At 35.7% G+C, this 280,281-nt stretch overlaps 33 protein-coding genes and 1 non-coding gene across 53 annotated transcripts; 20 read left to right on the forward strand and 14 right to left on the reverse strand.

Annotated features, from left to right (window-relative positions):
- The first annotated feature begins 5,834 nt into the window (after positions 1-5,834).
- Positions 5,835-7,646, forward strand: LOC100247862 (GATA transcription factor 18). The gene is made up of 2 exons (XM_010650837.3): positions 5,835-6,912; positions 7,016-7,646. Exons 1-2 carry the CDS (start codon positions 6,466-6,468, stop codon positions 7,316-7,318), a joined length of 750 nt encoding a protein of 249 aa, XP_010649139.1. The 5' UTR covers positions 5,835-6,465; the 3' UTR covers positions 7,319-7,646.
- A 5,422-nt stretch (positions 7,647-13,068) lies between these two features.
- On the forward strand, positions 13,069-15,545 carry LOC100258123 (uncharacterized). Its single transcript, XM_002266795.4, has 4 exons — positions 13,069-14,063; positions 14,886-14,975; positions 15,070-15,137; positions 15,274-15,545. The coding sequence occupies exons 1-4, from the start codon at positions 13,413-13,415 to the stop codon at positions 15,407-15,409; spliced, it is 945 nt and encodes a 314-aa protein (XP_002266831.1). The 5' UTR covers positions 13,069-13,412; the 3' UTR covers positions 15,410-15,545.
- LOC100263259 (sugar transporter ERD6-like 6) lies at positions 15,533-22,665 on the reverse strand. 2 transcript variants are annotated; one of them, XM_002266668.4, is made up of 18 exons: positions 22,269-22,663; positions 22,113-22,175; positions 21,933-22,022; positions 21,515-21,574; positions 21,357-21,422; positions 21,207-21,272; positions 21,027-21,102; positions 19,963-20,027; positions 19,783-19,875; positions 19,590-19,670; positions 19,382-19,466; positions 17,431-17,477; positions 17,259-17,321; positions 17,097-17,156; positions 16,863-16,928; positions 16,708-16,767; positions 15,989-16,103; positions 15,533-15,908 (listed from the first exon to the last, which is right to left on the reverse strand). In XM_002266668.4, the coding sequence occupies exons 1-18, from the start codon at positions 22,458-22,460 to the stop codon at positions 15,796-15,798; spliced, it is 1,461 nt and encodes a 486-aa protein (XP_002266704.1). In that variant the 5' UTR covers positions 22,461-22,663; the 3' UTR covers positions 15,533-15,795. The 2 variants fall into 2 exon arrangements, with proteins under 2 accessions (XP_002266704.1, XP_059592401.1); XM_059736418.1 differs by lacking the exon at positions 16,708-16,767 and having other exon boundaries at positions 22,269-22,665.
- A 1,880-nt stretch (positions 22,666-24,545) lies between these two features.
- Positions 24,546-29,363, forward strand: LOC100252980 (DNA-3-methyladenine glycosylase 1). Its single transcript, XM_010650836.3, has 2 exons — positions 24,546-25,772; positions 28,989-29,363. Exons 1-2 carry the CDS (start codon positions 24,640-24,642, stop codon positions 29,008-29,010), a joined length of 1,155 nt encoding a protein of 384 aa, XP_010649138.1. The 5' UTR covers positions 24,546-24,639; the 3' UTR covers positions 29,011-29,363.
- A 6,727-nt stretch (positions 29,364-36,090) lies between these two features.
- On the forward strand, positions 36,091-40,430 carry LOC100258112 (zinc-finger homeodomain protein 6). 2 transcript variants are annotated; one of them, XM_019219482.2, is made up of 2 exons: positions 36,091-38,448; positions 38,680-40,430. In XM_019219482.2, the coding sequence occupies exons 1-2, from the start codon at positions 37,415-37,417 to the stop codon at positions 39,059-39,061; spliced, it is 1,416 nt and encodes a 471-aa protein (XP_019075027.1). In that variant the 5' UTR covers positions 36,091-37,414; the 3' UTR covers positions 39,062-40,430. The 2 variants fall into 2 exon arrangements, with proteins under 2 accessions (XP_019075027.1, XP_019075028.1); XM_019219483.2 differs by having other exon boundaries at positions 36,094-38,448; positions 38,764-40,426.
- A 1,336-nt stretch (positions 40,431-41,766) lies between these two features.
- Positions 41,767-44,172, reverse strand: LOC100241000 (late embryogenesis abundant protein D-29). The gene is made up of 3 exons (XM_002266465.5): positions 43,611-44,172; positions 42,830-42,939; positions 41,767-42,737 (listed from the first exon to the last, which is right to left on the reverse strand). The coding sequence occupies exons 1-3, from the start codon at positions 43,826-43,828 to the stop codon at positions 41,938-41,940; spliced, it is 1,128 nt and encodes a 375-aa protein (XP_002266501.1). The 5' UTR covers positions 43,829-44,172; the 3' UTR covers positions 41,767-41,937.
- Positions 44,173-44,269: 97 nt separating this feature from the next.
- LOC100263248 (uncharacterized) lies at positions 44,270-69,586 on the reverse strand. The gene is made up of 8 exons (XM_002266498.4): positions 69,159-69,586; positions 68,733-68,828; positions 60,695-60,805; positions 59,090-59,399; positions 46,454-46,544; positions 45,675-46,017; positions 45,287-45,435; positions 44,270-45,037 (listed from the first exon to the last, which is right to left on the reverse strand). The coding sequence occupies exons 1-8, from the start codon at positions 69,429-69,431 to the stop codon at positions 44,527-44,529; spliced, it is 1,884 nt and encodes a 627-aa protein (XP_002266534.1). The 5' UTR covers positions 69,432-69,586; the 3' UTR covers positions 44,270-44,526.
- Positions 69,587-70,994: 1,408 nt separating this feature from the next.
- LOC100246097 (uncharacterized) lies at positions 70,995-72,539 on the reverse strand. Its single transcript, XR_009465550.1, has 2 exons — positions 71,953-72,539; positions 70,995-71,139 (listed from the first exon to the last, which is right to left on the reverse strand). It is a non-coding gene; the product is annotated as an uncharacterized LOC100246097 (transcript).
- A 7,186-nt stretch (positions 72,540-79,725) lies between these two features.
- On the forward strand, positions 79,726-88,597 carry LOC100251240 (U-box domain-containing protein 5). 2 transcript variants are annotated; one of them, XM_010650834.3, is made up of 6 exons: positions 79,726-81,128; positions 82,618-82,696; positions 83,303-83,485; positions 84,467-84,574; positions 85,755-86,923; positions 87,482-88,597. In XM_010650834.3, the coding sequence occupies exons 2-6, from the start codon at positions 82,640-82,642 to the stop codon at positions 88,248-88,250; spliced, it is 2,286 nt and encodes a 761-aa protein (XP_010649136.1). In that variant the 5' UTR covers positions 79,726-81,128; positions 82,618-82,639; the 3' UTR covers positions 88,251-88,597. The 2 variants fall into 2 exon arrangements, with proteins under 2 accessions (XP_010649136.1, XP_019075072.1); XM_019219527.2 differs by having other exon boundaries at positions 79,945-81,128; positions 82,600-82,696.
- A 4,908-nt stretch (positions 88,598-93,505) lies between these two features.
- On the forward strand, positions 93,506-96,079 carry LOC100240994 (transcription factor HBI1). Its single transcript, XM_002266466.4, has 6 exons — positions 93,506-94,361; positions 94,497-94,688; positions 94,785-94,919; positions 95,028-95,099; positions 95,209-95,418; positions 95,527-96,079. Exons 1-6 carry the CDS (start codon positions 93,936-93,938, stop codon positions 95,590-95,592), a joined length of 1,101 nt encoding a protein of 366 aa, XP_002266502.2. The 5' UTR covers positions 93,506-93,935; the 3' UTR covers positions 95,593-96,079.
- Positions 96,080-97,291: 1,212 nt separating this feature from the next.
- Positions 97,292-99,418, forward strand: LOC100256398 (anaphase-promoting complex subunit 10). 2 transcript variants are annotated; one of them, XM_002266036.5, is made up of 6 exons: positions 97,292-97,605; positions 97,683-97,743; positions 97,834-97,926; positions 98,190-98,260; positions 98,883-98,987; positions 99,072-99,418. In XM_002266036.5, exons 1-6 carry the CDS (start codon positions 97,427-97,429, stop codon positions 99,139-99,141), a joined length of 579 nt encoding a protein of 192 aa, XP_002266072.1. In that variant the 5' UTR covers positions 97,292-97,426; the 3' UTR covers positions 99,142-99,418. The 2 variants fall into 2 exon arrangements, with proteins under 2 accessions (XP_002266072.1, XP_010649135.1); XM_010650833.3 differs by having other exon boundaries at positions 97,861-97,926.
- Positions 99,419-99,937: 519 nt separating this feature from the next.
- LOC100261485 (tubby-like F-box protein 5) lies at positions 99,938-103,435 on the reverse strand. Its single transcript, XM_002265768.5, has 5 exons — positions 102,943-103,435; positions 101,747-102,143; positions 101,542-101,629; positions 100,965-101,094; positions 99,938-100,882 (listed from the first exon to the last, which is right to left on the reverse strand). The coding sequence occupies exons 2-5, from the start codon at positions 102,095-102,097 to the stop codon at positions 100,210-100,212; spliced, it is 1,242 nt and encodes a 413-aa protein (XP_002265804.1). The 5' UTR covers positions 102,098-102,143; positions 102,943-103,435; the 3' UTR covers positions 99,938-100,209.
- A 4,639-nt stretch (positions 103,436-108,074) lies between these two features.
- LOC100246084 (laccase-11) lies at positions 108,075-110,530 on the forward strand. The gene is made up of 6 exons (XM_002266428.5): positions 108,075-108,251; positions 108,333-108,484; positions 108,576-108,820; positions 108,910-109,038; positions 109,123-110,046; positions 110,134-110,530. Exons 1-6 carry the CDS (start codon positions 108,141-108,143, stop codon positions 110,262-110,264), a joined length of 1,692 nt encoding a protein of 563 aa, XP_002266464.1. The 5' UTR covers positions 108,075-108,140; the 3' UTR covers positions 110,265-110,530.
- A 1,781-nt stretch (positions 110,531-112,311) lies between these two features.
- LOC100266694 (putative glucose-6-phosphate 1-epimerase) lies at positions 112,312-116,133 on the forward strand. Its single transcript, XM_002265558.4, has 10 exons — positions 112,312-112,431; positions 112,513-112,602; positions 113,036-113,149; positions 113,456-113,507; positions 114,040-114,177; positions 114,393-114,491; positions 114,885-114,982; positions 115,250-115,357; positions 115,455-115,536; positions 115,847-116,133. Exons 1-10 carry the CDS (start codon positions 112,364-112,366, stop codon positions 115,910-115,912), a joined length of 915 nt encoding a protein of 304 aa, XP_002265594.1. The 5' UTR covers positions 112,312-112,363; the 3' UTR covers positions 115,913-116,133.
- A 198-nt stretch (positions 116,134-116,331) lies between these two features.
- On the reverse strand, positions 116,332-118,449 carry LOC132252520 (uncharacterized LOC116803646). 3 transcript variants are annotated; one of them, XM_059736421.1, is made up of 3 exons: positions 118,372-118,449; positions 117,521-117,597; positions 116,332-117,414 (listed from the first exon to the last, which is right to left on the reverse strand). In XM_059736421.1, exon 3 carries the CDS (start codon positions 117,388-117,390, stop codon positions 116,491-116,493), a length of 900 nt encoding a protein of 299 aa, XP_059592404.1. In that variant the 5' UTR covers positions 117,391-117,414; positions 117,521-117,597; positions 118,372-118,449; the 3' UTR covers positions 116,332-116,490. The 3 variants fall into 3 exon arrangements, with proteins under 3 accessions (XP_059592404.1, XP_059592402.1, XP_059592403.1); XM_059736419.1 differs by having other exon boundaries at positions 118,000-118,449; XM_059736420.1 differs by having other exon boundaries at positions 117,521-118,443.
- Positions 118,450-118,568: 119 nt separating this feature from the next.
- Positions 118,569-124,528, reverse strand: LOC100244526 (phosphopantetheine adenylyltransferase). Of its 5 annotated transcripts, XM_059736423.1 has the most exons (9): positions 123,968-124,494; positions 122,029-122,323; positions 121,488-121,533; positions 121,224-121,378; positions 120,997-121,068; positions 120,060-120,119; positions 119,426-119,520; positions 118,955-119,024; positions 118,569-118,816 (listed from the first exon to the last, which is right to left on the reverse strand). In XM_059736423.1, the coding sequence occupies exons 4-9, from the start codon at positions 121,347-121,349 to the stop codon at positions 118,715-118,717; spliced, it is 525 nt and encodes a 174-aa protein (XP_059592406.1). In that variant the 5' UTR covers positions 121,350-121,378; positions 121,488-121,533; positions 122,029-122,323; positions 123,968-124,494; the 3' UTR covers positions 118,569-118,714. The 5 variants fall into 5 exon arrangements, with proteins under 5 accessions (XP_059592406.1, XP_010649133.1, XP_019075024.1 ...); XM_010650831.3 differs by lacking the exon at positions 122,029-122,323 and having other exon boundaries at positions 124,013-124,528; XM_019219479.2 differs by lacking the exon at positions 122,029-122,323 and having other exon boundaries at positions 123,968-124,517.
- A 988-nt stretch (positions 124,529-125,516) lies between these two features.
- On the reverse strand, positions 125,517-128,353 carry LOC100256387 (uncharacterized). The gene is made up of 4 exons (XM_010650824.3): positions 127,407-128,353; positions 127,168-127,270; positions 126,103-126,311; positions 125,517-125,956 (listed from the first exon to the last, which is right to left on the reverse strand). Exons 1-4 carry the CDS (start codon positions 128,066-128,068, stop codon positions 125,692-125,694), a joined length of 1,239 nt encoding a protein of 412 aa, XP_010649126.1. The 5' UTR covers positions 128,069-128,353; the 3' UTR covers positions 125,517-125,691.
- Positions 128,354-128,546: 193 nt separating this feature from the next.
- LOC100261647 (pheophytinase, chloroplastic) lies at positions 128,547-132,015 on the forward strand. Its single transcript, XM_002266319.5, has 7 exons — positions 128,547-128,870; positions 128,971-129,078; positions 129,206-129,344; positions 129,663-129,833; positions 130,594-130,834; positions 131,386-131,477; positions 131,664-132,015. The coding sequence occupies exons 1-7, from the start codon at positions 128,777-128,779 to the stop codon at positions 131,920-131,922; spliced, it is 1,104 nt and encodes a 367-aa protein (XP_002266355.2). The 5' UTR covers positions 128,547-128,776; the 3' UTR covers positions 131,923-132,015.
- Positions 132,016-132,267: 252 nt separating this feature from the next.
- Positions 132,268-138,829, forward strand: LOC100852980 (uncharacterized). 5 transcript variants are annotated; one of them, XR_785677.3, is made up of 12 exons: positions 132,268-133,773; positions 133,935-134,045; positions 134,149-134,181; positions 135,377-135,554; positions 135,644-135,825; positions 136,381-136,517; positions 136,601-136,696; positions 137,345-137,414; positions 137,503-137,577; positions 137,653-137,698; positions 138,151-138,255; positions 138,423-138,829. XR_785677.3 is itself a non-coding variant. In XM_010650823.3 (12 exons), the coding sequence occupies exons 1-11, from the start codon at positions 132,430-132,432 to the stop codon at positions 138,482-138,484; spliced, it is 2,334 nt and encodes a 777-aa protein (XP_010649125.1). In that variant the 5' UTR covers positions 132,268-132,429; the 3' UTR covers positions 138,485-138,501; positions 138,606-138,829. The 5 variants fall into 5 exon arrangements, 3 of the variants coding, with proteins under 3 accessions (XP_010649125.1, XP_010649124.1, XP_059592407.1); XM_010650823.3 differs by lacking the exon at positions 138,151-138,255 and having other exon boundaries at positions 138,423-138,501; positions 138,606-138,829; XM_010650822.3 differs by lacking the exon at positions 138,151-138,255.
- A 1,212-nt stretch (positions 138,830-140,041) lies between these two features.
- Positions 140,042-142,568, reverse strand: LOC100249677 (protein RER1B). 2 transcript variants are annotated; one of them, XM_002265173.4, is made up of 4 exons: positions 142,205-142,568; positions 141,394-141,769; positions 140,560-140,740; positions 140,042-140,386 (listed from the first exon to the last, which is right to left on the reverse strand). In XM_002265173.4, the coding sequence occupies exons 2-4, from the start codon at positions 141,741-141,743 to the stop codon at positions 140,333-140,335; spliced, it is 585 nt and encodes a 194-aa protein (XP_002265209.1). In that variant the 5' UTR covers positions 141,744-141,769; positions 142,205-142,568; the 3' UTR covers positions 140,042-140,332. The 2 variants fall into 2 exon arrangements, with proteins under 2 accessions (XP_002265209.1, XP_059592408.1); XM_059736425.1 differs by having other exon boundaries at positions 141,394-142,064; positions 142,205-142,433.
- A 2,335-nt stretch (positions 142,569-144,903) lies between these two features.
- On the forward strand, positions 144,904-149,597 carry LOC100254798 (soluble inorganic pyrophosphatase 1). Its single transcript, XM_002264659.5, has 9 exons — positions 144,904-145,120; positions 146,053-146,202; positions 146,536-146,564; positions 146,832-146,897; positions 148,045-148,152; positions 148,259-148,324; positions 148,937-149,057; positions 149,233-149,314; positions 149,388-149,597. Exons 2-9 carry the CDS (start codon positions 146,070-146,072, stop codon positions 149,428-149,430), a joined length of 648 nt encoding a protein of 215 aa, XP_002264695.2. The 5' UTR covers positions 144,904-145,120; positions 146,053-146,069; the 3' UTR covers positions 149,431-149,597.
- Positions 149,598-151,605: 2,008 nt separating this feature from the next.
- Positions 151,606-155,968, forward strand: LOC100266838 (gamma carbonic anhydrase 2, mitochondrial). Its single transcript, XM_059736426.1, has 3 exons — positions 151,606-154,746; positions 154,847-154,998; positions 155,372-155,968. Exons 2-3 carry the CDS (start codon positions 154,900-154,902, stop codon positions 155,648-155,650), a joined length of 378 nt encoding a protein of 125 aa, XP_059592409.1. The 5' UTR covers positions 151,606-154,746; positions 154,847-154,899; the 3' UTR covers positions 155,651-155,968.
- Positions 155,969-160,106: 4,138 nt separating this feature from the next.
- On the forward strand, positions 160,107-173,456 carry LOC100244517 (auxilin-like protein 1). Of its 3 annotated transcripts, XM_019219494.2 has the most exons (9): positions 160,107-161,149; positions 166,657-166,754; positions 167,232-170,119; positions 170,198-170,273; positions 170,413-170,510; positions 170,606-170,671; positions 170,781-170,870; positions 171,840-172,016; positions 173,233-173,456. In XM_019219494.2, the coding sequence occupies exons 1-9, from the start codon at positions 160,779-160,781 to the stop codon at positions 173,266-173,268; spliced, it is 3,900 nt and encodes a 1,299-aa protein (XP_019075039.1). In that variant the 5' UTR covers positions 160,107-160,778; the 3' UTR covers positions 173,269-173,456. The 3 variants fall into 3 exon arrangements, with proteins under 3 accessions (XP_019075039.1, XP_002266275.1, XP_010649121.1); XM_002266239.5 differs by having other exon boundaries at positions 160,488-161,149; positions 166,657-170,119; XM_010650819.3 differs by having other exon boundaries at positions 160,488-161,149; positions 166,657-170,119; positions 170,207-170,273.
- Positions 173,457-174,375: 919 nt separating this feature from the next.
- Positions 174,376-175,114, reverse strand: LOC100249667 (dihydroflavonol 4-reductase). The gene is made up of 4 exons (XM_019219312.1): positions 175,046-175,114; positions 174,780-174,974; positions 174,546-174,705; positions 174,376-174,437 (listed from the first exon to the last, which is right to left on the reverse strand). Exons 1-4 carry the CDS (start codon positions 175,112-175,114, stop codon positions 174,376-174,378), a joined length of 486 nt encoding a protein of 161 aa, XP_019074857.1.
- Positions 175,115-179,727: 4,613 nt separating this feature from the next.
- On the forward strand, positions 179,728-185,795 carry LOC100259904 (uncharacterized). Its single transcript, XM_002264268.5, has 4 exons — positions 179,728-180,066; positions 180,967-181,688; positions 182,175-182,609; positions 185,138-185,795. Exons 2-4 carry the CDS (start codon positions 180,971-180,973, stop codon positions 185,314-185,316), a joined length of 1,332 nt encoding a protein of 443 aa, XP_002264304.1. The 5' UTR covers positions 179,728-180,066; positions 180,967-180,970; the 3' UTR covers positions 185,317-185,795.
- Positions 185,796-188,224: 2,429 nt separating this feature from the next.
- Positions 188,225-197,686, forward strand: LOC100265087 (GTPase ERA-like, chloroplastic). 3 transcript variants are annotated; one of them, XM_002264223.4, is made up of 9 exons: positions 188,225-188,671; positions 188,976-189,121; positions 192,787-192,927; positions 192,999-193,112; positions 194,650-194,775; positions 195,404-195,502; positions 195,666-195,767; positions 196,878-196,958; positions 197,162-197,686. In XM_002264223.4, the coding sequence occupies exons 1-9, from the start codon at positions 188,260-188,262 to the stop codon at positions 197,246-197,248; spliced, it is 1,308 nt and encodes a 435-aa protein (XP_002264259.1). In that variant the 5' UTR covers positions 188,225-188,259; the 3' UTR covers positions 197,249-197,686. The 3 variants fall into 3 exon arrangements, with proteins under 3 accessions (XP_002264259.1, XP_019075068.1, XP_010649120.1); XM_019219523.2 differs by lacking the exon at positions 192,999-193,112 and having other exon boundaries at positions 188,245-188,671; XM_010650818.3 differs by lacking the exons at positions 196,878-196,958; positions 197,162-197,686 and adding an exon at positions 195,840-196,282 and having other exon boundaries at positions 188,245-188,671.
- A 685-nt stretch (positions 197,687-198,371) lies between these two features.
- LOC100259912 (mannan endo-1,4-beta-mannosidase 7) lies at positions 198,372-201,604 on the forward strand. Its single transcript, XM_002264079.5, has 5 exons — positions 198,372-199,137; positions 199,237-199,431; positions 199,737-199,859; positions 200,332-200,534; positions 200,815-201,604. The coding sequence occupies exons 1-5, from the start codon at positions 198,814-198,816 to the stop codon at positions 201,269-201,271; spliced, it is 1,302 nt and encodes a 433-aa protein (XP_002264115.1). The 5' UTR covers positions 198,372-198,813; the 3' UTR covers positions 201,272-201,604.
- Positions 201,605-203,045: 1,441 nt separating this feature from the next.
- On the forward strand, positions 203,046-206,187 carry LOC100247943 (putative pentatricopeptide repeat-containing protein At3g47840). Its single transcript, XM_002265990.4, has one exon. It carries the CDS (start codon positions 203,099-203,101, stop codon positions 205,238-205,240), a length of 2,142 nt encoding a protein of 713 aa, XP_002266026.1. The 5' UTR covers positions 203,046-203,098; the 3' UTR covers positions 205,241-206,187.
- Positions 206,188-206,489: 302 nt separating this feature from the next.
- On the reverse strand, positions 206,490-210,597 carry LOC100265095 (dolichyldiphosphatase 1-like). Its single transcript, XM_002263866.4, has 4 exons — positions 210,129-210,597; positions 208,995-209,220; positions 207,922-207,995; positions 206,490-206,859 (listed from the first exon to the last, which is right to left on the reverse strand). Exons 1-4 carry the CDS (start codon positions 210,453-210,455, stop codon positions 206,635-206,637), a joined length of 852 nt encoding a protein of 283 aa, XP_002263902.1. The 5' UTR covers positions 210,456-210,597; the 3' UTR covers positions 206,490-206,634.
- A 4,383-nt stretch (positions 210,598-214,980) lies between these two features.
- LOC100263337 (uncharacterized) lies at positions 214,981-216,312 on the forward strand. The gene has a single exon (XM_002265888.4). The coding sequence runs from the start codon at positions 215,324-215,326 to the stop codon at positions 216,080-216,082; it is 759 nt and encodes a 252-aa protein (XP_002265924.1). The 5' UTR covers positions 214,981-215,323; the 3' UTR covers positions 216,083-216,312.
- Positions 216,313-227,795: 11,483 nt separating this feature from the next.
- Positions 227,796-230,466, reverse strand: LOC100241069 (probable methyltransferase TCM_000336). The gene is made up of 4 exons (XM_002265853.4): positions 230,259-230,466; positions 229,763-230,164; positions 228,365-228,637; positions 227,796-228,277 (listed from the first exon to the last, which is right to left on the reverse strand). Exons 1-4 carry the CDS (start codon positions 230,352-230,354, stop codon positions 227,939-227,941), a joined length of 1,110 nt encoding a protein of 369 aa, XP_002265889.2. The 5' UTR covers positions 230,355-230,466; the 3' UTR covers positions 227,796-227,938.
- Positions 230,467-236,013: 5,547 nt separating this feature from the next.
- LOC132253680 (benzoate carboxyl methyltransferase-like) lies at positions 236,014-239,970 on the reverse strand. The gene is made up of 3 exons (XM_059736592.1): positions 239,786-239,970; positions 236,341-236,422; positions 236,014-236,250 (listed from the first exon to the last, which is right to left on the reverse strand). Exons 1-3 carry the CDS (start codon positions 239,968-239,970, stop codon positions 236,014-236,016), a joined length of 504 nt encoding a protein of 167 aa, XP_059592575.1.
- A 19,762-nt stretch (positions 239,971-259,732) lies between these two features.
- Positions 259,733-261,623, reverse strand: LOC100266757 (S-adenosyl-L-methionine:benzoic acid/salicylic acid carboxyl methyltransferase 3). Its single transcript, XM_002265664.5, has 4 exons — positions 261,519-261,623; positions 261,022-261,426; positions 260,309-260,563; positions 259,733-260,223 (listed from the first exon to the last, which is right to left on the reverse strand). Exons 1-4 carry the CDS (start codon positions 261,615-261,617, stop codon positions 259,882-259,884), a joined length of 1,101 nt encoding a protein of 366 aa, XP_002265700.4. The 5' UTR covers positions 261,618-261,623; the 3' UTR covers positions 259,733-259,881.
- Positions 261,624-275,457: 13,834 nt separating this feature from the next.
- LOC100249594 (benzoate carboxyl methyltransferase) lies at positions 275,458-277,085 on the forward strand. Its single transcript, XM_002265601.5, has 4 exons — positions 275,458-275,567; positions 275,689-276,096; positions 276,243-276,497; positions 276,578-277,085. The coding sequence occupies exons 1-4, from the start codon at positions 275,493-275,495 to the stop codon at positions 276,917-276,919; spliced, it is 1,080 nt and encodes a 359-aa protein (XP_002265637.1). The 5' UTR covers positions 275,458-275,492; the 3' UTR covers positions 276,920-277,085.
- Positions 277,086-280,281: the final 3,196 nt, after the last annotated feature.

Consider the following 280,281-nt stretch of genomic DNA (forward strand, 5'->3'; position numbering starts at 1 on the left):
CCAAATCCATTCACACCCAACAATCTCTCACACAAACTTAAAATTATTCAAATGCTTAAATTGGCTTTGTTCTTCATAAATTGAATGAAAAATATTTAAGAATGAAGGCTACCTTTGTTTTTTGTTTATTGTTTCATAGTTAAACAAGTTTTTAAAATGAAAAGGAGTTTATCAAATCAGATTTCCTCATAATTTTTTTTTTTCTAGAGAAAAAAAAAACTATGGAGCTCATTTGTGTGTTTTTTTTTTTTTAAGATTTTCATAAAAGACAATATTAATTAATTCAAAAATAAAACTAATGTTTTGACATACGGTTTCATCATTAATAGAAGTTTTTCAATCTTTTTTTCATATTCAAATAATATAAATTGAAAAAAAGTTATTTATACATCAATTTTCATATTATTTGTATATTTTGACTAGGTATTGAACAAAGTGGTTGATCAATTGATCTAAATATTTGATTAGTTGATGATAATTTTTTTAAATGATTGACAGAAAATATCAATTAAGCATACAACTGAACAACTCGATCGACACCTAAATTAGTCAAGGTTTTTTGTATTCAACTATTATGTACTTTGTGACTTTTTAATGGCTAGTAATCCCTTCAACCCAAAGTATGCATAATGACTTATTTGAATTTTCATATTTTATTTAAATACTTCATTTTTCATGGATGTTAGGTGAAATAGTTCCAAATTTTTATTCAAAATTATTTGAGCCTTACAAAATAGTTTTTTTAGTGCTCTTTACTCCTAAACTTACATTCCCTTCATAAAACAACTTTCAATTCTTTTGGTTTTTTTTCTTTTTAGTCTTTTGGGCGAATTTATAACCTAAATTTTGATTTCTATTATTTGTATTATTGTGAAAAAAAAAATAATCTAAATGTAAAAGGATCACTTAGGGACTTAAGTGAAAGGCATCACTGGAGACATTTTTTAAAAGTAAAGTATATCTTCAATGCAACTATAAAAGTTTATTGATAAAGAATTTGAAGGTTTTGTCTTAAAAAGCTTTGGAATAATGAAACAATCATTTTGATTGGAGCTGGAGGATAATGAAAGTAGGTATAATTGTGTCATACATTATAAAAATCTTGGATTTGCAATTTATTTATACTTTCCATCTTTATTTCTTTGTTCATGTTATTTAAATTGTTTGTTACTTCATCAAAGTTCATATTTATAAAAATTTGTAAAAAAAGACCAACATTCAATTTATCCTCCTCTTAAGTATTTACTTAAGTTGAATTAGTATAAACCTAGCCGTTACTATTATTTTTTATTTTATAGAGCCATACACAATAGTTATTAAGTGTATGTTTCGAAATACTTTCTAATTTTTGTTTTTAAAAAATAAATTTTTTTATATAAAATATAAAAATTCATATATAAAAACCAACTATATTTGAAAACATTTTCAAAAATTAAAACTTTCACTTAAACTTTTGGAAAGAGTTTTAAGAATACAAAATAATTTTTAAAATTTTATATATATATATATTATTATATTAAAATTTTTATTTTTAAAAGTGAAAAATAGAAAGTGCATCTCAAATGATTTAGATAGACCTTAACATGCTACTTTGACGGCACTATTTGCAAAGTTATAATTTTGTTTTGAGGATGCATACCCATCCCATGTGCCCCATGTGCATCTAATCATAAAGCATACATGTGCCAACGTACGCCATGGAATTAGTTCGAAGATAGTAATCACGATAAGACCAGACTGCATGCGACTACGTTTTTGAGTACTATATTACTACTATTGACGGGGCAAAAAGGAGAAGGGAAATTCAAAATAGAAAATTTGCTTCCATTCATGACACGTGATTTCTCCGAAAATGGGGTCATAGTAAGTTTGAAAGTCGTAAAGGAACTTGGGATTATGGCTAGAGGACCACATGCTTGCACATCATGAACCTCAATTAAACATATCGGATGCCTGCTTGCTACAGCCCAAGGGACAACGGTCCAAAAATTCAGTAAACTTTGTCAAATTACTGGCTTTACTTCAAAATTACCAAAAATGTACGTGGCTACATGTGGTTTCCTAATTACAAAAATTATGATCATGGATTATCAATCGATTATGTGATACACTGGCGGAGTTAAGTACCCCTAAAAAACTAAATTTTCACAAAATTAAAGGAATATACGACGACATTAGCGAAAATTAATCCATTAATGCATATTATAAAAATTAGAAATTATGATGCTTTATTTCGGGTTTTTATAAAGCGTCATTATTTAATTTAGAATTGAGTATACGACGACACTCATTAGAAATATCATTATTTAGTATGTTTTTCTTATTTCTATGGTGCCTTAATTGAAACGTCATTGTTAGATGTAACTTATTTAATAGTTGAATATATATGGATGTCTATTAGAAAAATGTTATTGTTATATGATATTTAGTAATGGAAAGTGATACATAATATCATTCTTTTTATTTAATTTTCTGACGAGTGTATGCTTCAATTACAAATTGCAAGTTTAATTTAAGAAAAGAAAAATAGAAAACTAAACAATGAAGGCTAGCAGTAGAATTTTGGTTAAAAATAATATTTTTAATCAAGTAAATATGGCTTAATTTGACATTTTTTTTTAAACTTTCGCTCAAATAGTCTCTTTCTCTCTCATATTTTTTCTTTTAATTTTTTCCTAAAATTTTTTAGTAATACAAATTTAAAAATCACATTTTCAAAATGCTAATTCATACTAATTTAGAGAGAGAGAGAGAGAGAGAGAGAGAGAGAGAGAGAGAGAGAGAGAGAGAGAGATGAGTTCATTTTTGATCCAAAATGCATCTATGGGACATATCATGGAGACGTTGCACTGGAAAATTAAAAAATGAAAAAAAATGTTTTCATACATTCATATAAAAATAATAACAAAATAAAATTCCGTAAAAGACTATGATCAAAGATAATATATTCAATAAAAAAACATATAAAATATTAATTATTTTAAATGATTGTTTGAAATTTATATTTTATAAGCTTGAATTTTTATTTTATGATTTTTTGAAATAGGAGTAAAAAAAAAAAACACTTTTCCCTGACAAAAGAAGCAGTCATTAATGGTTATAAGTGCTTCGATCAGAAGCTGCCACAACAATAACCCGCTCCTACACAAATGTAAATCAAGTCTGAGCTTTATGACTTACGAAATAAAGGTGAAAGGACTTGGAAGATACAAGTACCAAGTATTTATAGACGGGGCAGTAATAAGGTAAGAAGTAATTAATTAAACAAAACCCAGTAACGTAATCTTTAATTTGTGTATTATATATAGGTGACAATTCGGGCGGGGGACTAAAACATTCAGATGGGATGCCAGATTAAAAGTGATAAGCAAAAGACGTCAAACCATGAACAAAAAGGGAAAGGTGGAGGAGTGTAATTCCTTTGGGCTTTGGACTTTGGACTTAGACCTACAGTCTTTAGACCTCCTCAGAGGAGACAATTAGAGGTTACAGTGTTCCGAAGAAGTGATGATATCTACAGGAGACTCAACTTCCATAGGACGGCTCATTAGGGTCACTGACCCTTTTATAAATGCTGGTCCATTGCCTGCTTTTTCTTTTCTTCCATTAGACTAAAATAGTATTACTTTAGCCATTACCTGCCAACAACAAGATCACCAGACCAATCCCAAACCCTCTCGCCTCAGAGAAGGGGGAAAAAAGAAAGGGAAAGAAAGAGAGAGGGCAGATTCATTCCAGTTGTCTCTTGTTGCTTTTGAGGAATGATTTCTTATTTCCAGGGTTATAATTATTAATACACCGATTCCTGTACTCAACACATTTGCATGCATGCATGCAACTTAATCCACACACGAGCTCCACCTGGCACTTGGATTAGTGGTGGTGATTATTTATTTTCGTCGGCTAGGGCAGATTTTGCAATCTGCTACCTTGGAAAAGTGGAAAACCAAGCGGGCCCCACCAAATCCAACGAGCCACATAACATCATGATTAAGGAGAGCATGTATTGTTGTGGAGACTGGAGAATTATGATTAAGCAAATCCCAGAGTTTCATTAAAAAGAGTATAAACCGATATCCCCATTAATTGCTTGGATTTTACGGCACTAGAGCAGGGGAAAACCCAAGCCACACCCCCGCCTCGGAGCGTGAGACCCACAGCAAGCAAACAAAGGCGGGGGATATGGGACACGTGGGGATCACGTGCGGAGGGTGCAACACCCCGCATCAGGGCCACAACTATTCTCATCGTGTCTTTGTGTCTTGGGCTAATCGCTGTTTGTTTGTAGTATTACAAAGCGAATAGAGAGCATCTTTTGGAAAGGGTGGTCGACCCATTTGTCGAACCCATGGACATCAATCTCTAGACGATCTGATTCTCTCTCTCACTGTATAGATGTTTGAATCTTTTGATCGAATCGATCGATATTCCAGAGGAGGGTTTTGTTGGGGCTTTGGCCATGATGAATGTGGGGTCACTTTTCACTGTTTTCTTTTTTAAGCTTCTATCTTTGACTCGAGATCTCTCAATAAACCCAGAAGAACATATGTTGCTTTGATGATTGCAGAGTATCCAACATCTGGATACCTTTATCTCTTTATCTTTCTTTTTTTTTTTTTTTTCTCCCCACATCCTCTACCTCACTCATCAAGCTCTCCGGCCCTTCTCCTACTTGACCGCCCCTTTCAAAGCTTGTGAATTGCGCTGCGTTTTTTAATTTTTTAAATATATATATATTTGTGGATTCAGAACTTTGGGTGTGATTATTATTAACTATCATGACCGGATGACCAAGCGGAACATAACATATTGGCTTTGTTTGGTTCACGTGATTCCAGGGTACGGGTACTGATTGTGGTAAGCTGAAACTGGTTGTTGTGAGATGTGGACGGATGGATGGATGGATTGGACCCCCTATAACAACCAACGGAGTGGTAGAAGAGTGAGGAGTGGTCATTGTTGGGTTGAATTAAAATCATGAGCATCCACTTCAACATTCTCTCCCACGCGCATTTACACTGCATTCACACTATGACTTGCCTCACTTCCCAATTGAGCCCCCCTTTCATTAGTCATCGCTTACTACAATTCTCAAAAGCATCTTAATAATAAATTGGCATTGATCAGGTGTACAGTGTATCAAAATTTAAATTTAAGATAGAAATGACACTTGATAATTTTCAAATAATAATGTATTGCCCCATTTTGAATATAAAAGTTTGATGTGTCTCAACAAATTCAAATAGAATGGCTTGATATGCATGGGAATGCGGCACTGTACATGTCAAATATAATAAAGGGAATTAAAATGATAATTAAATGAAGGGTACTTGAGATTACTGTTTCTTTATAGTATGGATGAAGAGGAGGAATGGAGAAGGGCAAGAGAGTGGGTGGGACGCGCAAGAGGGGAGCGGGGGTGGGGGGGTGAGAGGGCGAGGAGAAATGTATTCCATTTTCCTTGGGAGGGTGGCAGTGACAGAGCAGAGGGAGGGGGAAGGGGGGCAGAGATACGGATACGGACAGAGGTTTGATGTATTAGTTTGAGACTATTGCCTCGTGATCGGAGAAGGCAGATCCATGGAAGACTGTTCCCGCTAGTCACGTGGGTTCTTTTGACTACCCCAATGCCACCCCATTTGCCTCTCTGACCACCACCCTCGCCACTCTCACATTGTTAGGAGCGCCCCTCTTTCTCTATCTGATTCTGCTATCTCTCTCCTCTCTCTCTCTCTCTCTCTCTCTCTCTCTACCACTAGGGGAGTATAAATTGAAGGGCAAGAAACCATAATACTACTACAAGTTACAGCAGTGGTACAGTTAGATGATACGCACATACACTTAGCCTCCATCAACACCGAGAAGACCACACCATCACACACCTCTTAGTCTCATACCCTACCGGGACAGTGACTGACTCACTGACTTTGCTGAGCTTTCTCTCTCTCCCCCTCTCTCTCTCTAACATGCAATCCTGGGTCCCTCTTTCTGTCTCTGTCTTTATATCGATCACTCTCTTCCTATATACGTATGTACACTTCTCTAATTGCAGTTGACGACAACGTGGACTGCAAGTGCTGACTGGTATTTCGCCATTTTATTAGCTTATAAAGCTAACAGACAACACCCCTTCTCATCCCTCTCGTACATTCACCCTCTCTCTTCTATCTTTCTATTCAAACATTTTATTATTACATTGCTCCCCCAGTTTACTATTTGATCGTACCCTCCTGCTACCAGCCTTTAACTATAAACTCACCATCTCTATACTTTTCCATCATTGCCTTACCTCATTTCTCTCTGTCTCTCTCGCGCTCTCTCTCCCTCGATCTTCTTCCTTCTTCCTCTCTTGATTTTCTTAACTTCATCCACGGCTGCCCATTTGATCTTTTGTTGCCTTGTTTTGAATTTGAGGCAACGGGAGACAACCCATTAGCGCAAGTACGAATTTCGAAGAAAGAAGAGATGCATCGTTGCAGTAGCTCACAAGGGAACATGGCGGGTCCATGTACATGTGGGCTGTTCCACAATCAGAGCAATTCTTTCTCTATGCTCTTCTCCATGCCCAATCACAAGCCTTTCGATGAAACAGACATGTATCCGTTCACGTCCTCCTCTTCTTCTTCCGTGGATTGCACTCTTTCTCTCGGAACTCCATCCACTCGTTTAACGGACAATGATGAAAAGCGAATGCACCACGATCGACGGGCTGGTTCTTGTGTGTCTAACTTTTGCTGGGACATATTACAGTCCAAACACACGCCATCTGCACCAACTCATAAGCCCAGCCGCGGAGGAAGCAGCGGCAGCAGCAGCAACAACTCCGCCGGCGATCCCCTCCTCGCTCGCCGTTGTGCTAACTGCGACACCACTTCTACCCCACTTTGGAGGAACGGTCCAAGAGGCCCAAAGGTGATTTCTCGATGCAACCAATGTCTTTCTTTTTGTTTGCTTTGCCTTTTTATACTTTGAATTGAAAATTTAAAAAATAATAAATAATACTTGTGAATTGCAGTCGCTGTGCAATGCCTGTGGAATTCGATTCAAGAAAGAAGAGAGGAGAGCCACAGCCGCCGCCGCCACCACTGGTGCAACTGCAGGAGTAATGGAACCGCAACACATAATGATAAGCCATCACAACAATTCATGGGTTCACCACTCTCAGACCCAGAAAATGCCCTGCCTCTCTCCGGCCATGGGCAACGAATTCAGGTTCATCGAGGACGACGATCGAGATTCCGATACAGGCATTCCGTTCCTCTCTTGGCGTCTGAATGTCACAGACAGGCCCAGCCTCGTCCACGACTTCACAAGATGAAAATAACGGTCGACTATCAAGATCATGCAGCACTGATAATGCATCACGACGACGACGACGACGATGGTGATGGCGATGGCGACGGTTATGGTCTTCAAATTCTTTTTCTTTTTTGTTGTTTTCTTTTCTCCATCTTAGATGGATGGAGTGAAAACGTGATAATTCTCTGTCCTAAATTAGTTGCTTTTCTTTTCCTCCCCTTCTTTTAACTTTTCTCGTCCAGTCCATCTAACCTTTTCGTTAGTTCACTTCCCAGTTCTCATACTGAATGAGTCGGTAATGATGATGATGATGAATCAATGATGATGAAAAGTTCACCGTTTGATGAGTTTGCTTGTTATATAATAACGCTGAGGTGTTTGCACACGATTATCTTAGCTTTTGAACTGGAGTTTACCTTACCTGGTCTGAAGCTATTGGCCCTCTTTATTTTCCTGAATTACATAACTGAACAAAGGTCCCAGCACATTTCATTCTGGTGAGACACCTGACTCTCCAATTGCATTTTCTCTGCACTGCGCCCTGTGGTCCAGAGCTAACATGGGATGGTGTTGTCCGATTCACTCACATATCTGACCATCCAATGGGGATGCTGCAGAGGTTCTACACTAATCAAAGCCTCCCTTCAAAGCCTGATTAATTAAAACCATATAAGATAATATAATTCTACTTAACTATTCCTTTTCATTTGAGTTTTCAACTCAAGATGACTCCCATATTTTATTTCTGGAACTCAAATTAACATGATGCCAACAAGAAATTTTGTCCTGTCTTTGACCTATTCTATAACCATGATATATGTGGTTGTCTCTATGTATTTTGTGTATGAAATATTAAAATTAAAGGACGGTCTAATTTTTCAAGCTTTTTGTGCATTTGGTGTAGTTAATTTTGGGTCAAACTAATATGTATACAAATAATTACAGACAGTCCTTTCCCTTTTTCTTTTCCTTTGTCAATGTTAAATTCGGATGGCTCCTTTTCAGAGAGAAGGATGGGGCCATTTTAATCCGTATGGGAAAGGGATAGCTTGTAGAGAGTGGTGGATTGAGACACACGACTACATAAAAGATGGTCCATCTCAAACCTAACTGATACACTTGGGTGGGCAAAAAACTTTCCAGTCAATTATTCTTCCTGATGGAACAAGTCATATATGCGGACGACTCATTACACAACAAAACAATCTGTTTCTACTTGAATTTCCTTCTCTGAAAGGATGCATCGAAAGATATGTTGATTATCTCGATATGTAGTTTTCAATTTGTACCCTTTATGTTGATGACTTGCTAATGCATGGAAGCTAAGTAAGGTGGTGAATGATGGAATGAAATGTGGACGGAGGACACGAATTCGTCTAGGACAAAAGAGACTGGCTATAGCAGCCTTGGCAGGGCTTGACAGGTGGGGGCACAGAGGGCAAGATTGTAATGAAGAGGAGTATCGAGGTTGATGTTTCAAGGACACATAATGGCATTTTCACTAAACTAAAAGGGCATGCATTTATAGGGCTATAGGAGTATGGTTCTTGGTAATGCTATGAAAATAAAAGAATCATCCATAATCTGATTAAGGAATATTGGATTTTTTTTTCTTTTTTTACCATTTACATGGGGATAGCAAGCCCAGTTGTACTGATGGCCGCAGACTGACATTCATCATAGCAGAATGAACATTTTTGCTATAATATCCGTATTGGCCGGTTGCCCTAAAATCATTGGAAAATGGAAATATATGAATAGCTAGCAAGTCTCTGATGGCTAAAGACACTGCAAGCTGAGTAGTATTTATGTGATTCTTCTGCAATCCCATCTACCTTAGACCTCAACAATCCAATACAAAACCGCCCGCCTACCTGCCTTAGACCTGAGTCCAGTATTCAGGAGTGGTTTTATCCTGGTTTGTCTGCTTTCGGGTTTAATTTCAATAACTAATCCTCCTCTGCAGTTCTGCCAAAAACAAAGAAGTGGAGTTTTTACCATGGTGTGGTCATATGCAGAAGTAGAATGATTAGGGAACTGCAAAGTCACGTGTCTAAGTCCATGTGATGCAATTGATGGGATGGTCAAGGAATATCTTATAGTGGTTAATGAATTTGGACTGGTTACAAAGCCTCAACCATCTTCGATCCGTCCCAGTACAGCACTTTGAGCCAGAATAGGCCGGTTTGAACCTTGAGGCTCTATCGATCATTAATGATACAAAGCCATGCTTCTGTGGTTCTAGCTTACTGGGATAAAGTGTATCATTCCCCAAGTATCAGAATATGCATGATTTTCCACCGTTAGTGGCACACTTTTATCAGGGCCAGCCGGCCAGGTAACTCGTCAACTAAAAGTGGTCCAGCCGCCCATCATTCGATTTGGGCTTAATCCATGTGAGCAGAACCAAGGCCCCTTAGTTGCCTCCAAGTTCCAACAGTATGGAGGATTTTGTTCTTATTATTCTATTCTAATTTTTTCCTCAAGCCTCCTCCCAGACCGCTGGGCCGGAACTGGTGTATGAGGTATTATCCTCTTCTGAAGTTCTGGTAGAAGTCCTCTTAATAAGGAGGTTGAAAATCTCTTCCTGAGCCATACCAATTACCCCTTAATTATTGGCTGATCCCAAGAAATGCTAACGCAGGTTTCTAAAATTAAGAAGGAGAAAATTTGCTGGTTGCAATCTGACTTGGCTGATCCCAAATCAAATAAAAGCTCAAGACAATTTGAAACCAAGACTCAAATCAAGATTCAAGAATTCATTGTTATTAACTTTTTATATTAGTAACAAACTTACATATATTTAAATTATTTATTTTTTATATAAAAAATTATAATAAAATAATATATAAAAATAATTTATTAACTTTAAATTCATTTTTACCTTTTTTATTTTATATTTTTCCTCAAAATTTTCAAACCAAGCCTAATCTTACTTAATTTCCTTTTTGTCTTCTTCACCAAGGTGAGGCTTTTGATGGAAGTAATTTGGGGTGTAAGTAAAACCAAAAAAAGTGATAAAACCCATCCAAACCAACCAAAATAAATCATATTGGTTTGGTTTTAAAAAATAATTGGTTCGGTTTTCAAAAATAAAAAAGGTCGGTTTGGTTTGAAAATTTTGAAAATCGATCTTATCAGTTCCGATTTTCTTGTCTCATAACCAATAAAATTTGAATCAAACCGATATTCTAAAACTTATATATAATTGTTTGATATTTGATAATTTTTTTTATATTAGATTCTATTAAAGTAATTCATTATTTTTATATTATGGTTAAATTAATTCTAAATGCATTTAATATATTTTTAACATCAAATCCAAGTTGGTTTCGATTTATTTTAAAAACAAATCAAACTTGGGACCTTATGTAAACTCAAAGTAATAGGATTTGAGTTTAAAATAAATACAAATCTACAACTAGGTTTAAGATTAAAAAAGTTATTAAGTTGGGTCAAAATCAATTCACGAAAATTAAACCAAATTGACTTCAAAAGGCTTAGTTTGATTCAATTTTTATCGCATATAAACTGATTATATTGGTTCAATTCATTTTTTATTCAAAAACCGACTGAATCAACCTTATTTATACCCCTGAAAGTAATGAAAAATTGTGGATACAACAAGAGATTTGATCCGACCAACTTTTATGCTAATTATTTTGGACATGTAATCTTGCTTTGGATCGTGATATGTATACTCAAGGCCTTATATATGGCCGTTTTGGGGATTAAATGTTGAATTTGGTCTTGCTATATTTCTTCTTACCACATAAGATAATAATCTTTGAATTAGTCGCTTCCATTGTTCTCTACTATTATTTGTATCTTTGGATTTGGTTGGGTGATGACTAGTCTAGTTCAAATCATGGTTTCATAGTGAGGTGAGCTTGGCGTCTGTGACCTCTTGTGTGAACCCTTTGCAGTTTAGGTAGTTGAACTACAAATTCAAGATGTGGCAAATAACTTATAAGAAAATTCTCAAGTTCTAATAGGAGGTCTAAATAAAAGTTTGATTAAAAAAAAAAAAAAGCAAATCTTAAAAAATAAAAAAGAAGTCTCTTAAGGACAAAAATTTTAAACTAGAGAGATAAATTGTTTACACTAATAAAATAATTTATTTATTTTTTAAATTAAGATAACCAATATCTTAAATTGGGAATTTAAATTCGAACATGAGATTTTGTAGGATCAAGAAGTTACTCAAAATTCTACTAAGAGAAAACTCAAAAATTAAGGAAAAATTTTCAGATATTCTTTGACATGTAGGTATTAAACACGATACAAAAATATCTTTTATGCACTTTCAATATTAAAAATAATTAAAAATATATATATTTCTTTTTTTAAAATGCAAAGTGAAACCTTCATAAGTTCACTCAAGAACAAATCATTTTCTATTTTTGATTAAACTCATTTCCTAGAATACTAATCGTGATCCTCTGTTGTACCAAAATAGTGCTATAGCCTAGTTAAGTGGTGATTTTGGTTAAAAAATAAAAAAATAAAAACTATAAAAAGAGTTATTATGGTTATTATAATATTTTAGGTATTGTCTTTAGGAGTTGACCAAAGAAATTAAATTGTCAAACTTGCTTAACTCCTAAAATAAAAACAATGTAAGAATTGATTTTATGAATTAGAATTATATAACTTAATTAAGAAGACTAATTTAATAACTAAATAAATATTTATTTTTACGTAATCAACTTAAGTATGAGATTTACACAGTCCGACTTCAAGAATAAAAGTTGAAGCTAACAAAGGTTTCTCACCTCTGATGATCTTAAGGTTTTTAAGGTCTTTAATCAATCAAGATCAACTTGAGTCATAAATTTCACAATTGCATCTGAAACATAATTTTTCATCATTTCATTAACTTTGATTTATATTCTACGCTTACTTATGTATAATATCTAGTCGAATAATTATCATCAAATAAATGAAATTTAACTTAAATTCAAGTCTTGACTTTTTAATCATTTCTATTTCTTATACTTTCATCTCAGAATAGATAATGATAAGAATAATCGGGATAACTAATAGGGGCCGGTGCTAAGAATCATTAATATTCAATATAGTATTATTATATCATATTCTAATCCAAATTAATAAGAAGAGTATTGTAATATCATAATTAATGCCTTAAACCATTCAATAATTTCATTGTTATGCTTTTTTTTTTGTGCATTATTCCTCCATATTTTTAATTTAGGTTTTCACACTTCATACCCCAGTTCATGATACTATATATACCATGACGCATTCTAGAAATATTAACATCTCCTACATAATAAAACGATAGGTTATAAAATAACACTTCATGAAAGTATCGTCTTATGTTTTTTCTTAATGTCTTTTAGAGGTAAGTTTAAGATTTCAACCTATGAAAGTTTAATGATTTAACCTATCAGTTATGAAGAGATTCAATTTATTGAAAGTGGTTTCACCTGCCATACCATAATTCTCATTAATTAAATTCCCATTATTTGGTGCATTGTCAGAACAAAACCACATAACAAGTACATTAAGAAGAATAAAACAAAGTTAAAGGCAGAGTGGGAAGGAGTAGGTAGAAGTTGACCAAGTCAAGGCCCTAATTGGACACGCAATATTAATCTTGATTTCTTAAGTATACATAGGACAAGCCGCACACCCTTGACTCCATTCCCAAGTATGTACATGTTCTCCGCCACCACAACTTCAAAAGATGAAGCCAAGAGTAGGCAGTGCAGTTGATCAAAATCAAACCACCTTCTGTATTGTGAGGATATGGATTAAAAAAAAATCTGAAGGCGAACTCCTAAGCTAACAACTGTTGACATACACAAGCAAATATGAGATTTCGTGCAAGTAAACATGGACTTTCAGGTCATGGTCATATTGATGGGGCCATCAACCGGCATTTAAGAAATATAGGAGTGCAGTTGGGTTTAATGCGTTCAGCCAATAATAAAGCTGTATTCTGAATTGCCTCCATTCAATTGGAATCGGATAACTGCCCGGCACCAAACATGTCTCTCCTTCCTCATTTAAAAGCTATCTTGGTTCATTGCTAGTCATAGACTCATAGTACAGGGGGAGAGCCAGGCTGAGAGATATAGAGCGGAGAGATGGTGAACCTGGTAGCAGCGCAGAAGCCATTGCTGCATGGGCTGATGAAGATGGCGGGGGTGAGGCCCCACATGGTGGAGATCGAGCCAGGCACGGTCATGAACTTCTGGGTTCCGTGCGAGACTGTTGAGAAGCCCAAAAAGAAGGGAGACATCAGCAGCTTGAGAAAACCAACCAAACCCGTTGTGGTCCTGGTGCACGGCTTCGCTGCTGAGGGTATTGTCACATGGCAATTCCAGGTGGGTGCTTTAACTAAAAAGTACTCGGTCTACGTCCCGGATCTTCTATTCTTCGGTGATTCTACCACGGACAAGTCCGACCGGTCGCCGACTTTTCAGGCGGAATGTTTGGAGAAGGGGCTGAGAAAGCTTGGAGTGGAGAAGTGTACAATCGTGGGGTTCAGCTATGGTGGGATGGTGGCGTTCAAGATGGCGGAGTTGCACCAGGACTTGGTTCAGGCGGTGGTGGTGTCGGGTTCCATCTTGGCCATGACTGACTCGATCAGTGAAGCCACTCTTCAGAGGCTTGGGTTCGCTTCTTCTTCGGAGCTGTTGCTGCCCACCTCCGTCAAGGGCCTTAAAGCCCTTCTCTCTGTTGCAGCTCACAAGAAGCTTTGGTTCCCGGATCGCCTTCACAAGGACTACCTTGAGGTTTGTACTGCTACTACTACCACTCTTATGCTGTTACTGTTTCCATTTCGATTGAAGCTTCTGCAGTTGGTTTTCTTTCTCTGGTCAATTTAATTATTCCACGAAAAAGGAAAAAAAACAAAGGGTTTCCATAAATTCTTACATGAAAGCTACATGTGCAACAAATTCACCCTTGTTCCTGCCCAAACTACACCCAACCTCTTCAGTCTTCACCTTGTGTTCAAGTTTGGTAAATTCTATTTGGATCTCCTTGGTAAATGAAGAATGTTTGCTTTTTTAATGATTTATGGGTACATAATTAGATATATGAACTCGGTCAGGTTTCACACTCTTTTGCTTTCCTTGGGAAAATAAGGCAGGTTCCACGTTTCTTTTTTATACTTTTCCACCCAACAAGTTACTACAAATTATTAATCCAAGTATTAGAGCTACTAATTTTGATGAAACAATAAAGGAAGGGTCCAAATCGCTGTCACTTTCAAAGAAGAATTACTGAAATGGTAGGTGCCACACCCACACCCATGCCATGACACCGCTGGTCTTGGTTGAACCAACTATTCCTAGTCTGTGTTCCAACAGCGACAACGAGGCACGAGTCTGCCCACATCAGCATGTTTTTAGATTACAGCCTGGATACTCATTTATTCGAGCCTCATCTAATTCATATCATCATTTCTTACAACAACCAAAGCGGCCGCCACAATCAAGTATTTACACATCTGGTTGAACATATATTCGAATAAGTACATCCATAAACATCACCCTTTTATGTGGTCTTCCAAGGATAGTTTTGGTGGTTGATACTGACTGATGTCCCAACAGGTGATGTTCACAAACAGGCAGGAAAGGGGTGATCTCCTAGAGGCTTTGGTGGTCAGCACCAAGGATACCAACGTACCCAATTTCCCACAGGTAATATGGACTCTGCCCTAAATGCAACCATTTCATTTATCATTCCCTCTTTGGCCTTCCCGGAGAGTGACACTTGTTCCCTTTCTTCACTCAGAAAATACATCTCTTATGGGGGGAGAACGATCAGATTTTCAAGCAGGAGCTTGCCCATAACATGAAAGAGTATGTGTATTAGATTCAACTGCCAGCATAAATTAAGTTGATTTGAATCTCACAATATCACTAATTACACACGCCAACAACAAATGGGTTATATTAATTTTAAGCACTACTCATGGATCTATTTATATGATCACAGGCAGCTAGGAGACAAGGCCACATTTCAAGGTATAAAGAAAGCCGGTCACCTGGTTCACCTGGAGAGACCCTGTGTCTATAATAGGCATCTCAAGCTGTTCCTTGCTTCCCTGAACACAGATGGAGCCCCAAAATGATGAAATCTACTGCATTTCTGCTACCTAAAGCACTGCTCAGCGCCAATGAGGAATGAGGAGTGTTCATTGCGTTCTATTCAAATAAAACTGTATCGTGCCTTTGCTAAAGGAAAGAGTATTTAATGAGTTTGGGCAATTCTTTTTTATTTATTTATTTATTTGTTTCCTTGATAAAAAATTAACCAACACAACTGTTATGGCAGAGAGCCTAAAAAATACACAAGGTTTCATGCAACAACACTAAATGCAAACTGAACCTATACATGGTGACGGAGGCATGTATGATACGGAAGACGTATACATGCTTGAGAAAACAAATTCATCTGAAGGGTGTTGTGTTTCTTCCAGATTTCTCCTTTGGTTTCAGGAACACAGAGCAAGCAAATTCATCTGAAGGACCGCTGAATTTCTTCCAGGGTTCTTCCTTTGGTTTCAGGGACCCAAAGTGTCACAAACACTATGGTAAAAGCAGTCATTAATGTGTAAATAGCGAAGGTCCCTGTTGACATTAAAGATGCTGCATTAGTTACAATAATACATTCACATGTCAGCAGAGAGAGAGAGAGGGGAGAAAAATACCTCCTTTGCTCCAACTCAGGAGTAGGTTTGCAGTCATTGTAACTGCCCATGATGTTAGCCAATTTGCCAATGTTGCGATGCTGCCTGCAAGTCCTTTAATACTCACTGGAAGTATCTGAATCCAATTCAGAACATAAGAGAGCTCATAAGATAGTTGTTCCTACCAATATAATTTCATTAAAATTGGCACTTCATTCTTTGGAAGGTTCAAGTTCCATGCAAAACCATTTCAAATGTGTACATAAATGATCAATCATTGTGAGAATATCCAAAATCTATAATTTTGAATTTTGTGACAAAGAGATTCCAAAACATGAGTTAAAATTCAAATACATGAGTTGAAACTCCGAGTCCTAGCTCAGAATCAATCAGACAGCAGAAATATCTAATACTGCCAGATGTCCTTATAAGATTAGCGGTACTTTTCAAGTTCATGATTTCTATACCTTTGAAAGAAATCACTCACCAAATGTATTTAACACTGAGCTATGTGTTGAGCAGGTGGTGTATCTATGCAAACATAAAAATTACTTCAAAACCAGCTTCAACTGGTTGATGCTTTAGCTACCAAAACTCAGTTGATGACTAGTAAAGTCACTGCTAGAAGTGACTCTCTACCAATTGAATTCCTCATCAGATAGTTTATAGCATCGAAGACCTTTTGTGCCAAATTTGGGAAAAGCTTTTCTGTCCTTTATATAAAGTCTAGTATTTCATACCTCGGACATTATAACCCAAGGAATGGCTCCAACTCCTAGAGAGAAGGTAATTACCAAAGCCTGGAAAGAGATGGCAGGACATAACAGAATTGAGAAACATCATTAAAAACACAGTTAAGAAAACACTAAAGGCCAAGCTACATAAGAAGTCATACCACAAGCCCAACAAGTGAAAGGATTCCCAATATGCTATAAAATCGAGAGTCTTCTGAAATGACATCCTGGTAACATTGAAGAAGAAGAAGAAGTCCAACCATCATAAAACAGACCAAACATGAAAAAATAAAAATAAAAAATCCCTTCATGCATGATGCATGAACCCTTCACACTGACATTCAGCAGTTTCACGTGCCTACATAAAATGCAGAACCAAGATGGACATTACTGACCTTCAGGTAAAATGCAACTGAGACAAGGAGGAGGCTAAGAGTCATTCCAGAGGAGGATACCTGTGCCAAATGGTTGCAGATTTCAAATTTTGTTTACTTTCTGTTTTTCTTCCAGTTAATGTACATAAACAAACTCTAAATAAAGAAAGAACTCAGACGCACTATGAGAAGAAGCCTGCGCCCAGCTTTGTCCACCAACCAAGTAGTGACCCCAGTGGCAATGACCTACATATATGACAGGCTCTTATGAACTAACTCTAATAAATATTCTTTTGGAATATTAAAATATCTGGGTAAAAATGCACAGCATTAGATGTAGCAATTTATATATTACCTGAATAACCCCAAGTCCAACTGTTGCAATATCACTCGATGAAATCCCTGTCCAAATTTAAGGCAACTAAATAAGGCGTCAAATTCAGTGTTGGAAGGCAAGGCACTTTCTATATTATTGCCAACACAGCATAGGCAACTCCAGATGACTATATAGATCAACCAAGATTTCATACATGAACAAAAAGGTAAAACAAAACTGATCTAACTCTCAAGTAGACGTACACAGTGCAATATATTATCAGAGTAGAACAGATTTCTATATACTATCAGAGCAGATGCCCCTTCTCAATTTCATGGTTACAACAGTGGCAAGGGGTTGGGTTAAGGATGTGGGAGGTTCCAGTTTCAAACCCCAGCAGGAAAAGAAGAATACGGAAAAAAAAAAAACTATTAAACAAAAAGTTCATTACAGTGTCAAGGACCAAATTTGTTATGTTCTGCAGTGCAATGAGAGTCAGGGGAAAAAACAAGAAATACAAAGAATACACTAGCAATGTCTACGTGTCAAAAAGAGAGAAAAGCAAGCAAGAGAATAAAGCATTGTTACTGTCTAGAACGCTGGATTTGTAGCTGACTTAAGTTAACTAAACTTCACCCTTGCAGCCTGAAGTGGCTGCATGCAAACACAAGCCCACCTTTGCATGCTTGATTGCCAGTTTTTATCACTACATTATTCTGTTTTCTACTGAAATGACAAAGGTGACATCACTGCAGGTGATGTGGCACCAACCTCATGCGATATGATTAGACTATGACACATGTCAATCTTAAAACCTTACCTGAAAGGAGGTTCAAAAAATTAAAAAACACCATCTACCATGTACTTGGAACATGTGTCACACAGAGGCACCAATGCACATCAAGATTGAACAATTGAGACCTCGAGGTGAGGCACAGATCTCACTCTCAAAGACACTGTTAAGGTATTAAGCGATTGTAAGGCACACTTCAACATTCTTGAGGATCATACACCTGAAAAATACACCTTGAACAATTGCCACAAACTAGAGGCTTCTCATCACAACTTTGAAAGCTAAAATTTTCTTTCAAAATTTTTATTTTTTTCAGATCAAACACTTTATTTTATATATATATATATATATAATGTTGCGAATTGGTTACTTGTCTTCTCACAGAGGTTAATTTTCACATCAAACTGGATTCAGTATAAATGGAAAAGGAACATGCATTGGCATGCCTCATGTCAATTATGGAAGATGATTGCTATAAGGACCTCAAGTGTAAATTTCTGTAATACTTAAAGGCAACCAGGTGACTCTTCCTTACATTTATCTGCTTACAATAGCTTTGTTTGTAAATTTAACTGATATCCCAAATCATCATATTTCACAAAAATCTAATTTTAGACAATGATGAACAGTATAATTTCATGCAGCCATATCTGGAACAGAACTAGCAAGAACAGATTTAAATTAATGTCATAGATCTAGAGAGAATTAAGTAAAAAATAAGCATTTGCAACCATACCATTAGTGCGCGCATTTTCATAGTTCCTGATCAGCAACAAGAATTATCAAAACAATGCTCTGTTATATGGACTACAACACAAATTGTAGGGTGCATGTGTTTCTCTAACTTCATGTCAGTCTGAACCCCAATGTTTAGGATGCAGGGGCATACATGAACTGTTTAAGTTTTCAATTGTCCTTCCATGCATTGGGGTAACTATGTGATATAGAAAGTCTAATCAATATGTGAATTTCACACATTAAAAATATCCATATAACTGAATTCTAGTTTCTAGGACATGCTTAACAGGTGTCAGTTCAAGCACATTTGCATATAACACATCTCATACCATATCAATGTTGTACCATATCCATCATGAGTAATTCACACATTTTGATTGTTTATGAATATAGAAACTAAGGCAAACCCCACTCTCTATGGTTCTACTCAGTTCAAAGTCAAGGTGATGTTGATCTAACCAGCAGCTTCAAAGATATTACTGGAATAGAATAGAACACCATTGATACCACTGAGTTGCTGGAGCATGAGTAATCCAATCCCTACCTGCAGCACATGAGATCTCCAGTTAAAATAAAAGGAAATAGGTTCCTAGGCCTGCACAACTCCAAAGATTCAGAGAACAATATGATAAAACCGAAACCAGAATTTCAAGACAAACCATTCTACCATCAAAGGAAACCAATATCTTTTCCGTTTGAGATCTGAAAACTGGATGGTAGTTCTCTTGCCTGTTGATGCCACAGATCTCTGCAGAGTATAAATTCATAAAAAAAAATTATGGAAACTTTAAAGAAAGTGTTAAAAGATAAATATGAAGCAGATCCTTTATATTCTTCTAATCTGGGGTTCACGTATTTACCTTGATTTCAGTCACCTCAACAGAAATGTCGGTATCAAATCCCCGTAGAACTTGCAAAGATGCTTCAAAATCTTCTGTCATTCCCATTTTGGCCTAAATATAAAATGCAGATGAAAGAGACAACTCAACTTGAGTAATACACCAAACCCAATTAATATGACATCAAATCATGACTCTTACCAGCCAACGAGGAGATTCTGGTATGAAAAATAGACCAGGTATCAATATTGTGCATGGCAAAATTCCTGCAAATAGAGTGTAAAAGTCCAGATCATTCAAGAATTCATTAACTAATTTAACAGGTTTATTTTCAATTAAATTAAAGCTAAACGGACGAAAGGGAACTTTTACAAGAGTAAACTTAGTGGTTGTGAGGCAGAGTTAGGTACAAGAGAGCTAAGCAGTGAACAAGAAAAATTGGGATGCAGCAATGCAGGGGGTCAGGGAAATGACCAAAGAAGCACAAGTTCTGTTCTAGAAAATGGATAATATAGTATCAAAATAATCGAGGAAGATGAAAAAGACATAAGCTAGGAAGAAAAAGAACATATGAGGAGGGAGAATTTTCTGAGAAAAACATCTAATGTTTCCAAAATGAGATAGGAGATGTTTACTTAGGGACACTAATACCAACATCCAAATCTATCCTTAATCTGGATCTCTTCAAGATATATAAGATGGAGAGTGAATCATTTGTAGATGCTAAGCACAACTAACCTATGGTTCTTACAGTTCTCCTGAATCCCTCTAAGGAAATTAGGCAGATCTTCAGAAATTATGTCATGGGATGACTGACACTATACTCCATGACTGTCCTTTTTAGTACTTCGACCTCAGGAAAAACAAAAAAAACATCTTCCGCACAACATGCATGTTACGTTATTACCAAATTTCATGGCCATATATAAGCTTATTAAGCATTTATCACTACTAAACATAGCAAACAATCCAGATCCAGTTTTCATCTTTCATTAGGGCTGGAGGAGCCTATGGGCATTGGGAGGGCAAAAACCTTTAACAACTCCCCCTTCCCTGGTTGTGTAACCACTAGCCATACTAACTTACCTTCCATAAGGACTAAACCATCGAAATATTTGCTTGAATTAAAAAAATAAAAATAAAAATCAAATCATATAATTGCACATTCAATAGAAAATTTAGGAAAATTTTCCTTGTCCTGATGACCTAAAGGATTCTCTTTCCACAGTCCAATAGACCAAGAAAATGTGATTTTCAGGGCTTACCTAAAACTGCAAGTACCCTCCAATTAACAAAAAGTCCCAACACATATGCCAATAGTATTCCAAGAGTAACTGAGAGCTACACAAGGAAAAGTAAGTTTTTAGTGTATTCATTCAATAAATTTGGACTAGTAACACTAAAAACATAGAGGCTAAACTTAACTAGGTATTAAGAAAACAAACCTGGTTAACAGATCCTAAGCCTCCCCTCATATTTTGAGGCGATATCTCAGCTATATATACAGGCACCTAAAATATAGGCATTAACGCTATTGAGATTTTCATCACAATTACAAGGAAAACAAACAAGGAAACCACAAGGATGAAAATTACTGTGTAAGAGATTACACCAACGCCAAACCCTTCCAACAATCTTCCCATATAAAGAAATGATGAATCCTTCACAAAGGCCACAAACCGATAATCAGACAATGAAAGAAGCTTGTGAACCATATAGTAGCGTAAATATCAAAATAGAAATGATCACTCACTTGGGCAAATGATATTGCAAGCCATCCTATTATATTAGGAATCGAAGCAATCATTAGTGACTGCAAGTCAACAGAAAGAACCAACATTCAGAAATTCATTTTTATGGCACCTGCAATCAGAAAATGCAAATGCAAATGCGCAATCACAATACTAAAGCACCCAAACTATAAGGATAAAATGCAGAGAAAAGAAGACTCAGGAAACAAAAATCATCGCTCTCCACCAAGCCTAGCACAATCATTTGGCGTTTATTAAGTAAAGGTTTCATTCTTAGAAAACAAAAACAACAGAGAAGAACATGATGGTACAAAATTTTCTTTTCTTTTCTTTCCTTTATTTATTTTCCTCAGATTCTCAGGAACAAACGGGTAAAAGAAAAACCAACGTAATCCGTACTGATAAAATGATCGATCATACCCCTTTCCTGCCGATGTATTCCGCAATCTGACCACTGGCTATTGCCCCAACCATGGCCCCCACATTTGACAACGAACCAAAAATAGAGAACTGTACCCATGACAATGAGCTATGAATAAAAACGTAACCAAAACCAACACAATTTGGGGGGAAAGAAGAAGGCTGAAATAGAACCCACACCTCTGAAAGGGAAAGTCCAAGATCACTGATGATCTCAGATTGCGTAGGAGAAGAATACCCACACTGTCAACAACGATTACAAACTCAGTCAATGTATTCAAAAACTCATGAGAATCGAAATCAACATCACAGAGGTGGAAAAAACGGTGCAATTACGGTGAAGCCGAACTGAATGGGACCCAGAGCAACGATGAGGACGCATAGGAGGACGGAGACGGAGTTGTCGCGGATGATCTGCGCGGAGGATCCCATAATGCTGGATTGCCGGGAGCCCATCCGGTACCAGCTTCCGGTGTGGAGAAAGGGCTTGCGAAGATCTCGCCCATCCTCTTCTTCCCTGAAACTCATGGCAGCGTTGGTATCAGCCCTCAGATTTGATCAATGATCACCCCTTGAAGCAATCCAGACGTAGGTGGAATTGGTGATTCGCGGTGGAGAGGACGAGCCTCCGAATTATCGTCCCAAAAAGGAAAAATAGAGGAGGGAATGCGTCGAGGTAGCGCGTGGGGAAATAAGCGAAAGGTGGTTGGTTGTTCGAATGCTTATCCACGTGAGGAAACTTTCAATGCTGTGTCAGCACTTAAATTATAATTCTTGGAAGCATATTCATATCTTTATTTGGAAGTACTCTATTTCCTTTTCCAAATGCCTCATCTTCTTTTCCCTTTTTTTCCTTCTTCTCCTTCATAATAATTAACGTTAATCACCTTATAATCACGTATTATGCACCGTTCTATTAAAAATTACCATTAATATTCATTATTAATTTGTAAATGAATTTCCATTGTATAAAATATTTGAAGTATTAGTAGATATTCCATTAATAATAAGGTATAAATTCTTCTTATTTTAAATTTTTTTTTTCATCCTTTAGGGCGAGGATGAGATTTTTCCATGTTTGTACACCCATTTTTAAATTTTAATTTTAACTTTTAAATAAATAAATATTATAATTTTTTATATATTTTTTTTTCCAAAGGTAAAATGTTTTATTTTATATATGTTAAAAGAGATCAAATAAAAAAAATTAAATCAATTTTTATTTAATTATATACAATTGAGGATGACACAAAACTACTAGGACAATAAATTATTATTGATTGTGGCAAGTTTATTTTATTTTGTTCGACTAAGGTTGTTGATTGTCTAATCAAAAAATTGCATGTACATCTATTAAGATTCACCTTATGATAAGTTAGGCTTCTAACAAGTACAAGAAAGATTTATATATTTTTTTGGAATTAAAAAGCATTTTCTTTAATATTTAAAAACTATAAGACCACTTAAGCAAGGAACAACACTCAAGCACTGGTATTGTTCAAGCGCTTAAGTAGTGCTTGAGTGGTGGTTAAGTGTACTTGTCAAAATATGACAAAATATTTTTGAGATATTTACGTCAATCGAGTTTAAAAACTTTGAAATATTATTTCTCTATTGCTTCTATGCCTATATGTACCTTATTATAACACTTCTAAGGTTAATGATTTGAGAGGAATTTTATCGAATAATAAGCCTAACAAGCCACATCATTTGAATATTGGGTGTTTAAAGATCTACATCTCTTGCATCCCTTTCCTTTTGCGAGATAAAAACATATTCACTAGAGCAAATGAAGATTTGCATCCCTTCCCTTCAATGAGGTTGAAGCATATTCAATAGAGCAATTGAAGATTATTGCGTTGTAGACTAAGACTATGAACAAGTTATAGGTTTTGGAAATAAGTTTAGAGGGTAAAACAAACACGTAAAATTCGTGTAACTTTTTATTTTCATGTAATGGATTTTACATTAAATGTCTTCGACCCATAATTGTTTCAGAGATAGTATAAGGTTTTTGACATAAAAATTTATACACTATGTCTTATTGCTTTGCATGTTTGATTGGATTTAAAAACTCATCTCCCTCTGTTTGAGAGATGTACGTTTTTCAAAAACAAAATGATACCCAAATTTATTTTAAAACCCCAAAAAATATATATTAAATTGTTTTTATTTAATTACATATAATTGATAATGAGGTGGAACAAAACAATACCCACAAAATAATACCCGCCTCTAAATCCAACCCGATTTTAAAAATAAAATTTCAAACCCATGTCTAAGCATATTTATCCTTATTTCAAATTGACAAAAAAAATCTCATCTTATTATCATCCTTATTTATTAATTTTCACCTTCTATCTCAAACATAGAAATTAAAATGTTGATGGCCTTTTGTTAATTAATATAAATAAAAGGTTAATGTATGGATGAAGAGACATTTTAAAAACATCGAAGAATTAATTTAAAAGCGAGATAGATACTAGAATTGTTAGAAACTATGAGAATCATGTTGAAAGGTAATTAAGTGGATATTTTAAAATTTTATTTGTTTAAATAATTAATAAAAAAAAATATATTTTTATTAATATAAAGTCATAACTTTTGAAATTTTGGGATGCTAAGTGCTATCTGGCGTAGGAGGCAGCCAATCTCCTCGTAGGAATGTAAACAAACAGTGGAGAGGAAAATGGTCAAAATGTAATTCATGCATGATAACATCATTGTCTTTCCCAAGCGAAACCCCCAATTCATTCTTCCACAAAACCCTAACAATCAACAGATGGGTGAGCAATTCCACTCAGAGTCCCATGAACCCTTCACTACTCTATTACAACCCACCTCTACTACGGAAGCCGAATCCACCATCACCACCGTCACCGCCGATGATATTTCCCTACAAGCCTCATCTTCTTCCAAACTTCCGTTCCGATCCCGGAAGATCAGAAAGATTTCTTCCGCCGCCACGCCCAGCGGCTCTGACGGAAAATCTGAGCCAGTCTCTGAGGATGATTTGTTAAAAGGCGGCAATAGAGCCTGGAAGAGAAACGCAGCACAGTCAACTGCGGCTTTACCCACAATTGTGAAGCCATTGTCGTGTGAAGGCGAACTCGATGTGGCGCTTCGGCATCTGACCAAGTCCGATCCACTTCTCGCTGCCTTGATCAACACTCACCAGCCGCCGACTTTCGATTCTTGTCACCCTCCATTTCTTGCCCTGGCCAAAAGCATTTTATACCAACAACTGGCCTACAAGGCCGCGACCTCAATCTACACTCGCTTCGTCGCGCTTTGTGGTGGCGAGGCCGGTGTTGTTCCCGACGCCGTGCTAGCCCTCTCGCCGTCGCAGCTCCGGCAAATTGGAGTCTCTGGTCGAAAAGCTGGTTATCTTCACGACCTCGCTAGCAAGTACAAGACTGGAATTCTGTCTGACTCATCAATTATGGGAATGGATGATAAGTCACTCTTCACAATGCTCACCATGGTTAAGGGAATTGGATCTTGGTCCGTACACATGTTCATGATTTTCTCGCTCCATAGACCAGACGTTCTTCCAGTAGGAGATGTTGGTGTACGTAAGGGCGTGCAATTTTTATATGGATTGGAAGAATTGCCACGGCCATCGCAGATGGAGCAGCTATGTGAGAAGTGGAAACCTTATCGGTCTGTTGGGTCATGGTACATGTGGAGGTTTGTTGAGGCAAAAGGTGCCCCACCGGCCAGGGCGGCTGTCGCATTGGTCGATGGTGCTACCTCGGAGCAGCAACAGCAACAGGAGCAACAACAGCAGCCACAACAGCTTCAGCTTGTGGATCCCATCAACGGCATTGTGAACCTCGGGTAGTTGTCCTTGCGCTTCAAAATTTCAAATTACTACTTATTTATGTTATTTATAAATTGTTGTTTGGCATCTGGATGCTTATAGAATTGCATTACTTTGTTGTGATGTGTTGTGTTATGCAATCCTGTGTATTTACATAAACTTGTCTTTTCTCCACTGTGGATTGTGCGTTCTGCCACTCATTGTCACGTTTCTGAATTGGGCATAATGAACAGGGATCTGTTTTCTGGAATTATGTATTGAGGATAATTTCATACTTAAAAATGTGATTGAATCCACTACTTTGAAGGTCTGCCAATGCAAGATACATATCGTACCCTTGATTTTAAATTACAAACCAAAAAACTTCCGAACTATCAAATGGTTATTTTCATGGTTCTGCCATCCCCTGCATTTTTTGTTGTTCGAACTCAATGGTTGAATTGTTGAACCGGAGAAACCACTTATCTGTTCTGATAGCAGGCCAGTTGCATGTCTCTCCTGATAGGCACATAAAGGAGACTCTGATTTCTCATTTTGGTTTTCTAGGCCCCAATTTTTTTTCCCATTGGGGTTTCAAAAAATGGTCTATTCTATTTCGGTGCTCTATGTGAATCAATCTAGATGCAGCTTTCTTTTGCCATTAACCAAGATTTCCATTATGTCTCACTGCTTGCTGGTTGTAATATATAAGTCTGAATGGAAAGGTAGAGGCTATGAGTGAGAAGTGAAGACGTTTTATTATCCTATTCTTCATCTTCCTCTTTCTATGGAATTTTTCACAAATGGTATACCTTTATCGACATTTCATTCTACAACTTTTTTATCTTGTATTTAAGTTATTTGTGCCATAGTGGAATGTACATAGTTCTATGCGCCAATTGTTTTTTTGTTTTTCCCACCATAGAATCGTGCTGTTCCCTGGCAGTTTTACATATTCTGTTACAGCACAGTTTGTTCCCCAGTGGTTTTACATCTTCTGTTACAGCACAGTTCCTTCCTTTTGGCTTTTGTCTGTGAATCATTGTATAAAGTGGAGATGGGGAAAGAATTGCAGTGTCAATAGTGAAAGTGGCAATTTTTTTATCATGGATAACTATCCTCTATCTCTTGATTCATAAATGATTTCATGGACAAAAGAAACACTTTCTTATATGAGGACACAACATTAGCTCCAGTTTTGTGAGTAAACCTGCAACTTGGCCTCCTATATGTACTTGAAAAGGCTGGGGTGGGGGGGAGGTGAAGTTTAGACTTTTTTGTCCCATGCATGACTTCAACTCTATTGTTCTTGGGTTGACTTTATGGAAAAACAGCATGCGTCAAATTCAGGGTGGCAGGAAATGGGAAAACCAGAACCTGAACCACATCACTAATTGGTAGCCCTTCTTGAATGTGACCTGGGTTAAAAAACGCCTACCTGGACTTGTCTCTTTACCTGTTTTATTTATTTCAAGAACATTCCAATGTGGGCAAGACAGGGTAGTTCACTGTATTAACCTGATCAAACCTTTTTATTGAAGTAAATTATGCATGTTTATCTGTGTGTATGAATATACCTTAAAAAAAAAATGCTTATTCCAAAATATTCTTGCATCATGCCACTGCTAAATCCACTAACAAAAAACCGATAGCCCTACTACATCGTGCCACTGCCTTGCCCACCTATATATAATGATCATGATCGCCACCCACCGCTGTCATTGCTGCAGCTTGGCACTATTATTGGAGCCCTGCCACCCTATATGAGAACTACTGTCATTTGTGCCACCCACCTTCCATATTGCACCACCGTTATCCTACCACCTCTATTACTTCTATTGTGCTCCAACCTGCCAATGGTGCCACCTACCACTCACATTCTTCCACAACTCTTACTCTATTGTTCAGATTTTGACTACTAACATGCCATTATCACTCCATTTTAAGGAGTTCAAAGTATTTTCATGCCTGAACAACTGAATTTGTAACATCAACCTCCACTGTCTTTAGGATGCTGATTTTAGATGTAAAGATTTCTAGTGCGACCTTAATTTCCTTTTAATCTATGTGTTTGGATATTATTGATCAGGGCACAGACCTTTTGAATTTTGTAGACTTTATCCTTTGTAAAGTCACTTTATTTCTTAATATCATATATGAAAAAGGGTTCTTCTGAAATTGTATGTGTTGAAAAATAAGCTTCTTTTATGAATTAAACAAACAATGATTTGATAATCAGAATTAGGACGGTCAATAGTTTGTGGTTTAGCTAGACCTGGTAGCCTGGAAAAACTTGGGGAATGCCTAGGTAATAACTGCTGAGCTCCCGAGGTGGTGCCTCACCTCTTTCAAAGTCTCACTGTAATCTTGGAAACAGGAGTTTTTCGTGTAAAAAGAAGTTGTGCTCTTCTTCCCTTAAGTTTTTTTGTATCTCTCAGGCCTTTGACTGGTTAAGATCCAGGTGGTTTAAGCTTTGAGCCATCTTTCATGATTGAGATAAGCATGAGACAGGGTATGATTATGGCTGTTTGTGGTAGAGCTTTAATCCTGTGTAGAAGTCAAGAGAGGCTTTATTTGTTCACTTTTTCTGGTCCTTTGTTGTGGAGTCCTTAGGTTGATCTACAACATGTGAAACATGATTGTTTTCAATTGTCTTGTTTTCAACCAGCCACATATTCTGGAAGGATATGCATTATATTTTCACATCCAATGAGAACATGTATCCTCCAAGTAAATGCTAAAAGAGTGCATGCAAACATCCTCCAATGAAATGTCATATGGGGGTTTCTCAGAAAAATGGTTATATTTTTTTGTCCACCATATAGTGAAGACACACAGGGTGAACTTTACTGGTAAATATATCTGCTGGTATCTTTGTGGATGATGTATGGAAGGAGACTTGTACTGTTTGAATATTAATTTTTTGCTCAGAATTGTACAGTGGCAGCCTTAGATATTCGGATAATATAGATTTTAACCCACATTGTGCTCAACTTTACAACAATTTTAGTCTGTTTGAGACTCAATTATTCATCTCAAGTTGGTACATTCATCCATGGTGTTTATTCAATATATTTTCATATTCACTGTGCCATTAACAAATGCATACAGGTAATTTTGAGAAAAGAGAAGCACATACATGCATGTGTGCACATACAAACTCACAAAACTGATGGAAGGCCAATTGAAGTTATGTTTCCTGCTGTTTAACTGTTTTACCAGAAATACTAATAGATCAATGCTATTTGTTTTAGGGCCTGCATTTGGGGACAATGAGCTGGAGTGAAAGATGTTTTTTTAATATTTTCATCAATATTACTGGCATGCTTTAATGTGAAGAGACAGATTGTGCTTGCAATTTGAGAAACCGGGAAGGAAATTCGTGAAGGTGCAGTACGCTTCAAAATCGAAATGCAACTATTTGGGTTTTTATTTTTATTTTTTAATGTAATATAATCCATATTTGTGAAATTTTTAGAAGCTAGAATCTATGCATAAATTATCCAGGTTGTCTGTAGAGCCACATAAAGCAGACAACTCCATTCTTGTTGAGTTGGGTTTTTACCCCAATAGTTATTACAGCTGCACCTCTAATAAAATCAGATGGTACACTGCGTTAATTATTCAAATTGAAAATTATTATGATGTATATCTTCTAATCTGTTGTTGAGCCTTCTGTGACAGAGGAACACTCTTTATTTTTCTCGGAGTTTCCGTCTTATGATGGGTTCAAATGGCCTGAAATTTCTTTCATATGGAAGGAAATTTGATGTGGGTGGATGGTGTGTATACCAACAGCATTGGAGGCCTCCTAAAGGGAGGACGAAGCCCAAGAAAGTAGGAAGCAGTGCGGTGCCTTCAGCCTTGTGGCCCGGACATCAGTTTATTGAACTAGTTGGAGACCACTCTGATACAATCATTGAAGCGACCAAAACCCAATAGTTGGGTTTGAAGATTCGAAATCTGGAGCAGCTTTAACCGAGCATTAAATTATGTGAAAAGGGAAGGAAGTGTTTTGACATATTGTTAAAGGTAGGTGACACTGACAACTAGCTGTTCAACCACGAGCTGCATAATTTCATTTTGTCAGAGCAGAAATGGAAAGAAGCCTGGAGGTTTAGTACCTGAAACAAGTTGAAGTGATAGCGATGGAAGGTGGTAATGTGGTAATGCCTACAGTTTGGCAGATTTTGTCATGTACCGGTAACCGGCCCATATGGAGTTGTCGGAGCAGGCCATGCGGCAATTGGGCCTTAATGATAAGACTCCCCCTCTTCCCCCACTGTTGAGTTTGGTGCATGACACATCAAGAGAACACTCGAATACATTCATTTTCAGAGATGGGGGCCACTGGCCAATCCACTTCTTCTTCTTCGACCTCATACACCCTGCATATTATTAATCTGGCCTCTCCCTAAAATATAGGATATGCCGACACATCTCCGAATTCTACGTTCGTGATTTGTACGCTCCATTGACTCTACTTTTATCTTATTTTAATTTTTAAAAATCCCATATGAAAAATCATTCTCCTGTTACGCAGACAAAATTAATTACGCTGAACAACTGGGTGAGATTAAGAAATTGTAGTCAGTATCCATCAAACTCTATCACAAAGGAATATGTTCTATTCCTTTCCTTTCGGTGCTCCAAGTCTGCCTCTTACTTCCCTTTCTTCGTCGACCCACACCCTGTCCTCGGGACCACCATCTCTACTAATGTTTTACGCTTATCTCTTACATTTCTACGCAGCTCCAACTTCCGAAGCTCGTTTATATCCAGCTTCACGACACGTGGTTGGGATAAAAAGTTTCCAATAATAACCTGACAAGGACTTTTTTTTTTTCTGTCTTTCTGAATTTCTAGTAGATAATATAAAATATACGTAGTATGGCAATGGGTCATGTGGGAGGCTTAGGGATCTCTCTGTGTAGGCTTCTAGGCTTATGTATTGTTAACGTACGAAGATAAATACCAATTTATAACAGCTTAATGGCTTAAGAGACCCACAAATGAGATAGTAATGGAGAAATTACTTACTAGAGATGTAAATGTGTTGTCCTTTAATTCGTCACATTTTCCTTCGTAGCCTTTTCGGTATTCATTACATCTTCTTTTAAATAATGAATAAGGTTGACTTTAAGCATCGATTTGACCCCAAAAAAGACAAGGTGTCATGCTAGTTTCAAGAGTGAAGAGGTTTAATCAAGTGAATCCTTGAGCCCATGAATATCAGCTCTATTAATTGATCCGTATTTAGGCTTAAAATCCTTGTGGGGTTTAATTCTTTAACTATTTGATCGGTAATTAATTAATGTTGTAATAATTCTTTAACTAATTGATCCCTTAAAATTAGTATTTCACATAATCATTGTCAATAAATGCACTAGAAAGGGTATTACATATCTTAAAGGCACAATAAATTATGAGATTCACTACTTAGGGTTCTTTATAATTGTAGAAGGATTTAGTACTGCTAATCGGATCTTATAGGCTAAGAATCAACTAAACAAACGATTATATCTTGATTTACTATGAAATCAAAATTTGTAGCCTTTAATTTGACTTGTATGGAAGATGAATGACTTCAAAATCTTTTAATAGAGATGCCTTTTATTGGATAAACCAATTCTCATAGTGGATAGACAAGCTAGTATAATCGAGATTAAAATTACAAATATGAATGAGAAAAAGAGACGTATAAGACTTAAATATAATTTTATTAAATAAATATTTTTTGAGTGAGTGAAATATGCAGATCTTTTAACCTATTAAAATTAGCTTATAAAATAATAACATAATCATTGAGAGAAGTATGACTGATTGAAGCATTTAAGTTCGTTATCATTGCTGATATCAAAATTTTATGATTGAAGATCCCTAAAAGAAAGTTCAAAGGGTAATAATGAAGCTATAAAATGATTGTGTGAATGCTAATTGTGAGGGATATTCCCTAGTCTCATGGTCTCATCCTATGGTGATAGTGTTTATTATTATGATGATATTTAAGAAGAATTTAGTGTTGAATGAATAAAGATGTTGATCACAAATGATTCTTAAAGGACTCATCTATACTAGTGTAGTAGTGGGGTTACTATCATGGAAAATTGGGCCAGTTCCTAAAAGCACTTAGGAAACCAGAGAAAATTCAGTTAACCATTCTTATGTGCATGGTAAAAGGAATTCTTAGATTTCGATTTAGTTTAACATTTTTTTTTTCAAAAAGAAAGTTACTCATAAGTGTGCATGAAGTCAAGAAGATATCTACACCTATTGCATGATAATTTTACTCATTTTTATTGTCTTAAAATTTTAATAAAATAATTTTATTATTTTTAATATATATTTTTTTGGGGAACATTGTGAGTGAGTTATGGAATCAAATGGTCCCAAATCCATTAAATTGATCATCTATTATATTTAAAAAATATATATATAGTGTAGACATAAGAAATTTAGTAAATTAAATTACGTCTAAAAAAATAAATTATAATTTCATGGTTGAACAAAATTTGGGTTAAATATTCTTTTTATGAATAGGTTTGCTAAAAAGACTAATCTTCGACTCAAAAAGCATAATAATATAATAATATTTATTATTATTATTTTATTGGTAAAATGTGGAAAAAGAAAAATTGTTAAAATAAAAGAATTAAATCCCTTAAAATAAGCACCTAAATATTGGAATTCAAAATTTAGTTTTTTGTCTTTACTCATAAATAGAGGTGATTTTCTTCGAGAAAAAAAAAAGAGATTAAAAAATTAAATTTTAAATAAGAAAATCTGGATAAAAAAGTTTAGATTAAGAAAACGTAATGACCTCACATAAAACAAAAGAAGAAGATTAAGAAAAAATATTAAGAAAGATTAAGAAAAAATTTCTATTTTAAAATCTTCCATGCAAGTTTGATAAATGACACAAGTGTTACATACTCATTCAACAAGTTTATTTAAATGTTGTTTGAATTGTGATCAAAATGAAAAAATTAAAAGAAAAATATTCTTTTTTAAAGAATATCACATGTGAGATTATACTCCGCAATTTGAAACGAATTTAGTTTTTTGTCTTTACTCATAAATAGAGGTGATTTTCTTTGAGAAAAAAAGGGAGATCAAAAAATTAAATTTTAGATCAGAAGATCCAGATAAAAAAAGTTTAGATTAAGAAAATGAAATAACTTCACAAAAAAAAAAAAAGATTAAAAAAATTAAGAAAAAGCTTCTATAATAAAATATTCAAGTTTGATAAATGACAGAAGTGTTATATATACTCATTCAACAACTTTATTTAATAAAAAATGCCTTTTATTGATCTTTAAATTTAAGAAAACACTTTCATCATTTCGAATGATGTTGTTTGAATTACAATCAAAATGAAAATATAAAAAAAAAAATATTCTTTTTACAGAATATCACATGTAAGATTATACCCCACAATTTTAATCGAAGTTTGTGCGGACATTGGGATCACGCACCATTTGGATCCTAATATCAGACCAAAGATATGATATTAGTTTTGGGTGGGAGCAACAATAAAAAAACCCAAGGAAATAGAGAGGAAGGCCCTGCTCCTAAATCCTAATGCAGAAGAAAGGTATTCCCACTATTAAAAGTGTCCCTAATGACCAAGAAAATTCTCCCATTAACAGTCTGCTTTAAGCAAAATAGGATCATTTCCTATGGCCTCGTACAATCCCAATAGTGCTCCCCCTTCTTTTCAAATTGAGTGGGGAGTTGACTGCCTCACGCCCGTCTTATTCTCAGTGCCAACCCATGTCTAATGGGCTCTTTGCAACAGCAGTGCCTTTTTATTTTTAATTTTTAACATCATATCATAAAAAATAATTCTAAAATAACTATGGTTTTACATTTGAAGTAAAATTCATGTTTGGAAAGATAAGTTCAGATTATTCAATTTAAATTTCTCTTTTTAAAAAAAAAATGATTTTAATACAAAAAAAATTGAATTAATTTTTTGAAAACATGAATTCAATATTTTTATGCACTGATTTGTTGTGTTATAAGAAGTTTTAATGCAGTTATGAAAAATTTATAGATGAAAGAGAATTTTTCTACTATATTATATAAAATATTATAAAGGATATAATCAAATATAACTATTGATTCAGAACCATGAGCCTCTCATCCTTGTGTGCCCACCCTCACCACCAAGTGTCTCTTATTCTTTCTCTCACATCTCTATCAATTTGTATAATTTTTATAAGTCTATCTTTATCTATCTTATGATTTTTTTTTTTACTTATTTAGAATATTTATGAAAATATTTTCAACAATTTTTTTTTGCTAAAAAGGAAACAATTAAATAATTAGGTTTTAATATATATATATTTTTAAAAAGTTCCCATGTAACCCAAGACAAAAGGGCCCCACCACCAGAAATGGTACAAGTGTCAATATTCCCTATTTAATTTTCAAAAAACCACACCCCCAGGTGAATTAAAGGAGGACAAAAAAAAAAAAGAAAAAAAAAGTGGAAATTCGAGTATTTTCATGAGGCAGCAGTAAAGTTAGAAAGATGTGGGGTATTGAATATGTTGAAATAGAAGCATAGGTGAATGGCAGATAGGGACATTAGGGTGAGGGTTTTCCTTTGTTTTGGTTATAGGCTTTCAGATAAATAATGGAGAATCCACCCATCCATCCAACGTACCCGCGCGTGCAGGTGTGGATGTGACCAGCTGGTCGTAATCCGAATTAGATTTCGCTGTCTTGATTCTTCTGCTTAATCCGTATGCCACCCATGATTTGCAGATCTCCAGATCCAGCGTGATTAAAACGTGGATATTTCAATTATTTTTCCATACCCATTTCCTCATTAATAATCATAATATAAATGTTTAAAATAAATAATCGTATGCCAAAATCAAAATCAATTTACGTACAACTTACGTTAATATTAATATCTGTATGTATCCAATAAAAAACATTAGTCCCTAAAATTTGGCTTTGGGTGAAAGTGAAACTAACCTAAAAGGTAAAAGAAGGTGATGCAATGGTACGGTTAGTCCCGCACCCGCCGGGCTCGCATAAGGAAGACGAAGACGTGGACCCATAAACGCATGGTTGGGCAGTTGCCACGTTTCTGGAATCCCAAGAAATTACTTACATGCATTAATTGAAAGATTTCATGTGTGATTAGTTTAATCATTGGTCTCTTGTTCCATTAATTGCTCGGAACTTGTAGCAAAGGGCACGGAAAGCGGTGACTGCAAGCTGCATGCATGATTCGGCATGAACTTAAACAAAAGAAAGACACCATTAAAATAACCTAATCTTTAATTATTCGATTAGAATACATGATTAAATGCATGGTACCCACATTTGAAAACGTTTTGTTTCCTAAATTGTCAAACACGGAAAGCCTGGCGTCAGGAGAGAGAGGCAGAAAGGTACATGCAGACGAAGCTGGGTTATATTATATGGGACCTTAAGGATGCTGCGGTGATAGTCTTGGGCCACACATGTGGTCATCCCTATTATTATTAGGGCACCTTCTCTGAGTCAAGAGGCACCATGAAGACAAATTTGCCCTCTCTGGACTTTTGGGGCACTTGATCAGGCCTCCATTGGGACTCCACTTTCGTTGTTTGGCTATCTTTGGAGCTTCAACCTTAGCCTTTAATCTTGCTCCTTAAGAACAAACCTCAAATTTGGACCCCTCTTAACAACAATAATAATAAACAAACAAAACTTCAAATTATTTGCATTATTGAAACCTTTAATTAGATTTAGAGAATGTTATAATCAATGAGAATATGCGCCTGGCTCAATGATTAAGTTTTAAGTACTTCAAGTGTTATTAACAAGTAACCCTCATCAATCATCATACCGTGAATACCAACTTTTTTTTCTTCATCATAATTAATACAATCTTATAAAAATCTAACCACCCCAGAGGCCATGGGATTAAAGCTAAACTCAAGACTAATTAATTCATCTTATCAAAGACTATGAACAAAACTACTTACAAAGCAGGACTCAGACCATAAAACTGAGGATGTCATGGCTGAGCAGCAAGCAGCAGAGATCAGAGGGCGTAAAATAATGAGGGATATCCAAGGAGTCTGTAAGAGATACAAGTATGATTTCGTAACTTGGATGAGAAGGAAATGGGGGATGGCCTAAAGGAGAAAGAGAAAAGGGAAATGGCCTAAGTGGAGTACTGTTCCTGTGGAGAATCACTGCTCTCCCTTTATTTTTATTATTATTATTATTTTTATTTTGACTCTTTTATAAATGGGCTAACGTAACAGTGTACCAGAAAAGGGGGCACGTAACAGAGCACAAAAACGATGGGCGTGAAAGGGATGCCCAACAATGGTAGAAAACAGCATCAATTACAATGCGAAAGATGGGTGAGGGAGAGTCATTGGTTATAGAAATTAAAAGAGTGGAGTTGCAGGAATTGCAGCAGGCGCACAACAAGAGGCTCGAGTAGAGAGAGAGAGGGGGAGGGAGGCAGGGAGAGAAGTCCTAGAGAGAGAATCTGACACACACTAACAGGACAAGTGCTGTGCTGTGGACCATCATTCTCACTTTAATTCCCCACAAACACACAAAAGAGTCGCACTCTCGTTTCTCTTTCTCACTGAATTATCTTTTATCGCCTTAAGCCTTCGTTTGAGACCACCCCCTCTCCCCTCTAATTGCCATTTTACGTCTCATTCTGAGATTACAACTAGGATTTATCCATGATTACAAGATTGCAGGAAGATTCCAGGCAACCAAAGTAACGTCATGTCACCTCTCTCTCTCTCTCTCTCTAGCTGCCTTTGGGTTTTTGGATTTGGGGGTGTTTTAAGGGTTGGAGAGTGTGCTCACAGAAGATAACAAACGCAAGAGGGAAGCAATAATTAGGAACTGGACCAGTGTGCAGGCCGTGGGAGAGGACGAACATGACCTTGTCGGTTGGTTTAGCAGAGGGTACTCTGAGTGTCATCAGTCTAGCTCTAGCAGTCATCACTCATTTTGAGTACAAACCAACCCACCTGTTGCTTTGATGGATGGATTTTATGGGGTTGGATGGGTGGTAGGAAACACACCCCACCTCTTTCTCACTTCCTAAACCTCATTTTTCCTAACTCAAAACCTTGTCTTCCTTAATCCATGCTACAACCAGTTATTTATTTCCTTTCAGCTCTATCATTCTAGGATGCTAATGCTGGTGCAACTCCCTCTTTCAGCTCTTCCATCTACAAATTACACTTTCAATATCCCAAGGTAAGTCTTGGTCAGCTTTAAAAGGGGCCCATTCCATCTCCTGTTCCACTTCTTTTTATTTTTTTAAGCCTTCTCAGATTAATCTGCTGTCCTAAGTTATCTAATACACATTTCGCCATCCACTGCTCAAACACTTGCCCATTTCTGGGGTGTAGGGTTGAAAATTCGAGAAATGGGTTGGTGGGTTTAGCACCCACAACGTCCATATCACAACAAAAAGGAGGGAGAATTTTTGGGTTAGCTCCTTGATTATTTCTTTGATTAATTTTTGCTCATTGCTTAGTTAGATGGGATGAATTAGGGTTGAGAGAGTTACAAGAAGGGTGTATATATACGGCTTGAGAGGGATGATGAAGAAGATGATGATGGTTTAAGAAGAGAGATTAATAAAGATAGGTGGTGAAACCAAAGGTTTTATCTTTAGAACTTGGGGGGTTTAATGGAACTGAGAGGCCAAGATAAGGAGATAGGGATGCCAAGCTCTTTGGGTTACAGCCCACCCAACAGGGAATCGCCATCCAAGGTATCTCCTGCATCCATAGTTTTACCTGTGGGAGACAGAAGAAGAGATGGAGCTGCCAGTGGTACTACAGTTTTGAGTCCATCACAAACCCTAGATCACCGTCACCTTCATCATCACCAATTCAATCTACAACAACAAACACAACACGGGGAAGTAGGGGATCCAGACCCAGATCCAGATCCTGTTTCAGCTACAATTGCAGTCTCCGGTGCAACCGCCACACCGATTACCGGTGGATCAAATCCAAAAGTAGCAGCAGCGCCGCCACATCCACCTCCTCAATCAGCAGCCTCAATTCGATATAGAGAATGCCTCAAGAATCATGCGGCGAGCATGGGCGGGCACGTCTTCGATGGATGCGGAGAATTCATGCCAAGCGGAGAGGAAGGGACTCTAGAAGCCTTGAAATGTGCAGCTTGCGATTGCCACCGCAATTTTCATCGCAAAGAGATCGATGGAGAGTCGCAGCCCACCGCCAATTGTTACTATACTTGTAACCCCAACACTAACAGTAGCAGAAGAAATACAATAGCTCCTCAGCTCCCTCCATCGCATGCTCCACTGCCCCATCTTCATCAGCACCATAAATACTCCCATGGTCTATCGGGCAGTCCATTAATGAGCCCAATTCCACCAATGATGATGGCATTTGGTGGCGGCGGAGGAGCTCCCGCAGAGTCATCCAGCGAAGATCTAAACATGTTTCAGTCCAATGTTGGAATGCACCTGCAGCCGCAGCCAGCGTTTGCGCTCTCAAAGAAGAGGTTTCGAACAAAATTCTCACAAGAACAAAAAGATAAGATGCAGGAGTTTGCGGAGAAGTTGGGATGGAAGATTCAGAAGCAAGAAGAACAGGAAGTCCAGCAGTTTTGTTCAGATGTGGGTGTAAAGAGACAGGTTTTCAAGGTCTGGATGCACAACAACAAACAAGCCATGAAGAAGAAGCAACTGTAAGACAAAATGCTAGCCTTTCAGATTATTACTATTACTTTGAGAGAAAAAGAGAGAGAGTGAGAGAGAAAGAGAGAGACTCAGTGAATAATTAGATTAGATGTGCATAATAAGATAGAGAGGAGGAGATAGATTAGAGGACTCACTACTTCTGATTTTTCCCAATTTCTCCGTAATGTTGTTAACATCAACGTGTAATCCTTTTCTTTCACTTTTGTGAAATCCTCCAGAAAAACATTGGCAACATCAACCTGTATTATTTTTCTACTCGAAACATATTGGGATCTTACCCTTTCTTCCTTCCATATTACTAGCTCAAAAAGCTCCTCCCCAGAAAGAGAAAGGGAAAGAAAAGAAGAAACTAACGACAAAAATTGCACGTATTTTCCTCTTTGCTTGGTGGTCATGGACTCATGGGAGGTAAGTCTCACGTACGAGTCTCTTTTTACTAATCTACTTTACTACTACTGTACTATCATCTCTTGCATTAATCCCATCTGTCCATTTAATCGCCAATTCTTTGGTTCCTTAAAACCCTACCACATTCTTCTATCTTTCTCCACAGTCGAAGTGAAACAACTGGACTGCTCCTGTCAGCACACTGGCATATGAGCAGACCCACATTTTCAAATTTCAATCCTCCTGCAAGTTCCTCTTTTAAGTTCTGAGTTTCTGTATTCACTTACACTTTAGATTTTCATAGTATCTTATGGTTTTAATTAGATTTAGAAACCTGGTTGTTGCACATGGAGAATAAGGGAAGGTCATAATCATTTTTCGGCAATGGGCAGTTGCTCATACCTGTGGCACACCATTGTGGTAAGAATGTGTTCAAATGTGAGGCTATACTTAATCCTGATGACCGAGCAAGAAGTATAGATTGAAGTAGACATTCGTAGCCGTCAAAAGATGTAAAATTAGAAATTAGCACAATAAAGTGACCAAGCAGAAAAGAGAGGAGACTTATACTCCTCCAATATGTGGACTTCATGAGTCTAGAGCTTGGAAGGGACAACTCTCTCCCAAAAAAGAAGCGGAAATCCCTTGTGAACTGGTCAAGGCATATATTTAGCAATGTAATTTATCAGCCCTCAACAAAATTCAGAGTTAGTAAACTGGATAAGAAAAGATGAAGAGTGTATCATCTGTGCAAAGAACAATATTAGTCATATACAGCTAGGGCCTTGGCTAGAAGGACAATTGGGTAACAAATGGTATAAAGATTGCTAAGAAAAAGACTGTAAAACTAGTTTAACACTGGGGGAAGTTCAAGGAAGATGGAAGGGTCCCTTAATAAAGAAAGCAGCAAGGATCTCAACATGAATAAATGTATGTGTGTGTGTATATATGTCTGGATGTTGGCTCGGCTTTAGTTGTGAGAAAAAACAAGAGACCGGATTACAATTGAGCAAATATGAATCTTATGGTAGTCTGACAGTTACACATTTCTCTAGTTATAGGTTATCACCCTTGGATCGAGAGGCTTTTTGATACATGCTCCCCTTAGCAGTTACCTGAACATTGGTCACTGGCTGATGGACAAGGCAGGATGTCCAATTCTTCAGCCCATTCTGCATTTTGATACGGAGGAAATAGTAGCTCAGGCTGGTGAGAATTCATCAAAACTGCTTCCAAGAGCAGAAGTAAACTGAACACCAGTCAGCTAATGCATGAAAAATTAAAGATGGACAGAAATAGTAGACCCACAGTCGATCCGAAGGCACGTTTACTAAGTATTAAAAGTGGTAAGAGAATCTGAAAAGGATGGTCTGACAGAATTTGGACGACAGAAAGGACTTGGGAAAGACAGTATCCTTATTACAATTCCGGAACGTGAAATGGAGAAACCCCTGGAAGATTACATTTCGTTTTGCAAGGAACAAATAAGAGATTCAAAGTTGTCACAGAAACTAAATTTTAAGACCGTATATAGAAAGTTCAGCTACTTAATGGGGATAAAAAAAAATACCTAATGATCTTCAATATTGATTAAGAGAGGCATATTGGATAAGGCAATAGCCTGGGTTAACTATCCTCCAGATCCTTGTGTCTTAAAATTAGTCAATACCTTTAGGCAAGGAAATTGCCCCTTTGTCTACCTCCAGTACCTGGGTGGTTTGAATGTGCAGCATCCCACCACTGAAATAATATGGTAACTAGAAACAAGCGACCATGCACTCAACGACACCATTCAATTCCTATGTATCTGATAATTGAACCTAATCTCCTTTCCCTTTACTGATATGAACACTATAGCCCTAGCTCGTATGATCGCATTCCTGGTTGCAAATATACATACCTCCTCATTATGTTTAACAGATCCATAGAAATAAGATGAATTTCACCTCACTAGCCCCGCTCTTGTTCTATAGTCATTTATATAGAGGAATAACTAGACTAGAGTTTGAAAATAATAAGCAATATATTCACATTTCTTGAATCCAATTGTAGACTAAAGACGGAATTTTTTAAGTAAAAACTCTCTACAAGATTTAGACCTACATGGATTTAAGTGAGTATTTGCGTGATTACAAACCAATATGTTGTATAGAATGGTGACTAGACCTACGAGTAGCCCTAGTTATAACAAGAGTAGCGGTAACGGTTCCAACCCATGGGCTTGAAAACCAGCTACGAGGATTAAAACAGAAAGTAGACGGCGTGAATGAAATAAGTGATATAATATATATATTCTCTATAATTCTGAGCAATGACAATAACCAAGTACCATACCTTGGTGTGAGCACCTGGACGGGGACATTCAGACTAGAGAAATCCTGCTAAAGATCAGAGAGATCATATCTTCTGATTTCTGACACAAACCACTGCCGGGTATGTAGTATATATATATATAAATGTGGCTAATCATACTAAAAATCATGTTGGGCGGCTTAGAATGGAGAAGATCTGAAATCGGTGGCCATTCGCTCGTTGGCAAAAGCGCACCAGAAGTGGGGTAGTAAAGCTATGATTAGGAAAGTCGGTATTGTGGCCCATTAGGTTTTTTCTGCAGAGTTTGGGCGAAGACTGTTCCCAAATGGGCTGCATATCAAGTGAGAAGCCACCTTGATGTATGCAGCCCAGCAGCCCCGCACGCCTCACAGCCCCACACGCCTCCTTCCCTATATACATGTCACAAAATTTGAGAAAAAAATTGGTACTTTTGCAATTGAACCTTCTTATTTTTTGAGAGGCACTGTACCATGTCTTTTACGTTTTTGCCAAATGGAAGGCATTTATTATTATTATCTTAGAAAAAATAAATAAATTGGAGAATAGAAGTAGCACTGGAAATATAGGAGGAAGACATAAAGAAGTTGCTGAAATAGGGTTCCAATTCCTGTGAAAATTTTCAAAGAGAACACAAATATATTAAGAAAAACATAAGGGGGAACATGCTAATTATATATATAACAGCGACTCACAGATGGCTTTATGAAGCTAAGCATGGAAGGTGGTGGTGAATCTGGTCAAGCCTCATTAGTTGCTCATAGCTCTGCACGTTCAGTTTTGATCTTAGCTCCAAGATCACCCGCAGCTTGGGAAGCCTTCTCCTTGGCAGCTTCATAGTTGGATTTGGCCTGCTCGGTCACGGTTTCCTTGGCCGAGGTGTATGTGTCGCTCACCTTCTGTTTAGCTTGGTCATAAGCATCGGCCACTTTATCTTTTCCATGCCCCATTGCTCCTTCCACTGTCTCTTTGACATCACTAGCCTTATCTGAAACTGCATCTGCAGCCGTGTTCATCTTCTCTTTGGCTCCATCATAGACATTTGCCGCTCCATCTTTTCCATGTTCCACTGCTCCTCCCATTTTTCCTTTGGCTCCATCGTAGATATTTCCTGCTCCATCTTTCCCATACTGCATTGCTCCTGCCACTTTCTCTTTGGCTCCATCGTAGATATTTCCTGCTCCATCTTTCCCATATTCCATTGCTCCTGCCACTTTCTCTTTGGCTCCATCATACATATTTTCTGCTCCCTTTTTTCCATACTCCATTGCTCCGGCCGTCTTTTCTTTGGCTCCATCATAGATATTTGCTGCTCCATCTTTTCCATACTCCATTGCTCCTGCTACTGTTTCTTTGGCTCCATCATAGACATTAGCTGCTCCATCTTTTCCATGTGACATTGCTCCAGCCATTGCACCCTTGGCATCAGCAGCCTTGTCTGAAGTCATTCTTATTACTTGCTCCGCCTTCTCGGAAGCAAAGTTCTTGGCATCGCCTGCTTTTTCAGAAGCTAAGTTGGCAGCCTCCCCAGCCTTCTCAGTAGCATACCGTGATGCTTCTGGAGGAGATGTCGATATGTAGGAAAAAAAGTGCAATTGTGTTACAAGAAGAGTCGACATTAATTACAAGATGAGAAAGTAAAAGAAGTACCAGATGCAGCAGAATTCATAGTTTCTGTGGCCTTTGAAGCAGCATCCCCAGCTTTATCCACCATATTCTGAGCCCCTTCTTTTACGTTCTCCTGTTTAGCTCCAAATCCCCTGAAACCACCGCCGTCAAAAGGTCTTCGTCATCCATTTAGAAATAACTAGAATCAAGCATGCACAGACTTGTACGTTTTCGAATGATGTTCTCAACCATCAAGATCCACAAAGGATGGCTTTAATTCATCATCTATCACATCTCTTGTCGTTTAATTGGCAAATAATTTTTCTTTTTCCTTTTTTTTTTTCAAGCAAACCCTTTCAATTGTGGCTCTCCACCAAGGGAAAGATAACACAACATTAAAGGGATTGTGGGTTCTCCAGGTCCACTTTTTTTTTTTTTTGGTGTATTCCATTGTCTGCTTTCTACAAATGGGCCTATAGGTAACGCGGGGCAATAGGATGGCATGGCACACTCCCTTTGCCTTTGTGTATTACGGCCTTTATTATTTTCCCTTATTTTTTCCTACCTAGATCACATCAATATTTCATTCATCCTCAAACATATGTACAACAAATCCTATCATTTGATTTTTAAATGCAAATGCTGTTTGAAGGAAAATATCTTCAAATTTGTTGAAAGAGAGAGATGACTATTCACCCTATTTCACTGTCACGAAAGTAAAAAACGACCTGAAGAAAAGTATGCCAACATTTTTTCATAATGTCTGTGGGTTCTGACTCTATCCTGAGATGAAGAAAGATTGAGGGGAAATGAAGATGATTACTCGGTGAACTTTTCGTAAGCCCAATCCGCCCAGGAGCCCCCCTTGTCCTTGGCATCTTGCACGGCTTCTTCTGCAGTTTGTTTGGCCTCCTCCACCTTCAACTTCACCTTCCCTGCCGCCAAGTCCGCTTTCTCCTTCACATTTTCCAAACACCAACGCACCTCCACCGACACCGCAAGCCATAACACCACCATCAGCAGCGCTCTTCTCTCATCCATGTCTCTCTCTTTCTATTTTCTTCTTACCATAGGAAGGAAACTAATCTTAAACGCGAGACTGATGAAACTGGAAAAAGAAGAATAATGGAGAGATGGGGCAGAGAGCGGTTGGTATTGTAGAGTCATGGAGACGTGGCGGTTTATGAGAGATGTTGCCTGAAGGCTGGCCACGTGTTTGTCGGTAAGACTACGTGTGGCCGCATCTTGTGCATGATTTCGGGGAAGGCCTTTCGCTCCCATCAACTGAATAAAATCCAGTCTTCTGTATCGCATCTCTCCGGGTCAGCAGCAAGATCCAAAGAATGGGTTTGGCTTTTCTCAAAATGGGAAACGACCCATGATAATCGAGCGCAGCCGGAATTATTGGGTTTGTCTCTTGCAAATTGCCTATCTTTTCATTTAATCACAAGCATCACAGTAGAATGATGGAGAATAAAGAGATGAAGAAAGGGCGACACAGAGACTTGTGTTTGTCACATTATTGTATAATTTCGAAGTTGGAACCAATCTAATCAACTCCAGGGCCGCTGGGCCACACCCCAAGAAATTCACAATCACCTCATTGTAATGGTAATACAAGTAACAATTACAAACAACAATCTGATCAAGAATTGAAATAATAGAATGACATTAGACAAAATTTCCATCTCTTTGAAAGGTTTCTGAGAAAAGCCCTACTTCACAGGCGGATTCCCCTGTTAAGCTGGGTGACCACCTTCTGCTACCAGTTTAAGTCGCTGGTGATGCTCTGCAACCTTGTAATCTACTATCTCCATGAACAGCTGGGAATCCAATACACAGTCTGGCCGACCGTACACAGCTGCTTGGATACCAGCCATGAGTTTTGCTATCTCACGGCCAGAGAAGCCTTCTGTCTTCCTGGCTGCCTCTCGGATCACATCTTCAGACACATCTTTTATGGTTACCTTCTGTGGCTTACTCTTTGATAGAGGGTTCCACTTAGATGTGCTTTGGCCTTCATCAGAGAGATACTTGTCCAAATAGAGCTTCAGCAGTTTGAAACGCTCCTCCTCCCCTGGAAGCGGGAACTCGATCACTTCATCAATGCGGTCAGTCACAGCACTATCAAGATCGCCTGGTCTGTTTGTGGCAAGGACAAGAACGATTTCTCTTGACTGGTCTCCCGTCCGAAAAAGCAATGCATTTAGAGCACTTCGTTGAGCTTCACTCATGCGTGTGCTGTTCCGCCTGTGAATACAGTCAAGGGTGTATCTGTCAACCTGGAAAAACTTAAAACCTGCTAGCTCTACTAAATTTAAGATCTAAATTCTAAGCTATTTGAGCAAATTGCCTGGGAATAAAGATTGAAGCAGAAACGGTTGCAATGTGTGTTTCCCCTCAAGAGAGACGGATCACTGTAAGAAAATCTCATCCTGGGGGGTAGAGTGGAAATTTACCAATAATCTTGTACAAAATTCAGGATGGTGATTAACTTACTCGCATAGAAAAGCATCAGCCTCATCAATGAAAAGCAGTAAACCTTTGTTTGATTTTTTTGCCCAATCAAATATTTGATGGATCTTGGTGACAGCCTGTGCGCCAAGAGGTGCAACATCCCCTCCAGTCATCATGGCATAATCCAAACCCTGCACAATAGTTCTCAGAAGGTCAGAGCTAGTCAGAAGATAGTAAAATAATCCTTACCAATATTCAGTAATATTCCTCATTCAAAGCATTTTCCAGCAAATAATTCTCCAAACAAAAAATGGTAAAACTTGTGTTTTGTCTAGCAAACTTAGTACACGAGGGGACTGCCGGTGACTTAATATTAGACCAAATAACGCATAAGAGAGAAGCAAAATACAGTTATGAGTCAAAATTATACCGATTTTCGAGCTATCTCCCTTGCGACCATAGTTTTACCCGTGCCAGGAGGCCCATAAAACAGCATGTTTCGAAAGGGTGCCTGGTGAGACTTAGTATTTGATGTAGCTCGAGCAAGATGCTCTATTCTCCTCTGCAATGAAGGGTGGAGAATAATATTTCCAAAACTGGTCTTATTTTCCCCAGGCCTTGCTCCCCCAGCTGCTGTACTGTAATTCAACACCTTATTCGTTCCTCGAGAAACCATCCCTGACCATGGAAATTTAGCTATGGATGACTCCCGAATTAGTGATGGCTGCCCCAGTATCCGGTTGATATAACCCCAAGTAACCCTAGCACCCTCTCTGTAAACATATGAAGGAATAAAGTAGGCACATTAGCTGGTGTGTTCCATTAGCAGAACACTCAATTGTCATAATGAAGCCATATTCCCATATCTAGCCTAAATAAACTTTTGTTCCTCTACCTATTAACTCCCAAGCATGAACTAGGAGAGAATCAGTAATAACTACGGTCTGCCCACTGAGTGCACACACCTTTAGCCAGGCTTGGGATAAGCAATCTAAGAGCTTAATACTCATGCAATGATACCATAAACAGGATAACACATTTGGGATAGGGCATGGAAAGGCCTTGACAAAAACTGAAATTAATGATCTACACTACTGTTACCCTCATTTTGTATCAAACTAGTGGATGTGGTAACAGAACTACTATCAGAAATTAATTGTTTGTTCAAGCAATAGAAATAAAATGCAATGAGAAAAATAGAATAAGGACCTTGTTGTATAAACACCAGCGGCCACTGCAGTGGCTCCTCCTATAGCCATAAGCAACTTATTCCTATCGGTCAATAGAACTCTGAAACCCCCTGCATCGTATAGTTCAAAAACAATGAGAACAGAAAGATGGCCAAACGACAAAGATGATATTAATCACAATTTACATCCAAACAATAGTGTCACATCCAGGAAGATATGCATATAATTGAAAATTTATGCAAAATTATCTAATAATAACATAAAGATACTGTACTAGATAAACTAATATCTTGTATAAGAGTAGTATAACACAATGGCACAGAGGATATCTCAGATGATATGAATATGCATATACAACCCCTTGACATGTGAAGTTAACAAAGTCTAACTTCCAATCCAACAATAAAGATCAAGTCTGCATGAACTCACTACAATATAGATAAAGACTAAACTGGGTCTATCACTTGTTTCTTTATTTCAGAACTCCTATTATTTTTTTGATAAGTAAGAGTATTGAAATAATATATATATATATATATATATATATATATATATATATATATATATATATATATTTATTTCAAAACTGCTTACTATAATAGAAACAAAACCAAAGCCAAATGTCTATTACTCGTACATCCATATCCCGATAAAATCCAGTTTTATATAAATACGAGGGACCAAGGTATGGTGCATAACTGTAATACCATCTTCTCCACAAATTTAACTCCTCATCAACTAATTAGGCATCATACTGTGCACACCTAGGTCATGTCTTGTCTTTCTTTTTTGTAGGTCACAAGGAAGTGTAGTGCCTTCAAGCACTTAGGTTTCAGGTTCCAACAACTGATCCATCCATGGGAATGATTCAAAAAGCTACCCATCAGATAAAGAGCCATTGGGCTTGTTTATTGCAAAGATAAATTTTATTGCAAAACTCTCCCATGAGAACTATGGGCTTGTTTGACTAAAACAAGTTGGTTTTTAGAACAAATTTGAAATGTTTTTAAGTGCTTTTTGTAAAGTATTCTGAGAACCAATTAAAAATATGAAGAATACTTTGAAACTTTTTGCATTGTACATAAGTACACAGAACCTTCACGGTAAATAAGCCAAGACAACTGATTTTGATATTTGAATTCTCAATCAGAATTTTGTTCCCGATGGAGACCTATTTTTAAGAACTGTTCTCAAAAACTGTTTTTAAAGAAGTTGCCAAACAAGCCTGGTAACTAATTATACCAAAACTTCCATGTAAAAATGTGGTAAATGACTCAAACTTTTATCTATGATCAGAAGATTTTATGCTACTTCCTGAAGACTTTATTTATCCTACTATGTTACCATTTAAAAGTAGCTCCTGCTACTCAGCCTAGAGCCTTGAGTATTGTGCCTATGATCAAGAAAATGTCAGTTGAAGATGAACCCAAAGAAGTGTGTGTTTGGTGTTTTGTCGGGGAAGTGACTTGGCCATTAGAAAATAAATACAATAGGATTGATTAAAAAAATTAATACAATAAAGTTCTATAACATATAACATTGTTTAAATAGTTAGAAGCATACGAAGAAATAAAAACCATGTTATTTCATACAAAATTTAATTAATTAAAATTGTTAAAATCAATTATAATTTTGATTAAATGAAGATATAGGTAATTAATTTCCTAATATTAGTTTATGCTAAAACACCAAATTAAATTTATAGAAGTCATATAAATGTCTTCAAATAAATTAATTATAATTTTATGTTAAATATAATCAAATTAAAATCTTACATAATTTTAACTTCATATAGCCAGTCAATTTCCTTTGTATTAATCATGATCCAATTAACCATTACCTAGCCCATGACCCCAATACTAATGCATATACCCATTTTCTATTTAAATATTACCATACCTACTTTTATATCAATACCAATTTTTAATAATTGGTACAATACATGTTTACGAAACAAAAATTATTATTTATTTTTTAAAACAATTACTTATTATATATTATATCACTATATCCGTGAAATTAAGGCCATGTTTGATAACTATTTTCATAACTAGTTTTCCGTTCTTCAAAAAGAAAAAAAAAACAAAAAAAACACATTGATAATTAGAAAACAAAAAACATGGAACTTTTAGAGAACATCTTTTAGTTATTTTTACTTTTTTTTTTATGATTGTTTTAAAAAATAATTATACAAATATGGAGAATGATTAAAAATAAAGAACTACATATAAAAGTTATTTTTTAAACATATTTAAAAGCATAGAAAATAGGTTAAAAACATGTTAGGTTCCTAAACAGGGCCTAATATGTTCCTTTTTGAGAATAAATGCTTATTGAAATATGAGTAATGATGAAAATTGACAATTTTATAGGCCAGGTAATAATACACTTTTCTTTTAATATCCTTTTCATAATATGAATTACCTTTTTTTTGCAAAGGGCAAACACTAAGGTGTCAACTACATCATTGTCCTCCAAAATTTTCATAGTTGTAATATTTCCCATATAGTTCTTTGGTCAGAGACTAAGAGGTTTATAAATGATGGTTCTATGACTCTAGTTAGTTTCTTTGATTGGTTGGGCTCTTGTTGAGGGAGGTGTTGTTGCCTTTTCTATTTTGTAGATCCTTCTCTTGTTTAAGCCTTTTGACAATGGCTATATATGTCCTATACTCCTTGGATATATATATATATATATATATATATATATATATATATATATATATGTATGCATGTATGCATATATGGATGTATACACTTCTATATCTAAAAAAAAAAAATTATAGGTCACCTTTCAACATGATTATAGATAGCTTTTCATAGTTGTAACCAATTTGACATGAAGAGTTACTTTTTTTTTGACAGGCAAATAAGAGTGTGCATATATATAGAAAAAATGTGCCAAACTAATCCTTTTTCTTATTCATTTTACCTCATATATATTGTAGGTCGCTACACCAAAACTCAATAAATAATTTTTTTTTTTAAATATTCAACTAAAATACTAATCATGATTAATAATCAGTATGTAACCATGGTTACTTTATTTGAATGCAAATAATCCAATGCTTGGGTTAAAGACTTTATCCTCTCTTCTTTCCTTCTCTCTCTAGATTTCACAGTAACAAATTTCTCCAAAAGACCTTATAGATGCCAACCTTATTTCAAAGATTGACGTCTATGTCATTATGTCCATCAACAAAAACTAGACATGCTTCCAATTTTCTCCATTTTCATAGATTATTCTCTCTTTGATGTAGGACAACCCTAGGATGGTTGTCTACACTCAAGGGTAGGTGGGCTAGGGTTTTATTTTTAGGGTGTAAGGAGAGGAAAAAGGAATAAACTTTATGGTAGAGAAAATTATAAGATAAGAAATAGAGAGAAAGAAGAAACAATGAAGAAAAGATGAAAAACCTTAGAGTCTCACTAAGGCCTTCTAGGAGTCTCACCTAGAAGAAAATCAATGGAGTCTCACCATTGAGGGTTGCAACCTTGCAATGAAAGAAAGTATAATATTATTCATCAAAAAATTCATTCCTTTGATTTACATTGATTAGCCTATTTATAGGCTTCTCTAAGAAATCCAAAGTCTACTAGGACTCTAATAACCTATTCTACTAGGACTCTAATAACCTAGTCTACTAGGACTCTAATAACCTATTCTACTAGGACTTTAATAACCTATCATGACTCAATTCTAATTATATTAATCCTACTTAAAGTTTACTTAGGTCTTTCCTTTCTTCCTTGAATAAACTTTAAAAGGCTTTTCCCCATCAATTCTCCCCGGCTTGAAAGAACTCGGCTCCGACGAGTTAGATGCTTGATACAATTCATAGAGATCGGGGTTAATCTTCTGAAAATCCGTTGTCGTAATCCATGTATTCTCGGAATGTGGTTTGCCTCGCCATTTCACCAAAAATTTTTGGTATCCACCTTGTCGAGTAGACACAAGTTGATCATCAAGAACATACTCGATCTCAGGACGTGGGCTAAGAGTAGGTGGTAATTGAAGATCCAACTCTTCACTTACATCGTTGTGATGGCCATGGTAGATATGTAAATCTTCCACATTAAATATTGGACTAAAATGCAAGTTTGAAGGGAGCTCTAACAAATAAGCATTCTCACCCAACCGCTTTAGTACCCGAAATGGACCCGCTTTCTTAGCTTGAAGCTTTTGATATGTGCTCGGATGAAATCTTTCTGGTCGTAAACGAACCATCACTAGATCACCTTCTTGAAACTGAATATATCTTCGATGTGCATCTGCTGCCTCTTTATAGTTCTCATTGCTGATTTTGATTTTTTCTCGTACCTTTTCATGTATATCTCGTATATGACGTGCAAATGCATCACCATCTTGGCTGGTGCGGACAGAAGTAGGTAATGGTATAAGATCAACAGGTTGCTTAGGTTTTAGCCCATATGCCACTTCAAAAGGTGAGTACCCAGTAGTACGATTAGTGGAGCTATTGAAAGCAAATTCGGCTTGTGGTAAGATATTATCCCACTTTCTCAACTGATCTCTCACAATGCATCTCAAAAGATTACCAAGACTGCGATTGACAACTTCTGTTTGTCTATCAGTTTGAGGATGAAAAGAACTTGAAAATTTTAATTGAGTACCTAGCTTGGCCCACAAGGTTTTCCAAAAATAGCTCATAAACTTGACATCGCGATCAGAAACAATGGATTGTGGTAATCCATGCAATCGAACTACTTCTTTAAAGAATAAGGCAGCAACATAAGAAGCATCCGAAGCCTTCTTACATGGGATAAAATGTGCCATTTTGGAAAATCTATCAACCACAACAAATATAGAATCAAAGCCCCGTTGTGTCCTTGGTAATCCAAGTACAAAATCCATGCTCAAGTCTTCCCAAGGTTTGGAAGGAACTGGTAATGGCGTATATAACCCCGTATTTTGCTTTGAACCTTTTCCTACTTGACATGCTCGACATTGTTTGATAACCTTCCAAACATCCTTCTTTAAACTAGGCCAAAAGAAGCGATCTTCCACCAAAGCAATGGTCTTATCTGGTCCAAAATGTCCGCCCATTCCGCCTCCATGAAGTTCCCATATGACATGATCACGTAGAGAAGTCCTTGGTAAGCATAAACGATTTTTATAAAACAAGTACCCTTCTAAAATCTGGAAATCAATACATGTTACTTTTGAACCACTCAAAAGAGAGGAATAAACATCTCCAAAATCAGCATCATTGTCATAGCAATGCTTTAATTCTTCAAATCCAATTGTAGTGGTTGACATGTTTACTAAGAGAAGGGTCTTCCTGCTAAGGGCATCAGCTACTTTATTTTCAATCCCTGCACAATGCCTTAAATTAAAGGTAAACAGTTGAAGAAAACTACTCCATTTTGCATGTCGAGAGTTAAGCTTCTTTTGAGAATTAAGATATTGCAAGGCTTCATGATCTGAATACAAAACAAATTCCTTGTAACTGAGATAATGTTGCCAATGCCTAATTGCTTGCACCACTGCATAGAATTCAAGATCATATGTGGAGTATTTTTTCTTTGCCCCATTGAGCTTCTCACTAAAGAAAGCCACAGGATGTCCCTCTTGGCTAAGGACTGCTCCAATTCCCACATGGGAAGCATCACAGGCCACCTCAAATACTTTCTCAAAGTCTGGTAGGCGTAGGATAGGAGGGTTCACCATCTTGGATTTGATTTCTTCAAATGCCTTGTTGGCCGCCTTGGTCCAAATAAATAAATCAGGTTTCATGCATTCAGTAATTGGGGCCATAATAGAGCTGAAATTTCGAATAAATCGTCGATAGAATGTAGCCATTCCATGGAAGCTTCGCACCTCATGGATATTTGTTGGTACTGGCCAATCAACAATAGCTTTGACCTTCTCCGGATCTGTTTCAACACCCTTAGAAGACACAACAAAGCCAAGAAATACAACACTAGGGCTCATGAAAGTACATTTTTTCAAATTAATGTAAAACTTTTCAGCCCTAAGAGTGCGCATTACTTGCTTCAAGTGTTCCTCATGATCTTCACAAGATTGACTATAGATAAGAATATCATCAAAATAGACAACAACAAACCGTCCAATAAAAGGTTTTAATACCTGCGTCATAATCCGCATGAAGGTACTTGGAGCATTGGTTAATCCAAACGGCATGACTAACCACTCATACAATCCATCCTTAGTTTTGAAAGATGTCTTCCATTCATCCCCTGGTCTAATACGTATTTGATGATATCCACTTCTTAGATCAATCTTTGAGAAGATTACTGATCCAACCATCATATCTAGCATGTCATCAAGTCTTGGAATTGGAAATCGATACTTGATTGTGATTTTGTTGATTGCACGACTATCCACACACATCCGCCATGATCCATCCTTCTTTGGTGTTAGTAGGGCAGGAACTCCACAAGGACTTAGGCTTTCACGAATAAAGCCTTTAGTAAGTAATTCATCAACTTGCCTTTTCAATTCAGCATGCTCTGTTGGATTCATTCTGTAGGCTGGTAAATTTGGTAATGATGCACCGGGAATCAAATCAATGGCATGTTGTATGTCACGCATAGGAGGGAGTTCATTAGGTAACTCTGCAGGCCATAAGTCAGAAAAGTCATCAAGGATTTTACGTGCGTTTGCTGGATATTCCTTATCTTGTTCTTTAAATTCTTCCACTTTCCGAGCCATTAAAGCAAAAATAACTTTAGTTTCCTTGCTCTCATTTTCAAATTGACACATAGTAAGTACCTTTTTTGGTTGTGCATTCTCATCCGACTTCTTAATTGGAGGGACTTCTTTCATTGGACGAAGGATCTTCTTACGTCCGTTGTGTATGAGAGCATATGTATTTTCATAGCCGTCATGTTGAACTTTTCTATCAAAGAGCCAAGGTCTTCCGAGTAAAATATGACTTACTTTAATGGGTAAGACCTCACACCATACAAACTCTTCAAAGTCCTTACCAAAAAGGAATGTTACTAAACAACGAAAACTTATCGGGATAGAGGTGTCATTAACCCATGCTACTCGGAATGGATTTGGATGTCTCTCTGTTTTAAGGTTTAGCTTCTCAACAAGTTCTTGTGAAGCTATGTTCAAACTGCTACCTCCATCAATGATCATGGTGCATAATCTCCCTTGGCAAGAAATACGTGTTTGGAAAATGCTAGTACGTCGCCAATCTTCTTCTCCTTTTACTTTTGGAACGGTTAATAAAGGTCGTACTACAAGACTATGTCCTTCCGTCATACCATCATAGTAGTCACATTCTTCACTAACTTCATCTTCATTGTAGGTCTCTTCTTCCTTTGGGTAACTTTCCAATTCAGATTCTGGTTCTTCAACACAAAAGTGTAAACTTTTGGTTGGGCATACAACAGCATAATGACCATGCCCACCACACTTAAAGCATAAAGGAGTCACGTCTACTTTTCTATCTCCATTACTCATTGAATTTTTACCCTTATTACCATTCTTATAAGCCACATTCGAAGTTTGTTGAGTGTTGCCCCCACCATTCACATGATTAGGAGTTCTGAAGTTTGACGTGCTTAAAGGTTTGCTTGCTGTCCTGTTGGAGAAAGTGCTCCCAATTTGTGAACTTGGACGCCTGGAAACCCGGAATTTGAGGCCTTCTTCTATTTTGAGGGCTAGTTGATAAACGTCATCTACGGTATAAGTGTGTGCAGCTATCATCTCAAGTTGAATCTCCATTCGAAGTCCAGCTTTGTAGCGGGCTGCAAGTTGAGCATCACTTTCCCGCACTTGATTTCGAATGCTCAATTCATGGAATTCTTCTGTATATTCTTCAACGGACTTGGTACCTTGTTTAAGGGAAAACAATTTTGTATACATAAGTTGTTCATAATCAGTTGGGAGAAAGTGCTCCTTCATCTTCAACTTCATCTCGTCCCATGTGTCAATAGGCGGTTGGCCAGTTCTATGAGCTTAATTCTCGATATTATGCCACCATAGACGTGCTGCTCCTTTCAACTTTGCCTTCACAAAACGAACTTTTCTATTTTCGGGCATTGCATACCAATCAAAGTAATCTTCCACTGACATAATCCAATCAAGAAAAGTTGTTGGATTTAGTTTTCCATAAAATTCAGCAACTTCAAGACGTACCTTTTTTGTCACATCATCATCTAGCTCAAAAAGTTTGGCCCTTCTTTGATTCCCCGTCATAAAATTGTCTTGTTCTTCGCGTGATCGATTTGGCGATTGTCTAAATTGATGACTTGCAATCTCCTCTTCAATTGGTCGTTTTTCTTGGCTCTTTTCTAATAACTTCATGATCTCATCAAGTTTGCTATTTAGTTGTATTATAGCATCTTGATGGGATTGTTGTGTGGCTGAAATTTCCTCCAAGCGTATTGTATCGACATCTTGATTGCTAGAAGTTTTTTTGGAACTCATGCTTGCATAAGTTGCTCCGCTCCTTAATTGCATATGCCTTCAAGCCAAGAATTTTGGCTCTAATACCAAAATTGATGTAGGACAACCCTAGGATGGTTGCCTACACTCAAGGGTAGGTGGGCTAGGGTTTTATTTTTAGGGTGTAAGGAGAGGAAAAAGGAATAAACTTTATGGTAGAGAAAATTATAAGATAAGAAATAGAGAGAAAGAAGAAACAATGAAGAAAAGATGAAAAACCTTAGAGTCTCACTAAGGCCTTCTAGGAGTCTCACCTAGAAGAAAATCAATGGAGTCTTACCATTGAGGGTTGCAACCTTGCAATGAAAGAAAGTATAATATTATTCATCAAAAAATTCATTCCTTTGATTTACATTGATTAGCCTATTTATAGGCTTCTCTAAGAAATCCAAAGTCTACTAGGACTCTAATAACCTATTCTACTAGGACTCTAATAACCTAGTCTACTAGGACTCTAATAACCTATTCTACTAGGACTTTAATAACCTATCATGACTCAATTCTAATTATATTAATCCTACTTAAAGTTTACTTAGGTCTTCCCTTTCTTCCTTGAATAAACTTTAAAAGGCTTTTCCCCATCACTCTTCATCTCCATTGTCAATTTCGTTGACATCACCACCTTCTTCATCACTTCGATTGTTAGCCTCAGCATCATTTCCATTTCATCTTGGATTTGTCACATGAATCATTCCAAGATTACCTATACACTTCCAAGTTGGCCAAGTTATTTCGCAGTTCAGAAAAATACTGAACTGGGGCATCAGTATCGTAATAGGCATGACTGAAGCAAATACAACTCATACATCTAGGCCGAGATTTTGAACCTTGTTTGATGTAGGACAACCCTAGGATGGTTGCCTACACTCAAGGATAGGTGGACTAGGGTTTTATTTTTAAGGTGTAAGGAGAGGAACAAGGAATAAATTTTATGGTAGAGAAAATTATAAGATAAGAAATAGAGAGAAAGAAGAAATAATGAAGAAAAGATGGAAAACCTTAGAGTCTCACTAAGACCTTCTCGGAGTCTCACTTAGAAAAAAATCAATGGAATCTCACCGTTGAGGGTTGCAACCTTACAATGAAAGAAAATATAATATTATTAATATTAATTCATCCCTTTAATTTACATTTATTAGCATATTTATAGGCTTCTCTAAGAAATCTAAAGTCTACTAGGACTCTAATAACATATTATGACTCCAATTCTAATTATAACATCCAAAATCTATTAGGACTCTATTAATTTATCATAACTCAAATTCTAATTATATTATAACTTAACTAGCTAATTCTAATTAGACTCCAACAAATATTAATCTTAATTTAATTCCAAGTAATATTAATCCCACTTTAATTGCAACTAATACTAATTCCCTTTCTTGATATATATCTTTGAGATTCATCCTCATCAATTCCCCCCAACTTGAAAAAAAACTTGGCCTTGAGTTTTAGTGATTTTCCACGATCAATTGAAATTCCGAGCAATGCCTTCCACCTTTTCTTTCTTCGTCATCTCTTTACCGTGCTAAGACTAAACTTGTTCAATCTCATGTAAGACAAATACTAGACTTCGAAAAACTTTTTGATGTTGTAAAACAAGTTGATAATTCTCGAAATAATTATGTGTCTTCAACAAGCTTGTGGAGAGTTGCTTTCCATACTCTTCTTGTAAACTGTCTTGTAGAAGAACAAGATTCTTGAATTCCCTATGTTCAAAATAAATTTCAATAGATTCTTCATGTTTGCCACCACTCATGATAATGCTTGGCCTTGGGAAGTCAAGCATTGATTCTTTTGAAGCTTCTACAACTTCTTTGAGCTCTTCAATTGGTTGATCTAGGATTAGTTCCATCACCTCTCGCTTTCTAGATTCATCATTGATGATTTCTTCCTCCTTTCTAGTAACTTCGACTTGCTTTTTAGTAACTGTATTTGATGGCTCTTCTAGTTTCAAGGGTGCTAATTTTTCCTCTGGTTGCTTATGTGGTGGAATTTCCTTCATTGGACATGCCCATTGCGCACAAGTGTGTAAGTGTTCTCGTATCCATCATGTTGGACTCTTTCATCAAAAAGCCATGGTTTTCCAAGCATAATATGGGCAACTTTTATCGGAAAAACATCACACCATGCTGATAACTCAAAATTATTACTGAAATTAAACGTCACTAGACAACGAGAACTCACCAAAATAGATGTGTCATTTACCCATACTATTTGATAGGGATTTGGATGATCTTCTGTCTTTAGATTAAGCTTCTCAACAAACTCCTTTGAAGCTAGATTGGAATAACTACCTCCATCAATAATCAAAGTACATAGTCTCCCTTGGTAAGCAACACGAGTTCGGAAGATGCTAGTACATCACCAATCGTCCTCTTCATTTAGCCTTGGTATGTTCACTAAAGGCTGCGTAAAAATGTTTTAGCCTTCAACCATGTTCGCATATGTTGCTCCACTCCTCAATTACATAGGCCTTCAAGCCAAGAACTTTTGCTTTGATACCAAAATTGATGCAGGACAACCCTAGGATGGTTGCCTACACTCGAAGGTAGGTGGGCTAGGGTTTTATTTTTAGGGTGTAAGGAGAGGAACAATGAATAAATTTTATGGTAGAGAAAATTATAAGATAAGAAATAGAGAGAAAGAAGAAACAATGAAGAAAAGATGGAAAACCTTAGAGTCTCACTAAGACTTTCTCGGAGTCTCACCTAGAAGAAAATCAATGGAATCTAATAACCTATCATAACTCAAATTCTAATTATATTATAACTTAACTAGCTAATCCAAATTAGACTCCAACAAATATTAATATAAATTTAATTCCAAGTAATACTAATCCTACTTTAATTGCAACTAATACTATTTCCATTTCTTGATATATATCTTGGAGATTCATCTTCATCATTATTATTCATTTTTGCAAGGACTCTAATCAAGGCTCTACCCATTTGGGTAGAAAATGCAAGGACTCTGTTCTAGACCACTCATCTAAGTAACCTATTAAAAAAAATTACTCATCTAGGTAAAATTTCCTCTCATTTCCTATATATATATATATACTCATCTAGGTAAAATTTCCTCTCATTTTCTATATATATATATATATGAAAAGAAAAAAGAAAAACAAGCTTCACCAACACAACCTGTAGTAGACATAGTCCGAGTGTGCACCACCTCTAATCAGCACAACCCCATTAGGCAAGCTTTAATGGCACATAGCCCTCCAATGCAAGCCTTAATTACACAAAGCCTAAAAAAGTCTTGAGTAAACGCCATGTGTCCTTGTAAAAATTTCTTGTTTCTATAGTTTGAGCACTCAAAAAGCAAGGAAAAGTGAGGCAATGAGGCAATGAAGCAATGATGGGAGGTTTCCACACATTATCCCAATCAATGAAGCCTAACTTCTTCTCCAACAATAAAGATAACACGAAGCCTAGCTAAACTTCATAAAGCAATAGAGATAACTTGTACATCTATATTCTGATAAAATCTAGCATGGTTAAACTCCCCATCAAAATAGGGATAAAACCAAAGCAAAGGTCTACTAATAAAATCTGGCTTTCTATAGTATAGGGAAACCTAGACAGCAAGATGTTGTAACTCTAATACAATCTTCAACATAAGTTTTACCCCTCAATCTAGCTTAGTATAAATATGGGGAAACCTTGACTGCAAGGTATGGGTTTGTAACTCTAATACAATCTTCTTTGTAAATCTTAGGATAAGAGGTATAGTCTTCTCTTTTTACATATCTCAAGGGCATCCTGCTCAGATTGGAGATCCATTACCCAATTTGGAGCTCCAAGCACTTAAATTTCTGGTTCCAACATAGAGGAAGTAAGAAACACTAATGCAAGCAAGCCAAAAACAAACTGATCCAAAGGTTGAAATTTTCAATATTACAAGTCAATATGACTGAGCCAAAACCCAGTCATCTTTATACCATGACAAAGCTGAGTTACTAAAGTTAGCCGTCATTACAATCATCCAAAGAGACACCACCATTTGTTCTCAAGACTCAGGCATTACACACATAATCTGAGTAAGGGGCAACAGAGATGCAGCCAAATTATACTGTACAGGAAAATGTATGATGCAGAACAGTGCTAAATATTCAACAGCGGTTTTTATATTTTATAATATTGGCAACCTAGTTTACTGTGAAACTGAGCCGACATGAAAATTAAGTACCAGGTTATCAGTTGCATACCTTCAATATGACTAAACATTGTATTAATCGCAGCAAGCCACTTCTCTCTTTCACCATTCATCCGCTCTATAAGCATTCTCCTGTTATGGTCTTCTGTTAATTTTGCTTCATGGGCCCGGCCTTCAGCCTCAGCCATGGCCTTTACTCGTATGGTTTCCCGCTCTATCTCAGCTCTCTCTTTCTCAGTCTGGCGTTGTTGAGCTTGGATCTGCTCCTCAGTCGCCCGTCTTGCTTGTTCTTTTCGTATGGAGGATTCCTCTTGCATTTTAACCAATTCAACATTATGTCGCCTCTGAGCTTCATGATCTGTCTGCAAACAAGGATAAAACAATGGAATTAACCTTTTAATAATGAATATTTTGGCTACTTTGTATTTTTGCATGAGTCCATTGTAATGGGGAAAAAGAGAAAGAAATGTTCTAACCTCAGAGTTAATAGTAAAATCTAGTCAACCTGCTTTTGTCCACAATCATTTTCAATAAATGGGATGCTGCATGTCAATATGGTGAAGTGAATCACTGACTGGATTCCTCAACAAAATAGGTAGAAGCCAAAGCAGTCAATGATCAATTCAGAACATTAACAAAAGATATTTTTAGTGAAATTAGGTTTTCAAATTTTCTGAGACCTTCCTTCTTGATTTTGCAATCACACTGCACTTCCTTCTGCTTTTATTGTTGGTAACAGAGCCCCTACTCTGTTAACAGTGACAGCCAAGAGCCACTGCCTATCCTCTTCTTCAATGAGAAAATAATATCATTTCTTGCTTAGTTGCTTCAGAGGAGGGTGTGTGATTCGTGGAGAGAGAATGAGAAGTAAAAGTTTGATCAATATTCTAGGAATTTTGATTATAGCTCAAATTATTATGGCTTCAAATTTGAGGCCACCAAGAGTTCCATGATAGAAAGTGAATGAGTGGAAGGATGAGAAAAGATAAAAGGAGAGAGGAATTGGTAGGATGGCTGGGCTGTTGATCATGGTAATCCAATGGTGGCAAATGCCAGTGACTTGTTTGGTCAGAAATGCGAGGGCGATGGAGGAAATTGCATGAAAAGTAAGGGCAATAGTTAAATCTACAACCCTGACAAACGATAGTAATGCTAATTCAGAATCATGAGGGAAGGATCCAACGGTTTTGACAGACCTTAAAAAAAGCTAAATGTACTTACTCTGAGGCTTTGTTTGGATCATAGAAAGTTTGAAAGAAAGGATGAAGAAAAAATATTAGAAGACATAGAAGGAAAAAAAAGTGAAAGAAATACAAGGAATGAGTCTAGGTTCAATAAATTTTTTCTCCTATCTTTCTCCAAATCTTATTCCTCCTTTATATAGCATATGAAAATTTTGAAGAACATAATTTTTTTTATTTTTATAATTTTCATTATGCCATGTTTTTCCTTATGTTTTCTATGGCAAACCAAACAAGTGAATTGGGATTCCTATTTTTTCCTTTTCCCTACAACTTTTCTAGGCTCAAACCAAGCATAAACTTTCTACTATAGTCACAAAAACAGTGTGAACAGAAATTTTGATTATCAGTCCCTACTTTTTTAAAACAAAAACACAGAAAAAAAAAAAAAAAAAAAAAGAGTTCATTCCTGGCACCTGCATTCTTTTCCTAGCCAACTCATCTTCATATCGTAGCATTTGTGCCTTTGCCTGTGCTTGTTGCTGTACTAGATTCATTTGTTCTTCAGCCATTTTCCGCTGCTTATCCTGCCAATGACAAGAGTAATGGTAAGAAATATACATATGACTAAGAAACTGCAACAGTTCATAACAAGATTGATCACATGTTCTAGTTTATGCATGGAAACTGAGCATTTGCTACACATGAAAAGTCTAATACTAATAGAGTACAAGTCCAGTGATGCTCACCACCACAACTCAATTGATTCTATATAACTTATCACATGAAAATAGAAACTTCTTTGCTGCTCATGGATTTAGCCAAAAATTAATTCATTTATGGAGATTTTGCAGAAATTATGGATTGGGTTCACTTGCCCAATGTAAAAAATATTTATTTATAATCTCATATATGTGATATGTCATGTAAAACATTATAGAACCACTCAAATTCCATGGAAACCCAGAATGCATAATCAAAACTGTCCATTCATGATAGTTATAAAAAAAAACAATTAGCAAATGGATCCCCTTGCTTCTTTATTTAAATATGGTAAAAGGGGAAGCCTCTGAGTAACTGAAATAGACAGAAATTTGTTTTGCTGCTTGAGGAAGAGGCACATTCGCACATGTTAGTTAAAACAATAATCTTGGCAAATTTCCAGTACATCATCTTCAGTACCCAATTCTTTTTAAAGTAAAATGAGGAAAATCCCACAAAGAAACAAGAGCAGCTATAATATTCAGGACAATGTTTAGACCTGTTAATTTTCTGAACTAACTTTGTTGTCAAATTTGTTTGATAAACAGTTCAATTGATGTTTGGGTTCAATAAGGGGAGAGAGGGCATTGGAACCCTTGTTTTTCTCGTCCTTTGAATGATTGGGAGGTGGATGAAGTTGTGGATTTATTTCTATGGTGTCAATGAATATGGTTTTGAATAAGTTCACTGTTAAGCAATTTTATTTTATTTTTGATAGGAAACCACGCATGAATATATTGATAGAAAAAAATAGTACATAAGGAGAATGAGAAATCCTCCCGCCAAAAGTAAAACTAAACAACACTAAAAAATAACATGACACTACACCGTCCCATTGGAACTACACATTGCTAGCCAATCTAGTTGTAAAACGTTAAGGGGAATGCCCTTAAAACCCGCTGAGCAAAAAGCCCAAAATGAAGCGAGGAAATGAATGGAGTCCCAAAGATTCTCTGAATTCCTAGCTTTGTCCTCAAATATCCTAGCATTTCTTTCCCGCCACACAACCCAAATTAAATCTATGCACGCGTTTTGCCACAAAACCAACCCTCTCTTGGACTTGCCAAAATCTTTATAATTGATGAACATCATGTCTGAAATGCTTTTCGGAGGGACCCAATCCATCTTGGCTAGCTGAAATAGTCTGTGCCACAACCCCAACGTCATAGAACAATGAAAGAAGAGATGATCTGCTGATTCTCCTTGCTCCATACACAACTTACAAATGTCAGGGCTAAGAGCTTTGTGGGGTCTTCTCAATTGTAGCAAGTCATTGGTATTTACCTTCTTGTGTGCCACAAGCCCGACAAAGGCCTTAACTTTGAAGGGGACTTGAGATTTCCATACAAACTTAGTGGGGAAAAAAGGAGATGAATCAAGCATTTGGGACAAGACTGTAAAGAAAGACTTGACTGTAAACAGTCCTGAAGACAATAAGGACCAAAATCTCGCATCTGAAGCGGAGGTGGATAAAATCATACAATCAAGAGAGCACATGAGGCGTTCTAGATCTTCTATCTCATAATCGGTTAGATTACGACGGAAATTAAAGTTCCATGAGAAAGGGCGAGCCGAACCGAGAATTGAAGATATAGGAATATTTTTATCTGTTACTACTCTAAATAGTCTTGGATATTGGTCTTTGAAGCTTTGCTCCCCCCACCACAAATCTTCCCAAAAGCGAATTCTTTCCCCATCTCCTACAACAAACCGAGTATACTTGGAAAAATCCTCAAAGACTTGTGCAATGGCCTTCCAAGGACAACGATGTGACCACCTAACTAAAGTGTTGGCATCCCAACCATTTGAGTGTGTCTCGTAGATGCTAAGAATGACCTGATGCCACAGAGCTGTACTCTCCCTAAGATACCTCCACAACCATTTCCCTAAAAGAGCGCGATTCCTTAAAGGAATCTTCCCAATCCCCAAACCCCCTTTTACCCTCAGCTTACACACTGCATCTCAACTAATAAGATGGTCTCTTTTACCTTCCCCAACCCCTGACCAAAGAAAGTCCCTTTGCATCCTCTCAACTTTTGCAGCCACTGAAGCAGGAATCTTAAACAAAGAAAGAAAGTAGCTAGGGATATGGGATAGGCATGAGTGTAGGAGAGTTATCCTACCGCCGAAAGATAAGTAAGCCTTTTGTCACCCGTCTAATCTCCTAGAGATTTTCTCAATCACTGGATCCCAGAATCCACAAGCAGTTGGATTCCCTCTCAAAGGAAGGCCCAGATAAAGTATATGCCAATCTGAAGCCTTGCAGTCAAGCAACAAGGCTAACCTAAAGAGATGATTCTGATCAAGGTTGATGCCAAAAAGATTACTCTTGTCAAGATTGACCTTAAGCCCAGAAACTTGACCTAACACTAACAATAAACTTTTAAGAGTTTGCAATTCTTCCTCACTAGAGCTAGCAAAGAGGATGGTATCGTCTGCAAATTGCAGATGGGACACCCTACACTTATTTCTACCTACCTGAAGCCCTTCAACAAACTTCTTTCCTCAGCTTTCAACAACATTCTACTCAACACATTTGCAACAATAGTGAACAGGAAAGGGGATAAAGGGTCACCTTGCCTTAAACCTCTAGATGCCTTGACCCACCCTTTAGCATTACCATTCACTAGAATAACATAAAAGACCGACGACAGACAACCTCTCATCCATTTCCTCCATTTAGAACTAAATCCCTTCTTCTCCAACACATGATCCAAAAAATCCCATTTAACATGGTCATAAGCCTTTTCAAAGTCTATCTTAAATACAACTCCTTCCTCCCCTGATCGCCTTTTCTCGTCCACAATCTCATTGGCTATGAGAACTGCATCCAAAATTTGTCTCCCTTTAACAAAAGCACCTTGAGTGGAGTGGATGGTCTCCTGTAGTACTCCTCTTAGTCGCCCTGACAAGACTTTTGCTATTACCTTATAGAGACAAGTGATCAGGCTGATAGGTCTAAAATCCGAAATCTTCTTTGACTAACTCTTTTTGGGTAAAAGAACTATGAAGGAGGCATTGGTGTTTTGATTAATAATCCCGCTATTGTGAAACTCTGCAAACACCCTCACTAAGTCATCCTTGATCACATCCCAACAATCCTGAAACATTGCTATGGTGAAACCATCAGGCCCCGACGCCTTATCCCTATCTAACTGAAAGATGGCATTATAGATCTCTACTTCGGAGAAAGGAGAATCCAGCCTAGAAGCACTCTCTTCTGATATAGGGGACCAATCAATACCTTCTACTCTCCAAGACTCACCTGGAGGACTCGAGTATAGTTTTTTGAAATAAAGTAATATTTCCTCTGTGATGCTCTCGGAATTGTCCAACACCAAACCACTTTCATTCTCCAAGAATTTGATGAAATTCCTGTTTCGTCTCCCGTTAGCCACTTTGTGAAACAGCTTTGAGTTGCAATCCCCGTCTTTAACCCATTTTACCTTAGCTTTTTGTCTCCAATGAATTTCTTCCCTCATAATTATCTCCTCTAGCTCCCATTTTCTTACAGCTCTTTGAACAACGAGATCAAAAGAGAGAGCCCCTTCTTGTTCATTGGCATCAATGTTAGCTATTTCATCCAAGATGGTTTTTTTCCTTTCCTTAAGCATTCCAAAAGTATTCTTATTCCAATCTTTCAATTTTGCCTTAACAAATTGTAACTTCCTCATGAACTTGTGACCTTCCCAACCATTTCCTTCAAATTCTCTCCACCAACTGCTAAAGCACTCTTTGAAATTATGATGTTGCAACCACATATTCTCAAACCTAAAAGGTATTGGACCCCACTTGAAAGGATTGGTATCCAATACAATTGGTCAATGATCTGATGTCTATCTAGGAAGAACTTCTTGAAGGCTTTGAGGGAATGAAAGCTCCCACTTATTTGAATAGAGAAACCGATCCAATCTCTTACACACCGGTGACTCTTGCATATTTGACCAAGTAAAAGAGGCATTTCGTAATGGGGGATCATGTAATTCACATTCTCTTATAAAGCCATCAAAATCCCTCATGCTAGAAGTGAATCTAGAGCCATCTAGTTTTTTTGATCTTCTTCTTATAACATTGAAGTCACCTCCCACACACCATGAAGGAAAAGTAAGGCCAAAAAGGTCTAATAGCTCCACCCAAAAATCCTTCCTAGTTAAGGAACTGTTTGGACCATAAACTACGGACAACCACAAAGGTCCACATCCATCCAACAAGAACTTGACTGAGACAGAAAAAGATCCAAATGCCACGTCCTCACTGCTCATTTTCTTTAAGTCCCAAATGATTAAAATCCCTCCTGAAGCCCCGCACGCCGGGAGAGCAGCTCGCTTCTTATTCCTAACCGACCAGACACTTCCTACAAACCTTCTGCCGCACACCTCTCTTTTTGTTTTCTGAAACATCACTACATCCGGATTCTGAAGGCGTAAAAAATCCTTAACCACCCTTCTCTTTTTCTTAGATCCCAACCCCTTGATATTCCAACTTATGATCTTCATAAAAACACCTCACTGACCCTATACCTCCTAACCAACGCCAACATAACTCAAATGTCTGTGGCAATTCTGTTCTTTCGCCTTGAATACACCTTAATATCCAAGGAGCTTAAGACCTCACAAACTTTAGCCATTTTGCTAGGGGAAAGACCTTCAATTTGGAACCCACCCATCTGGGAGAACTCAGTGTCTCCCTGGCTAACTGTACCTAGAATAAGGGCCCCATGAGGCGAGCTGGGTTTGGTCTTATCATAATTAAAGCTTTCAGACAAAAGATTCAATCTAGCTAGCTGGGGCACCGCATCATCACGGTTAGGAATGCCAACAAACCCAAGACTATAAGTCCCAACGTCATCTTTTTTTGAAAAGATTTCAGATAACACTCGATTTTTCGTAGGAGATTGGGATTGAAAGGCTGGAATGAAGAGATCGATAGCAGAAGAACTCGGGTCTGGAGCCACGCCAGAGAAAGGAGAATGAAAAGGCAGAGAAGGCTAAGAAAAATGATGAGAAGATACCTCGAAAATTTCCACTTCCGTCATTCCACAGTACCCCTCAAAGTTGAGTCCTTTTTCTCTGGTTGCCGGATAAGAAAGATGATCCGTGAATGAAAATCCACTATGAGAACAACCCACAAAACCCTTAAAACCTACTCCGTCTCCTCCTTTAGCAGTATTGCGCATTTTCTCCTTCCCTTTTGACTGAAAAGGAGCCCTAAGAAGATTCCTTTGCTCCGTGTTTTCCTTCGTCGGCGTCGTTCCTTCCTCGGAACACCCTTGAACCAATTGTGTTCTCGCTTCGGAGACGTCTTCCAATGGAAGAGTATCACTGACTGGCGTCCATCTCTTAGTTGTGAGTGGCTCGCTTCGGCTTCATTCCCCTTGTCGGCATATAGAGCTTGATGGAAACAGAGCATTCCACAGCTTCCTTGAACCGCACTTCATCGCGGAGCCCCTCTGTTGATTTTCAGGATCCTCGTGGCCTGTCTTCGCCTTCCCCTTTGTAGAGAGAAAAGCTCTGTGTAAAGGGCCCTTCGAATATCTGTCTTGATTGTCTCCCATCTCTTGGCCCAACAACTGAATCGGGCCTTTCCCATGGACTTCCCTCTTCCAACCCATGTCAATTTCAGACCGTGGGCTGGGCTTACTAAAATGTGTCATATATTTAGAGGCCCGAAACCCATCCTAGAGGGTTGATTGGGCTTTGCCCCAACAGATCCAGCTCTCTACCTTTTTAAATTCGAATGCAGTGGAGGTTGGGACCAGCTGTTTCCCACTGACATCTTGTTCTTTCCACGTGTCCTCCCAAGAGCGTTCTCAGCCTTTTGAGCACCTCTCCACTCCATTGTTCTGCCAAACTGCCCCAACCGAGGACCCCTTTCCAACCGTTGATCTACCTTCCTCTTCCCTCTTTCTGCCAACTGTCCCCGTGTGAGCCTCTGCCAATTGCCGAGTTAACTCACCCATCTCTCTAACCTGCCTACCGTCTTCCTTCCCGGCTACTGCGACTGAAACTGTGAAGTCCCAACCCCCATCTAACACCTCAATCAAAGCCGGGAGAACCGATCGTTCTTTCATTACCACTTTCACCCTCGCTTTGCTTAGATAAAAAAGTTTCAATGTTCGCCAATCAATCTTTGTCACCGTCCCCCATTGCTCCATAATTTTCTTCAAGTGAACCTCAGACCATAAATGAAATGGTAAACCCCTTAAATCTATCCAACCTTCCTTGAATTTCCCCTCTACTTCTGAATTTTCCTTTGGCGACCATCTTCTCAACACGACTATAATTCCGCCCTTAATCCTGATGAACCTTGAATCGTGTAGTGATAAAGCTTTCTCTAAGGTTTCTACAAAAAACCATCCTTTTCCTTCGGCGAATGGGACGATTGTCACCACGCCTTTGTGCCCTAGCCTTCTCACCATGGCCCGGCCAACCTCAGCCCAGTTAACAGCACCATCTTGACATTCGCACACCACAACCCTCGCCCATCTCCCAACTAGAACAAGGCCGCCTTTCCTCGGACCTTCGTCTCTGACTACATTCGCAAAGGACCGTTGCAAGGGATCCGCATTTTTGTTCAAAATCCTTCCTTCCCTGCTCTGCCTTCCCTTTTCATCAAAACTCGAGGAGGGGACCACGAACATTGAATACGACGCAGACTTTAAAAGTTCCCATCTCCTGCCATTATCTCCCTCAGGTATTACCAGAAAGGTTGACTTCCTGTTGGATCTCTGATAATCTTATAAACCTGCCATGAACATTGAAGCAAACCTCCAGTAGATGTACTTTGGTCTTTCCTCTAAATTTTCTGTTGAAACCCATAAAAATCTTCATCTCAATGGCCTTTGTCAACTGTTCTATCAACCAACTAACCTCCTCCTTCTCAAAGCCTAAGACGAAAACAGAGCTTTTACTGTGCTCTGTTATCGAACACCATTTTCCTCCGACCTCACCCTCTAACCTGACCCAGAAGGTCTTCCTCTCCACAGAGACCTTCAAGGTCCTTACCATTCTCTTTTATGCTGTCTTGGAACCAAGGGTTGTTGTTTCTTTTCCAAATTGGGTAGTTTGCAATCCTTGGGTCCATTTAAAGTTAATTTTTTTGGTTGGGAGGCTTCATGGGGCAAAGTTTTGACTTTGGATCAGCTTCAGAAACTTGGGTGATCTTTGGTCAAAGGTGTTTTCTTTGCAAAGAAGAGGAAGAATCTATAGATCACATTCTCCTCAATTGTGCATTGGTTAGGATTCTCTGGAAATTGTTTGATCTTTTTGGTATTCAATGGGTGCATTCTGCTATAGTTAAGGAGGCTTTGTTAGGGTGGAATGGTTCGTTTGTGGTAATGTATTTTTTGGATGATCTGGAAGGAAAGAAACTCAGGGCATTTGATGATAAGGAGTGTTCTGCTCTTTCTATAAAGATTCTTTCTTAGGAATTTGTTATTTTGGGTGAAGCGGTATTTAGAGATAAATTCTTTGTCTTTCTTTGATTTATTGAGTGGTTGGGTTCTGGTTAAGGGAGGGAGTTCGTTGCAGGCACTCTTTTCTAAATTCTGTGTTTTTAGGTGCTTTTTATATACTTTTTGTGTACTTTGGGGTGTCTTGGGCAGGTTTTTTTAAAAAAAAAAATTATGAATTTGGTTTTTATTTATTTAGAAAAAAATGACAACGGAGCAAAATCCCAAACAAACAAACAAAAAAAAAATGAATAATCAGAATATGTCCTTTAAGCACATGAATTGAAGAAAAAACCACTGACGATATCAGCTTGAGCTTGAATTGCTTCTTGATGAGCCTTCTCAGCTGCCAACTCGGCCAGTCGAGTTTGTTCTTGCTTTCTCATAATTTCAAAAACCTGACGACAAAAATTGGCATAAAGCTGTATAAAAATTTGATCCTCTATGAATTACTCAATTTTAAAGAAACAAAGCCTCTAACCTCAGTTGGCTTGCTTAGAAAACAGAGGAATATAAACCAAAAAAAAAAAATAGTAATAAAATAGAATTGTCAATCTTGGTTTCCAGAAATAAATGATTGCATTGAGCCCAGTTCAGGGGATGTTTCTGTTCTCCTGGGTGCCCCCACAACAATCAAATATCTATGATTGAATGGTTTTAATTTCTTTCCTTTTATCCAACGTTTCTAGCAACCAATCAGAACTTTTTTTTTTCTTTTTTGCGCAAACCTGTTTAGCGTTGGGAGAGCTGTTGATTTCGCGAAGAGCTTTGGCGCCTCTTTCCAGGGATTCGGGGTCGAACCCCGAGGAACTGACTCTCGGCTCATCGGCCTCCGACTTGTCCTCCGATTTTTCAACAGAGGATTGAGAGGTCTGGGGAGGTGATGAAGAGAAAGGCGAGAATCGAAACGGACCGTCTGCGTACGCGCCGCTGGAGGCCTTGGAAAAGAAAGCGACGGCTGCCGCCATAGCTACACACGAGGACAGCCTCGAAGCCGCCATTGCCGATCTCTGAGTTTTTGCTAGCCGGAAAAGAGCTTGTGCTAAAGGTCATATGGAGATTGAAATGGAGGAGGGCTTTACGAACGGAGAAGAAGGGAGGGTTTAGGGTTTAAACGGAACAACTGAATTGGGCCTCACGTGGCATGATGGGCTTCCACCCAATAACAAAATGAGCCCCACCGGTGGGTCTAGTACTTCACCTTTTGTTTTAGGGCCGCAAGGCTTTGTTTGGCTGCCTAGGCCCATGATGGTATTAACTGCAGTGCTCATAATTTTATAATACAAAATTATATTTTAAATTTTTTTATTTAAAATTAATATAATTTTAATATTTTTTTAAATTTTAAATAAAGAAAAAAAATCCACTTCTTGCATCATGTTTGAGAAAAAAAGGAACAGAAGCATTCAAAAAGCTCTTTCAGTCGGAGCTTTCATTTTTTGAGAATAATAAAAAGATGTTTTTATTGTTTTTTTACTGTTCAAATAATAGATTGTTTTTCGTGTTTTATTCTTTATTCTTTTTGTGTTTTCTTAGTTGTTTTTCGTGTTTCCACAAAGGTGAGCTTCATCTAACCACATCCCCACCCATAAACTTTTTCTTCTTTTTTAAATTATTGAAATTAATATACTTACACATGGTGTGACAAAGTCATCATTTTTTAAGAAAATTATAATTGGTATAAAAAATTTAATGGAAGAAAACACTTTATTAATTAAAAAAAATAACTTTCATGTTTTTTGTTTTACTTATTCTAAAAAGTTTTTTTATTAACTTAATCAAACATGTTTTTTTTTTTTTTGAGAACAAAAAAAGTTTTCCAAAATTCAATTCTCAAACACAATTTTTTTTTTTTTTTTTTTTTTTTCTGAAAACACAAAAATCTATTCTTAAAAACTGTTCTAAAAAATTGTTTTCCTTAAAACCAAACAAGCCCTGACTGCTTCTTTTCTTTTCTTTTTCTTATTCTTCCTTAAAACCAGATTTTTTTTTTGTTTTTTCACTATGTTCTCCTCCTGCTTCCATGCATTTTTTTCATCTGCTCTCATCATAAGAAACCAGATTCCACCACCCCCACAAACAAAAGAAAAATTGTTGATGCTCTATTTCCTGTTTCACTTGTCAACCTTATAATTTAATTGCTGACTATGTCTATGAATCAGAAATGAGAATTTGATGTTGGGATTGAGCCATATGGGCTCAATATGGTTGGCGCTTAGCACATCTGAAGGGAAGGCCAGAGGCTTAGAGCCGTGACCCCTCAATCCACCAATTGTTTATTTGTCCCTTTATAAAGGGGGCGTCCCCAGGAGAATTTGATACTAAGACTAAACCTTATGTCCAACCAACTCCTGGTACTATCTGAGTCAGTAACTTAGATGACACCAGGAGTTGGTGGATTGAGGGGCTACGGCTTTGGGCCTCTAACCTCCCCTTCGGATATGCTAAGCACCAACCATGTTGGGCCCATATGACTCAATCCCAACATTTGATGCTTTCTATGATTCGAATTTTCCGGTTATTTTCATTATTTCAAACTGCAGATTTACTTGAACAGATGGTGCTTCATATGATAATACTTCATTCATATATAGAACCATTACATTAATTTAGCAGCACAATGGAAGACAAAACAAGAAAAGACATGGACACAATATTTTTCAGTAATTCTGCTTCTGCTTCTGTGTCTTGGATAGATACCTCAGAGGGCTGATAAAGAGAAAGAAATGTAAGACATTAGAAAAATTGTAAGCTAAAATAGTAGTGCAAGCAAAATGTATTCTGATATGTAGGTTGGAAAAGCAATGGAAATAACTTGTGTATGTAATGAAGGCATAGGAAAATAAGTAGGGTGATGGGCAGAATCCTGAATGAAATCAGAAAAGAGAGGGCAGATTTTCTTGAAGTAGAAAAGTAGAGAGCATAGGACCATTGATATGCTATCCATAAAAAAGAGTAGAATTAGATCTCATGTGGGCTTTCCTTTGGGTTAGGGACAGGATAAGAAGTTGAATGGGGGTGTGGTCAGTAAGGCATTTCCCCTTTTAGGTTTAAATAATTGATAAATGATGAGAAGTAGTTAGGTGAAGGGGACGTTGGCCTAATGATCGGCAGCTCTCCATGGACCACACAGAATTAGATTTTTCATGTCCTCAAATTCTACTTTCCTGACCTCACGACATATTATTTTTGTACGGAAGGATGCTATGATGATCTGCTATCTAGCTAAGAGTGTCGATCACTTTATAGCTTGGACGTCGCTTTTCCTTTTCAAAAGAAAATGACTGTCATTCTGTCATTACATTTAGAAGTGAAGTTACTAGATGAGTCAAAATCCGGGATTCGGAAGCGATATGCTTCATCCATCCTTTTTTTTTTTTCTTTCTCTCTGATAAACCTTGAGCCATATTTTTGAATACTGGCGCATGAAAATAACTCTAACGCTTGTGGATAATGCATGCAAGGTGAAGAGAAGAGTAGAGACATGAGGGAAGTGGATGGTAGAAACCTCTAGTACATTACCTCTGTTCATCATTTCATGGCCATGCCCACTTCACCTGTAATTGGGAAATGGAACTTTGCCGGACTCGATGTGCTTGACATCCTCTATGAGGATTTCATAGTGCCTTTTCACTTCCTCCGCAGATTTCCCACCCACGGCCTTGGCAATATTCTGCCAGCGGTCAGGGGTGTCCTTGTCATACTTTGCCAGTGCCTTTTCAAATAGTTTGTTTTGCTTGGGCGTCCAAGAGGAGCCAGAGGTACGTGAAGAAGTCATAGAGTTGGATGCCATTAGTTGATTTTTGAAGTATGGGCTTTTGGATTTGCAGAAGGAAAGGAAAAAAAAAAAACTCAGGGAATGCAGTTGGAAACCAAAGTGAAAATGCAGGAGTGGCTGGTATGAATCCTACGAAATGGAAAAGAAGGAAAAAAAACAGCTCAGTTGCTTCAGTCAAGGAAGAGGAGTTGGAAGTCAAGGAATGGTATGGGAAAGAGATTACCAAGGGAGCTCCTTATAAGCAGGAAGAAAAGTGTGGTGGGGTTGAGGCTAGTTGGGCGAATATATCTTGCAAAGGCTAGAATAGGGAGTGACCTGGCTCCTTAGTAACCACAAGATGGAGAAGGACAAGGAAGAACCAGTGCATGAAGAGAATCAGTATCAAAGGACAGGCACTTTATGATTATTATCATCATTTACTAATCCTCCTTTCTTTATTATATCACCGGCAAGTTGAATTTCTTCGCTAAGTTATTTTGCTAGTGGAATCAAGAACTTAGCATAGTAATTATTCTGATTATCTCATTCACCCATTAACAAGAATTGATTACTCCTTTTCTTTTTTCTTTTAATAATTTTTCCTTTTGTTTTGAATCCAAACCTCTCAATCTGTCATGTTAGTGCAATGTGAATTGCTTATGCATTTTGTAGTGAATCTGTGAAGATCTCACATGTCTAAGCATGCTGGAATAGACAAGCCGATGTTTGGGCTAGATGCTGAATAATAATCATGACAACGATGATAATAATTAATCAGCAGCCCCTACAGACAAGGGGCGAGCAGTACCACATTCTTATCAATGTTTTAATCTGTAGTTAGCTATCACTTCTGTCCTTAGTTGAAGTGTTATACTGTAAATTTTCTTTTCATCATTATCAAAAGATATGCAAGAGGAGGTCAAAAATCTGTACATTTTGGAAAAACCAGAATTATGAACTGGCTTGATTGGAAAGAATGTCAATATTCTAAGTTTTTTCATGAATATGTTAAACTTTGTTTTTATATGTCTTGGGTTTTAACCCATGAAGGGCAGCAACTGTTCAGATGGATAGGGGAGTTATGATTCTTCCCCTCCCTGTTTGTTAATTGTTCATCTTTATCTATTTACTTTTCTCCTTGCCCAAGAGCATCTCAACTAATTTAGTTATTTGTTGGTCTGTCTGAAACTTTTCATCCTTAATATTCAGTGGCAATTTGTTTAATTGTTTTCTGAGGGAGACTTGTTTTTATTCTTGATCTTGCATGTTGTCCTTCTTAATGGGAGCTTATGTCACACCTTGGACTTCCCAGATTCACATGTCCTGTACTAAAGTTTTAGGTCCAAGAACAATTCATGATTATCCCTCAGCTTTTCCTATTTAATTTTCATCGAGCCAATTATTTTAGCAATTGGCATCATATGGGTTACCTTTTCTTGATGCTCTGCTTAATATTAAAACTTTGCCAGCATAGCAGAGAGTTCCCTTAATAACTGTGGCCGGTCTATGTTCCGGTAATTGATAAATTTTGAGAAACAAAATAGCAAGGGCTAGTCTGTTAGTTTATTTACTTGAAGAGTCATTAAGAATTTGTTTTTGAGAAACTTGCTATATTTTCTATATATTATTTTTAGTGGTTTCAGAATAGAATTTGAATCCTAGGACAGTTCTGTAATGGTGACGAAGAGATTTTATACACTGCTAATTTCTTTTGAGAAATTTCATTCTCCTTCCATGGTATGTTCTTGGCTCACTGATTTGATTTGCTTTGAGCACCAAATCTCAATTATGTAGGGAAGTTCTTTTTCTCTTAGATTTTATGCTTTGAGCACAAATGAAAACAATTCCTTGTTCATTCGTTTATAATTTTTAAAGAATCGTCTGTCAAATCATGCAGCATGAAACAAAGTATCAATGATTCATACCTTTTTATCTTTCTCGACACAGAGTACTCTGGAATGGAGAGTTGCAAAAAGGTTAATAAATGAGTACAAAAGAAAATTTCTTTCCTCATGCCTTGCATGGCAAGAGGGGGGCAGGGGACACTTCAATTCCACAAGCCAATAATTACTGCCACCATCCGATGTTATTATGTTCCCTCTAAGACTAAGACTACGATATTGATGCAGTGAATCTGAAATTTACCCTCCTGCTATTTGACATGGTGACGTACTTGGAGTAGTTATGTGTTATGATCACCTTGTGGTGGGTCGTTGAATGATTGACACTTATGCAATCAGGAGGGTACCTGGGTACCAGCCCATGTGTTATATCGGGTGCCTTTTGAACTTTCAGGAAAATACTAGTAAAAGTTGTGTATCTGTGGCCCGTGTGCAATTCTTCTAAATCTTAAGAGCAAGATTTCAGTGCTGATGTTTCCTATTGCATTGCGTGTGTTGATTCCTCCACTTGCTTTTATTCCAACCAAGATATGGACTTTCTTTCAAAAAGTGAATTGCTGCTTGGAATTTGAGGTATTTCTGACTTTGAATTAAATATCATGCCAAATTCCCAGAATCTCAATTTGTAATCAGGCAAGTTGGAGGGTGCAAGCACCGACCCATGGCAAGTGGAACCACCCGGGTCTTGACTATTCTTCCATCAGTAGAGTCCAGAAACAGCGTTATGAATCAAGTGATAAAGCTGGTATGGGAAGAAAATTAAATGCTGTCTTGGCTTTAGAATCTCCATATATCCATTGATGCTTTGTATTTGATTTGAAATCGTTTAACACAAGCTACTGAAATCACATGAAGTGCATAATAATAAGACTTAGGACTTTGTTATCATAGTATGCCAACCGGACACCAGGGGTGGTAATTTAGTATCTTCATCATTATTAAACTGTTTTTTCAACATTTAATTCATTCGTCCCTGTCCTGCTGATGCTCGAGTTGTCTAGTCTGTTGTCTTGAGCCAGGGAAAGGGTGGGGATGGTGAAGTTTAATCATTGGATGAGAGAAACTCAGATGAAGCATGAAGGAATCTGCAGTACTCTGGTGGTCCTTAAAAATGAACCCTCTTGCTGATATTTCAAATTGCTCTCATCTCACACCCACCTCCGAAAAAGAAATGCCGCACCCCTTTTCTTATCCTCTACTCCGTTTTATTTGGCGGTGTACCAACAGGGTCTTGTTGTAGATCCTTTTACAAAACAAAAGTGAGCCATAAAAAAAAAAAAAAAAAACACCCAAGTATCCTTTTATATCAACTCCATGACAGCAACCAGAAAACTATTACTTTTCAGGAGTTAACCAAGTCCACTATTTGTGCCTGGTCCCAATAGCTGTCAGCATGAGCATGAGATCAAACTTTTGAGGGAATCTTTGAAAAGGAGAACAAGTAGCCAAAAAATCTTATGACTCAGGTCTGCTGGTGTGGAGTGGGAGTAATCTATCCATGATTTGGTTCCTGAGGATAAGCAATACTGGAATGAAGTTCATGTACCAACAGAAAGGTTCGTGAGGTGTGCATTTACAGAATGAATGTGTAACATTCCATTTCTAATTGTGTAGATATTGTCAGAGCTCAAACAATGATAATGACTTTAAATTGCATCCATATTATTAACAATAGTTGATGCATATATAACATTTTAAACTTTTTCTCGAGGTGGGATATTGATGCATGATTGAGCAAAATCTCGATGAACTTGGTGTTGCGTTAGGTGACATGGTAGGAACCATGAAAGGGCAGTCTGAGGTGAGAACAGGTTTGTGGTTTGAGTCAGTTGGACAAGATGTGATGCAATTATTGTGAAGACAAGAAGAGACATAACCGGGATTTGTTGTGGAGTAAGACCAAGATTTTAAACAGTGGAATAGCTCGATATTTCGCATCATTCCACCTTGGATTTGCATGGATTGTTCAGGCTTTTATCGAACATCTGAACTGTTATCATTATAATATGTTTATCGTCCATGTGCCATGCATCCAAGAACAGGAAACTCTTCTGGGTACAGGTTTCTGAGAAACGAACAGACACGAAAATCCAATCAAATCAATTTCAATCACTTAATATGCCGAGACTCCATGGGTTATGGGTAAGGAAGGTGCCTGAGAAAGAGTGAAGGAAAAAGGGGGAGGAGGGAGGATCAGACAACCTAAAAAACGACGTCGTTTAGCAGCAAGAAGCCTTAAGAAAAAGGGAAACAAAAGGTAGTTGTGAAACCTTATGCGGGCGGACATGGTTTTGATGGAAGAACGGATGATTTAAAATGGCGGCGTTTTAATGAGAAGGGGAAGACAGCTTTGTACCTAAAACGACGCCATTTTAATCATACGAGGCAACATAGAACAAAACAGCGAAACAAACACACCCTCGTCTCGGGTGGTAAGGAAGAGACAGCCGAAAACCGGGGAAGAAAGAGGGGACAGTGACTTTATTTTGCCCCCAAAACGACTTCGTTTAAACAAACGGAGAAATAAGAAGTAACACCGTCTTAACTGGGATGGAACGGCAGAAATGTTGGAAGCCAGAACGCCATGTTCCCAATCCTAGAGTAAAATCGCTTCGTCCGCATCATCAGCTCCATGAAAGCTTTGTCGTTCCGAGCAGCTGAAAATGCAGGCAGTTGAAGGAGAGAGGGATCAGGTGCTCTCTGAAAATTCCAAAGAGACGAAAAGGTTCGATTGGGAGGAGAAACGTGAGAATGGTGAGTTGGGACTGAGAAGAAATTGAGACTGGAATCTCATCTCAACCCAATTTGATGGTGGCGCCTGTTGGTTTCAATTGGAATGATTGATTCCCAATTTTATTCTCAAGTAATTCTGAAAACTCCCGGGTTGGTGTGATTAACTTGCTGGTCAATCCATGAAATTATTCGTAAGGTGCAGGGAGTAGTGTTCATTTTTTGGCATGTTTCCATCATGCGGCCCAATCAGAATGGCTGTGTGTAAATAAAATAACCTTGAAAATTACTTGTTCCTTTCCATTCCCGCTCTGCGTTTTGTTATAATTAAAGTTCACTGTTTGTCTGTTAGTTTGTTTGACACTAAGTATACACCAAGGCAAAAATCGGAGAATCCGAGGAGACGCACAAATCAGAGGAATAGTAGAATTGAGGTTGATGGAGGGATGCCCGAGTTCTTCTTCTACCGCATGGCAGAAAAGACGAGAATGAGAATAAATGGAGAAAGTGGTAAAAGGGAAGTTGGAGATGTGTGTGTCTCATCGAGTCATCATGGCAGAGAGGAAGATATGGCGAAATGATGAAATATGCCCCCATTTACCTCCGTAGGTGGTGAGTACATGGAGAAATCTATGCAAATCTTTTGACTTCCAATGGAGAAAAGAGTTCAGTCAACTGCCTCGGTAGCATATGGTGTTTTGGTGAATGGTGAGTAAGAAATCATTGAATTGTGTTTTCCGTATAGATGGGGGGACAGTGGCCCAGCAATTTGGCCTGCCCAATTTGACCCAATTCCAACCCAACCCAAATTTATGAATGAATTTGTGACTGTTTGGACCACAGAAAGTGAGCTAGGAAAAGCAGTGGCCTTTTGAAGTTGAAAGGAAGTAGTGACGGCCAATGGGGTTTGAATGGAGTCAGGGAAACAGCGTGAAAAGGAAACATGTAAATATTCAGGTGATGAAGTCGGAGAAAGTGAACGTCATCATTGCTCGAACCATGTTTGACCTTGATTGGAGGCATTGAGTTGTGGTCCACACCATATTCAATGCAAGGCCCAGGAAACAGGCAAATTTAATACCACACCATTTTTGCTTTCCATGTGAATTGTGAGTCGTGACTGCCAATTATGAGAAGAGGCAAACCCAAATGAAGTTCCCTGGTTTTGAAGAGTGAACGTGAATTGTGAAACTTGGTTATCTTTACAGACGAAGAGGAAACCAGTGAATTTATGCCGGCACCATTTTCTCTCTAAAATGATGAAACTCAGAGCCGTCTGGAAAAGAAAACACACTCTTCTCTCCAGATCCGTCCAGGGTTTTTGATATTTCTAAAATAATTTCAACATTAGCTCCAATTAGAATACTTAGGAATTGAAATCTTAGAAGCAATGTCCAGGTTCAGATGTTAGCTGAATTCTCACATTAGAGCTTGAATACCCATAGCCCCAGCACAACTACTCTGTCATAAATGTGTTTCCCTGAAGTCTGAACCCACAACTTATTTTTTGATGGATAAGTTTCAGCAATTAAAGAAAGCGTCTTCAGGACAGTGTCATGTGGTTGACAAAGTACCATACATTGTCAAAAGTTTTTCTCAATTCAAATTTAAAATGACAACATTCATTTTGCGTATTAGTTAACATGTTAAGAAAACTCTTCACATTGGGCATGGGACTTGATCAACCTTTGAAACTTTCGCTCCCATGTCTATATCAAACCGCTTGGGTCATCCTTTGAAACCAACCTCATTTTGATCACCTTTCACATCACGAATCCTACCAATTACCTAATCTCGTAAGTTTGGTGGTTGACTCTTGATGATCTAGGATTCCCACTTCTAAGAGGCTTCCTAAGTGGCGAATAGTCTAAATGGAAAATCTAGTGGTAAACGCTTGCGTTTCAAAATTTTGACGCTTATGTCTGGTTCGCACTTACCAAAACTTTAAGGTCTCTTTGTAAATAAGATTAAAGGAGAGTTCCAGTTCCATCTAGAGATTATTGAGGTCCCCACTTGTCCCAATCTTCAACTTGCCCGGATTTTGATGTATACTAGTATGGTAGTCATAAGCTCAATCGTATTTTCTTGCTGCAAGTATCTGAACTGAACTTTATAAGGTCGGTTTAGTCTGGTGGCACAAAAGGAATGACAAGTGGGGGGGGGGTTTAGGCTGACCCTTCGTTGCAAGAAGTGAATGCATCAACCGTTTGCTGGCATCAGGCCCACCCATCAAGCTTTTTTCTTCAACTTTTTGCGGCCATGGCAACCGACGAGCCTTTGACAATGGTGGGCATGGTGCAGTTTGCTAGTTGCTGTGGCCCACTGATACTGACTGGCTGTAGTAAAGAGATCATGGGTCTGTTTAATTGAGTTTAGGTGCATTAACTTATTTGTTCCTAGACATCAAATCATCCACAGCATTCCCATGTTTTTCACATGTTCCCATGATCGCTAATGAAGATTTTCGCTTGGTATTCAAACGAAAATAAAGAGAGATGAATTACTGTGGACCTCGCACTTTCTTGTGATGGTTAGTGGTTACATCATAAATGCCCTACGCCTACCGTAACGCATCCATGTGTTCATGGGGGCGTCAATGGATATTGTTGGTCCGAGTCTCAGCCTTTTCCTGTGCCTAGTCCTCAGACGTACCACCCCACAAATCACATCACACTTCCCTTTTTTTTTCTATTCACCAATTACTTTAGTGAGTGAGAAAAGTGGAGCAGAAAAATGATAAAAGAAAGAAAATTAGAAAATGAAAATGGAAAGCGACCTAAAGCAAGTAAATGGCCCCAAGCATCAGACGTTGATCCAAATAATTGTTACTTCCACTAACATCTTTCTCCTTCCACCACTCAACAAAGTTTTGTCCCTCTGCATGATTAAAAAAGTTATTGCCAGCCTGGGACTGAGGGCAAAGCAGGTCGAGCTTGGTGCAAACAAAGATATCATAACTCAACTTGCTTTGGGATCAGCTAAAATTCCAGATCCTGTAGACCTGAACATCAGGTCAGGCTCTGGACAGCCCGAATAAAACAATCTAGCAAAAATATCATGAAACAAGTCGCTATGTCCGTGGCCTCCCCACCATAAAGCAAGATTCTTATTATCTCTTATGTGAAAGATTATTCTTGCAAATTGGTGGGGTGAGTATAAAAAAAAATGAACAACCTTAATTTAATTCGAGTTTAATTTTGAAATATTTTTATAGTGTTTCGAGAATCAAGGCTTATTATAAAATTATTTATGACATTGAAATTGTTCATGTTAATATATCTGATGTTGAAATGTAATTGTGAAAGTACAAGGAAGGAGAGGGGGAAGCTAAATGAGAAAGAAAAACATGAGTGGGGTTGTTTTCTTGTTGACTCACGACGATGGCTTTTACCTTTTTTTAAAGTTTTTTTTTTAAGATGAAGGTGGGGACATGTTCTGATTCATAGAGTTCAAGGGAGGCTGCTGGGTGATGCTCTTGGTGGCGCACTTTAACTCTACTGCCTGCATAATTGCCTCCGTGTTTGCGCGGAAGCTCAAAGTGAGCCCTCATCGTGTTTCTCCTTTACTGTTTCCTTTTCACTCGGCTTCGACGACCAAGAGATTTCTTACAACTGCAGTTAAACTAGTTGGTTTCTTTCTTCCTCGTGTTGGCCAAAGGTCTTTGGGAATCCACTATTTTCCTCCTTTATATATAGCCTTTTATTTTGAATTATTTGTTCTCTCCTGTCTAGGTTGTGGGGTTTCTTCTACTCTTTAAAGAGTTCTGCAAGCTGAACCCAGTACAATTGGTTCTTGTGATATTTTTTTCATTTCTGGGTTTCTCTTGCTTTTTTTTGGGTTGGTTTTCCCTTAGTGTAATCCATGAAGAAACGGTGTTGAGGTTTGAGAATTCTCACCAGTTGTGAGGAACTAGAGGTCTTTCAAGCAAAAAGATTATGTTCTTGGATTTCTACTTTTCTTTCGCAGAAGATCTCGTGAACATTTGTTTGCAACTCTTCTCCGAGTTTTTGTACGGAAGGGCTGTCAGAAAAGTGCCATGACGACTTGAAATCTGTTGGGGAATTTGATAAATTTGAGGGAATTCTTGTGTTCGAGAATTGGGTTTTCTTCATCTGTGCCCAATTTCTCAAAATTAGATTCTCTGGTGGTTGAAGTTCTAGTTTTCTCACTTGCAAAGTAAGGGGGAGGTGGGATTGTGCTTACTTACTTCTCAACAGGCTTGTGTTTACTCGCTTCTCAACAGGCTTGTGTTTACTCGCTTCTCAACAGGCAGAGGAGTAGCTTTCCTGTTCGGTTTATCACGTCACTGGGTAAGGGTTTTCAGTTTCTGTTCGGATTATGTTTTAGTACTGACTAATTTGTTGTGTGCGCTTTCTGCATCCTGCTTTTTGGGTTTATTGAAAACGGTATTCTTTCATGCATTGGAGCCAAGATTTTGAATTGAATTTGCTTGTAATCCATGATATGAAATTGAAATAATTCATTTGAGTTTATTTTAATTCAGGGTGAATAACATGTCCATTTCCTTTTTTTATTTTTTATTTTTATGTCTTTTTCTTTTGATAGGCAATATGCCATCTCCAGTGGGCATTTGATCGTCCCAAAATTGTGTCCGTATATTATCTTTTGACTTTACACTTTAAAATACAAGTTGGTAGTATAAATATAAACACCACTGGAGTTACAGACTAAACATGTTCAAGTGCATTCACTGGGATCCTATAATAGCTTAGACTGTTTTTGGCTGTGTAGAAATGCGGTCTTGAAACTGGATCAGAAAGGCCCCGCAAATCCACAATGATATATATATATATATATATATATATATATATATACTGATGGATTTGGAATCAGTTTCAACTCCTGCAGATATCAAATCTGCAAAAATTAAAAAGCAATCTTTTAAATTCCTCTAAGTTGCCTGAGTTTAAGTTCAAATTTATGCAACCAAATGCACCCTTCTTATAACAAGTGCTAAAACAAGCTATTGAACTCATTCAAATGCTCAAACACAGTTGTTTAAATTCTGTGTAAAGCCTATGGACATTTTAAATTCCTGTGGGAAGGCCATGCTGCTAGAGCATGGAAAAACTTTCACCTTTTTATTAGCCATAATCTAATTGATAATTGGCTGAAAACTATTGCTCCTTGAGTATATAATTGGCTAACTTTGGAATGTGAAGCATTGGCATGGAATGAAAATTTGGGAACCCGGTGATCCCACATGTTGAAGATGGAAGATTTCTGAATATATTTTCCTACTTAATCTGTTGTGATGATTGTATGGAACAACTCCTGGGTTTAATTCTATTTGATAAACAAAATACTGTTGCATCATTTCTACTATCATCTCCAAAATCTTTCTGCCACGTGGTTTTATTCTCTCTTTCTTAACGTATTCAATTCACATCTGTTTGGTTGCAAAAGAGTAATACAGATATACACATATCTGGTAAACTGCATGTATGGTTTAAGGTTTCGCACTAGTAGTTCTGTTTTATATGGAAATGCAGGTGCTTTTATTGTGTAGTGTCATCTGTATGAATTCTGTTGGTTATTTGATAAATGTAAGTTGCCACTAACAAAACCAATGCTGTTATATTTCTTGAATCTACTTTGTATTTTGCAATTTGTGTTTTGACTGATTATTGATTCCTTGATTTTCATCATTTAGCATATGGAGGTTTACATTTGAGATTCTTAGTTTGCACACGATGACAAAATTGTAATTTTATAATTATGATGTATTTTATACAAGAATGACAAATTTAATTTTCTCAGTTGTTACTCAATGTGCAGATCCAGTATAACTGCCTTTTAGATGGGGACTGATGCTACAGAAGTAGTGCCAACACTGCCTCGTCCTAATGCTGTAAAGGTATAGATGTGTCCAATTAGTTCCATTTTTTCTGTTCCAGTTTGCATGTTTAAATTTGAATATTGACTTTTATGGTTGCCCTTCAGGCCTACTTCAAGTGGCACATGGTGGTGTGGGGATGTGGGAGGTTTAAGGTTCAATTCCCAGTAGGAAAAAGGAAAAGAGAGAGAGAGAGAGAGAGAGAGAGAGAGAGAGAGAATGTTGGCCATAAGAAAAATTAAAAACTAAAAATTTAAAAAAATCCAGAGGGAGAAGAGTTATCATGTTTCCAGTTAACGCATCAAGAAATAAATAGCAAAAGGATAGGAGCTATTGCATTTTCCACTATGGAAAATGTATTAGAAGAATTCTGATCAAAAAAAAAAAAAAAATGTCTTAGAAGAAAGAGATCTGTATCTATTTTATCCCTTAGGAGAATGACATATGGCTATAGTTTTCTTATGAAAGTTTAACTGGTTATTTCTCTAAGGAATGTGAACATGAACTTCCGTATATCTTTGCATGTTTGTAATGCTTTCTACTCCTTTATATATTATATTATTATTTATTTCAGTTGTTCTATTTATTGAATCAGAATATCTTGGTAACGTTAGCCCATGATTGCAGGTGCATCAGTTAATGTGCACAGACCTAATGAATTTGGTTGATCGAGTCTTAAAGATATTACCAGAGATAGAAGCAGCTCGACCATGCAAAGCAGGAAGGGATGCATTGTGCTCAATAAACCTAGCAATTGAGAAAGCCAAGTCAGTCCTGCTGGACTGCAGCGAGTCTAGTAAGCTCTATTTGGTATGTTCTCTACAATCTTCTAACAGAAAGAAAGTAAACAATATCAAGTACATTTTCTCCTGAATATTTTTTTCATGTGAAAGCATCGTTACTATGGTTAAGTACCTTCGCTTTTCAAACAGTTTTAAAAAAGAAACAATACAATAAAGAAATCAACTGATGTACTATGCTGTTAGCCTCAAGAAGGGGAAGGAAAACTTACAATTGTAGATGTTTTATCAAAGCTTTGGCAAGGTAATATAGTGTCATTGCAGGATTATGATTGTCATCTTGTACCTATTACTTGACCCTCTAATTTGATTCTAGCCTTGCATATGATATCCTACATCTGATAAGGGAAAAAGTTCCTGACATTACATATCTATGGGCTCCTCTTAACCAAGTAGATGTGTTTTAAACTTGTGAGGACCTATTAGACCGAAAGTAGACAATATTTACACGATTGGGAGTAGGTTCTTACAAATGGTATGAAAGTTGATCCCTAACATGGGTATGAGAATTTGTTTGGTCTTGCAAGAGATGTTTGTCGATTTAGCTTTACAATTTTGTGGGATATAATGAGGATGTTGTGTCTGTATGGGGAATGTTATGATATCCCACATCAAATATGATAAAAAGTTATTGATATTATATATGTATGAACTCCTCTTAAACATGTACACATCTTTTTAAAGTTGTGAGAGCCTACTGGGCCTAAAGTAAACAATATCTATATGGTTGGGAGTGGGTCATTACACTGCAAGTAGTTGTTTGAAGTGAATTTCATCCCGCATTACTTGATTTATATTCTTCTAGATGGAACTTCATGCAATACATGTTCTGGGGAATCTTGTAATTGCTGCTGCACCCTTATATAGATCTTACTCTTGAGTGGAACATTTAATTGTTGTCTAGAAACTATGCGATTAATATATTTTTTCATTTTTTAAAGAATGCTTAGCTGTCAGTTGATGTTGATAGTTGTTTCTGTAATATGTTCAGGCAATATCAGGCACTGTAATAGTGTTGAAATGTGAAAGAATAAGGAGCTTACTGGAGAAAAATTTAAGCCAAATTCAGACTATGGTTCCGTGTATGTTGAATGCACAGGTTTGTATGCACTCTATTTTGAGTTTTTTTATTCTCTTTTACTTTTATGCCTTTTTTCTTTTTGAGTGATGGTGGGAGGATGCTGGAAATAAATTGATAAAAGAAGTACTATTTGCAACTATTGAATTCCAATTAGATGCAAATTCTCAGCTGTATTTTGTTTCACGATATGAATATATCTTTATTCCTCACCTACAGGGCATTCTCACTTAGAATGGCTTGTGTTCTTTATATTATTCCTATGAACCCCTTCTTTGTATTTCTTTGGCATTAAAACTCTTGTTTGCGGCTCAGTGTGTATATACATATGCACTCAGATGTGTATATACTGTCTCCTTTCTACGTCACACCTTGTTCTGTTCAATTTTTTTTTTTCCCATAAAACCATCTCCTTTCTACTTCATACCTTGTTCTGTTCAATTATTATTATTTTTTTCCTTAAACCTTTGTTAAATTATGGATTCTAAGTGTGTTAGTTGAGGTGGCGATCCCCTACATATCATTGTAACCAAAATTTATTATGACAATCAATGTGAGTATAATTTTGGAGAATAAGATCAGCCAATAGGGATGAGAATATGCAAATACTTCAATTGGGTTTTCTAAAAGACTCAATTTTCCCAGGGGTACCTACAGCTAGTGTGCCCGTTAGCCATCTGTGTTAAAGATCTAATGAACAGAAACCTTGTGCATTGCTTTTCTTAATACAGACATGCATGATATCTTCTGTTTGTGGTTTGAAATCCTTCACAATGTTTTATTATTTTTATCCATGTCAGTTATTACTTTAGCTGGCTCTCTCACTGTGTTCTTAGACTGTTAGTAATCCCCCTAATACAGGTTTAATCTGATCTGAATACATTGAAGTGTCCTGTTGGATTAGTACTGCCTGCAAAAGAAAATGAAAGTACTGAAAGAGCAATTAGACCCTCTTTCACTACTTTCCTACTTTCAGATTTACTTGTTATGTGCATGCATAATTTAAACCTCTAAAGAAAAGAGAAACTGCTTGTTCCTCATATTGCAGCTTTTTTTTCCTTAATAGTGATACTTATGGCACAAGGGCATTCAGTCTTTTTAATCTCATATTTGGACTTTTGGACTCTTTTCCCCCCTTTTCTGTCCTTTTTTTTCCTATGCCAAATATCTGGTACAGTTGATGATGAAGTATCATTTGCAGATTTCTCGAATAGTAGAGGATCTTAGGGCAGTAACGTTTTCCTTGGATTCATCTGAAGAAGAGGCTGGGAAGGTCATGCAAACATTGATGCGCCAGGAATCAGCTCAATCTGATTTGATAGAGAATTCAAAGATTGAGGCTCTTCAAATTGCAGCTTCAAGGCTTCATATTACATCTCAAAGAGATCAATTGATCGAGAAAAGATCCATTAGAAAGCAGCTTGAGAAAAGCAGCAATAATGAAAGAAAGAATCAAATGTTAATATACCTTTTGAATCTGCTGAAGAAGTATGGAAACATTATTGTGGAAGTGCAAATGGAGAATGCTGATGATCATCATGAAAGACCTTTTCCATTTCCAAACTCTTGTGGAGCTTCTTTATGTGGTCAATCTGTTGAAGTAGGATCTTGCTTAGGATATGGGCAACATGAGGCTCAAACTGACGTGTTTAGGAGGCCAATACCACCTGAGGAATTCATGTGCCCCATATCTTCAAGATTGATGTATGATCCGGTGATCATTGATTCGGGAGTAACATTTGAAAGGATGTGGATCCAGAAGTGGTTTGATGAGGGTCATGATACATGTCCACAAAGTAAAAAGAAGCTGGCCAAAATGTTGTTGACTCCGAATACTGCCATGAAAGAACTAATCTTAAAGTGGTGCATGAAGCATGGAATCCCTGAACCTGGCCCATGTTTAGAACCACCAGCATTTAACACATGGGAATATTCTTCTACTTCCATCACAAGCCTCAGTAATTCTATGAATGATCTAAACCTGCCAATAGATATCAGCGGAGTATCACTTGGATCTTTAGATAACAGTTACAGTTCAGACTCCTCACATATTAATATCAGAGATGGGTTAAATTTGATTACAGTGAAGACTAGTGATGAATCTCACAGATGTCATGGTCATGCAGATAAACCTGAGACAGATCTGAAGTTTTTATCTGAACTTGCTACACATCCATGGGAGTCCCAATACCAGGTGGTTGAAGATGTAGAAAAAGACTTGAAAGGCGATGATCAAGCTTGGCATTCACTATCATCTAAGAATTTTGTTGAACCACTGATTAGGTTTCTAAAGGATGCTTGTGAGCAGCATGATGTAAAAGCTCAGAGAGTTGGATCTCAGTTGTTATTGGCATTTGTCAGCAAAAGCAGGTAACTTCTTTTTCTTGCTGTATATCTTGTGCTACTGATATTTTTAGTTCTGATGAATATCATCTCTTGTTTCAGCTGTATTTACTTCAGTTAGCCCGTTTTTCTTTTTGATGCTACATATATCGTAATAGGTTTGAAGGGCATCCAAATTGTCTATTATTAGGTTTAGAGTGTTCTATGAGTGGTCAAACAACTCAACTTAGGTCTTAATCTTATTTGGTTGTTGGCTACATCATTTCTTTGTGCCTAGCCCCATGTAGTGTCACATTCTTGGCAATGATCTTTTTTCTTGCCACCTTTGCCCTCATTGTTTTTTGTATGCCTCTTTTCCTTTTGGTGTCTTTAACTTGAATCAAATCACTTCTCTATATTGGTGCATTCATTGGCCTTTATACACAGCCAACCATCTTAGATGATTTTCCTCATATAGTCCTCAACTGGTGCCACTTGGAGTAAATTTCTGTTATATTGTTTTTCCCTGTTGATACATTGAGATTTTAGCTTAAACGGGATTTAGGCCTATCTCTCATTCCCATTAATTTGTGTGATGCTGTACAGAAGTGGTGTATCATACTTAGGAGAAGATGCATTTAATCTGATGACATCTCTTCTAGATTCAGAAGTAACTGAAGAAGCTCTTGCCATACTGGAAGTGTTGTCTAGCAACTTGAATTGTGGATCTAAAATTGCTGCAGCTGGCACTCTCACTTCTGTCCTAAAGATCCTGGACACCCAAAGAGAATTTCAGGAACCAGCCATTAAAATACTATATAATATGTCCTCAAAAAGTGATGTTCGTTCCTTCATTGTGTCTTTGGACTGCATCCCTAAGTTGGTCCCATTCTTGAAGGATACTCGTCTTGCAAAATATTGTATAGTTATTTTGAAAAATTTGTGTTATACCGAAGAGGGCAGGGTTTCTGTTGCTGGAACTGATGGATGCATAGCTTCCATTGTTGAATTACTTGAAAATGGAAGCTGTGAGGACCAAGAGCATGCAATGGCTATTCTCCTTTTTTTGTGCGCTCAACGTGTTCAATATTGCCAGTTGGTTATGGAAGAGGGTGCTGATGTCTTTACTTCGCTTGCCAGTATATCTCTCAATGGGAATGACAATGGAAAGGTGAAGGCAAATGAATTGCTTCGACTCTTAAGAGATATTGATCATAGTGATGTAAAAGAAAGTCCTGGATCCAATCTTGTTGTCCCTGTAGACTCCAGCAACTACCTTAAAGAGAAGAAATCATCTTCCAAGTCATCAGGAATTTTTGGAAGGATACCAATATTCTCAAAGCGCAGGTCTGGTTCACCAAAAAGAAAGAAATGAAACCCAAATCTTTAGCTATTTTTTGATTCTGGTGTGAGTTGAATTCTCATCAGGGTCTTGTCATAAAATGTGCTGGGTAAGACTTTTTTTCCCTTATCTAAAGGGAGTGATGATATCATGTAAAAGCTAATATAGTTAGTGGGTAAGTGGTTATGTTTAGCTATCATATTAATACCCAAACTAATCCCCCAACATGTAAATTTTATTAGCTTTGGTTAGTTGAACTTTTCTGGCTTTATACACAATAATAATGTATAGTTTTGCCTTATTTGATTTGTAATTTGATATTTGATAAGAAACAGCTTTTTGTGTTTGCTTGAATATATATTCATACATCTTTGCACTTATCCTTTGTACTGGCATGTGCATTGACTTGCATAAAATTTTTGTTCTTATGCTTTCTGTGGTTTAGTCCATCAGCAGGGCCGGATCTCTGTTATTACTTATTAGGTATTAGTACATGAATTCCTCTACACCATTGCATCCTGTAAAAGCCATAATTTGTAGAGTTGTTTCTCCAACAGAATACTTTATTTTCAGTTGTTTTTAACGCACAATCATAATTTAATTGATCCCAATGGTGGACATTTGGAAGACTAATAGTATTTATTGAAGCAATTTCGGGGTAGAACTTAGGTCAACCATTACAGTCATTGCTGATGTACTCTTCACATGTTCTTGTCAATAAACTTCAATTGGGTGCTCCTCTTTGAAGCTTGAAAAAGGTCCTTAAATCTGAACTTTTTCCACATACCCCAAACTTGTTTCTTAGTACACATCGAGTGTAGAAAATACTTCATTTACTACATATTGGGAAGGTTAGCTAGCAGGAATTCCACAGAAGAATGGCTCCATGCACTTTATGTCTGATGGGCAGCCTCTTTATGCACCAGCCCCACTATGATATGACTCCTATTTATTTTCACTGACCTGGGTTGGCCTCTTACCGGGTGGGAGATGGGCAGCCTCTTTATGCACCAGCCCCACTATGATATGACTCCTATTTATTGTCACTGACCTGCGTTGGCCTCTTACCGGGTGGGAGCTTGTGATCTGAACTCTTTTCTTTAATGGTTGTCCATTCATGAAGTTGATGGAGAGAATCGATCTCCCACTTGCCTTGGAATTGGGAAATGCTTTATTTTATTTTACTTTATTTTTTATCACTAGTCTTTAAGATAGTGGCCCGGGTTACTCTATATCATATGCTCGTATGTTCATATGTCTCTCTTTAGAACATATGAAGGGTGCTAAAATGCAGTTAGGAGTTGATGGATAACCTTTCTTTTATGGTCTTGTCTTCTTAAATATGATCTATGACATAACTAATGGTACCAGAAAATCATTGGTGACTATTAACTATACAAAAACCTAAAGGTCTCGTCCTCGGCCTATCTTTTGTAACACTTGTCCTTGTGCAGAATTTAATTGGGTCAGTCATGAATTGGAGATGTTAATGGGCTTGTTTCTTCTGCTCTCACTTCCCTCAGTCTTGAAACTTACTGCTTTTCAACACCTGCTCTTTCAAAACCAAAGTTGTAGTCCTACGGGGTTCAAGTCAGTACTTGTAGGCAGGGAAGAACGGTGGAAATTGTAGTCTCTGAAGTCCAAATGGACCTTGGATGCTTTCTTGGGCAAACGAAGAAAGCCAAGGTTATGTATGGCTAAACCGTTGAAGCACAAGCAACTCCATGTTTGTGTTCATCAGAAATAAGTAGCACTAACCCAGATTGTGTTAGTGTGGATACACAAAATGGAGAAGACAGAAATTTTCAGATATATAATTTTTGAATGAATGCTAGTTAGGCGGAGAAAACCATAAAAGACATGGGTGAGGCAAGTGGTTGTGGGTCGATAACCAAAACTGCTTGTCCACTAGCCAATTGCAGAAACTAAATTCCATCAACGTTGAAGGGATGCTGAAGAAGATTCAAGTGAGGGGTCTTGTAGAGGCAGATGAAGAACAAGGAGAAACCAAACCCAGATTTTCCCCGTAGTTTTTATGTGGTTCACGGGGTCAGAGGTTAGGGATTAGGGTTGGATGATCAAAACGTTGGCACAAATGGTATAGTTCCACTTCCTTTGGAGGTGATACAATGAAACCAACAACTCTCCAGGCCTTCCAATGTGCTACCCATGGCTGAATTGGAGAATCTTGAAACCAAATGTTTAGATGCCCATTTCGTAGAATCTTTGACGTCACCTCTATCATTTTGATGTTGACAATGGAATCAAATTCTATAGGAAAACTTGAAATCAACTCATTCATTCCCATGTTTTTATTTGAGGGTGGCTGGTGACCATTTTTTTATTAACTGCCCCTCAGAACTGGTTTGTTTCCCCCGCAGATTGGTCAAATTTTATTGGAGCTTATGAACATGGATCATATTCATTTGTCAATTTTAATCAAATTTACATGCTCAATTCTTTCTTTTGAAGGTGAATTAGTACCAACTTTGTGAAGCAACGCATAAGTTGAGGGTGACTCGGACTTTTTTTAACTTCGTTTTCCTATTTCCTAGAGTCGCATTTAAGTTTGTGCAGCCATTGTAGGGATTTCAATTTATTTGCATCTCCAGATTCAAAAAACCTAGGGTGATACAGTATTTTGGAAACTCGAGTAGTTATCTTAGAAGCAGGGGAAGAGTCTGCACTCCATGATGAGATTTCATGGCAACTACTGAAAGCACTTTCCAAATTCATTTGTAACTGATGTTTGAAAGAACAAAGCTGCTAGCACTTCCATAAATGATCTCCAGGCCTGCATGGAAATTAAATCGTTGGTTCTCTGCTCTCTCTCTTATTCATAGTTTCAGATCTTGAACCCCATTGTGGATTCTGCTTTTTTAATATCATATCCTTTGGATTTTCTCTCCGTTTTGATACTCTTATCTCCCATGTATTGGATGCAATATTCATAAATTCAGGGGACAACCCACTTGAGCTCTTTGAGAATCCTGTTAAGTATGATTTAGTTTAATCTTTACTCAACAGACAGTTTCCTTGCAGCAGTCATCCGACTTTTTAAGTAGTGGGTGCTGATTTCTTACACTTTCCTCTGCATGTCAAGGTAAGGCATTGGAAAAGCACAAAGGTCTTTTCTCCCGAGGGCTTTGGGTTTTTACGTTAGATTAGTATCAGATTCTATGGTATGATGAAACCCTGTAATGCTCTTCACTTCTTCTTAGTTGTTCTTAGCTCGCATGGATCATTCAAAAGGGGTAGCAGGTTGAACCATAATTAAATTTGGGGTGGATCATTGGTAAGGACGTGCAAACCTTGTTTAGATTCCAAAACAAACATACAGAGAAAAGATTTAGATTGGAAAGTTCAATCACTGGTAGGTAAAGAAAGAGGTTGGCAGGGGACACTAGGCAATGGTGGGGTTGGGCCAAAAATGGAGCAAGCGGTAGGTAAGTGAGCGGTCTTCATGGCTAAAGAAAACGGAGACACGCCCATATGAGGAGGGTTGGAGATCCTCCCGACACTTAGCTAGACTCATTGTCTCCTACCCTCCAGAACTTATCGTCACTCCATAATCCGAAGATGCCTAAGCTCTCTTATTAATCACAATATACAATTTATTTTACCTGTAGCACTGGGGCCTTGTATCCTTTTCCTAAATCTTTCTCAATCAAAGCCAATGTGGCCTTGTCCCTTCTATCACCAACCCCATTCTAACAAGCCTTATTGGCAAGCAAAAGGCCATATCCTACAAGGGGCAGTGACCCTCTAATTCAGCGTCCTACAAATCAAAGGAGGCCATATCAGCTAATCAAACTGTAGCCATTCTAATGAAGAACAGGAAAAAAGTTGGTTGGTGCCTCAAGAGGGACTGGAGGTGATCCACCCAAATAATACTGATAGTGATACCACTAAAATATTTGCTGATTGAGGCATCTGAACTTCATTTATTTATTGGAAGTCTGTCTCCGGCTAGGGTTTGCAGTCTGGGCGGCTAAGATGAAGGAGGAGGTTTGGTAGGATTTGTTTTTTGTTGCCGTAACCTGGCATATATTGTAGTGAGTGACCCATGTATGTAATCCATCAATATATTCCCTTACATGTAAAGCTACATCCTTTGTAGCCCATGCCCCTTATGCCTATTATTATTCAAGTTCTAATTTCTAGCGGTTGAGGCCCTGGCAATGGGCTCAATACCTCATCTCTTTTGTCCCAATTGTAACTCATCTTTTCTGATACATAATAAGGAATTGTACATCCCTTGACAAAGAGTTAAGCAAAGTAGAGATTATAGGGTACTTCAAGGCTTGGTGTATTTCCTTGGAAAAGGAAATGGAACCTCCACAAACTTGGCTCAGAGATAGGCTTCCACTCTCACTTTAGTACATGTGAAGATGGAAAGATGAAGGGTGCATATGCTCATTCCTTGATAAGATTTAGAGAAATGGAGAATTGATATTGCAGATGGGCCAGTTTGGTGTCTGTTACACACTTCAAATCATATCTAAGAAAAAGTCTTGATCCAATTATTGGCTCCCTAACTAGAAGATTAGGTCCTGCTTTCCACCTCTTAAGGACTGCCTCGTAGTGCCTTGATTAGATGCCATGAAGATGGCATAATTGGCATTGCTCTAATAAGATTTGATGGGTTTGTCCTCAGTAATGAGTCAAAACTAAGGCACAAGGCCATGGACATCGGGATAGAGCCTTGTAATTACCTTTGCGATGTTTAATCACAATAATGAAAAGGTGATGAGTCTGATGACCACAAGGGAAAAGAAAAGAAGGGAAAAAAATATATGGTTTAAAGCCAATGTTTGCCACTCATAAATCATCACTGATGATTACAAACCAAAAAGAGCCATCAAGTTACATTGTGTAAAGAGGAAGTTTACTTTGTTCTATTTCAAAGAAGTGAAGAATTTTTATCAACAAGCTATCATTAAATGTTTTCAAGGCTTTGGTTGCAAAAGCAGCAACTTCAAAAAGCTTGTTGAAGGATGGAAATTCTACTGGTATGATTTCCAGTTTTCACATTTCCTTGCAGTGAAATCAGGGTTTGGAATTTAACAAGGCAAGGAATTAAAAAGGCAATGGCAAGAATGATAGGAATCTCGTAATATGAATTCCAATATCTTATGATTACATTTTTTAATTACAAAAAAAATCAGAACGATGGTCTGTTGATTTGAACACAAAGCATTGTACTAAAATTCGAGGGGGAGAGAGAGAGAGAGAGAGATGAAAAGGTGAAGATGAGGTGTGATGAACTGATGCTCAAAGGAGTTGGAGGGTGCATAGGTGCATGTACATGTTGCAGTCTCTTACGCACCCTCTGATCTTGCCACTTGGGTCAGCAAGAGTGGATCCCGCAAATGTAACAGAAATTATGCAGAGAAGGGCGGGGGCCACCGCAGACATTTTCCCCAACCATGGAGGCTAAAACCCAAAACCCCCTGTTTTTCAGTAGAATGGACACCCTCACATGGTGGCTATGTCACTGGGGCCACACCCCGCGGCTGTGCTCATGGTTACATATTCTCTCTGGCACCCGCATACTATTTGTATATATATCGTCATCCAACTGCTTCTTCTTATCTTTCTTTTGAGGCACACGGGTTTGGCATGAGAAAAGTTCTCTATAGCCTATAATACCTCGACCCCAATTCTCTCTTCTTTCAATCTCACGTGTGCCCGATCCACGAACCCTTTTTATCAGATATGTTACACTGTCTACGCTCGCCGGAGGATTTTGCTGCCATAGGTAGGCCCGAAACTATGAAGTGGCTACATCAGCCACAGAAGTTTCAGCAACCTTCATTCCACAGCAAATCTTTTGGATTTTCTCAATCTTCCCAGATTGATGACTTGAATTCCGTACTTAGAGAGATACCTAATAGGAGTATGAAGGCGGAGAATAGTTGGGACAATGGTTTGCCGGGTTTGGGCGATTTTCCCACTGCCGGAACCGATTTTCGGGGACATGGTATGGGTTTTGAGTTGCCGGAAATTGCAGGTAGCTCTCTTGAGATGGATCATTCGATTTCGAGGACTTCTAGTTGCCCGCTACCGGATCTGGGGGCAGCAACATCCGTGGATGGTAGAGAGTTGGCTGGAAGAAACAGTGTGAAGAAGAGAAAAGCAGAGGTGTGTCTACTTTGACTTGAATATTCTGACTCAGTTTTTATTTGCAGGATCTCTCAGCTAATCATCAATAGTTTTAAATTTTGTTTTGTGGTCCTAGATTGATGAATAATTGTCGGAAAACCTTTTGGCATGCAGGTTGCTTTAACAGAGGAGTGCAAAGACCAGAAGATTAAAAGGGATGAGGAAGAGGAGGAATCTAAGATCGAAGAGAAACACAGTGAGATTTCCCCAAATGCTTCAAAGGTTTCTGGGTCTCCTAAGCCTGATTACATTCATGTGCGGGCGCGTCGTGGGCAGGCCACTGATAGCCATAGCTTAGCAGAAAGAGTAAGCGGGAAAAATTCCATGTTTTTTCCTTTGATTTTCTCAGCTTTGTTGCCAAAACATGGTTTGAATTTGGCTAATATGGACTGTGATGATTAGGCAAGGAGAGAAAAAATCAGTAAGAAGATGAAGTATTTACAAGATTTAGTGCCTGGATGTAACAAAATCACAGGCAAGGCTGGTATGCTGGACGAAATTATCAACTATGTTCAATCTCTCCAAAGACAAGTAGAGGTACTGCCACAGCCACAGATTTATCAGAGACCTTGTTTCTTCTGCCTATGGTTTCTAACCTTCATTCTGAGAGCTTCTCTAATTGGGTCTATTTATTATGTCTTTTAGTTCTTGTCCTTGAAACTTGCTACCATGAATCCAAGGACCGACTTCAACCTGGATACCTTCTTGGGGAAAGAGGTGAGAGCCAAAATTTTGCCTCCTCATTGTTTTCAGGGCTTTCCTTTCTTTCTCTACCCAACGTGGCCTCATGACTGACTTGTGCCTTTAAAAAAATTATGCGATGAAGTTTCCTGCTTACGTCGCAGCCGGTTTTCCAACAGCGGCTGCTTCATCAGAAATGGCCAATTTGCCCTTCCTTCAGTTTCAGCCAGTGCCGCAGGGAATCACAAGCTGTGAGCTACATATGCCAATAGACCCCCCTCAATCTGCTCTTCAGATGACCACAAGCTCTTCCACATCTGTCCCTGAGATGTTCACCAACTCAACGTCCTTCTCTGTAATTTCTGTTACACCCAATGGCTTCTTTCATTCTAGTAACATCTTTGATTGATGCTATGCTGTCGTATGATGATTCTATCTCATGCTTATCATCTTTGCATTGCAGCAAGTACAACCCTTCACCACTTGGGACACTGATTTACAAAGTCTATACACTGGGGAGTTTCAGTGAGGAAGATCAACTACTTTTTCAGCCCCACTTTCCACCACCACCCATGAAGACAGACACTCCCTCATACATGGGTGTTAAATCTCAAGGACCACTAGCATGACAGGTTTCTGCAAGCACCTGATTTTTGGATAATAATCAACAACAATCTCAGAGGAATTATGTACAAAATTCAAGCGATTCTGATTACATTCAAGTTCATGATCTTTTCTACATGTATACTGGGAAAAAGTTCAAAAAAAAAAAAAAAAAAGAAGGTTTTTCCTCTCTTTTGCATGGTATAATGCTTATGGTTATGCTTTGTGAGGGTCGAGGGGTTTGACGAGGAAAGAAGGGAGAGGGAGAGGGAGAGGGAGATGGAGATGGAGAAACTGCAAAGCTAAAAGCATTGTGGGGGGCAACCAAGGTGGAGAGGTGTGAATGAAAGCATAAAGCATTAATGGATGGGCCTAATGGCGGCTTCTGACTTGGGAGCCCGTCTTAAATTGCATTACAGAGCAGCCATTCCTTAGGCATTATGGATGAGAATTCAGAATTCCCAAGATGTAAATTGGACAAGCCTTATCGTCTCTTTGATCCCCACCCACCAGCGTGTTTCGGCCCACCAAGGTTAGCTCGTCATCTTTGGAGGGCTTATAAAAGTTTAAAATTGGTAAAATTAAAATTTTCTCAGTCACTTATACACGTACAAGATAAGTGATTCGAAAACGTCACTAGAATTATAAAATTGATTGCAAGTGGGTATTTGGGTAATGTATCAACGATTATGACATGTTAGTTGCCAATGAAGCTACTACTTGGGCTGGGCTGGTTACCCATAACTGCTCCCTACCAGTTATCAAACAAAATAATTTAGGTCTATAAGATATAAGTCATGAAATGAAAATTTAAAACCTAACAAGGTATTTGTTTTTTAGCATTTTATTGTAAGTAATTTACTTTTAAATTTTAAGTTGTTTGTTTGTTTGTTTTTTTATTATTTTTTATTTTTTATAATTTAATAAAAAAAATCAAAATATTTATTTTTTTTAAATGAAAAAAAGCAACATATTAATTTTTATTTTTATTTTTTAAATATATAATGAAAATAAAATATTATAAAATCAAATAACCTAATACTTAATACTATTAAGTACTATTTAGAATTAAGTAAAGAAAAAAAAAACATCGCTTATTTAATAAAACTTAATATAACTTAAGTTGACTTTAAATTAAATTATGTTTAAGTTGTTAACATAAAATTTATTACTTAATTTTTATTTTAAGTATTAGCATTGTTTGATAAACTTAACTTAAAAAACTTATTCTAAATCATCAAATTAATATATTTATCTGTATAAATTATAATTATGGTAGAAAAAGTTAAGTAACAATGAAAGTCTTGAAATAGTAAAGAAGATCGTTAAAATAATTATAATAAATAAAGGTAAAAAAATTATAAAATAAAGATATGAACTTATAGTTGTTTTTAGTTATTATTTAAAATTGTTGTAACTTTAAATTATATAATTAAATTATTTTACTAAACATACTTAATTTACTTAATAACTTAATTCATTTTAAGTTATTAAATTACCAAACATGACTAAGTTTTCACTTGCTTAAAAAAAAACTATCCGAAGAAGAGAACCAGATATTTTATACATACATCGTGTGTATATATATATATATATATATATATATATATATATGATGGTGGACCAGAGCCGAGCGTTCTGGGCCAGGACCAGGTGTGGGCTTAGTTGGGTCGTCCAATAGTACCACAATTCAAATTGGCGGACGAGGTTAGGGTTTTAAACCGTGAGAAAAGGAGGGAGGATTACCGGAAGAAATTGGAATGGCAACGGAGTCATCGGAGGGAGAGGAAGAGGGCAAGATGATCGGAGGAAATCAGCACCTGGTTGTCGACGAAGACCTCCGTGAGATGGCCAAGAAGGCTGCTTGGAGCGTTAGTTCTTGCAAGGCTGGCAATGGCGTCCTTCTTCTTCGCGACGACAACCTCGATACCTATTGGCAGTACTCTTCCTTCCCCTCTCTCTAAAACCTCTCTTTCTCTCTTTAAACCCTAACTTCCCTGCTTGATTTGGTTTCAGATCCGACGGTGCTCAGCCTCATCTTGTAAACATTCAATTCCTCAAGAAAGTGAAGTTGCAAGTGTGTATGCAATTTTGGGTTTCTGATTTTTTTCTTTCCCCCTTATCGTTTGGTTTTGGTGACTGAATGGTGAATAGATTTCTCTTAAAGCTGGTTGTAATTTATGTGGATTTCAAGCTGGACGAGAGCTACACGCCGAGTAAGATCTCTATTCGAGCCGGAGATGGCTTCCACAACTTGAAGGTGACTACAGCATTTTTGGCTCGTTCTTGTGATTTTGAAGCTTCTTAGGACTTACATTGGTAGTAGAATCGTGCTTAGGACTAAATGCTATGTTCGGTTGTTGGGAAACAGGAAGAAAAGAAAATGAAAATTGATGTGGAATTTAAGTTGCTTTTCTTGGGTTTTCCAGTTACCAAATATTGATGGTAAATCAGCATAATTCATCTTCTGATGAGTAATATGGAGGAAAACTCAATTTGGTTTTTCCCTTCAACTGCTTTCAGGAGATAAAGACTGTGGAACTTGTCAAGCCAACTGGTTGGGTTTACATATCCCTATCTGGAAATGATCCTCGGTAAGTCCACCATTGTTTTCTTAGCAACTCACAAATTTTAAACTAGTGGTTGGAACCATATCTGATATTATTGTTTTCTTCTTTGATTGCTTCAATGCTCAAATTCATTACACAGGAAGCATATAGATATAGGGATACAAAGTTACCAGGGCTTAGACTAAGACATTTTATGATAATATCATTCATATACTTGGAAACCACTCACTTTTCTGCCCACCTGCTGATTGTGAGTCAGTGATTTCCCTTTCTTAATTCACATAAGAAAGCAACGAAGTAGAAAAAAATGAAAATGTTTAGTTCCTATACCTAGATGGCATTTGTTATTCTGGTGGAAATGCCGGACAAAATAAAGACATGATGAAGAACTAAGCCACAGGGTAGTCGTTTGAACATGGTGCTCATTCTATTTTATGAAATGGGCAAGGGAGAGTTCATCACATGTGCTTGAAAAATGAGATTACTTGAATCTACAGTTTCTGAAATGTTAAAGATTTTTTTTTTCTTTTTTTGAAATTTCAGCTGGAGGAAATGATTGTCTAGTTTTTGACTTTTTACAAGTCGGCATGTGTTAATATTCCTTCTGAGTACAATTTTGATTTATTTCTTCCTCAATATTTGGCAGGGAAACTTTTGTGAACACTTTTATGTTGCAAATTGCTATATTGTCAAATCACCTTAATGGGAGAGATACTCATGTGCGCCAGATCAAAGTTTATGGGCCTCCACCGTATGTCAGAATCCTTATTCTTGTTCACCAGTCACAGATATGGGATTCTTAAACTAACCCATCTTGATGTATGCTATGTTGCAGGAACCCCATCCCACGCCAGCCCTTCCAATTCACTTCAAGGGAGTTCATTACTTACTCTTCTGTGAGATGAGAAGAACAGGAGCATGTACTCAAAAGTACAGGGGAGAAGGAAGAGAGTACCAGAATTGTGTTAGACTCTAAAGCAAATTCGTGAAATAACATGTTGTAGTTCCCTGTTAGCATGGACTATATTAACATTCTGCTGGGGATTTCAAATCATTGATATACGATAGATTGAAGAAGCATGTATTTATAGTTCCCTGTTTCTTGGTTCCTATGTAACATTTGTTCGTCTGAAAATAGAACATAAATTTGTAAAATCAGTTTGGTTATTGTGCGTTTTCTTAGTTTGGGTTGCCTTGACAAGTAAGCTCTAAAGCTTATACTGCCAATTGCTATGCTTTTTCTGGTGAGTTTATATTCTTGTTCCAATCGGGCATTTGACAGTGAGGCATGGCCTATTTTACGGAGGCCATAGTGGGAATGTGATGTAAACCAAAACTGATTATAGGATCCATTTGAACAATAATTAGATCAGTCATTCGATGGGGCCACGATCTGACACTAACGGGCCCAACTAATTGGATGCTGATTTGCAGCGAATATTTTGTGTGGGAAATTCAGTTCTTTCCAACTATACATCCAGCACAGGCAAGACCATACATATATGCTAAACCAGCCAAAGACGTAAGAATCTTAATTGTCTTTGAAAAGCAAGGTTCATGTTGCCTAAAGTAGTATCAAGCATCAAATAATTTAATATCACAGTTCTTAAGGAAACTTAACCCCAAAACATGTAACCTTTTTGCCAAGAATCCAAGCCAATTAACAATGGTCGAGAAAAGGTAAGATAGTGCAACCAGATGGATATAAATCACTTTTTTTTTCCTTGATTGAAATATAAGATGGAACAGCATGCAAGAAGTTCGGCAGAAAAAATTCTACCCACATTAAATATATTTGCAACTTACAACAACACGTATTGATTCCACTCTGGTATCAGATACACCACTGAGCGCACGCTAAGTCTCTCAGTTATGATAGGCCCCCCATGCATGATCAGCTTCCATGATGTGTAGTTATGAGACTATGAAGGCAATTTAGCATACATGATCACAATCTCCAACCAGTGCAGAAGTTATTCACAGGCTGGTTTAGTGTCAAAGCTGCTCAAGCAGATTGCAAAGGCTTGAAAGGCAGAAAGTGGATAGCGATAATCCATAGTGAAGATATCTTTGCCAATCTTCCCAAACTGCAATATTACCTTGTCTTGCTCTACAGCAGAAACGTTGTGGGATGGCTCAACTGATGCCACAAGCTGGAAATTTTTGACAGATGCCACTGTAACACGCCCTCTAAAATTTAGGCACCAGCACTGGAGATGTTCATGCCATCTAGGTGCTTTGTTTTTAAGAATCAGCGGATCTCCTGATCCCTGGACAGGTACTAATGGCTCTGACAGGCTTGTGGAGCATATGTCTGTGACTGGATCCTTTTTTCTCAAACATGGTGAAGGAGAAAATTGCTCATCAAAGGGTTGTGGGAATGATGTTGGTGTTGGGGCAGTGCCTCCCTCCTGAATTGAAGAAATAGGAATGGAATGCATGGTGCATTGCATTCTCCTAGGTCCTCTGGTGCGAAGGACATTGAGTTCATAGGAAATGGTGGCCACACTGTAGTTACATGCAGGTACTCTTGGAGATACCTGCTTAGAGTGGAACCGTCGACTTGACCGACTATTAGGTTGAACTGCTGTATCATATGGAGGTTGGCTGTCGTATATTGTGAACTTCGTGCCCAGAAAATTGGATCTGATAGAAATTGTTCATAAATCATTGGAATCATAAGATGAAGATTGCACAAAGATCATTAGCATAAGCAGTGACCACATACCTCAGTTTTCCAACATATGTATTGCTGGCTCGAGAAAAATCATCTGCAACCAGAGATATCACAAAATCTGTGCTAGTTGGCCTTCGGATCCTTCTGGCTGCAAGCAACAGTTTATCACTCTGGCCCTCAGCTGTCAATTCAATAAAATCATTTAGTTAGATCCTTATTAGTTCATCAAAAGTATTCTTTTACACATTTCCATAACTCCATATGCATTATCCTGGAGTTGTCACAAATTCTCTTATCTCAATATTTGTATCTAAATGTATTAAAATCATACGCCCAAAATGATGATACATTTAGAGCCCAGAGTACCAAGTGCAAACAGGCAGCAAATGAAATGAAATGGTTTTTACCACAATCAACATATAAAGACAAAAAAAAATTTGTATAGTTGACACAATTTTCCATTAAATTGAAGTATCAAAGGTTCAAATATTAAAAATAAAATAAGAATGCTTGCAAGCAAGATTCTTTTAGGGAACATAACTTCATCCAGGATCTTCATACAGGCATTTCAAGTGAAGACTGAAAAATCAAGTAAATTAAGATAGACTGAGAGGGTAACATGGCTTACAAGGTGTCAGGCCAAAGTACAAAAGATATGTAGAGGTGGCTCTATCCCTTCTAATAAAGCACTGTATTGGAGAATCACGTGGCCCCGGCTATTTAGAATTATAAAGAGAAGAATAAGACATTCATAAAAGGCAATAATTAGTATACAAGGAAACTAGAAACCAAAGAAACAAAAAGACAAAAAAGATTAACAAAAAAAGGATTACCTGCTTCAATGAAATGGGGAATGTGAGCCTTCCACATTCCTCTGGAGTTTTGACAATCTCCTTTGTAATCTCCCTCCATGACCTACAAACTGAAGCACAAAATACAACAACATTCCTAGCAGGCCATGACGTCTCACTCTCTTCTACCCTCTGGATTATATCCAAAAGCAATTCAGGTGGTAAATTCGCCCACTGACCCTGTTGGAGGGCTCCAGAGAGGGGGCCTTGATCAGGGGCAATATATGACCTTGTTCGTCTGCGCCAATGCTTCCCTTCTACCCCACGCCTAGAAATGTTCCCAATTCCATCTTTCATTTCCTTTAGCTCACGAACAATGCTTTTGAAGGACATCTCTACATAACATAACAATCCTTTTCTTCAACCGCTCAGCTACAAACTGATACAAATGAGAATCTTTAGGTTGCAAAACTTTTCAACGTGTGATATCATTTATAGATCCATCATACAAAACAGAACACATGACCCTCTTCTTAAATAATTTTAAGCACATTCAGTTTTGAATACTTGGTTACATCCACCACACAAAGAACTTAAAGAATCAATGGGTCTGATGTCCTAGCATCAAAAGGGTAACACTGATCCAGATGAAAATTTCCTACAACTCGCTAGCAGAGAATCAATGCCTTCTCAGTTCTTATTATCTTCTTTTATCAGTTTCCACAATTTCCCAAGCTGTAATGATTAAGACAAATTTATGAAAAACACACGCAATGCCAGGAATAAAATGGGAATCTGATCATGATTTCTGAAAATCCAACAGAATCACCAAACATTGTAGCCATAAAAAACCTGAAATATAAGCCACTGTAATCCTCACAAAGAATCCATAATTGAAAGTTTTAACTTTTATGGGGTACCATTATGCTCCGTGCGGTTCCTTATAAAATGCACGAAAAACAAATGAGTGAAGACGTTTTGAGTCCCTCATTTTTTTGCGATTTGGATCCAAGGAGAGGGAAATTTCCACTCAACTAAGCCTTATAAAACCAATCTACTTGAGATGCATTTTCATTTTCTTTCTTTCATCAGCAACCAGAGGGTTCAATATCCTATCTGAATCAAGAAAATCATAATCCACTAAAAAATAAAGAAACAAAAAAAATCATCTTAACAGCATTGCAGAAAGAACAAGAAACAAAAAGAGAAAAAAGAAACGGATCAACATAGAACCAAACCTTTACAATTTTCGCAGAGAAAACCGATCAATAAGGTAAAGCAGCTCGAATGTAGAATCTCATTCAAGAGCGGATCATAACAGAAGCACCCGATATCACCATAGAACGCTAGATTCTCAGATCGGAGATGAAAGGATCAAATCGGAGATATACAGCGAAAGTCCATAATTCTGACCATGTCCTCCAACTTCGTCATCTCAAAACCCTAGATCGCCGTCCCATATATGCGACCACCGCGAACGCAACCGCCGCCACCGCCACGATCACATGTTCAATCGGAGCCCCAACTCTGGCCTTTTTTAAGCAACTTGGAGCCCTCTTTTTATTTTAAATCCCTTACAGACGATAAATAATTAAATACAATTTTACTCGGAGAGAGGCTGGGGTCTGGCTGCTCGTACCCCCAGAACCATTCCATGCACACACGTGGCAACAACTGTGCCACGGATTTCTTAATTAACACCTCCGTGCCATCAAATTGAGTCACAGCGTTACACCTTAACAAAATTAGCCCAATTTTAAAATGAAAGGAAGATTTCATAAATCAGAAATGTGATTTTTTTTTTCCTGCCCTTTTGCCATTTCGGGATTTGGTCTGATTATACCAACCTTGAACTCCACTTACAAAAAATGACATTTCTCCTTTCTAAGTATGATATTTTGTTACATTATTTTGATTTTTGACACCCATCAAAGGTTTAAAGCCCAGTGGATGAGGAGAGAGATATTGGGGGCAAGGAAGGTGGGAGGGGTGGAACCATGGAAGGAAAGGCGGGGAACAGACAGAGACAAATGTAGGGTCAAAGGAGAAGGCATGTGAGCAGGGGGAAAAGCACATTAAGTGGAGGAGGGGCTTGGGAGAGAGCAGAGGTCACAGCTGCACCTGCCTCCCCACCCCCTTTTCTCTTCCTATAAATGGAACCTCCCCCTCTTCTCAATCCCAATCCCATCTCTCACAATTTTATTATTTTGGTGGATGACTCATGCCCTTATCCTTTTTCCTTTCCGGTTTTTGTCAGCCTCCCTCCCAAGGAGCATGGGTGAAGTATATATATCCAATAGTGACAAAAGGAGAGAACAGATGAGAAGAGAAGATATTTTCATGGGAGCATTCAAAATCTTGTCTATGTCTCCATTATTGAAGCTGATAAGGGGTTTTGAGTCAGCTAAGCTTCTGGAAATGTTTCTTAATATGATAAAACATTTCACTAAAAGTTCGGGCAAATAAGTCCGGTATCAAAGTAAAAATGGTAACGAGGGGGAAGTCAATGATGATGAGAAAAGGAGATGAGTTGGCATGAGCTTGAATTATTTAAAAACAAAGAAGATCAATTAAGAGGCAAGAGTAACATGTGTTGCAAGTAAAGTGGGCTATGAAATGAGTTGATGATGGGTTTGGTTCTTTTGAGTTGCCTGGAAGTGGAACCCATGTCCATCTTTTCACATTATGTCACCCTGTTTATTTAAATGACAGTTTGATTAGCTGGAGTGGATTATGTTGAAGATGGCGACCCTACATACCTACATACATACAAGGGCCTCCTCACTCCTCATTCTGTGTGTAAGAGTCGGGTTCCAATTTTCGACGCAGATAAGGTTGCTCTCTTCCATTCTTTGCCAGCTGCCTTCTCTACATTGTTCACCCACCTCCCCCCACATCACTTTTCAAACTCCGTTTCCTTCCAATTAATCTCAAAATGCAGTTTGGATTTTGAACAATCATCCTATGCAGGTATTTTTAAAAATCATACCAATTTTTTATCTTTTTTTTCCTTTTTTTTTTCCTTGCATGATAGTTTGAAAGAAAAGGAGAGACGGTGGTCAAAAAGAGAACACAAGAAGACCATCGTGCTCTGACACGCTCAGAGGGTGCTAGTTCCGCAGAAGACTGAAGCTGATAAATACATGTCCTATTCTCAACCTCACGCCCATCTTGGAAACGATGCCCTGCACTCACCCACGCTGTGCCTTCCCAGGATTGTAGGAGTGACACGGGCTGGGCCTGGCTTTCAGAGTTGCCTAGTGGAAGTGCCCAAAAAATCAAGCTTCAATGGATGTACTAGAACCGGGTCAGATTCGGCCCATTGAGTTGGGGCCTGAAACTTGGTCCCACTATTTTGTTGGGTTTAATTAATTACGCACCAATAGGACTACGATTTATAGCCCAAAGGTTCAAAACCTGTCCAACTTATGGCTGAATTTTTTATGGGCCATACGTTGAGGTTGGTCCAGAGGATCTTGAACATTGCTAGAATCGGGTCTGGGCCACCAAATGAGGAAGCAGGTTGACCCAAAAGCCTTTCCCATTTTTTAACACGCTTTGGAGGTTGGGGGTACGGCTGGAGATCTTTCCCTCAGCTCACACAGCTTGCAATTCATTTGATTTCTCTTTTTATAATAGTACTATGTTAATATTATTATTTGTGGCAAGTAGATTTGGAGAAGTCCATGTTTCTCATTTATTATTCGTTGATGACACTGGTTTTCTATGAGGTCTCTTAGGATCACATAACTTATTTATATTCATTGCTTATGTGGTTTAAGGTCGTTTCAAGGTTAAAGATTATTTTGGAAAAAAAAAATGAGTTAATTTTGGTCAGATGGGTAGAGAATGTTGATGATTTAGTGATTGAGCTTGGGTGTAGGGGTTCCTTCTTATTTGGGACTTCTTTTGGATGTTCCATTTAACTCTACAAGGATTTGGGATGGAGTAGAAGAGCAATTCTGTAAAAGATTGTCTAGGTGGAAGTGATAATATATTTTCAAATGAGGGAAGGTAACTTTGCTTTGGAGTACCTTATTTAGTTTGCCTATTTATTTTATGTCTTTATGTTGTATGTCATGAGTTGTTCGGTTGAGGTTATAACAAATTTAGAGGAACTTTCTTTAAGGTGGTAGGGCTTTGGAGTGTAAACCTCATCTTGTTAAATAGATGGTTGTTTGTTGTGACAAGAGGAAAGGAGGCTTTGGAGTTAAAAGTCTTGCACTTCTTAATAAGACACTTCTTTACAAGTGGAGTTGACATTTTGCTATTGAAAGAGGGGCCTTTTGGAACCAGGTTATTCGTAGTAAGTATGGAGAAGTAAGAAAGGGATGGGTAACTCGAGGTAAGAGAGGGGTATTGGGTTGAGTTGTGAAAAGCAATAAGGAATGATTGAAATATTGTGAGATCTAAGTGTTCGTTTGTGGTGGGTAATGGGTGGATGGTACTTTTTTGGAAGGATAGGTGATATGGGGATATCCTTTTGTATGTGTTGTTTTCTTCATTTTTTGCCTTATCGATCTCTAAGGATGCGTGAGTGGTGGATGTTTGGAATTCTTCCGCTAAAGGGGGAGAGAGAGCGGAGGGGGGTAGGCAAGGCGAGGGTTGGAATCCTTGTTTTTTTAGAACTTTTAATGATTGAGAGGTGGATTATGTGGTGAGATTTTTGACATTGTTTGCAAGGGCAACGAGTTTGTCAGGATGTGGAAGATTCTTTGATATGGTAAGTGACAAAAAGTGGCAAGTTTACAATGAAGTCCCTTTATCATGTTTTAGAACTAGACTTAGTTGGATTTTTTCCAATTGATGGAATTTGGATTTCATGGGTCCAACCAAAAATTAGTTTTTTGCATAGGAGGCAATGTGGGGTAAAGTTCCAACCGTGGATCAACTGTAGAGATGAGATTGATCTTTAACAAATCAATGTTTTTTGTGTCTTTGATATGAAGAATCTATTGATCATTTGTTGCTCAATTGTGAGATGATAGGGGTTTTTATAAGAGTTAATTTTTGTACTTTTTGGGATGTTTTTAGTGTTTTTTTTGCCAATTAAAGATACTTTGTTGAGTTGGTATGATTTTTTTGTGGGTAAGAAGTAAAGGAAGTTCGACAAACAATCTTTTTATATTTGTTTTGGATAGTGTGGAAGACCAAGAATAATATTGCCTTATGTAACGAGGTTTTTTTTATTCAAAGACTGAAAAGGGAGTTTGTTTGTTTTATGTGGTCTAAGGCTAAGTTATTTGTTGATAAGCACCATTGACTTTAGTTATATGTTTTGAATGGTTGGATGCTAATCGAGTTTGTTAAAGTTTTTTCTGTACTTTTGTAGTCTGACTCTTGGTGGCAAATGAGGTTTATTATCTTATATATTTGGGGTTGCTTTTTGCAACTCTTTTCTTTAATTTAATTTAATTGTTTATTTATCAAAAATAATTTTATTACTTTAAAAATGTTTAATTATTTTAATATAATATTTCTTACTTTAAGGAGTATTTCGTCTTTCTGAGTTGACAAATTATTTTAAATCCAAATTACTATTGTTTCATGATCTTATTATTATTTCAGAAATAATTCAAAGCAATTAATAAGTAAATGATCATCATGCAAAAAAATAAATAAATAAATAATGGATACTAGGAAAAAAAAAAAAGACTTTCTTTTGTGTCTAATTAAAAGGTTGTATTCCAAGCATACCTCCCCCCCCCCACCCCCACACATGAGCCACTTACCATTGAATAGTAGACATGTAAGTCCGCTTAACACACAAGCAAAACAACAATGAAATTAAGCACAAAGAAATGGCTCCAATGCTTACAAGTAAGTCGTGTTCAGGACCACTTTTCTTTTTCTTTTTCTTTTTCTTTTTACCCACTTTTTTTAATACAACTATGCCAACCAATGGGTAACTCACAAATTCTGATACTGCCCAGGATTCATTTTTAACTGACATCTGTCCAATAACATCTACAAGGCAGTAGTTCACTGGATATCACCTTTCTTGGATGCAAAAAAGGCAACCTTGGCAGAAGAAAAAGCCCATTCCTTTTCCTTAAAGGTAAAGCTCAGTAGCGCAGCTGGGGGTTAGGTTTGGCCTTACGTGCCTCTCATGCCCGAAGCCTTAATTTTTCTTTTTTTTTTTCTTTTTTTTTTTTGGTAAAAAAAAAAAAAAAACAATGCCCATAGTTTGAGAAAGAGTTTTCTCAGCCTCTACGTCAGTCAATGCCCTATGGGAAGTCTCTATCAGTATTTTGCTTACAAGCTCAATTGGCGTAGAACCCATTTACAATCTCTCTACCTAATCAGTTACAGGCCTTCTCCTTTAACAAACTGATAGCCCACCCTTCTCTTTTCACATCCCATATAAATAAATGCCTCACATCTTCACCACCATCCACAAAAATTCACTGCATCCACAAGCTTTTGACTGGGAACAATGGGGAGCCGGTGCAGCTTCTTTCCTGGGTTAGCCTTTCTTATGTTTGGCTTTCTTGGCTTTATGATTCTTCCGGCCGCGGACGCTGCCATCAAGAAATACCAATTTGATGTAAGCTCATTGTTTCGACTTTACACAGGCTGATCAGGTGATCATGATCTGATACCATCCTTTTGATTGTGAGCTTTTCAGGTTCAAGTGAGAAATGTGAGTAGATTGTGCCATGCAAAGCCCATAGTGACCGTAAATGGGATGTTCCCGGGGCCTACTATTTATGCTAGGGAAGGAGATAGAGTCATCATCAATGTCACCAATCATGCACAATATAACATGTCAATTCACTGGTACAACCAAAATCCAAATACCTTGGGAAGATGGGAACAAGGCTGATTAATTTTTTATGGGTTTCTTATATATTCTCATGCATTTTTGTAGGCATGGAATTAAGCAATTTCGTAATGGTTGGGCTGATGGACCCGCTTATATCACACAGTGTCCTATCCAAACTGGGAGTGCCTACACCTATGATTTCAATGTAACTGGTCAAAGGGGAACATTGTGGTGGCATGCACATATTCTTTGGCTAAGGGCAACAGTCTACGGCGCACTTGTGATCATGCCAAAACCAGGAACCCCATTTCCTTTTCCTCAGCCGTACAGTGAGGTTAACCTTCTGTTAGGTGAGTTTTCATCCTCACTACTTGATTAAAAAATGGAAACAAAATTGGATGTCTAATTGCAATTGAAAGGAGAATGCTACAATTTGTAGGAGAATGGTGGAACAACGACATCGAAGCGCTTGTGAAGCAAGGGAACAGCCGGGGCTTGCCACCCAATATGTCAGATGCCCACACAATCAATGGGAAGCCAGGGCCACTTTTTCCATGCTCTGAGAAACGTAAGTAAAAGCCCTGGTATCATTTGAAAAGAAAAACCAAGTGGAATGATGTGGAAGGTTAATCTTTGCAACTTCTTATTGTAGATACATTTGCAATGGAGGTTGAATCTGGGAAGACATACCTCTTGAGAATCATCAATGCTGCTCTCAACGATGAGCTTTTCTTTGCCATTGCCGGTCATGATATGACAGTCGTGGAGATCGATGCTGTTTACACAAAGCCATTCACCACTCAAGCTTTACTAATTGCGCCTGGCCAGACCACTAACGTTCTGGTTCAAGCCAACCAAGCGCCCAACAGATACTTCATGGCCGCTAGGCCTTTCATGGATGCCCCACTTCCAGTGGACAAACAAATGGCCACAGGCATACTCCAATACAAAGGAGTTCCGAACACTGTTCTCCCAAGCCTTCCCCAATTGCCAGCATCCAATGACACTGCATTCGCATTGAGCTACAACAAGAAGCTCAGGAGCTTAAACACCCCACAATTTCCAGTTAATGTTCCTCTGAAGGTTGATAGGAACCTCTTTTACACCATTGGGTTGGGGAGGAATCCTTGCCTCACATGCGTCAACGGAACCCGACTTACTGGTTCGTTAAACAACATCTCTTTTGTGATGCCGAATATCGGGCTTCTTCAAGCACACTACTCCAAGATTAAAGGAGTGTTCAGAACGGATTTCCCAGACCGCCCTTCTACTCCATTCAATTACACGAGTGCACCGCTAACAGCCAATCTTGGGACTTCTCAAGGCACTAGACTAAGTAAGCTTGCCTTCAACTCCACAGTTGAGTTGGTATTACAGGACACCAATCTTCTAACAGTTGAGTCGCACCCGTTTCATCTCCACGGCTATAACTTCTTTGTTGTTGGAAGCGGTATTGGAAACTTCGATCCTGCCAAAGACCCAGCTAACTATAATCTGATTGATCCTCCCGAGAGAAATACAGTTGGGGTTCCCACTGGTGGGTGGACTGCTATTCGATTTCGAGCCGATAATCCAGGTAACACATATATTTCTTGCATGAAATTTGCATTACTTCATCTCCACTTTTCTCCCTCTAAATGTTGTTATGCCTATCAATATGTAGGTGTTTGGTTCATGCACTGTCATTTGGAGCTTCACACTGGTTGGGGATTGAAAATGGCATTTGTAGTAGAAGATGGAGAAGGGCCTGACCAATCTGTTCTGCCTCCTCCCAAGGATCTTCCACCATGCTAACTCTCCATGTCTAGCTTCTGTTTGTGGGTGCATTGGATCATGTCGGATGCACCAGTTATTTATACTTCCTGCAGAAGTTGCAGCATATTTCTTGAGGATAAAATCCGATCGAGAAAAAAGGCACATGTATAAGATTTGTTTGAGACAAAAGTGTAATAATCTGCAGTCACAGTATTGTGTAAATTATGGAGAATATCTTACTCCACAGATGTCTTTTCATTCTTTGGATTGGACGCTACAAATTTAATTGATAAACTTTCTCCTAATCCCAACTCATTTGCACTGTCACTTGTTCATATTACAAAATATATGCATATAATTATCTTTTTTTTTTTTTTTCCAAATATACACTCATGTGGTATTTGTGTAATTATTTCCATAAAAATTTTGCATGATATTGTTATTAGTCCCATATGATTGATTTGTGAACATAATTAAACCCCAGTACCCAACACTCTGACACGTTTTGCTTAGATTTAGTGTATTTGGTAAAACCACTTAATAACTTAATTTTAATCATTAAATTAATTAAATATATTTGTTAAAATTATGTTTAGTTCTCGGAAAGTACAAAGGAAAGAAAAAACTATTAAAGGAAAATGATTTTCTCATGGTTGGTAGTCCTATAAAATATTTAAAAGAAAATTAAATATAATTAAAATTAATTAGAAACTTATGCATTTTAAAATTATTTAATCTTTATATTGATGAGTTAAAATAAATAAAATGAGTTTGAAGTAGCAAATAAAAATAATTTATCATCTTTAACTCTATTTTTTATTTTCCTTCACTTTTCTTCTCAATTTTTTTTCCTTTGCATTTTCCCTCAAATTTTTCAAGAACCAAACATATAATGATATAACTTAAAGTTAAAATTAACTTTAAATAATAAATAAAAATAATTAATTTATTCTTAAATTCATATCTTCATTTTACTTTTTTATCATTATTTACATTAATTATTTCCACAATTTCTTTTACTACAACATGACCTCAATTGTTACTTAACCCCCTTTATCCTATTGATAAATATGTTAATTTAATAAATTATAATAAATTTTAAATTTATTTTATCATACAATCTTAATATTTAAAATAAGAATTAAGTAATAAGTATTAAATTTTACCCCACACATCGACCATAATCATATACCATAACTTATTTACCTCACATTTAACACAATCAAAATTTAATTTTTGATAAATAAATCAATTGAATTATAATTACATTAGGCTGAAAGGTTAATCATAATGATTTAAATAAAATTTAATTTGATTTGATTATTAATTAAGTTATATAAAATTTTGGTCTATCTAATTAGATACTTTTAATTTAATCATATTTGAATTTATACTTTTGATTTAATCATAATTTATATCATATTCGAATTGAGCAATTTAATGGAGTGTCTAACACACCAACATTACCCATCTAACACACCAACATTACCCATCTACATAAAAGTGCACCCTTGATTCTAACTTAGAGCTAAAGTGGTCTTTGTTTTTTTCACTTAAATTTAAATAGAACTTAAAATCAAAAATTTGTATCAAATGTTAAAAAATAAAGAAAAATACTAATCTTATTTTAAGTATTTAAAAAAAATTAAATATTTTATTTTTTTTTCATTTAGTAAAAAAAATATAAATAATAAATAATAAGTCAAAATTAAAAATAAAAAAAAATCTAAAAACAAATTATTTTAAGCAAAATTTTAAGAAAACAATCCGTTTTCTAACCTTCTATTTAACCCATTCGAGGGGAATTCTTTCTTGATCGATTGGATTATGTTAATACTGGAGGGCTGGATGTAATTAACAAATTTTAATTATTTTTAATTTATTAAATTTATCTTAATTTCTATCAACAAATAAATAAATGCAATATTCTCAGAATTTTCTTTTGGTATTTTCTCAAATATCTATCTTGAATTTCAAATCATTGTGCCCCTTCTGGCAAGATAAATAATAATATTTAAATAAATAAATAACAGAAATACCAAGAATATCCGAATATTTTTAAGAGAATAATATAAACATAATATGCTTACATTTGAAGCAGCTGCGATAGTTATACCCGCTGTGGCACACAGACGAAGATGGCTACGCTTTCTATGGTGCCAACCTCAACCCTTCTAGCTTCTTCAAACCTTGGGCGAGTCAACCGGTCAGTTGAATCGTTTTAAACTTTTCTGGGTATTCAATAATTTCTGTGTTGATAGCTGAAACGGAATCAATTGAATCTTAGATACTCGGGAATGGCGTTTGCTAGTTCTGTAAAAGAAGTCAAAGGGGAGGGCAACTTGCCGAAGCTCGTTCTCACTTCTACCCACGGTAGGTACGTATTTGTGAACTGCATTTCTTTGCTTTTATTTGTGAGGCATTTAATCCAATATTGGTATTGTATTTTCGCGATGTTGTATTTCGATTTGGATATTGAGAATCCCATCTCTTGAAACTGAAATTATGCTCTCTGAATTTTGTATCTTTAATCAACAATTGGAGTTGTGTATAATGGGCCCTGAGAAACTGTTCTTGTGCAGTGTTTTTTCTAATGATTTTTACTTACTGAATCTTTGATGATAAGGAACTGGGAAATTGACGTTTTTAACATATGGGTTGAGAGACCAGTAATTAGAAAGAAAAAAAAATGGAAAGCTCATCAAGATAATGTATCATTACTCTGAACATTTGGAGAATGTAGCATTGCTGCATTGCTATGAGGGTCATAGTTATATGATCTCACTTGTGATTGAACTTGTTGTTTGCAGTGAGGCTGAGATATATTTATTTGGAGGTTGCGTCACATCTTGGAAAGCTGCAAGTGGCAAGGACCTCCTCTTTGTTCGCCCGGATGCTGTATTTAATGGGCAGAAACCTATCAGGTTTTGTTGTCACTGACAACTCATTACTTGCATCTCTGGAAATGATGTTTGAGCTATAGATGATTCATGGGTTTAATTTTTAAAATTTCACCTTGTTTTGTATTTATTTATTTTAGTTCTTGTGGTAGTGGAAGTTCTCTTGTTCAAGCTGGAGTTGTAAACTCTCTTAGATGGAGTTATGATAACTAAAAAAATTTTGAGTTTTGCTTCTTCCGGTGCTCGTGGATCCAATTTTGCTCTCTTTGGTTGTGTACTTTGATATTTTGGTTATCTTAAAACATATACTGATTATATCTCTGTTGACAGTGGAGGAATTCCACATTGTTTCCCACAGTTTGGACCTGGCCCAATGCAGCAGGTAGGGTCCTCCATCACTGTTCCTTTCGCTAGTAATAGCCTTCATTCATCCACTTGTTTCCAGCCGTTAGGAGTTAATTGTGTAGCTCATGAGCTGTCAACTACATCATTTTGAGTGGCTGCATAATAATGTCACCCACCAGCTATGCCTTATGGTGATGCTGCAATCAACGCTTCACCCTAAGTGAGTGCCTTTAGTATATATCCTGGAGGGTCATAATGGAATGTCATGGATCTTCTACATGGATGGTTTGGCCAAAAGCATAATGGTTAATGTGGTATGCTTGTATTGAATCTAGTGACTAGTAAGCTTGTTCCCACCATTGAGAAATCCTATCTTTTGCAAGTTGTGACAGCATGGTATACCTGTACTGCTAATGGTAGACCTTCAAGTCTTATGAAAAAGTCATTCAAGTATTCTTGGTGAAAATTATTAACACTTGCATGTGTCTTGTTTTTTAGTTTTATTTCTTATTATCATTTTGTTGCTTTCAGTATTTGATTCTAGTATCTGATGCTTTTGTGGTTTACAGCATGGTTTTGCAAGGAATATGAATTGGTCTGCTGTTGATTCTGAAAATGTGGAAGGAAATCCTGTTGTAACTCTAGAGTTAAAGGATGGTCCTTACAGTCGTTCCATGTGGGATTTCAGCTTTCGAGCTTTGTATAAGGTCAGATAGTTGTTTAATTACCTCTATGGGAAAAGAGTTCAGCTAGCTGACTCTTGAAGATTCCCTTGGTGTATAATACCCACATTAAGGTTACATGACAAAGGACCACATAACTTGTAGCTTTGGTGTCACCTTGCCCTATGATAGTATTCTAGATTTCCATGTGTAATATTGCATTTTTTGCATCATATCTTATGGCTTGTTTGCATATGCAGGTTATCCTGAACAAAAACAGCCTGTCCACAGAATTGGTAATCACAAATACAGACAAGAAGCCATTTTCATTTAGTACTGCCTTGCACACATACTTCAGTGTAAGTGCCAGAGTTCCATGCTCAGGATCCAAATACTATGCTTTATCTGACTATATTGAGCTTTCTAATTTTCCATCCTTGGTGGTATTAATGAAACTTCTTGTAGTTGGACCACTATTCTGGAATTTCAAATTATGTAGCGATTTAAATAATTCAGAAATCAGGGTATAATTGGAAAAGATGCTTTCTGATGGGGAGATTTTGGGAGAATGAATGCTATGCATAAAAGAAAAGGAACATATGTTGACATTCACAAATGGTAACTGAATGGTTCTTGGTTTGACAGATAATTTGGAATTCCATGCAGTTTCACTGCATTCAGTATAATTCTAATCATACCTCAGTCAATTGGGTTACAGATGCTTATGAAAATCAGGGTAATTTAAAATGCAGGCTTCAGCCACAGGAGCATCAGTGAAAGGCCTGAAAGGTTGCAAAACACTGAACAAAGATCTAGATCCTACTAATCCGTTGGAGGGTAAGGAGGAAAGGTTTGTATTAAGGAATTCGAGGCTTTCATTAGTTATGTCCATTTGAAACTAAAGAATCTCACAATTCATTGAATGATGCACTGGGATTTTATATGTTGTAAAATTATCTTATCCAAATCCCAATCTCCAGCTTTAAATATAAAGGGATGGATAATTGCATGTGTTGCTTAAACACGCATACGCATAAAATAACTATGATGTTGCAGCAATCTCTTTCTGAATCTGTGGCAGAAACTGATCCATGCTCTGAATTGGTTAACATTTCAGGGACGTAGTAACTTTTCCTGGATTTGTGGACTGCATTTACCTTGATGCCCCTAATGCGTTGCACCTTGATAACGGCTTGGGTGATATCATAACTGTCAAGAATACCAAGTATGTCAAATGGAAACCTAATTTGAAGCTCTGATCTGATTAACTAGGATTTCTGAATTTCACTCTTTTGGCTCTCATATCATTCTTACCCATGCAGTTGGTCAGACACAGTTTTGTGGAACCCATATCTGCAGATGGAAGCATGCTATAGAGATTTTGTCTGTGTTGAAAATGCTAAGGTATTAAACTATCCATGTGCTTCCCAATTAACTAGCTTATGCACGATGGAAACTAGATTTGTCTAATTGCTACTAAATTTATTGCTCATGGATGCATCAATTGAACTAATCCAATCAGTAGACTATAATGGATACAGTATAGGCCAAGAAATTTTATTCAATTGCTTTCCTAACAAAAGAATTTGTCACCTGGCAAAGAAGAGGCATGCTGATTTGAAAGTTTGCAAATTCTCTTCCTGGAGCTTCAGATCTTTGTTTTCTCATTTTTTATGTTGGAAGTTAAAACATTTTATTTTCATGCCCACCTCAGATTGGAAAGGTCCAGCTAGAGCCAGAACAATCTTGGAGCGCCATTCAGCATCTTAGCATTGACTGAAGAGCAGCCAAATATGGCTTCCAAGCTCTTAGGACTAATTCATCTTTTATTTATTCTGTATCTGAATTTTACCCCTGCTTTACCTTTTCAAAGTTTCCAGCATACACCATCATACTCTCCTCTTAATAATGTTGAACAATGCTGGTTATAACATTTACTTTTACCACTTTTCTAGGGTATAGGGGGTGAATTGATACCAATAAAATTTTGTGTTTAATTAACGGGAATCACTTTTAATTATATCCAAATCAGCAGTTATCATGTTTATTCTGCTCTAGGCAACAAACATGGCCAAATGCACTGATTTCAATCAGCTTCAGGATCTGCAAGCACCCCAGATCCCCAACTTCAGGTTATTTCTTTGCTTCATGGTGGAAAAAGGAACATCCCCCAATTAAAAATAGAGACAAGAAGAGAAATAAAAAAAAAATGAAAGATAAATAAACAAAACAAATAGTTTCGTAAATGTATCTGAATGTGCATTCCCAAAATGTATTGAACAGGTTTGGAAGCCATCAGCAGAGTCCTTGACCTCAGGAAAGGTCGATCACACATGAAATTTTCTTTTCAGATTCCTTTTAAGAAGTGAGCATTGAAATGAAGCACACCAGCAATATGATGAGCCCCACAGCCCAAACCCAATACACCCATTTCTTCCCCTTCTTCATCTGCTTGGCATAGACAAGACTATTGGTTCCACCACTGATGAAGTTCCCTGCAATTGCCACATTCTCCTCTATATCATCCATCTTCTCGCCTTGACTCCCAACCAAAACAGCCATGTCAAGTAATACTTGACGAAGCTTATCCAAGCTTCTCTGAATCTCCCTCAAGGCTTCATTCCTCTCTCTGTTCACCAAATCCCCTCCTGTTTTTCCTTCAAATGCTTCTATTTGTACGCTTCCTGTCATCATTTTCTCCACCACTTCCTCGCTTGCTTCACTTCCAGTGGCATTATAGTACCTTCTCTTGAGAGTTTCTCTATGATCCCATAAGATCCTCTCCCGCAGTGAATGGAAATCATTCATCATGTCCCTAAGCTTACTTCTCAATCCATTCGTGACCGACATTCTCGTCCTATCAACTGGACTTCCTTCTCTATATGCTTCTGATATTCTGCGGTTTCTTACATTTGATTTGTCTATAGCTTCTAGTCTTGCCTTCACAACTTTGGCCTTGCGAAGAATAGTGAGTGCATTAGAGTCCATGCGGTCTCTTAGGCCACGAAGGACCTCAGCGCTGTGAGTTGATTTAGTCTCTTCATTCAGGTTGTGAAGATCAAGGACGAGATTAGTAATCTCTTCCATGACAGTCTTGATAGCGGCCACTTCTTCAAAGAACTGAGAGAGGTTCTCTTCATCTTTAGGCTTGAGTTTGCCTATTTCTATGTCTGCTTCTGCTTCTGCTTCAAGATCCATCTCTGCTTGTTTCTTTAGTTCCACATAACTTAAGAACGATTTTGTCATGAGATCATTCATTTCTGCAACTGTTTCTAGATCCACCTGTGAAATTTTTGGAAAATTCATAAGCAGATTGAGAATGATTCAATAAAAGAACATTGAAAGAAAATATGGGAACCCATTGGATTGTAAAAGAAAAGAAGTGCACCCTTCACAGATTGAGATTAAAGATCAAAGTCCCTGGATTCTTGGTTTCCTTTTGAATTTGTTTCTTCTCGGAGAGATCTGAATCAGATAGATAAAGATATATGAAGACAATGCCATGAAACTCCAGACAGAAATGTGAAACAAAAAATCAAATTAACCCATGAGGATAACAAAAAAATGGGTTCAAGAAATCTGGGTGATTCCGATTCCATCTTTCTTGTTTGGTTGCCAAGAAAATCAAAAAAAGAAAAAATCCAAATTGTGAATCTCGTACTCATATTCATGTTGTTTGGTTTCAAATAAGCGAAAATGCATCACTAAACTAAGCCTAATAGTTAGGTCCCAATTAATGAAAAACCAAAGATTCAAAACTCTATCTACCAATAATTTCCAACATTTTATTCTCAAACCCATAAGAGAAGAGGAAGTTACAACTAAAAGAGAAAGGAAAGATGATACTAAAGGTGGGGTTGGAAAAACCTTGAAGAAGAAATCAGTACTACGATGCCGATGATCCTCTCTGTGTGATAGGATGTAGAGAACGACTTATCAGATCAAAAGAAAGAAATGTCAGTTTTAGAGGATGGCTCCAAAAGAAATGAGGGCTTGAGTCGTGATTGTTCAGTTAACGTTAACTTTGCCTTTTTTCAAATATTTGAAATTCCGTTCACATAGACATAACCGTCAATAATGTAGGCAAACAGTGCGTCCCACCAAAATAGGTGTGAATTCATAACGACAGCGTACGTTAATCTCATTGGAGAATTTGTTACTTTGAATCGTGAAATCTGCCTTTGAAATCACATCCAGTCGAAAGTCTGAATATATCAGATTGATTGAACATGTACTCACCCGAAGGAATTTCCCCCCTTTTTTTTTCCCAATCAATGTCGTGTTCGCATCCAGGGCAACTCAAATTTCCAAGAAAACCTGAAACAGGTAACTTTCTTTACTCGCGGTTTATGAAATTTGATATTTCTGTCATTGGGATTACATTCCCATGTTGACATTAAAATTAGGAGGCCTGTGAAAAATAAAACATCCATAAATGACATAAGTCAAATGCCCATTAAAATTAATCCTTCCTAAAGTTGACAGCTTGCCTCAATTCTGCCTTATAACACATACAAATTGTCTGTTGGGACCCAAATTTGCTGCTTCTAAATTTTATTTTATTCCATCAAACATTGTTCAACTAAACGCTATCCACCGTGCTCTCAGCCTCAAGTCTCCTCAATGCTGTGGAACTCAGTTTTTCTCCTGTCACGTCCTCAGGGAGGATATCAACAACTTCAACCTACACAAGCTACTAACAAGTAAAAACCAAAACTTTTGACAATCTTCTCAAGTAATTAATGAAGAAATCGACATGCCTAAAATAACGATAGTTGGGAATTTCAAATGGATCAAGTATACAGAAACCAGAAACTCAAACCTTTAGTTGTGAGAGCCCTTTCTCAGCTCTCTTCTTATTTACTGATAGTCCCCCAGGTAAAGTCTCCTTGCTGCATGGCAACCAAACTAGTTAATAAAAAATAACTCTGCCAAAACTTGCTTGGAACAAGTAATAAGAATTATGCTTCAGACTGACCAATTATATTTTCCTAAGTCTTTTGTTTAACTCTATAATTTCATCACAAATCATAAAAGTCATTACAACTATAGGTAAAAGTTCACATTCTTAGAGTTACAGGAACAGGAAGGGATATGGAGGAGGCATTAGAGGGAAGATAGAGAATGTTCAACTATCCAATCATTAGACAACTTATGGATTCCCAATATAAATACAAGCTGCATATAGTCATATAATTAATAAACTAAGAAGAATAACAAAAATGAATATACAAGGGTGCTTTGCAGCCAAAACATAAAGTAACATGTTATTGAAGATTGATTAGTGGCAAACCTGACAACAATAGCCTCCAAATTTTCATCAATGATTGAAGGACCATAGGGGTCAATAATCGGTTCAAGTTGCACTACTAGCTCTGGTTTGATAGACTGAGAAAAAATTTGCAGGAAAAAAAGAAAAGATAAATTGTCACTACCACAATAAGAGAAAGAAACTAGTTTACTTTACACTAAAATCTGCTGTTGAAGTGACGACATAAGCCCTTTAGTACCACATTGCATCCAAACTTGGAAGTCTTTCTGATCAAAAGGAGGTTGTGGGTTTCATGATCCATGTGTTGGGTCAATTTATAATTTACTTGTATGGGAACTTTCAGTTCAACAACCTTTTGTCATAAATATAATACACCAGTGTTTCCTCCAATCCTTTCCAGGAAAGAATGCCCCACAGTTAGGCATGAGACAGAAGGCAATTAGACTGAAAAGTACATAATGAGACCAAACTGTGGGGAAGCACATGATGTACTTCAAAGTTCCCATCTCACCTACAATCAGCAGACCTGCCTATACAGCCCCTCATTTTTGTACTTCGGCATATGAAACCCATTTTGTATCATTTTAGAAATGGATGACATGTAAACACTGAAACTAGAAAGAAGAAACAGAACACAGCACATTCTATATTATACCTTAATATACTCTTCAACACTATGCATCCTTTTCTCAATCGGTTCTATTAGACCAGCAAACTGCAACAGAAAAAGCAAGTTGATAGAAATGCACCTATCTTGACTGTATATGGAACAAAAAGAAGTATAATACTGTCAAAAGTACAATACAATCAGAGTATGATATGAGAGAAGGAAACCCGCTAAAACTGGTAAAGCAAAATTGTTTGTAAGTGGATTGCTGATTCTTAGGGTGTGCTCAGATGTAAATTCATGGGAAAATGAGTTCTAATGACCATTACAGTTGAGATGCAAGGTGTTTCAAGATCAGTGAAACAATCTCCAACCATCAGAGGAGTTTATTCCATAATGTTTACAAGAAATTGTTATTGACATAATTCTTAAATGAATAGTTGCCACCAGCTTTCCAGAAGGACCTCCAGAGAGATCATTTTTAAGGAGGTGTTTAAGATGAGCTAACCCAGAACTGGCCATTAAGAGTCATCCTAAATTCATCCTCCATGAAACAAAATTACAAAAATTTCCTTTAAATTCAATTAAAAAAAAATTGTAACTTCGCATTTTAGGAGATTAACAAGTGAAAAGTTTGTAAGGAATAATTCAAAATCTTTGAAAGTGAAAATATACGACCAAATAATAAGACATTGAATTGATGTAAATTCCAAGTATAGGATAAAATCAAGATTGAATAAGCTCAATACATGCCACAGTTGCTGAGTCAAAATGCAGTAACATCCAAAGTTTATGGGGGCTAGGTTGGAGTTCATAGGGATATATTTACAAACACCACATGTATGCAACGGCCTACCTAAACATCCCTGTACACCCTCTCCGATGAAATGGCTAAACCAAAGACCCAGTTTCCAGTCAGTAGCATGCAAGAGTTCATTACATGGGTAAGTAATCCAATAATATCAGCAAAAGTCTGGCATCTCACCTGTTTTTTACTCAACATCGGTCCATCACAAACCCCAATGACAATACGATCCCTTGCAAGCTCAGCCGATGCCTAGAACAAACATTTCACCACCATTAAAGAGAATCAAAGAGGAACCAGAAAAGCACCATTTTTTGGTTGCTGGGAAAGGGAAAGAGAGAAGAAAAACTAAATATTTTGCTTTCCGCTGTTATCCAAAGGTTTCTGGGAAATCAAACTGAAGGAACCTTGAGAAAAAAGCGATGGCCGTCGTGTAATCTATCAAAAGTTCCGCCCAGAACAACAGCTCCATATGAATTTGGTGGAGAGAGATTTGAATCAGCAAAGGAGTCTTTCGAATTTGAAACCGCCATTAGTGAAATAAGATCTAGAGACAACAACTCTGGTTGTGGTACAAAAATATAAATTAAAAAGAATGAAACATTAGGGACTTTCAGGCAGGATTTTCATTTCATTCACCAGGAAAGGAAACCAAGAAAATGGTTACATACATTGAACTTGGACTAGTTCACCTGCCCCACCAACCACTTCATTCCTCTGGACGCAAGTTGAAGTCAACATTTAGAATATTAGCATTTTACAAATGTTAAAAAGATGCAGGATGATATATAATCAAAGATCTTTCAACCGGTTGGTGGGCATATATTTGTACAATTTTGACTCAACGCCCCTGACCAACCCAAGATGAACATCCATATAAGGTATCTTCTATTATGTTCAGCTTTTGGCTCTAAAAAGTGGAGAGCAAGAAACTGCATGTTAAGCCCAAAACGGGCTGATTTGGCTCTTAATTTTGGACACAAAAGTGGGCAACAGCTGAAATGTTTTTGCAGCCCAATTGAAATGGACATTATTTGGTATTGAGGATTGTGACAAAAGGAGAATTTTGGGAGTAACCCACACAGTATAAATTATCTTTTACCTAGGCAAGTCCCGAACCAAGCAATTTTTTACAAGCAAGACCCAACCTCAAGGTCAGAGTTTTGACCATGAAATAGCAGAAAATAAACTTGCAGATAAACAACCACATACATTGGCAACCCACCAACAAGCCCCTATTTACTGGGGTGCACAGCCTAAAGGAAGATGGTAACTTTCAGTCCTGGGAACTGACAAATTGCAAGGGCATGAGATGGCCATTCAAGGATCAAGTTGGACCTCCCTCAGCAATGATGTTGCAGTTCTCCGAGCCAAAACTCCTTAATTATCCTACACATTACTGACTTAGAAGGTTGAGGATGTATGGCTACCACCACACTGTTGTCTAAAGCAGGCTCCTACACCTGAATTTTCAGCACCTGACCAGAGCTTGTTGCTGGCATATCATCTTATGTTGAGGACCAAATTTGCCATTACAAATATATCGATGTGCATTAAAATTAAACAAGAAGAATGCCAAATTGTTACAAACTGAGAAATGGGAGGCTGGTTAACATAGGATATAGCACTATTCTTTATTTTCACTAAAATCCTGTTAACTTGTTTACAAGTCCTTGAGGTGGAAAATTCACATACCAACTTCAATCTCAAAGCCTCAAGTTCATTTGATGACTGTTAAAAATAAAATGCAGCTCAACAAACATCTTGTGACACATTCTGTACCACTAAAGCATAGACAATGCAAGATGCTCAAACAACCTAAAAACAAGATGCAGACACTAACTCCAACGAGATGTTTCCATGCTTAATAATCAATATAGACCACCATGTAAGAACTGTCAATTCCACACAAACACTGGCATAGTAATAAATGAAAGAAACACCAACAAAATTAAGGAGGCTTCCTATGATTTGCTCTTTCTAAATTGTCTCAAAAACAACCATTGGGTAAAACAACAAGAACTGTGCATGTATAAAGTTAGTTCAGAAACCTGTAGCACAGAAGCACATGTGCAAAGACGTATAGAAAGATAATTGATGATTCAAATCTATCATAATATGGAAAAAGTGGAAAACAGGAAAATTCATCCTCTTCCAGCATTTCCCTCCACTTTCTCAGCAACCAGAACAACACAAAACCTGAAATTTAAAAGAAAAAACAAAATCTTTTCTCCTCCTTCCCTGCATTTGTCCAGCAACCAAACAGAATTTCCAGTTTCTCAGCAGTCAAAATAACACAAAAATGAAGAAGTTAAAAAAAAAATCTTTTTTCTCTCACTTTCTGGGCAACCAAACAAAAATCCCCCACTTCTTCAGCAACCAAAACATCAAAAAAGAAAAATGCAATAAAAAATCAAATTTATTCTCTTCCTTTCCTCTACTTTCAAGAGGGCCAAACAAAGATCCCCAATTTTTTCAGTAACCAAAACCCCCAAAAACCAAAAGATAGAAAAAGGAGGAAAAAATAAAACAAAAAATCGTTAATCTGCTCTTCCATTCTTCATCTTTCCCGGCAACCAAATCAAAGATTGATAAAAAGGAATAATCGAAGCAAAGTTCAATATGCCTTAACGAATTTTCGAAGCCCTTTACTGTCAGTGAGATTGACTAACCTAAGATGATGAGAGCGATAGGGGCCAGCGAGATGTAGGGAGAGACCGAGATTTGAGGGGAACAAGAAAAGGGTCTGAAGATTGAGAGAGAGAAAGAGAGTGATTGGGGACTCCTTTGTGGCTATCCCAACCAGGAGGGGTTCACTCCCACTCCGGGTCGAATGACTTCCATTAGAGAATAGCATAGATCCAGTGGGCACTATATATATAGATAGATAGACAGAAAGAGAGAGAGAGAATCAGGTTCCACAATAATTTAATGGCAGTTAGATTTAGAAGATGGCAAAGCTGTATTACTTGAACTAATTTGTATATTGATATGGGTGATAGAACAATTCAAGTTTGTCATTAAACCACACTCGATTGGATATGTAATATTATAGATTCTTTAGATGTTATAATCTGCCCTTCCCTAAGGCTTGTTGCCAGAAATGATCATTCAAGAAAAATGAAGCAGAGAAGAAAACTGAAATATTTACTTTGAAGGAGCTGTTTATTTATCTTTCATTGCCAATAGAAAGTACCGGGCTTGGGTATTGTCATTTATCGAATTGAGCCCGATCGGTCCAACCCCAAAGTGCACCCATTTTGATGATTGATGGTGATTTTCTACACACGTTCACCGCCACGCAGCGACGAGGACGCTGAGGGTGGACTGAGAGGCGGCGACGGGAGGTGTGATGGTGAGGAAGTGAGAAATGAGAGAGAGAGGTGGAGGGGCGGCCAGGAGCTGACGCTGGAGGAAAGAAAACTAGCAAAAAATCAAAAGAAAGAATAAAGGGTGAAGAAGAGCGTTGCAAGTGGGTGACGGCGGACAAGAAAAATTAAAAAAAAAAAAAAAAGGGAAAAAAAATGCGGTTTTATAGTTTGAATGGGTGGTGAGGATCAAACAAAAATCGAAGGGGCAGGATTTACTGTTCAGTCTCTTCCTAAAGGGCAAGTAGACCGAAGTCTGAAACTGATTCCCAATTGGGCCTGAAAACCTAGATGAAGATGGGTCATACAAACACTAACCAAATGTGCCTAAGATAAGTGCAAAATGAGACCAAGTCTAGGACGGACTTAAACATATTTGAAATGAAATAAAAATAATAATATTTTTCATGTGTAAAATAGTTTTAAATCTATTTTATTTAAAATGAGTTTGTCAAATTTTCCATTTTATGTGTTTTTTATATAATCACCAGTGAAAATGCCTTTTTTAAAAAACATTATAAGTGATTTTCAATTTTTAAAAATGTTTTTTAAACTTTGTTTAACATAAAAGTGTTTTCTTGAAATATTGTTAAACAATTCTTATAGTATATTGGATAATATTTTTAATATTTAATAATAGTTTTAGAAAAAGATTCTTGTTTTTTTAACACTTGATAAAAAATTTCAAAGTATTAAAGAAATTAAGATATGTTTTTAATATTTTTAATATTTAAAAGATAAACTTTCTAAATATTAGAAAAACTAAAAATACTTCATAAAATTACTATCAAACTTAATTTAAAAACATTTTCTAACATCACTATTAAACGGATTCTAAAAATATTTTTAAAATAAGTGTTTTTCCAAAAAAGGGATAATGGTTTTTCTAATACCATAAATGATTTTAAACATTTTTTTTAAATGTTTTTTTTTAATTTGTTAAACATCTATTTCAAAAAAATACTTAAAAATGTTTTTAAAATTTTTTCAAACATCTATTTTTTTTAGAATAAAATCTTTCCTAAAATCATTACCAAGAAAGTTGCTACACCGCTTGGGAGAGGTAACATCACAGATCAAAGCGCAAACTTCGCATCAAGTTGATTTTCCCTAAGCCCCATCCAACATAAACAACTACCTCCAAACCGATCATCGTCCTGCTAACAACCAACCACCAACCACCCTCCATTGGCGAGTCCCCAACAGCCTGCTAACAACCATTGTGCCATGGTCATCAATGCCGCCTTCTAATACTCATGTTAAGATCATCATCAATGCTTCCTCCTAACAACCATCCTCCACCATCATCGTTACATACTCATATAGGCACGATTCAAGAGTGAACTATGATTCAACTTCGAGAAAAGTGAACGATAATACATCCTCTATGCCAAAAAGATTGGGAAAAGTGAAGCTACAATGATATAACAAGAGCATCAAGATTTAAATATTGTTCTCTACCAATGCTGCCATTAATGGGCTTCCATTGCCCCACAAAAAGCAGGTTTTACATCTTCTTGACTTCAGCCAAACACTCCTTCAAGAAATTATGTATTTCTGAAGAATATAGATTTGGGAAAGTCCTGTAATGGTCTACATGGGGGGATAATCCAAAGTTAAAGGACCGCACTTTTTTTCCCATCCTCATCTGCTCATTGATAAACATTTCTACTGAGTGATATGGAATGACTTTATCAGCTGTGCTATACAGGTAAAGTTGTGAACAGGGAGGCTGGTTCTTTGAGAGGATGGAGATGATCTTTGTTAACCTCCTGTAAAACGAACATGAAATTACAGTTAGCATTGACAATTTTTTATTAACTTCCATTTTCTGAAACAGCCAGTGTATAAACTTGATCATCTAAAGGAGCAAAGAAATGGGAAGCAAGTTCTTATTAGAACATTAACAGTTTCTCACCGATTTACATCAGGCAACCTTAGAATAACAGAGAAGAAGAACTCTAATACCGACAAAAGCATGGTTTCAATTATCAGAGGCTCCTTTTCTTGCACCTTTGATGAATCTACTTTGCTTTTGGATTCATTTCTTTCTGTGACTTCAACTAAAGAGTATGCTGAAGAGCTGTTTTTTTTCAGCAGTGCAGCAGAAAATCCAGCTGCCCAGACCTACCAGGGTCAAAGAGAATTTATCAAATACCATCCTCCACATTTCATGGTTAATCAAAATGGCAAAGCAACAAAGTCCGGAACAGTAACAATCAATTAGCCACAAATGCAACCACAAACTTAGTTGAAATGAAGTTAAACCAAGTTTACTTTGAATGGGCTTCTGCATATAATTGCTGTGGGTTTTAGAGAAGGAAAACAATCCCAGTCAAACATGTATACATTCAAAGACAAGTATTAGGGAGGGGCAGCAGAATCACGATCACATTTTCCTTATGCTCAAAGAAAAATAGCATATACTACAATCCCTTAATCCCAATAATCATTACAAGTTGACAACAATTGTTATTCCAGTTTGTATGCATCTAGTAGGTGGGAATATGAAAGGAAATAGAATAGGAAATGGATGGGAATCATGATATCATGTACAAGACAGGAATCAAAGCACAGTGAGAGTGTGAATTTGGTTTTCATAAGAATTTTTTTATTCTTATTCCCATTCTCAAAAACAACCCGAACAACCGGTAAGGGATAGGAGATGGAATTGATTTCTTATTCCCCATTCTTTATCCCAGCATTCGAAACATGGTCTTACATCAAAGTTTAAAAACACATCCTATAAAGCAAACCCAGAAACACATTAATCCACCAATTAGGATTACAACATAAATAACACAGCAAGGTAAAGCATATAGAACTGAATCATTTCAGATTCAATTCTTGAAATGCAATCAAATATATCTCCAATTGCTTGACAAGCAGAAGCTCAAAAGGGATGCATGACTAAAACACATAATCAAGGAAGATATATTTGTCAAAACCCAATTTTCAAAATAGAAAGTAACAAACGGAAAACCTGAGGATTTATTTCCGGGTCACCTCCCGAATCAACGACACATCCTTTGATCTTCTCCATTAGGTCCGGTCTACCCTGCAAGTGGTCAAGAATTGCACCATAACTGCAGGCATAATAACGACCAACATGATCACTACCCCGAAACCATCGTGTAATTAAGCATTATACTTCATAGCATGGTGGAATACAGTCAGTAATGGAGAAGGAAATGATAAGAAGAGATGGGTGGATCAACCTACGCAAACCAACCGGTATTGCTGAAGGTGTGAAAAAGCAAGTGCCGCTCGCGACCATCATTTTCCGTTTCCGATAACCACGAAACCAGCTCCTGAGTCATCTCCGCGATCCGTTTCTCAACCCTCCTTCCCAAATCAATCCAGAGCACCTCTCTCACGGGAACAACGAAAGTTACGGCGTGAATTCCCCTGGAAGTATACAAATCCACGTACCTCCTCAAGTGCTTCGGCTTCGCTCCAAGCCAACCCAGCAACACCACCGTGACGGCAGGACCACGATCCCTTACACTTCCGCCATTAACGCCTCCCTCGGGAGCTCGATTCCACTCCAGAACCTTCTCATTGGAATCGAACTCCAGCGGAGGAGAGGAGTGAGAATGAGAGAGAGATAGAAGAAACCCAAATGGATTAGAATTTGGAGAAGGGCACGGCGGAAAAGGCCCGATCGATGAGGAAGCGCGAATGCGAGCGAAACATTTGGGGTTTATGGAAACAACGTTGGGAAAAGCGACGAAGAGCGGAGAAGACGGCGAAACCCTCCGACAGAGTGAAGGACGGTGAAGGGTGGGAGGGAATTTGAGAGAAGTAGATTTGTTAAGAAGTGAAGCGGAGAGGTGGCGGCGATTGAGAGCCGAGGAATTGAAGATCCTGAATGAAGCCTCCATGGCGGAGAGTAGTGTGTTGAGGGTCCGAGTGAGATGGGTTTAATGTGGATCAATGCGGACAATGGCTGTGTGGAGATCCCAACCGTCAACAGAATTGTTGAAGACGGGGAGCGCCTTCACAGTATCTCCACTGTTGACATCATTGCTCTGTCTGCCCTTTCCATTTCGGACATTCAAATTGTCAAATTGTCAAATTGTCAAACTGGTTTCTCAGATTAGATTTGATTTGCTGCCGTTCAGGTTGTATGCTCTTATATAGCCATTTTAATTCTCAAACTACGCTTTGATTCAACTTAAATTAATTTTTATTGGATTTTTATTTTTAAAAACAACATGTATACGAAAATAATTATTTTTTAAAACTGTTCCTAAAAATAAATACAATCAATTAAAATAAATTTTCAGAAATAACAATAAGTTCTTAAAAACATGTTTTCAAATCTAAGAAAATTAGTTTTTTGTTTTCAGTAAACAAAAACGCGTTGTATTCAAGGCATTTCACACGCGCGAGCTATGGATAGTAGATAGGCAGCTTGGAGATTTTATTTGGAAAAGAAACCAGAACCAACGGCGAAAACAAACATCACTGGGCCTAGAATTCGCCACAACTCCAAACATACACCCCACCATAGTTCTATAAACCTTACAAAAATCTCGCAGCTCTTGCTTCTGCAAAGCAATTTAGGGTTTAGAATTTTGAGAGCTCAAATGTCTTGCTCTTCTTCAATCACAACCGACTTGTTCAACCCCAATGCTAACAGACTTGTCATTGCGCCCTCAACTACTTTCCACCCCACTGATAGTAAGCTACCAAGCTCTCTCACTTCTGCAATTTTCTTCCCAATCCATCTACTCAATTTCCCCTTTTTGTGTGACTTGTTAAGCCCTCTTATCTTTCTCAGGAAGTAGATGCAAATGTGTAACCAACAGAAGGGGTTTTGCCTTTAAAGGAATCGTTGCTGCGGGTGTTTCAGTCATGGCTTCTTCTGTGATTACTGACCCTGTTCAAGGTCATTATTTGGTTTTTCTGTTGCAACCTGAGATAACTATTGGAGGAATCTATGCTTTCATGAATGAAATTAGATAACGTTATGTGCTCACTTAAATGGAACTTGTTTGAATTCTGTTTTTCTTCAGGGCTGGAGAGATTACCATTCAAGCCAGAGGGTTATAATTTTTGGACATGGCGAGGTCACAAAATACATTATGTAGAACAAGGAGAAGGATTTCCGATTGTTCTTATTCATGGATTTGGTGCTTCCGCATTTCATTGGAGGTTGATCATTTTATACCCATCTTCCCTGTCATGAGCTTCATGAATTAGTAGAGTTCATTGGAGTAGTTCATTCAATCTTTACAGTGTATAATGTTATAGGTAGCCATTTTTGAGATTGCAATCCAATCAATTATGTTAGCACCTAAGCAGGATGGACAGAAGATGGAGAAATAAATTCTTTCTTATATCATGTGATTAGTATTTTTAGCTAGACCGAAATGGTAGTGAGAGAGGCTTTAGGTTTATCTTCCTGTTGATTGAATGATATATGGATTTTATTTGCCTCAAAGTATGACAAAGTTCTTTATTTTCTCATAGGTATAACATTCCTGAATTGGCTAAAAGATACAAGGTTTATGCGATCGACTTGCTAGGGTTCGGGTGGAGTGATAAAGCGATTATTGAGTATGATGCCATGGTATGGAAGGATCAAGTAGAGGACTTCTTGAAAGAGATAGTGAAAGAGCAAGCAATTTTAGTCGGGAACAGGTAAGAACCAAGAATAACTGTTGTATCTTCACTTTGGCCGCATCTGCCAAGTTACCTCTTTACTACAATTACTACAACGAGTAATTTGGATGATGACAATTTCCATGAGTTAGAAATTACATGGTTTTCTTTTAATTAGTAAAAGGTGAATTTGAGGATTCCTTAAAATCTTCCATTCAAGTATTTGTCTTATATATGTCCTCTCATTCTTAGCACCATTATATGCTGGCTGCCTATATGTTTGGACGCTTTTTAAGTCCCACATTTCAACTTTGAAATTCCTCATCCTGAATCGTAGTCTAGAGAAATTGAAATCTGTCCTTTGATATAAAGTAATCATTCCCTGTTCAATTTGTAATCATGTGCATACAGGTGTAATTTGTAAACAGAATCTTTGTTGGTGTATGTAACTGGATGTCCAATTTTTAAAGATGCTGAGGCATGAGTAGGGGGTGTAACTATTTAACAAAGAGATATTGTGTAGTTAGGCTTGTTTTTATCTCACTTGAATTTGGTGCAAATCATTACATGTGGACTTTATCTATTATCATATCTGGCTTCTCATTGCTTTTATTTAGTTAATGTCTTCTTTTCTTTATTTATTTATTACACAATATGGAAGCTGACTTCCTATTTTCTTTTTCCTTTTTAATGGTTCTTCATGTTGATTTTTTCTTACCATCTTGAGTGATCAAGATTCAAGTTCTCTTTTGAGGTGGCATTTAAAATAATGACCATGTGACTTGTGGTTATTTTTCAGTCTAGGTGGATTTACTGCTTTGGCTACAGCAGCAGAGTTGCCTGAGCAGGTTGTTGGAGTTGCTCTATTGAATTCTGCAGGACAGTTTGGAGATATAAAGGGTGAAACCATCAAGTCTGAAGAAACAGTCCTGCAAACCTACTTTCTGAAGCCTTTGAAGGAAATTTTCCAACGTATAGTTCTTGGATTTTTGTTCTGGCAAGCAAAGCAACCAGCTCGAATTGAATCTGTCTTAAAGAGTGTATGTCATTTGCTCCCTAATTAAAAACTTGGGCTTTCTTTTAAAGCTTAATTTGGAATTCAAGAAGACTAAGGGTTATCTCTGAGTCAGCAGTATTATATATTTGGGATTAGTGCTCATCTCCTAAACCCATAGATGAACATACTTCTATAATTTACAGAATGGATAAAGACAACCATCCTTGATTTAAGTGTCTTAAGCATCAGGAGCATATTTGGTGACCAAACTTTTCAAAAAACCCACAATCCAATAGGTCCCTTCTTCATCCATGGGCAGTTCTTTCCATTATTTTATTTTTCTGTTGCATTTAGTATAATTAAGGATAACCTTGGTGAAACCAATATAACTGTGGATAACCCATGTGTGAATACTGTGGTTCTATAAGATGAGATATGATTTCTAATCTTCCATCCTTTTGCAAGTATAACATTCTACAGTTCTACTCTATCTTGTTTCTTGAAATCATGATGTTTGCCAGTTGCCACCCAGTATTTGCAATTAATTTCATTACTATGAACATCTGATGGACACATTTTGTTTTCCCAATATAGGTGTATATAAATGCCTCCAATGTGGATGACTATCTTGTGGAATCAATAACAATGCCAGCAGCTGACCCCAATGCTGGAGAAGTCTATTACAGGTATGGATGTGAATGTGTTCCTCCATTCTATCACAGTATGAACAGGGGCTCCATGGCTTTAAAAGTCGCATAAATCTTTGGTTTAGAAACTTGTTAGGCCATGTGGGGTTTTCTTCCTTTCTCTGTGAAACTGAATGCTATATACCCTTCCCTTGCTTATGATGCTGTCCTCTCTGTTTTCTACAGATTAATGACCCGGTTCATGATGAATCAAAGCAAGTACACCCTTAACAGTGTCTTAAGCAAACTCTCTTGCCCGCTGTTGTTGCTCTGGGGTGACTTAGATCCATGGGTAGGTCCTGCCAAGGCAAACAGAATCAAAGAGTTCTATCCAAATACATCACTTGTAAACCTACAGGCAGGGCACTGCCCGCATGATGAAGTTCCGGAGCTTGTCAATGGTGCCTTGATTGAATGGCTGTCAAATGCTGTTAACATGTCCTAATTTTTTTGTAAATTTATAACCCACTTCTGGTTTACTTACAACCGTACAATAATATGGCAGCACCACTGCAGTCTACTGCTTATTTTGTTCAAATATGGAAACATTCTCGCAGTCTCCCCTACTGTAAACGATATTAAATTGGGGAAAGTGGGGACGCTTTTGTAATATAGAGGACAAAAGGTATCTTAGAAATAACAGGAAACTTATGGTTGGTGTTGAAGAGTTGTAAATCCGCTGGAGCAAACCCACACATCGCATCGTCTTCTCCAATGTTTCATCTTAGGAACCATCGCTCTCTTAAATTTAAGCATCTCTTTCTCCTCCCCTGTTTCTTCAGAATCCTCATTTCTTACCATTCTCTATGGACTTCAAGATTCCGTTTCTTAGCTTCTCCAATTCCTTGTAGTCCAAGCCGTGGATCCCCTGCCTTTTTGAATCTCCGAGTTAAGGTAGCTTCTGAGTGGAATTTCCGTTCAGGCCTGTTTGGACTTGCTGCTCCTTCTGGTGATGGAGAATTCCACCAGATACGGCAGAACCTCTCTGCCTCATTTCCCACCTTCCAAGTCAAGGCGGAGCGGTTACGAACCTTCTGATACGGAGACTGACTGGCAGGATAGTCCGTGGCGTGACCGCAATGAAACTAACGGACCTTTGCGCAGTGAACTGCCCAGAACTCCTTTCGACCCGTTGCCAAAGATCAGTCCCATGATACCCAGCCGGAGACACTCCTCCAAGATTGAATATGATGCCTCTTCTTCTACCAAGGCTTCCGGAACTAGCCCAACTAGAAGGAGGCACAGTAAGTCGCCATACAAGCCACACAAAGGTGAAGCGGGTTCCAATATTCGTAGGAATGTTAGTCCTCTATCGAAATCTGAGCGTTGGAGAAATATTTCTCCATATAAACTTGCAAAAGAGCACAATGCAATTTTGGAAATTGAGACTATGAGTTCGAATAGAAAGCAAAATCACAGAATGCATGATAAGCATACGAGTTCCGAGGTGAAGGGAGCTGATTCACAGCTTGCTGAAGTTAGTAGAACGAGTGAGAGGCCAAACTCCAGTCATAGATCAGCATCTGCCCCAAGAACAAAAGCAGCAGAGAAGGACAGACAGATCAACTATGGCCGTCTGGAGCAAAGAAGTGAAAGAACCCCCTCACCGTTGGCAAAGAGCACGGCTCGGAAACAGATTGAATCTTCCCCCAAGAAAGGTCCCTCAGTCAGCGAAATCAACGTAATGGTGGCTACTGAAAGGCTCGCCAGAGGAGGAGTCCGTGATTTTTCGAAGTTCGACAGCACGGACTCCAATTTACCTGGGGATATCTTTTTCTCCCATGATTACACAGCCTTGGCTTTGCAGAAGAATGTATTGCAAAAAAACAATGTTTTTGAAAGCAGATTTCCCTCAAACCCAAATCCCAATACAATCACCAAAAGAAATTTGGCCACTAATCAAAGAAGCAGAGGCAATGATATTTTTTATCAGAACACTCAAGGGAATTTGTCCAGTACTGTTCTATCAGGAACAGCTCCCAGCTCTGCTGTAAGCAGAGAGAGTAGTGGTAGAGTCAGCACGGAGAGTAGTAAGATGAGTGATGCTAGTGGGAGCTTGAAAAAATTTACAGCCAACAGAAGAAAGAGCCATTCAGATGCCTGGTTTGCTTGCATGAGGAAGGGGCCTTGCAAAACCAGAAAATCACCTGAAAAGAGAGACGTTGATGAAACATCATTTATTCAGAAGGCACTTGTGGTGGAAAACCTGAGACAATTTTGGGCTGATAAGCATCGGCCTGCTTCCTTGAATGGTTTCACGTTGCACAAACAAGAAGCTCAACTTCTCAAGCAACTCGTAAGCTGAAATTTGGCAACCTCTTCTTTCCCCTTTTCCTGATTGCATTGTCCATACTGCAATAACACTGTCTCATATTAGCCATCCTTTTTCCTAGACATCAATGATTTTCTTTTCTTTTTTCTTTTTTGATGATCTCTGACTCATATATTTTATTTTAGGTATCTAGTGATATCTGTCCACATGTTCTTTTCAAAGGACCTTCTGGTTCAGGGAAGAAAGCACTAACTATGGCTCTTTTGCGTGAAATATATGGTGATGCATCTTGGAATGTATGTCTCCTGGTTATCAATTGCTATAACATTGAATAATTTTTCCCTTTGGACACTCCTTTTGGTGCCTAATCTGACTTTACTAAATTTTTTTCATTTGCAGATTTCTCATGAGTTAAGATCTTTCCATGTTCAGGTATGTTGGACTATGATTGATTTTAAGAATTTCCCCCCAAAAAAGAAATTGTTGAGAACACGATAAAAAAAATGTTCCAAGAACTTTCCTGGCATTCTTGCTGTTCTGAAAATTAACCTTTTGAACTGTGCTGTGACAATACAATCCATAAAGAATAATATCTGCTAGACTGGACTGAAGATTCTGACTATTTACATTTCACTTTCCCCAATCCTGTTTGGAATTTCACCTTATCTTGGATAATATCTCTAGTGACATCTTAGGAGGAAAGGAATTTTTTTTCTTTTTTCTGTAATATCTATTGGTGTCTGTTTTGGACGTCCTCTTGTCCCTTTAGACTCTTCTACTTGAAACACATCCCCCTGTTCCCATTGGTGTTTAGTGCACATGACCATCTCTACCACTTGAAACAATGGCTAGGTTGTGTAATTAACTTTTATCATAATCAACTATAATCCTAATAATCTTAAAAATATGTGGCATTTTTTTGAAAAATCCATACTGGAAAAGGGCACATACACAGGTATCAGTGTCAACATGAAAACATGTCTGAAATGAAGACTCAAAATGGTGGATTTTATGCACTTTTTGTGTAGGAATGAAACATATAGATCCTTTAAGATTTTCTGATTGAATAGCTTGCCCAACAGAGGTTTCTAAAAAGACTGCTAAGATATTGGTTTGCAACATGGATCTCGGTGCTTGATACACATAAATATACTTGTAACCAACACTGTCATAAAGGAGGAGTGCCCAAAATTGAACTCCCCTGGTTATGAAGGAATCCACACATCTTGATCTTGGAATATTGTACTGATTAGATTGTGCTTCCATCTTGGGTAACTACCATGAGAGAAACGATGTCCAGATACTATTAAAAATCATTGGTGCCTCAGTAGAATCTATTACTAATCATGTTAATATTATTGTTCTATTTGATTTTTTTAAATCTATTTTTATCAGAGTGGATTTCTTGGGAAGCTGGAACTTGAAATACGAAAAATCAATTATTATTTTTATCTAATATAGCATTTATCCAATTGTTTTTTAATCTTATCAAAGATTTAGTGATCTTCTGTTTTATAAAAAGTGATGGAAGAAGAAAGAGGTGTTTCCAAAATGGTGAATATTAGTAATTGAATTGCATCTTTATCTCTCAAACTGAATATTGGCTCACCTATTATTTTGTTGACAGGAAAAAAGGCCCATGCAAGTAGTGGTACCTTTAACATCCAGTGCTCATCATGTGGAGCTTAATGTTAACTTGGAACCATATGCTAGACATGCATTGATGGCTATAGTGAAACAAATCAGAAGCAATTGTGAAATCACCCCCGAAGTCAGCAATGTTGATTTCAAGGCAGATTATAAAGGTTCCTATTCTATGAACATACTTATAATACCTCTAAATCAGTTTGAATTATTCCTTGAACTTAGCATGGTTCCATCTTGTTGATTTCAGTATTAGTTCTCTATGAGGTTGACAAAGCAGCAGAGAATATTCAGTACTTGATAAAATGGATCATGGACTGCTACACAGATGCTTGTCAACTCATAATGTGCTGTGAAGATGATGTAGATGTCCTTGAATCAGTGAAAAACCGGTGCAAAGTTATTAAGCTTGAGGCTCCTGTAACTCACGAAGTAAGCATAAACAATTGCAGATTAATTTTGAAGTGAATATGTTGTTGGATGGATTTAGTAAGTCATTCCATGGATTTCTTTTGACAAGCAAAAAGTCATATTCAAAGACTATACGTCATTATTGTTCATATTTTAGCATCACAATTCTGCTTCTTTTCTCTGGCATTGTTTTCTATCTATTCTGAAATTGCTCTGAAGACGTATGTCTAAACTCCAGAAGCAGTCGCAAAACTGACAGTCAAAATGTTACTCTGGTACAAGACTAAAATTTAGGTTCAAATCTTAAGGACTACTATAGGTTCTGTAGTCAATTTTATATATTGGACATTACTTCAAGGTGTGGCTCATCAGTTGGGCTGACTAGATTGATGGCATGTGCATCATTTTGTACTGTATGAAATCCATGAATGGTGATCAAGCAGTAATTGTGCCAGCTAACTGAATGGGTATAATTAGATAAACATGCTTAAACAAGTTTCCGTATTTTGTCTTTTGGGACGAAGACTCATTCTTGCCATTTGGGACTCTCCTGAAACCAAAAAAAACTGGGAACAGATTATGGAGGTTCTTATTCAGATAGCAAGGAAGGAGGACTTTGACCTACCCATGAGCTTTGCTGCTAAGATTGCCACAAAATCAAAGCAGGACCTGAGGAAAGCAATCATGGCTCTTGAAGCGTGCAAAGCACACAAGTAAGAACTTAAAGAAAGATACATAGTTTACACCTTCCTAATGAAATATAGTTCCACTCATTAGTGATGTTGTGATCATGCAGCTATCCTTTCCTTGATGACCAACCAATTCCACTTGGATGGGAAGAGGTCCTGGTAGAACTAGCTGCTGAAGTCTTAGTTGATCCATCACCTAACAGGTAGATTTTTTTTTCCCCAAGCCGAAGATAACTTTTAACACATTACTAATATAAGGACACTGCCCAAATATGTTGAAAGTATGTTGTTGATGCTCCATTATGTATTTGATTTTTCTGTTAACAAAACAGGTGTCAAAACATTTTGTATAGAACATGTTGGCTTGATAGGGTTCTTTACTTGAGGAAAATTTTAATGCACTTTGATTCTGTGAATGGAAAGATCCCTCTAGAATGGACTTCTGGCCATTTTCTGCAGAGCCTATTTGTCTTGTGGAACAAAGTGGCATTTCAGTATATGACCAATTAATATCTATGGAGGCTTTCTAAATTATGATTTTTTTTAAGGAGATTATCTTCTATAGAATTTTTACAACATACAAGCTCTTTCCTGTGAGTAGTTATGCAATGCAATATTAGCTGGAAGAGAGAGCAACAAGCCAGGTTGAGGAGGCCAGGACTTGTTATGAGGGAAACCTAGGATTTTGGAAACACGGAGTTTGTGTGAGAGTTGAACTATGACTCTGATAGTGTAAAACCTTATAAGTTGGCAAAAGTTTCGCATTTTATCAATTCTTTCTCAATTAACATTTTAGAATTGCTTTGAATGATATTCAAGGCTTAACATTTCACATTTCTGGTTTTACTCAGATTGTTTTATTTACGGGGAAAAATTCAAAAGCTTCTTGTGGATTTTGTTCACCCCAAACTGATTCTTCAGGTGATGCATCAGATGCACCAATTGGAATGCTTTATTTCAACATTTACCTGAAACCTTATCTTTTGATAGTACTGTGTACATTGTGCAGAAGCTTGTTGAACAATTTCTTAAAGGGACTGATGCTAGTCAAAAGAGGGACCTTTATTATTGGCATGCTTATTATGTAAGTTCTATTCTTTCTTCTATGTTATTTTGGTTTTATGACAAGGAGAAAGTAACTCAAGGTCAACTTGTATAGGATAAGAGACTTCCAGCAGGAACAAGTGCTTTACTGAAATTAGAAGGTAAAATACACAGAGCATCATACAGAGCTTATTGTTTAAAAGATACATATGCATGCATTACACGGTTTACACCATTCCAGATGCATCCATATATCTGCACATAGGTTGATTCAATATTTCTGACTTCATAGGAATGTTGTTTTTTCTGAACTTTTTGCATTAAAGGAAGGGCTCCCCTAACCAAAACTAAACTGAATCTTTATGGTTTTTATGTTTTCTAAACCTTTTGGCATTCATGATTGTTAGAGTACATGATATACATTGTGAGGGTGCACAAATGACTTACGACAAGACGGGTTCTTTTTCTAAACAGAAGTCTAAATAGAAGTAACCAAAGGTGCTAAATGCAACCAAAATATGAACTGGATATTCATAGTTTTTAGTAGGTTCAATGATATAGAGATTAATTCCTTTTTCTGGCAGCAAAGATATTTCATCTCTTTGTAACACAGGGTGAAGCCACCCTGCCATATCCAAATCAAAGCATGGATGAAAACCATTGACAGGCCTCTACCAAAAGAAGAAAAGAGTTTTCCTTTTTCACCCATGTTCATTCAGTAAGCAAAATATTTCCCCTGTGGATTATGGTGGAGTGCATGGTTGTTCTTGGAATTTGTTTAGTATAGATGTGTCCAGGGCCCATAAAACCATGCATGACTGAAATTTTAACTTGAGTAGTTACCATTTTGGTCATCTTACAAGTTTGTCATGTGCTTTGGTGCAGAATTTGTGGCCAAGTTCATGAGCATACGCAGGAAGAGTTTGGGCAACCGTCAGTACACATAATTTACATGAGCCTGATGGTAAGTTAATCTCTTGCTACACATACATATAATATATGTACTTTGTTAAGATGTAGCTGCGTTTAGTAGATACATTCATAAGTGGAGAATTGGATGTTTCTTAGGGTTTTATTGGACCACAAGAGTGTAGGAGCTAATGGGCATATAGAGGAAGAGTTTGAGCTGGCAGTACATATAATTTGGTGGGAGGACTGTTGGTCCTCTTGCCACGGACATGTAAAAGTTTGTGTTAAGATGTTGCTATATTTACTACTTGACATGCTTAAAATAATGGAATCATTAGATGTTCCCAGAGGTTTTCAGTGGAATACAACACTTCAGTTGTCCATCTCTCTAGCAGTTACATTTGTTGGCTTTGGCAGCCAATTCTTTCAATTACAATGAATAATCTATTGGACAATCACCCCCATAAAAAAAATGCTTAAAGTGGGTTATGATGCAACCCAATCAATCTTTTATCAACTGAGCATTACAATCATGCAATTATTTTTCTTCACATCCCTTCCTGCGTTCTTTTCCGAAAAGAAATGAATTATTTTGAGCCTTATTTCTTGCAAACTGTTCTTTGTGTTGTGTTCTTGCAAATTTTCCTGTATCTCATTTTCACTTTCCTGCAAAGCTTGGACTATCAAACGAAAACTTCAAATTTTTTTCTTTGAAATCAAAGGGAAAAGCAGTGACAATATTAACTATAATAATGCTGTGGTCTAGATATATTTGATACTGGCTCTCTCAAGTTCAGGTGATGAAAGGAGATGGGATAGTAAGTGTTCAAGTTTTTGGAATTACTCTAATCCTGATTATCGTTGCAAATATAAGCTTAATTAGACCTTATTGGGATGGAGTTTGGAGGCTTCTAAACCCTTTTGGCTAATTTTGTTTTAAAAAGCTTATGACTTGGGAGGAAAAAGAAAAAAAAAAAAAGGAAAAAACCTTAATATGAAAAGTAAGAAAATATTATTATTATTATTATTATTATTTTATAGAAGCTTTATTTTTTACATATCCAATAAGTGCTTTTATATTTAATAAAACTTTGACAATACTAATGTTACTCTACAAAAATTGTGATTTTAGTTTAAATTTCAACTAATATCAAAAATAGAAAGCCATCCTAAAGTAGGCTTAAATAGGGTATTCGATAAATCAACTTAATTACTTATGCTCTAATTGATTTTAGGAAAGTACTAAGTAAAAAGAAAAAATGTTAAAAAAAATAACTTTTTTTATATCTGTTTTTGGTATAATAAAGAGTATAGAACAAAATAAAATGTAATTAAAATTTTATATATATTTAAATTATTTAAAAGAGTTAAAATAAATTAAATGAGTTTCAATTATCACATAAAATTTATTTTATATTTTCATTCATTTTTTCTTTCCATTTACTTTTTCTTTCTATCCTCTTTCTTTTATATTTTCCCTCAATTTTTTTTTTAGAATCAAACGGAACCTTGATAACTTAATTTAATAAATTTAATTTAAGTCATTAAATAAAGATCAAATGTTAATTTCGTAATGGGAAGAAAGAACAAAGCAGTTGAAGGGAGTTTTTGCTGTAATATCATATGAAAATAGAATATTCATCCTATAGGTATGCACAATCAAGCTTCACTTCTGGCCGACTGACATTGATTGATAGTCCATGAAACCATAAAGATGAACCTCAGCACCGGAGAGAAGCAAAACTTTCCAGAATCTGAACCCTTAATAGAGTTTGGGAGGAAACCCATTACAATGTGAAGGACCCAACATCAAAACGCTAAAAGCAGTTAAAAACTTGAGCTCCATTCCCAGGGTCCGTTGGAGAATGGAAATGCGCAGCTTCAGTTCAGTCTCTAGCTAACCGGCTGCCACTTGCAGAAGGCTTCTTCCCAGTGTACCTCTGTCAAATGAAACAAAGATGATACAATTTGAGAAGCAGATTTTAAGAACAAATAAAAATATAAGGAGATTGAATGATCAGAGCAAGTCCAACTATGATCAACAAGAATAACACTATTGAGACAGCAACACTAATCATGATAACCTTTTGATTCCTAAACTAATCATACTCACCATCTTTCCCATGTCAAATGGGACGTATTTGTATTTGATCATGTGTAGAATTTGACGCTTCATCGTGAGGACAAACAGAAATATCCAGTAGCATAACAATATGGGCCAGAAAACAGGTACATCCAACATAGAGAAGAAGGTCAATCCGAATGCAACAACAAAAGCCTTGGTAATGGAATACCTGAAAAAGCCGAAAACAAATATGTGATCATCACATCAAAATGCAGAATCTATAAGCAACAGGGTGATTCTCCTGTTTATCATATCCTGGAGCTCAAAAGTGGGAGAGGATTTAGGTAAAAATATTAGTTCTTCAAGCTGGGTAGACTCTATAAAAATGATTTGCTTGGAATGTAGTCCAAATACATAAGACATGCCAATTAAGCCCTTAAGCCCCATTAGAATGCAGCACCTCTTGGGGAAAGGGGACAAATAAGTTTCGTGATCTTTATCAGGAATACTCCAAGAAAAAACAGACTAGCAAGCAATTTGCAGAGTCACTACTTGGCAGCTTATGAACTCCCCAAAATTCTAGTTTGACCAGGTTTCATTTCAATCACTGGAAACCCCATCAAAACCCCTAAAATGCAAGATCACACGATGGAAAATCCGAAAGTTCACAGTTGTTTCTTGAGAATTTTAGGCATTGATGATAACACTAGATCTCAGGTGGCTACTAAATAATAATAATAGAATTTCCCAAGAAACTAAGGATGACAATGCAATCTTAAGCAGAGAAAAGGCAAAGAATTATTCTCCTAGCATACAACCCCAATCAAACCCATAATAAAGATGTAAAGAACATAATGGGAAAATGAGTAAATATTGCATTACCAGAACTTAAATTCAGGGAGGCGTCTAACGAAAGGCTTAAACTCGTCGGAATCTTTCGTGGGCAGCGAAGCCCCATCCAAAGCCTCCAGTTCAGGATCAACCTTGGGCGACAGAAAGCCGATCAAGAGATTCAAAACATAGATTCCCAACCCATAGGAGATCACATAAAACCCTTGAACATAGTAAACTCGCAAAAAGTAAATTGATGCTGCCACTAGTGTTCCTAGCCACCTCTCAGCTATATGTGGTGCAGATCTATCCAAATAGTACTGAAAAGCCCTCGAAAAGTCGCTCTTCCATTTGGCCAGCGGCGCCGCAGCCAAGGCGAAATCGCCTCCGTTTTCCTCCATGTGAAGTGAGATTTCACTCTGATTTTCTGACAAGTTCCATCAAAAACCCATTTATAACAACAATAACAATAAAGAGTGACGCATTGATACAAACTAGGGCAAGAAACAAAAGGCAGAAACGTAAGGAAGAAGAAAGAGACGAGAAGAAAAGGGTCAATCAAGAAACACAACCCAGAAACATCCCCAGAGAAGAGAAACGTTTCTGTTCGTTCGGTTGCCAAGAAAATACGAGCAAAAAGAAAGGAACCATAAGTCCTGCTGTTAAAATTTTCATCGACCGTGACACTATCAAATCAAGCCACACACATCTATTCCGCTTACCTGAGGACTCATCACGAAACCAGAAAACAGCACAAGATGTAAGATAAAAACAAAAAAAAGAAAAAAAAAAAAAAGGTAAAAATGTTCTTTTCTTTACGTTCCTTTTCTCGGAAACCAAACAGAGTGTGAGAAGATGGTACCTGTTTCTTGGTCCCACGAAACTCAAATCTTGAATTGCAGGGCTCTCCTTAAAACACAGATAAACCCCTGGATAATAATGGAGGGATAGAAAGTTTGAGGATTGAAGAATCAAACTAAAAGCAATCAAGTCTGGAAAATGGGTTTGTTTCTCAAGGTTAGGATCGGAATCAAGGAACACTTGAACATCCACTCAAGGTCGCTCCTCCCATCTTGTACCACCGCTACACGTGGCGAGCGGTTATCTTCATATGTTGATTCCAAGGGTAATATTGTCATTTCTTTATCATAGAACGTCACTTTGGCTTTTCCTTTTTACTTTTTAGAGCTGGGCTTGGTTGTTCTAGTGCATGCCTCCACCGTCCCTCGGAGCCCTTCCAATGGGAGGCCCACTTGAGCTGTAACAGCCTTTTAGATCTGGGCTTAACATTGAAGCAGGCCCAAAGAGCCCATTCAACTTTATCATCACTCAAAATATCATTAATATTAGGTTTTGTTTGTAATCAGGATGACAAAGGCGGATCCGAGTATAACTTTCTCCATCTGGTCGCGAATATATATAATATTAAATAAAAAATATTTTAATTGTTTCTTAAGAGGTAAAAATTTTTAAAACAAAATATTATTATTTTTTTAGAACAGATATCTTGGTTTATAGAGAAAATGATTTTATAGCCATTATTGTTTTTTTCGCATTTATGATTTTGACTTTTAATTAAAATAAGAAAAAAAAATTTAAAATTGGATTTACGATTTATTTGATAGTGATTTTAGAAAGCGTTTTTAATATTTTTAATATTTAAAAAAATTTATCATTCAAATGTTAAAAATATTAGAAACGTTTTTTAAAATCATTTTAAATACATTTTTAATAAACATTTTAAAATTTTTTTAAAATTTCTTACAATGTTTTCTAAGAAAAAAACTTTGAAAGGTAATCATTTTTAAAATACTTCAATTTGAGTGGAAAGAATTCGAAAGCAAAAGGATTCTTAATACTTTAACATGGCACCAATAACAAATCAAATGACACATTGATGATGATGACAGATTTGTACAAACATCTAACATGATTCTAAACCCAATAAATGCATATACTTTCACTTGAATAAGTAATTATTCTTGTCAATTACAACGTGGGCCGCCGCCCCAATACACTAGGCACAACCTATTCTCCATTTTATCCTTAATGCACCATTGGAAGTAGGAATGGCAACGGGCGGGTTTGGGACGGGTCACCCCTATCCCATTCCCGTCCCAAGTAGATTTAGTTATTTCCCAACCCGTCCCAAACCCGGGACGGGGCGGGGCGGGGCATTCCCGTCCCCGTTATAGGGTTAAATTTAAAATCCCATCCCCGGCCCGTCCCGACCCGGGTATGTGTTGTCGGGGCGGGGCGGGGCGGGGCGGGCCACCCTAAAACCTCGACCACTGCAAATCAAACACAACACACCAAGAAAAACGAAACATCAGCGCGCCAAATCGCAGACACGATCGGGCTGCCAAGAAACCGCATAAAAAATTAAGGAAAACCTTCCAGCAAAATATCGTGAGAGCATTGACGTTTCCTTCATAATTTTCCAAAATTTTCTCGCCAACCAAACGGAAAAGAACAAAATTAGAAACTACACCTGATTCAGTGTCCATTACCGAGAACCGGAGTGAGCGACAGAATCTGGATTTTTTGTTCTCTGAAATTCGAAAAAATACAAATCGTGATAACGAGATTGCACCTGTGTCTCGTTGTATTGCGATGAATGGTGAGGATCCAATATATATAGAGAAAGAGATGGGAAGGGAAGGGAAGGATCTGGTGCCTGTCAGCTTACCGTATGAGACTCCAAGACAAAATGGACTCGTAATGGACCTGATTGAAGTCCCCCTCTACAAACACTGATCTTAAATCTAAAAGTGCAAACACAGCCCCAATTTGCCTTACAATAATCCAACCCACAAGACCAAAGAAACAGATTCAAAACCCTAAATAGCAACCCGAAAACTAATAGAAAAAAAAAATCCTTCAATAATCTGAAACTGGAAATGGAAAAATCCTAAATTTTGTATCTCATTCCCGAATTAGAAACGGAATACAACACCAAATCAAGGCATCATTCAACCAAAAAATCTCATCGGTTTGTAGATACGTGAAGATAACAGGTGTGATTCTTGATTTCTTGTGAATATGGGATAAACAAGGATGAATCGAGACTGATGGAGGAAAAACCCTAGCGTTGACAGGAACGAGAACTGAGACGGAGAGAAGAAGACCTAAAATGAGGATAGGAAACTAATATTTATAAGTGGGGGGTAAAGTGGTAATTTCATATTCGGGGCGGGGCGGGTCAAATTATAACTACACCCGTCCCCGCCCCGAACCCGATTCGGGTTTTTTAAAAAAACCCCCAAACCCGGCCCATCCCCGATTGGCATGTTCCTATACCCGTCCCAATAGGGGCGGGTCGGGGCGGGTGACCCGGGAAACCCGAGAATTTGCCATTCCTAATTGGAAGCAATTCCCCAAGTCAAAAACAAGAAAGACATTTTATTCCAGAATATTACAATCGATCTATACATGGGAAAGCGTAACCCTGTAACCAAACACCATTTATGGAATGTTCCTTTGGAGTTTGGACCACTTGTCGCACGTGTCATCCCACTACTCCCAAGTCCCCAATTAAAGTAGTAGACTTTACTACAAGGTTCCCCGTTTCACGAGAAATTCGGGTCCTGAGACGTGGGTATCTCGGTGCCCTCTGATCCATTCAGGACGTTATCCAACGGCGGTTGTTGACCGAAGACCGGCCGTTGAAGCATGACCGAGAAGTGACAGCAAAGCAGCTTCTTCCTCCACCCTTTCTATATATCATTCGTAATTGTCGTGCACAAATCAAAGCTCTACTTCACGCGAGTGGTTCTCTGTGAGTTTCCCTTATCCCTTTTCCATGGTTTCTAACAGTTTCGCCGTCGTTTGGTTGATGAGAAAATGGAGGAAAAACTGCAGGAAAACCCAATATTTTTACACCCGTTTCTCATCAACCAAGCGGGGCGTTACTTGTCTTACGGACTTTATTTCATCTCAATACGGACTTTAATGGGTTTGATCTATCCTTTATGAAACGGCATTGATGATATATTTATGACTTTGTTGACTGCGGGTGCGAATTGGTTGTTTTAATTCTCGTATTTTTATGATTTTCATGTCTGTGTCTCGTTCTGGATGGTTAAATTCGAATAAAATTGTTGTCGTTTGGGTTTTCACTACTATCCCAGTTCATCCATGCTTGGTGATTGCGGACAGATTTCATGGAACATATGATTGTCATCAGTATCATGATCTTGATAACTCCTAAATTTTAATTATGGGTTTGTATCAGGAATATGATTTTTTTTCTTTACTGATTGCCTTTTCCAAATCTGTTTGTAACTGTAATAAAATTGTTGTCGTTTGGGTTTTCACTACTATCCCAGTTCATCCATGCTTGGTGATTGCGGACAGATTTCATGGAACATATGATTGTCATCAGTATCATGATCTTGATAACTCCTAAATTTTAATTATGGGTTTGTATCAGGAATATGATTTTTTTTCTTTACTGATTGCCTTTTCCAAATCTGTTTGTAACTGTACTGCTGTGTGTCCTTTTGCCCTAGAGTTGTAATTGTGCAAACTCTCTCTGTGATGGAAGGTAATTGGTTTCGGTTTTGTTTCCATCTGCAATTTTTTGGCAGGATGTGACTTCTCTCCTTTTTCCCTGTGTTCTATAATTCATTCCTTTGATTTTGAAATTATATTATTTGGTTAGAAAATTTGGGTGTATGATTATTGATTACATTCTTCACTTCTATTTAGTTGTTGTGAAGGAAGAAATGGCTAACCATGATGGAGAAATAAGCTCCAAAACTTCGGGATTCCCTCATCATGTAGTTCTCAATGAAAGGATCCTTTCTTCTATGTCACGGAGATCTATTGCTGCTCATCCTTGGCATGACTTAGAGATTGGTACAGTTTCTGTGCGCCCAATATTATTTACTTCTTGGTCTCCAATGAATGGTATTTGTTTGTTTCACATCAAACTTATTTAATCGATGCGCAAGTAATCCTGGCCCGATATATTTACTGGTCCCCATGAATAGAATTCATTTGCTCTACACCAAATTTATGGTTTTTTTTCTCCTCCTAGATAGATTGGTTATAGTTGTATGCCCGCTGTGTTCTTTTAATCCCAATTATTTTTGCCTTTTTATCTATTGGTCTAGTTGGAACCATCAAACCTTTTTCCTTTTGGGATATTATATGTTTTGGCATTTATGCCTGTTATTTTAACCTATGCAGGACCGGGTGCTCCATCAGTTTTCAATTGCGTAAGTTTTAATCTCACCTGCTTCCAAGTTTGGGTATCTGTGAATGGATTGTTGAAGAGGGTAGAGGCAATCTTATGGTACCAGGTCATATTGCTGACAGTTCCTCTCTATGATGGAAGAGAGATGTGAGACCTCAAAGGAATTATAGACCTTGACAGTCATCCAATTAGGAGGCCATGTCATAAGTTGTTTTTAGTAGATGAAAGTATGTTTCCTCTGACAAATTTAGGTGGCATTCCTAATTCTTAACATGTAATTTTTGGGCAGGTAGTTGAAATTGGCAAGGGCAGCAAGGTTAAGTATGAGCTTGACAAAGCAAGTGGCTTGATAAAGGTGCCATTCTCTTGTTCTTTTCATCTTTTTACTATTTTTTGTTTATTATAGTTTTTTTTTTTTTCAATCCTTGGAGATTTAATTCAACATGACTTAAGCGTGTTTTCTCTATTGCTAACTAGCTTAGTATTTTCTTAATTCGGGTAGGATTACTTTTCTTATGAACTGGTAATGACTAGGTAGAACTTATAGCTAAGGATGTAATATGTTTACTCAATACTTGTAATGCTTTCACTTGAATTTTAAGACATATTTTTGGCATCTTCTAGACTTAAATAAAACTTGAGCTCTTTGTGGATGAAGTTCAGCAGGGCCAAAGTTGCACTAGTCTATCTTTTTCCCATTGAAACAGCATTAAGCTTTTACAATTTCATGAGTGTGTGAACTAATAGATATTATACAGCATGATGAGTTCTTTAGCTGTTTTTTAAGGACGTGATGTATAAACAGCATCTTTGACATGCTGTGTTTATGATAAGAACAAGAACCTGCTAGTGAACAGATCCCACCATCAAGATCTCTATGCATTACTACTTGTTTGAGTGCTTGTGGCCTTCAGATCTATTTACCTTGTAACTTGTTGAGTATACATGGAATTAGTTCAGAGAAAGATGCATATATTAGATGTGGACACAAGGAATTAGTTCAGAGAAAGATGCGTATATTAGATGCTTACAACTTCAAATTAATATTTGTTTTCCAGAGTTAGGTCTACATTTTGTATGGTGGAGACAATTCCCAACTATCTGTGATTCTCAAGAATTTTGAACACTTCCAGTATAATAGGTTATGGGCCTTATCTGTCCTGATATTCCATTATATTTACCAACCTCAAAACCACCAGCCTTGAATTTTCCTAAATTAACTTAAAATTTCTTGTTTTTTATTTATTTATTTATTTATTATTACAATTTGTTGCTCAAATTTCCTCCAAGATGGAATTATCACCATGAATTAGAACTGCATCTCCATCTTGAAGTGTTCCTTCATCATTGGATTGGACTTTTTAATGTTGAGGCCATATTTACTGCCCTTTATTTTCATGTTTTTTTGCTTATATTGCTGTTATAGTGTTGCTAGATTATATCTGATTTGTGTATGCACTCAATATATAAGATAGCTAAAGAATGGAGTTCTCCAAAAATAGGTTGATCGTGTTCTTTACTCATCAGTTGTTTATCCACATAACTATGGTTTCATCCCTCGAACCATCTGTGAAGACAGCGATCCTATGGATGTCCTGATTCTAATGCAGGTAGTGTCATTTGACATACCATCTTACCACAATCATGATACATTACATCTTTTTTATTTTTCTAATTAAATCTTATAAAAATTCATCAATTCGCCCTCTCGTGTAGGAGCCGGTACTGCCTGGTTCTTTTCTTCGTGCTCGTGCGATTGGATTAATGCCTATGATTGATCAGGTAAAAAAAATTTCTTTCTCTGTCTAACTTTTTATTCTTGACATCCAGAATCTTCTTTTGAGTAAACACTATTACCCAATCAAAGGGTTGTTTAGGAAAAAAATTCATGGTAGCCAAGGATGAACTAGAACAAAGTTCCACTTTATTACATTGGGACCTGAGATCCTATTCCCAAGGTCATTTATTGTCACACACATCTATATAAAAAGCAGGCTAGGTTGATTAGGTTATCTGCATTCTGGTTCAGTGTGAGGTTCAAGTCCCAACCTTTAATTGAAGGGTAAAATATCATATCCTTATCCTAGGTATTGATATATTCACTTTGTGTCTCCTTCCCTCATGAAATTTCTCACTTTATACCCTGTTCAATCCCAATCAGTATTCATTTATGTTGGGATCAGGTTTGAAATGGTCAGTTGATTTTTTATTATGTGAAACAAAAGTTCATTAAGGGTAATAGATCATGTTGGCATCATTCTTCAAGTGGTGTTTCTTTATGGAAATTCCCAAACAGTCTCTATATATTTAAATTAGACGTGTTTTTTCTTGATCATATGTTTCAAGACACCATTGAAAGTGTGATTACCAGGTGATACACAAATCCTTTTGCAGGGTGAAAAGGATGACAAAATAATAGCAGTGTGTGCTGATGACCCTGAGTTCCGCCACTACAAAGACATCAAAGAGATTCCCCCACATCGCCTTGCTGAGATCCGCCGCTTCTTTGAGGACTGTATCCATTCACATGCCTTTACTCCTTTTATATATAACTTGTTGCTAGTCATAGACTCACAATTATTTAATACTATACATAAATTGTTTTCCTAAGTGCTACCAAATTGACATGTTTTTTGGTGAATTTACATTATCTATTACTGGATAACCTTCACTCCCCATGAATGACAAAGACAAGAAGAACGAAAACAAAGAAGTTAACGTGAACGACTTTCTTCCAGCTGATTCTGCCATTGAAGCCATCAAGTACTCAATGTGAGTAGAAGTGTTTCCTTTCTGCAGCCTATTCTAGCCATTAACTTTCTTACATGGATGGTTGCTATTGCAGGGATCTGTATGCTTCCTACATTGTTGAGAGCTTGAGGCAGTGAGACTCATCTGGAGGCTATGACCCCGACCCCATAATTATCATTTTAAGAAGTCTGGATAGACTTTCTTGCTTACTATGCTTGTCTGTCTGCACCATGTCAAATACTTGAAAATATCATATTGCCGATTTCAGTTTAAATAAGTGCTTATACTGCACTATATTATGTGATGATGCCGCTTGAATATGTCAGTTTGAAGTTAGGGTTTAAAATAAGAGGGATTTGTTTGTAGTGGAAGGGTATAGGTGAAGTTAATTAAGATTCAAGAACGTCCCTGGTGATAAAGATTTTGATGTTAACTCGAAGAGTAGAACTAAATATGAGGTGAGAAGCATGTAGAAATGAAATAGAATGAGCAGCAGTTGAACCATCTAACATGGAGTGATTTCAAAGCATTTTGTGGTATTCATCGTGGAATGTTGTTTAATTACCCAAAACAGCATTCAAATAAGCACCTTCTGAAGTAGAGTTTAAAAGGATAGATATATTTTTGGACAGGCGAGTCCGAAAAGAAGCAGGTTTGAATTGATAAACTCATCTTGCACTATCCGGGCACTCTAGGATGCGTTTGGTTAATGGGATAGGATATAATAGAATATATATTTCTTAAGATATTATTTGGTGAGAAATACATGATATCTAAAAGGATATCAAGGATATGATATCCTTGAGTATTAGACATGATACTTTAAACATGATACTTTAAGGTGAAATATGTAATGAGATATATTATATTATATTATATTATATTTAAATATATATATATATATATATATATATATATATATATATATATATAAATCTCTCTTATTTTTTAACAATATTTATGATTAAAATTTTTAAATTTCATAAATAAAATTATTGTCATCTTGTGCATTTTTTAATTTATATTATATTATATGTTATATTATAAATAAAAATTATATCATATTTCAATATTTTATATATATATATATATAATCTCTTATTTTTTAACAATATTTATGATTAAAATATTTAAATTTTACAAATAAAAATTATTTTTTTCATCTTATACCCTTTTTAATGTCAACTTCTAAAACAGTATGATTTAAAAATAATTTTTTGTTTGAAATTTATCACTTCCTAAAAACAAATCACCACATTTGAATCTAAATTTATAAAAACAGAAATTTTTTTAACTAAATTTAATACAATGTTTCACCCCTTTTTATCAACATTGAAAGTAAATTGTATTTTGCAAAGGTGGTATCTTTAGATTGTTATGGAAATTTATTGATACAAATATATAAATTTTAATACATAAAAATCAAATGACAATAAATAGAGACAATAAAAGTTAATATATTTTATATAGATATGTGTAAACAGACTATCTTAATATCATTATAGTTTTCCTAAATGCAAATATTAATCGTGGATGATAATTTCAAAATACAATTTAGAGAGCTCTTGTGTCTTCTCTGTGAACATACAAGTGATTTCTTTTCTTTTGTTGGCAGTGCAAAACCTCTTCACTAGGGTTTTGTTACCCTCTATTGTTAAGATTCAACCTTTTGTGGAGTTTGTTGAGTACCTTTATTATAATCAATTACATCAAGTTTACTTGTTAAAGCGTATCTAGCTCTAAAAGACTTTGGTTTGCCTAATTCCTCATAACATTTCATGGAGTGGGAACCTCAAGCTTAGAATCCTTCAACCCTTAACACACGCTTCCTTTCCTGAGGCACCCGTTTCCACCAAATGCATTTATCTCTAATCTCATTAGCCAAAAAAAGAGTGAAGTAATAGAACAAAAACTTTTCTACCTTCAAACAAAGTGGGGTTTTGCTTTTAAATTTTTAAGCCGTCTCAAGAGGTTAGGAAGATGATTGTGAACATAATGAAATATTTCCTTTCGTATATAGCTATAGCTGAAAATGTTAAAAGGCAATTACATTTTAAGTGATGTTTTACTCACCAAACCAATAAATATTTTTATTCAATTTTGCAGTAAATAATAATAATATAATTAATCTTAATGTAAATTAAGTATACAAGGTAAACAAAAAAAAATTAAAGGTAAAATTAAACAACAATAGGAGGAATAGACAAAGGAATGACATAATTAGAATAATTAACTTTCTGTGAGTTTGTAAATTTGGTTATCCTCACAGGATTTATAAGTTATTTATCATCTTTTTACATCATTTTTTCCAAAACAATTTCCGATTATTATTCCTTTTATATTTAATTAGAAAAAAAAAACAAAAACAAAAACAAAACAAAACAAAACCTCTTTCCATGGATTTTTATAACATGACGTCATCTGGCCCAACGCGCCCATTATTTAATACAAAATGTCATATGAAGCAAGTGTTCCGAAAAGAAAATATGGTCATATGCCCTTTTGGCAAAACTTTAAATGACGTGGCAAAAAGTTATTGGGCAGCCCAGAAATGGCAAGATGATTAACCGCAGAAAGCTGGTTTGGTTCCCTCTCTCCTCGATTTGTTGTCTCTATCAGTGAATCGGAAACTTCTCCCCCGAATGCTTCGCTCTCGCGCACACACCTGAAAAGCCCACCACCACATCCGAAGGCTGAAACAGGATGGGAAGTCTCGGAAGAGCAATCTACACGGTCGGAGTATGGTTCCGTGAGAGCGGCCAAGCCATTGATCGCCTCGGCTGCCGCCTTCAGGGCAAATACTATTTCCAAGAACAAGGCACATTCCCAATCTTCATGTCTCCTTCCTTCACTTCAAAATTTTAGATTAGTGCATTTCCATGGATTAGACATTTGTCTTATGTTCTTTTGGCTATATTATTGTTTTTTCTGTGTTCTGTATTTTTGCCGAGAAAGTGGCGGAGATGTCACAAAATTTTGAGGTCAGCCAAGTGGAGCTGATTGTGAATGAGATAAAAGCGAAAGGGCCTCTCCCTCGATCTGCGTGACGGAATGCATCCCTCTGGATTGTTCTAGAATTCCCCTGATTTTCTTGGCCTTTAAGCTATTTCATATAATAATTGAAAGACTGTTTAATAAGCTTTATTGATTGGTTTGTCGTCAAGGGGTATCGTTTTCTGTTAGTCCTTTTTTCTTTTTTTGTCTTGGTTGTGTTTTCCTGCAATCGGTGTATACTTCGTGTACACGGAACGCTCGTTTGATGGGATGGATTCTTCTTGATGATGATGATGATGATGATTAGCATGAGTGCATTGGTTGGAGTGATCATGAAGGGGACAGATAGGGGTATGTCGTGCATCTATGCGTGTGAAGTGTGAGCTTATGAATTTGTTTGACAAAGCTCCTGTGGTCGCTAAGGATGCGTCTGTATCTGTTGCTCCGACTGCATCTGTCATTGGGGATGTTAAGGTGGGACAGCGGTCTTCCATTTGGTATGGATGTGTTTTGAGAGGTACGCTGCTCTGCAGTTTGAACATGAGGATATTTATGTTGGCTAATAGTTTTAATATTTGTCTCCATATAATTGCAACATTTTTTATTTTTGAATCTTCTAATGCTTAGTAGCCTAGTAGTGTAATTGTGAAAACAAAGTGTGGAGGCACAAATTTTGTAATGTCCTACAAAATAAGCAAAAGAATTATACGAAAAATAATATGAACAAAAATTTTGTATTAAAATTAATTGGTGGGTACAATCTTTATGAGAATATTTTTTTTATAAATAATATTTCCTCTTATTTAATCACTTTTATCATGATTCGAATGATGATAATGAAAGCGTTTTATCGGATTTGAATATCATTTTAGGGCTTCGAGTGTTTTTTTCTCAAATGAACTTGTTGTATGAGGAAAAATATGTGTATAACACTTCTATGAGGAAAATTTTATGAAGCATTTCTTTATATGTGAAGTCTCTTTTCCCTTAAGAAATCTTTTTATTGATTTTCTTTCGTTAAAAGAAGTCACACTTATTTATAAGTAAAGATAAGAATTGAAATTTGAATTCTCAAAATTTGATTGCATAATTCAAAGAATTTGATTCATTCATTTTAATTGCCAATTCTCTTTCCTCCCAAACAGTTTTGCAAACCTAATTTTATAATCTTTCAAATTTTGTCACGCGTTACTTTCTGAATTACATGCTCCAATGATTTGTCGAGCTCAAATTTTATTGAACTATAAAATTTGAACTACATATAGTTGCAAATTTATGGGATGAAGGAGGGGGTGGAGGTGGTCATTGAGGTATTCAATTTTGAAGACCCTTCCAAAATTGAGAGATAAAGGAGGTGATCCAATTTTTTAAGCTTATTTATTCTTTGAAAGAGTAAGAAGAAGAAAACACTTTACTTAAGAAAGATGATATATTTTAGTATTAAGTTGTAGTATAAATCATTTTTAAGTGTTGAAAGTAATTTAGTATTCCTAACTAAAAAGATTTGGGTATCTCAAGCTCCCCCTAAAATGTGTTTTGTTTTTTTTTTTTTTTTTTGCATGGGAAACTGTTTGGGGAAGGTCTTAATTGTAGATATGTTAATGAAGAAGGGATGATCCAATGCAATGAATAATCAATTGATCACATCTTGATTCATTATAAAAAGACACAAGCGTTACGGGTTTTTTTGTTGGAAGTCTTTGGCTTGAAACGGTTTTTTCCGATTTCAATAAGAAACTTCCTCCTTACATGGAAATTTAAGGGTCTTGATAAAAAGAGAAAAATCGTTTGGCGTGTGGCTCCAATTTTCTTATAATAGTGTATTTGAAAAGAGTGTAACCAAAAGACATTCGATGATGAAGAACTCTCATACTAAAGATTGAAGGAGTGCTTCAATAATTCACTATTAGAGTAGTCGCACGCTTCATTGGAAATTGTATTATAATGTTTTGTGCATACTGATGATATACCTAGGGTGAGCCCCCCAATTGTGGCTCTGGGCCATAGATGGTAAATAGTAGCATTGTGCCTGCAGGGGTATTCTCACTGTGAAATGCAGTAGCGAAGGTGCTGAGATATTAATTAGCTGAGTTGCATCAACTGCTGGTTGCAATTTGTTTTTGTAATCTTCACTTTCACTTTCTTTTGCTTAGGCTGGTGACATTGGGGAAACTACACCATTGTATATGGTTTTTGTCACACTTCAAAAAATGGCTCCATTTTGTTGTGGAATTTGAGTTGCTTATCATACTCCTCATGGGCGCTATTATCTTGAAACTCAGTATTCATAACTCAAAAATCCATCTGTTCTCATTCTTGTCTGAATGTGGCAGGTGATGTGAACAGCATCAGTATCGGGTCTGGAACAAATATAGAAGACAACGCTCTTGTTCATGTAGCAAGATCGAGCTTAAGTGGGAAGGTTTTACCAACTACTATTGGAGACACTGTTACTATAGGTGAGTAACATGCCACCAATGTCAAATATGATATGGCCTGGTCCTGCCATGGTTTTTATTCAAGCGTCCTACTTTATGATCTCCAATTTAAACTGGACAGGTCACGGTGCTGTCTTACATGGATGTACTGTTGAGAATGAGGCATTTATTGGTATGGGTGCTACCCTCCTTGATGGGGCTTTTGTTGAGAAACATGCAATGGTTGCTGCTGGAGTCCTTGTACTGCAGGATACTAGGATCCCCTGTGGAGAGGTTTGCCAACCACTTCCATTATTCTTGTGTTTACTTGGGCTAAATTACCTGCAGCAATTGCTTATGAAACGTATGATGTTTTGGCTTAGATATTCAGTTTAGGAATTACCGTCCGATATGTTGCAATAGTGTGACAATGGCGGGCTGCCTCCCTTTCTGTGATATCGTCACATCTGGCTTCTTGACCTAAGAGGAAGTTGCTTTTAGTCATTGCAAAATGGCTTGTAGTTTATATGATTCTAACAATTCACTTGTGGATTGTCTCAATGGGTTCCAGCCCAAATCATTGAACGTTCACTTCATTAATTTATAACAATGGATGGGACTGATGAAAAAATTTTAGGCGATTAATAAGTGATCTTTTTCATCACAGGTATGGGCAGGTAATCCAGCAAGGTTCCTGAGGAAGCTCACTGAAGAGGAGATTGCCTTCATTTCTCAGTCAGCGATAAATTATTCTAACTTAGCACAGGTCCATGCCAAGGAAAATGCAAACAGCTTTGATGAAATCGCGTATGAGAAGGTGCTTCGGAAGAAGTTTGCATACCCTGAGACAGATTATGCGGCATTGGTGAGTGTCGACCGTGAAACACCTCCTGAGCTCATCCTCCCTGATAATATCCTACCAGAAAGGCTCCGAAAGGCCACTTAAAGTGAAAATTTCTGAGGTAGCTCTCCTCTCTTGGGATCTCATGTCTATGGAAATTTGTTGCTAATGCAAGGATATACAAACAAATGGTTAATTTCTATCGCCAATAATTTTTTTTTTGTGGGGAGCTCAGCGGGTCAGTGAAGTAACAGAAGATCAAACTGTCTGGTATGAGATTCTGCTCATCCCTTTCGGTTAAACACAAAGTTGGATTTTTTTTTTCCTCATCCAGGATGGTCTCATAAATCTGTAATTTGGGACTCCACTGGTTTCCATGATTTGACCAGAAATAAAGATTGCGGAACTAGGTTTATTTGAGCATTGACTAGAACTTCTCAGATACCTTTGGCCTATGCTGTATGCACCACCCCATTTTGGGTAGTTCAAGCTTAGTAGATTTTTTAAAAATGCCAGGAAATTCATCAATCGCAGGAGGCTGAAACGTTGCACAACTAGAAACTTGAACTCTGTTACCGAAAAAGATTATGAAGACAAGTTGTTGAGCTTTAATCCCAATGAAAGGGCTGTAACTGAGGTTTGAGAATGAGAAGAACCCCTAGTTCCTAGACAGGGTGTTACTCTAATTCTCTCCTGCTTAGAAATGATCTTCCTCCCACCCCTCAATAGAATAGAGGCTAAAAAACAATTTTTTAAAGAGAAAAAAACGATGAGGGTTTTATTCAAGGCTTCTTTGCCCTTGAAATCTATAATCTTTAATTAGTTTCGGACATATTAAGAAAACTTTTAATAAATATGTTTTTTATAAAAGTATTTTTAAAAGAATTATCGATCTAATGTTTTTTCAATAAATATGATAAATAATTTTTTAATATTTTAAAAATACTTTTAAATTTGGCTAAACATATGATTTTTTTTTTAATTATTATACTAAAATACTTTTCAAAGCATTACCAACCACACCTCCTTTTGACTGTTTTTGGTATGGCCGGTGACACATGTGCTTGATCGGTCGGCCCTTAATTTCAACTCTAGCATGGCTGCATGAGTACCTCATATCATAAATTCTTTGAACCAAGGATTCTTTAATTATACAAATCATCTTTAGTCCACTTCTGTTCCGTACCATAAGAGAGTCAGTACCTCTCCTCTATACATCATCAGCGCTCTCTTCAATCACCATCAAGTATCAACCCACCCACATCCCTCAACTTAGCCATTCCCCAAAGCTGATCCGACGCAATCCGCAACTTTCTGCCAAATTTTGAGTCACTCCACCTCATCCACGTCTTCTTAGATTCTTTCCACTCAGTTAATGGTGGCCACGAACATCTGCCACCCATCTCACGGCAAAGTTTAGTCATGTAACAGTGCAATTTCTGTACCTCCTCAATCACAACATGCTCCCACAATGGCCGGCGTTTCTATAATTTGGTCTGCTTGCTTGCGTATCCAATCCAAAGTAAGCGCTTACTGCTTCCCACTAACTCCGTCAACCCAAATTCAAGCCCATACATTTGTATGAATCAAATAGTAATAGTAGATATTGTGGATTCAGCTACACGCCTACAGGCCTGTAAGTCTAATCTCCTGTGTACCAGTCACCACACATCATAAGACCACTCAAACTGATGATTCTCACATTCATTAACCGTTGCATCACATAAAATGATGAATCGATTCATGGTACAGTAATTTGAGATATAATTTCTCCATACTGGTGATGATGTATGATACTCATAGGTACTCATATAAAATATTAATGTTCGATGGTTGGCGGTGGATCGTTGGTCCAGAAGGGGTGTATAAAAAAGGCCATCATGGAATTGAAATACCTTCTTGAATATTACTGGATGCAATTATGTACAATGATAATAACATGTATTGATTAGAATTAAGTAAGAGCAAAAAAAAAATTGATTAGTGCAGGAATGAATGATGATGATGGGGCTTAAGACTTAAGAGGGTCGGATGTGACAGACAATAAAGTGGCCAACACGTGGGCCCTGGAAGACAAAGACCCTCCTCTTTTTCTGGTTTTGATATCTGGAAATGGGCCTCCACCCAGTCGTTTTAGCTTTTAATAATTGAACTTTCTTTTCTTTTTTCTCCACCAAAATGACACAACCGCCCTTGCTGGGGTGTGAGCACGGTTGGGCAGTGGGACTGGATCCATGCATTTGGATGTTGTCTCTTTCTTTTTTGTTTCGGTTAGCTGTGTATGATTTTCTTTGAATCTTTGAATAAAACAGAGATGGGGTTTCAGGTATTAAAGAAAGCGAAAGCAAGTAGTCTTTCGTTTGGCTCATGCCGGGATGTAAGGACCAAAAGAGCCAAAGTAATCAAAAGAAGATACTATCATCGTTTTGCTAAAGCCTAAATCCCACATTTGGATGCCCAAAACCTTGTTTTATGCTTTTTCTTGCTTCCTGCTTTTCTTTTCTAGAAGCCTAGAAGGGAGGCTTCGGTTCCATTCATATTTATATAATTATTTTAAAAATAACTTTTATTTTCGATTATTTTTTAAAATATAATTTTTATTATCAAATATATTTTTAAAAACTATTTTAAAATATCTGAAATTTAAATCCCATTTGATAATGATTTTAGAAAGCGTTTATATTATTTTTAAAACTTAAATATTTGTATCATTTAAGCATTAAAACGACTGAAAATGTTTTATAAAATCATCGTCAAACGCACTCTTAATTTTAAAAACATCACGGATGGTAGAAATGACAAGGAACAAAGGCCAGGGTAGAATGTTTTGATGACAAAAGTGACAGTTGAAAAGTCTCCCTCCATAGGAATGTAGTTATGCAAAGTTATAACCATATTCCATATCATCACCCACCCCCCTCTCTTTTCTGTGTGTTCCCCACTCGTACAAGTTTTAATGGCAACACCAAATTTTGCTTCTTTTGTTGCCATTTCCAACCAACTTTCTTTCTTGGATCGAATAAGGTGAGGCTGTGATGGACACCCAATTATATGCCCTTCTTTAAGAAATTTGACACTTTAATGTACTTTTCTTACAATCAAAAATTCCCCAGCCATGTTCGGTTCCCACCCACACAAAGTGTGAAGGAAAGAAAAATAAAATAATAAAATAAATAGTTTTTTATATTTGGTTTTCATAATGAGAAATATAAAAAAGAGTAAAAAATAAATGAACAAAATTAAAATTAATTAAAAATTTATGCATTTTAAAATTATTTAATCGTTATATAAGAAAAAAAAGTAAAATGAATTTGAATAAACTTATAAATATAATTTATTGATTTTAAATTTATTTTTTATTTTTCATTTTTTGTCTCTATTTTCTTTCATTTACATTTTCTCATAATTTTTTTTAAAACTAAGTATAACCTATGAAAAAAAATGTGTTTTCATACACTCATATAAAAAAATTGTAAAATAAAAACCAAAATTTATCAAATATAAATTTAAATAATTATTTAAAAATAATTAAGAGCTTGTTTGGTTACTGTTTTTAAAAACTGTTTTGTAAAACAGTTTTTGAAAACATTCTTTAAGAACAATTTTTAGTGTTTTCAAAAAAAAAAAAAAAAAGTTTAAGAATGTAATTGTGGAAACAATTTTTGTTCTCAAATAAAAAATATGTTTGAAAGTTTTTTTTAATTAATAAAGTATTTTCTTCGATTAACTTGATATTATAAATATATAAATAGTTTTTATATACACAATTAATTTAAATTAAAAAAAATTATTCCTCTTGAAATTTTTATATAAATTATAAGTTAAGGGAAACACAAAAAAAGGAAAAAAAAACATGAAGATCAATTTGTTTTTTGAATAATGAAATTTTTTTTTTTATTATTCTCAAAAAAATAGTTTTTGAGAATAAAAAAAACACAAAAGTTAAAAATACACCCTCTTCCTTAAATATATTTTTAGTGTTTTTTATTTTTAAAAACAAAAAAACAGTTTTTGAAAATAATAATCAAATAATTCTTAACATTTTATGTATTTTTTTTATCATAGTACTTTTAATAGTTCATATACTATTTTTTTAATAATATATATACGGTCTTTAATCATTCCCGATATTATTTTTGGCTAATAAAAATATAAAATTTGAATTATTTTTAAAGAATTATTATTTTATAATTGTTTTGAGACTAGTGTGTGAAAACACATTTTCTTCCCAACTAAAATATTTGAGGTGGCCGCGGACCAAAAACATCTAGACGCGATTGAGACTGAGATTAATTACGACGCAACATTCCAATAATTCGGAATTGTTGAAGGAACGCTCTCCTCCCAGTCCGGACAACTCCACAACAACAATGATGCTGATGATTGGCGAGTGCCGCCCACGCTCACAGAATTGGATTAGGATTTCACAGATGAATTACGAGAGACAGTTTGGTGGGAACAAGGAATTTAAGATGAGAGCGATTTACACCTTAAAAAAAAAAAAAAAAAAAAATGATTCGGCCCACAACTCACCGCCTCCGTTTCTCCACCTGCAACTCCACTCATATCCTACACCTGTCATTCCTCTTCTTATAATATCTTTCATATATTTTTTTCTTAATTCATTTACATGATTGCAAATTTTCTTTTCCTTTCTTTGACGTGGAAATGATTCAAGAGTCAAATTCATTATTTTATTATTTATTTGTTTTTAATTTGGGGCTAAAATATATATATATATATATATATTTTTTAATTTTTGGGAAATGCTAAATAAATGATTATGCTTTGAAACTGGTTTTTTCCTTTTAAGGAGATGTGTTATTATGGTTTAGATAATATTGTTTTAATTAATTAATAAAGAAAAAAAAGGATAAGGAGGAGGAGGCTGGCTGGAGGGAGAATGATTACAGGAGCGGTCACGATTCGCATTTAACGGACCAGTAATGAAGGAGAATGGGGATTGTGAACAATAAGTTAAAAGCCTTATTCGTAATTATTGCAAAAAAAGGAGGGTAAAACGTATTCGGCTGTCTGTTGATTTTGAAATTTCCAGTTTTCTCCCCCCCCTCTTTCTTTCTCTCTCTTCGGTGTTGGCTTTCTGACTCTGCAGCGGGTCTCAGCAGAGAGAGAGGACTCAGAGGAGAAAAAAGAAACAGAGAAACCAAGAGAGAAGAAATACGGGGTGCAGCAACAAAACCCTAGAAGGGGAGAGATAAGCTCTTCTATTTTCATGGAAAAATTCTCCCATTCCAGAAACCAAACATCCTCAGCTCTTTCTAAGAAAATCTGCAATGGCAATGGCTTCAGCGACAGGTCTGCCTACGATGACGTTTTCGGCGGTCCACCCAAGTTCGGGGTCCCGACTATCTCGCCTCGTGTGGAGGACTACACTGAGATTTTCGGAAGCTTTCATGCCTCACGCGCTTCCTCTATCCCGGTTTTGGATCTTCCCGCTGTTGACGAGGCCGATGTTTTCTTTGATGTTCAGGAGGTCGATTACTCGGATATTTTTGGCGGTTTCCGGGGTCTAGATTTTGCCGTTTCGTATGACGAGTTGCTTGGGCAGTCTAAGGATGGGGATGATTCGTCCGAGGAAGCTTGGTATGTTGATCTTTTGCTCTGTCGGGAGTTTTGGCTCTTTTAGTGCCCGTTTGGTTGCTGAGAAAACTGAAGAAAAAGAAAAGCAAAATTTGAATATTCTGTTTTATGTTCTTTTACATTTGGGTTTTCGAAACTTAAAAAACTTGCATCAACTCAGCTAGCTAGCTAGTCAGCTGTCTTTGGCTTAGTGGAGTGGAGGTTTCTACTTTCTCCAATCTTGAAAAATGAATTTGATATTAATAGGATGTTAATTTTCCTTTTCTGCATTTCTGCATTTCTGCATTTCCTCAGCAACCGAATGGAGCACTAGTAAAATGTGAGGAGAATGTTTAATTTTTGTTGTTTAGTTTTCATGTATTTTAAATTGGGGGTATACCAGCCACTCCTCTGAAACCGATTTTCTTGGAGAATGACGTTTACTGCTTTGTGCATTCTCCGTGATTCTTTGTAAATTTGCGTTTGGGTTTTAAGAGAAACTGGTAGAGCAACATCCTTAGCTTGTACCCACTAGATTGGCCAACCATGTGAAATAATAGCAACATAAGACATTTTAAGCTGGGTTTGTTTTTGGGTCCAATAGGCAAAAAAGATTGGCAGAGTGCGGAGTTCCTTCTATGGGACTTGGCATTTAGTAAAGTTTTAGTTCCCATCATTATGAAATATTGTAAAAGAAATATAAGTTAGCACAGCAAAAGTGGGACCTTGTATTTTTTGCGGTCTTGTTTATTAGAAAGGATCTGCTGGGATCAGTTTCAAGCATTAGGGATTTTTTTATATGCATTTTGTATATATTATCATAGAAAAGAGACAGAAAAAGTGTTTCAGAGTGAGTGGATATGGCAACTTTGGGGGATGGATGTGCCTATAAAGCATGATAAAATAGGGATCTAAGACCATGACAAAGGACTGTGATAAGTAATCTGGTGAGTACAAATGTCATGCTTTAGGCTTTTCTTTTACGTGGTTTGGAAGAATGGTTTGGATATCAAGACAAAGAGAGGAGCTATCAAATTAGATGGAGGCTGAGGTTTATGAAGGGATATCACAGTGATATTTGTCAACTAGTAGATTTCCAATGTACCAGTGGAATCCATGAAAAATTGCAGCTCATTCATTATTTACCCAAAGACCCCCGTCTTCCACATGGTCTGAGCAACTGGATTGGTTTTTATAACATTCGTGGCCACTAAGTTGTCAACTTTATTAAATATCACCAAATAGTAGTGATAGGCACATAGTCCAATTCAGGCTCAGCAAGGCTTTAAATTGGGAGTTGATATTTTTGGTTGGATATGGTTAGAATTTTGTTTAAGGGTCACATTATGTAGAGATTTAATCTTCATCTATTGGAGAGGTTAATGTCATGAGAGTTGATTTAGTACTAGGTTAAATTTTTTGGTCATTCCCCTGTATCCAAACCCCAATCTTTACAACTCTCTAGTTTTTCATTTACCAATGTCCAGGAACATGTTCCTTCTCAAGCTACCATGGAAATTATTGCATGGTTCTCCACCATACAGCTAAAAATTTCCTTAATATCCTCCAAATCTCAAAACCCCTTAAGATAGAATCAGTAAACCTAAAAGTCAACTTATTAAATTTTTTCAGAAACTGCCAAAAAAGACTTTGAACCTAGAGCAATTAGATTCTCAAGCTTACCGTAGAAAATGTCACACTGATATAGATTACATCACTACAACAGTTACTTTCTGACAGCCTCGGAGAAAAGGTCTGCTTGTTGGCTTCTGTGGGGGGGATTGCTTTCTTATCCTTGTGAGAGGAATTGAGACTTTGTTTATCAGTATCCATAAGGTGTCATTTCTAACATTCCTACTAAAAAACATGTACCAGCAGTTTGGTTGTCTCATATACTGTTTCAAAAATGACTGGTTTTGAAAATTAACTATTTCGTGTTGAAGGGTCATTTATAACAAAGATTCTTACAGTTGAAATGTCTCTGTATTACTTCGGAGTTTGAGGAAGAATTTGAAATCACAGGATGCCTCCAAAAGGGCATTTAATAAAAGACCATCATTTCGGTTGAAGTAGAGGTTTCTTGGCATCTACCAAGTTGTGTAGCTCGTCCAAGAACAAGAGTTTTTGAATAAACTAGTATAATGGAGAACAAAGTTTATTTTGAAAAAATTATGATTTGGAATTAAATTGTGAAATATTAATTCCATTGTGACTTGGCAATTGTTAGAGGTTTTTTGAAAAATTGAAGAAAAGAAAAATGTAAAAAACAGCAGAGAATCTTGAATCTTGTCATTAGTATGAAATGAGGTGACTATTGTTAGAAGTTGGATTTTTTTGGGAGTTTATATGTACAAATATTGCTCAAGGTTAATGGATATAAAAACCACTTTAATCTATATGAGATGTAGTTTTGAGGTTGACCTTTTTAATGTTTTATGCAATAGAGAGGGTAGACTATCCTTTGCCATGAGGAGGTTCTCTAAGGTAATTGAGGATTTAGGGTTGAAAGATTTATCCTTGCAGGGAGGGCCCTTGTGCTGGGAGCAGTGCTCGAATAATCAGTCCAAGTCGAAGCTTGATCATTTCATCATGTTTGAGGATTGGAAATGTCATTTCAGTGGGAGCTGTGCAGTATGCTCTTCCTAGACTAGTGTCTGGTCATGCTCCTATTCTTCTAGATGGGGAAGGGATAAGGAGAGGCTTGACTCCTTTTAGATTCAAGATTATGTGGTTGAAGGAGGAGGGTTTCAAGGACTTGCTGAAGAGTTGGTGGGAGAGGTATAGTTTTAGCGAGTCCTCAAGTTTCATTTTGGCTACAAAATTGAAAGTCTTGAAGTCAAATCTGAAAGATTGGAATAGATAACTGTTTGGCAAGATTGAAGTCCCAAAGGCCTTGGCCCTAAATCAAATGGCCTTTTGGGATTCAAAGAATAGGTCCAACACCCTATCTTTGGAGAAGTTAGAAGTTAGAGAGAAATTTAAAAAGTAGGTCTTGCTAGAAGAAATTTCTTGGAGGCAGAAATCAAATGAAGTGTAGTTGGAGGGGGACATAAAACACTAGGGGCCTATTTGGTAACTGTTTTTGAAAACAATTCTGAAAAACAAAAGTATGTTTGAAAACTTAAAATGTTTTTAACCTGTTTTTAATATTTTTAAATATTTTTTGAAAATAATTTGTATATCTAGTGTTTTATTTTTAATCATTCTACATGTTTGTATGATTATTTCTTAAAACAATCCTAAAAAAAATAAGTGAAAACAATAGAAAACAACTAAAAGATGTTCTTTGAAAGTACCCTGTTTTATGTTTTTAGGAACAGAAAACAAAAAACAGCTTTTGGTTGCCAAATGTGTTTTCTATATTTTTTGTTCTAGAGAATAGAAAACTGTTCTAAAAAAAACAATTTCCAAATAGACCCTAAGGTTTTTCATAAGATGGTTAACGCCCATAGAAGAAGAAACTCTTTGACTAGAATTAAGATAAATGGTTCTTGGCTCACTGAGGAGATTGACATCAAGGAAAGGGTGGTCCAAGCCTTTCAAACCTTGCTTTTTGACTCTGAGGATTGGAGGCCCAGTATTGATGTAGTGTTGTTTGAGAGGATAGAGGCTTAGGGGGCTGCAGGGTTGGAGGAGCCTTTCTTAGAGGTGGAGTTTTTTGGGTTTTAGTGGAGATGAAGCACCAGGTCTAGATGGTTTTTCAATGACCTTTTGGCAATTTTTGTGGGATTTTGTGAAGGATGAGGTGATGAGTGTTTTTAAGGAGTTTCACAAGTACGACAATTTTGTTAAGAGCTCAAATGCAACCTTCTTAGTTTTAATTCCAAAAAAAGGGGGAGTTGAAGATTTGAGGGATTTTAAGCCAATTAGCTTGGTGAGTGGTTTATATAAGTGGTTGACCAAGGTGTTAACCAATAGACTAAAAAATGTGGGAGGGGTGGATGATATAGATGATCTGGCTCTAGATTTTGGTTGTAAGGAGGGTAATGTCCCTTCTTCTTATTTGGGTCTTCCGTTGGGTTCCTCATTTAAATTTGTGGCAACTTGGGATGGAGTGAAAGTGAGTTTTCATAAAAAGTTGGCCATGTGGAAGAGATAATACATCTTCAAAGGAGAGAGAATTACCTTGATTTGAAGCACTTTGTCTAGTTTGCTTATATACTTTATGTTTTTGCTAGACATCCCATGGTTTGTTAGATTGAGGTTATAACAGATTCAGAGGGACTTTTTGTTAGGTGGTGGGGCTCTTGAGCGGAAACGACATCTAGAAAGATGAGAGACTATTTTGCTTAGACAAAAGAAAAGGGGGATTGGGTGTGACATGTATCTCTACACTCAATAAGGCTTTACTTTGTGAATGGAATTGGTGTTTTGTGAATGAAAAAGGGGGCACTTTGGAATCAAGTTATCAGTGGAAGCATGGGGAAGGAGGGGGTGGTGTTCTTGGGAGGTTATAAAGGGGTATGGTGTTGGTTTTTGGAAAATTATAAGGAAGGATTGGGATCTTGTGAATGGTAGGATCTCCTTCTTGGCAGGCAATGGGCAGAGGGTCAAGTTTTGAAAGGATAAGTAGTGTGGGATTGCACCTTTGTGTAGCTCCTTCCCATCCATACTGAGGAAAAATCCACAAACCATCTTCTTATCCACCTTGTGAAGACAAGGGTCTTATGGGAGTTGTTTTTTGCCCTTTTTGGAGTGTCTTGAGTGCTTCCCTCGTCGATAAGAGAGACACTCCTAGGTTGACATGGTTCTTTTGTGGGCAAAAAGTGTAGGAAGGTTTGGAGAGTAGGTCACTTATGTATCTTTTGGATAGTTTGGAAGGCAAGGAATAGAATTTCCTTTGATGGGGATGAACTTTCCCTCCAAAGACTAAATAATTCTTTTGTTTGTTTTATGTGGTCAGTCACTAAGATGTTTATAAATGATTCTCCTTCAACTCTTTTTAGTTTTTTCAATTTGTAGTGTTCTTGTTGAGGGTGGTGTTGTTTTAGCCATTATTGTCTAGTAGCTTTGGCTTTTGCTATTGCCACTTGGCGTTTGGTGTAAATGTTATTTATACCGTGGGTCGCTCTTTTGGTGGCCCTTCTTAATATATTTACCTTCTTATCTATAAAAAAAATAAAAAAAAATGTTCCAAATGATATAAATCCATACTGAAGATGCCTGCTGGCTTAGATGGTAAAATTTTTCCTGAGATAAAATATAACTGGGTTTAGATCTTCATCCATTCGCCTCTTATACATCTGAAAAGCATATACATTCAACTCCGGTTACCTATAAAGTTATTTATGTGATTTTTTTTTGTGCCTGGAATTTGAAAAGAATTCATGAACATGATGTGCTTTTTATGCTCCTATTGCAATTTGATGCTATTGGCCCATGCATACTGTTGATCTTACTTCTATTTTTGTATCTGTTCAGTCCTGTCTTTCTTTATATAAACAGAAACAAATGGAAGTCATAATTGGTTTCAATGCATTGAAGCTGGAATTTGATCATACAATGCACTTATGTTGTTTCCTTATGTATAGGACTCCAGCTGAAACTGGATCTCTGTCAGAAGAGTCAGATTATTCTGGGAAAAATGAATCCATGTCATATGGAGATGCTCACCAATCATTTGATGATGGTAAGGACTTCAACATTTCTTTTCATAAAGCTAATCAAAGAAGCAAAGGAGATATGTCAAATGGGGCTCATGTTACACAACTAGATGCAGTTCCTGGATATACTGTTGTGGTTGATGGAACTCCTTTGCAAAAGACAAATTATGAGAATCCACCCCTGTGGGTAACTGGTGATATCAGTCTCAGTAGGAGTTTTGGTGGGGGGAAAATCGAAGAAAAGCATCTCTGGAAAACCATGTCCTACCCACAAAATAGCAATGATGGCATGCATACATTTGAAATTGAACCTCAAGTAGGATATGGTGAAAATGGTTCTCACTCTAGTGAGACGTTTATAACTGTATCTGAAATCAGCCTTAGAACTCAGCCCTCTCCCGTGCCACCACCCTTGAGACCACCACCTATAGTAGATGTCAAAAAAGGAGATTCCAGTAGATCAGCTTCACAACTTAAAGCTAATAAGAATTATGCTTTCGAAGGGACTGCAGGTGGCAGTTCACCAGGAAGTTCTCCGCCTTTCTTTGATGTGGAGGTAGATGCCAGTTCATCCGCTGCGGCCTCTGCTGCGGCTATGAAAGAAGCAATGGAGAAAGCACAAGCAAAACTCAAAAATGCAAAAGAAATAATGGAGAGGAGGAAAGAGGGTCTTCAGAGCCGAACAAAGCTGGGTTCCAGAAATGATACAAAACACAAGGAGGGAAAGTTGAGTAGCATATCCAACAGTTTGAAAGATGAGAAAGTGCAGGGATCGTGTGAAACTCCGAAAGATTTTGTCAGAGAAGCAAGCCAAAAAGAAATGAAGACAACCCAGGTGCTTTCAGATTCTCGAGAAGGGGAAGCATTTTTAAATGTGGCTAAAAAATCTGCAGAGGGAAGGCATGGGAAGGAATCTTGGTCATCTCAAGAGTCTTATAAAACTGAAGGAACTGGAAAATGGAAAGAAGCAACAGAGTTTTATGAACTTGTAAGAGGAGATAAATTTAGAAAGGAGCAGGCAAACAATGAAAAAGTTTTGGTGAAAAATAAGAAGGTCATTGAAAGTAGGCAGAAGGAGAAAAGGGCAGCCATTGAATCATTTGAGCAGCAAGAAGAAAGTGATAAGAAAACAAATGCAGCCCAAGAGGCTCATGGATGGGAGGAAAATGAAGCTAAAGAGGCATGCAGGCATGAAGAACATGAGAAAGTTGAAGTGGCCCATGTGTTATGTGGGTGGAAAGAGAATGAGAAAACATGGAGAGTGGGCATGGAGCATGAAGAAGCTGAGCACAAACTAAATGTAGCTGATGAATGGGAAGAACATGATATCTTGATAGAGATACAGCAGAAACAAAATGAGGTGGAAGTTAAGGAAGCTATGAAGCAGGAGAATGAAAGGAAACTGAAAGAGGCTAAGGAAAGAACAGGGAATGAGAGAAAACTCAAGAAGGCTCGCGAAAATGAAAAAAGTGAAAAGAGACTAAAAGAGGCTTTGGAGCAGGAAGAAACTGAGAAAAAACTAAAAGCTGAAAATGAAAAAAGACTAGAGGCTCTTAAATGGCAAGAAAATGAGAAGAAAAAGAAAGAGGCTCGTGAAAGAGAAGAAAATGAGAGGAGATTGAAAGTGGCTCTTGACTGGGAAGAGAATGAGAAGAAGCAGAAAGAGGCTTGTGAAAGAGAAGAAAATGAGAAGAGACTAAAACAGGCTATTGAGCAGGAGGAAAATGAGAAGAGATTAAAAGAGGCTCTCAAACAGGAACAAATTCTGAAGAAACAGAAGGAGGCTTGTGAAAGAGAAGAAAATGATAAGAGGTTAAAAGAAGCACTTGAGCATGAGGAAAATGAGAAGAAACAAAAAGCTCATGAGAAGAGACTGAAAGAAGCTTGTGAAAGAGAAGAGATTGAGAAGAAGCTAAAAGATGCTCGTGAAAGAGAAGAGATCGAGAAAAGGCGAAAGGATGTTCATAGACAAGCTGAAGATAAGAGAAGATTGAACAAGACCCATGAAAGAAAGGAGAGTGAGAAGAGATTAGAAGAGATGCCAGAGTGGGAAGAAACTGACAAAAGATTAAAAGAGGCCACAAAGTTGGAAGAAAGCGAGAAGAGGCCTGGAGATTCTGGTGATGTGGAAGAACTGAAGGGGCTAAAGAAAGCTCATGATCAAATTGTCAATGAAAATGAAAAGAAACTAAAATCTTGTCAAGGAACTTATGCACAAATGGAGGAGAATAATTTCAAGGCAACTGATGAGGCATGTAAGCTGCATGAGAACAAAAACATTCAGGCTGCTCAAGTAGCCCCCAAATATGAAGTGAACAGTTTGGAAGCAAATCAAGAGGCCCTTGGACAGGAGGAGAAATTAAAGATTGCTGCTGAATCACAAGGTATTCATAAGGATTTCAAAGCAGTTGAAATGGAAAATATACTGGTTGAAGAAATATTTGAAGCATCAGGCATGGCTGATGGTGATGCAGAGCAAGAAAAGAATAAGATCAGAATGGACAATTCCACAGGGTCAGTTCTTTTGGATGAGAATGTGAAAAAATCGCTTGAAGCTGGCATTGGCATTGGCATTGGACAAGCACACTTGGAGAAAAATTTGAGAGCTGCCCAGATGGCCTCCAATCCTGAAGATCTGAAAAAGAATTTCACTTCTGAATGGGGAGAGGGAGAGAAGAGTATGAAGCAGACTTCGGTTTCCTTTGAGCCAGAGGATAGCAAGGATAAATTTAGACCAAGTCAAGTGTTGAAAGAGTGGGTTGAAAATGGAAAGAAAGTGGAAGCAGCTCAGACAGCTACATTGGAAGGGAAAGGGAACATCCAGAAAACAGCTCAGCAGGTTAGCAATGGGCAAAGCACAGAAAAAAAGGAAAAGAATATTAACGAGACTCCAACACTAGAAGAGAGAGAAAGGGAAGAACGGATGAAGAGAGAAAGAGAGCTGGAAAAGGACCGGCTTAGAAAATTGGAAGAGGAAAGGGAGAGGGAAAGAGAAAGAGAAAAGGATAGGATGGCTGTTGACAGAGCAACCCGTGAAGCTCGTGACAGGGCATATGTTGAAGCCCGTGAGAGGGCTGAAAGAGCTGCTGTTGAGAAAGCGACTGCTGAAGCACGACAAAGAGCACTAACAGAAGCCCGAGAAAGGTTAGAGAAGGCATGTGCGGAGGCTAGAGAGAAGACATTATCTGATAAGACTTCTATAGAAGCCAGGCTCAGGGCAGAGCGTGCTGCAGTAGAGAGAGCAACAGCAGAGGCTCGAGAGCGTGCTTTTGAAAAAGCAATGGCTGAGAAAGCTGTCTCTGATGCAAGAGAACGAATGGAAAGATCTGTTTCCGATAAATTTTCTGCTTCTTCAAGAAATAGTGGATTGCGACAGAGCTCTTCATCCTCTGTAAGTGCATCCTTAATTTCTGTCTTTTCTATGAATTACTCTTTCTTCAACAGCATGGTAAATGGATGGTAATGGCAGGATCTGCAGGATCTGCAGTCTCAAAGCACAGGGTCTTCTAGTGGTTCAAGATATCCATATTCCTCGGTTTATGGTGGTATGTGATTGGGAAGCCCATTGATAGTTTTCTGTGGATTTTAACATCTTTTCTTTCTATCCATTTTCTTTTAACATCTGACTTTTTTTAATGTAATTTTTTGATGATTGCTTCTAAACAATGTCTTTTCCATATGAAGCTTCCTATAACACTGAAAAATCTGAAGGAGTTGAAGGCGAATCAGCCCAAAGATGCAAAGCTAGATTAGAGAGATATCGGAGGACAGCTGACCGCGCGGTATATTTTATTTTATTTTTTAATATGGGAATTTTCTGTTTACCCTTCACAAAATGACAAAGGTTTTTGTTTTTTATTTTTTTGAACTATTTCAGGCTAAAGCTCTTGCAGAGAAGAATAAACGTGATCTTCTTGCTCAAAGAGAGCAAGCAGAGAGAAATGTAAATAAAATTTATAGGCGAAATTTCCGGATCTATTAACTGAGTTTGTATTTTTTGTTTCTTTTTCCTTTATTTTTTGCTTGATTATCTTGGATAATTTTGCTTACAGAGGTTAGCAGAAACTTTGGATGCTGATGTCAAGAGATGGTCAAGTGGAAAAGAAGGGAACCTGCGTGCATTGCTTTCAACATTGCAATATGTAAGTGTGACCATGATGTTTAATGCATTGCGAACTATTGTGGTGTTTGTTGATATGACCTCTACTTGGATAAAATATGATGCACTTTCAAAGTTTCTATTATTTATTGTGAATAATGGATGGCTTGCTTTCTTGTGTGGTTGATGTGTCATTATGAAGGATGGGCTGTGAAAATGCATTCTTTCAGTTGGGCATGTCTTGTGGAATTGAGATGTATTGAATTTTTCATTCCTGATTATCTGTTTGTCCCATGATCGCTGCCTGCCTGTTTTTAGAATCATGTTCATTTACTTGGATGTTGGTATGATTGAGCATGATTCTTAGCCAACAATCAATCCGACAGGTGTCCTAAAATTTGAGGTGTCAAAATGAAATTTTGAACTGTTATTAGTTACAACCAATCAGTCCTCAAATTTGTTCTCTACAATATAGATTGTGAACCTTTTTCCATGTTTATAGCTCCCTGGAATATATTTTCAGATAGGTAGGCATCCAATAAAAATTTACAGAATTAGCTGTTTATAATGAAGGTGTTGGAGAACTGAGGTATTGCTCCTCTTCAAGCTTAATAGCACCTGCAATAAGCTGCCTTGGAGCAAGGATTTGGATGCTGAAACCCAATATTTTTTTCTTCTTGATTGAATTGTTTTTACTTCTGCTAAATTGGGGTATTCATTCTTAAACATTCTGCAAAGAATATGCTGTCAATTATTTATCGTGTTTCTTTCTCTCTGATTGTCTTGTTTTTGAGATTCATGTAAATGATCAACATATTTTATAATGGGTATGATCCTTGCCATTGCTTGGTTGTTAAATGTTAATGTTTTATTGAGCAAACACCAATGAAAAGAAAAAAATGTTTTATTGAGCAAACAACAAATGAATGAATATCTGATTCTTCTGTCTTCAATTTTCGTTAAACTCCAAAATGCTATTGACATTTTTAAACTTGATTTTCTTTATTGGCAGATCCTAGGACCTGATAGTGGTTGGCAACCAATTCCATTAACGGATGTTATAACTGCTGTTGCTGTAAAGAAAGCTTATAGAAAAGCCACTCTTTGTGTTCATCCTGACAAATTACAACAAAGGGGTGCAAGCATTCAACAGAAGTACATATGTGAAAAGGTTTTTGATCTTCTAAAGGTGTGTCACCAGTCTGCCATTTTCTTTCCCAAAATTGATTTCTGATTAAATGTCTAATACTTACACTTAAAACTGTTTCCATGCCTATAGGCCTCTAAACTGAGCATGATAACTAATATGTTATATGGAAATTCATAATGGCTTCTAATTTCAAATGTCTAAATAAAATTCTTTCTATTAATTTTACAAGTATGAAATTTTAGTCTTGAGTTTGATATGGCTTTCTAATCTTATTATTATGGCTTTCTAATCAAGGTAAGAATCAGTGATTAAATTAGAAAAAGAAGAGGCCATATGCTGTGGTAGGAGTATGTTATGAAAAGTATGTTGTGCAGGAGTGCAGTTTTGGTTTTAAATCATATAATTGGGTCTTTTTGAATCTTTATCATTATTCAACTTTTTGGTTTAGTTTAATCATTAGGACATTTCAACATGCTATGAGGCTACTAAGATTGTGTTTGGTAAAACTTAATCTGATTAAAAATGACTTCTTTGTATTTTGTTTTTAATACTTAATGACTTAGGTTGGATTTTACTGAATTTGTTGACTTAAAACTTATTACTTAATTTTTACTTTATTTGGTAGAATTAGAACTGAATTTAAAAATTTTTGAAACTATTAAATTGACATACTTACCCTTAGTAAACTAAGTAATGAGCCTATGAAAGACAAACAAGGGATGAAAAGATGATGGTTGTATTAACAAGTTGAGGAGAAATTGGGAGTTTTTGCAATGAGGGCATGCAGCTATATTGAAATTAGAAAAAGTGATTTATTTTGATTTATGCTTTAAAGTTATTTTATCAAATCATTAATATGCTTAATTACTTAAATTAAGTCATTAAGTCATATTAAGTGATAAAGTTGGTTTATCAAATGCCCCTAAATTAGACAACCCTACTTGTACTCGTAGCCATATCAGACCACTTCCCTAGTGCTAAAGTATTTCTTCTCTTAAATCTAAATATGTTTGTGTAATCAAAGGAGTGGCTTTGCAGTGTCATCAATTTAGAAAATAATGGTCTGCCATTTTAGGAAAAGATAAGAACTCCCAATTCTGATATCCGAAAATGCAATTCCCATCACCAAATTTCTAGCATATTTAGCCCCCACAAGTGCAGAGTAGCAAACCTTTGTTCAATAATTGTAGCCTTTTTGTTTCTGTAACCCTATCAATTTTTTTTTTAAATCTTTAATTGTATTTGTTATCCTCAGGAAGCTTGGAACAAATTCAACTCAGAAGAGCGGTGACCCAGGCTTTTGCATGTATGGTGAAGCTTGGACATCATAGTTATACTGCACATTTGTAACTTTATACTGGTAGAAAGTAAATGTCCAGTTACTCTCAGTCAGCTCTATAATTTCTGAATGTAAGCTTAAGCTTCATGCGGGTTTGAAACAAATATTAGTAAAAGAAAAGGGCTATTCCCCGTTCAAAATTTGGAACCCAAGGCTTTTACTTTCATGCCATGTCTTACAGGGGAGTAGTGTTTCGTTTTCCTAATAAATTCTTGGAATGAGTTCTTCCACAAGGCACCAAACATGAAACATAAATGCCATTTCTTCTAGAAGAAGACTGAGAAAGAAAGAGGATGAAGTATTATTGCGTTGTTTGGAAGATTCGGACAGTTGACCCTTACAAAGGAATGTGGCTGATTGGAAGAATGTGCAGAACCCACATGCCAAGTTTTTACAAATATACGAGTCAAGCCTGGCCCGGGATTGGGTCTCTATCATATGGCATTTATGTCAATGCTGAATGGGCTCTTCCCCACTTCCAATTAGGTAAATCCAGGGTCAAACCAACCATAATCAGATCTTCACTGGGGTCATGCTGTTTTCTCTGGTCCCACGGGAGTTATTTAAAATCAGAGGTTTGGTGAATTATTGAGTAGCGCTCTAGAAAATCGTTTCCCATTGAAAATAATTAGACCAAGGAACATAGCAACTTTCACACCATACAACTATTTCAGACGATAAATAGAAAGGTAGACAAATGATCTGTTTCTTCATCTAGTTCTCTCCATTGGCTTGTTTCTCTTTCTCACTGGGAAGAGGAATCAATCCTTTCTCACGGCAAGTTTCAATGGCTCCTTTGTACATGTCCTCCAAGCTGTACTTGAATTGGAACCCCAAGTCCGTCAACTTCTTAGATGAGAAAGAGACAGCCTTCAAGTTCCTGTCAATGTCCTTGAACTTGCTCATTGTGTTGAACATACCATTATTCAGTCTAAATAGTAAATACAGACTTTGTAGCCTTATAATTTCGAATAATTGAATGTATTGGTCGGAGAAGAGCAAATGTAGCGTCCCTTCGCTTTAGGATGCTCAGACAAGTAAATATGAGCATTGAAGAGATCATCTAAATGTATGTATCGGCATTGCTTCACTATTGACTATTGAGTTGTGAGCTTCATTTCCTGCATGCATGCAACATATGTATAAAAGAAACAAGGCACAAATTACAATGGATGGATGAGGAAATTAAGACTGAAGAAGAAGAAGATGGTGATTAGGAAGATGTATACCAGTGAGTGGGGACAGTGCAGTGATGAGGCTGGGTGGCATGGTTGGCGTTATAAATGGACCAACAACGAGAGTTGGTATAATACTCACGAATTCTATGTTGTTCTCCATGGATGCCTCCCTTGCAGCCTTCTCTGCCAGTGTTGTTGACATAAAGTACATCTGTACGATCAACAGCATTTAATTAGTTCCCATTCCCCAGATGCTAATCAGCATATGAATAATGGAAATCTAACCCATCCAGGCATCTTTTTATCATTGATAAATTCCAAATCGCTCCAGCAGCTTTCGTCGTACTCAGGAGGCCGCTGCTCCTCAACATTCACAGTTCCGGCGGACGACGTGAACACAAGTCTCCGGACGCTTCCCGCTTTAGCGCATGACTTTATGATGCTCAACACCCCGTTTATTGTGGGATTAATCACTTCGTTCTGCACTTATATTAGCATGCAGTGGATGAAACTTGAAAGAATATGGGTGTGAGGATGGAAGCGGGACGAACCTCAGGGTCCTTGGATTCGAAGTCAATGGGAGTAGCCACATGGAAGCTGCCCTCCTCTATTTGCTCCATTATTTTTGAAGGATTACATTCCAAGCTCGTCTTTGTAGCCTCTACTTGTAATTAATTTTTCCTCCTTTTTCTCTATTTCATAGTTTTATTTCTGAGGTTTTTATCAATTATCAATAGATATAATACCCCATTTCTTTCTTGTGAGTTGTGACATCAAGAATAAATTAACTTCAAGCAAAAGCTGGCAAATCTTGAAACTTCATTCCACCAATACTCAATGTACTGTACAAAAGGCTTATGGTTTACTAAAGGCTTTGCATTTTAACCACTATAATAAACACATTATTCCTGAATTTTCTATTCGAAATGAAGATGCTATAAGAAATAGGCCTTTAGGTCATGACCAACAACCATGGTCAAATATCATAAATACATAACCAAATTAATCCAATGGTTATGATCTTATGAAACCGTAATCGAGGGTCATGATAATAGGTGCAAGCAACGGTATTGGTCATGGTTTGCTAAGTGATTGAGACTATATGGTTATATTTTTTGTGATAGGTGTAAAAAAAGCTATGACAATAAGTAAAAGAAACTTTGTTACTTTCCACTAGATTTGGTCATGGTTCCATAAACATGTGACTAATTGGGACTTATAATCTTGATCAAAGTAAGAAAACGTGACAATTTATATACTTATAGTCATGATCAATATAAAAAAGGTGACCAAAATACTAAATTATGGTCATTATCACTTACTGAATTGTGACTAAATTATAACTTATGGTGACGGTGACTTACTAGATTGTGACTAAATATTTACTTATGGTTATTGTTTTAATGACTACAACTAAAATTTATCATAAATAGTCATCCAAAAATACTAAAATATGGTCATGATTCATTACTTGATTGTGATTAAAAGTTAACTTATGGTTACAATTTATAATGGTCATAACTAAATTTATCATATTTAGACAATTAGGCCTTTATATATTCACACTTTCCAAACCTATTATAAACTTGTACAAACTTATTTTAGGCTTATATATTCAATTAAGCAACTAAAATAGTTTCAAAATTCAATTTTTATATATATCATCAAATAACTAAAACATAATATGACTAAAAAAACAACAAAATAGATTCAAATTTAGTTTTACATTCTCACATAATGCAGCAAGTCAACCAACTAAACATCACATAATAGTCATAGAAAGAAAAAATATAATCGGAGAAGTTATCATATAAAGATGTAGCATAATCTCCAAAATTCCACTGTCTTGATTGAAATTGTTTCATCAACTGCATTATTTGTTTTTTAAAATTGTGTTTACATTTTCATTATTTTTCCTTCAAACTCTTATTTTACTTCTTCTCATGTCTTCCTTTGAATTTCTATCAATGACTCTTCAAATGTTTCTTTCACATGTAAGAGTTCTTCAACTATAGTTGTAAACTTTTGTTTTGTTGTTATTAAAAGCTCTTGAGCATTTTCAAGTTGTGTTACAAAAGTACCTAGCTATTGATTGTCTTCTACTAGTAGGTTAGATATAATTAATAAATATTATTTTATGTTAAAATGTACATATCATAACATACATTATCAAAAAATAATCATATGTTTACCTTTGCCTTAGGTGTGCCCCAAAAGTGGATGAGCCACCTCCACTCATTGTCCGATAAGTGTAGAGGTCGATGACACAATCTTTCATTATCTATATCATGAAAGTCACAATATTTGGCCTCCATTTTATTTCTATAACTTCTGAACAAATTTCCACAACATCTAAGAATATAGCTCTCTTACATGCTTAATCTAATGCATATATATTTTTTGTATTTTATTAAAATGTCATGTATAAATAAAACTCATCATTTTTAAACAATAACATTAGAATTTAAATGAATAGTAATTGACATATACCAAAACTAAAAAGATCGCCACTAACATGATTTCTAATCTTGAACTTGGATGGGTACATTGTGTTGAAATCGTACCGATGTCCCCATATAGCTTGAAAGTCTTTCCCTTTTTCCAATCATAAACAACTTGTCTTTTGTTATTGAATCTTGTAGATTTCTTTTCCCCCGGTTGAGTAAATTTAAATTACATGTTGGGCCACATGTCTTCTTTTTGCTAGAGGAGGAACTTGTTAAAAGCAATAATGAGATTATAAGAAATACAATTCATTTATTCTATATATATGTAAACATATTTATTATATGTAAAGTTAAACAAAATTTTCTTAATCATATCGATGGTGAAAGGATTTGAAGAATTAGAATGACTAGAACTACTAGGGGTAGTAGTCATAGATGGGTAATAGTCATAGGTGGTTGCATGTCGGAGAATTTTTGTATATGTATGGTCCCCACCAATAAAAGCTTCCACATAATTAAAAAAATAAAGATAATTTTTATAGTAGAAATTATTACAAATATTCTATATATTATAAAGATCATATGAAGTTTTTAAAAAATTTATAATTGAAATAAAAAATATTTTAGAAAATAAATAAATTATCTGGTGTGAAGGCAACATACTTGAAAAATAGTGGAAACCTTATTACCCATTTTTTTTATTTGATGATTAGTGTCTTGTTCATTTCCTAGGAGCAAGACTATGGTACCTTTGGTTTATTGGTTTAGGGTGTCACCTCTCTTCAAGTCTTGTTCTCTTGTTCATCTTTTGAACTCTCTTCTCTTCAAAATTTTGGAATAAACTCTATTTATAAGGATTGAAAGTTTTCTAATTCTTTAGAAATATTATCCTTTAATTCAAATTTGTAGAGATTTGAAAAGACCAAATTTAACAAGCTTAACATTTTAATATATTATTCTTGAATTCTCTTATTTTTAAAATTTTGGAATGAGTTCTATTTATAAGTACTCCAAGTCCCTTAATTAAAACTAATCATTATTGAGATTTGAAAAGGTCGTATGTGATAGTCTTTACCTTTTAAAATATTATTTTTTTAATTAAAAATAATATTTGAAGAGGTCTAAAAGGCCATATTTAATATTTATATTACCTTTTCAATTGACAAACTTACCATTTATTTATTTATTTTAATAATTATATTTTAATATCAAAATATATATTTTCTTTCTGTAAATGAAAAACAACTCAGATCCCCTTTTTGTAGGATTTATGCTACAAATGACAATATGCGTTGAATTGGCCAAACATGGAAATGTCCATTTCATAATGCATATCAAATTACCTCCTAGTAACCTACTACACTCTTCTTGTGACGAAAACAAAGTGGTTGGGTCCAATCGGGTGAGGTGTGAGGTGTGTGCCTATGTTTTTTAAATGGCAAGGAGGGAGGGAGTTCGAATTAATGACCTTGCCGCCTCAAATAAAGTCTTCGAGGTGGTTGGGTCTGAATTGAAAAGTCAAAGAAAGCCCAACCATATCTTAAGTCTGTTTTGGATTGAACGCCTTCAAAAACAACATACTCATCACAAGTGTTCTTCCCATCCACAACCCACACCTACCCTCTTCCATAAATCTCTCTTGTATGCAAGTTCAAGCAATCCTGCTGCTGGTTTTTCCGGGCAAGCCATGATTAGAGCTCTAAGTACACGGAGAAGCCACCGCGGGTATGACCAGTTAGGCAAGGAGCAGCCTCTCGTGGGCGCTGAGGAGGCGCAGCTGAAGAGGGTCAAAAGCCTGCCAGCTGGAGTGTTCGGTTCATCCAAAAAATTAGCCCCGGAGTCCACCTCCCAACCCAACCCCCCGTCGAAGCAAACAAAGAAGGCCAGCAAGAGTCACCCTCTGTTTGGCCTCTTCTATGGGCGAAGAAAGGGGAAGACGACAGCCAAGCCAGAATTCTCTCGGTACATAGAGTACGTGAGGGAGGGAGGGGTTTGGGACACGAATTCAAACACGCCTGTAATACATTTCAAGTAACCCTTCCAACAAAAGCTTGGGCATTGGGGTGAGCCGGTGAGGCATAAATCATAAATGGACAGTGTCGCTGGAATTGCCTTGTATTTGACAAATTTAATGAACACTAGCATCAATTTCTAAATAATTGATCCGAGGGTAAGCTTGTTGATGCGTGATTGTCTTTTTGTTTACGCTTTCATGAGCAATTGATTACAATCATCTCCTTTTAGGCTTTTAGATGATGTTTCACGATAAAGCAGAGGATGAATTAGACACCAACTTTACTTTAGAAATGCCATGCATTATGCGTGGGGAAAATGATGTTTGATTTTGATTAATCTCACACAGCGGAGGGTGGGGGACGAAGCTTCCTGCGATGGTCACCTTCCTGATGTTGTCCCCCACTCTCCTACTGATTTTGGAGACTTGCACCACAATGCTTCATCTCATAATTCCCTTTCAAATAAAATTTAATTACGCATATAATGTTATCATGTATTTATGGAAAAATATTATGATTTTAGATGCTCAGGAAAACTTTTTCTTGGGGCTCACGCCACGGAAATTTCAAAGAATGAAAAAGAAATTAACAGGTCGTTGAGGACACCAGCTGCCAACTCTTCTGTTATGAAGTACTCGTCAGAAGCGTGTGTGTTCAAGTCAAATACCCAACATTGAAGCGTTCAATGTAACGGGCAAAACGACGTCGTTCCTTAAACCTAAATTGCAACTTCATAATGATCGCGACACCCCCGTTTTTTAAAGCAAGGGCAGCATTTCAGCCCAAACGCCAACTCCGCGAAAAGCCCAGATCACCCCGCATTGAGACCATTTCTTCGAGAGAGATGGGAGGGCAATATGGACTTTTCATATGGGAACGATGTGAGTGCCCAAAATGATACGGAGGTGGCGCTATTCGTCTAAAAGCTCTAAGAATAGCAAATAGCGTTTGAAATTCGTGGGGGTGAGAAGCAGAGAGGCGGTCGTTGCCTGGGCTCCTTCCTTTTTTGAAGGCCAGGGAACAGTCCGCAGATCAAATATCATTATGCTTCTTCTCCAAGTCTCTTATTCTTCCCATTAGGGTTTTTGGAACTTCTCCTCTTTTTCCCGGGTAATCTCTTCTGGCCTGTTCGTTTCTTGTTTAATCTTTAATTCTCTCTCATTTTTAGTATTTTTTTTATATCTTAGCCCTGTCCTTGGTATGTGAGAATCAGAGGGTTTGTGTTTTTCCCAGCCTGAGGCCACGGAAAACAAACGTTTTTCCTCAACTTAGCTTTGTACGACTGTTTGGCTTGTTCTCCGGTGATACGGGAACACCAAAGAACGTGGGGTTCTGAACTTTGTTTTTCTTTTGTTTTTTCCTTCCCGTTTTCTCGGAGCCGAACGAGCATTAGGGTTAGGGTTTAGTTTGGTGGCAGGAGGTTTTCGTGTTTGGTTTCGACTTTGTCGGAATATGAGATGTGTTTCATCTTTGGTTTCTAGATTTTGGAGTCTGTGGAAGGTTTTTTTAATGTCTGGCCATTGGGGTTTCGGTGGATTGGATACTCTTGTTTTTGCGGTTACCTCTCTGTTCTTGTGGCTCTCTGTTTTGTTGTTGGGGAATGTTAATAGAACTTCCAATTACATACTTTCTTGAGTAAAAAGTATAGGTGCTCTGTTGATTATAATTCGACATATTTTCGAGGTTATGGATATTATTATTATTTTTTAAAATACTATCTGGAGCTCATTTTATGTGAATTTTTTCCTTTGAATCAAACAGACATTTTAGTTTTCGTAGTTTTCACAAGTTCTCTAGAAGTGTGCAAATCCTTTGATCAGATTATAATGGAAATTTCGCCCTTTGAAACAAACAGAGATTTAGGGTTTAGTGATTTTTACACATATACTGAAAAGTGTGCAAATCCTTTGTTGAGATCGTGTTAAGTAAATTCTGTCCCCGGAAACAAAAAATGGTTTAGGTTTTGGTGATTCATATTTTCTAAGAATGTGCAAATCTTTGATGTTGCAGAGCCATGCCAACCTTTACAGCAATTGCGTTAGATAGGTTGTTGGAACCTGGGGCTTCAAAAACAGTCATGAAGTCAGCTTCTGATTTGAAGCCTGTTCCTGATTTGAAGCTGGAAAGGAGAAATAGCACGTCCACAGTGACTACAGAAAACAAACCCCTCTGGTCTCAGATATCCCCAGCCCTCTATGCCACTCCGGAGGCCACCCCGCTTCCTGATTCTCCATCGTCATTCCCTCCATCGCCGTACATCATCAATCACAAGAGGCGAGGGCCACGTCTTATCAAGAGCTTCTCTCAGTATGACGTTCCATCTGGCCAAAAAATTGCTGATGGAGAAGGTGTCAAGGGAAATGCAAAAAACATAGAACCTGTGGTTGTTGAGTCAGCAAACAATGGTCCTGTTACTTTCACTGTTGCTGATCCTATTGTGGAGGAGCCTGTGAATGGCTTCCATAATGAGAAACCTGAAAGCAGTAATTCAAAAAATATTTTTGCCACAGAAAATGGTCCCCTGAAGTCTGATGCGGTGAATTCAGAAAGAGATGGAGATGGAGATGGAGATGGTGATGGTGATGGTGATGGTGATGGTGATGGTGATGATTTCTTTGATCCTCAGGAATCAATGAGTTTTACAAGCAACACTGAAGGAGAGGATTTTAATGGTGCTGAACATTCTTTGAAGCTTACTACTCCAATGGGAGAGTTTTATGATGCTTGGGAAGGTACTTGCCTTTTCTTCTTTCTTTGCTATGCGGTTTTTTATCATTTTGTTTGCTATTAGCATGCCATGGTTAGGCTTATGTAGTGGAAGATACTTGGAGGCTTGGAATGGCAGTTGGCATTGTTTCTGTATATACATATATATACATATTCATTTTCCAGACCTTTTTTACTTGTCACATGTGAAGGAGAAGTTGTTTGCATCATGATTGGATATAGGAATACTCAAGTCTCCACCATTGATTTATTTTTGGTCATGATGCCAGTATGATGATAGTCAATAGAGTTTTCTACAATTTTTTTCCATTTTTCAAGGTAGCCCGCATGATATATTATCCTTGAAAACTGATTTTTCAATTTTTATGACTAATGATGTGTTGATATGTCTATATGTTGGTTTATTAGTTATGCAGTATTAGGGACATTGAAATTATATTTCCATGTCTTACAATATAGGCAGAGTGACTTAAATTTTTAACATGCTTTAGAACTATCTTCTGAGGGTGCACAACAACCTTCGCATCGTGAGATTGAAGATGAAATGCGTGAAATAAGATTGAGTTTATTGACGGAGATCGAGAAGCGGAAACAAGCAGAAGAAGCACTGAAAAATATGCGAAATGTGTGGCAGACAATTAGCCAACAGTTATCTCTTGTGGGGTTGACACTCCCTGCTGATCTTGCTGTTGTGGGTGAGGATGGGCAACCGGATGTTGATATCGCACAAGAATTGAGCCAACAAGTTTCTATTGCTCGTTTTGTATCAGATTCCATTGGGAGGGGGATTGCGAAAGCTCAGGTGGAGATGGAGATGGAAGCTCAAATAGATTCAAAGAACTTTGAGATTGCTCGGTTATGGGACCGATTGCATTATTATGATGCTGTGAACCGGGAGATGTCTCAGAGGAACCAAGAAGGTTTAGGTAAGATTTCTGCACTGTCTTTTTTTTTTTTTTTAATTATTATCAAATTTTTATTTCTCTTATTTACCTCAAACCATGTGTTTAAACTTTCTGAAATTTTTGAGGCATGCTTTATTAATTTCTGTTCAGTATAATTTGTGTTTAGTTATATGCCTCTGTGTGTGTGCATTCATTATTTTTGCCCTTCATCCTGGTCATTTAGAGTAGGGACACATGATATGTGCTAGTGTGTCTAATATGCTTAAGTCATGATATGTGCTAGTGTGTGTATGTGTTATTTTTTCTCATCCTGGTGTTTTAGAGTAGGACCCATTATATGTGCTAGTGTGTCTAATTCTAATACGCTTAAGTCGTGGATAAATTACTATGCTATTGGTTGTCTTCACACTCTTTGAACTTGTTTAATAAGAATAGTATCATAAGTTCTTACGCTGAGGAAAAGCTTCATTGTCTGGCAACAACATGACTCTTTTTAGTCATGCTAATTGATCCTGTTACTTCCTTTTGAATTAGTGAATGGGCCTTCTATTGGACAGTCTTGCTTGGGCATGTAGGAACAGTTGGAGGTTTGGCATGGTGAGAAAATCATATGGAGAGAATTACTCAAATTCTATTATTCTAGAGAGTTAAACCCAGGAATGTAATACATAAATAAGAAAAATAAAATAATAATCAAAATGCATTGCATGATTTTTCTTTCTTTCTTTCTTTTTTCCTTTTGTTTTTAAGGTTGAGCCTTAAATGAAAGGAAGTTTCTGCTGTGCATACATATCAATTCTGTATGAGAATTTAGTCATTGTACTTGGGTTGGTTATAATCTTGAAGATAGTTATTTTGAAGTGGTAAAATTTATCACACAAAACTGGTGCTACGAAAAAAAGGATTTTGTCCATCTAGTTATCTTAAACTTAGAACAAGTAGTCCATAATTCTTTAGTTCTAGTTGTTACATGCCTACTGGTTGCGAGTTCATAAAATAAGGAAGGTATAGTTTGATGATTCTTTTTACTCATCTTGTTGTTCCACATGTTAGTTCACATATGTATCCTGTTGATGTTAACCATCTATTGAAGATATATGTGATTGCATCCTCATTCTCCCTTCTATATGTCAGTGCACTAATTGGTGAGTATAACACTGGATACCTGTTTCAGTGCCAGATAGCTTCAGAATAGTTTCAAGCATGTCTGTAATACCTCTCTCCCACTTTTCACTGTACTTGTGTCTCAGACTTGCATCTGAACTCTCTTCCATATGTTAGTGTGCTTATTTGAGAGTAGCAATAGACACCTGCTTCAGGGCCAGATAACTTCAAAATTGTTTCAAGCATGTTCGTTGTTCCTAACTCTCTGTTGCCTCCCTCTTGGACTTGTGTTAAAAACATCACAAAGATATACATGATGCCTGGATTGGTTTACTAATTAATGTGCAATTGCATCTGAACTCTCTCTTCCATATGTTAGTGTGCTTATTTGAGAGTAGCAATAGACACCTGCTTCAGGGCCAGATAACTTCAAAATTGTTTCAAGCATGTTCGTTGTTCCTAACTCTCTGTTGCCTCCCTCTTGGACTTGTGTTAAAAACATCACAAAGATATACATGATGCCTGGATTGGTTTACTAATTAATGTGCAATTGCATCTTAGGTCATTAGGTTCCATTACTCTAAAATTTATGGCTGTGGATCCTTGTCATAGTGCTAGATAACTTCAAAAAAGTTTCAAGCATCTTCATTGCTTCTATCTATCTATCTTTACGTGCAAGCATGAATAGAATAAATAAATAAATAAATAAAAACCTATTTATCTATCCTTAAGATTTATAGCAATGGATATTTGTTATAGTGCTTGAAACTTCTTTTCATTGTTTCATTGCTTCTTTACAGATTTTTTATTTTTTAAATAAACAGTGTGTTTGGGATATCTTTCTTGCAAGTCCTCTCCCTAGATTTCTCTCCTGTTTTTAAAATTAAATTTAAATAGAGGAACAAACATCTTCTTTACTTTCTTGTCCCTTTGGAAATCTCCCTATCCCCAGCCAACCCTCTTGCCACTTGAGCCAGGCCTCAAGGGCAATGGCAGGAACCAACTTATTGCTTGGGTAGTCTGGAAAATGATTTACGTTACTATCATTTTCCAGAAAGTACGGTGTAAGCATGTAACATAGATGTCAGCCACTTTGCTGGAAAGCTTATTGGCATTTCTTGAGGTCTGAGTTTGAGTCCCTATGTGATCTAGATTCGGAATGCTGTGGTTCAACTTCCTTTCACCAGTTATGACTTAACCTATTCTAACACTTAAAGTTACATATCTGAAGTCTTTACCCACCAGCAAAACATTAGGAAAGAAGAGAGTATGCATGCATTCAGCTGCATGAGCTAAAAGTAAATGCACTTACAAATACACTAATGAAGAATATGTTTGTGTCCCCACCTTTATGAATGCTCTGCTTACCAAGTTCCATTTTGGCCCCAGCATTTCTGCTATTTGTCATCTGTGCTCTAATATTTGCCATGCCTTGTTTTCCTCAGAGTTGGCACGACGAGAGCGGCAATTAAGGAAAAGAAGGCAGAGATGGGTTTGGGGTTCAATTGCTGCTGTCATTACAGTTGGAACTGCAGCCCTAGCATGGTCTTATCTCCCAACAGGACAAGGATCATCTGGAGAAGACCACTTTGAGGCTTCTGAACATGATCATGAAACCAAGTAATGAGTTTTCCTGGTTAACTGGTTACTATGACGCAATATCATAGGAGATAGAGAGAATAAAAGTCGCATAATGCCACCTTGTGAATAACAATCACTTTGTTTTGTCAGTTGCTTTTTCTGCTAATAGAGGATATGTAGTCCCACCAAAATACATACTTCAGGGTGTGCCTTTCGCTGACAAACTGATAGAGAGGGGTGAAACATAAATTGGATGAGTCAGAATCTGAAAATCTTGTTCTCTGGATTTTCCAAGACTTAACAAGTGTTGTGTTGGCTTAGGTTAGTCTCCAGGCCATGGGGGAAATTCTTTGGTTTTTTATCCTGTTGTTTGGTTTACAGGCATATGAACTCCTCGATTTGGTCGGTGTTTATGATCTTCTGTGCCATACAAACAGGCTACAGGTTCCATTCATTTTACCATTTCTGTGGTACTGTTGAAACATCTTCCTTTAAAAAATTAAATTATATTAAGTGCGGTAATGAGCTCAGCCTTGAATTTATTATTGTTGTATCAACCATAGTATATAGGTATAATCCAATTGTTGCCCATTTAGTTTCAAAGTTGTTGCAAGCCGGTGCTTATGCGGCTTTTGGCCTGTTTTGATAATGGTGAATGCTGGGGAGACCGGGAGAGAGAGAGGTGGAAGGGAACAAAGAAAATCTACTGCACAAATGTTCTAGAAAATGGTTTTTTATTTTTTATCTCATAAATTTTTATTGAAAATATTTTTTTTAAATCAAAAAATTATTCTAAAAACAAATTTGACGCTTTTTTAATTACATTGGTAGAGTTTGTATGACCGATCAAGCTGATCCATTCTCATCTGGAAGTCATGGAGAGTGATGGGGAGAAAGGAATTGAAAGAAAATCTAGTGCTTGTAAGGGAGATGTTCTAAAAAATGATTTTTAATTTTTTAGAATGGAAAATGATTTTCTAAATTCAAAACTAAGGTAGGTGATGTTTGTTTGTTTTTCCTTATTTAATGTCGAATGTAATTGGCTTCAGATTTCAGTAAATTGTTTTTTATTTCTTTTCTTTAACTTTTAACTTATTTGTCAATGTTTTTTTATTGAATAGAAGAAAGTAAAATATATAATTTTTTTCTTTAATCTAAAAAGTTAGTTGATTTAGTATATACGTTTAAAAAAATAAACGTCATCTAAGTTTAATAATTTCTTTATCAAAAATAGTTTTTGGAAAAAATATATTATTTTTTAAAATAAGTCAGGTGTTTTTAAGTAGTTTTTTTGGTAAAGTAAGCAACTGAGCCCTTTTTTTTTTCTTACTTCTTTGACTGTTAAAACTTTGATTTCGTATCAAAACTTCAAAGCTTAGACATGGAAAAAATCTCTTCCCCAGACACCCCCTACTCCTCTATCTACAAAAAAAAGGGTGATCTCTAATTGCTCAACTCTGTGATTGTGAAAGTGGATGATGGATGATGCGGATTATCCTTCTTGGAAGCATTAGGTTCTTGCTATAATCCAAGGTTATGGAATAGCAAATTTCATTTCATAATCTTTTGCAAGGATGCTGAGATCACAATGGCAAATTTTGCACATATTGCCATCGGAAAGAGGAATTTGTTGTAAAAAAAGTGGATAAATTTTCCCATGAAGCTGTAAAACAATCGAGAAAGCTACCCACTGTTGTTGCTTACGCTAAAAAAATGATAATTCTCATGTGAAATAGTGATTTTGATGCCAAACTTCAGATTTTTTAAACCAAAAAGTTTTAAGAAACCAATGAGAAGTTATTAAGTGTCCACTTGACCTTGATTTATAAATTGAAACTTGATTTTTTTCTTTTTTTTAAAAAAAAAAGTTTTTGACACTTTTGATTTTTCTAGAAACTCTCTTAATAAAATTTTCTCTTTTCCTTCACTTTTTTGGTAGTCAAATATGTCTTATGAGACCAAATCTCCAAACATGTCTTATATTAAATAACTATTACAGTGCAAATTAGGTAAATTCATTAAATTTTTAAAACTAAATTTAATAAAATTGAATAGTTGCATTGTATGAATAATTAGAAAATGACTTAAGATGAATTGAATATATAGTTTAAGTCGATCTTTTGGATTAAATCATTTAATTTGAAGAGAAATTAGATCTAGACTTAAAGTTAAATCAAAATTTGGTTTAGATTTTCAATTTAATTTAATGAAAAATAAGTCTCAACACCTATTTACCATAGAGATTGTTTTTTTTTCTTATTAATTTTCTCTTATTTTACATTTTATTATTCTTTTCAATTGAAATCATTGTTATTTTAATTTTTCATCATAAATTATCAATCCAATTTCATTTGATCATATTAATCTGTTTTTTTTCATTCAAACCTTAATTACAAAAAATAATTAATCATAGTGGGCGACATTTAAAATCATTATACTATCATAACTTTTACTAAAAATCATTTTTGATCGAGTAAGAGTTACCATCGCATTAAGTTATAAATTTTATTTTGATACGACAAAAATCTATCCACGATTAAGCTTCACATTCTTCTTTTTCACTTCAAGAATGCACATAAATCTTGGCAAATCATCATATTCATACTTTTCACCAAAAACCAAAAAAAAAAAAAAATCAAAACTAAAAATAGAACTAAAATAAATCCACAACCTATGTGCACAACAACCACATCACAAACCAAGAATAATCCTCAATTATTCAAAAAATGCAAATAACTTAAGCAATTCTTTCCCTTTATGCCTCTTTCTAAAAATCATCAAATGCTAGCTGCAGTTTATAACAAAGAAAAAGAAAAATAAAAAACTTGTGTAATATTTTTTACTTTTTATTTTTTATTTTTAAAATCATTACTTTGTCAAAAAAAAAAAAAAAAAAAACACTCGAATACGACGTCGTTTAACAGGGGATTTAATGTGGAAATGCAATTTTTGATTGAAAGGATATGAAGAGGTGAGGTGCTGAGAAATGGCGCTGCCTCAAATGGAGGTTGTGGGTCTGCATACATCCATATCTCTTTATAGAGAAACATGGAGAAGTCATTATCTCCATCGCTTTCAGTTCACCACTCTAGGCAAGAAATCTTTTCTCCATGGTTGTTCCTTCCAATTTCGAGCTTGGAGCAGAAGTCGAGAGCTCGTCTCCCCTCGAACTAACCTCTCCATCATTCGACGGGTTAATGCCACTGAACGAGTCGAAGAAGAATTTGATGTTATCGACAACCCAGCAGCGGCGAGTACGATGAGCTCCTCCGAGGACGAGGAGTCATCAGCCTCAACTTTCCTATCTTTGAGCGAGAAGCCTGATAGGAACATGGCCCTCCTCGATGACTATGAGTTGGAGGAACTTGACTTTGCCTCCAACCCTAACCATCGCAGTGGTACATACTCTTTTCTTTCTTCTTCCTTTTCCTTTTTTCTGTAAAATTATTTGCCCTCTCTTTGATTGTTGAGAAAACCCAAGAAAAAGAAAAGCAAATGCAGCATTTCCAATCTATTGTTTCGTGCATGAATAGAAGCTGTCTAATTGTTTTGAATGATAGAGAATGAAGCTTTATTCACAGACAGAAATTGGCCTTCCCCAGATTATTATCCATGATTCATGCTTTTTACTTTTCTATGTTGTCTGAGAAACCTTAGGGCTATCTCCTCTTAGTAGTTCTGAATTTTATGAGTCAAATGCAGGATATGTGGCTGTGCTTGGCAAGCCCAATGTTGGAAAGAGTACCCTTGCAAACCAAATGATAGGCCAAAAGTTGTCAATTGTTACTGATAAACCTCAAACCACAAGGCATCGAATCCTTGGTATATGTTCTGGTCCAGAGTATCAGGTTTGAACATTTTGTATATAATAGATTATCATGCTTGATGTTAGTTGCCTCTTTAAATTTTCATTTGACTTTCACTTAACTGTTATGCAACAATGCTGAAAGCAAAAAATCTAGACACAGGTACATAGCGTACATGGCATTTACAGAAACTTCCATGCCTTGGGCTTGCCACCTTGATGAATCCCTAGCAGGATTCTGCTCCTGGATTGGGTTAACGAGATGTTCCTACAATCTTTTTGACATTCAATTGCCCCCTTATGAAGTCCTTTCTGAAGTCAGATGCTTATAAGTTATATTAGTCACAGATCCATCTACCCAGACAATAAATGGGTATTGGTCAGGGGTAGTCCATCTTATGTGCCAGGAACCTCGAAAACTAATTTTATGGTGGTTGGCAGTAGCTGATTTTTTTAAGCTCCTGTTTTTATTTTTTTATTTTTTTTTTATTTTTTTATTTTATTTTTATTTTTTATTTTTTATTTTTTTGCATATAGATATACTATTTTCATAAAACCATACTGAACAAATCTGCTTGCTTGCCTTTTATTCATGTTTGAAAAGTGTAGTTTAGTTGTCTAACTAATATTGTCTGGAGAGCAGTTCCCTCCTAGTACTTCCCATTGGTGCTGAACTGCCAACTCTTCTCCTATGGATTCTATGGAGTAGCTTGTATGGCTCAACATTCAAATGCTTGATGTTTGCCCAAGTTGGGATAGGGTTTAGTGAGCATGAAGTGAGCTTGATGCTTCTCACCATTGAGTACATAAGATGGTTTGAAAGTCTTGATTTGATGCTTGGAGCTGAAGGTTGATTGAGGCAAGAAGCTTGTCTCAAGACTCTCAACCAAGTTGGGAAGGATGGGGTATTCATCACTATCCTTAGTAGGTGTCACCAGAAGTGCATCATTCACTGAGGGGGATGGCTAGCTAATATCCTAGCCATTCCCTAGGTATTGATGGGAATGCCTGGCTGACACCTTGGTCAATTCACCTATAAGCTTACTTTCCCAATCCACCATGTTCCCTCACTTATAGACTTAAGAACCTCTTTGAGGTCACCCTTGGCACTGGTTGCTGCAAAAGCCATATTTGGCTCAGCATCCTATTATAGGCCTATAATACTGGCACTCTCCAATTTTACTTAGCGTACCCTTGTTGACATGACACAACATGGATGTGAGTGTGGCATCCTTGGTCTATACTCCTATTTTGTTTTGGATATGGTTGTTTGATTTTGATTAATTTATTATTATTTTTATTTTCAACTTCCTTAGTAGGTTGTTACATTGAAAAAAGAGGAAATTCATGTATATGTAGAGATAAGGAAGAAAAGATAAAAATAGAAGGAAAAATATAGGAAGTTCTTATCAAAGATATCTTTACTTTTAATTGATTTCTAATTGGTTTTTCCTTTTTCCATTTGTTATGTCATATCCTGCTATCTATATCTAATTTTTGGATCATTTTTAGTTGGTTCCTCATATCCTAGATTTTTGAGTTAAAAGAATCTAACTCCTAGATATGTACCTGCACCTGATAACCAAGTCCAAGTCCAAGTCCAAGCACCATAGTTCTAGGCTTTGTTCAAGGTTAGGCTCACCATTGGCTTTGGGCTTATTAACCAGCTTCTCCCAGGACCCTTGTATAAAGGCTGAATGGGCCACATTGGAATATGTTATGCCACTCATAACTTTTGAGCCCTAGGGTTCCTCTTAGGTTCTCAAAGTACCTCCACTTGTGAGGCCCCTTCCAAGTCTATTGTTAAACTCTTGAATCCCCCCATCTCTCATTTTCCATGTTCCCCACAAATTGATAGGATTCACCATCGAAGTGAATAATCTCTTCCAACAAAAAACTTATTGTTACTACATTAGTGATTATACTCCGTTGGCTATTCTGTTCCGTTCATCTTGGTGTAGGACTTTATATTTTCTTGTGATTTACACTTAGTTGAAGATTCAAGGTTGTTGGAGAATCAGCCAATGATAATACAGGTCAGTATGGAGAATTATTAAAAGGGTAATGATTTTTACATGCGACATAAAGTGGACTTTAGGGAATTAAGAAATTGAGTGCTTTTTTATTTAGATGAAAATGGGATTTTAAATTGAGTGCTTAAGCATTCTAATTAGGCTCTCAAGCGCTTAAAATGCTCAGGCACTGCCCAGAGGTGCTCATGCATTGCCTATAGGTTCTCAAGTGTTGGAAGCGCACAAACCCACTTAACCAAAGCTTGAGTGTTTGAAGCCTGGATGCCCAGGTTTCACAGTTTGCAATGTTTCTATTTTTTTCCCCATATTTTGGCAAACACATTTTGGAAAATTACGATTTCGGAATTAGGCCAAGTCTACTTGGGTTTCTCCCATATATATTTCTTGTATAATTTTCATTTTCTCCTTGATGTGCAAATAGCCTAAGAGTCAGTAGATTTTCTGTTTCTTGAAACTTTCAAAGGTGTTTTCTTTCATTCTTGGATTCATGAGAGAGAATTGCATCCTCTCAAGGCGTTGGGAAGTCCACTAAGAAGCTCGGTGGTGGTATGTCATAGACATGAGGTTAGGTGTAGGTATTAGGGTATAAGTCTTAGGGAATAGTAATCATTAGGTAAATCTGTGTACCTAATATTTCAAAATTAGTGGATTATAGCTTTGCAATCTTTAATCCCATGATTTTTATACATGCAAAGTCTCTAGGAGACTTTATGGGTGGTTTCCATGTAAATTGTCTCTTATTATGGGTTTGAAATTCTTGATATATTGATTAACTGTTTAATTAATTGAAGAATTCTTAAAAGATAAAAATTTGTAGCCTTTGGGCTAATTAGAGAAGAAACTACCTATTCACCCACCTCTAGGTAGTTCCATGACTAAGATCTTCATTTTTCACCTACTATAAACACAAACATAGAATCAAAATCATTTTTTGTATTTGCAAATTGGATCTAGGAAGGAGAGTCATATTACCCTTTTGATTTAGGAATACCATTAATTTGATTTCACTTAACTGTTCTTTATAAAGGACAACTAGTGACTCATGCATATAATCAAAAAAGAAAAATTAATGCACTTTTTCCTCTTTGTTTCTTCTCCTCAAAACCAATTTTCATAATGTTTTTCTTTTCAAATTTTTGGAAGAGTACAATATAATCTGACATACTATTATTTAATTCCTGTAATCCCCATTGTAATTCATGATTTGGTTTTCTATGAGATCATGTTAACATTTTTTATCCTAGGGATATGTGTGAGTGCCATTTGTCAAATAGAGTTAATTTCCAAAACTTTGTGTACTGTCAGTTGTTGCAAAATTTGGTTTCTTTTTACGTGGAACATTTTATTCAGTTATTTTTTTTTATTTATTTATTTTATTTTTTCTGTGTTGTGTGTGTGTGGTTCTTTTGAACTACTTAATTTGGCCTTGTTCTCACTTACCTTGTATCAGTGTAATAGCTGTTTTTTGTTTTTGTCTTTGCTTTTTTCTTCATTCTATTTTTTATAGGAATATAAGTCACTATTTATTAAATTTTTTTTAAAATATCATTGAGTGAAGAACCAACATGGTTCCATAAATACATAAACATACACAACCCCATGCCTTCACACACACATATAAAAGTAATATGCTATTAAGCTCTTAAAAACGCATGAACTTATGTTTTGCTTGTAGATGATACTTTATGACACACCTGGTGTTATTGAGAAGAAAATGCACAAGTTGGACTCCATGATGATGAAGAATGTCCGCAGTGCTACCATTAATGCGGACTGTGTAGTGGTTCTTGTTGATGCATGTAAGGAACCCCAAAAGGTATGGTTCTTTGTTTGGGAAACATTTTTCGGGCTTTCTTACTTCTGCTAAATTTATTTTCTTTTCCCTAGATTGATGAAGTGTTGGAAGAAGGTGTGGGAAACCTCAAAGATAAACTACCCACTTTGCTAGTTTTGAATAAGAAAGATCTGATCAAACCTGGTGAAATTGCAAAGAAACTCGAGGTCAGAACCTGTTAATTGATATTATTACTTTTAAGAAAGACATGTAATTTGTTGATGTGGCTAATTATGTAGTATAAAAAATAAAGGGCAAATTACTATTACCTCTCCTGAGACTCGCAAATATGTCTCTATCTATGATTTACCTGATGCTTGCACAAACCCCATCATGAACAGTTGTAAATGCTCAGCAATTGAAACTGCTGATTTTTTATTTTCATTTTTTTCCTTTTAAATTTAGTTTCACTCTTACACTATTTTTTGTTCTGAAAAAGGCCAATATGCTCTTCTTTTCTACTAAGTTTGACCTAGTTATTTATTATTAGCTATAGAAAAAGACAGAGTTGTTGGTAGTTTGATCTTCCTTTGTACTGTTGCTTGGTTTTTATCAGGATAACATTTGATGAAGATGTAACCAGAGACAAACAAAGTGATTCTTGCTTTTCCTGCAGACCCAATTCTCTTCTCCTGATTTACCATTTTTTACTACTGTCCTCAAGTTGTGTTGTATGCCCCCTCTTAGTTTCATTTCCTCTTTAACCTATCAAAAAATGAAAAATAAAAAAAATCTCATCTCCTCTTTAATTTACCCTCTTTCCCCAGTTATCTCTAGTCAAATCAAAGATTTTATATTTAGCTTGACCACAGTTCGGGGTATACAAATACAAAGGAAAGTCATTCTGAGATCTGCTTGGAGCTTCTTCCCCACATATCTTAACTGGACACACACTGCTCTTTTCTTAAAAAACAATTTCTATCAGCCCTAAAATAAAAAATGAAAAAGCAGACAGGAACAGTTTGATTCTCTAAGCAAGCAGGTTTTGGGGGTTCATGCAGATCCAGTATAGTCTGGTTTTTGATCCACAAGGATCAAGATCAAATGAGCGTTTGTTCAAAGGGAAGGCGGAGGTAGTACTTCAAATGGTGAAGAGAAGTGGCTCAGCAGGGAATGAATGGGAAATCTTCAAGGACGACTTCTTTGTTGGTGAAACGAAGGGCTAAATAGCCCCTCTTCCCTTACTCTTATCACCTTTTAATCTCTTTCTCAGAGTGAGTAATGGGTTTGGGGAATTGGGCATCAAGGTTATGGGCTATCGAAGATAGGGACAAGAGAAAAATAAGCATACAAATAAAATCAAGGCTTTTCTATTTAGCATGGTGGTTTTGTGGACCTCACCACTACCATTGATGAGGAAATAAGGAGGAAAATATTAGGAGTTGCCCATTTGGGAGAGTTTGATCAACAAGTGAAGTGTGAAAATGGTTCAAAATGGATTCATAGGTTTATTGGGTTTTACCCATGATTTTATATAGAGAACCTTTTATGATTGCTGTCTTGTTCTATTTTGATTTCTTGTTTTCGTTCTTTGATTTATCTAATCTCCTCTAAGGAGGTAGATGTGGATGATGTCAAACTTCTTTGGTCCATTTTCTGTACTCACGCATATGTTATTAGATCATTACTATGCTTCTTAATCATGGTGTGCTAAAATTCTTACTTTGAACTGTTTATTCTGAATGAGTATCATTTTCCTTTCAGTGGTATGAGAAATTCATAGATGTTGATGAGGTCATACCAGTGAGTGCCAAGTATGGTCAAGGAGTAGATGATGTCAAGGATTGGATATTGTCAAAACTTCCTCTTGGGCCAGCTTATTATCCAAAGGTATATTAATTCAAGATTTTTGCTTCTTTATGTGTGTGTGTTTGTGCATCCCTTTCCCTTCAAGAATGGGCATTGATAATTTTTGGTTGCATCCTTATCATTTTAACCTTATCCCAACTATTTGAAGTCATCTATATAAAGCAACCAGCATCTTGAATGCTTTGAAGCCAGGATATGCAAGCAGATATTGCTTTGTGAAATCACCTGCAGAAAGAGAAGTTTAAATCGTAGTCAAGTTAAAATGTTCTTGTGTTGGTTTGACCATGCTTTGCACCCAGAAGAAGCAAGTACATGACATATTAAACTTATCCCTTTGACTCTAGGCGTGTCTTTAGTTCTCTTTGCTGTAGTCTTCTAGCTTTATATGAAATTATTGCTAGACCTTTAAGAAATACAAAGTATTAATTCCATTCTTTTGTGCCATTGCAAAGTTTACATATTAGAGGAGGTTTTCATCAGATTGATAATGGTGTAAGACTTTATTTCTTACATGAATCCAGATTGCCTCAAATTATATCTCAAAATAAGAACAAAGAAACATGTTTTTTTTTTAATCGTTTCATGTCTGAAAACTATTGCTTGTTGCATATAACTAACAATCACACTGTTGTTTCACTTGTTTCCTTAGGACATTGTTAGTGAGCACCCGGAAAGATTCTTTGTAGGTGAGATTGTTAGAGAAAAGATCTTCATGCAATATCGTAATGAAGTTCCTTATGCATGTCAGGTACATGCTTGATTATCTCTACCTTCTTGTGATTTATGAGACATGGTTATCCTTTCCATTTTTTGGTTGTATTTTATTCCTTGGTTGCTTATTGTGCCTTTTGATTTCCTAGAAAGTAACATCTAATGGAGGAGTGTCGTCCCTTGATTTTTGAATCCTGCAGGTCAATGTAGTGAGTTACAAAACTAGACCAACTGCTAAAGATTTTATTCAAGTTGAGATTGTTGTCGAGAAGAACTCACAGAAAATCATCCTCATTGGAAAGGTAAGTAGACTTGTTTTGGTAGGTTTTTCTTGACAATATGTTTGATGCATGATTGCTTGTGGGACCCTCCAGACAATGGTGGGATAGACAGGTTGTTTGGTTTGAATAGGAAGAAGAATTGCTCAAGAGGGAGGAGGCAGTATACCATGAGAGAGGGAGTTCTCATGGCCCAGTGTGGTGGCCCAAACAAAGTCTAGGATTCTGTTCCTAGGAATGAGGTCAATATTGCCTAGTCTGGTGGATTTGAAATATGTTCCAGTCTGCTTCAGGCAAGCTTCTGCAGCTAAACCAGGGGCCCAAAACAAAATCACATGGGTTGCAAAGATATCAATCACAAAAGTGGCTATTCATGTCACATTTTAGTTCCTTGCAAGCTATCCGGCAAGCTGTAATTAACCTGAGTGTGGAATCTGATCAGCCCATTTACATGTTATTCTGCTCATCATATGTTCTAAATATCTCGTCAATATTATTTTGTGTGGTTGCATGTTTTAGAAATTTCAATTTCTGGTACATCATTTTAAAATCAATTAACTGGGTGTAGAATTTTAAAAACTTACCATTAAGGGTTTGCCATGCTGTGTAAGAACTTTTAAAATATGAAGAACTCATCATTTGTACTTAGCTTATATTTTTGAGCTTCAGCATTTCTTTTCTTTCCTTTCTTTCTCTTTCTTTTTTAGTTTTGTCACATCTCTTCCACTAATGATTGGCCACCTGCCTCTTATAAAAATTTGTCTTATTTGCTGATATGTGATGTACTGGCTGCTAGAGGTTTGGTCCATGTTAGTTTCTCTCCTCTACTAGAGATTTTGTTTGTTAAACACTATATTTGGACTGAAGCATCAAATATTGATCTCCTTGGAAATAGAGGGGAGATGCTGAAAATGTTAATTTATACAGAAAATTGAAATCTTAAATAAAATTTTGGAATGTTTTGCAACTCCAAAATCTCTCAAAATAGAACAACTATCTAAAAATGTTAACATTTTGTCGAAATTTAAAGTTTGATCATTGTTGCTTTCAGTTTATTTGGTGAGTGCATGCGCATAGACAAACATTAACCATCAGAATTGTTCATGAGTTCTCATGTAATCAGAATTGCTGCAGGAAGGGAAGGCGCTGAAACTACTTGCAACAGCAGCTCGGCTTGACATTGAAGATTTCTTGCAAAAGAAGGTGTTTCTTGAGGTGCTGGCTTCCTTCTTCACACTGCAATAGCTACTATATCAATTAATGCTATAATTTCTCACAAACAATTTTTCCACATATATAGTATCTCATTGCACCGTCATCACTAAATAGACTGGTGCCGTAATGCAGAAAAACTTCAGCTATCACTCAGGATTGTTATTGAAAAACATTGACGTTGGGGCAACTAACTGTTTGAACAGGTGGAAGTGAAAGTAAAAGAGAACTGGCGGCAAGATGAAGGGCTTCTTAAGTACTACGGTTATGGAGGCCAAATTCAAGCGCTATAATGTCAAATATCATCAGCTAATTAGTGCATGACTTCTTAATGTGAGTGGAGATGGTAGCGTGCTAAAATCATGACCATGTGTTATTTACTTTGATCATTTGGAGCCTCTAATCAACATTCTTTATGGCTGGAGTCTGGTGCTGTTGCAATCTTCAACTGGACCGTTTCTCTCATGGCAAGGGAAGTGATTACGACGGCAAGGCCCTTTCCGGTGTTCTTCATTACTGTACTGCTAAACATGGACCCAAAGGTCCCAGAGCTGGATTTGAAGCAATATGCTTTGTCAAGGGTATTTCTTGATGTCCACAGAAACTAGGGGGCTGTAGTCCTCCTTGAATATGATTTGAGGTTTTCTATCATGGGAACAGTTCCTGTAATATGAATTTTTGGTAGACTTAGAGCGTGTAATTTTGTATTAAAATTGAAGACATTTGTCAAACTAAGTGGGCAGTAAACTTTAGGGTGTCCGATGTGCGCACGTTCGATCGTTAGGTGAGTAGGGCAGACAAGGGCACTCAATCGGTCATCGTAGGCTATCAATATGGGATTGGTTGAAGCTTGGCCAGTAGTGGAGGAACGCCCCATTTCCACGGGTAAAAAAGAAGTGGATCCGCAAATCGCGCCGATAAGCATATCACTTACCGGGTAAGAGAGTTGAAAGTAAATTGGATGCTCAGTCTTTACACCACTGAACATGGCGTGGAGAGCTCATGTCGCCATCGGCATGGTCATAGACTCGTAAATAATCAACACCATCAAATAGGGAGAGGCAAGGCAGCGCCTTCATCTTAACTGGGATAACAAATCACGGAAAAGTAGATATCTGAAAGGCCCCACATTTTTAAAGGGTACCGTGGGGGTGGGCCATATTGCGCTCCACCACAACCATCTTTAAATATGGTGGGACCTGGGTAGGGGCACCACCGGACATCTGAGGATCCTCCCCACATGGGTGCCACTACCCAACATACATGATTAGGGCGCGTGGTGCGTCCGACGCAGGCAAGACCCTTGCTAGAGTTCAAATTCCCAAATTCTTCACTTTTGTTTTTATCCAGCACGCTGGAGAGTGGGGATTCCATGATTGTAATACGCCCAGCTGTTTTAACCTTCAAAACCATAACACAAAGGCCTACTACGGCTTGTAATCAAACGAATCAACCCACCATGGATTTTCAGAGCCTGCCAAGAATATTAAGGGTGCCCACGTCCAACCTCTCTTTCTTTTTTTTTTTTTTAAAAAAAAAAAGAATAAAAGTGAAAGATTGTACCCTATGGACCTAAATTACCCTTAGAAAAAGAGATCGTGAAAGAAAAAAAGAGTGGCATATGATTAAAAGCAGATGTTGAAGGGGAAATGACTTAAACATGACACCCTTTTGATTTATCTTGAGAGGGGAAAACAATCCAGTCCTAAAGTGAATTAGAATGAGCCATTTTCACTATCATGAAAAGAAGGGTTTCATATTCAATCGTGCTTTTGACCTCTCTCTTTTTCTAAAACAGAGTCCTTCTGCTTTAAAACAACCCCTTCATTCTTTTCAGCATTGACACTGAGTGAGAGAGATGAGGCATCTGAGTTGGGTTCTCTGTTTACTTCTTTTGATCCAACAGCAAGGTTTTCAGGTCCAAGTTGAAGCGGGAGATGGATTCATCAGAACAAGAGGAGTGCATTTTGTGATGAATGGTAGCCCTTACTATGCAAATGGCTTCAATGCCTACTGGCTGATGTATTTGGCTTCTGACCCATCTCAGCGTGCCAAAGTCTCAGCTGCTTTCCGTGAAGCTTCAAGCCATGGCCTCACTGTGGCAAGAACCTGGGCTTTCAGTGATGGTGGGTACAGGCCTCTTCAGTACTCTCCTGGCTTTTACAATCAGCAAATGTTCAAGGTCTAACTCTCTTTCATACTCATCCTTTTTATTATCATCTCTCCTTCTGATTCTCAAGTCTCCATGTTGTCGATTTTATTTTTGTTCTCGCTTTTGAAGGGATTAGATTTCGTTGTTGCTGAGGCCAGAAGGTACGGAATCAAGCTTATACTGAGCTTGGTGAATAACTATGAAAGCTTTGGTGGTAAAAAACAGTATGTGAACTGGGCTAGAAGTCGAGGACAGCACCTCTCATCTGAAGATGATTTCTTTAGAAACCCTGTTGTTAAAGGATACTACAAGAGCCATGTTAAAGTAAGTAATTTGTGGGTCTTCTCTCTCACACTTCAACTGCCTTTCCTTCTTACATCCATCGATTTAAAACAAACCCGGAATTAAAGAAATTGCTTAGTTGACGCATAATATGGCTGTTCTTTTCCTTTTTGAAACCATGATTTCGTTTTATCTTATGTCCTTTCCACAGTAGATGTAGTGTTTCATAGTGACTAATCTCTCAGCTTTTCCTTTGTGTGAGAAGTGTGTTTTTTTTTTCCAGGGTGGGTTTAAAGTGGGATGTGGAATTATGATGTCTATTCTGAGTTATCTGTATCTTCTTGTAGACTGTGCTTAACAGATACAACAGCTTTACTGGAGTTATTTACAAGAATGATCCAACTATTATGGCCTGGGAGCTTATGAATGAGCCTAGATGCACATCAGATCCATCAGGAAGGACCATTCAGGTTGTTTTGATAACTTTCTCTCTGTTTCTTTTATTCTTACAATTTTAGGTCTTAACTTTTGACTACACACTACCTTCTTCATTGTCCAATTTAATTTCTTCGCCAAATTCCTTTTGGTTGGTAGTTTGATTTAATCTTCCATCTGCCCTCAAAGTTTCCTGGCATCAAATTTTGCCTTTTGATTTAAACCTCTACATGCCCACTACTATAATTAGAGACTGCAGTATGTCATATGACAAACAGAGGGGCCAATTCAATTGGTACTCGGCCAGCCATTGAGTGGTTTACATAATTCCACCTACCAACCAGCCCCAGTCACATGAGGGTCATCCACTCAAATGAATACTATAGATTTCAAGTAGTTGATGGCTTCTGAAAACTACTTGTCGGGAGAAATTCTCAACTCATGTTCAATTTGCTTGCTTTTGCTTGGAATTATGTTAAATTCAGTTTACTGGTGGTTGTGGGACAGGCTTGGATAATGGAGATGGCTTCTTTTGTGAAGTCAATAGACAGGAATCACTTGCTGGAAGCTGGTTTAGAAGGCTTCTATGGACAAACAACACCTTGGAGGACGAGACTCAATCCTGGATATTATATAGGAACAGACTTCATTGCAAATAATCGAATCCGTGGAATTGACTTTGCTACAGTTCATTCATATCCTGATCAATGGTAACTATCATCTAAAAATAAGAATATATCAAGTTTCATGAAGATACATGATATTTAGATTTCATTTGTTGGTCAGTCCAAGAAAATAAACAAGCATAAGATAGGTTCTTGATTATCCATATTTCGTCTGTATGCAGCTAAAAACAGGCTTATTGATGTGGTGGGTTTAGAATTGTTTAAGCTTTCATGAAATTTACTACTGATCAAGCTGCAATTTTTCTATAAGAGATTTGTGTCAGTTCCCTGATTTGGATTTTGGTTCCTGTTGTTGTGTGAGCAGGCTCTCAGGCTCGAATGAACAATCTCAACTTTCTTTCCTGAACAATTGGCTGGGTGCCCACATCCAAGATGCCCAAAACATTCTCCGAAAGCCAGTACTCCTCACAGAGTTTGGAAAATCATGGAAAGATCCTGGTTTCAGCACCTACCAGAGGGACCAGCTGTTCAACACTGTGTACAACCAGATATACTCATCAGCTAGACGTGGAGGTGCAGCTGCTGGTGGCCTCTTCTGGCAACTTCTAACAGAAGGCATGGACTCCTTCCGGGATGGGTATGACATAGTTCTAAGCGAGAGCCCTTCAACTGCAAATGTCATAGCTCAGCAGTCACGCAAGATTGATCAAATTCGGAAAATATTTGCAAGAATGAGAAATATGACGAAGTGGAAGAGTGCGAGGGCCAGTAGACGAGCTGAATGGCTGGCTAGAAACAGGAGCAAACGTATTGGGAACTGAGCAGATGCAGTTCTTATACGAAATTGGAGTGTGCAAAACTTTGCAAAATGTTAGTTACGACAGGTTTTGGGAGGTGGGTTCTCTTTGTGATGAATGATGTTCGTCCAGGGGAGCAGCTGCATAAGATTGATAGAGTATGTAATTTTTCTAGATATATACTTTGTGAAGTGTGTTGTTTAAGGAGAAGTATGTTAGTGAAGAAGAGAAAAAATGTGAAAAGCCACAACTCAGTTTTTGCCCTTCATACCAGTCCTTGGCTGGTGGCTGCTGATGAAATTAATGCCTACCATCTGCGTTGCTCAATATTTCATAAATGAGATTTGTTAGCTTTTTTAATATAATGTGAGACCATATATAATGTAAATATTATTTAAGGGTATCAATTGATAGGTAGGTAAATCAATTTATTGAGCATCCAAGAGTCTTATGTATGGAAGACTCTATTATAAATGGGGAGTTAGAAAATTTAAGTTATATGAATGTAGTGTTATAACTTTTGTAACTCCATTATTATGAAATTGAATTTATACATTATGTTTATGAGTAATGAAGGAAAATGGAAAAATATAACATATGCAATTATATAAATGTATTCAAGTTTATAACCCACCCATTAATTTGTATATAATGGTTATAAATAATGAATATAACTCTTATATAGTCTTAGATGGGAAGACTAAGAGATGTACAACTTTTATAAGTTAAGAACCCAAACCACACTCTTATTCTTATGTTATTTTATTGTTTTATTTTTAACAACATACATTATATATGTGATCCATCCACTATATGACAATAATGAGTTGAAGACCTTGATAATACAATTCATAAGGTGATTCAATCCCACTTCGAAAATGTTATTGGTATCATGGATCAAGGTAAGAATATAATTATTATTTTAGTATTTATATTTATTTTGTTTTATGCATCCAAAATTGTTTTTTAAAATAATTATTTCTACATAAAGTTTATAAAAGTTTGGTTAACAAGATTAAATTGAAAGATGAAGATAAACGTATAACGCAATGGTCTTTTGTGACCGGTTGAAAGGCATTTGTTTACTAGAAACTCTTGTCAAATGGCCTTCTTTCTAGTTATCTCCCTGCTACCTTTAGCTGCTGATTGCCGCCCCGTTAATAATGAGTAGTGTTGTAAAACTAAGAAAAGCATCAAGGTATCGAATCAGTATCCGCCAAATTTCGAATATGAACTAACAAAAATAAATGGTGAACTTTACGTGGTTAATAAAGGAACAAATACATGAGATCGGATATAAATAAATAAAACCAAATTATAATGGGATGGGATGTGTGGGATGCTCGCATCCGTCTGGCATGAGAGGCGTGTTTAAAAAACCATCTAGACACTCCTTGTTGTAGGGGCATCCGTCATTTATATAGAGGAGACCAGCCAGATACAAGAATTGTTACCCGTGCACCAACAGGATGGAGGTATAAACATATCTGGTATACAAAATAACTCCATAAACATATTTGGGATACCAGATGACTCCATATCGGATAAAAAATGAATGAGATTATACAAAATAACCCTACTCCAATCGGCATGCGACTTCAGTGTAAATGACCAGATAGTCTCTCTGTGCCATGACGTAGCATGCTAGGATTGGCCATCATATGGACTAGGTACGCATGTTGATAAAAGCATCTTGGGCTTAACTTCATGTATACAAGGAGCCCAAATTGGGCAACGTGGGCCAAGTCCCTCAGTTCATGGAAGCATCTTGGGCCTTCAACTTAGCTTAGGCATGTCCAACTTTGAACAAACATTTGGGGGTGTCCACTGTCCAGCGGCGGGTGGCTTTGCATGGCCGCTTTATCGATTAGAGCTCTTGGGAGGAGACTCTTCACAGCACCGGCAGTTGCTTCTACGGAATGCATCGACCTTCAGGTATTGGAGAGAAGTAACGACAACTTATCCCAAAATATCCATTTCATTAGCCAAACAGATTTGCCCGAAAGCAACAAGCAATTGAAGGAACTGGTCAAAACTGGTCACTTGGGCAATGCTCGCCGAATGTTTGATAAAATGAGTCAAAAAGATGAAATCTCATGGACCACTCTCATTTCTGGATATGTAAATGCCAATGATTCCTCTGAAGCATTGCTTTTGTTCAAAAACATGCGGGTTGAGTCTGGGCTCCGAATTGACCCCTTCATTCTTAGTCTTGCACACAAGGCCTGTGGACTCAATTCCGACGTCAATTATGGGGAACTGCTACATGGATATGCCGTAAAAACGGGTTTGGTGAACTCGGTTTTTGTAGGAAGTGCACTTCTGGATATGTATACAAAAAATGGAAAAATTTTTGAAGGTCGTAGAGTTTTCCATGAGATGCCGATGAGAAATGTTGTTTCATGGACTGCTATTATAACTGGGCTTGTTCGTGCTGGTTATAATAAGGAGGCGCTGGTATACTTTTCGGAAATGTGGAGATCCCGTGTGGAGTATGATTCATACACGTTTGCTATTGCATTGAAGGCTTGTGCAGATTCGGGTGCTTTGAATTATGGGAGGGAAATTCATGCTCAGGCAATGAAGAAAGGCTTTGATGTCAGCTCCTTTGTGGCTAATACTCTTGCTACTATGTACAACAAATGTGGGAAATTAGAGTATGGTTTGACCTTGTTTGAAAAAATGAGTATGAGAGATGTGGTTTCGTGGACAACGATTATAACAACACTTGTCCAAATGGGCCAAGAAGAGTGTGCAGTTCAAGCATTCATACGAATGAGAGAATCAGATGTAAGTCCTAATGAATACACTTTTGCAGCTGTTATCTCTGGTTGTGCCAATCTTGCAAGAATTGAATGGGGAGAACAACTGCATGCACTCATCTTACATCTAGGTCTCGCTGCTTCTTTATCAGTGGAAAATTCAATCATGACCATGTATGCAAAATGTGGGCAGTTAACTTCATCTTCAGTGATATTCCATGAGATGACTAGAAGAGACATTGTTTCATGGAGCACCATAATTGCAGGGTATTCACAAGGAGGTCATGTCAGTGAAGCTTTTGAGCTTCTATCATGGATGAGAATGGAAGGGCCAAAACCCACTGAGTTTGCTCTTGCTAGTGTGCTGAGTGCATGTGGGAATATGGCAATTCTTGAGCATGGAAAGCAACTCCATGCTTATGTGCTGTCCATCGGTTTAGAACATACAGCTATGGTATTGAGTGCTTTAATCAATATGTATTGTAAATGTGGGAGTATAGAAGAAGCGTCAAGGATCTTTGATGCAGCTGAAAATGATGATATTGTGTCTTGGACAGCCATGATTAATGGATATGCTGAACATGGGTACAGCCGTGAAGTAATTGATTTGTTTGAAAAGATCCCCAGAGTTGGTTTGAGGCCAGACTCGGTGACCTTTATTGGTGTTCTTAGTGCCTGTAGTCATGCTGGACTTGTTGATCTCGGTTTTCGCTACTTTAATGCAATGAGTAAGAAGTACCAGATTAGTCCTTCAAAAGAACACTATGGCTGCATGATCGATCTACTCTGCCGAGCTGGAAGATTAAGTGATGCAGAGCATATGATTGAAGCTATGCCATTTCACCGTGATGATGTTGTTTGGTCAACTTTGCTGAGAGCATGTAGGGTCCACGGTGATGTTGAACGTGGAAGGCGAACTGCAGAAAGGATTCTTCAGTTGGAACCCAACTGTGCAGGAACCCATATTACCTTGGCTAATATTTATGCCTCAAAAGGAAAGTGGCGGGAAGCAGCAGATATTAGGAAGCTAATGAAATCAAAGGGGGTGATAAAGGAGCCTGGATGGTCTTGGATTAAGGTTAAGGATCTGGTCTTTGCATTTGTTGCTGGTGATCGATCTCATCCACAGGGTGAAGACATATATAACATGTTGGATTTACTAGCTTCAAGGACAGAGTTGGCTGATTGTGTCCAAGAAACAGGCTTCCTTCCATATGATCTTGAATATTAGAAGATGGTTTAGTTGGTTTATTATCCTGTTGTGCATCGAGTCTCTTTGTTGGTATAGTACTTGCCTGGAGAACTACAGCCTGCAAACAACTGTAAGATGTTGGTTTCTGGATCAAATTAATTCTTTATACATGATTATGGACAAGAATACAAATGAGTTATGGAATTGTCTCAGAAAATGTTCAGATGTCATCTTTAGGGACGAGATCTGGCAAAGCGATTCATTGAAGTCGGCACTGATATATGAAGTCTCAGGAGTTGGTGTTTGTATGCAAGAATTTACAAATTTGGCTTTCTGCAATTTACTTCTATGAATGGAAAACCGATTAGAGGGTGCCATTGATTCATACAGGACACTTACACCAAAGAGGAAAATGCTGTGTTCCATCATATGGGCGAGTTCCATTTTGTTGGCTTTATGTGATTCGGGAGCTGTGAATATCAGAATAATGGTTCAGCAGTTCTACTGCGGAGAATCTAGGTTCCTTTATTTTGAGTTTAAGTTTTATACTGGACCCAAGATGTTTACACAGAGGAGTCTACTAAAGTGAATAAACCCACTAGCCAGGAACTTGCTGCGCTGCAGTGGCAGTGGTGACGACTTTCAGGAAGAAACATATCCATTCAGGGTTCTGAGGAGGCAAGGGCCTTCTGCAGTGAGGTGCCAACCCAACCAGGTCGACAAGTTCTTCCTGCTGCTAATTTTGGAGAGCATTCCAAGAAAATGGGGCTTCCTATACTCAAATCCGGCGGGGTTTTCTTTTCAAATTATTGGAATATAAGCCCTGCTGAAAGGTGGCACGAGGAAATGGATTAAATAAAGTTATGTTATCCTCTTTTTTGCTTTTGTATTTTTATATCTAAATCCATTCAGCTATGGAAAAATAGAAGTTAGGGAGCTCTACTGTGATAAATTCAAATGTAATTTGTTTGACATTTTTTTTCTTATCCTTTTAAGGAGGCATCATGGTCTGGTGATTACCGGATTACCACTGGAAGTCCATGGGAGGTTAAGTTCATATGCTGGAAGATGAGAAGAACCTGCATGGAAATAGTGTGGTCTGTCTAGGAGAGAGCTTGCCCTCTTGACCTTGGTGCTCAAAGTGCTCCAAATCAGTATTGATGGGATCTGCAAGCCGTCAAAAAATCACCATCCAGTCGACGATTCCCATTTCCTGTTGTTGCCTGGAGTCCCATTTCTGCTTCCACCATGTATCGTATCCGTGGCAAATTTAAAATAAATAAATAAATTTACAAAAAATGAAGATTTTCCATGATTATTCCATTTCATGCCATAAAATTTTTGTCCATCTCTTATAGACATTGGGATTCTGTGGTCTACAGAACAAAAGAATCACATGTCAGCTTACAATCTTTTTAACATATTTTGGATCATCATTCCTCTAGAAGCCAATGCTTAATCACATGTAAAACAAATCCCAGACAAAATCCCACGGCTCCAACAATAACAAGAACTCGAACCCACAAATAGGAGGTATATGCGTTCAGAACAAAAGCTTCCCATGACCAAAGCCATAAAATGCAGAAAACGGAACCCACTGCAGAACCCACGAGCACTTGGCTAATTGTGTGAAATTGTTGTGAAACTCGTAGCCATGACTGCAAAACAGATGACAAAATCCAATGTCAGCAACCTTTCCATGCCAATTTTCTTCTACGTTTCTTACATCTGGCCTCGGTTTTAAGGCCTTTTAGTTTAACACGAGTCTGAACCAAGTGGGAATTACAACACACTAGCAAGGTTTTGAATCACAAAATTTTCTCAACAGTTCATCTCTTTCAGTGCATCAGTATTACTTCAAGTTTTGATCTTCTCATTGGAAATCTTGCAGCAGACTATTCATCTTTGGTTTTTTTGCAAGAAGCAAATATGGGTGAGAAGTTTCACAATGAGTTACTGATTTACACATTGGCAGTATTAAACACATAGTACAATTTGGAGTATATCCTGGAGTATCTACATATATGGGAAAGAAGCCTTTCTTTCTACCTTTTGTTACATTTATGACACACTTTCTACTAATCCCACCTCCGCTACACATTTTTTATTTTCTGAAAATTATAAGTAAAGAAGAACCTAATGCTAATGACTAGCTCTGGACAAAAATTAAGAAAAACAAGTTATTAATTTAAGGAAAAGTTACCCATGATTAGAAAAGAAAAGAAGCAAATTCTACCATTATTGGAATTCAGAAATTGTTTGAGATTTCATGATTCATGTAATTGTGGTATAATGCATAGCACTCATGAATAATTCAGAAATGATTGAAATCCATGGAATCAAATTAGATCTCAAATGATACTTATTAAATTTATAGATTCCACTACATAAAATTCTCAGAGTGGATTGAAGCAAAAAGCTTTTGACAACAGGACTGGCTCTAAATAATTATGTACATAAATTCATCCTCTCAACTGTCTTTCGTAAGTTAAAAGTGGATCCAAATATGTCAGAATGAAATGTCAGCCCTAACTTACTGGCTCAATTGTTTCCGGGTTGTTAACTGATTATATAAGACTGGAAATTAAGGCACTAAATCAGTGAAGAACCCACAACTAAGTCTAAAGAATATCAAGACTAAAAGATGGTATGTCAGTTAAAAGCATAAAAGAATGCTGAGCTTGGAAACTTGAAATCCAAGCACAATTTATGATACTTACAAGATATGATCCAAGTGCCAGGGCAAGCCCACTGATTGTCAACGTTAGTCCATTTATCCCCAGCCATTCCACCACTGCCACAGCATGCATCAGAGCAACCATTACGAATCTAGAAAGATTCTATAGCTAGCAAATTTGGTATTTCAAGAAAACTAAATACCAGTCTATGTTAACACAAATATACATGTCAGGGCAGTAAAATATTGAATAACATGAATTTAAGGTGTGTTTGGGTGTTCAATTGAAATAGAGAAAATCCGTTTTGCTTTATATGGTTTTGAAAGTTTCTTAAATCGAGTCATACAGCATACGGATCCATCAACAGAAAAAATGAGGAAAGAAAAAAAAATGAAAAAGCATTCTATAGTAAAAAAGTGATCCTACACATGTAACATGCACAGAATTATTTCACATGCTATGAAAGTACAAATGGATTAATTAGTACTCTAAGAAAAAGTGATCTTATACATGTAACATGCAGAGAATTAGTTCTCATGCTATGAAAGTACAGATGGATTAATCAGTATTCCAACTGGTCCTAGGCATATTGACTTATTTGAAACTTGGAGATAGGAAATATAGGATATGGGCACACGAAGCTTGATGACCTGTTTGTATTAATTATATCAAGAAGTGCCTTGCTACAAAACAATCATCTTGTGACAATGGAATCAGAAAGCAAACTAAGAAAATAAAATCAGTAAGCATCTTATTCAAACATTTTGGCATAAGGTTCCTGACACAAAATGAGCCAACTTGGATTTGTAAACTCAAGTATGTTCTCCCAATCCCATACCCAACCCCATGCAAAAATAAAAAGGGTCAACTCCATTCAGAACTATAATATGTTGAGGTGTAATGTTTCTTTCTCCAAGAAATCCTGGAACATGGAATGAATTAAACATAATCACTTAATCGGTTTTGCATTTAAACAACCATGTTATCATAAAGCAAGTAGCCCAAAACAAGTACCCATCAACCTAAAATTGTCTAGTTCATGAAGAAATTTTCATAAATATCACATCATTGCCCACTTAAAAGGTCTCAAAGTATAGAGTTGAAAGAGATTTTACCAGATAGAATGGTAAACACAACAGTGAAGAAGATGGATTGTGCATGTGAAGACGGCATCCCTGGACCAGATCTTAAAGCAGAAACAGGTCGCTCCTGATTTAGTATCTGTTTTAGCGTAACAGAGAGCACAGTATTTAAGACAGAACCCATAGCAGCCCACAAAGACTCCGCATCATGCCTCCAAAGAATGACAATACCAAAAAGAGCAGCGACGAGCCACTTGCTCTGTGAATCAAACCAGTGAACACATTGGCATCATAATGGAAAACATGCTATCCACATGGCAAAATAAAATAGCTACTTGCAATATAGATAATGATGGACAACAGAGGGATACTTCCAAAACTTGATATTCTTTGAAAATGAGCAAATCATCCCACTTAAAAGTACATGTAAAAACACAGTATTAACATATTGGGCAGATTTTGTGCACAAGAAATACTGAAGCTGCATTTGATTGTGCAGAATTCCAACTATGCAAAATTCCAAAATTCTGCTTTGAAAATGGAATTGTTTTAGTGGATATGGGCTCCAAGGAATTCAATTTCAATTTCAATTCAAAATCCACTGGAATATAAATCCAGTTTAAAGGAACCAGAATTACAATAAAAAAGGGATTCATGTATCAAAAGCATGCCAACCTGTAACCACCCTCTGCATCAATTTCATAGAAAAGGTTTTCCAGAGGAGAAGGAACGAGCGGAAGAAAACAACCATAGCTTTTGTAGGAGAATACTTCCCATGAGGTGCTTCTGGAAGCACTTCAAGAGACAATGTCATTCATCACTAGAATCATTGATACTTCCAGTAACCTTGGGCGAAAATTGAAGAACTCAAAAGTTCACATAACCCAAATTTAATCCTAGTGAATTGAGAAGTATTCTTCAAACTGGAGGGAAATCCCATACTTTTCCAATAAATTACAGGAATTCATAGACATAAAGTTACAGTTTTTTCAGACAAATCATTTGGAAGATATATAATTAGACGCGATTGCTACAAAATCAGACCAAATCAACAAGAATCCAAAACTCTATACGCAAGTTTCACATCTTCAATTCCTCACCAAACATAGAAAATTAAAAAGGAAAAAAAAAGGTCAAAACGCTGACAGGAATAGCGGTTGTACTAACCAGACGATTGAGAGTGGCTTCAAGCCCACCAGCCACAATATCCGCGGGAAACTCTGATGACCCAGTGATGAAAGCCTCTTCTTCAATCATCGTAGCACCTTCATCGTCATTACCGTTCCTGAAGGCAGAAGTTCTAACCAACTCAGTCATGGTAAGTGGACCTCCGACTCTGTTTTTCCGGAACAGGAATTTCTCGGAGGAAAATCCACCAGAGAAAGCCAAATTTGAGGTGGAAAATGCGGGAATAGAGATGGGTTTGAGAGACCTATGAGGTTTGGGAGAGAAGGGAAAAGGGGAGCGGTGCAAGAGAGTGGTCGCACCTGACATTGTGTGAAGCAAACTGGAAACAAACAGGAGCCATTTTGCAGTTTTTAACTCAGCCTCAAACAATTCGGCTCAACATGTTGGTTGGCTGCGAAAAGTCCAAGTAAGACATCCGCTCCACAACCCTATTCTTCGGTTGAGTCATCAACCCTACTCTTCCCCATCTTTTAATGAGAAAAAACCAAATTACCAATTTTGTTACTTACCCAATTTTGCATCTCCGTCATCCCGAAAAGTTTTCACTAATATTAAAAAAATAAAATAAAAATATATTAAAATACAAAATAAACCGTTTGATAACCAAAAAATTCAAATTATTTTGTAGAGGGTTTTTATTTTTCTTATCATGTATGAAACTCTCGGTTCATTGAACAAAACAAAAGTTCGAAAGTCTGTTGCATGTGTGAGGGTTGGTTGGTGAAACTTGGAAGCAATAATAGATGGTGACTTGGTGAGCCAAAATAAGGTGGTATCATTTTTAATATGGATACGTAACACATTGCATCCTTCTTCCCCGCACCTATTCCATGTGCAGCTGTTGACTTAAGAGTAGAAGATAACAATGAGATTAAACCTTGGTCTAACAATGAGACCTGTACACATGCTTGACTGGTGATGTTTGTGTTTTGATCTTGCCATGAATCCTATGTTCGTGATAGGATAAAATTATTTCAATTTCAATTCATTGATCTATTGTGTGAAATTTTTTAGTAGTATGTGTGGAAATGTTTGTTGATTCCTTATTAACACCTTCAAGGTAAATTCAACTAGGTTTCTTTGGCTTGAAGGTTGTGTGTTCCGTATTCAAACACCCATCAACATCAAAGCGTTGTGACAATTTGAATCTCCCAGACCATGTTCTTTCTGATCCTGTCCGGCCCATTTTTGGTGTTCAAGGCCTCGCCCTTTTTGTGGGAAGTCTTTATCATACAGACCCGAGATGAAATTTGAAAGGATCTCCCTGGCTTTGGCCCATAAAGCAATACACCAAACAAAACGCTAAGTGGGTTGGGTGGGGCCTTTGGTCACCCAAGCCCAATCCAATTTAAGAAATCCTCAAACCCGATTCCACGTGATAGCGGACCAAACTTGCTGGTAATTGTTTGGGTTTGGGCTGCTGATTTATGGAATGTCCACCCTACAAACACAATCCTATTCTGTAATTATGGTTACGTTATAAAACGGGGACTTGGTGACCTCGCAGAAAACCATGACGGAAACATAGTAAATGATGCAAAGAAAGAAAGAAAGTCTCTGAGAATTTATGCCTGATTCTTTCAGTAAACCAAAGAAATGGAAGGGGAAGAAAAAACCAAAGAACATGGGCCCTTACATCACCACTTTAAAGGACCAGGCGTTTACAAATAAGGGAAAGCTTCTAAGCAATCGAAGAGCATATCATAAAATGAAATGAGTGCATTATATTAATCGTTGTGGATTTAGAAATGTCTGAGGCAGAATATACCCAAAAATTTGCACCTGCCAATTGAAAAAAAGAAAGGGAAGAAGCAAAGAGGTCAGCATCATCTTTTGCGTAGGACTGGTTTCAGACCACATATCAATCCACTGTAGGAGAAAGAAATTTGAAGCACGGGAGTTTTTGACAAAGCTAAGCACCTCCAACCGCCTTTACATTTATTCTTCTAACTTTACAGGCAAGAAAGTCGCATAAAGCGTCCGCCTTCAATCCAAATCACCTTGGAAATTAATATGTTAATTTTCAGGGTCCGACCTTGAATGCTTCAACTGCACTACTTTCTTTGACTGAAGATTCCAGGAAAAGCAATTTTCCACCACTAGTGCATTCCTTTTACCTTTTCGTTTTTCCTTCCCGCCATTGATTTATGATATAAATCAAACCATACATTTTAAAGAAAAAAAAGAAAAAAAAAACTAACAGTTTGATCTATCTCTGCTGAAAACCATCTTAACGTGTAAGAAAAATCTGGCAGGGAATAGATTCAAGGCGTCTAGGGGCTGTGAGATGGGCTGTAAGCCTGTAACCAAAAGGAGCATGCCTTATTTACAATCATAAGGTTGCCTTGGGAGAAGGTACTTGTGAATGGTGGGGGAGGGGGTGGGCCGTGGGGGTCCGATTTGAAGACCCAGTCTGCAACGTGTGGAGAGGAGAAGTAAGGAGAGTGTGAGGGCATTTGGGATGAAGAGACAGCAGCTACCGCCTAGTGGTGTCCATCATGCTGTCAAACTCCTCATCTCAAGGTACAGACATACACAGGCACCTACTCCTACTACTCAAATCAATGGGTCTCTTCTTACGGAACGAGACGCCTCATTATTAGTGAGGCTGACGGACATACACACTCCTCTGCACTTCAATCCTTCACTTCTTGACTACCCCAAATTTCCACATCCCCTTCCACCCTCTGCTACCGATATTTGGCCCGATTATTACTGTGTTTTTCGCCAACTAGAGTGAATCATTAATTAAGATTTGAATTGTAGCAGCCGATATGTTCCATCATCCACTATGGTTTTTGACAATAATGCACCAAACAGAACCATTAAAGTGTTGTTTCCAGCAAGATGGTCCTCCACTCCTTGTGCTTCAAACATTTGTGTAGAAGAAAGTATGGAGAATAGGAGGAGAGTTCACTGTGAAGGTTACATTTAGTGGGTGTGTCTGCTTTGTTTGATCTTGAATTGGCCCGACCCCCCAATTCATGCCTAGATTCCTCAGCCCAGAAATGGAAAACCCTCCATTTCCCCTGGCTATTACCATGATTTCTGGAACCCCATGAGCTATCATGGCTGATTTCTCCTTGGTTGTTCTCTATTTCAAATAGGCTGCACTGAAGTAGAACAGAAGAAAACCATGTGTGACATTTCAAACAAAGCCATCTAAGTTGTTGCCTTATAACTGTTTTTGTCTAGTGATTCAAGCCAATTCAATTTTGTATTGTTTCCTTCTCTTCTCAATGGGACAAGCCACCCATCCAGAAAACCAGAGGAAGCCTTTGAATCATGAATGTTTTCTATAGCATAAAATTTTGATGCACAGTGACAACTTGGCAGAAATTGGGCCATGGTGGGGCAAAAAGTACTAATAATATACCCCTTATAGGTTGAGTCTAATAAATAAAAGCTTCTCATACCCGACTCCAGCATATAGGAATGAAAATTTCTTTGAAGGGTGCTGCCTCAAATGCTTAGGCTAGGGTAGCCACATTCGTGATTGGCGTGGTTTTCTTGTACAACTTTTGCACAGATGCGCCTAACCCCATCATTAAACTCCACATATGATGTGGATGTCTATCTTCCAAATATTTTCACCCTGCTTTTTTGCATGTAGGAATCAAACTACAAAAAAGGGTAAGGATAGTGAATAAACACTTTTCCAATTAAAAAAAATGAAAAAAAATATTAATTTTGGACGAAAAATAATTTTCTGGATATTATTTCTTGAAATAAATTATTCTTAAATCATCTTTTTATAAATTATTATGAAAAATAATTCAAAATATGAAAAATAAAAATAAAAATCCGTAATATCTAATATCTTTTGCATTTATATAAAAGGTGACCAAGACTTTGGCCTTTTAAATTAGTCAAGGACCTACCGACCTCAAAAATAAAGATAAGGAAGCCTAAAGTCAAGCAGAGTTTAAAGATTCTTATCAGAAGGCAGGGAATGTGATTGTTGAAGACCCAATGCATACTCCTGTGATCATCCGGTGAGTAAGATCAAAGGACTTCATTACTAGGAGTAATGGTATCCTACATTCCTACCCAGATAATTCTTTATTACCCCTTACATTCTGTTTGTAGGCCATATGAAAAAGTTGGCTTTGATCATGCAGCGTTTAATGGATAGTATTGTCTTTTAGTTGATTGTCTTCTGACCCTTATGGGCAGCCATGGGTCCATTTGGGTTGTGCTAAATTCTTGCCCAAATATAATTAGTACCTCAAAACTTCACGAGGAACAAATGGAAGTATTCCTATAGTAGGGCTATCCTACCCTGACAAAAAGGGCATCCCTTAGGCTAAAGCCCTGGGAGAAGCTTAATTTCATGGGTCAAATTCAATTTAGAATTTTAATTTTAATTTTAATTTTAATTTTAATTTTCCAATAAAAGCTTTGCTTCAGAGGCGTGAGTGAGTAAATAAGGAAAGAAGTGAAAGCGAGAAGAACAGAACAGAAGGTGGGTTGGAAATTGGACTGAGAGGAGAGAGGAAAGTGGAGAAAAACAGGAAAGATTCAGATGATGGCGAGGTTGAATAGGCACACCCAGGAGGGCTATATGTCTGAGGCCAACGGACCAGAGTGTAGTAGTTGTTATATACGGAATCCACAGCTCACGTGAAAAGCCACGACATTCCGTACTCCCCAGACGTTATAACTCCGGCAACCTTCCACGACGGAAATGGAAAGCCAGTGTGCCCGAAAAACAATAACTGAAAAGGGGAAATTCGAAAATTCAAACATAAAATATAGGGGAATATGAAAATAAAAGGCCACGTGTCCTCCGCCGCTTTGAGGGTCCCATTGTACTAACCATAGTTGAAATGACTAACCCATGTTTGTTGAGCGTGGGTACAAATTGTCCAATTCATTCTTAAGATAATTGTCTGATTAATTAACCAAAATTTTGTACCCTCTCTGTCTATAAAAGGCCAGGAATTGTCACCGGAGAAGGTTCAGTTCTATTGGGGCTGTGTCTCTCTGTATGTGTCTAAACTGTAGGCTGCATACTTTTTGCTTTGTTTCAAGATATTCTCGTTTGATTTTCGTTTCCATTTTCTCGTCCTGTTTCCTTTTCAACTTGCTGGAAAATCCTCCCTCTTCAGAATTCTTCTTTTCTCGTACGGGGTTTAGTAAACGATGCCTTGAAATCAATACTCGTTCTCTAAATGGATAGTTTCGATTTCGACAGTGTTAAAGCAGAGAAGGCCAACGCCATGTTAAAGTACCGTCGCCTGCGAAACGTCACGAAGTTGTTCCGTTTCGCGGAACTCTTCCTCGTTCTGATCTTGTTCTTCTGGATTTTCACTCACCTTCCATTCGCCATCCAAATCTCCGGCGAGTATTTCCGGAAAATCTCGACAGTTATCGCCAGCCATCTATTCGTTTTCTTATTCTGTAACGCAATCATCGTCATTCTACTCTTCAAATCCAGCCAATTCTCCGACCGGAACTTGCCCGTTCACAATGCCGAAACTGATATCTACGAAGAGTTCGTCAAGAAAAGTGAAAATAATCGTCCTAATTCCCAATCCGAAGATCTTTCTCTGTCTCAGGAGCCAGAGGTGGTTGTGTATGAGGACAAACAGATGATATGTGCAGCGAACACTCTGCGTCCTACATGTGAAAAAGTGGTTCCAACAGTCACGGACTCAAAAAGGGATTCGTACGTGAAAGTTTATCGTCGGAGTCAGTCGGAGAAGTTGAATCGAGACCGTTCGGAGAAATCTCGCAGAATACTGCAGCGATCGGATACAGAGAAATGCCAACAAATTGTAATCTCCGGGGACGATCCGGCGAAAACTTGGTATCCGGAGGACGAGTTGAGTAACGAGGATTTCCAGCGCACGATAGAGGCTTTCATTGCGAGGGAGCTGAGATTTCGTCGACAGGAGTCTTTAGCTATTGTTTTACAAGATCAGAACTGAAAATTCTACCATTTTATGGCTTCGTTTTATTTTTAATCTTTTTTTTCTCAGTTACTCTTCTTTAATGCTATGTACAGCCCTTAAATTCTCACGGAGGAGAAAAAAGGTGACTGATCTCGGTTCAAATCTGTGTGTGTTAATTAAGCTTCTGAATTGAAGTGAAGCGGGAAGATGAAGATAAATTAATCTCGATCGTTGATATGATAATTGATATCAATCTGACGGTGGAATTAGTTGGTTCTCTATTTGATGAAAGAATGACATGCTCAGAAAGAAAGATAAGGAAACAAATCTTACCATCTCTCCTCCTATTTGATTTTGCGTAATTGATTTCTAAAGTATGGATTTTGATTATTATTATTTTCCAGTGGCTGAAGGAAAGCCCAAGGAATATGTATTCCATACGCCTTTAGGGAGGAATGATGTAACTGAATAGGCTTGAATACATATGGTTGATCCATGGACTAAGAAAATCTTTTTAGCCCACAAAGTTCCAAACTCTTTTGCTTGCTTTTTTTCCCATCATGTCAATTTTCTTTGACATTTGGCCCCTCCCTTGATTTCCCTTTGAATCTTCTTGGACATTGGAAACAATTTCTTTTTTCCTTCTAACAATGTACAGTCTTCCATTCTTATAGAGCTCATGAGTAATTCATTACACTTTTTATAGTCAAAGTGGAAAACTGATGATCATAGGTAGTTAAACCATCATTTGGGGTTGTTTACATCTTTTGGGCTTTCATTCCATCTCTTTCTTATCTTTAATCTGTTACAGATTTGGTCATTATTAAGAAGACCTGTTGTTAAAAAGGTTCCAGGATTGTTCCTTATTGCATGATTGATAGTCTAATCGGTCACACCCGAGATGTTTCCAGGGTACCATTGAGGACTGTCCCCACACAAAGAAATCATATGCCTTTCTAGTGGATATTACCACTAATCATAGAATATATTATATGATTAATTACTTTCATTCTGCAGTACACTTTGCTTTCAGTATCCCGGTAATCTCTCCAGAAAAGACTTTTTCTTTTTATCAAGACTCATCTGCATTTGCTTGCTCTTTTAAACTTTCTTTTTTCTCATATAAAACAGGGGAAGTCATGATTAAGTCCACTATGGACTACTGTTGTGGTGTTTGTTAGCAATTTAGTTATCTCATGGAATGCCAGAAGGGATATTTACCAAAATCAGATACCACTTTTTGGTCTCAATAATGTTTGTTTGAAGAGACATGTCAAGGCCCTTTGTCTTTCTTTTCCTTGGTATTCTTTTGTGTCCCCTTTGTGCTTCAGTCTCTTTGAATGGGTTAATGGAAAGGATTAGGCATGCTCTAATGCTGGGGTTTAGTGGTGGGTGCCAATCAATATGCTTTTTCTATGAAGTAATGCATATTTTATAATTGGGCTTCTATTTTAATGTTCTTGGAGAAGTTTTTCCAAAAGAGAACCTTGGATAGATAATCCCCTCAAATCACCTTTTGCCCATTGATATGTCATCCTTGGTAAACAAGTTCAAATTCCCCCCCCCCTCTTTTTTTCTTTTTTTAAATACTTTTCTAACGATTCCGGGTTGGAATCAGGACCAGAATAACTTTATAATTTAATGACACACCGACTGCCACAGAATTCCATTTCAGAAATGGATCACATCCATCCATCTATTGTGTTTCTCTTACTTGGCTTAATGGTATATTATATAAGGGAAAAGTAAAACAAAAACAGGTAAGAAAGTAGATGTCCCATTCCCCTCAATTGGATGAGGTTTTCCAAGACCTAATGCCATTATTCTTTCCAGTTCTCTAGGATTTTAGAACCTTCAAATTTGCAGTTCAAAAGAACCCTAATGCTTATAAAGAATGGCTCAAATAGCTACAAGGTCCCCTTTTTTCCCACAATCTTTTGGAATTTTATTTTGAATAGAATAAGAAGGGAGTAGTCTTGTACTTTCTTCATTCAGATCACTGAGGTATTTCAACCATTAATCAACTGGGATGATACCTTTTTTGGTTCTCACAGATCAGGCTTATAGCTTTAGGTCATTACTGCGAACTGAAAATGTAAATAAAAAACAGAGCAATAAATTATAGCCATACATTATGCAAAATGGGATGGGTTAGTGTCTAGGATGCATAAGAGCATCCCTTGAAGAATCAAAAGACCCTCTGAAAGAGACTCCTTGGTCACATGAAAATATGTTTTAAGTACCTGGTTTTACCCCTCTTTATTCAGTTTTCATGACAGTTGAAGCAGTAAAGGAGGTTATTTATTCCCTCCATTAAGTCTGCCTGACTCAACATCATCAGTAATCAGAAAACTGAAGAAAAAAGTGCATCATGCCCAATTTCCCAATAGTAAACATATTCTTGACCTTTTGGGAAATTGAATTTACATATCAAGGAGAACATGCTATAATCTATAGGAAAAATTCAATGTTTTGTCGTGTAATGCTCTGTAGTCCACTCATTACAACAATGAAAGGCGAATGGCTCTGCTCTGGGTGAAGCTATTGGGGGAAATGGGGAGATGTGAAACAATGTTATTCTGAGAAAACCTAAATTTTTTCACCTTTAGCAATCACAACCCAAAAAGAGATCAAACTGACTTTAAACCTTTTTGGTGAAAACTACAGGAGGGATTTTTTATAGGTATAAATTCTTTAGGTAAAGGGAAAAAAACATGTCAATAAATGTGACTTTTGTGGATGCCTACTAGGCTTGCCAAGCTTGACAAGCTTTCTGTCAATATTGTGAGCTAGAAATTACTTTCAAAACCAGTAAAGTAACTGGACTTTGTGAAATCAGGGTGGTCTCAATAATTGCAGACATTTCCAATAATTTATTGAGACTTTCCAAACTCCCATCAAGAGAGGCTATATTGTAGTAGCTTTTAAAATTTTGCAAGTAACTTTTACTTTTGAGAGTTCATTAATCTCTCATTGACATAAAGTCAATGATTTCCATCTTTGCCAGTTCATCTTCTAGCTTACACCAATAATTTCCATTCGTGAAAGATACTTCTAACTTTCACACTATGTTGGAAGCCAGTAAGTATAATTCCCAAAACTTCACTTTGAAAGATCACTCATACTGAATTCAAACTTCTCCAGATCATCTCTTTCAGGTTACCTACATTTCCTCATACTTCAAACCAAAAATCTCACTAATAAATTCATCCTTCTAAGTTGGAACCACACTAACTTCCATTGTCTTGCAACAGCTATGGGACACAGCCAAGGACACGTGCTCTTCTGAGCCAATAAATGAGGGTGTGGAACAACAAAATCCCAGATCATCTATATAGAGATTATGTGAATATGTTGGAGCATAAATGGCTTAACATCAAACAGAATGGCAGACCCAGTGTTTCTTATGAATGACAAGGAAGCAAGTGCAGGACCCAGAAGCAAATGGTGCCACCAGTACTCTACCATGCACGTTTCTGACAACCAACTATGACACATTGACCAATTGAAGGGGCCCAAGCTGGGAACAAGAGGGCAAAGGGTAACAGAGAAGAATGGAGGTTCTCCATTATAGCTCATCTATATGTTCAAAGAATTGTTGTAATGTTGTCATTTTGTTTGATGGGAGTACAGGTATGAGCAGATGGACAACGTGGAATGTAAATTGTTGAATAATGAAACTGATCATTTACTAGATAGGAAGACAAGAGACTGCAAGAGTAGGTATCCCTGTCTGTCCCATTCACTCCACAATGGGACATTACATGGAAGGATTCAAGGAGAGTGACTTCATAAGGGGATGGTGGTAACTTTAGCTGGTTTTGTCTTGGAGGTTGCAGGGAACCTTCCTAGTTCCTACAAAAGTGACTTCCACAAGTAGCCTAGCTTATTTTTTTTAGCTTAGTTGGCTTCTCTGATTGACAAACTTATCTGTCTTTTTTTGTGACTTCGAAGCCCTGGCTTCACCCCACTCATGGGGGCCCCTAGCTATTATTACCACTGGCTCGCAAGCCTTTCATGTTGGTTCCTGTGCATGTGCATGCTCTTTTTTCTTTGCCTGCCTTTGTTTTGTACCTTTCCAGGTATTTAGAAACAATGGAAGCTTCTTGATATATAAAAATGGCTGATGCATTTACTTCACCAAGATCAACACAAATGACAAATAGACAGGCATCTGCTGGATTAGTTATAATAACATCATGACATCTTGAACAAATCAACCTGCCTAATTCAATCCTTGCTCAATACTGACATACTCATATCAGTGTCAAATATGTGGCGTTCTCTCAAATTTTCTTAGTTTATCTTACATATCATCTTCTGCAAACTAAATCATCCTTTTACCTGCCTACCAAAAAGAACAAAAGATACACATTTTTTTTTTCTTGATAATGTCAATATCTGATCTAATTACTGATATTTTGGTGGCACACAACCTTATTTTTTTCCACTTCATAGAACCCTTTCTTTAATTGGTCCGAATTTCCACTGCCCCCACCTAACCTAGTTTAGCATGTCTTTAGATGTATGTACACGTGGTGTACAGCTATAGTAATTAATCAAAATATAATGCAAAGCACAGATATTTGATTACAACATCTTCAGATATCTATATATTAATCGTGTTGTCAAGGATTAGGTAAGCAAGGCAGCAGTCAACCCCCCTAAATTTATGATCATCAACAACAATGACAAATGAGACAGACCACCTTCATTTGTCATCTTAGCAAGTAGGTCAAAAGCATTGATTTTGATTTTAATTTTTATTAAATCTTTACTTCGCGTGATTCATTCAACTTCTCCAGTTGGGCTTTATCATCACCTTCAACCGTTTGGAAGCTCCCCAAAATGTGCAGGATTTGCTTATTTTTATGGATGCAAGAATTAATATTTAAGTTTTGGGAATGATGGGTGCAGGATGGTAGTGTGGCCCATGAAGCTGCTAAATAAGCTGTGTGCTCAAGGTGTTGGGGTCAAAGGACTCCCAACTGGGCTCCCTGGATCTATGGGATCTCTTTGTGGACTTTCTTCTTGTATGATCAATAAATTTGGCCCATGCCCAAATACATACAACCACACATTTTTCTCAGAATTTCCTAGTACCTACCTTTACATGCACTGTATCCTGTGCACCAGTTCGAATTGATACATTAAAGGACAAGAAGGTTTTCCCCTTTTTTAAGGATCAGACTTCAATTTGATCCAGGTTCCTTGTCTAGAAACTTTGAACCCAAGACTAGCCAACTTTCAATGACTTCAGAGCAAATTTTAAAACATGATTGCAACCCAACTAAAACCTATGTGTGGTTTGGTATAGCCGGAAAGTGGTATCTAAAAAAGGCATTATGTTTCTTTTGTTGCACATAGAATTTGTAACAATTGTTTTGAGAATCATACCATTAAAGGAGAAAATATATTATTGAACCAGTGGTTCAAACTTGTCCAATCGAGATATCGGGACTGCCTCATAAATCTGTAATTTATATATTATTAAAATTAAAAATAGTTAACAAAATTAAGAATATATATATATATATATATAGATTGGATTAATAATGAGATTAAATATGTTATTTAACCTTTTTTTTTTTCATATCTTATATTTGATTGAACATGAAATAAGATAAGACGTAGAAAAACATATCTATTATTTTTCTCATATAATTTATATGTGAGATTTAAATATTTTAGGGAAAGGCGAGATTTACATATCCCATGAATCATAAGCTTTTCTATTTCATCCATTTTTTTTAAAATTTATTTTTCATGTTAGTTACTTTGTGAAACAAAAAGTTTTAATTAAAAATATTTAATCTTTGGTTTGAAAATGTAACGTTGTTTATTTATAAAAAATTAATGTTATTAAATAATAAAAATAAAATTTATTTAATGAGAAATACATTATAAAAGATCTTCAAATGATGCTTAATATAAGAGATTTCGTACTTTTTTAAACATTAAACATAGGAAAGCAATATATATTTTATTTGAAAAATAACTTAATATTATTATAAAATATGTTTTCTATTCCAAATTTTATTATTTTGACAAACTAAATAATAATATAGTATAACATTTATTAGAAGAGACTCAATCTCACCCCAGGATGAAAATATCGGTTTATATATTGGTAGCTTGATTTTACGGATATATTGAGATATATCGGGAAATATTAGTGATATTTTAATATAAAATATCAAAAATTGATCAAAATTCATGAAAACATTAAAAAAAACTTCTAATAAATGATAAAATATATAAAAATATCGACAAAAAAGAGGGAAAATTATGCAAAAATCAGATGAGCATATACAAAATGTCGGCCACATTTCAAACCTTGATCTCATCCACAAATCAAAAGCAATCAACCATCATCTCTAATATTTAGGAGCAATCTATGTGTTCCATGTATAGTACGTTGTATGTTATAAAATGTTTGAGTGTACGATAACATAGTATTACAATTTTCACCATTCATTTCTTTATCTCGATATGGTATTAGAGCACTTCTAGCTCACATGAATCTTGATAATTAGTTTTTGTTTGTTTCCTGTCAAATCCTCAACCCTACTCTTTATCATAGTTAAATGAAAGCTCAATAATCTCATTTCTTACCTTTATATGGTAAGCACTTATAACTCACATGAGTCTTGATCCTTGGTCAATTTTTTTTTTTGTCAAATCCTCTGCCTTACCTTTCACCATGCTTATTAATGAAGGCTTAATAACACCATCACGAAACCAACTTACTATCATTCTAGTAATAAGCTAAAACAATTGCATTGTTATAAACATAATTAGCTAGCTTCCACTCAACCTTACTCTCTCAAACTACTATTCATGGAAAATGTAGTTTGCGATGCACTTCTTTTTGTGGCATGATTTTCTTGGCTATATTCACGGATCAAAGCTCTGTTCATTCTCAAAAATTATAATTGATGGCAAGAGAGTCCTAAATATAGACTATACCTTCTAGACAAGAAAAGATAAACTCCTTCTAAGCATCATCAACTCCCTGACTTACAAAGGTTTACCTATAGGACGTCACTCATGCAAAATGTTTATTGATGCTTGGGCATGTCTTGTAAAGCTTTACGCTAACCCCTGCTCCTCTAGAACCATGGGATTGGCAAAATTGATAATATTACCTAGCTATCATTCACAACACTGTTGATGAAATAGATATGCTTGGAGGACTGATTCCAAATCAACACCTCATCGCTCACATGATAAATGACATTGTTCTTGAATTCAAAGAACTTGCAACTGTTGCTACTGATTGACAATGGTAGACTATTTAGAAGGTGTCCTTTTCATCATTGACACCTACTACAAATCTAGCCATCACCACAAAAAATCCTCAATCATTTGGCTCTTGGACCCCGGAGTAGCATGTGATCTTGACAACCTATCTCTTCGTCAATTATGCAAATATCTTGATGACATTATCATTGGTGATGGAGTTTGAATATCACACATGTTGGAAAGAGTACTCTCTCAATCCCATTTCATTCCTCTCTCTCTCTCATGTTTTGTGTTTTCCATCTATGAAACAAGACCTAACCAAGATGGTACTACAGTAAGGATGAAAAGAGTTTGCATGGGTGTCAAAGCTTCTCCTGGCAACTAGCATGATAGACTCATTCATTGGTCATCCAAAATTCTTCGTCAAGTTATTTCTTAGAGTAGTCTTCTAGTTTTCTTAGTTTGTCTCAATCATTGTCTTATGATTTATGTAAGTATGATAAAAGTCACAAGTTCTCCTTACACAGGCCTAATTTGTACAGTTTTATCCTCTTAATCTTGTCAAGGAGAATTGTGTTCTCAACTCACTTGGACTTGGATTTGATAATTAAAATAAGGTCCTTCGACTACCATAGTTGATTACAAGGATATGAGATAATAATCGATAAAAATACCCCTTTAACTCATTTTTGTTTTTATTCTATCACTCTTTACATGTCATTACCCGCAAATTCTTTCTTATTTAACCATTTTTTATTTTTTTCATTATTTTTTTAAAAAAATATTTTTATAAATAATTGAAAAATCAATATTATTTTCTATTTTTAAATTATAAATAAACAAAAATTATACTAATGATTCAAATACTATTTTGGAAAATACTTTTAAAAAAATATTAATTTAAATAAATAAAAATTATCTTTTACATTGTAGAAGTAAATAATTTAATGATTAAAACACTGTTTAAAATAAATATTTTCACTATTTTCTTTTTTTTTTTTATACTAAAAAGTATTTTAAAGTTTTTTTTTACTATTATAAAATAAAAGGTTTAATTGTTTTTTTTTTAATTTTCTTCCTTCCTTATTTTAATAATTTTTTGAACATGACTTTTAGTAATAAGTTATATGAAATGTTACAAATTTGTTTACTAAGGATTTTTTTTAATGATTTGAATTAACTGAAAATTTATTTAAATAATAAAAAGAAAAAGAAAGAAATTTTAAATACCTAATTAAAATGTTTTCATATGAGTTAATTTTAAAAGTGTATATCAATACATAGTAAATATTGAATTTTTCTTATATAAAATGGTTGAAAGGTATATTTACTCATTTTAGATGAAAACAAGTAGTTAAAAATTATATAGATTATGTTTGAGTTTGGTTTAAAAATATTTTTCTAGTTTTTATTTTTATTTTTAAAAATAATTTTTATTTTCTATATTGTCTCTTTTTGAAAATACGTTTAATTAAAAAAAAGAAAACCTTATTTAGTATTATTTTTTTATATGAAATTAATAAAAAAAAATTAAATTTCATTTATTCATTTATTGTGTCATTGTACAATGGTATTACACAAACTGTACAAAAAAAATGTACTGGGGTGTACAAGACTACCCTTTATGAAAGATTTCAACCAATTCTGAACAATTCCTTCATTTTTCTTATTATCCACGAATTGCATACATATGTTATACACTTTATTTAATTTACACATGAAAATTCCAATACTTTCCTAGTAATGATATTTAAGAATTTTTTTTTTATATTCTAAGTCATCCACCATTTTCTTAACTAAACCATTGAAAATATGATTAAACACATATGGAAATTCTAATACTTCCCTAGTAATGATATTTGGGGAAAAAAATTTGATCATAAGTTATCCACCATTTTCTCAACTAAATTATTGGAAATATGATTAAATACACATACGTGGACACATAACTTACAAGAGATATGAAATTTGTGACACTGTACAAGGAAAATGTATTAAGTGTACAAGATTACCATTTGTGAAAGATTTCAATCGATTTTGAATGACTCATTTATTTTCCTTATCACCCAAAGGTCGTACACCTATGCCATGTACTTTATTTAACTCCCACATGAAAATTCCAATATTTTCCCCAATAATGATATTCGGGGAAATTTTTTTGATCCTAAGTCATCCACCATTTTTTTAACTAAACTATTGAAAACATGGTTAACACACGTACATGTACACATAACTTAGGAAATATATGAAATTTAGGTCACTGTACAAGGGTATTACACTAATTATACAAGGGAAATGTGTCAAGTATACAATGGTGTATAAGACTCTTAATATGTTTTGTATGATTTTTAAACAACTTGAGTTTGACATTAAGACAATTATTGATAGTTTTTTTTTTTCCGCCAAATTATGTCATTTAGACATTTCCTACAAAAATTAATATATAGGAAGTAAAATTAAAATCAATCATGTTTGAATTGTTCATTATAAGTAAATTAAATGAAATATATATTTTTTACTATTTTGTCTTTATAAACATAATTTCATTATTATCAATTGAGATTAAAAAATTATATTTAAATGGAATTAAAATAAACAAAAATTATTTTTGTAGCATTTTTTTAAATCATTAATTTAAATTATGAAATTAGTTTTAAAATAAAAAATATCTGTTGTAATTATAGTTTCGAAGATTTCATCATTTTTATCTTATTACTTTTAAAAAATCGCTTTAATAAGAAAATATTTATTTTAATGGTTTTCAATATTTAAATCTTTATTTAAAAATATTTAGGATTAGTGTGAGAAGCATAGGTAATTTTGGAATGGAGAAATTTTGAGTATTTTGAAGACTTTAATTATGCCCATTACTCGAAATATTGTTTTCTTGATTAATATTTTATGTATGTATGTATGTATGCATGTGAGTGTTTATATTATTTCTGAAATAATAAACACCATGTGTCTAATTTGCAAGTTAGAACAAATAAATAATACTAATATTTATGAGGTGTTTAAAAATTGTTTAATATATATGAGAAATAATATAAGTTTGAAATAAAGAATAATATTTATTATATATTATGTAAGTTTGAAAAAAAATAAAATTTGATGAGGTATTTAAAAGTTATTTACTTAAAAAATGCAATAATAATTTTTAACCATTTATCTTTCATATTTAATTTAATGGAGAAAAATAATTAGGAAATGATTCAACTTGGTCCACTAATAAATAAGTGAGAGAATAATAAGAGTTAAAGAGAAAATGAGAAAGATAGGATAGTCTAATTTTTTCATTTAATAGTTAAGGATATTTTAGGAATTTTTTAAATGCAATATCCTTTCTTTCAATTTCTATTCTTTCATTGAGTTTTGAGTTTAATTATGGGTGATAAGAGGACCTTACCTCAATTACTAAGCCTAATCGAGCTAAAAACACAATTCTCCCTTGTCTATATAGATGTGTGGGAGCCCTCGATCGTTTTATTATTTGATTTTCTTATTACATCATTTTTGCTTCGGCAAAATATTCATTGTTGTTCTCTTTATCATATAAATCTTAAGTTGTCACACTTTTTTCAAAGTTAAAATAGTTGTTAAAAAATTCTTTCGATCCTCCATGCATTAATACTATTTACTCTTATGGTGAAAAAGAATATCAAAGTTTAAAATCTATGTTCCAAGATAATGGGATTCAACATCTAACTTGGCCCCCATATACACCACAACATATTTGTTTGTTTCGCTGAACGTCGTCATCCAAGTATGGTTGAGTCATGTATGATTCAAAGAAGCTTTACTTGTCCTTATCACTTTGGTCCTTGTTTGAAACTGCTATATATCTCATTAATAGACTTTCCATACCTATTCTTGAGAATGAATCGCCTTTTGAATGTCCTTTTTGACCCTGTACCTAACAATTATAATCACCAACTCTTGGGTGTTTATAATTCTCTTCACTCTGCCCATCTAATTTCCACAAACTTGAGCAATATTCAAAAGCATGTTTGTTTTTAGTAGTTCACCTTGCATGACGATTGGTTCTGTCTTCTGAGTGAGGGCATGCACGGGCTAAAGATTGTAGTACTGTCCTCAACCTGTGTTGCCGTGTTACCTATACCAGCTTATGTGGCCGGAGAACCTAGTCGGCCTGTCCAGCCTTTTAACACCTTCTAGTTGAGTTCTATTGCTGCTCGTTGGTCCAGACAGACAGCATGGGTTGGGATGGGCCTGAACATTTTTAGGTTCAAGTGCCTTCAATTATTAATCTGTAGAATTGATGACCAGCCATCGATAATTTATTTATGTTCCAACAGCAAAGTCTGAAAATTAGAATTAATCATTTTACTTTGCATCTGTGACAAAAACGGGGATCATTTTGAATGAAGTGAAAGAAATTAGGGACAAAACCCTTGGAGATTTTCCGTTGCTATGTTTCTGTTCGACTTAAAAGTTAGGATGTGTGGTGGCTGTTTTTCTGGCCTTCTTCCAATCAAACGCATCGTTTTGGTCTTCTCCAAACCAAAGCTCACAATTTTTATTGCTTTCTACACAAACCATTTTCACTTGTGTCACCCTATATAGTTAAATGCAAGAGCAAAGCATTAATATATACATATCATCTTTTCCAAGTTTGCTTTTCATGCTTCATATCATACTTTTTCTAAGGACCAGAAGAAAAGTGATGGGCCTGATATCTTCCTTAGCCATTTCTTCATCCACCAGTCTTCCATAGTTCTCAAACAAACTATCTGCAATTCCTTCTCCAAAGTGGAGGCTAATCATTGATTCCTGGATAGCTCTAACTGTCCTTGCAACTTGGGTTCCATAGCTCATATCATCCGCACCATCTTTTTCTATTTCAAACATCTCCACCCGATCCAATTCAAAAGAACCCTCTCTTCTCACTTCCTCTTCTATTTCTTCTTTCGTTGGCGCATAAAAATTAACTGCATAAGAGTGGAGCTTTTCCTCCTCAACTTCTCCCTACAAACAACCATTACGTGTCAGCGTTGCTGGAGATGCTATAAATGCTATATAACACGCATGATATAGAATTCAGCAGCAGTTTACCCAAGAAACCAAAATGGCTAGGGATCGAGAGAGGAGCTCCCAGAAGAACGTGTTGCCTCTATCAGCATGATCTGGACCTCTCCTTCCCAATAGGATCAGCACCATTCTTCCTCCCTCAATCAGCTCTTCAGATCGTGACCGGAGGAAGAGTGCGAAGTCCTCTTGAAATTGCCTCAAGTATAATTCAGACACACTTGGAGGGCTGGATTTTGAAATATAGATATTGCCTTTATTTATTGATCTGCCCTGCTCGTCATAAAGAGCCGGAGGAACCTGCATGACATGATGGTTGACATATTTCTGGTTAGTTGTCTACTTAAGAAATCTTGGGAGCTGTTTGCCACATGCATGATTTGTGAAGATTTTTGGTACATGCAATGATGTTTGGCATATGATCCAATTAATCCAAGGGATGTTGAGTAGATTCTGGATCATTTGTCTAGTGAAGATTTTTGGAACAATTCCATGGAAAGCCTTTATAGTACGGTAGTAGTGGATCAAACTTATATCAACACTCTTCTCCATAAGTCCCAGGTCATATGGGGGGTTTCAACTGATGTTGCACTTTTGAAGACAAGATTAAGTCACGACTACATCTCAGTTGATGATATGGGTCATGTTACACACTCTACTCTAAATCTGTTTCGCCTCCAAAACGTATTTTCTGTTAACGTCCTTCATAATTTTGGCTTGCAGCCTATAATATTTTGGCCAGTACAAACTACAAACTCTTGTCGATTCTCATCCGACATGGAACGGGCCGGGGGAGCTTAGCTAGTTGTATATATCTGGGGCTGAGCAAGGCCCTGTTCAGCCTGCTATCATTGATAAGGAAAAGTTGAGAGAGGCATGGTTTCATGCCCTTCTCTCTCTCTCTTTTAAATCTTTTTTCTGCTTATCAAGACATTTACTTTTTCCTCTTATGAATTTATTTCTATAAAGGCTTAGTGAAAGGGGGGTGTTTCCTTCTTATCTATATGATAAAAGTAGGAGGTTTAACAGAAAGACAATGACCTGAAAGACAACTTGTCTACGGCCATGAATTTTTTCCTTCTCATGTTTTTTCTCTATTTCCGTTTCTCTTTTTTTTTTTTTTTTTTTTGGTTTTTGTGACTCATGAATTAATTTAGAATATCAGATTGTTTCTATTAAGTGTTTTTATTTTTTCAGAAAAATATTTTAAGTGATTTTCTTTAAAAGCGTTTTCTAAATATTCCAACCTGTTTTTTTTTTTTTTTTAAACACTTTCTAAACTAAAAACTCTTCTTAAAGTTATTCTCAAACATACTCTTAACCATGCAATTGCAGAGGAGTAAAATTTTATAGTAGAGTACTACCAGTCATCGGACTCTAAAAATGGGAAAAGAGTAAGAAAAAGAGATAGAAGAGAATTGTTACCTGGGAGAGCCAGTGCAAACCGTAGGAGGAATAGATGAAGTGCAGGCAATTGTCGGGAAAAAGTCTTCCATAGAATGATCCTGGAAAACCTGCAATGAAAATTGATGGACGCCCGTTGCTTCCTTTTCTGAGCTCCTTGTAGAAATCTGGCAAGGCCTTAAAGATTGTGTTGAAGTCATTGGTGGGAAGATCATTGAGGTAAACTCGGAATTCTGGCGCAGGAAGCAAAGTTTGACTGCTTGTCCCTTCAACAGCATCAAAGATATCTTTGATAAATGATAATGTATTTGGCCCGGATGAACAACCTAAATCAGCTATGCCTAAGCTCCTTGGAGTTGTCGTAAGATAAAGTTGTTGAATTGTCTCTATGGTTATGTGTTTCACCACATCAGAAGCCTTCTTCTGTTTAAACATAAAATTAGAAAAAGAAAAACAAAGTTAAAACCAAATGAAGACTCCCGTGAGTAAGAGAAATTAATAGGGAGGGAAAGTAAACCTGAAGTGAAGAATTTCTAGCATAGCTAGTTTCTCCTACTCCTCCTGTCATGTGGAAGGCTTTCTCAACATCCATACTGGTTCGAGTTTGAGACATTGAGTTCTCTCTCTCTCTCTCTCTCTCTCTCTCTCTCTCTCTGTCTCTCTCTGTCTCTCTCTGTCTCTCCCTCTCTCTCTCTCTCCCTCTCTCTATCTCTATCTCTCTCTCTCTCTCACACACACACAAGCAGTGTTTTAGCCCCCTTTTAAAGGCGAGTTTCAATGGTATAGGTTCCTTAATCGATTCCTCTTCCTTTTCCAGGAAAATAATTAATTATATTGGAGGGTCAATGATGATTGGATGTCACGCTTTTGGAAGTCAATGAGCCAAGCCAATCCAAAGAATCAACAGTTACAGCTCAACTTGATTGGACTTGGGTCAAGCTCAGTCGACAGGCTCTACAACTTGGGCTTGGCCGAGTTCGGTCATTCGTGGTTTCTACATATTCATGTACTGTAACAATGCATACAAGCAGAGGTAGCTCACACAGCCTAATGAGCGAAGGGATCTTAGAACGAAACGTCTTTCACAAAAAGCCAGTTGAGTTGATTTACAGCTCAAGAATTTTATTTATTTATTTATTTTCGTCGTCTTTTGTTTTGAAGTGAGGTATGGCGTCGGCCATTATTCCTCTGACTGAAAGTGATTGGCTGGAAGAGTTGCTGTTTGTGATTTGGAGGGTTTCCCATGAGCAAGTGGCGTCTTGTGCTGCAATAACCTCGCCTCTCAACGTCCCTCTTGTCTTGGAAGCAACTTTGAGATCATTAAATCAGCTTCACTTTTGCTGCAAATACAGAAGATTGTTGCCTAATTTTCCTGCTTTTTTTGCCACGAACACTGGTACCAAACACGTGTTGGCTGAGGGATATGCCATGGACGACCTTCCCATTTTTTGGCCGTGAGTGGAGAGTGATGAGTGGCGAGGGGGGCCATCTCATTTTGTACGACCCTGCAACTTTTGGGTTGTGGAGGGCTGGAAAAAAATGAAAGATTCGAGCATGATACAGTGTGTTCAATGGGAGTGTTACGTCTCGTTTGGATTGAGGGGTCCTACTAGTACGTACCTTGATAAGAACCGCACTGATTGAGTCAAGTCACAGAATCTACTACTTCAAAGGGGAAAAAAAAAAAAAAATCTTGAAAAAACAAAATGAAATAGTAAAAACAAACATATGTTGCTAAAAGCAAAAGAAATCGATCTGAAATAGGCTATTAGAGATAACAAAATCCCGTCAGGATAAATGATCACTCTGTCAAAATTTGTAGCCCCTTTAATCTAGAGTAGTCATCACTGTGGCCCATATTAAAAGCAGTGCTATATAATCATAACAGCTTTACTTCAAACATTAATTTCTTATCAGTTTAGGCTAATCCCTTTCAAACGTTCATTTTTTATCCAGTCTTCTCCTTGACTTCTCTTGAATCACATATATAGCACCCCACGTATGAAGTGGAAGGACTTTCAATGTGATGTCGTCGGCGAAACCCTTTTTGTGCGATTGTGTTTGAAAAAGAAGAGAGAGAGAGAGAGAGAGAATTGAACATGAAATTAAGCATGAAATGGGAGTCATGAATGTCTAGAGGATATGCATATGGTTTAAAGCAGGAGGAATGAGGAGGGCAGAAGTGGGGGAGAGGGGAGGGGGGCTATGTTGCTTCTGAGCATGTCAGTATGCATTACAAGCAGTACGAAACACAGAGACCGCACAAAGAGGGAGCACGAAAAGAGGAAGAAAAAGTCGATATTTATGGATTACCCATTACACTCGTGCTCTTAACTTTACTTTGCCTTTTTCCTTTGCTTTTCTTGCTTCTCCCCATATAATGCGTTTGGCAATCATCACGGTCCTTGTCTCCTTCTTCCTATCCCTAGTACTCTCCAATACCACCTTACAATATGAAAATTCTTTTTCATTATTGCCTTTTCTTCTTTCGAATGCCATCAATTTGTGAGAGTGTTGAATTCATGACAAGAAGAGAGGACAAAATAACTATAACACACTAATCTGTTAGATGATTTGCCACCATAGGTTAAAACGATAAACAAAAAATCTTCACTCTAGATTAACTGCCTCCCTTTTTTCTCTTTTTCATTCTCCTGTCGGTTTTGCATTTATGTTTTTCATGCTTTTTGCAACATCATGATTCAATTTTTGATACAGAAAAATACCATTTGGAAATAGCAGGTCAAAGGTTAAATTATTCTTCATTTGGAAAAATAAAATAACCTTAATGTGTTTGAAATTATAAACATATCTTCAAAGGAATCAAAGTACTTTTTATATTATTTTATTAGAAGTGCTCTAGCATGAATCAGTAAACAAAAATTGATGGAAGGTATTTTTTTTTATAAAAAAAAATGGTAATTTTTCTTGTTTTATTTTTGTAAAATAGGATCACATTTTGACCATTTTAATAAATTATTGTAATGGAAAAAAAAAATAAAAGCATGAAAGTTTTATTAAATATAAAAATTAGTATGCCACAAATTTAATGCAAATATATATCTTAATCTCATTCATGATATTTTATATGAATGCTATTTTATATATATATATATATATAAAATACTGTGAATGCGATTAAGATATGAATCAGATTAATTTTTTCATAGTGGTGTATGTAAAAGGAGAGTTCACTCTTCTTGAAAAGAGGGAATAAATGGAAAAAATTGATATTGTGTGGTTGTAATGGTGGTGGAGGATTATGTAAAAGGCGAGTTCACTCTTATTAAAAAGAGGGAATAAATACACAAAATTGATATCATGCGGATATAACTAAATGGAGAAAGCAATAAGAGTAATATAGGGTAGGGTCATGCTTATTTGAATAGATACATATTGAAAAGTGGGATTAATTACACCACACCACACCACATACATAATTAGGTATCATTGTTTTATACTTAAGTTCATCTTATTACTTTGTATGTTGATTGATCTCATTTTTTGTATTTTAATTCCATTGGATCTTTATTTTTTTATACATTGATTCCATTGTTTATGTCCTCATCCAACAACTTAAATTTTACCATATATCTTCAAGAGTGAAGATGACAAGGTTGGTATGTACTTGTTTGATATCCTAGTGTTTTCCTATAGGGTAAGGTATAAAGGAATGACATGAAATTAGGTGCAAATACAATTAGAAAAGAAGAAAATGTAGAAAGTTTTTTGAATGATGAAACCTAATTCTTTAGAGGAACAAATGATGAAAAAACTAAAGAAATACGTAAGGTGTTGTTTTTTTTATAAAATATAGAAATGATTAGAGAGAAAATCAAAACTCGGTAGGTTAATCCTTAGAAGGAATGAGAGAAAAGAAAAATGAAACCATTTTATGAAGGAAATCAAGAAAAGGTAGAAAGAAATGAGTGGGAATCGAGGATGAAAACTTGAGGAATATCATTTGTTCGATGAGTAGAATGGTGAAACACTAGAGAGAGAGAGATTGAAACTTAAAATCTAAGTAGTTTATTAGAAAATAAACATTAGTAATTAAGAGAAACTATAAATAAAGAGAACGGTCCTTCATTATTGTCCTTAGCATCTATTGAATGACTATTTTCTCCTCCTAAAGAAGATATTTTCTAGGCCTTTTGTATATATGTTGTCTAATCAAGAATTGTAGTACTCATGAGGGTGAGAAAATCCGGAGTCTATTATGTGGATCTTATTATTTTCTCGTTCTTACGTTCTTTAACACTAATGTTATATCTTAATAACGACAACTAGTTTATGACTTCTTTTGTAGTGGGGCACTTATAATCTCCAGTCCCTTTCTAAATGATAATTAGTAAGGCTAATTTTTTTAAAATTTTTATATTGATTATTTTTGTTGGGAGCCACATTTCCAAATTTATGGTAAATTCTATACATAAATTAAATATCTAATATGCATTCAATGAAGTAACATCATCTACTATTACTTTTCACAACTACTTACAGGTTGGCGGTTATTATCTATCAAAAAGATGATGATACTGGGATGCACATTTTGTTGTAATTTTTATTTTATTTTATTTTATTTTAAATTTTATTTTCTTTAAATATTTATGAAATTATTATTCTTTCGTTGAGTGCAACACAAACCGTGAATGATATTCCTGTAATTTCCACCCCAACACCAACCCCTTTCCTCCCTCCAATAATAGGGACCTCCTTTTGGCATTGAGCTGTAAAAAACTCTCTCATGTGCTCTACGAGAAAGAGTGGCAGGGTATATGGGTCTGGTTCAATTCATATCCCCTTTTCCATTTTTATTTAAAAACCAATACTTACTATATAAAAATATTAATAATTATAAAATTAATATTTGTCCAATATAAAAAATTGAAATATAAATTTTTTCTAATCTCAACTGTTATTTTTATTTTTAAAAAAGTACACATAACATAATAAGATTTGTACACATGAATTTCTATTTATAAAATTAAAGAATAAAAAAATATGAATAAATTTATATTTTAAAAAATATGAGCACATTTTTCTAAGATATTTATTAAAAAAAATATATGTGATTCTTTTATTCATTTTTAAATAATTTTTTTATTTATATGGAATTATAGATAAAGATAGATTACTTTCAAATTTTTAATAATTATTTGAATTTAAAATTTAAGGTTTTTTTATTTAATTTAAGACTTAGTTATTTTGTAATTATAACAGGTGTCATAAAATCAAGTTCTGCATTTTATATATATATATATATATATATAAATGCCCATATTTCCATAAATACGTTTGATATTTTTTTTAATAGAAGATTGTGATTGAAGTATAATTTCTTTTTATTTTAATTTGATAAAAGTTAAAACTCTATTGTGAATTGGATTATTATTTAATTTTATAAAAGCTTAGGAAAAATTGTGTTTAAGAAATCCTATTTAGATAGAATTAAAAACTTTTTATCTCTTAAAATTATTTTTAATTTGATATATAGATTTTTTGTTACAAAATAAATATATGTATAAAGTTGTCACGATGTTATAATATTTTTTTTTAAAATATAAATATTTAAAAATTTAAAAATTTCATTTCATTTTTTCACTAAATTATTTTTTTATAATTTTTATTAAATAATTAAAATTTTTATGTAATATTTAACTTTATTACTTAACTGTACACGTGCAAGGAACAAACCTAGTCCTTCAATAAAATTTCAATTCACAACCCTGTGTTTATCACTTCTCTTTGAGATGGCCCCTTTAAACCAAAACACAACAGAACTTAAGGTGTGAACCAAGCCCAATTCAGAGAAAGCCTAACGATCTGGACAGTACTTGGGCCGGAATTATTGACCAACATCAGTGTTCTTGGATCGTAGCTGGGCTTGAAGAATTTACCAGGCTGATTTTCGCACAAACATCTAAATGGTCGAGTTCATCAAATGTGATTGGGGAGCACTGTTGACTTCATCTTGCAAATTACCTGCATAAACTTCTTGTTGGCAAGTGTTATTGCATGTCCATTGTGGATGAAGCCAAATCACATGACTTTGCTGCATGTCATTGTACATGAATTTGAATCACACAGTCAAATTATTGTCAAGAATTCAATTTTATTGCATAATGGATATATAACACTAATTAACAAGTGCAACTATATACTCTCATTAGAAATTATTTCTTCCTCAGGGAAATGAATATGAAGAAGTATTTTCCCTTTCCCATCAAACGATGCTTGGCCACATGATCCGCATACCTTCCGAATAAATCTCAAATTATAGTGCCTCCAAAATGAGTAGCCAACGTGGGCTCTGTATTTGTAACAATCCTTATACAATTTGCCACGTTTTGTGCTCCTCTATACTTGTAGCTTTCATCAAAGGGATCCCAACTGGCTTCGAAAGTTTCAAGCTTATCAAGATTGAAGGACCCCTCTTCTTGAACCATGGTCCTTACTTCACCCTCAGAGGGATGATATATAGGAAGATTGAACGAATTCAAATCAGCCTCTAAATCAAAAATAAAATGGCCATAAAAACCTCACCCACAATACAATAAAATTTAGTATAGTTAGTAGAAGAGAGTAAGTAAGCTGACCTCCGCCAACATGTCGAGGAGAGATTTGGCTAGCAGCTCCCAAAGGTCACAACAATCTCCGCTAGAGGGATCTTCCATATTCCTGCCGATTATCGTAATAACCATACACCCTCCAGGTTTGATTTCCTCAGAGCGTAAGCCTAAAAATAATGAGAAATCCCTCTGAAATTGGTTTGTGTATGCTTCGATGACGGTGGGAGGGCTTCCATTGGCAATGTATATATGTCCCTTGTTCTTTTCTAGCCCAGCTGGAGCCTGACATTTATTTAAATGGCTAGACAATTCATACATGCATCTTTGATAACGTTTAAGGGAATAAGCTTAACAAAAATGCTTGTGTAGCCTCTCCCAAGTTAAAAATTTTCGACTTTTTTTTTTGTCATAGAAAAATTTTGTTTAGTATTTTATTTTAATAATTTTTTTTTTCAAAAATTTTCATTGCTCCCTTTAAGAGAAGTGATTCATAAATTGCAAGCATCATGTACTAATCATGCTTCTTTGACTTGATTGAAAACTAAAGATCTTCATGACTAGTGTTGATGCAGAGAAGACCTAGAGACACTGTACCTCCCTGAAGTTCTCGCCTCCTCAATTGAGAACGATGACTCCTTTCATTCTCCTGCAAAAGATGTTCGGATAGGTGGTTCGGACACACCCTTCGAAGCTTTTGTCAGTTTGGCGGTCCAGCATATTGGTATTCTTAGGCGTTTCTCAAGAATGCTTACCTCCCCCCTTTTTGACGAGGTGGGGGCCTTTTATAGTGTCTGGAGCCTCGTCACTTTGAAGATGGGGAGGCTATATCAAAGATATAATTTATTGTATAAAATAAATAAATAAAAGATATAATAATTAAATATATAGTAGTAATATTTTCAGAATCGAATCGATTATTAAATTAAATATACAATTTATTGGTCAAACTAATGGTTGAACTATGGTCAAACTAGTGACGTTATAATTATATAATTTATATATTATATAATTTTAAAATATATAATTAAAATTTTCAATAATATTTTATTTTTATATTTGATATATCAAATTAAATTATAAATATAAATATAATATATTAATAATTTAAATTTTATTAAATAGAACATGCATAATATTCAATTTTAAAGATATTTTAAAGATGGAAAGAAAATCATAATATTTAATTTCGTCTCCATGTTTTTGTATTTTATTGTTTTAAAATTATTATATTGATTATTCATATTATTTTTACAACTATTATTATATTATTTTCATAATTATTGTTGTAAAAATAAAAATGAAAGTAAACATTTACATGAATTCAAAGGTTTGTATGACAAAAATTTGAAAAAAATATAATAATCTTGCTATATATTTAATTTTGCAGCATTATCATATAAAGTTACACATAGTTCAATGACCTTATTTTTGTTTTTAAAGCCGGAGGTTAGTGGATCAAGTCTTCCACCTTCCTGGAATTAAGTTCCACATTGGAAAAGCATTAAACATACACAAGGTAGAAAGACCTTGCTTGCAACCCAAGTTGCTTCCCACCTTGATAGTGGATTGGGCTTTCTTCCACCATATGCAGAAGGCAACTGGACTGGGCTTTTGTGGTTGTCACCCAGGCTGGGTTTCCATAGCAAGTGAAAATTGACCCACTTTTGGGCTTGGCCGGTTCTTAGAAACCGAACGGTCCGTCCGATTTGATGGTCTCACCGCTGATCCGACATTAATCGCAAAATTAAGTAGGTGTGACTTGGTAAACAACTTTGCAATTATACTAGTCAAAAAATCCTTTACCAATCAATTGAGTTTTGTATCATTTAATCATAACACCAAATACCAAGTATTAGTCTTATGTAAAGTAAAAAGTTCCTTAATCATAACCTGGGAAGAATGTGGAGGAGGAGAATCCATAATCTCAAAAGGTGTTGAAGCACTCGTAGAAGGAAACCAAAGTATCAATATCTGCATGAAAACTATCTATATCAACAAAAATATCAATATCTGTATGAAAACTATCTATATCATTTAAGAAAGGATCAATGCAAATAAGTTCGGACTTAAAGATATTATGAGATTCAATATGAATAGAAAAGAAAGGTATATGCTTAAAAAAGAAAACATGACGAAAAAAGAAGATATATGTTTAAAGAGGAAATAATAGTAGAAGACATAAAATCATAGAAGAAAAAGAGACGTAGAATTTGGATTCATATTCAATAAATAAATAGGGGCAATACAAAATTAAATTGCATATACAATCTTTCCAAATGTTCTCAAATCTTTTTGGCAATTTCATACTTCACCAACTATATGCCTATCAAATTATCAAACAGAGTTGTTAATTCAAATGATAATTTTCAAATTGCTTCCTTCTGAAACATCTAATTGTTCTATTCATTCATAGTAAAGGTTTACGTAGAGTGTTAATAATATAATCCACATGTTTTTGTCATTTACAAAATTTTTTATCACATAACTCCAACACAAATAATTTTTTCCATCCAATCTTACACTAGTAGATTGAAAGGAATCATCTTGTTCACTAACTATGATGAGTAAACAACAAATAATCACTAAACAAAAGAAAGTAGATACAAATCGAAGAAAATAAATACGAAATCAAATACCGGGATCAAATAGGAAAAGAACGATGCAATCATCCACTACGATATTTCACGATCAAACACAACAAAAAAGAATTTCATGATCAACTATATATGATTTTTTTTTCTAGGGCTTCGCCTTGAACTCCAAGCAGGGGGCACACTGTCCCATAAAACCTCCCTGCCAACTCAAAGTTGGATTCGTGAAAGCAATATATGAGATTAAATTCTCTTCCATAAGATCGCAAATCAAAGGTCCCATTAAAGTTCAATTTCGCTATGATATCATGTTGAAATCAGAAAAAAATTTAAAGAGAAAAAAAAAGGAAATAAAATCTATGATTTCTTATATGAATTTTCTTGAAAATGGGTATAATACCATTAGAATTTAAATAGACCTAATAAAAGAAAATAAAGATTAATTTACCCTTCTAAAAATAATAATAATTCTATTATACAAATTAAATAAACAAGAGATATAGTAATTACATATATAAATATATAATAACTAAATATATATATATATAGTTATGTATGCATGCATGTATGTAGGATTTTCTAGTGAAAAGTCTTGGGCTGGTCGTTTAATTTCAGGGGCTAACTGATGTAACATCTTAGGAGACACTCGCAATTAATAAAGCCAAATCATAAGCCTTTGCTACATGTCACTTTACATGAATTTGAATCACGGTTACATTATTCTCGTGAACTCAATTTATTCTTTACAGCACATACTGGATGTATAACAGTATTAAACCACTCCCATTACTAATTATTTATTTGTCAGGGAAATGACCAAGAAGAAGTATTTTATTTTTCCCTCCTCCATCAAAAGATGCTTGGCCAAATGATCCGCATACCTTCCAAATAAATTTCCAATTATAGTGCCTCCGAAATGACTAGTCAAGGTGGGCTCTGCAATACTCCTCACATAATTTGCCACGTTTAGTGCGCCTCTATACTTGTCGCTTTCATCAAAGGGGTCCCAACTGGCTTCAAAAGTTACAAGCTTATCAAGATTGAAGGACCCCTCTTCTTGAACCATAGCCCTAACTTCACCCTCAGAGGGATAATAATATAATATACAGCAAGATTGAACGAATTCAAATCAGCCTCTTCAATCAGCTCCTACATAAAAATTAAAAAAGGCCATTAAAACCTCACAAACAATACAATAAATTTTAGTATAGTTAGCAGAAGAGGGTAAGCTAACCTCCGCCAACATGTCGGTGAGAGATTCGGCTAGCAGCTCCAAAAGGTCACAACATTCTCCGCCAGAGGGATCTTCCGTACTCCTGCTTATTGTTGTAATAACCATACGCCCTCCAGGTTTGATTTCCTCAGAGCGTAAGCCTAAAAAATAATGAGAAATCCCTCTGAAATTGGTTTGTGTATGCTTCGATGACGGTGGGAGGGCTTCCATTCGCAATGTGTACATGTCCCTTGTTCTTTTCTAGCCCAGCTGGAGCCTGACATTAATTTAAATTGGCTAGACGATTTATACATTCATGACATAAAATTAAAGAAGTGTTTTTGAATGTCGAAGGGAATAAGCTTAAGAAAAAGGCTCGTGTAGCCCCTCTCAAGTTAAAAATTCTGTTTACTATATTTTATTGAATATTGTCTTCAAAAGCTTTTATAATTTGTACTTTGGACTTGATCTTTTGGCAATAGGGAAGTAATTCATAAATAGCATGAATCATGGTGGACTAATCATGCACCTTTGACTTGATTGAAAAGTAAAGATCTTCATGAGTAGTACATAGGGAAATGGACTGTGGAATTAATTTGAAGTGCATAGCTTAATCACTCAAGTGGTTGGATTCCTCTTTCAACTGGCCCCTTCAGAATATATATGGATGCAAATAATTCTAAACAAGCAATTGTACCTGAGACAGCCAGTGAACGCTACAAGAAGAGTGAACAAAATCTAGGCTCCTGCTCGGAAAAATCCTGCTGTAGAAAGAACCTGGCACTCCCGTTATGAAGCAATTCCCCAGTGTGCCGTCCTCCTCTTTTGTCAGCTTCTCATAGAAATCCGGCAGCAAACTGAAAATGTTGTTGAAGTCATTTCCCGGAAGATCATTCAGAAACACTTGGAACTCGGGCGACTTTCAATTCATTCCTCTCGACATCCCATGGATGGTGTGTACACTACAAGAAAAAAGGTCATTGTTGACATATATTATCTTGACTTAAGGTGATATGTGTCAATATTGCCTATTTAAATGAACAACTATGACATATAAAACTTGTTTAAACCAATAATGACATATATAAAATTCATTGAATTCTTTCATGACTTATATAATAAAATCTTGATAGATAATTTATAAGTCAATGTATAGTTAGCATGTTTATATGTCAAGATACTTAAATAAAAACAATAATGATAATAATTTGTTTGATATGTGTATATTTAATTTACTTACTAAGTATTATAAATTGAAGTGACAACAATCAATTTTGATTAAGGAAGTCAATGTTTATTTAATAATTTTTTTTTTAGTAATGTTAATATCAATTTTCATTTTTTTTATCACATTGATTAAATTGTTTTTTAGTCTATATCAATAGCAATGAAATAAATTTTTATAAATCATTTTTTATTCACTAATTTAGTGAAATAAAATTTGCTACATTATGGTTTTTTTTATAACTAGAAATAAATAAAATCAATACTAATAAACTATTTTTTTTATTCATTGATGTTAATGAATTTTTTTTTGAGTTTGTATTAATATAATATTTTTTTTCATTATTTTTAAATTAGTAATTAACTTGTATTTGATTTAAAAATAATCAATAAATTTGTGTAAGCTTGAAAATTAAGATATTTGAAATTTTGATTTATAAATTGTCAGACATAATATTAGGTTTCAAAATTTTATTTTTTAAGTTAACTCATACAAATTTAGACATTAGGAAAGAAGAAAATTAATTATGGTAAATTGAAATTATAAAAGTTATAAATATATTCCATAAATTGATTCTCATAAAGTTAACTGATAAAATAAGAACTTAAATTTTGGTGTGATAAGATTAATGTTGGTGAAATCTAAACCGTTTATTTTTTAATCTCATCTCTACCATTCATTTCAAAGAATCCTAAGAGATCACATTTTTCTCACCCACTTCTCTGCCACCGCTACTCTCCATTCTCTCTCTGTTTTTTCTTTCCTCCTTCCTATTTTTTTTCCTGTTCTTTCTTCATACCCATGCCACTCTCCCATCTCAACAATAGCGCAACTATCAGTCCGGTGATGCCACCAATCGACATTGTCTCTCTCTCTCTCTCTCTCCATTTTTTTTCTCTCTCACTCTCACCTTCCCATCTTCACCATGCCATCTCTCATTGTCACCGTTGGCTGCGCCAACCACAGTCGGTTGCGCCAACCATAGTCGGCTGCACACCATTTCCATGATCCCACTATAGCGACCCCTTCTGCCACCATTCTCATCGCCCACAGTCGACAACCACTTGTTGCCACCCATATTAGCTCCACCACACCTTCTCTTCATGTGCCACCTATGGTCGTCATTACCTATTCAGACGATGGGTTTGTGGAGAGGGAGTCTCCTTCTCGGCAGTGACAACGCAACGATCAACACGAGAGGTGATTTTCTTGCTACCCAAATAGTCTGATTTATCTGCAACGTTTCTTCCATTTTTGACTTTCAAACATCTAAGTCCCTTCCTGTTTCCCCACCTTAACAAAAAGTCTGGTTCCGAACCTCTACACCGTTTCTGATTCTTCATTTCCTTATCCATTTCTATATCTCTGCAACAAAAACGACACCACATTAACAACACCCATCTCGATTTTCTTGAGAAAATGCTAGAAAATATTAGGGTAAAAAAAATACTACAAACTCTAAGAAAACGATCTTCCAATCACCTCAAGATCAAAGAAAATCCTTCAAAAATATCTATAATTACTATGCATTTCAACAAATAAACAATGACCCATCAGCGAAATCTCAAACAAAAATCAGTGAATAAAGCTCATATTAGGTTTCAAAATTTTATTTTTTTAAGTTAACTCATACAAATTTAGACATTAGGAAAGAAGAAAATTAATTATGGTAAATTGAAATTATAAAAGTTATAAATATATTCCATAAATTGATTCTCATAAAGTTAACTGATAAAATAAGAACTTAAATTTTGGTGTGATAAGATTAATGTTGGTGAAATCTAAACCGTTTATTTTTTAATCTCATCTCTACTATTCATTTCAAAGAACCCTAAGAGATCACATTTTTCTCACCCACTTCTCTGCCACCGCCACTCTCCATTCTTTCTCTGTTTTTATTTCCTCCTTCCTATTTTTTTTCCCGTTCTTTCTCCATACCCATGCCACTCTCCCATCTCAACAATAGCGCAACTATCAGTTCGGTGATGCCACCAATCGACGTTGTCTCTCTCTCTCTCTCTCTCTCCATTTTTTTTCCTCTCTCATTCTCACCTTCCCATTTTCACCATGCCATCCCTCATCATCACCGTTGGCTGCGCCAACCACAGTCGGCTGCACACCATTTCCATGATCCCACTACAGCAACCCCTTCTGCCACCATTCTCATTGCCCACAGTTGACAACCACTTGTTGCCACCCATATTAGCTCCACCACACCTTCTCTTCATGCGCCACCTATGGTCGTCATTACCTATTTAGACAATGGGTTTGTGGAGAGGGAGTCTCCTTCTCGGCAGTGACAACGCAACGATCAACACGAGAGGTGATTTTCTTGCTACCCAAACAGTCTAATTTATCTGCAACGTTTCTTCCATTTTTGACTTTCAAACATCTAAGTCTCTTCCTGTTCCCCCATCTCAACAGAAAGTCTGGTTCTGAACCTCTACACCCTTTCTGATTCTTCATTTCCTTATCCATTTCTATATCTCTACAACAAAAACGACACCACATCAACAACACCCATCTCGATTTTCTTGAGAAAACGCTAGAAAATATTAGGGTAAAAAAAATACTACAAACTCTAAGAAAACGGTCTTCCAATCACCTCAAGATCAAAGAAAATCCTTCAAAAATGTCTATAATTACTCTGCATTTCAACAAATAAACAATGACCCATCAGCGAAATCTCAAACAAAAATCAATGAATAAAGCTCCAAAGATTAGAAAAAGAACTACAAGGAGAAGAGTCCATTACATAGTAGCAAAAATGTAGAAAAATAAGCAAATTTTCTGGAAAAAAAAATACCCATTTTCCCTAGAAAATAAGACAACCTCAGATCAGTTTTTCCAACTTTTTGCCTCTGCAAGATGTGTTTGGACACCAAGAAAAAAGATAAAAAAAAACGACACTCTTGTTTTATCTTCTCCAAGGCCTCTCACCCAAAATCCTTCCCTCTTCTTGTTCAGCCTATTTTTCTTACTCTTTTATTTGTATTGAATTGAATATTGGATGTAAAATAAATAAAAAAAATTATAATTGTTTAAAAAACTGATGACCGTCAGATGTGAAATGGAAGGTCAGATAAGGTTCCTCCTATGTAGCTCAGTGGGTTAAAGGCCCAAGGGTTTTGGCTATATTCCTATTTGGGTGGTGTTAAGACACTGAGGTTAGAGTGAGACTAACCATTTCCCCACTTTCTCTCTCTTATTCTCAAATCTATTATGGATTTTCTTCAATTGAATCAATCCACATCACCCCATTTTTATCCCCTGTGACAAAAATGAGAATCATAGATGCATTATCTATTATGATTGATTAGGGTTTTGTAATTGTGTTGTTTGACATTTGGCAACATTGGTGACAATCTTCACTCTCTTCATGAAAAATTTAGAGGGATTTGGTCTATATGCAAGTAGGCATGAACATAAATGTAATGATATATGTGGAAATTGTATCAAATTTCTAACGGGTATGTATTTCCTTTTATGAACATAAATTACCATTGCACCTCACCACACTGCCACCAACTCTGTATTTGCTTGTGGAAAAATAATAGGAAAAAAGAACTATTAAAGTGAAAACTTTGAATATCCTATTTTGAAAGTTTGATTTTTTTTTTAAATTTGTTATTTTCTAGGATTTCGCAATGATCAGGCATATGATAATTTGTTTTCAGAATTTGAAGGTTCAATTATCATTTCTATGAGGAATTAATTCAATAAACTATGGGTTGTTCATGTAATCGTGTGTCATGTTTTATTGTTGTAAAAATTATTGCAATTAAGATAATTGGTGAATTTTACTCTATTATCTGATTCTCTGCCATCTTCACTTTTTCTTTTCCTTTTTTTACTCTCTTTGATTATAGAAAAATAAGGAAGATAACAAAAAAAAAAGGCATATTGGAATATCTTATTTTAGATTTTTTTTTTCCCATTCTTTTCTAACATTTTATAAGTGTTTCTTTGGTTCGCAATTTTGAAGCTTGGAATTCATGTTCAATTTCATTTGTATGTTTCGAATTGAGTTTATAAGCATCAATGGTTAATGCAATTATGTGTCTCAATTTTAATGCCCCAAAAATAATCTGATATCTAATGATTTTTTTTTTAAACTTTTGTTTTCGTTTTATGCTAGTAAAGGCTGATGTTTTGTTTTCTTTAAACTGATTTCTTTGTTGATCCATAGTATTTGGATGTGTTAATTGAAATAATTATGAGTAGATTACCTTTAAATTTTATCTCTACTATTTCCTTTGCAGTTGTATAGCGATACCATTGGACTTTTAATGCAATATGAAGAAACAAAACTGTATATTTGGGCACACAAAAACAATTTGCATAATGTGACATGGTTTTCTCTTTAATATGGTTAACTATTTAATTTTACTTATTTATGCACTTGAATTTTTACTTGGGCTCCTTTGGTTTGGTTCTTTCTCTTTGTTTTTTTCTTTTTTTAGGGCTAAATTTTAATGTTTTGATTCATGATTGTTTGAAACTCTTTCTTTTGTTAAATGTTGATATGGTATTTGATTGACAAGCAATAAATCAACCCTCACAAAATTTTAATTCTTCGATTCATAGTCACAAGCCAACTAAAATTGTTTATGTAGTCCTTAATTACCACTGTAATGGTATGAAGTATTTTCTTGTTGCTTAAATGGGGTCTTCAATTAATTAATGCCATGATTTTTTTTTTGTTTTAATGAGCACAATTACATTAGGATGAACATTATATTGGGTGTCAATGCAACTCTTATATTTTGTTATTAGTTGCTTTATTAGTTTTAGCTCAGATTAAGAGTTCTTTAATAATTGATAATTGGGTGCTTTGTCGGCTTTAATTGTTGTTAAGTTTTGAATTTGATGAACTCATGCATTAGCTGCCTATGAGAGGAACATCTAGACAACATTTTCATACTCATACGTAGTTGTCTATCTATGGAATATTTGACATTGTATTTTAACAAGGCATGATAGATATAAATAATATAATTTGATATTTGTCATTCTTAGTTTACATAGCTTTAAATGGCAATCTACACATTATTTCTATGAACCTTATAGATGTATTCTGACACAACTTTGTGTCAAATATGTTTTCAATTTCACATTAGTTGGAAAAGAATAGCAGCATATTGCATAACTTTTTCCCATTTATGAAATGTGCTTGATTTTCTCTTTAATTTTGGAGATTTTCCATTTCTTAGACCTTTTTTTTATTTAATTAATTTATTTCTTTTAAAAATTTACAGATTAATTTCTCAACTAGATAGCTTGTGCATTTATTAGTTCTTGAAATAAAGACAAAATTTGCACACATAAGATCTATTATCCTATTAGAATTGAAGGAAAATATCCTTGATTTTTATTTTGTTAAGTTTAGATGCATTTGGTGCTTGAAATTAATAGTTAGTATGGTTTCTACGAATTTGAATTTAGATATTTCATTATTTATGATTGAGATGATTAAAATTTATGCTCAATTTTAATTTTGACGATTTCTTAGATAATGTGAGTTTTTATCTATTTAGAAGCCAAAATAAGATGAAAGATATATTTGAAACTTTTGTTTTCTCTTTTCCTTTTTGCATTCCTTTTAGAAATTAAAAAGAAGTATACTTTTTATAGTTATTTAGGTCCATAATATAAAAACACAATAATTAAACTTAGAATTCAATCTTAAAAATATTTCATTGTAGTTAGATATCTAATTTCTCAATTTGAACTTTTCTTTTTGTTAACATCATTTGTTTTTTCTATCATAGGTTTGAGATAGAGGTGTTGGCAATTTTGGGGTCTTTCTAGAGGGCAATGCTTGAAGATTAATGCTAGAGATATGGTATCTACAAATTGCATATATGTTTGATGTATTCTTGCAATTGAAAGTACCTTATAATTTGAAAATTGCTATTTTGAAACTTGTTGCTTACTTTTCTATTAATGTTGAGTCTATCCTACTAGGTATTCAAGAAATATAGCAAAAAGAAGAAGATGATGAAGAATTAGTGATCACCTCTTACGAAGATAGTATTATACTTTTCAATTTAAGTTTATATATTATCTTAATTGAATGTCTGTAATTAGTTTTTTTTTGTATATAGAAAAGAGAGAGTAAGTAGAAAAAGATTTATTCCATTGTGTTTTTAATATTCAAATGTATATATAATAATATTTTCCCTTGAGCAATAGTTTATTTACATTGTTTTAGGACTTAGTTATTATTATCATAATTAAATATGTATCAAATTTAATTTGGAAACAAGTTTCATATGGTAACAGGTTCATTTTCCATTAAAACTAAAAATTATAGTAAAATAATATTAAATTTGTCATAGGCAACCTTCACAGATGGCCAATGCCCAACATTGACATTGCAATAGCTAGAAACCTTGACATATTATATTTATCCTTGACATTTGTTGTAGCAACCTTAATAGAAGAGCAAGTTAACATTGACATAAGATTAAGAAATCTTGACATATGTTGAATCCAACCTTGACAAAAGTGAAAGAAACATTAACATATGTCATACTAACAAAGATTCCATCATTGGTAGAAATAGAAACAACCTTGACATATGTAAATGTCAAGGTAGATTTAAACTTTTCTTGACACTGGCATAGATGACATATATAAATTATAACATACCTTGACAGATATACCCTACTTTGATGGTGAAAAACTGTCAACGAAAGGATTTTTTCTTGTAGTGGTATAATTTTGGAAATGGCTGAAAGAACGTTGGGTCCTGAAGCGCAACCCAAGTCTGCTAGTTTAACACAACTGGGAATACCTGAGCTGAAAGCATCTTTGATGGAATCCTCAAGAAATGGCCTCACCTCCAATATTATTCTTTTATGAGACATGAGGATTATCAAACGAATTAGATAGATATGATACAATAAGAAGGAAAAAAAAGAGCATTTAGAGATATATTTGAGAGGGAGACCTGAAGGAGTGAATTATTGGCATAGCTGCTATTGCCATTTTTGCCATTCATGGGAAACATTTTGACAAATACTATGGCTTCACGTGTTGGCAATAACATATTCTCTGGCTGTCCTATTTATAGAAACCTATCTAACTCGATACATTTTCAATATTTTCATTATTATATTTTCATGAATATCTTCAAATTGATAAATGGAAGTTTTTTTCATTCATTTATTCCATTCGTTTATGTACAAAGTATATATAAAGGGGGTAATCACTATTCTAAGAATGAGAAAGAATAATACAAAGAAAGAATGATATAAGGAAAGAACAACTAATATCCTAATATCTCAACTTTCCTAATATCTCAACATTCCTAATATCTCAACTTTCCTAATATCTAAACATTCCTAATATCTCAACACTGAATGATATAAGGAAAACATTCCTAATATCTCAACACTCCCTTTCAAGTTGGTGCATAGATGTCACACATGCCCAACTTGTCTAAAAATTTTGAGAACACTTGACTTGAGACAACTTTGGTGAGGATATCGGCCAATTGATCTTTTGATCGAATCTTAGGCAATTTCACAATCTTATCATCCAACTTTTCCTTAATGAAGAATCTATCCACCTCGACATGCTTTATACGATCATGTTGTATTGGATTATGAGCAATGTCACATGCAGCTTTATTGTCACAAAACAATCGGATTGGTTGCCTAGATAGGTAACCTAAATCCTATAAGAGGAGTTTTAGCCATAATGCCTCACAAAGTCCTAGAGCCATACCTCTAAATTCCGCTTCTGCACTTGAATGAGCGACGACATTCTGCTTCTTACTTTTCCATGTCACAAGATTACCACATACAAAGGTAAAGTAACCAGATGTAGATCGCTTATCATCCACTGCATTGGCCCAATCAACATCAGTATATACTTCTATACTCTGATGATCAACATTTTTAGCGAACAAAATTCCCTTCCCAGGAGCATTCTTCAAATACCTCAAAATACGCATGACTGCATTCATATGTTGCTCTCCAGGATTATGCATGTATTGACTCACTACACTCAATGCATAAGCAAGATCTGGTCTTGTATGAGCTAAGTACATTAATCTCCCCACAAGTCTCTGGTATCTTCCCTTATCGGTTGATACTTGATTAGGCTCAACACACAATTTCAGACCTTCTTTTATTGGTGTATTAACAGGTTGACATCCCGATATTCCAGTCTCCTATAAAAGATCTAAGACATACTTTCTTTGAGACAGAAAAATTCCTTCACTTGATTGAAAAACTTCAATCCTAAGAAAGTATTTCAGAGGACCTAGATCTTTCATTTCGAAATCTCTAGATAGATAATTCTGCAGAGCTTTTCTTTCTTCAGGATCATTTCCTGTAACTACCATGTCATCCACATATACGATGAGTGTCGTAATATTACCATGTTGTTTTTTCAGGAACAAAGTGTGATCTGAGTTACTTTGACGATAGCCAAAAGCTCTCATTGACTTTGTGAACCTTCCAAACCATACTCTCGGGGATTGCTTCAACCCATACAATGACTTCTTCAAGTTGCACACCTTCTGACATTGCTTTTCTGACACCATGCATCTTGGTGGAAGATCCATATATACTTCTTCAGATAACTCGCCATGCGGAAATGCATTTTTCACATCGAACTGTTGTAATGGCCAATCCGGGTTTGCAGCTAAAAACAGTAATACTCGAACTGTATTGATCTTAGCTACAGGTGCAAATGTCTCCGTGTAGTCAATTCCATAAGTTTGAGTGTACCATTTTGCTACCAGTCTTGCTTTAAATCGTTCAATACTACCATCTGCCTTGTACTTCACAATATAGATCCAACGACACCAAACTGGCTTCTTTTCTGGTGGACATTCTACGAGTTCCCATGTTTCATTCTTCTATAATGATTTCATCTCTTCATTCATGGCTGCTTTCCACCTTGGATCAGCTAAGGCTTCCTGCACACTGTTAGGAATAGCTATAGTAGATAATTGATTTACAAATGACTTATTTAATTCAGACAAATGATGGTTAGACACATAGTTGCTCATGAGATGTTTGACTTTGGTAGACAATTCAGGTTCATATGTGGGTTTAGGAATACCTCTATTATGACTGTGTGGTAACGGTTTCATGAATGGATTAGGTTCCAAATTAAGAACACCCTCAGCAGACGACGATTGGTTTGGTATTTCAATGAAGGCATCTTCGGACCCAAATTGTTCAGATGGTTCAATTGTATTGTCTATTTCCTCTTCTATCACTTCTTCAGCTTTTGGGTGGTCATTACTACTTGGTTCTAGAGTTGTACCACTCATATCCAATTCACCCGCTTCCTGGTTCACTAGTTCAGATTGTCCAGATTCATCCTCCTTAGAGATATGATAATCATAATCGAGAGTTTGAATTTCCTTATGGTACTCCCCCTGAAGTTCACACTCAGATAAAAAATACATCGAATCTTCATGAAACACCACATCCATTGTAATAAACATTCGTCGAGTTGGAGGATGGTAACATTGATATCCCTTTTTGTGTAATGCATATCCAACAAACACACATTGCAATGCATGGGAAGTTAACTTGGTGCGTTGGTGTTGGTGTTTATGTAGATGCACAAATGCCATGCAACCAAAAACTCGAGGAGGTAGATTTGTGACAGTTGGGGCAACTACGAGATTAGTAAGAGCTTGGAGAGGTGTTTGGAAGTCAATTGAGCTGGAAGGTACCCGATTGATCAAGTATGCGGCAGATGTGATTGCTTCTCCCCAATAAGATATATTTATTTTTGCTTCTATCAAGGAAGCACGAACAACCTTTAACAAGTGCCGATTTTTCCGTTCAGTGACTCCATTTTGTTGGGGTGTATTGGAACAAGTAGTCTGATGAATGATGCCATGTCCTTCCAAATACTTTTGAAGATCAGAACTCTGATATTCTCCACCATTATCTCTATGCAGAACCCGAACCTTTGCATTGTACTGAGTTTCAATCATTTTATAAAATTTTTGAAACAACAAGTTCACTTCATCTTTGGTCTTCATCAAGCATAATCAAGTCATTCTGGTACAATCATCAATAAAAGTAACAAACCAACGCGAGCCACTCAAAGTTGGGACTTTGGATGGGCCCCAAACATCAGAATGTATTACCATAAAAGGAAACAGACTTTTATTCAAAATTAATGGAAACGAAGCACGATGGCTTTTAGCCAATTCACAAATATCACAACGGAAACCAGAAATATCACTCTTTGCAAACAAACTAGGAAACAAAAATTTTTTAAATAACCAAAGGAAGCATGTCCCAGACGTCGATGCCACAACCAAATTTCAGTCTTTTTCTTTTTCCCCTCAGATCCATTTGTCATCAAGGCTTGTTGCAACTTATTTGAATCTTTTGACTGCAAGTCCAAGTAATAGAGTTTTCCCCGCTTAATACCACAACTAATCGTCTGTCTTGTTTGGATGTCCTTAATAACATAAAATTCAGGCCAAAAAATGATAATACAAGATAAGGCTGCAGTGATTTGAGAAACTGACAAAAGATTGTAATCTAAAGATGAAATAACTAAAATAGAATCCAAATTCAAAGTATCAGTAAGAGTTAAGGGTCCTTCCCCAATGACTGGGGTTGTGTTACCATTGGCTGTAGAAACAATTTTTTGTGAGGAAGGTCTAAGGGGTGAAACCTGTCTAAAATCAAAAGTCATATGATTTGTAGCACCAGAATCAATTATCCATGCACTATTAATAATAGGTGTAGAAGTATTTAAAAACTTACCACCATAATCTGTAGCGGCTACCAATGCAGAAGCTTTCTCAGCAACATTAGCCTCTGTTTTTATTTCTGCAACAGTTGCAGTCGAGGTTTTCTTGGAATCCTTCTTCCGTTCATCACGATTATTATCGTTAATAACAAAGTGGTGATAGCCTAAACATGATCTACAGGTCCATGGTTCAAACCCTCGGTTCCTCATTGTTTTCCTAGTCATACCAAGAGTCGTTGCTTTGAAATTGTGGGATATCCAGACTGATGGGATCAGTCTTATTGCAGTGAGTGCATTTGAAGGTTGACTTATCAATATTAGGGCTTGTCTTAGGATGGTTGATTGCTATTGGACTACCATAGCGACAAAATATCCAGGATTTCAGTTCCATGACTCTGATACCATCTTCAAATTGATAAATGGTAGTTTTTTCATTCATTTATTTCATTCGTTCATGTATAGAGTATATATAGAGGGTAATCACTATTCTAAGAATGGGAAAGAATAATACAAGGAAAGAATGATATAAGGAAAGAACAACTAATATCCTAATATCTCAACTTGCCTAATATCTAAACATTCCTAATATCTCAACACTGAATGATATAAGGAAAGAATGATATAAGGAAAACATTCCTAATATCTCAACAAAATAATGTAAGAAAAGACTGAACCAAAGGTGTTAAAGATTTCTTTACTTAAAGAACAATACTTGTCCTTTGGTTTTAGTTTGTTAAACCAATAAATAAAGATGAAATATATATATATATATATATATATATATATATATATAAATCACCTAATGTCTAAGTTTAGAGTTATCACACTTAATTTGCTTTTGCATGTAAAAATCATTATTGTTATCCAAATATCTTTCTAAAATCAAAAATCAAAAATAATAATTGTCATGTTTTAAAGATGTTTGAAAATTTTCACTTCAAGATAATCAATTCAATATCAGTTTGAACTAGTATTCAAATAAACAATTCCTTTTATAATTTATAGAGGGTATTCCCTTTTCTAGTTTACAAAGGGCTTGTAAATGATATTGAAATATCATTTTTTATTAATATATATATATATATATATATATATATATATATATATATATATATATATATATATATATATATATATATATATATATATATATATATATATATATATATATATATATATGCCTTCTTTTCTTATTGTTTTTATATGCATTGAACAAACTTTGAAGTAATTTGAGATTGATGATGAAATTTCTCTTTCAAGATTAAGAAATTTCTATAAAATCTTTTTATTACAAAATTTTTTCCAATTCCTTCCATAAAACTTTTCATTTTTTTTTCCTTTTTCCTTTTTTTGAAGAAGATGATCGATAATTTATTGATCTAAAAATATTAAAAAATAAAAAAAGTAAAAATATTGAATATCTTTTCCTTTGATGTTTGTATTTTTTATTATTTTTCTTTGAACATCTTTTTCATGTCCAAATTTTTATTAATTATTTTAATTAGAAAAAAACAATATCAATTGGAGTTGTGGCTGAAAAATCAATAATTTTTATGAAAGGTACTTTAATTATTTCTCATACTAATTTTCTCTTGACATTTTTTAATAATGAATTAGGTTTTTTTATCTTATATACACAATTTTCATGCTTGTTATAATATTATGTCCTATCATATTAGTAGTTGAAAACATTTTTATATTTTGTTCTTAAAATTTTATTTTATATAATTAAGATGGAATTTAATGGACATTGTTAGTTCACAAAATGAACATTCAAAAAAAATTGAAATTAAGAAAATCTTTCCAAGAAATAAAAAAATATATATATATAAAAAAGATTAGATGTTAAAAATGATTTTTAAAAGCATAATGAATTATAAAAAATAAATTTTAAAAATGAAAATTTTAGGTGGAAGATTAGTATTTTCTAAAATTTTAGATTTATATTTTGATTTTGTAATTTTGTTTTATTTTCTATTTTCTTGAATTGTTTTTTGTTATGTGATTCATTAAAAAGATAATTGTTGATCCTATAATTATTGCATCAAAGGTTTTACTCATTTAATGAATTATACATAGTTTTATGCTTCCGATTATTATGTATATTGGGGTGTTTGGTATGTGGAAATAAGGAGTGAGAATAAATATCTCATTCTTTCCCTTCCTCATTTCCATATTTGGATCAATTTTATGAAGATATGAATGAAATAAAAAATGATTCTAGTAGAAATCAAATCCCACTTATAAGTAAGATTTCAATTCATCACAAGTAGGTGGTATTCTAATTTATTCATCCCATAAGAAAATATGACAGTCTAAAATTACTATTTTACCATTGAATTTCATTCATTAAACCTCGATGTCTCTTTATCCCATAATAAGACTATTTTTTTAGTCTTATTATTTAGTAAAAAAAAAAAACTCTCAAAATTTATTTATTTTAAATGAAAATAAAAAATTATTTTAAACTATGTGTAAGGGTATTATTGTCAATTTATTTATTTTCATTTTCCTTCCTATTATTACCGAACATTATAATGAAAACAAATAATCATTCCAAATCTTGAATTCCGAGGTTCATCCAAACATTAGAAATAGAATCACCAAATTCATTTCCATTCACCAAAAAATAGGAATAGAAACAAAATATTCATTTCCACTTCCTATTCCCATGTACCAAACACTCCCTTAATGTTATTCTCATTTGATTTCAGTTTGATGATAAAAAAAACACATTCTCAAGTAGAATTTGATGAAATTAAAACAAAATGAGCTACTTTTGTAATATTATAACTAATTATGAATCATGTTGATGTATCATGATCATGCACGATGAGTTTCTTAATAAACTATTTTTATATCACAATGGGAAAAAGAAAAAAGAAAAATTATTACTTATATTTGCTTATTTTTTATCACATCAATTAATCTTTATTTTCAATAAAACTCTAAAACTCATAATAATAATAATAATAATAATAATAAGACAAAAAAGGAGGAAGAGTTACAATTTAAAAAAGTTTCATATTTTACAAAATTTTAAATTATGTTCAAAGGATATGGATAGGATCGAATAAGAAAGATAAGAATAAGGAGAAATCATAATTTTAAAAAGTTACAAATTTTTAAATCAATCTTTATTTTCAATAAAACTCTAAAACTCATAATAATAATAATAATAATAATAATAATAATAATAATAAGACAAAAAAGGAGGAAGAGTTACAATTTAAAAAAGTTTCAAATTTTACAAAATTTTAAATTATGTTCAAAGGATAAGGATAGGATCGAATAAGAAAGATAAGAATAAGGAGAAATCATAATTTTAAAAAGTTACAAATTTTTAAATCAATCTTTATTTTCAATAAAACTCTAAAACTCATAATAATAATAATAATAATAATAATAATAATAATAATAAGACAAAAAAGGAGGAAGAGTTACAATTTTAAAAAGTTTCAAATTTTACAAAATTTTAAATTATGTTCAAAGGATAAGGATAGGATCGAATAAGAAAGATAAGAATAAGGAGAAATCATAATTTTAAAAAGTTACAAATTTTTAAATCACCGAGGACAAGTATAAGGATAGGGAGAAGTTACAATTTAAAAAAAATACAAATTTTTTAACCACATTCAAAGGATAAGGATAGGATACGTAACTTTTTAAAATTGTAACTTCTCCCTATCCTTATTCTTATCCTTCTTAACCTTGGTGATTATTAGAGAGAGATTATTTTTCTACAGGAAGTTTTTTTTTTTTTGAAAGATTAAGATTATTCTTCTAGGGAAGTATATATATATATATATATATTTTAGGGAGAATTATGTTTTGGGGGTAGATGGACCCCCAAATTAACAAAAGGTCCATATAACTCTTCAAATTGAGTTGAAGGATATGAAATAGTAATGGACAAATATACCCTTTAAGAACACATATAAAATATTTTATAAAATTAAGTTAAATAATTTTTTTTCAAAAATACTAAATTAAATAAAAGTGATTTTCAAAAATATTAAATTAAATAATTTTTTTTTCAAAAATATTAAATTAAATAAAAGTATTTTAAAAAAATATTAAATTAAATAATTTTTTAAATATTAAATTAAATAAATTTATTTTAAAAAAATATTAAATTAAATAAAACTATTTTTAAAAAATATTAAATTACATAAAAGTATTTTTAAAAAATATTAAATTAAATCAAAAATATTTTTAAAAAATATTAAATTAAATAAAAGTATTTTTCAAAAATATGAATTTTTTTCTCAAAATCAACAAAGGGTATTTTTGAAAATATTAAAAGATAATATCCTTCAACTTAATTTCCATACTTTCATTGAGTCTTGGGCTCAATTTGAAGAGTTACATGAACCTTTTGTTAATTTGGGGGCCCATCTACCCCTAAAACATAATTCTCCCTATATTTTAATGGTTTATATTTTTATGGTAAATAAAAATGAGCAACATTATTTTTTCCCCTGCCTTAAATGTTAAACTGTTGTACAATTTTGGATGGATATAACAATAGAAAGGAAAGTTCTGTTCATTAGAAAAGGTGGACCAAACAAAGGTTGGATCCTAGCGATTCAGGATAAAGATTCCTATCTTTTTTGTCCAAATTTAAGCTACGTAATTGAACATGTGGGGAACTGAGCTAATATAATTGATCACCAACTGAGCTAATAATTTAGAAAAATATTTTTTTAAAGTACAATAGTATAAAAAATATTATCAAATCTATTTAAAGAAAGATAATTTCAATATTTAAATTAAAATTATCACTCCGAAAGAGAGAGAGAGATTGTCGTTTACGAGATGGATCAATCAAATGTTACCCTACACTAATGTCAAATAATACAATTTTGGACGGATTATAAGCAAGGCAAGTGATACTGTAGAAAGTGCAATAATAGAAAAGAAACGTGATTTTTTATTCTAGCAATCAGGGATAATGAATCTTATCTTCATTCAGTTCACTTGTCTGCTCTCTTTTGGACAGGGCATGGTCCATGTTGGGAAAAGTGTTTTCATATAAATATAATATATTTACTTAAAAATAAGTAGATTTTTGTGCATTTTTCACATGCAACCCAAACCCAATCTAGGGTGAGTTTGAATAATTATTTTCTCGAATTGGGTTTGAGTTTGAGTTGTTTAATTTGAACTTAATTTAAATTATGCTCAAGTTAAAATTCAGATAATTTATATTTAATTCGAACTTGATTTAATATTTTCATAATATTTATAATGTATATTATCTTATATAAATTTTTTTTTAAAATATCAAATTATATTAATGTAGACCCTTATTTTTGGTCTAGGGTTTTTTTTTTTTTTGAGCACATTTTTACCACTTTTAGGAGGTTTTTGGCAACAAGCTTTGAGATAGTGGACTGACAAGGACCTTTTATTGAGACAACCAACATGTGACAGTGGCACGAGAATTAAGAGGCCGTTGAGAGTGAGCTAGGAGCAGCAAGAAATCAAGGAGCGGAAGTAAAAAATGTGGTGAAGCAATTGTTATGTTATATTCCCAATCTAGTATAAAACAATCCATAAACTTTCTTATTTATGTAAACTCTAAGAAAAAATTCAAATTTTTACGTATGATTATAATGACTTTATTTTTGTGATATCCATATTAATATGCATTCTTTTATTACTGGATAATATTTTAAAAATCGGATTGTACCAATGAGTCAAATCGGTTCAACCATGCAGTGGTGAAGTGTCCGACTTGATTCTCCTTTTAAATTTCTGGTCGGACCAGATGGGTTCTATATTGTTTTATGTTTTTGGAAAATCGTAGGTCCCAATCCCACCTTTCTTGCACATTTCTTGAGGTGTTAGTATATTCTCAGACCCGTCTTCAAACGGACCCACCTTTTTTTAAGGGAGAATTACCCTTAAGGGTAGGCTCGGGAAAAATATGACCGAAAAGGGTGGATAAATTTGATAATTTTTCTGAAGAGTAAGGTGAAATTATGATAATTCTTTCAAAGACCTTATTTTGTTTAAATGCTAAGACTACCCTTAACAAGTAAAAAGTAACAGCAAAAAAAAAAAAAAAAAGTCTTCTTTAACCTACCTGCAGCTTGTCCGTGTTGTAGAAGAAAAAAGAGAAAGTAAAAAAATGTCTAGCAATTCAGGTCATGATTTGAAACCGTTTCTACAAAGCTTGTTTTTTTTGTGTGAATCTAGCAAGAAATCCATTAAAGGTAAGTTTTTTTTAAATGCTAAAAAAACAAAAATACTTTAGCTTATGCAAAAAATAAAAATAAAAAAAATAAAAAAATCGGATTGAAGGAATGAAAAATTAATAATATTAACAATGTAGATCTAAGATGTTAGATCTGAAATATTGAAAGAGGTTTTAAGAAAGAAATTACATTTTTTTTAAAAGTAAAATGTTATTTAAATTTATTATTTTGAATTCTTTTATATTATTTTGGTCATATTAAATATGTGTTTTTATTTTTAATTTATTTTCCGGGTGGGTTGTTTGATATGATTATTATTGATTTCCATTGAAAAGGTTTGCACTTCAATTTTGTTGTTAAGACTTTTTTGATATGGTAGAAGAAAAAAATTTCTCACTTGTTTCATGCTTGTTTGAGACCACTTTGTTTGTATATTTATGAACATATTTGGATTTTCATTGAAAATTGAAATCCCCTTTGTATGAGACCACTTTATCTTTTATTATGAATTTGTTACTTTTTTGTATAAGTATTATTTTCGTATGATGAGTTGAATGCCTAATAGTTTGAAAGTTATGTAAAAGAACAATTACTTCAGTTATAAAGTACAAGTATAATACAAATGCAATATAGTTACAATGAAAAAACATTAACATTGTGATACATTACATTAATATACCAAAATGACAAAATATTGAATTGTTTTTTACTGAATGGGCATTTCAATTCACATTGCTTATTTCACACAAACATCTCTAGACTCCATTATGTTGTGTTGCGTAAAACCCAGTTTTCTCTAATTAGTATCAAGGGTTGATTGAGATTGGGTTACTGTTGATTCCAAGTGTGCATTACAAGAACATGATGTAAACATATAATTGAAGTATGCTAACAAGTTATCATTAAGGTTACATTTGTTCCTGAAAAGTGTTGAAGAAAGAAAGAAAAAAACGGTTTTCTTATATTTGATTTCATTATAAAAAAACATGAAAAAATCATATATAATTAAAATTAGTTAGAAATTGATATATTTTTAAATTATTTAATTTTTATATAATAGACAAAAATAAGTTAAATAATTTTTAAAAAACATATAAAAATAATTTATTAAATTTAAATCCAATTTTTATTTTTCTTCACTTTTTCTATTATTCTACTTTCTCTTTTATTTTCTTTTCCTTGCATTTTCCTTCAAGTTCTTCGAGAACCAAATATAGTCTAAAACATTTGGACTATTCTCAATTATTCTTCAAGGTGAATTGTTTCCAATGTGGTTTTTTTTTTTTTTTTTTTTTTGTTTCTCTCAAGTATCTCACTCTCTTTAATTTTGGATAATTCCATTGCATATATATGCATATGTTGGATTTTCTGGCGAGAAGTCTTGGGCTGATGGTTTAATTTCAGAGGCTAACTAATGTACCATCTTAGGAGACACTTGCAATTAATAAAGTCAAATCATAAGCCTTTGCTACATGTCACTGTACATGAATTTGAATCACAGTTACATTATTCTCGTGAATTCAATTTTATTCTTTACCGAACATACTGGATGTATGACAGTATTAAACAAAGTGCAACTCCCATTACCAATTATTTCTTTGTCAGGGAAATGACCATGAAAAAGTATTTTCCCTTCTCCATCAAAAGATGCTTGGCCAGATGATCCGCATACCTTCCAAATAAATTTCCAATTACAGCGCCTCCAAAATGACTCTTCAAGGTGGGCTCTGTAATACTCCTTACATAATTTGCCACGTTTTGTGCTTCTCTATACTTGTCGCTGTCATCAAAGGGGTCCCAATTGGCTTCAAAACTTTCAATCTTATCAAGATTGAAGGACCCTTCTTCTTGAACCACAGCCCTGACTTCACCCTCAGAGGGATAATATATAGGAATATTGAACGAATTCAAATCAGCCTCTTCAATCAGCCCCTACATAAAAATTAAAAAGGCCATCAAAACCTCTCGAAACAATACAATAAATTTTAGTATACTTAGCAGAAGAGAGTAAGCTAACCTCCGCCAACATGTCGGTGAGAGATTCGGCTAGCAGCTCCCAAAGGTCACAACATTCTCCGCCAGAGGGATCTTCCATACTCCTGCCTATTATCGTAATAACCATACGCCCTGCAAGTTTTATTTCCTCGGAGCGCAAGCCTAAAAATAATGAGAAATCCCTCTGAAATTGGTTTGTGTATGCTTGGATGACGGTGGGAGGGCTTCCATTGGCAATGTATATATGTCCCTTGTTCTTTTCTAGCCCAGCTGGAGCCTGACATTTATTGAAATTGGCTAGACAATTCATACATTCATGACATAAAAAAAGTGTTTTTGAATGTCGAAGGGAATAAGCTTAAGAAAAAGGCTTGTGTAGCTCCTTTCAAGTTAAAAATTCTGAGTAATTTATTTTTATAAAAATTTTGTGTACTACTTTATTTTATTGAATTGTTTTCAAAAGCTTTTATAATTTGTAATTTGGACTTAATCTTTTGGCAATATTGCTCCTTTCAAGGGATGTGATTCATAAATAGCATGAATCATGATGGACTGACTAATCATGCTCCTTTGACTTGATTGAAAATAAGGATCTTCATGAGTAGTACAGAGGGAAATGGACTGTGGAATTAATTTGAAGTGCATAGCTTAATCACTCAAGTGGTTGGATTCCTCTTTCAACTGGCCCCTTGAGAATATATATGGACGCAAATAAATCTAAACAAGCAATTGTACCTGAGACAGCCAGTGAACGCTACAAGAAGAGTGAACAAAATCTAGGCTCCTGCTCGGAAAAATCCTGCTGTAGAAAGAACCTGGTACTCCCGTTATGAAACAATGCCCCAGTGTGTCGTCCTCCTCCTTTGTCAGCTTCTCATTGAAATCCGGCAGCAAACTGAAAATGTTGTTGAAGTCATTTCCCGGAAGATCATTCAGAAACACTTGGAACTCGGGCGACTTGCAATTCATTCTTTTTGACATCCCATGGATGGTGTGTATAATTTCGGAAATGGCTGAAAGAGCGTTGGGTCCTGAAGAGCAACCCAAGTCTGCTAGTTTAACACAACTGGGAATACCTGAGCTGAAAGCATCTTTGATGGAAACCTCAAGAAATGGCCTCACCTCCAATATCATTTTTTTCTGAGACATGAGGATTATCAAATGAATTAGATACAAATGACACAAGAAGGAAAAAAAAAAGGAGCATTCAGAGCAATATGTGAGAGGGAGACCTGAAGGAGTGAATTATTGGCATAGCTGCTTTTGCCATTTCCACCATTCATGGGAAGAATTTTGAGAAATACCATGGCTTCACGTGTTGGCAATAACATATTCTCTGCTGTCCTATTTATAGAAACCTTTCTAAGAGTGGCGGTGGAAATTGTTGGCGTGAGCTGTCAGTGATTGAAAAAATTATAGGCCAGATTTGTTAGAATCCCTTCTGTTAAGGGTCAACTATTATAATAGGCGTAATTTGTATATAGCCTAATTTAGCTTCTAATTTTTCTCTTTGTATTGATATATAACCATACTCGTCTCTGTACAGAAATATATGCGGAATTTTTTGACAGAAATACCCCCATACATTTTCAATATTTTCATGAATATTGTAAGACAAGATTGAACCATACGTGTACCTTTGTTTGGTAGGGTTGTTTACACATACTACTCTTGAATGTTCTACACAAACATCCATTCTTATCTTTCAAGCATATATATTTGAATCACCTTGTATGAGATGACTATCTTAGGGATTGTTTATTTTATCTTGTGGACCAGATTTTTAGCTCCATCCACCCTTTTAGCAAGGCCATGTGTTTGCTCATAAGGTACTTACATACCTTGTTAGTTTCTAAGCTTAAGAAGATTCCTAATAGTTTGTTTGGCATGCTTAAGGAGTTTTCTGTACGTTTACATTTCTATCATGGTATGACCATTTGAAACAAAGAAGATTTGACTATTTGAAGACAACTACTCAAAATGGATAGAAGCTAAATTCGAAATTCAAGAGCATTTCAAATTATGTTTTAAATGGTAGGAGCTAAGTTCAAAAATTTCAAATTCAACAACTTGATTTTGAACTTAGTTTCCCAAATATGAACCAAGCCCATCTTGATTTTGAACTCAGTTTCCCAAATATGAGGCAAGCCCCTCCAAGCTTTCTTTTCCTCAATTTTTAGGCCTCCTAAGCCCCAGGAAGAGTCCAACAAGCCAAAGATTTAAGAATTTTATGATTTTTGAGATATCTTTAATTGTTTTTTTTTATATTTCTAGCTAAAGAGGCTATGCCATGTGTCTAGGTTTAGCTTTTACTATTTAAACTCAATTCCTTTTAGGTTTAGGAGAGCATGGAATGGAGAAAGAGAGATTGATCTCTCCTCTTCAAATTCTTCAATTAATAAAGTCTAAGGTTTTTATTTTTTATTTTTTATTCTCTTCATTATATTTTCTTGGAAACCAAACATGGGTTGTAAGGAAAAATCCGTCACCATGTTTGGCTAATTTTATGAGTTCTAGAGATGCTAATAGGAAAGTGAAGAATCTAAAAGAGGAATGAAAAGAAACTATAATGTATTGAATGGTTTAATATGTTTTCAAAAATACCCATATAAGGGAAATCCAAAATTTATATATTATGCTATTTATGTATGGTATCCAATTTTATATATAATATGGTATTATTAATTGCTTTCCCATTATATCTAAAATATGCTATTGAATTTTATCATGGGAAAGCAATTAATAATAGCATATTATATATAAAATTGGATACCATACATAAATAGCATTATATATAAATTTTGGATTTCCTTTGAATTGATAGGATTTCCTTTTGAAGAGCCAAGGGGTATTTTAGTTTTTTTATATCATTAGAGGAGCTGGCAGCACCCGAGAGGTGTGGGGGGACCCCTCTCCATGCGTGGGACCAGCTGCAAGAGATAGGGAAGCCATGCTGCTGATGTGAGGAACAGGGAAGAGAAGCCATGCTGCTGATGTGATGAACAGCAAAGGGAAGTAATGGCTTGCCCGGGAAGATAGCACCTGCTACCACAGAAAAAAAAAAAAAAGGAGAAGAAAACGAGTGGTTTTTTTTCCGGGGGAGAGACGACGAGTTATAGGGGAAGGGAGGACCAATAGGGTAGAGAATTCTTTTATGCTGATGAAGATAGAGATTGGCAAAGGGGGGACATACCGTGAAAACGAGTAGAAAAAGGAGATAACACAGGTATGGATTCTGAAAACCGGATTCATTCATTCATTTATTTATTTATTTTGTTTGTTTTTTATGCCATGTTATGATAGTTTCTAGGCATGAGGATTTTCATTTTTTGATGTCTGAACATGCATATTGTGGATCCTTGTAATTTATTTATTTTTTTTCTGGAATCTGAGCTTACTTATACCCGCCATACTCATTCTCTCTCTCTCTCTACCTTCAACCTCATTCATGCCTGCCTAACCAAACCCACTACTCATTTCTCATGCGGACGTGGGCACCATGCATGGGAAATAATTAACCCATTCTCCATGTGCTTCCAGGCCCTTCTCATGCCCTACCCATTGCACTTAGCAGACATATCCTCCTAGCCCCATGCACAGGGGCACCTCTATATCCTTTCACCTTTCATACCCATCTCCTCAAGCTCGCTGCTCATTCCTTCGCGTCCATGGAGGACCTACCGATCATCTCCGAAACCCCAATCTCAGAATCAGACTCCGATCCACGTCCGCGTGTCCCCAAGGTTCGCCGGAGCATCCTGCTGCCCGCCGCGCTGAATCGAAACCAACTGAGCTTCTTAGAGCTCTGCATGTCGCGGAAAGAGACTCCGTAGCCATCGCCGAGTGCTCCACTTCTCTCTTCGCTTTGCTGCGTTTGGCTCTCCCTGAAGTTACTAGCAGTCCTGTCGATCATATGCGATGCTTCAGTGATGTTGCAGGCCGCCTCCAGGAATCAGCGTTTGATGTAGCTACAAAGGGTAGCCGGTGAGGAAGATGGTCTTTTTTGAGCCCGCCCATGTTAGTATTGGATTCACTACAAGAAAAATGGGAAACAATGACGTTTTTTAAGCGTCAAGAAAGGTAACAGATGACGCTTCTCTAAAGCGTTCTCTTCGCCTCTGTCATTGTATGTCTTAGGCAACAATGACACTTTCAGGAAGCATCATCTTTGATAAAATAAAGGTTTTGTTTTTGGCTGAAAGATGACTTTCCAAAACTCTAAATCCGATCTTCACCGTTCAAATTTAAGATTAGTAACTTATAAACCTCTCCTCCAAATTTCAGCTCAATCGGACCATGAAAAAAGCGGCATCGGACCTTTGATGAAATCTGGGCATGATGTAAAAAACCATTGTTTTTCTCTCTTCTCCTCTTTCCCTCTAATGACTGTCCGAAACTCCAAATCCAATCTCCACCGTTCATATTGAAGATACATGAGCCACGAACCTCTCCTTCAAATTTCAACTCGATCGGACCACGGACGAAACGGGATCGGACATTTGATGAAATCTGGGCATGATGAGAAAAACCTACATTTTTCTCTCTTCTCCTCTTTCTCTCTAATGACTGTCCGAAACTCCAAATCCGATCTCCACCGTTCATATTGAAGATACATGAGCCACGAACCTCTCCTTCAAATTTCAACTCGATCGGACCACGGACGAAGCGGGATCGGACATTTGATGAAATCTGGGCATGATGAGAAAAACCTACGTTTTTCTCTCTTCTCCTCTTTCTTTCTAATGACTTTCCGAAACTCCAAATCCGATCTTCACCGTTCAGATTGAAGATAAATGAGTCACGAAACTCTCCTCCAAATTTCAGCTCGATCGGACCACGGACGAAGTGGGATCAAACCTTTGATGAAATCTGGGCATGATGAGAAAAACTTGCATTTTTCTCTCTTCTCTTCTTTCTCACTAAAAACGGTGGCTCTCTCCCTTCTTTCTTGTCTTCCAAAAGTTAGGGTTTTCAAGGGAGACTTTATAACAAATTCTAAAATACCATACATGTCCTTTTTCAATAAATTAAAATAGTATTCTTTATTTCATCTTCCAATAATAATTTTTATATATTGAACTCATAATGAATTTATATTGTTTAATTATTTGATATTTTAGGTTGATGTTGGTTTAATTTGAATATTGATATTTAAAAAAAAAAACTAATTTAATAGAATGAGCTTAATTCCCATAAATATTAGAAAGTTTTTATAAATATTCTTATTGCATTTAGTTTTATTGTGAGTCAAATCATCATTAAATTAATTTAAATATTAATTTATTTCATTTTAGTTAAATAATTTCAAATTTATATTCATTAACTATAAAACCTTCTCAAATAAAAGGGTTAAACCCAATAAATGTGGCCCAAGGCTCGAACAAGTGCTCAAAATAGGCCACTTTTTTGTGGTCCACAAATAAATTAACAAATTATTTTTAAATGAAATATAAGATAATTTCTAATTTAATAAAAATGAAAAATAGTTTATGAAAATAGATTGTATTGATACAAACTATAAAAAAATTAATATCAAACAATAAAAAAATAATTTATTAGCATTTTATTTTATTTATATCCAATTTTAAAAAAAAAAACCTTAATGTAGCAACTTTATGTCATTAATATTAATGTCAATTTACCATAATTAATTTATAGAATAAAATTCTAATGTCAAAATTTGTATAAGTTAACTTAAAAACAAAAATTTTAAGAGTCAATACAACTATGACACTTATCAGGAGCGTCATTACATACCCATCAAATAATGATGCTTATAATAAGTATCAAGGTAAATAATAAAACAATGATGCTTCTTATAAGCGTCATTATATACACAGTTATAAGAAAAAAGATGACATCAAATAATGACACTTATAATAAGTATCAAGATAAATAATACAACTATGACATTTCTTATAAGCATTATTGTATACCCTCAATAATGACGCTTTTAGAAAGCGTCATAAAATAAAGCGTCATTAATTTCAATTTTTGTAGTAGTGATTTGGGCTTGGTTTGGAGCACCAAGCCCAAGCTTGTGATGGAGTTAGAGTTAGAGGCCTGTCCAAGATGATGGATATGGGCCTGGTTGGAAGCCTAAGCCCAGTTGCATTAATGAAGGGCCTCATGCCCCCTGTACTATTCACTCTCATGGCCCATACCTATTCCAGGATAGCCCATTTGGCCACTTCATTCCTAAATAAACCTTTTTTTAAAAAGAAAACAAAATCTCTAATATCCATAATTAATTAACCAAATCATTCCCTTTTATTTATTACCTTATTTCTACCAATTTAGTTAACTCATACTTAAATACAAATTATTAATTATGTTTTTATCTCGAAATTTATACTACTCAACTTCACCAACTTAAACGTTATGATTATTAATTATTATTATTATTCCGTATGTATCTATTTATCACATTTTAAAATCTCATTCGTTAAAACCAAATTCTAATTCTTCAAAATATTTGTTTAAATCATATTTTCATAAATCAAATCATTATCCCGTATTATTATTTATTCAAAGTCCAATCTATCGAAAAATCACATGTTTTAAATTAATTCCTCAAATACTCTTTTAAATCTCATATTTATCAACTAGAATTATTATCCTATATTCTCCTATTTATCTATGCCAATCCTTCAAAAATTCTAAGTTTTAATTTAATTCTTAAAATATTTGTTTAAATCATATTTTCATAAATCAAATCATTATCCCGTATTATTATTTATTCCAAGTCCAATCTATAAAAAAAATCACATGTTTTAATTTAATTCCTCAAATACTCTTTTAAATCTCATATTTATCCACTAGAATTATTATCCTATATTCTCCTATTTATCTATGTCAATCCTTCAAAAATTCTAAGTTTTAATTTAATTCTTCAAATACTTGTTTAAATCTTATTCTCATAAATCAAATCATCATCCCGTATTATCAGTTGTTCGAATTCTAATCCATTAAGAAAATCCCATGCCGTAATTTAATTCTTCAAATACTCGTTTAAATCTTACGTTCATCAATGGGAATTATTATCCTATATATTCATTTATTTATCTATACCAATCATTCAAAAATCTCATGCTTTAAATTAATTCTTCAAATACTTGTTTAAATCTTATTTTCATAAATCGAATCATTATCCCGTATTTTTAGTTATTTAAAATCTAATCCTCCACTCAGCAATTTGTTTGAATCTTATTTTCATCAATTAGGATTATTATCTCATATTTGTCTATTTATTTAAAACCTAGTTCTTCAAAAATCTCTTGTCTTAACTCAATTTTTCAATCCTAAAAATCTTACAGTTCATCTAAATTTTACCCTCATCAATTAGAATGATTATTCCATGTCCATTCAAAGTCCAATCTTCCAAAAACCCCATGCGTTAATTAAAACTTCAATCCCAAAAATTCTACTATCCATCTTTATTCGCCTAAATGTTATTCTCGTTAATTAGTATTATAATCTCATACCTACCTATTTATTCAAAGTCATATCCTTTAAAAATCCAACGCCCTAATTCAAATTCTCAATTAGAAAAATTCCACTATTCTTTTTTTTATTCGTCTAAACATTATTTTTGTTAATTAGTATCATTATTCCGTGTTTATTTATTTATTTATTTCAATCATTAAAATTCAATTCTTCAAAACCGGATTTCCAAATTTAACCTTGAGACTCAAAAATTCCACCATTCACTATCATTCATTCAAATATCATCTTTGTTATCATTGTTATAAATTCCACGTTTACTTGTTTCTTTCTTCTGAAAATCCCAATAATTAGAGTTCAATTATTCAAAGGCCCAACTTTCAAAATTTAATTTTCAAAATCCCACTATTCACTATTCATCTGCCCAAATATCGTTTTGATTAATCAGTAACATTACTCCATACTTACCCATTTATTTCTCTTAAAAATTTCAATCATTAGAGTCTAATTCTTCAAAATTCCGATTCCTAAATTTAGTTATTTGAAATTCTAATTGTATTATCTCCGAACTTAATTTCCCGTTTCCCATGCTCCAATTCCCGTATTTACCCCGCTACTTATTATTATCATTATTATTATCATCTTATTAATTATTTCTATAAATTCTGCATTTGAATGATTTCTAAGATTTTCCGTTTTTTACGCATCAACTTTCATAATTTCTACGCCTCAAATAACTTACGATTCTGATCCCTTTTGAAATTTAACTCCCATAATCCCAATTTTCGCAATTTAATTTTTCTTAAAAATCCCAAACCTTCAAATAATTCTTCAAAATCCCAATTTTCTTTCAAATTTAATTTCTAAAAGTTCTCATTTCTTACATATAATTCCTAAGAATCTAATTTTCAAATAATCTCTAAGATTCCGATTCTCAAATGAATTTAAAAAAAAATCTAGTTTTCCTTCGAACAATTTTAATCCATGCTTAGTGATGCATGTGGTATGTTTTGTGCTCTATATGGTGTACTAACCCTCTCTATTGATAGCACATGACGGTTTGTTGCCCAGGTATGTACCTATTTTCCCTCTAATCGTTGTCTATGCATGTCTCGACTCTTATATGTGCATGATCATTCAGGATATTCATTGATTTACTCGTAAATTGCCACGTCAGCTTCATTTTGTTAGTAGAGACCCGATTTTAGGGACTTAGAAGGGTGCTATAGTCTTTTACCGTACCTTCCCGATAAGTAACCTAACCCCCGGGCCCGATCCGGTTTCTTGTAGATCACCTTTTCCAAAATAAGGAGTCGCACTTAGGGTTTTCTTTCTTATTTTGTTTACCCTTTTAAATAAAAACAAAAATAAGTGGCGACTCCAAGTCATTTTTTTTTAATCAAATAAAATCAATTTTTCAAATAAAAATCGAGTTCGCCATCGAGTGGAGAACACATGAGCCGAAATGCGGGGTCCACAGTTACCCATATAGGGGAAATCCAAAATTTATATATTATGCTATTTATGTATGGTATCCAATTTTTTTATATAATATGCCATTATTAATTGCTTTCCCATAAATAGATATAAGCATATTATATATAAATTGGATACCATACATAAATAGCATAATATATAAATTTTGGATTTCCCCTATATGCGTAAGTTTGAATTGATAGGAATAAATCATTTGTGTTAATTCACCCTATTTAAGGTATGGAGGATTTTTATCAAGATATTAGTGATTTTTGGGAAGATATGTTTCCAAAATAAAAATCTAAGTTTTGGATTAAATATTGGTCGTAGGATACATTCAATTTGATTGTAGATTGACTTTGATAATTTTATATTACTTTCTTTCTCTCTTTTAGGATTTTTGACATTGGATTGTGAAACTCTTTCGAATATTTTCTTTTGATTGATTTATTTTATTGAATATGTTAGGAAATTTTTATCCATATTTTATCTTTATTTATTAAAATTAGGGTTTTCATTAACTTTAATAAATAATTAATCCTTTTAATTTAAAAACAATTGAACACATTAGAGTTGATTGCAAAGGATGATAATCCATAATATTACAAAATTGTGGTAATTTTATCTTTAGGTTTTTTTAGTCAAAGTTACCATATATTTAGGATGTAGTATTTTAATTATAACATAGATTTACGGTTATTTATTTATTGAATAGGTGTCTTGCTAAAAAAGTGTTTACAAAAATACTCCACAAGAAGCTTAGAACATATGTTCATGTGCCTAAAACATTATGAAAAAAATCTTGATGATAAAGATACAAAAAAAATAGAAACATTAGAAAGTTTTTCAAATTGATGTCAAATCATCTTTCTTAAATGGCTAATAAGAAGCAGAGTTTTATATTGAGTAGCTTGTAGGATATATGAAAAAATAGGAAGAAGAAAAGGTTTATAAAATAAAACGGCCTTGTATCGATTAAAACAAGCTCTAAGAGCATGATACACATGCATTGATACTTATTTTATTAAGAATAAATTTCAAAGATGTCTTTATGAATATACTTTATATGTCAAATCTAATGATACTTATTTTATTAAGAATAAATTTCAAAGATGTCTTTATAAATATACTTTATATGTCAAATCTAATTTGCGTAGTGGCATTATTATATGTGTGTTTATATGTGATTGATTTAATTATTAGTACAGTAATTTGATGATGATTGCAAAATTAAAAAAAAAAAATGATGATTAGTCATTTTGAGATGATAGATATGAGATTGATATCTTATTTTCTTGGAACTGAAGTAATTAAAGTAATGGTATTTTTATTCTTCTAAAAAAGTATGAGAGTGATATGCTTAAATAAATAAATTAAAATAGAATCATGCAAGCTTATCAAGTTAAAATAAGGAAAAGATAGGTCATCTGAGTTTGTTGATCTCATGAATTCTTGAAGAATGGTTGGGCTTATTTGACTTCTACAAAACTAGGTATAGTTGGGCTTATACACAGATTCATAGTGTCTTCATGTCAATCTCAGTTGCAAGTAGCAAATATGATGCATCAAAAATATGGAAAGAGATGGTATCTTTCATGCATGTCAATCTCAGTTGAGAATTGGAAAAGTTTTCAGATTATGTATTTAATTTTGGTTCCTAATCAAGTATATTGTACCTACTAATAGTGTAGTTGCGATGAATGCTTTATTATTTAAAGCATGCTTGAGAAGTTTTTACAAAGATTTTTTTTTGTGATAATAAATCAATAATTGCATTGACTTAGAATCCAATTTCTCATGGAAGAATAAAAAACATTGACATTAAGTTTCACTATATTTGTGAGTTGGTCAAATATAAAATTACCTTTAAACTTTGTTCTTTTGAAAATCAAATTATAAACATTTTTAAAAAGTCAACCAAGCATTGCTCAAATTGAAGAATGCCTATAACTAAATTTGAAGAGCTTGATTTAAGGAGACATTGTGGGAGTCCTAATTAAACTATAACTATGTTACTTTAATTTAGTAGAGAGAGAGAGGGAGAGATTATTTTTTTACCGGGAAGGATTTTTTTTTAATGGTTTATATTTTTATGGTAAATAAAAATGAGCAACGTCAAATTTTGTTTTTAATCATTTTTTCCCTGCCTTAAATGTTAAACTGTTGTACAATTTTGGATGGATACAACAGTAGGCGAGTGCAACAATAGAAAGGAAAGTTATGTTCATTAGATAAGGTGGACCAAACAAAGGTTGAATCCTAGCGATTCAGGATAAACATTCCTATCTTTTTTGTCCAAATTTAAGCTACGTATTTGAACATGTGGGGAACTGAGCTAATATAATTGATCACCAACTGAGCTAATAATTTAGAAAAATATTTTTTAAAAAATACAATAGTATAAAAAATATTATCAAATCTATTTAAAGAAAGATAATTTCAATATTTAAATTAAAATTATCGCTCCGAAAGAGAGAGATTGTCATTTACGAGGTGGATCAATCAAATTTTACCTTACACTAATGTTAAATACTACAATTTTGGACGGATTATAAGCAAGGCAAGTGTTATTGTCGAAAGTGCAATAATGGAAAAGAAACGTGATTTTTTTATTCTAGGATAAAGAATCTTATCTTAGTTCAGTTCACTTCTCTGCTCTCTTTTGGACAGGGCATGGTCCATGTTGGGAAATGTGTTTTCATATAAATATAATATATTTACTTAAAAATAAGTAGATTTTTGTGCATTTTTCACTCATGGGGTACTCAATTTTGTCGGGTTGGCTCAATGCAACCCAAATCCATTCTAAGGTTTGAGTGAGTTTGAATAATTATTTTCAATACTCGGATTGGATTTGAGTTTGAGTTTCTCAATTTGAACTTAATTTAAATTAGGTTAAAGTTAAAGTTTAGATAATTTGTGTTTAATCCGAACTTGATTTAATATTTTTATAATATTTATAATCTATATTATCTTATATAATAATATTCATTTTCTTTTTATATTTAAAAAAAAAAATCAAATTATATTAATCACATCTTTTTCATTTTTTATTTATAAAAATATATAAATTTATGTTTTTGTTATTGTTGTCTTGAAATTTTATGTAAATACATAGAAAAAAGTTTTTTAAAAAAAATATTATAGATGAATTTTGAATTATGCAAGCTGATCAACCTAATTAACTTGAATTCAATTCAAGTCTAACTCGACCAACTTGATTTTAATCTGAACAACATAAACTCAATTTGAGCTTAGAGAAATGAGGTTGTGTTAGCTTAGGTTATGTATCTTAGGTTAGAGGAATGATTGAATTGAGTTTGAATTGATTGTTTTTTAATTGAGGTTGGGGTTGAGTTAGCCATCAACTCACCCACCCAAGTTGCAGCCCTACCTTTGACTATATAGATTCTATCTTTTAAATAATATAAATATTACATTTGACCACTCTAGGTACCACAAAGGACTTTAAAGGGCATAAAACTTGAATTACTCTTAGAAAGCTCTCTTTTTGTAATTATGTTCAAATATATGTATGAAAACACACATTTCCTTTCATGTTTATACTTAGGATTGCTTAGTAGGTTAAATGACCATGTTTTTTTATAATTGTTTTCAAAAATTATTTTTAAGTTAAAAGAATATTTTTAAGTATTTTTCTGTTAAAAATTAGAGTTTTTGGTAAATTGTTTTTAAAAATACTTTTCAAAACCTAGAAGACAAAAATATAATTTGAATAAGTTGTGTTGAAAAATAATTTTTCTATTTTGATTTGTAAAAAAATTGTAAATTCAATTTATATAATATTAATTTAATTTAAGCTCATTAAAAATAAAAATAGTTTTTTCATAAGAAACAAATTAAAAATAAATAGTTCTTAGTAAAATATAAATACTAATTTTATAATAAAAGCATAAATTGTAATTTTCCTTTTTTATAAAAAATAATACTATTTTAGTATGTATTGTAAAAATAAGGATATCATAAAAGTATAATTATTTTATTGTTAAAAATAAATAATAATAATTTTAAAATAATAATAGTTAATAATACTTTATTTAAAATGAATTTAAAAAAAAATAAAGTTTAAGTTTTTTAATATATGTGTACATTTAGTACTTAATTACAGATAAAGTATTTGAATTAATTTTGATTTATGATAAATTTTTTGAATTTGAAAGTATTTTTTTATGGTAGAATTGAGTACCAATTAGAAGGATATAAATTGAGTTATGGGAGGGAGAGAGATGTATATATTTTTTATCAGCATGACATGCATGTATTACTAGGCAAATTAGTTCACTTTGTGACAAGGGAAGGGCAAAAACTCAATATAAATAATTTACAAGGAGGTCCACAAAATTTTCATTATAAAAGGTTGTTATGCATAGTAGCTGTTTGTTCAAGGGGTGAGTGTATAAATGTGAGGTAAATGCCTCAATTTCTTACTCTGGATACTTAGGGCCTTTTTCTTTGATTTGCAACTATGCAACGATGATGGTAGTTTAACCTTTCCTATGGTCAATGGCATAAAATTTCGTTGTCTTTCCTTCTTTTATTTTGATTGCACCTTGCATCTAAATTGTGGGGGAGCGGAAACATTGTTTATCAAGGGGATGAATATGAAGGAGGTGCATGCAGCAAAGTTTCATCCCATGAGTGAGATAATTGGGGGTTAGATGCAATAGATCTTTCTATAGTCTGGGAAGACGGATTTTTTAATGTTTCTATACAGGTAGGCAATATTGTTATTCTGTACTGGTATATTGTAGAAGATAATTTGATTAAAAGAGTTTGTTGCAGGACAAGCTGGAATTGAAGGATTTTGATATTGAACATGCAGCAAGAGGAGTTGATAAGACAATTGTAAAAGAATTTAAAGCAGTTGTTAGAAATAAAACTTTAGAAATCTGTTTTTATTGGGTTGGGAAGGGGACAACAGCTTTCCTGTCGGGGAACTTATGGTCCTCTCATATCAGCTATTTATGTAGAATCCGGTGAGTTAGTGCCTTCTTCATTCCGTGTCCAGGTGAAGCACTAGTAGTCACTCTCTCTCATATTTGACTTGGAGAGGCCTTTTTTTTTTTTTTTTCCTCCCTTGGCTTGTTCAACTCTGTTCTGAATGAACAAAGATGGATCCATCTCTTAAATTATGATATTAAAATTTTTGGTAACCTATAAGCTTATTGATAGCCATAACAATGGCAAGTTTGTCCGATTGGTAAGTGGAGTGCACCAAAAGGTTTGGTTTGGAGGTTTGGGGTTTAAATCCCCTCAGAAGTAAAAGGAGGAGGTACTATAGTTATATCGCGAGATTTTCTCGGGATTTATCCCAAAATATCACCTAACCGAAATAATTACAATTGGACAACATTAATGTACCCTCTATATATATATATATTTTCCCAATTGTCCTGAAACTTTGCCCATGCACCCATCTCCGGGTTGTCTGAATTGGGCCAGAGCAAATTCCATTTTATATAAATATTATGTTTATCCATCATATTGCAAATCGATAAGAAACGTTAAGACGTTAAGGATAGTAATGTATTCTTTGCACTTCAAAACAATTTGATAGTGTTTTAAGTTTTAAATGGTATAATGGGGCTCATAAGACCGAGGTGGGTCAATCTTAAAATGGAACCATAAAATCACGAGAAATTGAATGGAGGTTGAGTAGCTAAAAAATGTTGACTGGCCCAAGGTGATGTGGACTCTAGCCAGCCCCTGGCTGCTATAATAATACATTGTCGGCGGTTCATGGCGTTCTCAGCTAAATAATGCCCGGAAGACCAAATTTTCTATTGGATATTAGCTCATACCTGTCAGATCTCAATAATTGAAAACCCATATCAAGCATTAGTCAAATATTATCTTGAAATAGGAGGATTCAAGCCCATATTTGATTTTTATTAAATAAGAGTGGATGATATACACTATTATTGTAACAAAACCATTGACTGATTCATTGCAGATGCTGTTGGACTAAAGGCAAATTCCTATCAAAATTCAAGCGGGCATTGCAATGGTTCATGAACCTGAACGATCAAAATTCAAGATGAAGCAGAGTTATTAATCAAGTGTAGGGTCCATTGCCCACTATCTATGAATGGTCTGTCTTCATAATAATTAGTTTTCAGTCTAGGATAAAAAAGGTTGACCAATTATCTGTCTTCATCATATAATGCACAGCCTGGAGAAATAGATTAGATCTATGGTATAATCGGGTTCTCTTATAAATAGGAGAGCAGAGAACATGACATTGCCAAAATACAGTTGGTGCGACCATGGTAGCCATAAACTTTCTTCACGTGAATGCAGGAAATGGAGAAATTAGCTATGCTAATAACTCACTCGCCCAAGTCTCTCTCTAGTTTTTTGTCATAAACACATACACACAAACGCACATGTTGCTTTAAATCCTTAATTAGAATTTTTTTTTTTTGCTGCTTTCACTTACGTATCTAATTTATTTTTATGCAGAAAAAAATTATATTGAAGGCAAGGGCATTTCTTGAGGAGGCCATCAGAGATAGGTTCGTCTCAGCAGGCTTTCCCAGCTGTGTTAAACTAGCAGAATTGGGTTGCTCTTCAGGAACAAACGCCCTTTTGGCCATCTCCGAAATTATTGACACCATTCATGAAATGTCCCAAAGGATTAATTGTGAGTCTCCGGAGTTCCAAGTGTTCCTCAATGATCTTCCAGAAACTGACTTTAACAACATTTTCAAATCGTTGCCTGCTTTCTATGAGGGGCTGATGAAAGAAAAGGGAGGCAAACTGGGGAATTGCTTTGTGACAGGAATGCCAGGTTCTTTCTACGGGAGGATCTTTCCCACAAGGAGCCTAGATTTTGTCCATTCTTCTGCAAGTGTTCATTGGTTGTCTCAGGTTAATTTTCATCTTGAAATTTATACACAACCAGTACTTCTTTCAGAATTAACAGTTGTGTCAGTCCACATATAGTAAAGGAAAAAAACACCATACGGTAAGATACATGTCCAAATAGGCTAACCATGCATGTAAATGAATGACAGGTTCCTGCTGGACTAAAAAATAACAAAGGACACATATATATGGCAAACACATGTCGTCCCGATGTTCTTAAAGCCTACACGAAACAGTTTCAGAGGGACTTCACAATGTTTCTAGGGTTGCGGTCTGAGGAAATTAAACCTGGAGGGCGTATGGTTATTACTATAACAGGAAGGAGCATTGAAGATCCCTCTAGCAAAGATTGTTGTGACCTTTGGGAGCTGTTAGCAAAATCACTCCTCGACATGTTGGCTGATGTTAGTTTATTTCCTCTTCATAACCCAGCTGTTGCATTGTGCTCAAAACTTCAGTCATCATGTTATTTATTTTGTTTTAGGGACTTGTTGAGGAGGCGGATGTGGACTCGTTCAACCTTCCTATGTACAATCCCTTTGAGGGTGAAGTGAAGGCTTTAATTGAAGAGGAGGGGTCTTTCAATCTTGATAAGCTAGAAACTTTCGAAGCCAGTTGGGACCCCTATGATGACAGTGACAAGACTAGGAGCGGACAAAATGTAGCAAATTGTATAAGGAGTGCTACAGAGCCCATGTTGGCTACTCATTTTGGAGATGCCATAATCCCTGATCTATTTGCAAGGTATGCAAACCGCGTCGCTGAGCATCTCTCAATGGAAAAGGGACATCACTTCCTCGTAGTGTTTTCTTTGACAAAGAAGTAAATGCTGCAATAATATTCTAGAGTGGAGTAGTTGGTGTTTGGACCAGCTGTTTAACAAGGATACACGTACGCACTACGTACTGTAAGGAATAAAATAAGTTTGTGAAAATAACTCTGTTTCACCCTCTTATATTTTAATATCATATTTAGATTACTTGTGTTGATTATCCGTACTCGCATATGCTATATTTAAGTAACACCCTCTTATATCTACCAATAAATATGATATTAAAATAAATTTTTAAAAAATAAATTAATTTTAGTTATTTTATTTTTAATTTGATTTCATTGATGCTAAAAATATAAAATTATCATGATAATTCTTTTTTTAAATAATTCATTTTTTATCTTTTTGTAGACCCCTTTACAGTGAAGGGGTTATTTTATTATTTTTTTCTTCTGACCACCCCAAAATTAAGTTGATGGGGCGGCCAGATGGGACAATGGGGACAGAGAGTAGGTGAGGGCTGAGAAGAGAAAAGGGAGAATTGTGTTTTGGGGCCAGATGACCCAAAAATTGATTAAAGATCCTCATAAGTTTCATATTTAAACCCAACACCTAAAGAAAGTCTACAAATTGAAAAGAAGGATATGAAACATTTAATTTTCCGAAAATACCCTTTATTGTCAAAAAGAAAAAGAAAACAACTAACTTCCCACTCTCTTTCATTCTTTTTTTCCCTCTCTCTTTCATCATTCACCTTATCTTTTTCTCTCACATATTAATCGGTGGAACATGTAAATTAATTCTTTTCTAGAAAGGTGTTACTATTTTCATCAATTATTTTTCTCCCAAAAACCATGCCTAATAAATTAAATATTGGTAATCAATGGTTGAAAAGGATTATTACTATATTTTTAAAGTAAAAATTTTTTAAATACCTCATAAAATATTTTTTTTAAACTTACAAAATATATAATAAATAATTTTTAAACACCTTAAAAAATATTATTATTCTTTTTTATCCAATATATATATATAAATATCTTTAAGGATGTAGACAATTATTTGAATATTTTCTCTATTTTTTGGACAATACATTGATATTATTTTGTAACATGATCATCTTTTAACTAATGGTGATAATTAATTTTTAATTGAATAATGTATTATAACTTAATAATTTGAAAAATATTCAAATGCCTTTTTAAATCTAAAATAGATGTGGACTTGACATGATTTAAATTATTAAAGCATGATGTCATTAAGTCAAGGAAATGTATCATATTAAGAGATGTGTATGTAAATTATATCGTAATTTTCTCTTTTTTTATTTTTTTTCCTCGTATATGATATCTTTTGTATAAAGTTTTGTAGATGAAAAATAATAAAATCTTTTGTTATGTAAAGAGGTATAACAACACATTAAAATTGAAAAGAGAATATAATGGAATACAAATTAGATGAAATCACTTTAAATAAGGATATAATAGAAAACATATAAATGTAAGAAAAAACAAGTTTAGATGAAATTTAAAATAAAAAATCAAAGAAAATAAATTAAAAGTAATAATATAAAAATCGTAGAATCTTTAAAACTATAATTACAACAAAAAAATTATTTTAAATTAACTTGATAATTTAAATTAATGATTTTTTATAAAAAAAAATTACAAATGTTACAAAGATAATTTTTTATCCTTTTTAATTCTATTTAAATATGATTTTTTTAATATCTGCTAACATTATGTTTATAAAGGTAAAATAGTAAAAATATATATTTCATTCGGTTTACTTGTAATAAACACTTTAAATGTGATTAATTTTAATTTTATTTCCTATGTTTTAATTTTGGTAGAGAAAATCTAAATGACATAGTTTGGTAAAAAAATATTCATAATTTTTCCTCAACAGTTATTATATGTTGTTTATATTGTCTTAAGTTATTTGAAACAATGACATTAATGTGTTATCCATTTATATTAATTTGATTTCACAAAAAAAAAAGGTAATACCTAAACATTATGGTTAATTTTCCTTTATATAGGATGTAAATGTAGTAAAAAAAAATATTGTTAAAACTACTTAAACGAAATATGCAATTACAAATTTTGGATGATGAAATTTAAAATTTAAAATTAAAACAATTTTTAGGTGAAGGAATGTGTGGGGGAAAAGTGTTCAATCCTTAGGTGACAAGAAAAAAAAAAGTTCAGAATTGATTAAAATTTTGTATAAAAGATAACCTTGTACACCCTTGTATAATTAGTACATTTACCCCATACAGTTAGTACATTGCCTTACACAATGAGTGGGATACTCTTTTATAGTTAGTGTAACACCCTTATATAATAGTGCAAATTTCATAAACAATTTATGGGTAACAAAAAAAATAAAGAAATGATTCAAAATTGACTAAAATCTTTCACAAATGGTAGCCTTGTACACCCTTGTACACTTAGGTGGTGTTTGTTTTTTTACTTAATTCTAAATAGAACCTTAATACTTAATAGTATTAAATATTAGGTTGTTTGTTTTTGTAGTATTTTATTTCTATTAAGTATTAAAAAGTAAAAAAAACTATTGTGTTATTTTTTCTATTTAGAAAAAGTCACATATTTTGGCTTTTTCTATTTAGTAAAAAGTTTATAATAAGTCATGAAAAAGTAAAAAAACAAACAACCTAAATTCTAAAACTAAATGGTTTTCAGTAAAAAGCCAAAAAAACAAACACCACCTAAGTATATTTCCCTTGTACACTTAGTACATTTCTCTTGTACACTTAGTACATTTCTCTTGTACAGTTAGTGTAACATCATTGTACAATGGTGCAATATATCCCTCTTAAGTTGTGTGTCAACGTAGATATATTAATCTTATTTCTAATGGTTTGGCTAACAAAATGGTGGATGAATTATGATTAAATTTTTTTTCCCCAAACATTATTACTAAGAAAAGTATCGAAATTTTCATGTGAAAGTTAAATAAATTGCATGACGTAGGTATGCAATCTATGGGTGACAAGGAAAATGAAAAAGTGATTCAAAATCGAGTAAATTTTTTTATAGATGGTAGTCTTGTACACCCTTGTACACTTAGTACATTTTCCTTGTACGCTTAGTACATTTCCCTTGTACAATTAGTGTAATACCATTGTACAATATATCTATCCTAAGTAATATGTCCATGTAGGTGTGTTAACCATATTTCTAATGGTTTAACTAATAAAATGATGGATGAATTAGGGTTAGTTTTTTTTTTTTTTTCCCAAACATCATTATTGGGGAAAGTATCGGAATTTCCATATGGGAGTTAAATAAAGTGCATAACATGAGTATACAATTTGTGGGTGACAAGGAAAATAAAGGAGTGGTTCAAAATAGATTGAAATCTTTTATAAATGGTAATCTTATACATTGCTT

The sequence above is a fragment of the Vitis vinifera genome, chromosome 4 (assembly GCF_030704535.1).
Source record: "Vitis vinifera cultivar Pinot Noir 40024 chromosome 4, ASM3070453v1".
Taxonomy (NCBI): Eukaryota; Viridiplantae; Streptophyta; class Magnoliopsida; order Vitales; family Vitaceae; genus Vitis; species Vitis vinifera.

Coding starts and splice junctions, on each gene's coding strand:
- LOC100247862 (XM_010650837.3), top strand. CDS start 6,466: ATGCATCGTTGCAGTAGCTCACAAGGGAACATGGCGGGTCCATGTACA. Junction 6,913..7,015: donor ACGGTCCAAGAGGCCCAAAG/GTGATTTCTCGA, acceptor TGTGAATTGCAG/TCGCTGTGCAATGCCTGTGG.
- LOC100258123 (XM_002266795.4), top strand. CDS start 13,413: ATGGTGAACCTGGTAGCAGCGCAGAAGCCATTGCTGCATGGGCTGATG. Junction 14,976..15,069: donor ACGTACCCAATTTCCCACAG/GTAATATGGACT, acceptor TTCTTCACTCAG/AAAATACATCTCTTATGGGG. Junction 15,138..15,273: donor CTTGCCCATAACATGAAAGA/GTATGTGTATTA, acceptor ATATGATCACAG/GCAGCTAGGAGACAAGGCCA.
- LOC100263259 (XM_002266668.4), bottom strand. CDS start 22,460: ATGAGTTTCAGGGAAGAAGAGGATGGGCGAGATCTTCGCAAGCCCTTT. Junction 17,157..17,258: donor GGCGCAGGCTTCTTCTCATA/GTGCGTCTGAGT, acceptor CATTTGGCACAG/GTATCCTCCTCTGGAATGAC. Junction 16,929..17,096: donor CAGTTGCATTTTACCTGAAG/GTCAGTAATGTC, acceptor CAATGTTACCAG/GATGTCATTTCAGAAGACTC.
- LOC100252980 (XM_010650836.3), top strand. CDS start 24,640: ATGCATGATAACATCATTGTCTTTCCCAAGCGAAACCCCCAATTCATT. Junction 25,773..28,988: donor AACGGCATTGTGAACCTCGG/GTAGTTGTCCTT, acceptor TATTTGTTTTAG/GGCCTGCATTTGGGGACAAT.
- LOC100258112 (XM_019219482.2), top strand. CDS start 37,415: ATGGAACTGAGAGGCCAAGATAAGGAGATAGGGATGCCAAGCTCTTTG. Junction 38,449..38,679: donor GCCATGAAGAAGAAGCAACT/GTAAGACAAAAT, acceptor GAAATCCTCCAG/AAAAACATTGGCAACATCAA.
- LOC100241000 (XM_002266465.5), bottom strand. CDS start 43,828: ATGGATGAGAGAAGAGCGCTGCTGATGGTGGTGTTATGGCTTGCGGTG. Junction 42,940..43,610: donor GCTTACGAAAAGTTCACCGA/GTAATCATCTTC, acceptor CGGTGGTTTCAG/GGGATTTGGAGCTAAACAGG. Junction 42,738..42,829: donor TATGAATTCTGCTGCATCTG/GTACTTCTTTTA, acceptor CATCTCCTCCAG/AAGCATCACGGTATGCTACT.
- LOC100263248 (XM_002266498.4), bottom strand. CDS start 69,431: ATGGCGGCTTCGAGGCTGTCCTCGTGTGTAGCTATGGCGGCAGCCGTC. Junction 60,806..68,732: donor TTCAAGCTCAAGCTGATATC/GTCAGTGGTTTT, acceptor TGTCATTGGCAG/GATAAGCAGCGGAAAATGGC. Junction 45,436..45,674: donor GGGAGATAGCTCGAAAATCG/GTATAATTTTGA, acceptor ACTATTGTGCAG/GGTTTGGATTATGCCATGAT.
- LOC100251240 (XM_010650834.3), top strand. CDS start 82,640: ATGGGGACTGATGCTACAGAAGTAGTGCCAACACTGCCTCGTCCTAAT. Junction 83,486..84,466: donor AGTCTAGTAAGCTCTATTTG/GTATGTTCTCTA, acceptor TAATATGTTCAG/GCAATATCAGGCACTGTAAT. Junction 84,575..85,754: donor CGTGTATGTTGAATGCACAG/GTTTGTATGCAC, acceptor TATCATTTGCAG/ATTTCTCGAATAGTAGAGGA.
- LOC100240994 (XM_002266466.4), top strand. CDS start 93,936: ATGTTACACTGTCTACGCTCGCCGGAGGATTTTGCTGCCATAGGTAGG. Junction 94,689..94,784: donor GCCATAGCTTAGCAGAAAGA/GTAAGCGGGAAA, acceptor TGTGATGATTAG/GCAAGGAGAGAAAAAATCAG. Junction 95,100..95,208: donor ATACCTTCTTGGGGAAAGAG/GTGAGAGCCAAA, acceptor TATGCGATGAAG/TTTCCTGCTTACGTCGCAGC.
- LOC100256398 (XM_002266036.5), top strand. CDS start 97,427: ATGGCAACGGAGTCATCGGAGGGAGAGGAAGAGGGCAAGATGATCGGA. Junction 97,927..98,189: donor ATGGCTTCCACAACTTGAAG/GTGACTACAGCA, acceptor AACTGCTTTCAG/GAGATAAAGACTGTGGAACT. Junction 98,988..99,071: donor AAAGTTTATGGGCCTCCACC/GTATGTCAGAAT, acceptor GCTATGTTGCAG/GAACCCCATCCCACGCCAGC.
- LOC100261485 (XM_002265768.5), bottom strand. CDS start 102,097: ATGTCCTTCAAAAGCATTGTTCGTGAGCTAAAGGAAATGAAAGATGGA. Junction 101,630..101,746: donor TCCCCATTTCATTGAAGCAG/GTAATCCTTTTT, acceptor AATTCTAAATAG/CCGGGGCCACGTGATTCTCC. Junction 101,095..101,541: donor GTACTTTGGCCTGACACCTT/GTAAGCCATGTT, acceptor TTGAATTGACAG/CTGAGGGCCAGAGTGATAAA.
- LOC100246084 (XM_002266428.5), top strand. CDS start 108,141: ATGGGGAGCCGGTGCAGCTTCTTTCCTGGGTTAGCCTTTCTTATGTTT. Junction 108,485..108,575: donor TATAACATGTCAATTCACTG/GTACAACCAAAA, acceptor GCATTTTTGTAG/GCATGGAATTAAGCAATTTC. Junction 108,821..108,909: donor TGAGGTTAACCTTCTGTTAG/GTGAGTTTTCAT, acceptor TACAATTTGTAG/GAGAATGGTGGAACAACGAC.
- LOC100266694 (XM_002265558.4), top strand. CDS start 112,364: ATGGCTACGCTTTCTATGGTGCCAACCTCAACCCTTCTAGCTTCTTCA. Junction 114,178..114,392: donor GCTTTCGAGCTTTGTATAAG/GTCAGATAGTTG, acceptor TTGCATATGCAG/GTTATCCTGAACAAAAACAG. Junction 114,983..115,249: donor TTGGAGGGTAAGGAGGAAAG/GTTTGTATTAAG, acceptor TTAACATTTCAG/GGACGTAGTAACTTTTCCTG.
- LOC132252520 (XM_059736421.1), bottom strand. CDS start 117,390: ATGAATGATCTCATGACAAAATCGTTCTTAAGTTATGTGGAACTAAAG.
- LOC100244526 (XM_010650831.3), bottom strand. CDS start 121,349: ATGGCGGTTTCAAATTCGAAAGACTCCTTTGCTGATTCAAATCTCTCT. Junction 120,120..120,996: donor CGATGTTGAGTAAAAAACAG/GTGAGATGCCAG, acceptor TTTCTGTTGCAG/TTTGCTGGTCTAATAGAACC. Junction 119,521..120,059: donor GTGTTGAAGAGTATATTAAG/GTATAATATAGA, acceptor ATTTTTTCTCAG/TCTATCAAACCAGAGCTAGT.
- LOC100256387 (XM_010650824.3), bottom strand. CDS start 128,068: ATGGAGGCTTCATTCAGGATCTTCAATTCCTCGGCTCTCAATCGCCGC. Junction 126,312..127,167: donor ACCCGGAAATAAATCCTCAG/GTTTTCCGTTTG, acceptor TGACCCTGGTAG/GTCTGGGCAGCTGGATTTTC. Junction 125,957..126,102: donor AGGTTGCCTGATGTAAATCG/GTGAGAAACTGT, acceptor TTCGTTTTACAG/GAGGTTAACAAAGATCATCT.
- LOC100261647 (XM_002266319.5), top strand. CDS start 128,777: ATGTCTTGCTCTTCTTCAATCACAACCGACTTGTTCAACCCCAATGCT. Junction 128,871..128,970: donor TACTTTCCACCCCACTGATA/GTAAGCTACCAA, acceptor TATCTTTCTCAG/GAAGTAGATGCAAATGTGTA. Junction 131,478..131,663: donor GCTGGAGAAGTCTATTACAG/GTATGGATGTGA, acceptor TGTTTTCTACAG/ATTAATGACCCGGTTCATGA.
- LOC100852980 (XM_010650822.3), top strand. CDS start 132,430: ATGGAGAATTCCACCAGATACGGCAGAACCTCTCTGCCTCATTTCCCA. Junction 136,697..137,344: donor GTTGATCCATCACCTAACAG/GTAGATTTTTTT, acceptor GGTTTTACTCAG/ATTGTTTTATTTACGGGGAA. Junction 137,415..137,502: donor ACCCCAAACTGATTCTTCAG/GTGATGCATCAG, acceptor TACATTGTGCAG/AAGCTTGTTGAACAATTTCT.
- LOC100249677 (XM_002265173.4), bottom strand. CDS start 141,743: ATGGAGGAAAACGGAGGCGATTTCGCCTTGGCTGCGGCGCCGCTGGCC. Junction 140,741..141,393: donor CTCCCTGAATTTAAGTTCTG/GTAATGCAATAT, acceptor CGGCTTTTTCAG/GTATTCCATTACCAAGGCTT. Junction 140,387..140,559: donor CATTTGACATGGGAAAGATG/GTGAGTATGATT, acceptor TTCATTTGACAG/AGGTACACTGGGAAGAAGCC.
- LOC100254798 (XM_002264659.5), top strand. CDS start 146,070: ATGGCTAACCATGATGGAGAAATAAGCTCCAAAACTTCGGGATTCCCT. Junction 146,203..146,535: donor TTGGCATGACTTAGAGATTG/GTACAGTTTCTG, acceptor TAACCTATGCAG/GACCGGGTGCTCCATCAGTT. Junction 146,898..148,044: donor AAGCAAGTGGCTTGATAAAG/GTGCCATTCTCT, acceptor CTCCAAAAATAG/GTTGATCGTGTTCTTTACTC.
- LOC100266838 (XM_059736426.1), top strand. CDS start 154,900: ATGGGTGCTACCCTCCTTGATGGGGCTTTTGTTGAGAAACATGCAATG. Junction 154,999..155,371: donor CTAGGATCCCCTGTGGAGAG/GTTTGCCAACCA, acceptor TTTTCATCACAG/GTATGGGCAGGTAATCCAGC.
- LOC100244517 (XM_002266239.5), top strand. CDS start 160,779: ATGGAAAAATTCTCCCATTCCAGAAACCAAACATCCTCAGCTCTTTCT. Junction 170,274..170,412: donor ATATTCCTCGGTTTATGGTG/GTATGTGATTGG, acceptor TTCCATATGAAG/CTTCCTATAACACTGAAAAA. Junction 170,871..171,839: donor TGCTTTCAACATTGCAATAT/GTAAGTGTGACC, acceptor CTTTATTGGCAG/ATCCTAGGACCTGATAGTGG.
- LOC100249667 (XM_019219312.1), bottom strand. CDS start 175,114: ATGGAGCAAATAGAGGAGGGCAGCTTCCATGTGGCTACTCCCATTGAC. Junction 174,975..175,045: donor TCGAATCCAAGGACCCTGAG/GTTCGTCCCGCT, acceptor ATATAAGTGCAG/AACGAAGTGATTAATCCCAC. Junction 174,438..174,545: donor TGCACTGTCCCCACTCACTG/GTATACATCTTC, acceptor GCATGCATGCAG/GAAATGAAGCTCACAACTCA.
- LOC100259904 (XM_002264268.5), top strand. CDS start 180,971: ATGCCAACCTTTACAGCAATTGCGTTAGATAGGTTGTTGGAACCTGGG. Junction 181,689..182,174: donor GTTTTATGATGCTTGGGAAG/GTACTTGCCTTT, acceptor AACATGCTTTAG/AACTATCTTCTGAGGGTGCA. Junction 182,610..185,137: donor GAGGAACCAAGAAGGTTTAG/GTAAGATTTCTG, acceptor TGTTTTCCTCAG/AGTTGGCACGACGAGAGCGG.
- LOC100265087 (XM_002264223.4), top strand. CDS start 188,260: ATGGCGCTGCCTCAAATGGAGGTTGTGGGTCTGCATACATCCATATCT. Junction 188,672..188,975: donor CAACCCTAACCATCGCAGTG/GTACATACTCTT, acceptor AGTCAAATGCAG/GATATGTGGCTGTGCTTGGC. Junction 192,928..192,998: donor CATGTAAGGAACCCCAAAAG/GTATGGTTCTTT, acceptor TCTTTTCCCTAG/ATTGATGAAGTGTTGGAAGA.
- LOC100259912 (XM_002264079.5), top strand. CDS start 198,814: ATGAGGCATCTGAGTTGGGTTCTCTGTTTACTTCTTTTGATCCAACAG. Junction 199,432..199,736: donor ACTACAAGAGCCATGTTAAA/GTAAGTAATTTG, acceptor ATCTTCTTGTAG/ACTGTGCTTAACAGATACAA. Junction 199,860..200,331: donor CATCAGGAAGGACCATTCAG/GTTGTTTTGATA, acceptor GTTGTGGGACAG/GCTTGGATAATGGAGATGGC.
- LOC100247943 (XM_002265990.4), top strand. CDS start 203,099: ATGGCCGCTTTATCGATTAGAGCTCTTGGGAGGAGACTCTTCACAGCA.
- LOC100265095 (XM_002263866.4), bottom strand. CDS start 210,455: ATGTCAGGTGCGACCACTCTCTTGCACCGCTCCCCTTTTCCCTTCTCT. Junction 209,221..210,128: donor AAGCCACTCTCAATCGTCTG/GTTAGTACAACC, acceptor TTTGATTCACAG/AGCAAGTGGCTCGTCGCTGC. Junction 207,996..208,994: donor TGTGTTTACCATTCTATCTG/GTAAAATCTCTT, acceptor ATGCTGTGGCAG/TGGTGGAATGGCTGGGGATA.
- LOC100263337 (XM_002265888.4), top strand. CDS start 215,324: ATGGATAGTTTCGATTTCGACAGTGTTAAAGCAGAGAAGGCCAACGCC.
- LOC100241069 (XM_002265853.4), bottom strand. CDS start 230,354: ATGTCTCAAACTCGAACCAGTATGGATGTTGAGAAAGCCTTCCACATG. Junction 230,165..230,258: donor CTAGAAATTCTTCACTTCAG/GTTTACTTTCCC, acceptor ATGTTTAAACAG/AAGAAGGCTTCTGATGTGGT. Junction 228,638..229,762: donor GTTTGCACTGGCTCTCCCAG/GTAACAATTCTC, acceptor CATGTCATGCAG/GTTCCTCCGGCTCTTTATGA.
- LOC132253680 (XM_059736592.1), bottom strand. CDS start 239,970: ATGGTTCAAGAAGAGGGGTCCTTCAATCTTGATAAGCTTGTAACTTTT. Junction 236,423..239,785: donor ATTGGAAATTTATTTGGAAG/GTATGCGGATCA, acceptor GATAATCGGCAG/GAATATGGAAGATCCCTCTA. Junction 236,251..236,340: donor TCCTCGACATGTTGGCGGAG/GTCAGCTTACTT, acceptor TTTGATTTAGAG/GCTGATTTGAATTCGTTCAA.
- LOC100266757 (XM_002265664.5), bottom strand. CDS start 261,617: ATGTTATTGCCAACACGTGAAGCCATGGTATTTCTCAAAATTCTTCCC. Junction 261,427..261,518: donor CCAATAATTCACTCCTTCAG/GTCTCCCTCTCA, acceptor CTCATGTCTCAG/AAAAAAATGATATTGGAGGT. Junction 260,224..260,308: donor TCACCGACATGTTGGCGGAG/GTTAGCTTACTC, acceptor ATTTTTATGTAG/GGGCTGATTGAAGAGGCTGA.
- LOC100249594 (XM_002265601.5), top strand. CDS start 275,493: ATGGTAGCCATAAACTTTCTTCACGTGAATGCAGGAAATGGAGAAATT. Junction 276,097..276,242: donor GTGTTCATTGGTTGTCTCAG/GTTAATTTTCAT, acceptor AATGAATGACAG/GTTCCTGCTGGACTAAAAAA. Junction 276,498..276,577: donor TCCTCGACATGTTGGCTGAT/GTTAGTTTATTT, acceptor ATTTTGTTTTAG/GGACTTGTTGAGGAGGCGGA.